This window comes from Nyctibius grandis, chromosome 1 (genome assembly GCF_013368605.1).
Source record: "Nyctibius grandis isolate bNycGra1 chromosome 1, bNycGra1.pri, whole genome shotgun sequence".
Taxonomy (NCBI): Eukaryota; Metazoa; Chordata; class Aves; order Nyctibiiformes; family Nyctibiidae; genus Nyctibius; species Nyctibius grandis.
In genome coordinates, this window is record NC_090658.1 from 116983988 (window position 1) to 117203561 (window position 219574).

General features: G+C 39.8%; 4 protein-coding genes across 9 annotated transcripts; 2 read left to right on the forward strand and 2 right to left on the reverse strand.

The window, feature by feature from the left end:
• The first annotated feature begins 19179 nt into the window (after window positions 1–19179).
• CIMIP5 (ciliary microtubule inner protein 5) lies at window positions 19180–22646 on the forward strand. Its single transcript, XM_068415914.1, has 3 exons — window positions 19180–19445; window positions 21783–21822; window positions 22455–22646. Exons 1-3 carry the CDS (start codon window positions 19186–19188, stop codon window positions 22644–22646), a joined length of 492 nt encoding a protein of 163 aa, XP_068272015.1. The 5' UTR covers window positions 19180–19185.
• Window positions 22647–34673: 12027 nt separating this feature from the next.
• Window positions 34674–46846, forward strand: SLC66A3 (solute carrier family 66 member 3). Of its 3 annotated transcripts, none has more exons than XM_068395648.1 (7): window positions 34674–34931; window positions 37248–37330; window positions 37796–37865; window positions 38547–38604; window positions 39832–39952; window positions 41156–41197; window positions 46725–46846. In XM_068395648.1, the coding sequence occupies exons 1-7, from the start codon at window positions 34789–34791 to the stop codon at window positions 46757–46759; spliced, it is 552 nt and encodes a 183-aa protein (XP_068251749.1). In that variant the 5' UTR covers window positions 34674–34788; the 3' UTR covers window positions 46760–46846. The 3 variants fall into 3 exon arrangements, with proteins under 3 accessions (XP_068251749.1, XP_068251732.1, XP_068251741.1); XM_068395631.1 differs by lacking the exon at window positions 46725–46846 and adding an exon at window positions 43015–44777; XM_068395640.1 differs by lacking the exon at window positions 46725–46846 and adding an exon at window positions 44251–44777.
• A 4833-nt stretch (window positions 46847–51679) lies between these two features.
• On the reverse strand, window positions 51680–160250 carry ROCK2 (Rho associated coiled-coil containing protein kinase 2). 3 transcript variants are annotated; one of them, XM_068419845.1, is made up of 34 exons: window positions 159241–160249; window positions 115281–115362; window positions 103267–103367; window positions 96371–96508; window positions 93542–93802; window positions 86613–86757; window positions 82448–82586; window positions 80671–80762; window positions 79705–79864; window positions 79040–79103; window positions 77181–77260; window positions 76770–76818; window positions 75882–76017; window positions 75661–75752; window positions 75160–75406; window positions 74724–74830; window positions 73886–74045; window positions 72632–72792; window positions 72031–72215; window positions 70746–70815; window positions 68154–68257; window positions 67820–68006; window positions 67384–67477; window positions 67169–67263; window positions 66315–66494; window positions 65913–66081; window positions 65321–65497; window positions 62753–62823; window positions 61714–61802; window positions 60897–60975; window positions 60423–60684; window positions 59552–59765; window positions 55039–55151; window positions 51680–53795 (listed from the first exon to the last, which is right to left on the reverse strand). In XM_068419845.1, the coding sequence occupies exons 1-33, from the start codon at window positions 159388–159390 to the stop codon at window positions 55052–55054; spliced, it is 4440 nt and encodes a 1479-aa protein (XP_068275946.1). In that variant the 5' UTR covers window positions 159391–160249; the 3' UTR covers window positions 51680–53795; window positions 55039–55051. The 3 variants fall into 3 exon arrangements, with proteins under 3 accessions (XP_068275946.1, XP_068276033.1, XP_068276112.1); XM_068419932.1 differs by lacking the exon at window positions 55039–55151 and having other exon boundaries at window positions 159241–160250; XM_068420011.1 differs by lacking the exon at window positions 65321–65497.
• Window positions 160251–170220: 9970 nt separating this feature from the next.
• On the reverse strand, window positions 170221–187083 carry E2F6 (E2F transcription factor 6). 2 transcript variants are annotated; one of them, XM_068420217.1, is made up of 7 exons: window positions 186752–187083; window positions 181023–181071; window positions 179679–179889; window positions 179206–179365; window positions 178038–178151; window positions 176446–176593; window positions 170221–170592 (listed from the first exon to the last, which is right to left on the reverse strand). In XM_068420217.1, exons 1-7 carry the CDS (start codon window positions 186815–186817, stop codon window positions 170537–170539), a joined length of 804 nt encoding a protein of 267 aa, XP_068276318.1. In that variant the 5' UTR covers window positions 186818–187083; the 3' UTR covers window positions 170221–170536. The 2 variants fall into 2 exon arrangements, with proteins under 2 accessions (XP_068276318.1, XP_068276226.1); XM_068420125.1 differs by having other exon boundaries at window positions 179673–179889; window positions 186752–187081.
• Window positions 187084–219574: the final 32491 nt, after the last annotated feature.

The following is a 219574-nucleotide window of genomic DNA, read 5'->3' on the forward strand; positions in this document are numbered from 1 at the left end:
TATTTTCCAGTCCATTTATGTCTGGCCCTTTATGGTTTGTGATAAAAAGAGACACTTGGAATATTCCAGTAGAATAAAATAAGCAGAGATGTGATTATCAGACACGCAGCTCTCTCTCAAGATCTTGTCTGTAATGTTGGTTCATTAACCTGCTGTTTTATTAAAGACTCATTTAGAGGCTCTGAGACAGTTTCATGCCATGTGTTTTCTAGTATAAAATGCTCAGGCATGAACATGTACTGTTCAGTATTTTGGGAATTCATGTATATGTATGTCATCAACACATCTCTTCTAGATTTCCTAATTCGTTAGAAAGCCCACTTCCAGCACCTCCTCAACACAGTAGGAAACTAAAAATCAGAGCAGCTGGAAATGCGAAGGCAGGCATTAATTCCCTCCTCTGCAGCCTGTGCTTTCTTGCAGCGGGCGGAGACGGATGCTCAGGTGCCGGCTCCCCTCCGCTGGCTGCTACCCGGACAGTGCATGGAGCCGCGGCCAGACCTCCCCAGGGGCCGTTATCCACCAACCGCAAAGCAACAAGGGCCCAAAGTGCTAATAATCACAAAATTATGTTTTTTCCAGGCACGTGATCAGCACTTGCATGACTCTGTGCAAGGGCAAGTGCACCTGAAAGCAATTTTCACAAATTCTTTACGCAGAGACGGATAACTCATTGCAGGGGACTGGATATACTGCCTGGGGTCAGGATGTCTTGACCTTCCTGTTCTGAACATCAGGATTGCTGTGACTATAAATATAGTGATTATAAATTCTGTGATTATAAACTTTAATCATTATGCCTGAAAATTTCCCTGATAGATCTCTACCTCAGACCGATTCTTTTTAACTTTCTACCAAAACAGCTCAGCAATTTCTGAAAATTATTTTAGAGTTCTCCTTCATATTATCTGCTCGGGTTTGTTTTTATACAACGTTTTCCACCAGAAACTTGAAATTTGGCAGCATGTGTTCAGGAACTGCTTTATACCTCCAGCTAGAAAGTACATAGCCAAGTTATAAAACTCAGAATCAAAAAATGCCTCTCCACCCATGAGCAGCAAAGACTTCAGAGTTTGGCAGCAAACCTCTATGAAGAGCCTGTCTGTGCTGAGAGTACACTGCTGTTTTTAGACCTTCTGTGAGATCGCACATCCAGTGTCTTGCCAAAACACTGCCCGAAACGAGCTAGTAACACCCTTCCTACCGACGGCAGCAACTCCACGGACCTGCTGGGAAAACACGTGGCAGCAATCCTCCCACGCAGCGAACCTCCAAGTGCTGTCGGCGGGCGCTGCCCCAACGAGGAGCCCAGGATTGCTCTCAGGTTGCATCCTGAAAACAGGGCAGCACGTTCAAAGCTTGTTTGTATCCTTGAGCAACCGCTATAACTCAAGCGTCCTTTTCTTTTACATTATCTGAGTAGGGATTTGATATTTTTTTTCTGATCATGGGAATTCTGCTACTGACTTCAAGTGAACGGGGCATGAGTTTTTAATAAGGAAAATGCTTAAACTCAACTGTGTATGCAGAGCATTTATTCCTAAGTACAGGAGGTCTGGTTTGAGTCAATTCTGATACCACAAAACTAAAGAAGTCTCATTTACCTGGCTCAATACTGAGAAAGGAAGCTGTTTACTATTATTCATATTATTACTATTATTTGTATTAAATTATGTATGCCCTGAATAATAGACTCTTAAAACTTTTAAACACTGGGGATAAGGGTGTCTTCCAGAGGCACACAGATGAAGTCCTGAGCTACGAGTGTGTCTGCCCAGTGTAACACATCACCTTGCAGAACAGGAACAGCTGAACAGCTGTCCCACGTACCAGGAACAGGGTCTCTCAGAGCAGCTTTCTACCTGGGGGACCAGACGCTGCCCCTTTGGCAGAGCTTTGCAGCCCAGGAACACACCTGTGATCATCATCTGAACTAGCTGGTGGGGTCTGTCTGCTAGGTATCCCCGACACTCACTGAGCATCTTCTCAGTGGGAGCCCAAATCTACAACAGAAGCAGTCTGTAGGCACAAAACTCAGGGCTTCTCATATACCCAAAGGGAAATGAGAATAAAGGCTGCTTTGATCCTGGAATCTCCTTAGATTTTGGTCAAAACCTGGTTTGTTTCACCATTTTTTGGGTAATATGGGAGCATTCATGCATAATTCATGTGTCCAGATGTATTCATAGAACATGTATATGTTCAATTACACATACTGAGTAAATGACAATTGAAAAAAATCCTTAATGTTTTGTCAAGCAGAGAGAGATTTATTATATTGAAACTGTAAAGAACTTTAATTTCACCAGTTGCCTGAAGACAAAATAGGACCAGCATTATGTACAAGGAAACGAGGAAAGAAAACAAAAATAGTACAAAATGTTGGGACAGTTGTTTGAATAAAGCTTTCATTAAAATTATCGGGTTTATGTAAATTCTTAACTAGGCTACAAATCAAGCACCAACATAAAAGTACACAGAAAGGCAATGATAAATGGCTGGCCACTTGGCTGGCTGTGTCAGTCACACAGTTCTGATCCTGTTACCAATTACAGGCAAAACACACAGTACGGCCATAACAAGCAGCGCTGTTGTTGTTTGTCTCAACAGAGACACTTTGCATAGCAAACAGAAAATAATGGGAAAATGGTATACGCAGAGAATATTCAATATATGGTAATAACTGCCTCTAATAATCTTGTGATAATTTCAGATCCAATTTCAGCAGCCACTGACCACAGTCTCATGGCTGATGATTTCCTTGACGGGTTACGTGATGCAAAAGTCCGTTTGCAGTAAGCATGTAATTCCATCCTCCCTTGCATGCTCAGCGGTGGGTACAGATGCCTTGTGAAGAGACTTAAACCAGCATGGGAGGAGGAGAGGCTGAAATAATTTGAAAACCATTTCCACCCCCTTAAGTGGCTCTCAGGACTAGCAGTCACTGTGGTAAGGTGAAAACCATTTGGCTGTCTTTAGGGACTCTCCTTCAGCGGTGAAAGATTTCTCAAGATGTTTTTGAAGATCTGATGAAATTTTATTTGGAGAGGATTTACAGCAGGGAGGTTGGCCAGCGGGGGCTACCTCATTTCTTCTGCTAATTATATGATACAGTAAGAAAAATGTTTTCTGTTCTTCCAAACACCTTCTTAAAAATGGTTTCTTTTCAGTTTCATTAAATCTCCATCAAGACAAGAGATCCAAAATCTCTCCTGGACACAAACCTGGGTTGTTGATATACCTGTTACCAGGATGAGTATTCACAGGCTTTGAGAGGACTTTGAGCTCTTTCACACTTTCCTGGGGCTGTCAGACATAACTTCCAAACACCAGAGCCACTTGACACCCCAACTGTTACTCTGCACAGGGACATTTAAAAATAGGGCTGTAATAACTTTACTTAAGACTCACCCTCAGTAGGAAGGAGAATAATTGAAACATTATTAAGAAAAATTCATTACAAGTTAGCTGCAGGCTGCCAATTAGGCAGGGAGGTGTTGTAATTTCTTCTTCACATACTATTAAACCTACTTGAGAAAATTCTTCCAAAAATGAGGGGAAAACCTGTGTTTTCCATTAGCTTTAGGAAAGGGTAAACACATGCACACAAACCCAACTTTAACGTTTCTGCTTGCATGCCCACCTCTCAGCTTTCACCGGAGGCTCCCCAGTGCTCAGACTTGCTTTGCACTCACCATCCGGAATAAATTTTTATCCTACAATTCCCAACAAAAGTTGCAGACTAGCCAGGGGTACGCTACGCTTGTCAATGCCATGTGCTCTCCTGACCGGAGAGACCTGCCTTCCCAGTCCCAGCCTTCTAGGACAGCCATGTTTCCCTGGGGAGACGGCGACTGCTCATCATCTGAGGGCAACAGGGGACACAGAGACGTCATGGGTGAACATGAGAACCTGAGGGAGGGAATACTCATGGGTTACAAGCTCCAAAAGACCAAAAACTTCTGTAGTCCCACAACTAAAGTCCAAATCTGATATTTTGCTCAGTTTCCCCTACAAAATAAACTCCTCCTCTCTGGCCTTCCTGTGCTTTTATTTATATAGTAATAAAAAGACTCAAAAAGAAGCCTCTTTTCTCTGAACCTACAACTCGGCAGAGATTCTCAGGTGTGGGGCCACAGGCCACTGCTACGAGAGGCTGCAGAAATAGCATGGGATGTGTTTGCAGCCACTCTAGTTTAGGTTCATTTTAGCCATCACTCCCTGTTTCTCTGTACTCTCCATTTTCCCTGTCCCACCTCTCCTAAAGCCCATCCAAGAGACACCACCATTATTTCCCAAGGCTGCCAAGCAAACCTGCTCTGGCCTGTGGTTAGAAACAGAGGTCTCCAAAGAGCTCCTGCTCTTCCCTGAACACAGCTCCTCACAGCATGCACGCTGCCAGCCAGCAATGAGACATTCATCACCAACTCACTCACCTTAAAATTGACAAGGATTAATTTTCTTGGACTTGGCAGCCCTTTTTTCTCATTTCTATCTGCATCAATAAAGCTTTTCAAGAAAAGGCAAAGGAAAGCATTCATATGCATAACTACTTTTATTTAATGTGCTTGTTCCATTTCCTTCAGCGTAGCTTTTTTTATATAGTTTTATGCCTAGATCTCTGCACTGATAAACCAGCTGATTTTGGCAGTGGTATGTGTGACATCAGATACCAGCTTAGTGAAGAGAAAATAATTATAACAGCTGATGCTGTTTGTGAGAGTTTTTTAAGAAGATCAATAAGGGCAGGAGCACTTTGACTTTTCTTATGGTTTCTCTGGCAACCAGGGGAAAAAAACATAGGTAAAATTACAGTCCCATCACGCTCCATGTGCTGACAGTACATAATATATAATTGCATGCTTCCCACCAGGAAGCTTACTTAGTATAGGCCTATACAATCTTTTCTCTCGCACTGTTTTAGGTGTTTCGTCATTTCCACAGCTTTCAAAGCCCTGAAAAATCAAAGAAAACAAAACCCCTTGAGTTGGTTTTGCCATTGCCTGGCTTTGAGAGCTTATGACAGGACTAATTCAGTTTGTCTGGCAGCAATAATCCTAGATTATTCAAAACTAAGAAGAAGTGGGTGTGTAAATCACACAGTCTTTCTACAGAGACTTGTTTTTGTGGTTTGCCAGAATCCTCATCCTACTAAAGGATGACCTTCAATACTTCTAGAGCATCCTTACTTCTGAAAACACCTGACAGGCTACTGATTTCAAAGAAGAGGTGGTGGGCCAGCATCTTTCTTTCAGCATGCACTTTCCAACAGCTTGTGTACAGCAGTCTGTCAACCCCACGTGTCTGTCTGTCTGTGTTTTTGAGTTGCACTGGTCTCACAATTCAAGAATACCCTGGGCTTGCAGAAGGTACTCAGGGGTACCTGTAGAAGCACTGACACCTTGTTGTGACTTTCTTCCCCTGCAACATTTCTTCCCCTGCGATGTTTCTTCCCCAAAGGGAAGGCTGCTGGGCATATAGCATAGCCTGTCCTAGTGTTTGAAAAGAGAGGAGCTGGATAAAGCAACATAAAAGCTTGCAGAATTAGCTTCTAACTTGCAGAAGTAGAGGTCAGGATTCGAAGCTCTTGTCCTTCCCCTCCACAGCAGCTCCCCAGTCTCCATACACAGTCCCTGCCTTGCCTCTGTCCCACTCAGTACTTTGCCAGTGGGACACTGGGGTTCCTCTGAGATGACTGTTTTGGAACCCAAAACAAGTTCAGCTCCTAAACCTGCAAACAAGTATCTCTTGAAATAAGCAGTCTAATTTCTTAAACTCTTTACAGAGCTCTCTGTGAGCCAAAGAACATGTCAAACCTAATGAAACTGCAATTGCTTGGGGCTATAGAAGTCAAATGCAAACTCTTGCTGAGGCCAATGACAGCATCAAGAGCTGAACTTTAGCCATTTACCTCTGGATATTAGTTTAGGACATCTGAAGAAAGAAGTAGATAACAGCAAAATGAAGATAAACTTGCTGTAAGCGGAAGATCACCTCTATAGAAGGTAAAGATCCTCTCGAGGCAAGTGTGTCTCTGTGGAACAGAAAACCCTGGGAAGAGGAGCAAGTGACAGCTTTGGGTACCACAAAATGCTTGTAAAAACCTTTAGGGCTTTTTTTTCCTCCAGTGCCAAAAGGTGCTCAATTGATTACTTAACACTGGGAGTCAAACGAGCACCCTGGTGCTCTGCGACAAGCTTCTGTGTGTTTCTGGGGAGGGTCCTTGCACAAGGTTGGGGCAAGGCTGTCTCCTGCCAGAAGTCCTCAGGCTAGCAGCAGCTGGGCCCTGGCTGGGTTAATGCACCCGGATGGATCACAGGAGGAGGCTTTGCTAAGCCAAATACAGGTGGGACCTGCTCTGCCTGTCCATAAAGTATCTTGCTGATGCTGCCTGCCTACAGCTTCCCTGCCCATAGTCTGGGATGCTGTTTTGCATGAGTTAAATATAGTGCAGCCATTGGAAAAATCACTTAAAGCAAAAAAGAAAGGGTTGGCCTCTACCTTCCTTTGCCTACCCTGCAGGATAGGAGGCTAAAGCATGAATAGGAAGCAGTACTGGTGGTGGAAGCAACCAACTGTTTTCAGACCCTGTCCTTGTTGCCTATCCTCTTCTTTTCCTTTGCAGACATCTCCTGTTCAAGTTTCCTGGACATCTATTTTCAGTGAGGACACACACCACAGGACTGTGCTCAAGACAAGCTAACCCTGGTCATTGAAAAAAGAGCTTTATTTTGTACTGTATCTTCCAGGTTGTTTTTTTTGTTCGCATCAGAGTATTTATTTGCAAATCTGTTTCTCAGGTAAATGCTTTTGAGATACTGCTTCAACTGTAACATCCAGAATTTGTTTTTTAACAAAGCAGCTCCCTTTTTCTTCATCGAGACATCTTGTAACCTCTAAAGAAGCAAGCACATCTATTGCTTTAAGACACTTCATGAATCCAATCTCCTTTTACTTTTATCAGAGAGCACTTCAGATGTCTTTGGGATGTTCTACATTTGTTTTCTCTCTTCTTGTTCTATTTGTTTAGTGACAGAAATTAGAATTACAAGCATTAGCAGGATCGCTTTATTGGCTGAGGATCAATACTAGATTGCTTTTCTCCCCCTGCAGCTGACAACTCCATCCTCCTCTGACTTCAGAAATATTCATCAGTTACAGTCATTTTACAGACTTATCTTAGTGTAATGAAAAGCTTAGCAGACACAATGCTTTTCATGTATCACCTCCTTTAACGCTGCCTTTTCCTTCCTGTTGGAGGGACACAGAGATGGCTGAAAGTAACGTTCTGTGGAAAGTTACAGACATAATTCAAACCAGCAGAGGCTTAATGTCATCCACACGTTGCGACAGACTTAAAATAGTAGATAAAACCTTTATACTACAAAACGATAGTTTTCTTTTTTAGCGTAAACAACTCCAGACATTTGGCCTCTTTATTTCCAATGTTAAAAAGCTGCATGTTGCAGAAGTGAAGGACACACAGTGGTTCAGAAGGCAGCTGGGCTTTGGTTGAAAATACCGAAAACTGACAGTGCAGGTTACGGCATCCCCTGGTCCGGAGCTGCTGCCGGCTGTGCCTCCGTAGCAGGGCACGTTGTCACAGAGCTAGTGGTTTCTATAGCAGCGAGCGCTATATAAAAAGCTTGACTTTTCCCTCACCTAGGTAATCTTTACGTGATGTAAGGAAGTTGGGAGAGAAGAGGCACAAACCTACATCTGTACGTGTTGCAGGCGGGCTCTGAGCAAGCATCGCACTGGAGGCTCTGCGAGGATCAGCTACCCCTTGATTTCAAGATTTATGTTCCACTGATGTCCGTAGCTATTATTTTTTCTGATCATTTCTATCAGGGAAGAAGTACCCTGAGGATTTCCCCATTTCCCAGCCACTCCATATTAAAACCACCTCTGTTCCTCGGCTCCCTGTGCTGATGGGGGCTGTTCCCAGTGCTCACGCCCATAGGCACAGCCCTGCCACGGGTGCCACACAGCACGTCCCCCAAAATATTTATCAGTACCCCCCCCCACCCCCGCTACAATACTACCCCAACACCTCCGCACCTGCCTCCCCCCACCCATGTCCTACCTCACCCCATGGCTCCCCCCAGGCTCTCTAGCCCTCCCCAGGACTGCCCCATGCTCTGCCCCACAGGCTTCCCACCTCTCCAGTACCAGCCAGCCAACACCCCCAGTCCACACAGAGATACACTGTGCCCACCACCGCCAGCCTGAAAAGTGACCTCACTCTGCTGAGCTCATTCGGGTGTACAGCTATAGGGTACCCTGTATCTGGCGGCCCCTGTTTCCTATATACATAGTCCCTCTGCTGTATATGCTGTCCAGAATGAATTCAAGGGTGGCACCTGACCGTCAGTTCTTCACCCCAATACAGAAGAGATAAAATAATATTCTACCAGGTACATTTCATCTGTATTTATAGATGTCTATACATCTATATATCTAATACATCTGTATTCATAGATGTCAGATTTGCTACTTAGATGATATTTTTAAATTCTTACCGTGTGATGACACGTTGCTACATTTAGCATGTTGCTTAAGAATCCTGAACAGCATCGCAACACAGCTTCGTGTGCTAAAGCAACCATTTTTTCAACAGTGAAGCCAGGTCACAACCAGTGAACCTGCTGGTTGGCCCAGTTTTGGTTGGGATTACACATGCTTCATTTGTCCAGTGATATCATCAGAAACTATGTCATCAGCTGGCCAGATACCACATTTGTATTTAAATTAAAACATAGATATCCCACAGTACACACAGGCATGAGCACAAACCAAATCAGAAGCACATCATCACATATCTAACCCTGTCTTGCCTCCAAATGAGCTTCTCCAGCCACTCTATGTGCCAAAACCCACGAAGGCCTCACCAGATACAATATCCTCCAAAACAGTGACTCCATCCCAGACATACCCTTCCCCTGACCATGTATTCTGCACCACTGGCCAAGTAAAAAGGCAAGCCAGCTGAAGGACCCACTTGTATGGGTGAAGTCTCTAAGGAATGATTACCCTTTGGAATAAAATCTTGCCCGTTTGCATATTTTAAAAAAAACAACCCAAAGCACAGCTAGCAAGAGTGTCTTAGTATCAGCTGCAGAAAGGAAAAAAATGTCCTTTCCTGGCATATCCTTTAAAGGCCTAAAATCCCCCTGCAGCTAAGATTTTCAGAGGCATACAACTTACTCCACTAGCTTTTCTCGAGCAAAATGTCCAGCTCAGTCAATAGAAGTTTTGCTTGAGTAAAAGCTACTTTAACCAAAAGGTGAGGAAATCATAAACCGACAGGTTTGGGTTTTCAAAACATACACAGAATTGCTCCCATAAACAAAGGGTGTTTTAATATTGATTTTAATGGGAGAACTCATATTCTGCTGAGTGCTTACATGAATCCCTCAGAACTGTCAGGCACTTTCTCGTACGATAAGTCAAAAAATACCCTCTCCCTACTGAGTGGCTGTGATGTATTATTTACTGGCAGCTTTTAAAAAATAAAATTATTCACCATTTAAATATTGAGTGTAAATTTGTCTTTAACTTATCTGCATTAATCCTTTTGTTAGTAAACCATTTAGTGTATGGGTTTAGAAGATTCCTCAGGACATAAATTTCCACAGCACAGACGTTTATTTGAACTGTAAACAGAAGCTGAGGGTTGCTATGGTGTGATCTTTTGCTCAAAGTCTATTTACTTCTCCCAGCTAACAACAATACCAATAGCGGAGTCCATAAAACAGAAAGTATAAAGTAAAGCAGCCGTCACACACCATGGCACTGAGGAGTCCTTATTCTAAGGAAATGAATTTGAACGCTCACCATAAACAAAGGTATGTAGAAAAGCAACTTAAACTTTTTTTTAGGTTAAAAATGGTATTTTAATCTGTATTTTGTGATAAAAGCTTTAAAAAGAAGCAGCAGTTTGAGGAGTCTGCTCTGACTGTTGCTGTTTTCTCGTCCTCTTGCAAAATTGGAGGTTTGTGCAAGTTAAGGCACGCAGCCCAGGTGAATATTCACATTATGGCAAGTTAATGAGACCCTGGAGGAATGGGAACAGGCAAAGAGCAAAGAGATACAGCACACAGATGCTTCTTGCAAAATCCCTAAATTAGCCTTTCGCAAGACTATGGTACTATTTTAACTACAGAGCTAGTGCAGGCTATTTTCGAAATGGATATTCTCATTCACCAGCAAAACTTCCAGCTCCCATGAACTGCTCTCCTACAGAAACTACCAGTATAAGAAGGTTTCTGCTTTTTATTTTATGCTAATGGCATAGGTGGTTTTCATAATCAGACTTGCAAAAAAGGCAGTCCAAACACATCCTTAATTCTCCAATTGTCAGGTTCAAGTATATAAACAAAACTCTTACAAAAGAAGAATGGCTGGAATTAAGAATATAAACCGTATCAAATAGAGGAGACAAAACACATACTTTTCTCCAACACAAGACTGGAAATTTAAATCATTTCTTCTATGAAGTCCCACCCAAATTCTCCCTTTACTCCTGGCTAAGTCTCTTTTTAAACAGCAAATCAGAAACAGAAAACATCATGCAATATAATGCAATCATTTCATAATAAACTTCTTCCACTAAGGCAGGGAATGCTTCCGATTCCCATGGAAGGCGCTGGCACTATTTTCCTAGCGTTGGTGTAGTTATACCCTTCTCTCATGTTAAGAAATCTCATTTTTGACATCTGCATGTAGGACTCCACAAGGGTACCTCCGCTGTCCTTACAGGTAATGGAGGTCTAGGGAACACATCTACAACAGCAGGTAGTGTGGATCTGTGGAGTGAAGCCAACTGTTGTTAAGGTCTCACAAGGACGTTTAATCCACCCTGAGGGCCAAGGGCTGCCTGCTCTTTCCTGGTCCAGAGTGTTAATGCCCATGAGCAGCTGGAGGGTGGCTGCAGCTTGCCTTCCCCAGCAGCAACCCAGGAGTTTCCACAACCTGCACATTCCAAGACCACTCCGTGGCACAACCCAAAATACAGTAAGTGGAAATGACTGGGAGATTTGCTTGAAAAACACTCTTAACCGGACATCAGATGTGAATATTGATGCACTCATAGACATCCAGTGCAATGTGACAGCCAGATGTTCCTGCCTTTCCTCCTGCTGTTGCAGAAAGACATAGGTCTCTTGCAGGTTTGCTATGGATCTGCTGGCCCTGCATGGATTTCTCAAGTATCCTAGGACTTTCTAAATGGCAGTAGATGCCTCTGTGTGTGACTAACTCAACCGACTCAACTAATTTTGCACAGCTTAGTCAACCTTAAACAATTTAGAATACATTTAAAGAATCCTTAGCATGCATAGCAGACAAGAACCAAGATTTGCAGAATGCTCTTTTCATGGTTTAAACTACCAATGACCTAGAATGCTGCAGCAGATCATCAAGAATGAAAAAGCGCATCTGAATATCTCTAATTTGGTTGCTATCTGTTCCACTCTTAAAAACATACAGAAGCCTTGAGTGGTCTGCCCAGAAACCAAGGATGCAGGTAGCCCAATATCTCAGAGCTCTCAGATTCCTGCTGTGGAAGCTGTAGGAGACCTCACCTGACACAGGGTTCTCCATGCTGTCAGGCTGCTGGCTTTACTCTGCTCTCTGTCCTGGGACTCCAGATCCTGGAAGCATTTCGGAAACCCTGTTTCTCAGTCATCAAAGATTCAGTGACCTCATTATATTTCAAGATGAAATATTTCAGGTTGAACAGGTCAACGATTTTCCACAATTTCATTTTTACTGAAGTTTTTTATGACATCTACATGGAAGGGGCTGGTAGGTGCACTAATATCAGTGCTGTGATCAAAGCTGGATTTTTAAAGAAGGTATATAATGCTCATACTGCACGTGTGTAGATTACATGGGTAATTCACACAAAAAGTAGGATAAGGTCTTGCCCTTTTCTCATTAAGTGGTCAGTTGTAAGAAAGTAGGATTTTATGATAATTCTGCAACTGTATTTTTAATTGCATAGCTGCCTACTGCTTTGGAAGCTTTCTAAACTTAAGTAGTAACTTAAGGAAAAGGTTTCCTAAAAACTGGGACCTGTTCCGAAAACTGGAATATAGCCCGTTCTAAAAGCCAGCCTCTCATTCTCTTCATTAAATCATAACAGGATCTTTAACGAAGCATCTGCTACAATGGAAGTCCGATCTGAAAGCTGTTCAAAGTCCATTTGGCTGCTCTGGCTGTAAGGTCTCCGGCCGCAGCTGTTTTCCTTTCAGTTCTGAGCATTTGCATGTGAACTGTTGCACAATTGAGCTAAAAATACAAAGCTCCAAACACACCCAGGAAGATTTCACGTTGTTCGGCTGTCAATTTCTTCAGGGAGCAAAAGTTTCCAGCTCCATAGCAAAACAAAGCAGCTCTCTACAACCGTAGAAGGAATAAGGCTGAACTGAACCACAGAGCCGTGCAGCTGATCCAAGAAAAGAATGGCAAAACGGACTGTGCTTTCCCGGTACACTCTGTTACTTTCCTTTCTAGGTCTCATGGAGCATCTGTCTCATTGGGCATGAGTGTACGTGGTCAAATCAGGCAGGGACTGAGAAGGAGTCAGGTAAATATCTGACAAATCTGTGTAACACAGGCATGTGACCGGTGATCAAATCCTGCTCAGCCTGGAGCAGAGAAGGCTGTGGGGAGACCCAAGAGCAGTCTCCCAGCACCTGCAGGGAGGTTATTGGAAAGACACAGCCAGCCTGCTTACAGCAGTGCCTGGTGGAAGGCTGAAATAAAATGGGCACAAGTTGAAACAAGAGAGGTTCTGACTGTATATAAGGCAAAACTTCTATCATGAGGACAGCCAAGTGGTGAAATGCATTACCCGAAACGGTTGTGCAGTCTCCATCCTTGGAGGCTTTCAAGACCAACGGCATAAAGCCCTGAGCAGCTGGTCTGATGTCATAGCTGACCCTGCTCTGAGGAGCAGATTAGGCTAGAGACCTCGTGAGGTCCCTTCAGACCTGAATTCTATGATCTCAGGAAACTTGCCTCCATATTCCAGCATGTCAAAGAAAAGGCTATACACAAAACCCCCTACATCCAGTTATGGGAACATCCTGCCTTTAGGAAGAACTTCTTTGTACTCCCCAACAGTCAGAGTAAGCCAAACATCAGTCTGAAGCGTGATTTAACACTAGCTTCTACATTTAAGAAGGAAACCTATGCTAATAGAAAGCTGCAATGAAGATGCTAAAAGCTTTGATGAAAAACAGATAAAGCTTATGATTGAGGTGTTCAGACAAGGCTTCCCAATGTTAGGCTCTGACACTTATCTTGAAAAAAAACTAAAAGGAAGTAACTCAATTCTCAGCCAACAGAACTTGCAACAGTTAAGAACTTTTGAAAAAAACAGGTCCCTTTCATTTAATAGCCAGAGACACAATTTAAAATAAATTTTAGGTACCCTGATTTGAAAGCTTTTTCTAACTTGCAGCAGAGAATTTTTGGCATCTCACAAAAAAGGGAAAGTTAATGTCCTTTCTGAATATGGTGAGCAGATGGTAGATGAAACATTTAGTGTATTAAAGTGCAGATCAACAAATAGACTCTTAGCTGCTGGAGGAGATACTGAAGAAACAAAGAATAATCAAAAAAATAACTGAACAGCATCTTGAGCATTGAAATATATAATGGTATACACCTAGAATATTGTAATTCATGGGATAAAATACTTCTATAAGTACTACAGTGCCCCAGGTAGCAGAGAGAGAAAATTTAATCTCTCTAGTACTTGTGAAGCAGCTTCTCGTCGGCTGTTATAAACTGACCTGTAAGCTGATACTGTTAACAGACGCATACCACAGGAGCGCAGAAAAGCAGGGCTACGCCAGCCTTCAGAGGTCAAACTGCTGCCTTAGGTACTGAAGCAGGATGAAGCACAGCCTTTTCAGAAGTACTTAATCACTTCGTACACTGAAATTCTCTTAGACCTGTTAATGTACTGTGCAAGAAAACAGCGAGGATGAACAGACTAGAGCCGAGCTCCACTATGTGGCTACCAGAGCTCCCTGCCGTGGTGAGGATGTGACTTGAACAACTCTGACTAACGAAGACAACTTTGGTTGTCCATTCAAGATTGCACTTCTTGACAGGATCTAGCCTCTAAGACCTAAATTATGTGAAATACCCAATGAAAACATTCTTCAGTCAGTGAGGAACACTTCTTATATTTATAGTTCTTTCTCCTCAAACCAGATACTTGTAAACATCCCTACTCACACACAAGCCCTGCAGCACTCCCTCCCTGAAATCCCATCACCTTGCTCAGGTGGCAGGTTTAAGCAGAAGACTTTAATGTAACAACAGGCCTGCATATGCTATGGAATAGCTCCTGTTTAATATTTTTTTCAAGTAAACAGTATTTTTTCAAATAAATCATTTTTACTTCAAATATAGCAACTGTATATCAGTAGCTAACATATTTTGTAGCACTCATATTTATATTAAAAGAAAGGGATGAAAAAATTCATGACAGATTTCTTACAGTCTGCATTACAGCTTTGATTTTATTTTGAAGTGTCAGACTCTGTGTCACTGGAAGCAGACATTCCCTCGCTGGTATTTGTATGCTGCCGACGCAACAGACACTCAACTTGCCAGGCTCTCTCAGCACAACTCCATTAAGACAAGAAAGAAGTTTCTATTTTTTTATGAAAGCTACAGCAAAACTTAACACACGAGGCCTTTAATCAAGCAGCTACATAATCATTTAAAAGGAGTTTTACTCTAAACTGGTAGTTTGCAGGATTTGTTTTCATTTGGGCTGCATATAGCAACCCAAGGCACTCTGCTCCTGCCAGACCAAGACACAGTATCTCAGCAGGATCTGTCACCTCCGGGCTTTCTACGGCCCTTTGTGGTTAACGCCCAGAGCTGGTCAGAAAGCGCCGCAGTAACGCTCTGCCATCCGTCACTTCTCTGCTGGGTGCTCAGTGTCCTCTCACTGATCATCTAACACCCTCCTCTGCTAACCATCGCCATGACCCATCTTCCAGCCTGCAATCTTGACTTCACTGACCTTTATTCGAGGAAGATGATGACGACAACACAAATGTCACTATTCGAGGCAGACAACACTGCTCATACTGAAAGATTTACACGGGGGTCTCCGTCCCATTCATGAAATGGCAGAGATCTTTCGAATAGTGATCTGCTCTGAAAAGCTCATCTTTGGAGAACTGCCCTCTCCTCCAGCTGATGATCTTGCTCCTGCTGCTTATTCACACATGACATATACACTGCACTTGTGTTTTTAAATGTGTATGTTTCTTAAATTTCTGCACTATCTCACAAACACAAAAGATTGCTTTGCTGTCCTCCAAATCACTATCACACCCCTTGGAAATTTCTTCTTCACAGATAATGTGATATGGCTGCGATCTTTCTTCTTTCACAGCTGGGCTTTTTGAGAGACAGGCAGGCATACTACGTCTCTTCTCCTAAATTCAGCAGCAGATTTAGGAGTGGGAGAATCCAGAAATCCTTCTAGCTCCCTCTTCCATGGTCTGAACTGTATAAAACATGGCATGAACATCTGGCAACACTGTCCTTGAAGTTTAGAAGACATAACTTTTGCAGGGAAATATCCCAACATGGTACTGACTTAGGAAAAAAGTGCAAACCAACACTGGATGTATACTGCAGAAGACTTGGATGTAAAGGAGAAATCTGGGAAATGCAAATGAGTTAAAAAAGATTTCAGACTTTATTGCTACAATTAGGACCACATGGGAAAATCCGATCAGAGTCTCACTGACTTTGACAGCGCCCATTCTGGACCAACATGCACTTCCAATCAAAGCAACAACACATTAATCTCTTGTTGCTATTTCCCTTCTGTAACTGATGTATTCTTGCATTTAATCAAGCAATTTCCATTAAGTTTTTCAGCGTTTTGGAATAAGCCTCTGAAGTCCCCATCTTCCAGTGAAATCAAAGAGAACTTCTGAAGCTTCAAGAAGCTTGTTACTATAAAAAATAAAATCATTTTTAGAAAAAAAATCTCAGGAATCGCCTCTGTACCAGGACATAAAATAATGGCATACAAAACCTGATTTTCTTAACTACTGCTTAATTTAAATAATCAATTTCCAGAAATGTGTATTTTAAAAATACAGCAGTGCATATAAAGTCAAACATTAGCTCAAGTCTTGCATAACTGATACTGCAATACCCTCTTGTGGTCAAATAAAAATGGTTTATCTGAACACCTGAACTTTTTCCTCCATAAAAAGCCTCTCCAGACATTTTTTTTAATTTGACAGGGGGAAATAACTCACATATTTTTTCACAGACGAATTTGTAGTGTGTACCATCACTTTTCTGCCAACAACAGAAGACTAACCTCAGTCAAGTTCTTACCCAGAATGATGGGCATTGACACTGCTTGTCAGATAGATAAACTAATCCCAAAACAAACTTCTAAGCAGAGGCACCATCTCCTTTAGTGACACTCACAACTTTTTTCAAGTTTACCATCCCCAACCAGAAAAAATAAAGATGCTACAAATTTACCTAGATGCATATGGCATGACGCCACAATAAGCATCAACCTATTCTACTACAGGATGGAAAGAAGTACACAGTATATAAGTCGTACCAATTCAAATGAGCTCCCTGCTTAAATGCCCCAAGTTGTTACAATGAACAAATAAAATGCTAAACTGGCAGATGGTAACTTGAGGGGAAACAGTTCAGTATCTGCAGTAGTTCTGCTGAGCTGTTAATCCAGTAAAAGGCCTAAATGGGCTACTAGTATATCCAGTAAGGAATCCAGAGTAACGCCAAGAAATGTCATCCTTGCACTCACTTTTATGTGCTTTAATGGTACATAACCACTCCCTTCATGACTTCTGGTCCCAATAGAAAATGGGATAATTTTCAAAATATCAGCTCTTTGTGATCTGTTTTTGGAAGAGCAGCTACATTTTAAAGTCATATTATTACAATATTTTTAAAAACCCAACTTACTTAAACAGCCATGATCCCATTCCCATCTATTATTTCCAGAGAAATGGCTTGAACACTAGGAAGCGTCCAAGACCTGCATGTAGGCTCATAGCTTACTTTTGTTTAAAGTCAAAAGAAGTCCTGAACAGTTAAGACTGACTTCTCTTCTGAAGTTGTGGGGTCTCAGACCAACAGATCTGGCTTTAATGTATGAGTTCATTTTCAGTAAGATGTTCTGAGAGGCAGTTCATAGCCCTGTATTAAAACCAGGGCAGTTACAACTCCTGCATCTTTGCAGACACAACTCAATGGCACAGACTTAAACACCTGCTTGTAATCTTTCCATTCAGTTTATTCAGTGGCTGCAAGCAGTCATTTGGAAGCTATGTACTCAGCTCAATAACCATTTTCAGTTTATTACTAAGTTTAATTTGCAGAAATTGACTTGAAGGAAGGATTAGAATTAAAATAAGAACTTTGTAAACAAGAATTAAAAAGCATTCCATGCACAGGAACAGACTTCCCATCAAGATCCTTTCCTGACCTGATCAGGAGCTAAAATCCCATGTGTGCTGACTAATGCATTGGGTCTTCCAAATGTGCCTCAGCTTTTTTTTTTAAATGGTTAGACGCTGCTAAAACCACATTCTGCAACCAGCTGCACATGCTCCAACTTGGAGAGGACCCTGGAACGAATGCAGCAGGATAAGCATATTCCACAAGAAATACAGAGACAACTACCAGGCCAGGTTGGCAAACAGTTCATTTCTTCAGTTCATGATAATGCTGACTGGATACATGACTTTTTTTGCTTTTTGGCTGAAAGAGATGTTTAGATTTACTGTTTAGATTTCAACTGTTTAGTTTTCAACTATCTCAGAAAAATAAACAAAAAAGCAGTCTACTAAAATTTCATTCAAGCCCAAAGCAAACATTGTGATTAGAGGTGGAGTTTACCTCTTCTTAAGTTATGTTACTGCAATCTTCAAAGTCAGAATAATTTTTGCAAATATAAGAGTATTTCTTGCTCAAATATGTCTACATGAAGTGTTTGGATTGTTGTACAGTTGTAACTGTTTTAAAAGAAACTATTTGCCAAATTCAGCATGGATTTCCCAATACTGCAAGCAAGTAAGTTTGCAAAAAAAAAACCCTAAAAAAAGTCAATTCAAAGTTCATTAGCATTTACCAGGAAGATAAGCAAGAGGCTAGAATTCATCTGGAGATAATCCACACTACTCAAAAAAAAGTCAGAGAAGAATTTCAGAGGAAATTTATATTTCCTGCAAGGTCACAAATACTTGAGGAAGTGACTTCACACCACAAAAGCCCAACAGGCTGACTGCAAAGACAAACACTGACATTTTTGACACTGTTTTGAAAATTCTCACTTTGTACACTAATAATCCTTTAAAGTTACTTAAAAACTACTTCTTACAGTTGCTTAATACCTTCTGCAGAAATCTCTGAGTACTTAAAAAAAGGACTTTTGATGACCTCTGGCTGCTCTTTTTTAAAAATCTGAAAATAAGGAGCTTTCAAAGCACAGATTCCTTGAAATACCCTTTTTTAAACAAACAAGCTCCACCCCAAATAGAGCTCAAGGCCCCAGCAGCTGTCCCACAGGGTCTCTGCTCCCTTTCTGGTGAATATTCATAAGTCAGACTTGTTTCCAATGGAGACAGTAAACACAGCAGGGAAACCTGCAGCTTTCAGGAGATTTTGCTTCTGCTACATAACCACGACAAAAGTCCTCCTGATATACTCGGCAGCAATCTCCACAGTACCCTTTGCTACTAAACCAGACTTTATTGTTCTGAGGATTTTGAATAGAGGGTGGTCCCAGCTGCAAGCAGCAGTAATTGCCTCGTAAGCTCACAGTTTGCTGGTTACAGCTGGAGATCCGATGGCTTTCAGTAATAGTAGTTTCTTACAAAATTGCTGTTACCATGAAAACTCCTTCAGCATTCAGGCAACGGAGCAACATAAAGCAGTAGGAAATGAGCATTAAATAAGAGGGAAGTAAAACAGTGCCGAGCACTGCCTGTCAGTGCTGCTGTGCACGCTCATTTTCTGAAAGCACTCCAAAACAGCAGCTAAAAGAAAACGTTAGGAGAGAAGAAGCTTTGAAAGTACAAACAATAGCAGGTATAACTTTCCTAACAGTCACAATATACTGGGGATACAGTGAGTCTCAACATGGACAAGTTGGGAAAGGGTTCCGAATTCAGGAGAACTACCTTAGTTAGGTCTTGGCAACCAGCAACCACACCTCTGGGGCAACCGTCCTCAGCTCCATCTGTGTCTCTCGGCAGCACCCAACCCAGAAGACTTGTCATTGCACAACCGGCTGCTCTGGTCTGGGCAGACGAGAAGGCAGCACTGCAGCAGGACCAGGTTCAACAGGATAAGATCTGGAGAGAGTCTGTGGAGGCTGAACAGAGAGGAAGAAAAATCTGGTAAGTCACTTGTTCCAGTTCATGCCTCTTCTACTCATCTTGACAATGGTACTGATGCTCCCTGACAGTCTTAGGGCTTGATCCAAAGCCTACACTATCAAACAAAATCTTCTGCAGGGACTTTGGATCAGACCCTAACACCTTTCTTTCTAAGATTGTATTATCTCTGTTTTCCTTCACTGGACAAAATCTATGCTAATATCTCCCGGCATGCTGGGCTTAAGCTGTAAAGAGATGCAAAGAATTGCATGCTAAGTATCTTTTAGCTTTATAGGGATTCCCACAATGAAGATATAAATGTGCCAACCTTTATAATTTATTGCAGACACACTGATATTATCACCTCTTCTCATATTCTTGGAAATGGCTGAAATGGAAGCTGAACAGAGTGTTCTGCCAAAATACGATTTTGTATTCCCAATCTTTAAATCTACCGAACATGCCCCATTGTTATAGTGTTTCAGCAGACTGAACTGCACACATACAGCCTAAGCTTTCACTGTGCATACACCAGTGACCCGAAGGAACCCGAAATTAAGATCCTCTCTGTCTCTGCCACATATCTTCAGTTAAGTGTTTATGTTCATACGTCAGTACACAGCATGAGCATGTCTATTAGAAGAATATCCTTGGTAAAAGCAAAATCAGATCCAGTTCCAACTGCATATTAGCCAAGCTAAAGGAAAGGGAGGAATAAGAACATCACTCAGGATTTTTTAGAATGGGAAAAGAAACCATCTGAAAAAGCCTCTCCTCCTCAGCCTACTGGAGGAGATACAAATCACAGCTCTGATTTCCCCAGAGATGCATTCGCACTCTTGTCTGGCTCCTTTTACCTGAGGGAAAGGCTGATGCCAGGATTCTACTCACGCAAAGCCAGGGCTGTGGTGGCAATGTCACTCTCTCCCAGTTGTGTACTCAGACTCTTCCCAAATGGGCCCAGCATGTTCCATACCCATTCCTTAGCTAAGGCAGCAGGAGGAACTCTCTGTGCCTGCCTTCTGGGGTTCACAGTCATGGATATTGGTGCAAACTCACTTTCATGGGTAAGTAAGGCAACACACCATACAGCTGATGCATGTCCTGCTCTTCAGTCCCAGCTATGAAGAAAGAAACTCTTGTAAAAGTGTAGGACAAACATGTGAAGGACAGATGCCTAAAGCTGGATTCATCAGACTACATATGCCTGCAGAGAACTGTCCTTCAGCTCCACATCCCCATCCCAAAAACAATGATGGGGAAAGGCTGATACGTGTTGGTGGTCTGACTTGAAGTACATGTAGGTACATGTCTGCAGCCCAAGCATTTCTCAGTAATTAGCACCATCCAGTAACACCCAAATCTGGTATGTTCAAATAGTGGCTGTCATAGCAAGATAAAAAATTTTAGGACCTCGAGGGTGTGCTGGCATATCAAGACATATAATGAGAAACACAACAAGCATAGATTAGCTTTTATTTGCACCTAAGGCACATGTGCGCTGGACAGTGGAGTGCAGCACGGAAACCCAATGCTCCTAGCTCCATGTTGGTACGTAGCTGTGCTGTATAGACAAGCTCAACTCAGAAGTATGTACAGCTTCAGCACAAGGTCAATGAGCTTAGATGCAGCAGTGCATAGACACAGGTAACCAGCTCCGAGAGTCAATCCAGGTGTCCCTTGAGCCCTGCTGCAAATACAGGTGTAGACAACTGTTTCCTCTATTGACTTCACAGCACTCCTACAACAGCAGGTGAAATATCATTTTCTCCATTTCAGGCCAGGGAAAGCAAAGGACAGAATATCAAAGGACTTGCCCTGTAGTCCCACACCAGATGTAGAACAGAGATGAAGAGCAAAACTCAGGTCTTCTGATTCCTCCATTTGCTCCTACCACAGCTGCCTAACTACACAAAATACCCCTGGGACTGTTTGCCTGAAGCAAATAACACTCTGTGAATTCCTACCAGGGATTTCTGCCAGCAGAATATAGGTCATTTAAAAAATAAGAATCTGTGTCTTACTCGAGGCATGGGACAAAAGTTTGCTAGAGTGACTCTTGACTTTGCTAATTTATCTGCATTTGCACAAGGATTACACTGTGGACATGTTATTCTCATCTTCGTTTAACAAAAATCCCCACTCCTCATGTAGTATGGGCTCTATATGGCAATAAAGAAAACCCTGGGCTTCACCACAGAAAAGACAGGTGTCAGTACAAAGAGTTTGCAGGTGTAGGAGCTGGGCTGTAAGTATCCAGTTGAGCAGTTGTTAAACAGGCATTCAAATACAACCAACATTAACTATTTTATTTAAACACAGAAAATTTTACACTCCATTTTTCACTTCTATTCCAAGGTACCAGAACTGGAGTTTCCTAAAGGACTATGACCAAATGGTAAGTTTCAAACAAACATCCAACTGTAACCCAGGCTCTTTTTAGTTTTCATCAATTTGAGCGAGGCTAATATTTCAAATTGAAGCATGCTTTGGCATAATTGGCAAATGCTTTAAGACTAAAATCTTTAGGAAAAATAAAAGAGAAATGAAGTGCCACTCATCTGCTACCTATGCCACAAAGGAATGTGCATGTGTTTGATCTGTTTCAATATTAACTGAATAGAACGACAAAGTGCTAGAAGAACCAACTTCCTAGGAAGAAATTTGTAAGATAATGTCATCATGCTGAAATCCAAGCCACTTACTCAAATCAAAACAAAAAATCTCCCATGTCATGACCATTCCAGAGCAGGCTAACTTCTGTCCCAGCTGACACTTCATGCAACACATTTGAAAACGATTCATTTCCCTGTGCTATCCTACTCCCATGGAAGATGACAGGAAAAACCAATCATTTTACTGTATTTCTGCAATGCTTTCACATACATTCAGTATGACCTTTTTAAGTACATCCAAATTCTAATTTCAGAAACAAAACTGCTGATATTAATAATAATCTCAGTAACTTGTATTTTTGTAACAAGCAATGGATGTAATTCTGCAAACTTATTAATGGTCTGTTTTATCCAGGGTAAGAAAAAGGAGCAGAAGCCACTGCCAAACTATATGCCTGTGTTCTCAAGCAAAGTTCCCAACTCGACCAACCAGACTATTGGCAGTCGAATGAATACTGAACTTGGCAGGGCTCTGGTAAACATGGATTACTTCTTCAGCAGTGGAGCACGAAAGATGAAACTTGAGGGTGAGCTCCAGCCTTCCTAGTGCTTCAGTAAAAATGCAACAGTAACAAAGCAAGCTGAATGGTTCTAGCCAACAGATGCCACAGCATGTAAAAAATTCCTCAATCTTTTTCTCAGAGAGACCAATACTACTGTCTAGCATGCATTTTTTTTTCAGAAGCGAAGATGGATGTTGTCCAACAATGCCGTAGGAGACAATCCTCTTTGTATTTGGGGTAACTGGGCCATATACAGAGAGTTAGGACCACAGATCTCATCCATCTTCCCATGCAAGTCTACAGTAACATTGCCACCAACATCAAAAAGAACAAGATTACAGTCAAAAGGCAATTTCTTCCTGAAATTTTCTCTCTTGAAAATAAACAATTAAGGAGGACCAGCTGAGATGAGTTCCAACAAAAAACCAAATACTTTCAACTCGTTGGTGCAATAAAATGCAGCAGCTTGTTGCATTTCATGTAGTTAGCCAAGGATTCATCAGCCTCTGTCATCTGCATGTTTAAGCTTGCTCTAGAATAAAATTTAAGGCATGTAAGACGTGTTCTGTGCTTTTCCGCTCCTCCCTGCTGAGGGAAGGAGATCAAATTTTTTTCACACTTTTTTTCATTTTTGTTTCTTCAGACTTGCTGCTCTCAAATTCCCTTCTCTTACTCTTTTTTCTGGTTTAGCTGATGGAAACTCACTGACAAGGAAGCAGGCTTTCACATTTTGCTTTGAAGGTGTGTTGGCTCAGCAACCTGTCTCACTCTCTTACGATCATCAACCTTGAATTTAACAGGTTCATAGTTCCTAAAATCTGTGGTTGCCCAGGGAAACCATCATTGAGTTAATCGATGCAATACCTAAAGCCTGTTCACTACTGCATCTTCATTACATAGATGCAAACTTTGTTTATGACCCATTGTTCTGTAGGGAAAAAGCAGTAATCAGCAGAGCATGGAGAGTGTACATACAATATCTGCCTTTTGAACTCTATGTAGCTTCTGTAGGATCATGTTCAGTCCTAGGTGGAGATCAACACAGAAACCATTAGCATTGCCTTGATACAACAGGCTGTAATCTCTCACCAGACTGAGGTGGAGATGTGTATACTTATGGTTTGCAACTAAGGCTATTTGTTTTTATGATTAGACTTCAGCAGCAGAAGGCAATTCAAAAGCACAAGAGGTGGTATGAAACAGCGTGATCACTGTCAACACCCAGGTGACCTCTAGAAAAAAAAAACAAGAGACACTGTGGTAAGAGGAGCCAAATCCCACTCACTGAAGTCACAGCACCCAGCAGTTCTCTTCCTGGCTTCCTCAGCGTAGTGAGAACTGGAGGATTAAGGCTTTCAATATGACAGCTAAGCTACTGAGAGAGGAGGGAAGACCACATCATGCAATCAGCTCAGGAGAGGAGGACTGATTCCACTCCATGCAGACACGAATATCCAATTTTGGCAGACAACTGTGTTCAGACACACCAAATGGGAACTTGCTGTTTCAAAAAGACATCTTCTGGTTCAGCTAAAATACCTTCTGCTCTCCTGCAAGCAGAAAACTGCACCAGAAACTGTCTTCAAACATCTGAAAGAGGAAGAGTGGGGAGCAGAGCAAGCTTTTCCTTGTCCCTGTGTTGTCCAGAGCTTCTTCCAAAAACTGCACAGGTCGCTCAGAGGCTACATATTTATTGATGATTGCATAATATTGAAAGTCACTTGCATGCCTTACTCGGAGATATACTGAGCAGCCTCAACTCTTGCTACAGGTCACAAACAGTGGCAAATGTCCAGTATCTGTCAGGTTCAAGGTTCTATTCATATAAGAACATTTATAAAGCATGGGGATTTTGTTTTTCAGCATGAAGGCAGAACTCCACGTTTCCTAACCTCCAGATGGCACTGACTCCCCAGCAACTAATCCACTGAAAACAACACTACACTATAGCACTGACGCGTTACACAATTCCTTTGTAGTTCCAAGGGACATTAAATAATTCCAGATTCTCCACTCTCTCTGCTCTGTGTGAATCCAGAGAATCCCTCTCCCAGAGTCCCTGCAAACTGGAGGGTGCAGGAAGGAGGATGATCTAAGCAGTGCATGATTTAATCCTTCCACTTCACATAGCACTGGCATTGTTTCAGCTGAAGCACTTCTCCTAGTTTTGGACAAGACCTTCTATATCTTGCCCTGAAGATGTGGGCCACTAAGCAGAGTCTAGAGAAGCAATGATGGTAACTGGAGTACAGGAAGATACAGCTTATGAGGAAAGATTAAAAAGACTGTTAAAGTTTAACCTGAAGAAGAAAAAGCAGTCTGGGAAGAGGACATAAGTCTTTAAATACATGTATAGCTCTGGAATGAGAAAATGAATCATTTGTACTTCATGTGAGTGGCAGACATCGTAAAAATAACAGGCTTAAATTATAGCAAGGAAGAATCATATTAACATCTTGGGAAGCTAGTGGTAAGGCTGATGCAGCACTGGAATAGATTCCCTGAGGAATCTCCACCTTTGAAGGTTAAACACAGACATCCATCAAGAATGACGTATTCAATAGGGTTTGTCTTTTCGTGTATAAATCGAATGACCATCTGAAGAGCTTTTCACCAATTCTCGGACCTACACCAGAGTTGCTGGGATCAGAACACACTTTGCAAACACCATTTTCCAAACACATCCAAAAGAATGAAAAAAATCCTATTTCAATTACACCAGGTTTAAATAGATTGCACCTCTAAAATGCAGATTAATCACCTAATTTTTCTGATGATGGAAAATATATTTCTAATTCTTCTAACTACTCATATAGAAAATGATTTTCACAAAATCTGGACGTGCCTCTTTTAATCACACACATCTGAGAGGCTTGACCCTCCTGACAGACACATAAGAACACATCTCAAAGAGCGCACTCACACAGAATCACAGAATCAATCAGGTTTGGAAGAGACCTCTGGGATCATCGAGTCCAACCATTGCCCTGACACCCCCATGTCAACTAGACCATGGCACTAAGTGCCATGTCCAGTCTTTTCTTAAACACATCCAGAGATGGTGACTCCACCACCTCCCTGGGCAGCCCGTTCCAATGTCTAATAACCCTTTCTGAGAAGAAATGCTTCCTAATATCCAACCTGAACCTCCCCTGGCGAAGCTTGAGGCTGTGTCCTCTTGTCCTATCACTAGCTGCCCAGGAGAAGAGGCCGACTCCCACTTCACTACAACCTCCCTTCAGGTAGTTGTAGACTGCATTAAGGTCACCTCTGAGCCTCCTCTTCTCCAGGCTAAACAACCCCAGCTCCCTCAGCCGTTCCTCGCAGGTCAGACCCTCCAGACCCTTCACCAGCTTGGTCACCCTCCTCTGGACTCGCTCCAACACCTCAACATCTTTCTTGAAGTGCGGGGCCCAGAACTGAACACAGTATTCAAGGTGCGGCCTCACCAGTGCCGAGTACAGAGGGACGATCACTTCCCTAGACCGGCTGGCTACACTATTCCTAATAGAGGCCAGGATGCCATTGGTCTTGGCCACCTGGGCACACTGCTGGCTCATGTTTAGCCGGCTGTTGATCAGCACCCCCAGGTCTCTTTCCACCGGGCCGCTTTCTAACCACTCTTCCCCCAGCCTGTAGAGCTGCATGGGGTTGTTGTGGCCAAAGTGTAAGACCCGGCACTTGTTCTTGTTGAACCTCATGCCGTTGGTCTCGGCCCATCTATCTAACCTGTCCAGATCCCTCTGTAGGGCCTTCCTACCCTCCAGCAGATCGACACTGCCACCCATCTTGGTGTCATCTGCAAATTTACTGAGGGTGCACTCAATCCCTACGTCTAGATCATCTATAAAGATATTGAACAGCACCGGCCCCAGAACTGAGCCCTGTATGAATGGTGGTAACTAATATTCTTTAGACACCATTTTCATCCCAAGTTTAACAATCCTTTTTCTTTTACCATAATTAACTTTGCCAACTAATCCTTATTTGCATAAGCAGAGTCTCTTAGAAAGACTGGATAAGATGGTAACAGAATTGAAATCTGTAAATAATCGGTGGAAATTCCATTTATTAAAGAGATTGTGTAGATATTAAACTGTGTTGTAAGCTTCTTGTAAAGAGTTCTTATGATGTATCACTTGTGCTTCAGTTTTATAAGCTTTTTTCCCTTTTGCTGCCAGATCTCAAACAAGAGATTATACATGTTTAGACAACTCATTTTCTGTATTCTTTCAGTTAAAGAGCACAAGTGGGTAGCTATATTAATTTAATTCTTCAGTTAGATACACTGATTTCTCGGTAGACTTTTGAGGATTGTTAATATTAATTGTAACTTGCTGCATAGATGTTTCCAGTGTCTCCAAATTTTGTGTGTTCTCATTTTGAGTTCTGCTTATAATAAAAATGTGTAAAATACATTTTTTAACAAAACAGAACATATGCGAGCTCATATAAATCTGTATTTCTCATACTTCTAGAATCGTCTTTGTATACAGTTCCCAGCTGGCATCTTAACTATAAAGTTTTGTTTTATAAGATCAGCGATGACTGTAAATACAATTGTGTTTCTTAGAAACTGTATTTAAAACTGTTTCTTGACCTTTAAATTACTCTAAAGTAAACAAAATAATTAAATGGGTTTTCCTACAAAGAAGGTTTCATCATGCTGTGAAAATTACTGCATAAACAGTAAGATTCCTAGAATAGGGAAGGGAGAGGATAATTATGTATGAACATTAGATGGACCATACTGCCAGTCCAGGCATCATGTTTGTATGTATTATGTACATACAAACACTCCCATTGTTTGCTTTCTATAAAGAACACTCTATAGACCAAAAATTCTGAATTGAAGTTCATCTTAAAGCAGATAATAGCTTTTTAAGTATAGTATAGTAATAGTATTCTATTTTCTAAGTGGGGTATTTTTTGTTTTGTTGGTTTTAGAAATCAACAATAACTTGTTAGGACCTCAAGCTGCTTTTCCTAAATCCTGCCCACACAGAAATCAGTAAACCTTTCCTAAAGGAGGATGTCGCTCTCCAAAACTACTCGCTACTCTGAATCCGTGTCAGGTATGCTTTTCCCTCTTACGAAAACTTCATGTTTGCTTGGATGAATTCCTTGAAACACACATGCTTCTCTGAGAAACTCAGAAGTTCTGCCAAAGGCTGAAGAGGCACTTGCACAGCCCTGCCCACAGCCCTCTTCTGTCAGAGGGCACATATGCCATAGACTGACTGCAGCTTGTAACCTTCTCAAAGCCTCTCTCAGAAGCTGTACGTATCCACAAAACCACCAGTACTTAGAAAAGGAATTTCCAAGTATCTGGGGTTACAGCCTCACCTCAGCACAAGACCTTTATGCCAGGCTGATGGAGCAAAACGTCTGTAAATGTCTCTTAACTGTTTCAACCTGGGGAATGCCAAAAGGAAACTCTCAGTTGGCATATGGTGATTGATAAATTGCATTAAGAAGTAATCTGCAAATATACAGGCACAATAGCTATAAAAATCACGAGATTTGGTTTCACTCTATGACTTTGACCTGATCACTTCAAACTCTATGTCTATTTTCCCCATTTACTAATGACCAATTATCATCACTGGATATATTTTATATCTGTGAATTAACAAATGTATTCATGCAGTAACTTATTTCAGCTACAGGTATTGCCGCAAAAGAGAAGCAAGTCAAACCAACAACGTAGCATAGAACCATCTGCAACTATCACAATGCTTATTAGCAGTCATATTATTATTTCTCTTAAAAGCCAAATGAACGGAAAACACAATGTTTATATAAACTCTTCTATAGTAAAATTTAAATAAATGCTGACAGATTGCTAGCACTGTATTACCATAGGGCTACTGAATTGATTTTCACTGAAAAACATAAAAGCCACAGGGCAAAACCAGCGTGTGGGGGTGTTTCAGATTCAGTGAGTCAACCATCTTTTTTTGCTGGAACAAGCGTGATTATACTGCAGCTGCTCCTCAGTGCTGGCAGATCCATTTGCATGCTCTGGGAGAATTGTAAGACCTCTAGCAAGAATGCAGGAGGCATCACACACCAGGACCTTAGTAAGGGCTGCCATAACGTACTCACACTCTGAACTCTTACTGGAGCCTCTTATTTGAGTAATTCTGATGTAAGCATGATCTAGAACAACATCAGTTCCAGATCCAAATGTTACAGCTCAATCCCCTCTCTGGGCTACAAGCTCAATGTAGATTTTCTACATAAAAGGGACAATTCCAAATTTAATACGGAAATCAATTTAAGGAGTCCCAGTACAAACTAGTTAACAGATTTTCCTTCTCATTTCTCTCTCCCAGTTCTTTGGCTTTGTTAGGTTTTAGGTTAGGTTTTTAAGTGCGTACTTGGAGGGAGCAGTTTTGGTATTCTAGGCTCTTTCAGTACTACTTTTTAGCTAACCATATTATTATAGATAACATGCCATTACCCAGAATGGCCTTCAGGCCTTCAGTCAACTGAATAAACCATTTCACAGAGCAAACACTGAGTCAACAGGGTTTGGGGTTTTTTTTTTGCTCACAGTACTTTCATTCAATTTGTGATGCTTCTGTTCAGCCTAACATCAAGTAAACCTTATATAAATAGTCATGTTTCCAGTTTGCCAGAAATATATATAACATACTGCACACAAAACCATTGAACTACATGCAACCTCCAATGTTTCTTTTATATTCCTATCACGCACACTTGTACAACATAACCTCAAACATGGTACACAGGGATCCACTGGACTTCTTCAGTAAGAGGAGGTTCTTGAAATCAGAGTTTTGTCTGTCACTCCACCACCGAGGAGTCTCTCAGCCCAGAGGTAACCTCCTTCCTCATGGCAAGCTTTTGTGACAATTCTGCATCAGTCTTACTACTCAGGTCGATAGTAAAAGTCCCAGTCCTTGGGTACTACAAAAGTGTTCAGCAAATACAACCAAACACGAAGAGTAGCTAGAATCAGTCATCCTTTTTTTTAAAAATCTTGATCACTTTTACCTTGTTTTTACCTTGATGCCTCCAGTGGCAGAATGGGGCCTGAAATATGCAGCTTGCGTAAGGAATAAAGTATGTGAAATCAGAGTTATGTTGGCCAGAAGGGACCTCTGGTGGCCTCCTGGCCAGTCCCCTGCTCAAAGCAAGGCCAACGTTGATATTACATCAGGTTGCTCAGGACCTGGTCCTACAGAGTTGTGAAAATCTTCAGAGATGGAGATTCCAGAGCCTCCCTGAGCCCCTGTTCCAGTATTCAGCAGTACTCCAGGTGTGGTCTCACAAGTGCCAAACAGAGAGGAAGGATGACCTCCATAAACCTGCAGGCTACGTTCTTGCTAACCCAGCCCAGGATGCAGTTGTCCATCTTTGCCAGCAGACCACAACGCTGACTCACATTCAACTTGTTGTCCCTTAGGACCCCCATGTCCTTTTCCTTAAGGACTTGTTGACCCCCAGCCTTTACTGATGCCTGAGGTTACTCTGTCACAGGCTGCAGGCTTTAATTTTTATTAAACTTCATCAGTTTTCTGTCAGCCCATCTTTTCAGCCTGACAAGATCCCTCCAAGTGGCAGTTCAACTGCCCTGCGTGTCAAAGGCTGCCCGCAATGTGGTATTGTCCCGCACACCTGCTGAGAACGCATTCCACCCCTCAGCCAGGTTGTTAATGCAAAATTTAAAACAGTATTGGCCCCAGTATCAGCCCCTGAGCAACACCACCCACAGTCTGGCCACCCACTGGATGTCAGTCTGCTAACCACTATTCTCTGAGCCCGGCTGCTCAATTTTCCACCAGCCTCGTGGTCTTCCCATCCAGCCTGCATCTGTAAGTGAGGCCATGTCAAAGGCCTTGATAAAGTCAAGGTAAATGACATTTACGGCTCTTCCCTCATCCAAGCCAGCTCTCTCAGAGAAGGCAATCAGGTCAATTCAGGTTCTATTTGCCCATGGTAAATCCAAACTGGCTGTTCACAATCACCATCTTGTTTTTCATGCACCTGAAAAGGGCAGAGGAGGAGGCCATTATGGAAGATTTGCTCCATAATTTTCCTAGGAACTGAGGTTAGGTTGACCAGCCTATTGCACTCTGGATCCTCCTTCTTGTGAAAAGACAGATTTGCCTTTTTTCCAGTCATCTGGAAATCTCCTCTGATAACCACAGCCTTCCAAAGATGAAAAATGGTCAGCAGCCTTGCAGTAATAATGACCAGCTCTTTCAACACCCTCAGATGCATTCCATCTGGTCCCACAGAGCAGTCTTTATTCAGTTTGCTTCTGCAGTCCCCAACTCTGTCTTCCTCCATCGTGGCTAGTATTTCACTCCCTCTGACTGTGCCACCAGGCTCAGGGAACCCGAGAGGCTTGTGAGCAGACCTTGCTAGTGAAAACTGAGACAAAAAAAGCACTGAGCACCTTGTCTTTTTCCATGCCATTCTTAAGTACGTCCCCTGCCTTGTCAAAGAGCTTGCCCTCATTTTCCTTCATCTTTCGTTGCCAAAGTAATTCGGACACTTTTCTCGGTGTTATTCACATTCTTTGCCAATTTCAGCAACTCCAGCTGAGCTTTGATCTCTGAACCCCATCCCCACATGCCTGGGCAATCCTTTTGTATTGCCTGGGTAGCTCATCCCTGCTTCCACCTTCCAAACCCTCCCTTTTGGTGTTTGAGTTCAGGCAAGGGTTGCCCATTCGGCCAAGCTCTTCCTCTGCCGTGCCGTCCCTCTGCCATGCCTGCTCACATTTCAGCTCACTGGAGAGACTGGTTTTGTGCTATGAGCATGGTGTCTTTGAATCACCTCACTCTTCTAGGCTCCGTTGCCCCCCATAGCAATTTCCTGAGGGATACTGACAGGCAGGTTTCCTGAACAAGCCCCATTCTGTTCTCCTGAAGCCCAGAATCTTTATTCTGCTATTTGCCTTCCTTACTTCTCTTGGGATCTTAACTCTAAGGTCCTGTAGTCACTGCTGCCAAGGCTGCCCTTGACCTGTACATTGCCTACTAGTTCCTCCTTGTTTCTGAGTAACAAATCCAGCATCTGGACAAAAAAAAAAGTTCTTGATGCCCCACAAAAATTGGCTGGACTGCTCTTATCCAGCCAAGTGGTTCTTCCAGATACCAGAGCGTTTCTACATCCCCAAAGAAGGCTGGGCCTACAACCATGAGCTTTCTTCTAGTTATTTATTTAAGGCTTAATCTGCTTCCTTATCCTGATCAGGCAATTTATAGCAGGTGCCCCCACAATGTTCCCATGCTGGTCTCCCCACCGATCCCAGCCCCTCAGATCTCAGTTGGCTCATTGCTCACTCCAAAGCGGAGGAAAGCTCCAGGCAGAGATGCATGTTTTTGTAGAACACAACTTCCACTCACTTCCCTGCCTGCTTTTCCAAAAGAGCTTGTATCCTTCCATCACAGCACTCGTCACGAGCTATGCCACCCTGTCGCTGTGATCCCAAAGAGGATCCAGCTCTGCAACTGTGCTGATACGTGCAGTTCCTCCACTTTCTTTCCCAGGCTGTGTGTATTCACACAGTGTCACCCCCGCTTCTCAGGGCAAGCGAGTGAGCGACCCTCCTGCACCCTGCTGTCCCTGGCCAACTCTGTCCACCCCCAGCCTTCCTCCACTCATCTCTTGGGGGTTGTCTCCATCCCCACAGGTTGCCCCATTGTGGAACTTCCTTTATTTTAACCTAGAGCTTAAAACACGCCAATTATCTGTAAAACGAACTACTCCCTGCTAGCATGGTAGGCTGTGGAAATAACAAGCAAGAGAGCCCTCTCTGCATTCCTTGCAAAACCACAAAAATCAAGGCATTACTTTGCTTAAAAACCCAGCTATCATAAGCCAACATCATTATTAGAAAAAATACTCTGGTTTGGCTTTTTGTCTTTGGTTATTACAGAAAGGTTATTTTCCTTCTCTAGTTTTTTTTTCAACAGGAATCATGTGCATTCCTATTTGAGGTGCAGCAGTGTTAAACCACTGCCCATCTGCTGCGAAACAGGCAATCTGCACTGTAGATTCGAATGTAATGAATTTATTCACTGAACTGTAATTTAAAGTGGTTCTGCATTCTGCTTCAACCAACCAAGTAAGAAAGTCTGAAATCTGATATAAAACTAAATAATTTAAACAGAATAGAAATAATTTCTTGTAATTGTCATAGATAAATCTTTTTTTGTCAGAACCTTGAACAGGGCTGTCCAGCACTGTGACGTCTGTTCTTTCGCTAAGCTGCTACTTCAGTAAAAGTGGCCAGTAAACAGCTGTAGAGCAGTTACACAGGCAGGAGAGGGGAAGTAAATCATTTTGCTTAACTGATTCCTTGCAATGCAAAGCAGGATGTATTTTTTAAAAAGCTGAAACGCTGATTAAAGGTAAACATTTCATGTCTTTTTGAAATATAAAAATAGTTGAATAAAAATACACTCATGGACCTCCTTAACAGTTTGAAGTCAATTCAGCTTCTTGGTTACTCCAGTAGGACACAAGGCAATGCGTATTATTGCCATTTTTACAGCATTTTGTTGGATCAGAATCCACACAGTAACGCAGATGATACACAAATATTTCACATCTAAACCTCAGACCTAATTTTAAATGAGATAGATAACTTCATCTTGTGTGATGGGTTATTCAACTTGTTTCAAGTACATAGTACTCCCACAAGGCTGAGAACTCAGCTTATCAAGAATATATTGGAACAGGTATTGTTTTAAGGTAACTTCAAATTTTCTTTTCTTTAGAGCTATTGCCTTTGAAATGCTTGTTATTATATTAGCAGAAACACAGTTTTTAATTAAAATTCTGTTTTGGGAGGGCATTTATTTCAATCAGAGTTTTGAAATTTTATGTACTTCTATGTACCTGCTTCTTTCTATGACTGAATTACACAGAGGGCAACATGATTTACAAATTAAGCATTAGTAATGTTTTAAAATAGCACTAAAGGTACGTGGAATGAATGCAATAAAACTGTTTGTCAAATCATATTATCAAAACAGCAGAAAACAATGTCAGAAAAGAGCTGAAACTAAACTGTGTTAAGAACTACTAGTCATACAGAATTGCAACTTTCATTAAAATGAAAAAGATGAAATTTTATGCCTGCGAATAACCCCTAACGTTAAAGCAATTATGCTGTAGGCAAAAATCTGAATTAATGGTATATTTACCACTCTGAGTAGTCCCGGCCATATTGCAGGCATGAAAGAGCCACGATTCTGTACATGTGTGATCTGTACAAAAGCACATTCCTTGGATAATTGCTCGTTTAGTTCTGACGAGATGATTAAGTACAAAAGCTTTAAAAACTGCGCTTTACTATTTTTGTGTATAACTGTGTATGATGAGTAGGTGTATGTTCCACCTCCGATAATCTGACAAGTCCAGCATTCAGGAATTTTTAATATTGCTGAACTTTCTTTCTGCGCAACCAAAAGTGCCACTGTCAAAACTACGCGATCCCTACTGCAGCAATTAGCACCACGGTGATCCAGACAGCAGCACCTGAAAAACACGGGTGCTGAAGCACTGGAGACTTCCACTTTGGGGGAGAAAACTGAAACCCAGCCGACAGCTCCAAAGCAAGAGCTGACCCTGAATGAACACAACCCATGTCTCACCTTTTACACCACCACAGCATCCGATCATTACTGGTGTGATGATTTTAAGATACAAATGAGTAATTTCAGGACCAACACTCTGAAACTGGAGCTTCAGGTTTCTCGGCGCTGACACCGTGGAGCATTAGCTGTGGGTAGGCCTCAACCAGCGGCATTGAGCCCTCCCGGTGCCCCCTCCCCGGTCACCGCGGCGTGCGGCAACACGCCAGCACAGGACTAGGGGGGTGACCGGCCCCTTCCCCCGCAGGCGGCTGACAGGCAGCATTCCACCACCCGAGGAAGCCGCACCGGCCTCGCCGGGGCTGCCGAACAGGCCCGGCGACGCCCGAGGCCGATCCGTGGCGGGGGACGCCCGCTGCCGGGCCCGGCTCTTCTTTCCCCCCAGGCTGGGCGGGCCCCACGCCGCGGGCAGCGCGGGCGCCAGGAGCGCTCCGTGACGGCTGCCCCCGCTCCAGCGGGGCCGGGCCGGGCCGGGCGGGCTGCCCGCCCCACCCCACCGCACCGCGGGTTGCCCATTCCGGGCTGCCGCGGGTGCGCAGCGGGGATGGCGCTGACGCTGCTGGACCTGGCCCACTGGAGCACCTGGGCGGTGTGCGCCGTGATCAAGCTGCCGCAGCTGGCGGCGGTGCTGGCGGCCCGCTCGGCGCGGGGGGTCAGCGCGGGCAGCCTGCTCCTGGAGCTGGCCGGGTAAGGCCCACTCGGTGCGGGGGCTCAGCGCGGGCAGCCTGCTCCTGGAGCTGGCCGGGTAAGGCCCGCTCGGCGCGGGGGCTCAGCGCGGGCAGCCTGCTCCTGGAGCTGGCCGGGTAAGGCCCGCTCGGCGCGGGGGCTCAGCGCGGGCAGCCTGCTCCTGGAGCTGGCCGGGTAAGGCGGCGGCGGGGCTGGGGACGGGCACGCGGGGACAACATGGCCGCTGCGCGCGCAGCTGCGGGGCGGCGGCGGCGCCTCGCCTCAGCGGGGCTTCCCGCAGGGCGGGGCACTGCGGGGCGGTTTGCTGAGGCTGTTAATAATTAAGCGCCTTCCTTCACAGCTCTGGTCACGCGTGAGAATGTGTTGAGTGGCTGTTTAAAGGGGGCGGGCAGCGGTCCTTCCTCTCTTCGGTTTTAAAAGCGCTCCTTTCTATAACGCCCTCGGTACGCCCGTCGTGTTCAGGGGCCGCCTCCTGCCTTCACTGCGCCTACAAACTCGTCGGAACAGAAACTTCCTATTTTAAAGCGTTTGCGCACTGTTGGTTAAAGGGAAACTCGGCTTTTTTAACTTGCCCAAAACCAAGTTCCAAGGCCACACACGCAGCTGGAGACAACACCTGCTGTTGGGTTTCAGGCCAGTATTTAGGTTATTATACGGTCCGTGTACCCTGTTGTGCAGGTAATTGTACCAGTTAGACAGGCTTCTCTCGCCCAAATGAGTAAACATAATCATTCTTTAAGGACATTACAAACCTTGTCAAACTCCAAGGATTTGTCAGTCTGTAATAAGCTTACATGGGCTAGACTCATTAAATCTTGCTTAAAGAGGATTGTATGGAATGGAAAATAAATACAGAAACTGTACACGTACACGTAAATGTGGGTACAAGCATGCGGGAGGAGCTACCTTGAAGAGCCTTGTATTTGCCGAACTGAGGGACGGAGGTAGCCAGAACATCCAGACAGATGGCTGCTAGCTTTCCACACCAAGCTAAAAAAGGGCTTTTTATTCAGAAAAATCACCTCGCAAAACCAGCGTATTGTTTCTGAACGCGCCTGTGCCTCGCCTTCAGCTCGGGGCACAGCTGTGGACCCCGGTCTGGTGCTGCAAAGGCTTAGGCGTACGGACACCTTTCTGCACGTAGCTGTGCAGAAGCCCTTTGGTCTCCGCTGTGGTCGTTCCCTGCCCGCATTTCTCCATGGCACTGAACCCATGTTGTTGCTCTTTAGCTGTCTCCTCAGCACCCACATGATAACCACAGTACCCACACTGCTACAGGTTGTGCGCCTGCTCTGGCAAAACTATTTTGGAAGAGTTGCAACCAGGCTTTTTTGAAACGTTTATTGGAACTGTTTGTTTATTTATTTATCCTGCAGCCTTTAAAGACTTTGGGTCCAGTTGCAGAGAACTTTGAGGCTACTGGTGCAAACTGGGATGGTTCTGCAGAGTCAGAATGCAGTGACCTGGCAGATGAGTGACACAGAAGCATGGTGCTGATGGCAAGGTGTAATTTGACCCTACAAGAAATAAGACTTCTAGAAAGTTCAGATATTTAAATCCTGAGTACTGTAAAAGCCAGTTTCTTACAAGGCAGGCAGTGCCCTATGCCATCTTTCTATGCCAGACACCATCAAGTTTTCCTCATGTAAAACTATGCCCTAAGAGTCCTTTCTGTTTTCTCTGCAGCCTTGAAGTTTCTGTCTAATCCCAGGGTCTTGCATGAAAGTTGAAGAAAGTAAATAAAACATGATAAAAGTTCAGTTCCTTTTAGATCCTCTATTGTGGAATGGCAAGAAGGAGAATTGCCCTTGTTCGATGCACTTAAGAACATACTCTCAGTCTGACCTGTACAGCTGCACTGGGCAATCTTGTAACAGTGTAGTCTAGGCAGCTTGGAAGATGTTTTCTACTCCTGTAAAATTTGCATAATGTAGAGATTGACCTACAGACATAAATAAAAAAATCCGAGTTATCCCAGAGGTGCCAACACTACTGCAAAAAGAAGGTATCTTCTAAGTCTGGAAGTCTTTCTTTCTTTCTCCTCAGTTGTAATTAATAAAATTCTGCCTTACACACTGTGACACAAAGACCTTGACAAGAAGCGTGGGCAGCTCTCTACATCTTATTCTATTTGAGGGTAACAGAAATAGACTGCAGAATCATCAGGCTTGCAGTTTGTCTTCGTATTTGTTTGATCAGTTGAACTGCTACACCTATCTAGAGCCTTTTGGCACAACCAAAACAGGAAAAGAGAAGCTGTGAAGGAGCTGTCCTGTCCCTTTGTGCAGTCACGCTGTTTTCTGTCTTTCTGTTCAGCTTCCTTGTGTTTCTGAGATACCAGATCTATTATGGTTACCCTCTGCAGACATACCTGGAATATCCCATCATCATTGCACAAGGTAATTTTTTTAAGCCGTGTTTTGGAAATAAAACAGGGCTCATTGAGCACTCCAGGGCTCTGCATGTAGGTGCAGTACTGCACTGCAGTGATATGAATCCATCAACCAGTTCCAGCTGGAGTCGGGGGAAAGAGGGAATCAACATCTCTAATATAATTGAATTCTTATAAATTTTATGAAAACAGTTCATCAGGTAAAGAGCTATCTAATACACACACGGCAGAGTTGCAGTGTAAGCTCATCCTTAATCCAGTGACTCCACGTGGGGGAGAAACATTATAAACACTCCAGACTCTAAGAAAAGCTTCATTTTGGAGCTTGCAGTGGTTTGGACATAACCAAATTTGAGAGACAAAACCTGTAAGAGACGAGTTTCCGTAGACATGGAGCCCAGTGGAACTGCCCAGGAGTGCATTTGGGCCCCTTCTCTCCCTTCTCTGACGAGCGATCTTTTATTTATTTCAGATGTCATTCTCCTTTTGTTTATTCTGCGTTTCAGTGGAAACATGAAACGAGCTTTGTTCTATGCAGTCACGTATCCTTTGAAATCTGGCAAGTTTGGTTTATGTAGCTTGTTTGGTAGTTCTTTGCATAGCAGCTATGTCATTATTTCTTTTCCGCTACCATTGTAAATCATTTTCAGCCATCCCTCAGCATGCATTCCACATTCACATGCTGGTTGCTGGGATCACAGTAAAATCTCTAGGACAAGTAAGCTTTATATGTAGCTAAGCTTTAGAAGGCCCACAGCTGATAAGGAATAAGACCAGTTCTTAATTTACATCTTTGACAGAGATGCAGGGTGGAAATGATGAATCTTTTTTCTTTGATTCCTACCCATGCAGACTGTACTTGCTATGATGTGTATTTTTTTTTCATACGGTGTGTATTGGTTAATACAGTGTGCATTGTTTTTTTTTTACCCACAGCAGTGTATTGTTTTTTTTTTTTAATATGATTTGGGCTTAAATCTCAAGTCCTGTGCTTTGGAGCAGCTCTTGAGAAACGCCAGACACTGTTTAACCAAAGTCAGTGTGAAAAAGAGGAACACAGTGTTTCAACCAGTGCTTAATATATTTATCTAGATTGTATAGTCTGTTATAAAGTTTCAATAAGATTATTTCCAGATGTTTTAAAAAAATCTAATTCCCCAGGGAGTTTCAAGAGCTGCACTATCCTAGAATTTTCAGTGCTATGAAACTTAACATAATGTAAGATTTTGGGGGGGCTGGTACATGCTGACACTGCGGAAGTGGATAATAGACCTGGGCATGGTAAGTGCTGCATGATTATTTGAAATTAGGTCCACATATGAAATAATAACTTTTTTCTGGACGTCTTGAGCAGTGAAATCTCTCCTTATATTTGTCCTTGGAAGAATTAATCATTTGAGTTAGCTTTCAGAACAACCCCAGTTTTCAAATACGGCTGTTTCACTTCTGTGAGTAGCTAGAAAACATAGCACTGGCAATAGAGACTCTATGAAAAAAAAAAATGTTCTGAGGTAAAGTTGTTAATTGCGGTGCCTTAATTAAAAATAACAAAGATTCAAGATGTTGAAAAAAGATTGCCTGTTTAGTCCTAATGTCATAATCCCCATTAATAAACCTTTAATGTGAGAGGAATAGAGCATCAGTCAAAGCATTTGCAATAGGGAATGTTAAATATTTCACAAAGTCCTTTTCCCTTTAGTCTTAGCATTTTGCAAGGAAAAGATCATCGGATAATGCCCTGCATAGGTTAAAGATGGTCTTTGCCCTTTTTATCAGGAAAGAGAAAGTTAAAATTCAGTTGAGATGAACTGGAGCTGCTAATGCAAAAGATGATAGAAATGGGGATGAAAGCTTCTAAGCCTCACACCAATCCTTACTTGCAAGGGAAGTCCAGGCATGCCAGAGAGACCCATGTGGAGGTCCCCTCTACCCGCTGCCTTTGCAAAATCCCCCTTAAAACGATGACAGGGTGAATAGTCTGTTCCCTTCATTACTTGTTCCCACCAATTGGACTCATTTTGCACACATTCTTGTCAGTTTTCTCATTCTTTTATGGTTTTCTTTGCCAGACATAATGGTAACAGATGGTCTGAATCAATCTTGCTGTTTAGACTAGATCAGTCTCATTTTAGCTAACTTTCATAAACAGTTTTATGGAGCAGGTCGAGAGGCTTTTTCTTATTTCTTTGCTTCTTATTGTATTTGCCTCTATCAAGCATTTGCCAACAGCAGTAGCAATTGTGCTCTCTGAGCTTCTTCCTGGGCAGTACCTCCGAAACCAGTTCCTTGCTTCTGGCAACTTCAGTTTTTTTGCTTCACAGTTCCTTAGTAAGAAGCTGAAACGCTTGGGTTGCAACATACTGAAAAAGTATATATATTGTTTTTATTCTAAATGCAAAAGCTAGTCCTGGTTTTTAGTAAGTTACACACTAACAGCCCTAAGCTAAACACTTCGATAACACAATGGCAGAGGCAGAGGTTCTTTCTCTTTTTTTACCTGCTTTTCAGAATTTGTGCACGCTCATCAGTGCAGCCAGTAAGCTGGCTCAGCTGCGGTGTCTATGGCAGACAAAAGATTCTGGACAAGCGAGTGCCTTGACCTGGAGTATGTCTGCATATACCTGCGCAAGTAAGCTATGGGCAACTTGGGACAAAGCACAGAGTTTCCATTTTTAAAAGCCTTATCTCACTCCTAATGCCTCTTTCAACAGATCTTCACTCAATCATTGTAGGTAAAAATCTTGCCTAATGTAGTTTCCCTTACTGTGGTATCTGAGACTCAGATACCACACAGTCTCTTGAAATCAAGTTTTATCATTGACACAGGCTCAGTCGCAATGACGCTGACTTAGAAAACATGCAAATATGGTCAAAGGAACCTGATACAGTTGAAATAACTGAAAGAGTGTCTTTACAAAGAAAAGATTTCAATGTTCTAGAATTTAATAAAATTACTAGTGATCCAGCATGAAAAGGTGCTAAATTTTGTAGTTAGGCAGTCAGACATTGCTAATTCTGAAGTGTCATCTACAAATACACACTTACTGCTAAATTCCTTTAACTCTAGGACTACATGTAAATACATTTCTCAACAGAGAATTTAAGAACATACCAAGAACAGTGATTTGTGCAGTTCAGGTGTTAATTACCTAGTGGTTTGCATGAACAATTCTTCTACAGCTATTTGTCAGAAGTTCCTTTGTCATACTCACAACACTTGTTTAAAATAATCTTACTATAAAACATAGTGATGCTGGATCTGTTTCCCTGTGAAACAAATGTTTTTAAGTCAATAATTAGAAGTTGTGGTACATTTGCTGAACAATGGCAATAAATGTTGTAAATGGTTTTAGTCTGCTGCAAATGTGAAATAATGAATGTTTAGAGTTGTTGTGGGAGGGAAAGCTGAATTCCTCACATTTGCAGAAGCCTAAAAGCATGCATGTGAACATTTACAATGGGTAAGGCATGCTAACTCGATTGTGGGTGTAGCTCAGTATCAACTGCTGAAGCAGGGGGCTGAAGAGAAGGAAAAGCGGTAAACTCTGACCACATCCAATCTAGTGAGATAGACAGATATAGATATAAAAATTCTAATTATATCAGTGATTTTCTAATTAGAAAAGACCCTTAATACAGCGTCACTCAGCTTTGAGAGCTTGATCTCTGAAGCTAAAATAGTGCAGAGTGGATGCACTAACAGTGGGAATGTCTATACAGCATTTATTTTCATGCAAGATTATCCTCTATTGGAAAATATATATTTCATCATTTTTTGAAGGTATAATCGTGTCGTCTGTAGTCCACTAATCAGAGTTCATTCCATTTACAGCAAGAATAGTTACAACTGTAATGACTACGAATGATCTCGCAGGTGAGTAAAGTCTGGGATTGCCTGCCTTTCCAAGGTTACAGCTGCCATGGTTGGTTTTAGCTCTTTTGTAAAAGCAGTTATCTGGTCTCAGGAGAACAAACCGTGAACCTGGTGGTTTAGCACGGTGAGGGAAGGAGTCACTGCTAAAAAAGTAGCACAGGATTACAAATCAGTCAAATACCTAGAGAAAACAAAAAAAACTGCTTAATGCTTATCCCATGGTGACAAGTGGTCCAAAAGCCATTTTTTTCAAAAGGCAAAAGGACTACAAAATTAATTATGAAAATAGCAGAATAAAGCATTAAAAATCTTTAATATTCAAATACATAAATAAGTTTAGTAAAATACAACTTAATAAATCTGCAATAATTGAGTGGTAGCTTTTCAAATAGTGTTTCCTTTTCTTATTTTGAGGTTTGTGCATTAAAAAATTCTTCTAGAAAACCATTTAAAGTTCAGCTTAGTATATGAATAGTTTTAGGCACAACATTCAGAAAGTTTATGGCAGGCTGAAAATGAAATGGTAGGCTGGCAAGAAAGTCACAAAAAAATAGCTTAAAATAGATAATTTGCAGCTGATTTCATTGTAAAGCAAATTTATTTAACAGCTTCTTACCATCCTTACAAAATGGAAAGAGTTAAGGAGTGCAGTGGGTTTTTCAATAAATGGTTCGAAATCAAGACTTGGTAGATGTAAGAACAGTGAAAAAATCACATTGTACTTTATTTGGTGGCATATATATATAACTCCTAATGCCTAGTTCAAAACTGGTATTTCATCAGAAACATCATTTGAAGGGATTTATTTTTTTTTAAGGAGTCCTCCGCAGCACAGTAAGGCTCTAGTTTTACAAGCAGTTCAAGGGGCCCTTTCACTGAAAAAGGAAGTCCCCTTTTCAGTCACTCATTTTCACCCCTGTGCTTGCTGCTCTCTTTGCCAGAGTAGAGTTTGTGGGGCCATGCAGTTAACTGGATCACCAAAAAAATGGCATAATGCACACGCAGAAATGTAGTCCGGGTCAGTTATCGAGTCCAGTTCCCCCACAGCTACACACTTAAACTGATTAGAAGCGAGAGAGGTATATTGAGGGGAGGAAGGAAGGCAGAAAAACACCTTAAAAGTAGAAAGCTGGCTTTCTACTATCTATCACGTATTTCTGAAGCAAAGTTTTGTGTATGTTTCAATGAATATTCATTTTACCAAATGGATGTTAGATATGCCTGTACTTCAAATTGTGGTCTCACAGTGGTCTCACAGGTAGAGATACTATGTTTATTTTGGTTTAAAAAAATTCTGAAAGTTAACCAAGATACTTAAAAACTGCTTTTTTTCTCAGTTGTCATATTTCCTGTCATTAAAATCTGACAGATACAAGTATTTCCTGTCTCCCTGAAGTCTAAAGTTAACAGATGACAGTAGAGAATAATCCTTTTATTATAAACAACACATGCAATGATAAAGGACATGTGAGCTGCAGCTCCGAGTTTAATTTTAGGTGTAAATATAAATTTATATGAGGTTACTCAAACTTGTACTATTCTCCTGGTTTTGTCACAAAAGAATTAAAGGTACTGTAGTGTAATATTTTCAGGTATCACTCGCAAGTGCTAAATGCTCTTCTCTGCTATATTTACTTCGAGAATTTCTGGGTTCCTGAACATGGTAGTTTAAACTGATTGACTGAAAAGAGTCGCAGAATGGGAACCAGCCTGTTTGTACCCCAGTGAAGGTTCACAAAACAACGTGTCTTCTGAAAATGACAGCAGTTGATTTTTTTGGCTTTATGCTTACAAGATTTTTTTTTTCTCCATTTTAGTTCTTATCCGTTTCATAACCATGCTCATTCTCAATATTTGGGTCACAGCCACAATCCTGCACTACAGGAAAACTAAAAAGACTGATTAGAAGACACTCATCAGCACACAACGTAGTGACCATCAGAAAACCTGATACAATTAAGCTTAAACAGAACAAAGGTTGAGGAAGCTCTCTCTCTCTTAAGCCTAGTATTAGTAGAGTCATGCTTATTTTCTCTTAGAAATAATCCTGATAAGATACTTAATTTAAGCAGCATATTTTTATTGGTCATTTAGGACAAGTTTCACTGGTATCACATTTTCTCTGGATTTTTTTACTAAAAGAACAAGGTATTTCGTACTTAGATGTTTATATATTCTCGTATCGCTTCAGTACTTTCTGGTTACACATAAGCAATTTTCTTCAATTACACAAGAGCAATTTTGCACCAACACATCAACTCATCTTTCTGCATCTGCTGTGAGTTTGCAAACAACAGATGTCTGTCTTCTTCTTGCAAGCAACTCGATCAGTTCGATGTTAACTATCTGTATTTTAGGATGAAGAAAATCTTGAGTCAAGGCCCAATCCAAAATAAGGTTCTAAACATATTTTACTAAGTCACAAATCCAGTTGGGATTGTAGCACTTACATGCAACACAAATGGTACAATTTAAACAGCTGATACAGGAGACGTGCAGTCACTTTCTTTAATACACCCTGTTTTTATTAGGATAAGAGCAAAAACTCAACTATGAATTCTTCTTTTTCAACCTGAGCTCTCATTCCCTGAACACACTGTTTGGGGAACAGCAGAGACTAGAATGTGTATAAATTAATGATACTTTGACCAACAGACTTAAAAATTGCATTCGAGCAGAAGTTCCTGAACCGATACCCAGAGTCCCCCAGTGCGATCCATGCTGACCGTGACCCGTGTGCACGTGCAGCTTGATGCCCCACAGCACACTCATCTCCAGTGGGTACCGCTTTTTGATGGTACTGCTCTGTGCTTCGGTCGTTTTTAGCCTGTCTGTGCTGAAGAACGTAAAGACTTCAATTTTTACTTCAGAGATTCTAATCAATTTGTAGTAGGTATATTAAAAAGGGGAAAGGATATTTTTGAGAACTATTAACGGGGGGTTTTGCTTTTGGAAGTAATGCCTTTCCAACCAAAAGCTACAGAATTAATCATACAGCTTGCCTTTATTTCCCATTAATGTTCTCCAAAATGAAAATATACACATTTTTAAAGGAGTTCTTACAGCATTGCTGTTGATTGGCACGTTAAAACCAAGGCACCCTTGGCCCTGACACCCTTGAGAACCATGGGAAGACTGCAGTGACTCCTGCTGAGACAGGCTTTCCTTGCACCATGCTAAATCCTTGGACTCTTGTGGAAGAGCGGGATCTGCAACAGCAGGTGTTTCTGCCAGCGCACACTCAGCAAGCAGACCGAGACCCTCACAACCAGAAAGCGTCGCTGCTTTGTAAACTCTGATTTTAAACTGTAAAGCTGATTTTAGAGTGGGAAGGGGTGGGAGGAGGTATGTCTCTGGACATACGATTTCCTGTATCTCACATTAGTGAGAGCAAGTTCAAAGATGAGGATTTTTTACTGCTCCGATAAAATGTATAAATGTTTCTGTGTTGGTTGAGAGAGTAACTGTAAATACCCTGTTACTGATTTTACTGAAGCGGTGTGAAATATCTGAAGTGGTCTAAATGGTGGCAGGTGGCATGTGATACATTTTCCAGGTTATTAATAAATGCTATACTTCACGATTGATTAATGTCATTCTTACAGTTAGTTTTCGTTACATTTAATTTTTTTATTCTGGTTCCAAATACGGAGAGAAAATGAAATATTCATTACAGGTCAGTAAGGGGCAGCTTTCACCTTAATATTTGAAGCATCAGGCTGTGTATTAACCTGTAAAATGCTAAATAGCTCGAGCATCTTAAAAGAAAAAAAACACACTTCTCATCTCGCTTTTTAAATTAAAGCCTCTTCTTGATAGAGAAAGATGTGTATAGAGTCCAAACCCTGTCTGCAGTTGGCATCTTTCATACTCCTGAGTGATGCTGTAGCAAAATGAAGACACACTGTTTTCAGTTTGAGGATCAGCACTTCAAGTTGTTTTTTTTTAATCATAAAATACTGAAAATGCCTTTAAGAAAAGTTCTTTACGGGTTACTTAACATACTTAAGAATAAATCATTTTAGAAACTTGCGGGAAAAAAAAAAAGACCGAGGAAAAGAAACAAAGCTGGATAGTTCACAAGCTTAAGGTAAAGTAAGTTTGTGGACTTAGAAAGCTGGACCATGAGCTCTCATTCAAGCTGCAAGAGACCTTGTGGTTTTCCAGTACGTAAACCCTAATCTCCTCAGTAGCTGGATTAAAGGCAATAGCTTTAGCCAGGACACCCGGGGAGGATACACCTTGTTAAACTTGTCATTCAGGAGTCTCAGGGTGGATACAAGGAAGTTGTTTGCTGTGTAACCTGGCAGCTGGCCAAAGGCAGGGAACGCATCTCGGGTTTACTGCGGCGTGTGTAAGCCAGGGAGCACCTTTTGTCCACAGGGCTGGAAGTAATACATCCTCCTTCACGGACCCTGTGGAGGTGCTGAATTACACACTTGGTGTCTTAATTGCACCAGCTCACAGCAAGCTCAGGGTACAACAGCCCTTCCTGTGCTGGCTGGTCAGGCGTGTGGGTCCTGTCGGGGCGGTCAAAAACTGAGAGATTGCTTGCCTGTGAAAAGACAAGATGTGAATTCTTGTACAGCCTGCTGGTTTCACTGTAACCCCAAATCTCTCCAGCTGTGGATATGATGAACTGTGCATTTGGTAACAGATAAGCTCCCATCTGCCCTCAGCTACAAAGCTCAGTGTGACAGCATGAAAACACGGATCATGAGATTTACTATCCAAAAAAAGAATGAGAACACGATTCCAGTGGTAACAGGTTGTGGGTTTGAAAGCGAGGAGCAGGCGGTGGAAGGTGGGCATAGTTTACTTTTCCCAAAAGCCTGTTTCTGAACTGTCCTCAGCGAACAGGAACGTTGCATGCAACTGCAAAGCCATCATCTCCCCCACCCTAGGGGCCTCCTCCTTAACACTTTGCGTTCTGTGCGGAGTAGGACCACGCAGCCTTAGATGTGTTTCTCTGTGCTACTCTAATCCAGCAAAAGATGTTATTGCTTGGACTGCTCAGAACTGCCTGTCCCTGTCTGACGCCTGAGCCTCTTCCGCTGGCTCACGTCGTGCACATAGTTGGTCCCGAACGTGGTTCTGCTCATCTACTCCGTTAATACAGGAGAGAACGGAGTGGGCTGGGGTGGTGGAGATGCACCTCAACCACTGGAGCTCAGAAACTGGATTTGAGAGCACTTTGACTCTCTGGAGAAAGACATTCACAATTAGCTAAAATGTCCCAAACAGCTTACAACTTGTAGAAAGCCTTCATTCACTCCTTTAAATGCAGTAACATTACTCTTCCTCCACCAAACGATCATTATCCATTTAAGGACATATCTAATAGTTGGGGGAAAAAAAGGAAACAACCTCAGAGCCCACAGGAAGAACTATTATAAATGAAAAGCTACACAGATGTGGAGATCAGCTCAAAAGAAGTAGTTTCCCAGCCATGTATTTTCTGTGATGATAAATAATAATTACTTCCCTGCTCGTTCTTTTCAGGCTGGTTTGTTCCATTCCCTTCCAGATTCTTCGATACTTGAGATTCATATTTATGTATGAAGCAGAACATGAAATGTTGCCTTCATCACTAATAATGGTCTAAGGATGTCCCAGTTTGGAATGTGAGGAAGCTGAAAAAGACTTAAAATAGGATGTTATTAAATTCTTGGTTTGTACTGCATTTAATTTGCTTGATTTTGAACTAGAGTTCTCCAAGATACGTTAAGAGTTCTTGGAGGTGATGGCTGTTGATGTCAAATGTGTGTCCAGGAGCCACAATAAACATTACTGTAAGAACCTGCCAGCTCATCCCTTGTGTTGGATCCAATTGCAAGACCTTTGGCAGTCTCACAGACCCCAGTCCTGATGGACCTCAGGGGTTCCCTGCCTGATGGCAAGACAGACATACAGACGTCTTCAAGGTAAAGAAGTCAACTATTCCATTCTGCCTTGGCAATGGTTTGGGACAAGCGCCATCTCTGTCTTGGAAAAAAATCCAGTCTTTGGACCAGAGGTAAAATAAGAGGTTTCTTACACTACGTGGTACTCCTGCTGAAATTCAACTGGGGATACATAAAGGGATATTTATGGAATTGTCATAATTTTGTTCATACCCCGTTTTGTTTCATTGTTTCAGCTCTTAAGCGTCTGAAATTGTCAGTAGCCTAAACAAGTACTGCGGTATATTATGTGGTATCACTGTCTCCAAGGAAGGGAGCTTTAAGAGGGCAGGCATCTTGTTTTATCTGTCAGGTATTCTGGAAACTAATTTAAAGGACAGAACCTGCACCAGCCTAAAATGCAACAAGAAATGTTACCTAATAATGATTATGATTCAAATTGAATAGTAACATGGCTCCACGCTGAAAATAAATTCTACTTACCACCTTATTGTAATTGCAAGTCACCTGTGTATATGCCTACGCTGGGATCTACACCATTTCTGTTTGAATTTGGAGGCTTCGGCCAGCAGTACCAAGATGCCGGCCTGCCTCGTACTATACGAAAAGCGTGAATGGAAGAACACGCTGCCTGTGCCTCAGTGTCCCCTCTGTCATGCAAATCAGGACTCTAATGAAGCACCAATTGAGCTTGTGTAAAGCGTATTTTACGTTACCCAATTACTGTAAAGAAATTCTTTCACCTTTGAGCAGTTGGCCACCTATAGATTCCACTGAGATGACTTCTGAGACAGTGACTTATCTTGAGAGATTCTCAATTGTTATTCCCTGACATGCACCACCAGCACGACGTACAATCCTCACCGACGCTCTGAGCTCAAGGGTATTTTCCTCTCTCAGCACTGGTGTTTGTTTGAAGCTCACACGTATGCCTACCTTCCCAGTAACAAAACCCCCACTGCTGGAGCTCTGAATGGTATAGGAAGCATATAGGGGAGCTCCCTTACTGTATTTATCAAGCCCTTCCATCGCTCCAGGGTAGACAAGTGGCTACCCAGATCCTACTGAATCTCAGGTGGTCCCCAGTACACCCAGGCTGTGATACGCCGGACAACATCACGCAGGAGCACGAGGCCGTGGGATCCAGCAAGTAGATGCGATCCTGCAGCTGCAGCCAGGCCTGCGCCTAGCTACAACAGCAGCTTACACAGCCTGCTTGAAAAATGGAACACAGCTGAGGTAAGAGACAACGCCAGGGCCAGTGAATGTGAAAAAGGGTTCAGATGGTGGGGCTCCTGGCTCCTTCAGCCTTAAAACAGTTAAGGTATTAAATACCTCAGACACCTCCAAAAAAAAGTTTCCATCAATTCACTCGTTAATAAAAAGTAGCACATGTCCAAGATGGATTGCTAACAGGGCAGTTCAGCGCTTAAAAGTCTGAGCCGTCGGCAAGCCAAAGGCAGAGGAGGATTGGCAGTGATCCCACAAGCCTGATACGCTTCTTGTTGGGTGGCCATGCTTACCAAGTGGTGCTACAGCACCCTGAGCAAAAAAAAAAATCCCAAAGAGCTAGCAAGGGTGATGACAAGTGACAAGAACTGGATGACCCAGGAGGCACACTGAGACATGACAATATAAGACTACGCATAAAAGTAGGCTCACACCTCTGAACAAACATTGAAGGCCTAGACCTCAGAATGGGGTGATACAACTGAAGCCTTGGCTGTGAAAGCAACTTCTACGTAGCTCCTCCAAGCAACCTGAAAAGGGCTGCAGCGACATGCAGCTGCTGCGCTCTCTGCCCTTTCTTTTCAGGATGAAGATGTGTCTTTCCAGATTTCTTTAAGGTATGCAAAACTACGTATGCTTACAACTTTGTAATTTTGCTACCTTTTGCTGTGACTTTCATTTTGAAAGATCACTTTAATCCTGGAGCTTCTGTAAGATTACTGGAGCAAAAGCAGCAGTGGTCAAATCTAGCTTCACACAAGTACCAGGTAGTAACTTGACTTTCTTACCCTTATAAAACAATGCTCAACTCAAAACCCCGATCTTCATAACAAGGCCTGGCAATTAGCATCCCTGTGCTAATAAATTATGGTTCCTCTGAGTCTCCACTGCTTGGAGCAATGGTTTTATGGTGAGCTTTCCCATTTGTTGCAGTAGCTTCTGGGGAGAACTAGATTTGATGTGTTTAGACTTAGTGTTCTTTTCTGCCACGTACATCTCAGTAGACTTGTCTCATTTCTCAGATGAGCATGTCTGAGTACATCACTGTCCACTTTATATGCAACTTCAACAAAGAACACGAATTACTTTCAGAACCGCTGCATCAACATCTTTTACAGAGATCCAGAAGAAAATCCTTCCCACTCTCATGAGGGATACTTCAAAGCAGTAGGCAAAAACTCGTGGTCCATGGGATGCTGATAATCCCCTAAGTGGCTTACAAATAATGTTTTCAATTTAAAGTGTAGTATGTGCAGAGATGATGGTCCATAAAATATTCTGAAGATCAACTGTAATGCACTGAAAAGGCACCAAGCCTGTCAGAGTTCGTGGAGCGTCTGGACGATGCTCTTAGTGGTGCGGTTCAGTTTTAGGTAGTCCTGCGAGGAGCAGGGAGTTGGACTCTATGATCCTTACGGGTCCCTTCCAACTCCAGATATTCTATAGTTCTCTGAAAAAACAAATGAATCAATATTTTAACATGAATGCTGAGGAAAATTAACCAGCAATGTGGAGAAGACTGAAATATTCCAGTTTCCTGAACTGGACCATGGACTGTTGTTATGTTCTCCTGCCTTAGAAATAGAGTAAGGAGGAGTAAGGGTTTGTCAGAGCGATGCAGGTAAGAATCTCGTTTTTGTACAAGTTTCCCCTTTTCACAGCAGCATCCCAAATATGGCCTCACAAGCACAGCATGGGTGAAGGCATTTGAGACCAAGATATATAAATCCTCTTCCAAGGAGGACTCTCTCAAAGCTAGATGGGACACTAATAGGTTGTAAGATTATAAACACAAATGCTCAAATTTCTAATGATCATCTGACACTGCCTGAGAAACTAAAGAGAAAAAGCATGTAATTTCTCGCAGCAGCCTTCCTGGCTGAATGCCTGTCAGAAATGTAGGAGGTTCAGTGTCTTCAACAGAGATAGTAAAAGATTTAGACACTTGCAGTGACACTTCAGTGATGTTTTAAATTTGGCCACTGTCACTGACTGCAAAGATACTTGAGCCTTTTGCATGTCCCTAAGTCCTACATGGTACTATGGTCCATGTCACGTTTTCATTACAGCATCAACCGTGCTAAGAAGCCCAAACACCACAATGCTTCCTTCAGGATGCAGACTTGGTGCTGGCTGGCTGGCAGCACTGTGAGGGGTTGAGCTTTGGCAGGAACCACTAGAAGTAGGAAACTGCAGTACACAACTAGGACAGAAGTGGAAATCTCCTTGCAGAAAGGTCCTTGTGACAACTGACATGTTAACTCTGATGGGATCTTCCTGTCCAGCTTCCATGCTGGTGAGCTCTTGGATGGGAATCAAAGAGCAACTTCCCTACAAGTGTCTTCAGCTTCTGGCTCGAAGTTTGACCCCTGATTTTTCCAGAAGGTTAATGTGCAGCTTGGCTGTGCTATTTGTTTACTCCTGTGAAACAAAAGGACTTGCAAGGAGAGAATTTCTATAGATAAAGTCATCCAGGCCATAAAAATGTCCTGTTTGCTGGGACAGCCCTGTTACAAAAAGGAAGTGTTTAAACATCAGTGACTTTAAGACAAATACTCCTCAGTCTGGGAGTATGCTCTTAAAAATTTTCAAAGGTTACCACTGGACAATAAGGAAACACCACAATCTCCAGGAACTAACATTTAAGAGTTCTTTGCATTCCATAGATGAGCAGATGGAAGCTCTGTCTCGAGCAGGACAAGCGAGAACAGAAGAGCAGCTTTGCCTTTTGTGTCCTGGGTACAAAACAAGGTTCGTGCACATCCTACCATTGGCCAAATGATCTCCACATGACAGCTCAACACAGCCCACGCTGTTCCATTTTGGTTTGGGACAAACTGCATGAAGGAAATCCGAGGATGCTGTGATACTTCCATCCCTAGAGGCACTGAAAACTCAAAGGCCGTGAGGAACCCGTGCTAAGCTGGCCCTGCTCTGAGGCAGAGCTCAGACCAGAGGACCTCCAGTGCTCCCTGTCAGCCCATATCGTTCTACGATATCTTCTCAATACAGCCTGCTGTATGTATAGCTAATACCTATTTGTACACGTATAGAATGTATGAAGCGTGGCTAGCAAATACTATAATAGAGTACACTGCCTAAAGCGTCCGGCTTAGCAGGGCCCCAGGGATTCACAGTAAATGAGGGCAGGCCAAGGAGAGAAAGCGCAACAGATCCAGCCCCCGCACCTGATGGCCCTGAAACCGCTCCCTTGGAGTCTACGCTTCCTCCGCGCGCAGCCTTTGCTTGGCTTCCTTTGGAGCAACCCCTGCCTTTCCCAAATCTGCTGCAGTAGTTGCCTGTATAATTAAATATTGCAATTAATTACCAGCTTCTCAAGTTCAGGAACTATTTTACCTTACTCAAATAGTTTATTTAAAAATATATATATAATATTCTCCAATTCAGAAAAGGATAGAACTTCCCACAATGTAACATTTTTTTATATATATATAAAATATTTATGCATTCAGTGAATGGAAACAGTTTTACTGTATACATTTTTAATGTTGTACTCTATGCACATCTGCATTACCTAAAAATATACCGTACTTCTGTAAATCAAAACAAGCAGGGGAAAAAACACTGTAGCTGTGTGCTGGGTTGTAATACCTAACAGAAATGATATGAAAGTTTTAGTTTTGAATTTAAGAACTCACAAACAACAGTTTTACTTTGCGAGTGCATAAATAGAAGACTGAATACATTCTGGCTCTGTTAAGCTGAACTGTAGTAGAGGTTACAAAATGTAAATATATTTATTAATTTTCATTATTTCAGTGTTTCCAAGTCCACCTTTCATGATAGTGTTAAATAAATTGTGGTCCTATCCTTCCAAACATTTCAACACTCTTTAAAAACAAAAACAAACAAACAAAATTTTAAAGTGAAATGTCCTCCTTCATTGAAGCGTTAGATCATATTTTAAATTACTGCACTCCCACACAATATTTTTATATATATATATTTTAAATATATATATATTTATATATATAAAGAGACCAAATAGGAGACTACATTTTTTACTGTCAATATGTTTAACTTCACATACTGTAGTTGTATAAAACATGCATTTTCTGGGATAATTATGAACACATCATGAATGAGCCCACATAAATTATATTTTTTGTACAACTCCAAGTTAAAAAAAAAAAAAGTCAGATTAAGTGCCTTGGAGGCCCTTTCTTCCCAGCTATCAGTTCTCAAAACACACTACTGAAATATTTATCTATGCCTACAGCTATGTGCTAGAGAACCAGATTTAAAATTTTAAAATACATCTACAGTATGTTTTACTTTTCTTAAGGTTTGTGACAGTCCTCGGATATTGTGTTGTGAAATGTAAAAATAGTCACAGATTCTTTTTTTTTTTTTCCCAGAAATATAAAACACATCTAGGAGAGTATGCAAAAACAAGGCAAAATGAAGTTTCATAGCACTTAATGAGGGTTAATATAAGTCAGTAACTAATATTGAGGTTTGCAAAAAGGGCTGGATGAGCAGTTACACATACAAGCAAATGGTCTAGTAATTCCAATGGTATCAGAGATTGTTTCTGTAACCAACGCTTCTCCACCCTTAAAACCAGTTGATATACATTCAAAACAGGCTGACATTGATATACTTACTAGGTGTAAAAATAGTGCACTATTTTTTCTGCCACAAAGCAAAATTGCATCCTAAGAGCTGGTAAACCTTTCTTCCTTAAATAGAGAGAATGGGCAAAAAAACTTGAAAAAAATTAAATTAAGGCAATTAGACAGGTAAAACAGGACTGCCCATGATGACGTAGCTGAAACTAGTATATACTTCAAACTTATACTAGCTGCTGAACACTGACATGCAGCTTTTGACAGACGTGTATGAATGATATAAACTTCAACATTATGGCTTTATACAAGTGCATAGTTGCAACTGCAATAAAGTAACGGTATCTGATTAATAAGCATAAAAAAATAAAGTGGAAAGATTTTTAAAACCTTCTTGCAGTATTACAGTACAATATATATACACAGTATAATGGTCACTTCTGACAGATGCAGTCTATATCACTATGGTGGATCTTCCTCCTGTTCTTCTTGCAGACGTGCTGGTGGCATCTTTATGATAGCTGAAAAGTCAGTTTCTTCCGTTGTAATATTCATTCCTCTCAATCCTTTTATGAAATGTAGTGTGTGTGTCTTGCCAAGAAAGCTTTTGTGGAACAGAGTTTAAAAGGTTACCTAACATATCCTTTTACTATTTACCAACCATTCCTCATGTGATCAGTCTCTCAGGAGAATACAGGAAAACCCTCAGAGATTAGTAATTTATATTGCAGCAAAAATGTAAACCTCTGATATATATAGCACAATCTCTCAGGAAAATATATATTTTTAATATATTTTGGGATATGTTTCAGTCTTGCTTTAACGGGAAGAAAATTATCACCTTGAATTGTGTCCGCATTCACGGAAAGCAGTTAGCTGAAAAAGAAGCAGGAAGCTGGGTCAGTAAATGCAACGAATGTAAATCTGATAAAAAAATACTTCCTCAAAGTCTTCTTTTAAGATGGGCTCATCAGTATACAAGGGAGAAACGTCATTCCTCTGCATCGCCAGCATCGTTACTTAAGTATAGCACATCCTTACGCGTTATGATCCCAAATCAATTAAAACCCCTTGTAACATATGAGGGTAAAGTACAATATGCACAATGTAATAGTCACTTATAAAAGATTAGTAACTGGTAAGCTTTTAACACATGAAGATGCAGTATATTTAATTAACGTAATGCTTGTTACTGTAAACACTAAGCCAGTTATACAGTCTATAAGAGCTGGTTACTCAGTTAACTGAGTACACAGCTGAGGTACAGCCCCAGTGCTGCTGTCATCGCGCATTCTTTTATAAGGCTGAGACACACCTGAAGTGCTATTTAAAAGAATTATTTGGAATTTAACATTTCAGGGTTTTTTTCTGTGTAAACATAAAATTGCATCAACATGTAAAACGATTAAACATTGCGAACTATAAAATACTTATCACTATTACCAGTACATTCACACTGCATATTTAAGTAAGCCATGGGACAAATTAGATCAATAAAACGGCTGTATCTTTTCTAAAGCAGTCAAGGAAACCGTATCACAGAAGCTGCAAAGCCCATTTGTTTACATAGTTTTCAAATGCATGGTTAGGTACCCAAAAAGCACAGCACTGCAAAGGAAAGCCAAGTCAAATTCACTTCATAACACAGGTAGAAAACCAAAATGCAGAACGCTGGTGATTTCATGTCTGCTAGCCATAGACCAGTCAGTTTACATTAAAAGCTTAAAAATGAAAAGTATTTGCAAATACCAATTCTGTTTCAGCTAAACATCCAGGTGCTACAATCTCCCTTTTAGCCTTCAAAAATTATCTGCAGAGGTTAGCAGTAATAGATGAGCAACTACTCTGACAATAGGAGATATTGTCTTTTCGGGCAGGCAGACATGAATTTTGAATAAAGATCTAAAATTAGAAAAATAAAAACACCGACAAAGGCCACAACATCGTTTCAATGAAGATGACTCCTAAAAAATTCATTGACATTATAAACAGAATCTCATTTTTACTGTTTAAAATATTAAAATGAGATCTTGTATTTTCTCTGCTTTGAGAAACAAAATCCAACATAGCATGCTGTATTCAAAGGCAAACAAATCCATTCCTCGCTATTTAGATTTACCCCTTATACTTCTTCAGAAATCAAAAACATCGTCATCATCATCATCATCACCATCAATATCATCAACATCATCAAACGACCAATCCCAGTCCTTAAATGCCAGATCAAGTAATCTGCAACAGGAGGGTTTGATGTTTAATGTGTGTCATGCTTCTATAAAAGACTTCAAAATTCCATTTGTTATCATGAAACCTTTTTAAATCAAAGACTGTGTTAAAGCAGGTGGGTTCCTTCCTTTGCCTGTCATGGAATATGAAGATTCATTTAGTGTTCACGTAAGCCAGGAATACTGTATTCATTGAAAATTTATCTCACGAATCATTCAACTCTACAGAACACTTACCAGATTGTTTTTCCCCCAAAAAAATTCAGCAGAAAAGACCAACATGTACATTTAATAAAATTAGCTGCTTTCTGTTTTGCTGCTGTCCTTGTTGACTGTGGTGCAGTTTTATGCTCTCCTGCTATCCCTTTCCAGACAGTAACACAAGGCTACCCATTTTTTCGATAAAATCAAATAATTTTCATTGCTGAACAGAACATCAAATAAAATAGCGTCATCTGAATTTACAAACACACGCAGTAGGATTTTACTATTTCCCAAATACAGTGGGATTACGCTATACAGCTCTCCTGTAGCTCATTATTTAAAGCTAAGCAATGCCAAAAAAAGAGGATATATCCATTTGTTCTCCAGGCGCCGCTGCCTGCGCTCCTTCTACGGTCAGTATAGAACAAAGAAAGCAAAGGAGGCAAACCTTGTCAGCGAATGAGTCATTTTACCTATTTTAGGCATTTATTTTGAGATGGGATGAATCATTGTCTAGAGACATTAATCTCTCTCTGTTGTTATCGAAGGATCTTAGACAAATATCTTAAGTACAAACTTCTCAATTGCTATAGCTACAAGATATGAAACCCAGTCTAGTCATCTCTCCAGTGAGCTCAATGGATTTCAAATCAGGGTTATATGCCAACCCTAGCAGGCAGAGAGAGAAACCTTACCCTGACAGACAGTTCAGTGTGTTTTAACTAAAACATGCCACAGTGTTTAATATAGTTAATCGCATGCTTTAAACAAAATGGGTTTCAGGGTTTTTTTTGGGCTTTCAGGTTTTAAAGTTTTTACACTTTTAAATGTGATATATATATCCCTGAATACGCTCAATATTCATTTATTATAAACTATGGCTATTGTAATTTATAAAAAACTTAAAGACTGCATTAAGCATTAATATATATGAAAGTTGATTTTTTTCAATTTGGAATTATCCCTTTGGTACAATCCAGTTGAATGGATAAGCAGAAATTGTACGGTCTATATCAAAAACTGGTTTGCCCTTTCTTAAATTATCACGAAGAACAACAGCCATGAAAACCTTGTAGGGACAATCACTGTGTGAAATTCCTAGCAGGGACAGCATTTGTAGGACCATGCAGGTTTGAAGGGACCTCAGGAGGTCTCTAGCCCAACCTCCTGCTCAAAGCAGGGTCAGCTACAGGGTCATCCCTGGCTGCTCAAGGCTTTGTCCTGTCAGGTCTTGAAAGCCTCCAGGGATGGAGCCTGGCCAGCCCCACCAGCCTGCCTCCCCGCCCAGCTGTCTGTGTTGGCTTTTCCTTCTACCCATTTGGAATCCCTCCTGGTTCTCCTTTGTCTCTCACCCTCTCACCATGCAGCACTGAAGAGCCTGACTCCATCTCCTCGATACCCTCCCCACAGGCCGGGACAGGCTGCTATGATACCCCCCTGGAGCTGTCATTCAGCCAGGCTGAACAAGCCCAGCTCCCTCAAAAGCCCCTGCTCTGACCATCCTGGTGGCCTCTGCTGGACTTTCCCCAGTTTGCCAATGTCTGGCTGGAATTTGGGGGCCCATCTCTTCCCTCAGAGGGGGATAATCTCTTCCCTCAATCGTCTGGCTGCGCTCCTCTTGGTGCAGTCCCAGAGCCTGCCTTGCTGCCAGGGCCCACTGCTGGCTCATCTCCAGCTTGTCCCCAGCCACTCAGTCCCCAGATTTAACTGGCAACTAGATCTTCATTCTTAATAACGTTTGTAACAGAAAATTAATTATTCTATACGGTAAGCCCTTGCACAAAAGCCTCATAGAGGCACCAGCCACATATTAATTGCCCATAGCAATTACAGTAATTTATAAGTATGTGGTTTCTAATTAAAAGTGTTTAAATCCATACAAATTTCCACTGGTTTGACAGATGTGCATTAGTACGGTGATAGGTGAGATGACCTCACAGAACTATGGTTTTCCATCTGTTAGGTACATTTGCAAAGCTAACTTGGAAAGTTTAATTGCAAGAATAAAACTGTTTACACATAAAAATGTTCATCCTCCTCCTTTTCCCACTATGATAAAATATAGAGATAGAAAAATACACAGATAGAAAAAAAAATCACTAACGACTCATTTGGACTGGAGAAGGACCGCAACTAAAAAGAAGAGTAAGAGTAAATACTGTGTTATGAAAACATTTTGTAAAAAATGCCGTGAAGATTGAAAGAACGGTGTTATAAGGAGAAAAATTATTTTATGAGCATCTAAGAACATCTGTCAAAAAAGAATCAGAATTTATAATATACCTTTTATATGTCAACAATCAGAAACAGAATAAAACTAATGAATTAGACTGTAAACACTAATTATAAGAAAAGCATTTTACTTGTCCAAGTTGTCATGAATATTTCCTTGAGTCATGCTTCAATCCAATCATTGATATTTCGGTTAGTTTTGCAGAAAGAAACCCTTAAATAATCGGTCCTGAAGTAGTAATTAAAAAACTTTTTACCTTCATGGTTATAATCAAAATGCCTAATCATTTAAAATGCGTATTATGAGGTCAGACTTTCTTTTGAAGTATGTAAAGTAAATCACAAAAAGTCTGACTGTTGGGATGTTAGGAGGGAAGGGATATTAAGTTACTTTGAGTCCTTTCACTACGCATTTCCACACATTAAAATACCAGTATTTTTTTAAGATCTGACTCTTCGTAGTGTGAGGCTGTTTGGGGATAACAGCAGCATCACAGGAAGAGCACGCTGACACCGCGTTCCCCGCTGTAACACTGGCGACTCAGCCAACCCACTTCTCAACCAGCCAGCTTAGATACGGGTGGCAGGCTGGTCACAGAAACAAGGAGAGCAGTACTGGTTAGCCACTGCCAAATTATCTCTCTGCGGAAAAATGTTAAGCCTTTGCTGAACTGTCCGTTGCTGCTGGAATACTGCAACAAACTAAACAAGTCAGACCAAACTTTCCACAGGCTGTCAACAACTGGGTACTGATATAACCAAGTATTAGCAGGTACTCTCTGGGTGATGAAAAAAGCAAACTGAAAAAAAACCAGAAATTCTGTACTGCAGAATGTTATCACTTCCACAATACAGTACAGAATTTTTCTTCTTAAAATCCAGTAATAGACTACTGGTTTTGTATGGACATTTTTTTTCCCCAAATTAAAGGAACTTGATAAGACTGTTCGTTCTGGAATCATGAGACATGAACATGAGTGCTTCTAGGCTGAATGAGGAATTGAAACCAATTCTCCCACCCTTTGGTAAGTGCTCTAGCTACTTGACCAAATGATGACGCCTCCCACCTCCCATCTTCCTGCTCTCTTGCAAAAAGCATGGGTTATGCTCAGACAGGCGCCTACCACTGCAACGGGCTTCACGCTGTAGAACCCCCATGGGCAGAGACACAAAAGTGAGATTCATCTGAACTAGCTTGTCACTGTAGATGTCCAAAAGCATGCTGTATGCTCCTTTTCTACACTAGGAGGACATGAATCCTGAAAACAACTCTTCCTAAGTATCAACTGTAAATGGAGTCAGACATGAATATATACATTTGGTCAGATGAAACACACTCTAACATATAAATCTGCAATCAAGTGTTTCTGCAATCAACATTGGAGCAGGGCAGGAATTCAAACACATGCCTCAAAGCCAAGCAATAAGAAACAAAAGACATGTAGTCTTTTGCTACGTGTAAGGCCTTGTAGACTGCTTTTTGAAGGCACCTCATTCTCTCCAAGGTTCATTAGAACCACAAGCACCTAACTTCATTGCTCAACTTCAGATCAGGTACAGTAGTGGCCATCTTGAAAACTGTTAAACCTTTTTTTTCTTTTTTCTTTTTTTACATCTTCACACCCCTCTCGCTGACCCTTTGCCTAGTTGAACCCCATTTTCCCTACCAGCTGCTAGTTCACAGGAACTATTAGGCTACAGACGATGCTACAAGTTCTGCCTGTTACGTGTAAGAGCAATAGGATACATTATCAGTATGGAAGGGTTAACTAACAGGTAATGAAAGGTCTTTTGAACAAGGGAACAAACATAGTGTCTCTTCTTATAACTTAACTGAGGTTTCTAGAAGATGACACGCTAGATCACATGTTAGTAGTCAACAACATTTGTGGTCAACTGTCCTTGTCAACATATATGACATTAATTGTAGTAAAATGTTTAAAACAAACTAAACAGCAGCTCTTGTGTCACCTTGGTTTGTTTGGAGGAAGCTGTCGACTCGGTCGTCTGATGGACTGGTTTGGCTGTACCTTCATGGAAGTTCTGGGAGAAGATCGAGCAAAGGGGTCTGGTGCTGGAGGCTTCTTGGGTATTTTTTTCACCAGTCGGCTCACCCATTTTTGCTGTTCTTCCGTAGAATTAGCTAACAGTAGTAGATTCTTTGCCGTTGAAATATCATAGTACACTATAATATGAATTTTTAAAATAAAAATGAATAGTTATTATTCTAAACATGTTCCCACATCAAAAATTAGTTGTCAGATTACTGCACTCTCACAGTCAACACAAAGAAATCAGCAGAGAAATCAAAAGCAAAGTGAACCAGATTTTGCCAAATTTTATGTTTTCTGGTTGCTGACCATGCCTCCTCCTTACTTTTAGAGGGCAAACAACTTAGTTTACACACATGAAGATACACACACGGAAAAAAACATGGAAGGGTAACACAAAGAGGTGTGCCTCAGCCCAAGAAACTATGTAACCTGAGTCACAAGGAATAAACTTCACTGAATATCATCTATTTCATAACATGCACTATTGTTTCGTATAGCTATCCAGCACAACACACCGCGTGAGCAGTCTTACAACTACCACGCTTTACTGCACGATGCTGACAACACAGCAGGTATGTACGCATACCGGCCACATGCCGTTCACTCACGGCAGTGAGCAGATCCTCATGTAGACACCCTTAGAAAGGTTCTGATGGCTACGTACTAATAAAAGAAAAACCTACCTGTTTATGTTTAGTTGGTGTCAGACTACTGCTAGAATCCTCTGATCTATTAGAATGCCCTGTGACTCCAGTGACTATATGCATATTCAAATACCCGCTATTTACCTTTGCAAGGTGCTATAATCTCTTCTTTTTTATCCATGTGATCTTTGTGACATTTGATATGGCAACGGCGACATTCTAGAGCAGGAGGAGGTTTAAACATATGCCACAGTGGCTTCATACAAGCTTCACAATTGGTTGGAAAGTGATAAAGAGTAGGTATAAACTCATGTCCTTTGTGACAAATGTAATTTGACTTCTCTCCCATGGGCTCCACGGGAAATTCCTGTTCCTTTTTGCTCTCTCCTTCATTAGCATATAGAATCTAAAATCAAAGCAAAATAATCTCTGTACTTCTATATGACAAATGGAAATTCAGAGTAATCAAGTAGAAAGATTGAGGAAATACAATGGAATGGATTTTTTCAAGTTCTTTTTTCAGTGAATATTACATTAGACAAAGTTATGAAAATATTTTTGACAATACGTGAAATACCATCTTTGTTACACTAGAAACATTAATTTATTACTGGATACCTGGAATATCCTAGGAATTTCCTTGGAGTCTGCTCTGTACACATCAGTCTGAGTGACTGGTCGGACATGGAAGAGTTTGCTATAGAAAATTATTTCAATAAGGACAAAAATTAATGTTACCAAAATGATAAATTTAAATTGACAGATTAAGTTAGGATACAACATACAGCATTAAGACTTAGAGCCATTAAAGATTTGTCAGTACAAATTCCTAATCACTTGATTAAAGTCCTATCTTTCAGTCCTACACATGAACTTCCAAAAACCCTAAATAAAAAGAAGTCACAAATATCCAGCTATATTTGCAAAAAACCCGACAGCACTGAAAAACCAACATCACCAGATTTTAACAATTGCCGGTAGCTTTCTAATACAATCCTCTCCCCACGCTTCAACCTCTGAATATCCACATTCTGTATTTATTAAGAAAATAAATTAATTAACTATATACCCACCCATAAGGACACATTGTAAGTGAAAATGTATGAACATGGAAAATTACAGCCTCTCTGTCACAGTTTTCTTAACGTTTTTTTGCTACAGTGTGTATGTGAGGTGGGTCTAGCTGAGCTTGTGAAAGCAGTTCAGTGACATCAGAGCTCTGCAGAGCTCCCTGTATCAGACTGATCACCACACTACTGCTGCACCACTGCTTACAACGGGTACTTAAGCTCCCAGCCCTGTAGCTCAAATTCCAAAAGTATGCCCCACTTGGCATTGCGCTCCCAGACTGGACCTCAGAAGGCCTTCTGTCAAAGTCTTTCCGACAAAGTTCACCTGAAAATCAGAAGAAGGAATCTGACACGATAATACTTACTCTATATCTAATACCATATAGGGATTAGATTGTTCTTTATCTTGTTCACTGTCATAGAACAGGATCTTCTTACTGCTTACAATTACATACTGTTAAGAGACAGAAAAGGATGAAATATATGTTTTAATCAAGCTCATCACAGGTGTCAAAGATGTCACATCAATTACCACAGATGTCACGGCAATATTTTTCTACAATTTTATTAAATGGTAGCTAAATGGATAATAGTAGTACTGTATTCTAAGTCCATGATTTGCCAATAAATTCATTGCACAACAGACTTCTGATTACCTGATAAATCAATTTATGTTATCAGATTGATATTTACAGAGATTTAAGTACCTATGAAGAGATAAAAATGAAAGTCTGGAAGAAAGTAAGATAAAAAGCTTTTCATTTCTATTTTATTTGGATGGGTAATGTCATCTTATGATGCCTGTTTTACATGTGCAGTTCACAACTAATGGGGATCACACTCACAAAGATCACTGTAATACTTACCAGCATTGCTAGCAACTTTCATGAAAAAGTTAGTTACCTAGAAGGCCTCCTATTTCCAGAATTTTGTCCAGAATGAACAGTTTCAGCAGTAAGTGAACTGGTATGAAACCATGGAGTTAGTCTTTGGGCAAAGACCCATCAAAGAGGCTACTGAAAAGCAATAAACAAGTGAAGGCTGCACAAGGCAGATGAGCAGTTGTTAGTTTTATCTCCTAAATAAAGAATTTGTCAAGGGCATCTGCTTCCAGACTCTGATTAATTCCAGCTACATAATACTGCTGGGAATGCTTATGGCTGAATGTACGCATGTTTGAAGATCATGTATGGCTGTTCTCACCTCTGGCTGGACAAAGAAGTGTCTTAACCTATTACAATTGTCTTAACCTGCTCCTCTCAGACATAGCTATACCAGATAACATATTTTATACATTTAAGTGATGAGAGAACACGTCAAAGAAAAATTAAAGTGTTGAAAACCTGCAGTAAGTTTAAAATCCAGACTACACATGAAACAAGACCATAAATCTCGTTTTCTTACCTTTTTAACCCATCCAAATTTTTTAGTGTTATTTCTAACAGGCAGTGATAGCCAGCCTTCCAATCTTGATTCTGAAAAAAAGATATATATTAAAGAACATAAATATTCACAAAACATTATTTTGAAGACTACTGTGCATTTTCAAATAGTTATCAAAGAGCATTAATAAAGCAACAGAGCAAACATGAGAATATGAACTATTTAAAACTACAAGGTCTTGCTAATTTTGTCACAGTAAATGTTCAGGAAAAATTAAATCGTATATTCCTGAATACAGCCAATAACAAACAATGCAGTCACAAAAAAGGAGTAGGCACGAGGAAGAAGGGGAAAAGCAACCTTGCGGTTATAGCACACACATTCCCTTTAGTAATTTTTTCAAGACTTAAAATGCTTATGTCTTATCAACCTTTACCTTTTAAAATAGCATCTGAAGATATTAGTACAGACCACACAACATCCAGTTCAAGACAAACAAAGGGAAACTACCACCACCAATAACCTATATCCTCTAAATGCCGGGTAAAATTTCAGAAGTTTGGTATTCTAATTCATATTTTTTGCTCTGACAATTTTTCTTTCTTCTAATTCTGCCTAAACCTCCTAGGCTTTCTAATCCAAAATAAGTAATTTTTGGCTAATCCTTAGGCCTTGCCTAAATTCCACTGCCCTTTCACTCACTTGCAGTATTTCACATTACACTGGCACGTTAGTCAGATTGGATTTATCGGCAATATTAACAGCTCAGCTGTTGTTTGACACATACATTTCAGTAGTAACCAAAAGCTCACCAGGATCCCATGTTCCCAGTGCTTGGTAATACACAGTATCGCATAGCCTTTGACCCTGCTTTTATAGCTGCACTTAATGTAAGCATTTCTTTCCTATTACTCAATTGCAATAATATTTTCCTAATGAGTTTCCCACCCAAGCAGATAACCTCTACTGCTGCTGAGGAACCTCCAAGTCAAAAATACTGAAGCCTTAAGTATTAACAACTACAAAAGCATAAATATGCTCCCAAATTGCAAAAGCTATTTTCTGTCTCATCAGAGGGCATTTGCAGGCTCCTGCCCATGTTTAACATAGCACAACAAACAGTTATTAGATATTCATAGAATTCTCATTTTGTCTAGAGAGACCTGAAGCAAGGTTATTTATTCAGCTATGCGCTGTCTTCAAAGTTTATTGCTCTATAAGCATTCTTGTTGATGACACATTTTAATATACATACCAAGTACGTGAAGTAGTTCTGTAACATATATTTTGCCTCATAACTGCCACTTTAAATTATTCCTTTCAACTTCACCTGATTCAAAGGGTAGCAAGCATAAAGCTGGTGCAAAAAATCCTTCCCCACATCCGGGAAGCATGTGTAGTGTGTGAATGGTGTGAAAAAAATATGCATTAACATTTTTCCTATTTTTCTCTGTAATCTCTAATACTATTGCATGAAATTGGATAAAACGAGAGTTTCTGGTTACACTTCCTCATTTCTGGTGTCCATTCTATACTAACAGACCAGAGAAAGGCCAGAATATTCAAAAATTTTCACAGTCCATACTTATAAGCACTAAGAGGGAAACGCAACAGAACGCAACCATCATACCTCAAATCTGTTGTCATTATGTCAGAAAAAAGTCCTAGTTTAGATATGATTTTCACTTTAGAACACAACAAAACCATGCAGATACCACAACAGCAGCTAACAAGGAAAAAATTATGTATGTACTTAACCATTCTTTTATTAGAAGCCTCAAAGCAAAAACCAGAGAATGAGGAAAACAGAGGAAATGCTTTACTCTAGTTTGATGAAGTAATGTCAATAATCCAAAACAAGTTTTGCCTTCAGTGGAAAGGTATTCACACTTTAGAGGAACCTCAAGTGAAATACAGAAATTTGAATGTAATTAAAAAAACCCACCTCTGACATTAACACTAAACAGAAGTTGTGTTCAACACAGTGTATGTGTAGTCATAGAAAATGAATATATATTTAGTAAAACAAAGCTCTGTTTTACCAGAGCCATATAATTTTATTATATGCTTTATCTGGAAAAATGAATAAAGTTGCTTGCCTTACCGTACAAGAATCAAATATAAGATTCGAAATAAGGCAAAACAATGTAATACTCAGAAGACTGAGTTTCTACAAGCAAGTAATGTACATTTAGATGTTGAGGAGTTAGATGTCTCCACACTTCACTTAAACACAAAGATTTGACTTTTTGGTATCCAGTATCTGAGGGTCATACAGGTAGCTGCAGGTACTGGATAGAGGCTACCTTGAAAACAAGGCCATAAGGCTCATTCATTCAATGCTTTAATAAAAACGGTGGTTTTATAAATAGCAGCAAGCATCTGTAAACATTTAGAGAAAAAAGGCCAGTTATTTGTTCATGCAAACTTTTTCATATCTTTGATGGCAATGTTCACTGCCCCTGCAGTGTGTTTACTGCCAGATTTGTTTTTGTTTTTTTTTTTTAATAATGTATTAATAAGTGTTAGTTTTGAAACACAGAAAAGGACACAGTAAGAACAAAACCAAACAGTTCTCAGGGATGTCACCTGTGCTATCAACTTCTGTAGGGCTGTGGGAACAAGACAAAGGTTCTTCCTCTGAGTCAGAATCAGAATCGAGAAGCATGCGAGAACTGGAAGGCTTAGTGGCAATACTGACAGAGGTAGAAGAGTGCTGGTAGGTAAAAGACATGGATTCCATAGTGTGGGATTGAGTGATATGGACTAAATATAAAGCATAAAGGAGGAAAAAGGTAGAAAAGAAGTCAAAATAGAACCTCTTAGGTAGAAAAGAAGTCAAAATAGAAACTCTAAGAAGAGAGTATTATTTTTACATTCCATCACATAACACAGTAATTGCAAGGTACCCACCACAATAAAAAGGAAAAAAATATTTCATTTTAATGGGGTACAGTAGAATTTTTTTAAAGACATTTCTTTATGAAGATGAAGTATGATTACAGACAGATTTGGTTAATAGGTGGATAGTGATCACTATCAAAGCATTAATAAGATGGTAGAAACACCTGAAGATGAAAAGCCACAGAATCATCAGAGTGTTAATTTAATCCTTCAGCTTCTATGGTAAAACACTGATACAAAACCAATTAATGCAGAAATATTAATAAAATTAACATACCAGGGAATCCATCATCTGCCTCAGCATCTCCAGGTCCACTGCCTATGCTACTGTTGTCTAGACCAATGTGTAATGACTGTAGCTGTGAACGAAGCTGTTCAATGTCACTGTCTTTGCTGTCCAGAGTCATCTGCAGTTCAATCCGTATCTGACTCTCTTCTGCTATTTGCTGTAAGGATAAATTACAAGATTGCCTATTATCACAATACTCAGTTACTCAGAGAAAATATAAGCAGAAAATTACACAGACTTTGCAGCCAATCTCAAGATATACACTGCCTATTTCTTTTGGTCATGGGCAATTCGGGAACAGAGACTGTACACACTACCTTAAAGCCTGTATCAATTAAATGAGGATTACAACAAATGCTATCAAAGTTTATATTTGCAAAAGGATCTTACTGCCTGCATTTCATTGATTTCCTTCTGATATTTGATCATCATTTGGGTTAACTTTTCTCGTTCAGACTTCAGTTCCATATGCAGTTTCCTGTTTTCCTTTTCCTTCCGCCGTACATCAGTGTCAGCTCCACGTTTGACTGGACCCTTCCGATTCATGATCTCAGCCAATTTATTCACAGCCTTCCCATGGGGAAGAAAAAAAAGGACAAAAACCACACCAATAAATACATAGAGTTACACTGTGAAGAAATAAAGTCTTCTCTCCTATCCATGACCAGACACTTTTAATCTAACTCTAAACGAAGACCCCTGCATATCCACTACTATAAAGTTGCTTTAATTCAATGTACTACTCAAAATTTAAAAGAAAGTAATGATGCCATTTTCAGTTTAAGCAAGCATTTGCTTTGAACACTTCTCATTTAAATATTCTCTTCCATTTCCATTACCTAGCCCAAAAACGTATCTTTGGATTAAAATGCCACTTGTTCTAAAAAAACAATCCAGATTAAAATCAGAAATATACGGTTTTATGGAACTTACAGATGAATGTAAATCAAGATGGAAACCATTAAAAAATGAATTCATTTGACTGAAATTAAGATTTTTGCTGGTGGACTACATCTGGATTAGGAGCTCCTCTATAATAAATCATGAGGATGGAGTTTCACTAAACTGAAAGTCTACTCAGTTGAAGAAAAAAAAAAAAAAGATCAATATATTTTGTTTCGGGAGCAAAAAAAAGAATAAAATATTAATGGTATATATAGATAGCTTACCATGGAAAGTTTTCTATTAAAAATTACTTGATTCATGAACACTATCTCTTCATTCATTTAGATACATTTGCTTACCTGGGTTTTCAAGGTTCTTTCATTCAATAACTGTTTCTCAAATTGTGCTTTAATATTTCCTACATTTGCTTCTTCTTCTTTTAGCTTTGTAATTTCTGTAGCAAGGTAATTAAAAAAAAAAAAAATCTATGAAAGCTCATTACAAATGAAAATAGTACTATTAAAGAACAAAACTGGTTTCAAATTAAATTAAATTTGGTTCAGAGAATACATACGTTCTTGTACTTCCTTCAGTTTATTGTTTAGTTCTTCTTTCTCATTAGCAAGATTAGCCACATCACTAGTTAGTGTCCTATTTGCTTCCTCCAACTACAAGACAAAAAGTACACGTGACTATGTAACAAACCACATTTGGCACATGAAAGCATTACAGGACAGAAGGCAATACTTCAGAGTGAAACCAGGATAAGGATAAGAGGCCTAGCTTTAAGAGGCGTAGGGGCACAGAAGAACGAACAATCAGAGATATGCATGGAACAAACATGATAAGAGACTTTTTTTATTTCATTCATAGAAAATAAATATTTTTTAAATGGAAGATATACTTGTATATCACTTACCTCTAAGTATACTAAATAACGATAACTCAAACGGCAAATAAAATTCAAGTCCCTGTAAACCTCTGTCAAAATAATGATTCACATTACTCACAGAGGCTATGGTGGCATCTTTCTCAGTAAGTTCCTGTTTATGCCTAGCCATCATCTCTTTAATCTCCAGCTCTTTCATAATCTTCTCTTTTTCCAAATCAGAGTACTGCTCTTCAGCAATGGAACGTGCAAGTTGTTCCGAATCTGCTTTTGTCAAAGTAATCTCTAGCTGAGCCGCCAAGGAATCTCTGCAAATTATTAATACATACTATTAACTCTATTAACTTAAGAAATGGGAGGTTATGGGGGGCGGGTGGGTAAAAAAAAAAAAGAATAAAACAACAAAATGCCTTCCCAATCTTTTCTACATTAGTAGTACAACTAGCAAAATCTACCTCTCATCTTGTAACTCTTGTATCTTTTGCTGCATTTCTTTACAAAGTTTGGTCTTTTCCTCACATTCTTCTTTAAGTTCTCGAACTTGCGTCTTGTAGAGAGTCTAGAATTTAAAGTTGGATAGAAAAGGACGTGACTTGCATATTCTAGCTTGAAGGTACACAAATACAAGATGACACTGTATGCAATTCTTTAATCACACACACAATTACAGTATAATTGTGCAATGCTTTCTCTATATTTAACTAAATGTCATCATCATTCCCAAATATGTTTTGATTATTTTACTTTGTTGTTGTTTTTTTTTTCACTTGTGTATTTGTGAACAGATAGATGTATGATATACATTTTATGTGTTTGTAAACATACTCTTAAAGAGACTCTCAATGTGAATACCACTATTTGATATAAAATCAGAAGTGTCAGAAACAAGAAAAATCACTAATTTTTTTCTACTATTTTAGATCTTTTTCAGAAGGAGGTAGGTAGGTAGAATTTAGATTTTAACAATACAAATCCATTAAAACAACATAACAGTTAAAGAGCAAAAAGAGGACAGGAGGAAGATAAAAAATAGTTAGAAAAGCATTTGAAATTCAAATTTTTGTGAAATGAGTAAAAATCTAGAGCTCTAGAGGAAATGAAAGAAAAATTATATTGCTCTGTATACTCAAATAACTGTATACAGGTAAAGCGACAGACAACTGCAAATGCATTTAGTGCAGGGATTTCAAGACAGACTGTCTCTGGCCTATCCACAGCAGTCAACTGGCCTCAACTCTCCCCTTCTCTCCTTTAATGTGTGCAACTATTTGATCTACTAAAACTTCAGAGTCCTTCTCAGCACTGACCTAAAGACCACAGTAAAATCTTAAGTTTCCTTTAACTCTGAAACAAGCCTTTTGGGCTCTACCTGCAGTGTGATTGGCTGTGCACTGTTAATATAAATTAACCCCCATATGCTAGTGATGATTTTCAAATACAATACCTATTTATTCTGTTGTACCTCATCACAATAAAGCAAAACCTCCCAACAGATCTTGTACTGGGTTTGCATGGCAAGGTTTTGGTAGCAGCTGGGCTACAGGGGTGGCTTCTGTGAGAAGATGCCAGAAGCTTCTCCTGTGTCCCACAGAGCCAACGCCACCCGGCTCCAAGACAGACCCGCCGCTGGCCAAGGCCGAGCCCATCAGCAACAGTGGTAGTGCCTCTGGGATAACATAGTTAAGAAGGGGGGAAAAAACTGCTGCACAACAGCAGTCAGAAGAGAGGAGTGAGAATATATGAGAGAAACAGCCCTGCAGACACCAAGGTCAGTGAAGAAGGAGGGGGAGGACGTGCTCCAGGCGCTGGAGCAGAGATTCTCCTGCAGCCCGTAGTGAAGACCATGGTGAGGCAGGCTGTGCCCCTGTAGCCCATGGAGGGTAACGGTGGAGCAGATATCCACCTGCATCCCGTGGAGGACCCCACACTGGAGCAGGCAGATGCCCAAATGAGGCTGTGACCCTGTGGGAAGCCCGTGCTGTAGCAGGCTCATGGCAGGACCTCTGGACCCATGGAAAGAGGAGCCCACACTGGAGCAGGTTTGCTGGCAGGACTTGTGACCCCGTGGGGGACCCACGCTGGAGCAGTCTGTTCCTGAAGGACTGCACCCCATGGAAGGGACCCACACTGGAACAGTTCGTGAAAATTGCAGCCTGTGGGAAGGACTCGCGTTGGAGAAGTTTGTGGAGAACTGTATCCCGTGGGAGGGACCCCGCACTGGAGCAGGGGAAGAGTGTGAGGAGTCCTCCCCCTGAGGAGGAAGGAGCAGCAGAGACAATGTGTGATGAACTGACCACAACCCCCATTCTCTGTCCCTCTGCACCACCTGGGAAGAAGGGAGGAGCAGGGGGAAGGTGTTTTAAGATTTAGTTTTTATTTCTCATTACCCTTGTCTGATCTGATTGGCAATAAATTACGTTAATTTCCCCAAGTTGAGTCTGTTTTGCCCGTGACAGTAACTGGTGAGTGATCTCTCCCTGTCCTTACCTCGACTTCACGAACCTTTTATTAGATTTTCTCTCCCCTGTCCAGCTGAGGAGAGGAGTGATACAGCGGTTTTGGTGGGCACCTGGCGTCCAGCCAGGGTCAACCCACAGCAGATCTCTACCAAGTTTGGCTGTAGTGCAAGAATTTCCTTCCAAGCCTTAAATGCACATGTTTTGTCACACCACGTGATTCTGAGAATACAGCTCTTCTCTTCCATACAGCATGGAAGAGATGATGAATCCAAAAGGCTTGAAACATGCAGAAAATTATTCACACTGTGGAAAAATGAGCTGCTTGACTCCTCCCTCCCTCTAAACTGTGTTTGGGACTCCCTTCCAAAGCTGAGACATTTCCTAATACGAGGTCTTTCACACTGCTCAGTGACCAAGAACAAGGAGTGATGACAAGGCTGCAGACAAGACTAAAGATAGACACAAGAAAAAGGATTAGCTTTAGGTTAGAGATATGAGATGCCTGACAGCTGATGAGAAAGAAGAGAAGCTAACATTGTACTTACTAAAGAGATTAGTATAAAAAATAAAGCAGCATAAAAAACATACCGAGAAATACTGTTCAGCTTCAAGTTGGTCTTGAAGCTCTTTCATTTGTCCATCTGCATCTTGACGTTCCCTAGAAAGGAATAACATACTTTAAAAGAAAAGATATGAAGATATTCCAAACCAGTAAATAGAAAAGTCAGCATTCACAATCTTAAGACCTTCAGTCATATCCTGAACAAAGTATGGTCAGCAATTAAACCTGAGGCTTCCTCCGAGTACCAGCTCTCTTTTTCACTTGTACAGCTGAGAAAACTGCACTAATAAGAAGTCAGTTTAATGTTGTTAACGCACTAACTACAACAGCGTCACATGGTTTAACAAGTAAGAGACACTGATAAAGCAAACGGCCACTGACAGAATCTTATTTCCATGTAAAATGTCACTGATCTGACAGATTGTTTTGAGTCTCTCATTTGATAGAGCTCAGTCTGTGAAAACATGCCTGTGTTCTTTGACATTCATCATTTCTTGAATTCATCTGTTATTAAAACAACTCAGAAAGTCAATTAGTCAGTCCATAACAAAGAACAGTAAATGCAGCAGAAAAGATTTCTGCCCGTGTTTCACATTATAGCAACCATCACATGTAGCCACGTTCTAGGTGAGTAACTGCATCTTGCTGACAGAAAAGATAAAGCACATGGAGATAAACCATCAGTAGCCATAAGGGAGCTAAGAATGAGATTCACCTGATACATGTGCTAAGCTTGTCTTTTCATTCACAAGAATGATCTTTATGTTAAAAAATGTATTTATTTATCAGGTGCAAATATTGCTTGTAAGACCTTGAAGAACTGCTGGGATTTAACACAACTCCTATTTGAAGGCCCAACAGATGTGTTTAAACATCTTTAGTACTGGATATTTCCAATGGTTACGTTTCACAGCTCTGTATGAGTATTCATTTCCAACTCTAATGAGCTCTCCTGGACTAATAATGACAGTAACTTTCCTCTTCACTGAAGTCCTATGTAATTAAAAAAAAAGTCCCTACTTTCTACTAAGTGTTTCTTTGAAGTCCTCACACTCTTATTTTCAAGCTGTTTTTTTTTTAAGATTTCCAGGATAACAGACATCTTTCACTACAAATCTATACATTGCTGGATCACTAGGGCAAATCTCAACTAGAGTCACTGTAAATTATTTGAAACAACAAATAGGTTTGCACTGTAGAACAGCATGTTCTGTGCAGCAAATTTTTAAAATTAATATTGCTCTCAGCTTTTGCCAAAAAATAATTACAAATTTGTAACATTACTAAAAAATACAGAGCAACTCTGCATACTTGCGGAGTTCGTTGTTTTGTTTCTCCAGACTTAATTTGATTTCCTGAAGATGGTTATTCTCCTGTTTTAACTGCTTCTCTGACATTTTCAAGGTGTTGACCTGTTGCGTTTGCATCTTGAGGTCATTTTGAGTGAGACAGCGCTTTTGTGTTTCTTGTTCTATTTTTAATGTCAGGTTTTTTACCTGAAAAATAAACAGAAACCTGTGAATTCTACAGACCTACACAGGAAAGCCACATTTAACAGTGTCTCTTATTGACTTCCTCTACACGCTTATACAACATGCTCACATCTTTTGGTAAGACAAAGCTGTTTCCTGAATAAAGGCATTAGCACACAATAAATAAGCTAGTTTTTCCATGTCAATCTCACAGCATTTTACATTCCAGAAGAAAAATTTTTTAAGATCAATAACGCTGAAATATTTCAGAAAAATGAAACCATACTCTGTGAAGCAGATTTTTTAAAGCTCCAAATACAGAGAAGGAAAAAGGTGCTATTTTCATTCACAAACATTCCTAAATATAGCTATAACAGGGAAAATATTACAACATTGAAAACCAGGCTCCACTCAAGACTCCTTTTGTCATTGTTCCTTACATCTTCATTTAGTATATCCTTTTGCCTAAGAAGCTCGTTGATTTTCTGTTGTGATTGTTTGAGATCACAGTCCAACATGGAGCGCTGCTTTTCAGCTTCTAACAACCGATTTTCTACTTTTTGCTTTAAAGCTCTCTCTTCCAAAAGTTTCTTCTCCATTTCTGTGAATTAAGAGATTTAAGATGTCAGTCAGTGTAAATCAGTGGATTTTGGAGGGCAAGGGGGGGATTAGGAGTTCTATCCTGTATTAACAATAAGCAACATGTTTATCATTTTAACACCAAAGAGGAAGATTGCTGAAAAGTGATTCATTACAATTGTCACAATAAACCCCCACCCAGAGGATGCTTTTGCAAGCATTCCTGACTGATAGCTATTTCCTACTTTTGATAACTTCCTGTTTATCTGCAACACATCTGAGATGGATAAAAAGGGTGGATTTTCAAAAATAATCCATCTAAATCTACTGAAGTGTTGCTTTGACTATGATAATTTGAAACCATTTAAAGAGTTGAAGCTATTCGGGAACCTGATATGCCAAGTGATTCAGCCATTATTACTGAATCATTTTTGCTTCTTTTGAACATCTGCATGCTCAAAATTTTTGTGAATGCTCGGCAATTAGAAGGACAGGATCTGTATGTAGCTTTTTAAGTAGCTGCGATAAACGTTAAGTCATTTAATTCAAAAGTAAGAGCCATCTTCTGGAATTGTTTGTAATTATCCCTCTCTCCAAGAGATTTCAATTGTCACAAGATGTGCCCAAATATGCACAGTGACTATGGAAGCGTAGCAAAGGCTTTACCATTTCTATGTCTATCTGATCGACATATTTAAATCGTTAAGTTGACATATTTTATTTAGGAAGACACAAAAAGGTATGAGTAAACTGAGTAAGAACACAGATAAGCTCTTAACAAAAAAGTTTCAAGCAGTTTTAGTAATATAAATTTAAGAAAAATTAATTCACAATACACTGGCACGGAAAATGAATTAGTGGTGTGTGCAATGGAGAACCTGTTTTACTCCAAATCTAAACCAGCATGCCTTTAACCTAGCAAAGCAAGGACAAAGGGACTATGATTTTTACAACACTAATTGTATTTTAAAAGAACAGGGGAATCAAGGAAAATGCCTACACTTAGGCTTCTGCTAGCAGCAAAAGAATATGTGTGTGTATATATATATATATATACACACACACACACTTTGTATGATTTACACCTAAGTCCAACTGTGATGTCAAATACATACCTTTCATGGCTTCAGATTTTGCTTCCTCTATTGATTCATAGATCTTATTTTTGTCTGCTAATCGTGCTTTTGTGGCTTTATGTTCAGCTTCTTCTTGTTCAAGGTTCTGCTGCATAACTTTGAATTTATATGTCATATCTATTTCCATGTTGCTCTTTTCCTGTTAAAGAAAAAATTACATTGAAATAAAACATTAAATACATCAGGTTAAAGATAAATTTTCGGACAACAGTTACATGCTGCTTGGAAGTATGCTAAGAGTAGAAGAGAGAGCTCAGACTCTAAGGAGATAACTGAGAACTCATTTCTACAAATGGTTTTCTATGGATGGCAAAGTGCTCCAACAATGCACAATGACATCCTCAGTTGCAAACAATTATAGAATTACTGCCTTAACAACCAACATTCTCTAATAAGAGCGGCTCAAAGATTAAGTTTATTGAAGAATTTTTTTAATGGTTTTGTTTCAATGACAAATTTGTAAAAAAAATATTAGCAGAAGCCTTTTTATTTTTGGCAATATCGAGAATTTAAAAAAAAAAAACAAAAACAAAAGATGAAATGAAATGTTACTACTGCACTGTTAAGCTATGCACTGGAGTATGTTATTATGTATTTTAGAAGTATAATGTATTATGATCATGGGGGAAATGATAGCTTTTTTCCCCCCACTTCTCAAATTGCAAAAACAATAAACAAAAAAAAATAAAAAAAATAAACACTGAAACCAAGGCTTATTTTTTGCATGGATTTTTTCTCCATGTCTCAAGTAATAAAAGTGTACATTTAAAAATTCTGTAAGAATATAACACCAATGTTCACATAGAAGTGCTGTCACCTTTTCTAAATCTGTAAGTTTTTCCTGCAATTGTCTCTTCTCCATTTCCAGTTTGGCTAATGCACTCTTTCCATTTTTTACTTCTTCTTCGAGGCTAGATATTCGGCCTAAAAAATGATCAAAACATCAGTGAGGCTGGGCAGTGTGTGAAAAAAGGATGTACTTTATCTACGTAGAGATAACATTTTTCAAATGTAACAGCTTCTAATTCTGACTATTAAGAACATCTCCCTTTGGGGTGATTTTAAAAGTTATCAATAACATTTTATAAATGTTATCACACATATTATCTTAAATGTGTGTCCACACTTACATAACACTGTACAGAACAGCACACTAATCTAGTCACAATCTGAAGCTCAAATAACATCACCAAAACCTATTTTTATTTCTGAAATGAGAAGCAAGCTTAACATCAGAAGATTTGCAGGAATACCTTGTAAATCGCTGATAATCTCTGATCCATGACTTCGATCTCTCCTTTCTGACTCTAGAGCTGACTGAAGATTGAGAAAGTCCTTTTCCAGTTTGAGTTTCGCATTCTCTAGCAGGCAGTTCTTATCTTGTAGTTCTCTATTATTAGCTTCCAGCTGCTGGATTTGCTTCGTGCTTTCTGTCTGGTTCTTCCTTAACCTGGCTGCAGTATCAGACTCTGACCGCACCAAAGAATTGGCTTCATCCAACTTAAGATTGATAAAAACATACTTCAGAAACAATTAAAATGTAACAACTACCATTTCTACTACAGAATACCAGATTTTATGGATTAAAGACATAAAAAGGAGTGTATTTCAAGATTACTTTTTAACACCACAACATGACAAGAAAGAACAGCTTTTAAAACTCCATTACACATTTCAATTCCCTCCACTAGTAACAAAAAAATGCATTTCAAACAGCTATTATTTTAAAATATACATATATGAAGTTGGCATGCCTGTCTTTGTAGTTGATTGATTTTCTCATTGGATATTTGAGAGTTCTGATTCCTCTTTTTCAAATCTTCAAGCTGGTCTTTCAAACTGTTAACTATAACAAAAACAATTTAACATTGTTAATAACGGTCACGAAAAAGCTTCAATTTGAATTATAAATCATTTATTTTATCTTTTAAAAACCCACATCAAAACAGAACTCTTGAAGGATGAGTCAACATACCCTCATTTTCCAAATTGCGTTTCTTATCTGCTTCATGTTCTGCTTTTCTCTGGTATTCTGTATTCTTATGCTGAAGAAGAGCCTTCTCTCTTTCTAACTGTCTGACTGCAGACTCTACATTCTTCCTTGAAATTATCTGGATATATTTAAAAAAAACCCACCACTAATTACATACAGAAGAGTGGTATCCTTTAAATGATAAAAAGACAGCTCACACACTCAGTTTAATTTGTAATGGAGAACGACACAGTCTATTTGCCTGACACAAATACAGCGTATCAGAACACGTGGTCAAATCCAGCCCAGGACGACTATGGCCAAGAGCTTCTACAACTTAAAGACTGATCATTTGAATTTGACGAATCTGGTAAACCTGCCTAGCAGCCACTCCTCAAGCAGAGAAACATACATGTAATGTTAAGGTCTTGACATGCACCTGGATGAGCAAGATGTTAAGTTGTACACATCCACTAAAGATATGACAAATTTTTAGTAGCACTAAGGTGCAAAGCTGGGCAAGAAATAGGGTCCTTCTACTGACACTGTTTGAACAATGCAAAGAATAGCCTTCCCTTTCTAGCAACATTACTCTCACATCTTTCAATTTTTAGAATCGTATGTGGGATATTTATATCACACTGTCCTCCCAAATTAAAAACACAGTAAAAAAACAAATTCTGGAAACAAATGTGTAGTTGTAGTAGGGAAATCATAATGAAAATATTTTACTGGTGACAAGATTTTCATGCTTGTGAACATAAAGAAATCAACTGGTACTACTTGCTATAAATGCACAGCTACACAAAAGTAATTTGCTGTTTCCTAAGGAAAAAAGCCACACACAAATGTTAAAGTTCTAATTCCAATAAGAAATAACTATGGACTTACCTCTTCATCTAGCTCTTTCACTACCTTCTCTAAACGAGCATTAGTAGACCTGAAAAGATTTGAAAAATATTTTTAAACCCTACTGATTATACAGAAATTAGTGTGTTTGGATGTGTCTCATTAATTTTATGTAAGATACTCTATTTTCAGCAATCACATGAAGCTTGAAGGACTGGGGAAATCACTCTAACAATAGAGAGAGTCTTATGGAGAGTTAAGGCAAAAAAAAAAAAAAAAAAAGAAATAAAACAGGAGTCACAGGAGTAGCAAGAATTAAGCCAGCAATTTACAGTGCGGTCTGCTTGCAGGGTCAGCAATCCTCGAAGTGGATTAAAATGCTTTTAAGCATTCAAAAACAAAAGGTGTAATAAAACGTCTTTATAAACATACCAAATGTCAAAGCAGTCTCACCTGTACTTCTGTTCTAGTTCATCTTTGGCTTGTAGTTCGTTACTGAGCTGTTCTTCTAGCTTGCTTAGTTTTTTCTGAAACTGTGTAAAATGTCAAAAAAGCATGGCCCACATATAAAAATGCTATCACATAAGACAAGTGTAATTCAATTAAATAACAAAAAAAGGGAAAGTGAGGAAAACGAATTAGAAGTTTACATCTTTACAAGGTATTAATCCTGGTGATTTTAAAGATTACAGATCCATAGCAATGAAATTTGCTACGTGCTACATTTAATCTAACCATCACAGAATTATGTGCCACAGATTGTGAGTCATAAAATTTCTACAGGCAAAGAATATTGTTACTGGCCCTTTGCTGTACTCTTTCTCTGTAGACAGAGACTTTCCACTGCAGCGGAATTTCTGGCATAGTATTTTCTAAAGAAAATAAAAAAATAAAAAGGGAGGCACATGACCAAATTAGACAATATTCAGAGAATATTACTAAGCATTCTCAGTGACCTCACACAAAAAAGAATTTCTTAGCCTAACACATACAGAAGCTAACAAACACTTTTCAGGTTTGGGAATGCTTTGTTTTGCTTACTAAAATACTAAAAAGAAATTGTGAGTCAAGTACCCAAATATTCATGAAATAAATTATAAATAAAATATCTGGGATTTGTCTCATGTCTTCAGGCTTTCAAATGCACTTATTTTCCTCCCTTCCCCCTTCTCCTCTACCCCTCCTCAAACATGAAATGTAAAAATGTGGTTTTCTAAAACACTTTATAACTGTTACAATTAGAAGATTCCCAGAACAGGGACACTGAAAAGGACACCAAAACTGGAGATTCATTGCTTGAGAAATACAAATAAAAAAACTTGTCAGAAGTGAAATGCAAAATTTTACCAACTACATTTACTATCACAACATAAAGCAAATATGAACGTGAAACTATGTATTTTAAACAGCAGTAGCATTTCTTTTTAAAAGGGAAACTCTAAAACTATTAATCTCTTCAGCAATGTCTAAAACTATCCAGCAATGACAGGATGGAAGGGAGTCTAATAAACATTTTCATTTAAATTTATACTGGCCAATACACAATGCATTTCCATGACTTATTTTTTAAACTTTGAAAAGGAGTTGTAAATTTTAAGAAATGTTAACAATATACTGTCTACACATGAATAATACAAATGTTTAAGTAACATAATGAAGTAAGTCAATACATGAAAATTCCATAGCATTCTCCTGTCATCTGCAAATTTAAATCCAATTGCCAGTCTTCAAAAGCTGGATAAACATGCTCCATACACTCACTTCAGTTGAGAGCACGATTTAAACATTCCTTTATCACTGCAGGTGACAATTTACTCTTCCAAACTCTGAATAAATCAGTCATGAATAATTCAGGCAAGTGTGGAGCCAAAATTCACAACCTTCCCAAGAACGATGCTGTTTGTGGCAAATAGAGCCTTACACATTCGTTTTCCAAACAAATTCTAGATGCCAAAAGAACCTGAGAAAAATCTGCATTCATTCCTCTTTATACTATAGTACCTTAATGCTCAAGTGCAACTGTTTCAAAATACAACTAGTTTACTGTTAACAACTTGGTGAATAAACATTTAAGATATTCCACATTCACATAAGTTATGTAGGAATTTTTTTATTCCTTTCATAATTCAAATAATATACTTACCTCCTTGCTGTCCTGTAACTAGAAAATATAATTTTTATTGAGGATCATTAAAAGACAAAAAGCCCCCCAACAAATTTCTTTAAAACTTATTTTAGACTTTGTCTTTTCTTAAGAGACTTAACAGAATTAGTCAATCATACCATTAATACTTACGAAAAAAGGCACTAACCTCATTTTTACTAGACTGCACAGATTCAATTTCTCTGCAAGACTGAGAGGAGTCACTTAGCAACCTGCCAAAAACAAAAACAAATCCCTCCAGCTCTTATTCAAGTTTTCAACAACTCTGGCAGCCTTGCCAATCAACTCGGTTTAATCAATTCTCTCAAGTCTTAATTTGTCCTATGCTATTCTCAGAATTAAGCTTGTTTTATTTCAGTGTGAGTGCATCTTTCTGATTTGAATCTTTTCTTAAGTGAATCATAACATATGTTTTCAAATCCATAGCAGCTTATAATTTTTTAATTAATACAATTATTTCTTAACTATTCAAGTTGAGTTCTAGCAACCTTGTGTAAACTTTTTCTAAAGCTACTAGTAAAAAGCCATTTTAGAACTAAATCATAAATCTATCAGTATTTTAACCTTAAAAGATTTTTTTTAAGAGACTATATAATTTTCTGCATATAAAAATACTGTTTAATCAGTTATCAAATAACCAAAATAGTAGCAAATGATGTATTCTGCTTAAACTCTGCATTTTGTATCTTCACAAATGAACATAAATGAATATAATGCAATGAATAAATTGTGTATCCAGAGTGACAAAAAGGATAGGATGTAAGAAAAATCTGCAGGTGTATTTCTAAAAATGCATATTAAAATATCACATACAAATTGTCTCTGTAGTACGTAAATCCTATAAAAGGCAGCTGGTTTCCCACGAAGGCTTTGGGGATTGGAAAGGTTTCCACATCTCCCTTGTCATCCTCAATGTCATCAAAATTACTGCTATCTATATCACTGCTAAGCTCAGGAACAACAGGAGCAGCAGCTATAAAAAGGGAAGAAAAGATCAACTTCACTCCAAGATTAAGCCACTTGCTACATACTGGTATCTCTCTAATGTTAAAAAGACTAATATAAATTGTCCTGCTAGTTAAATATGTGTTAGCCATGCAGCAGATCAGTAAATATGACTGTGAACATTTTTTCTAGAGAAATCTATTTTTACATTAGTTGCCTAATGCATAGAATATCTAATGCGCAAAATGCATTTGCTAAGGTAATCACATTTGAGAACTGAACTCTAAATACAATCACCATTTTAAGAAACTTTAGTAAATATATGACTTCAGAAGCTACAACCAAGCTCATGATCTGAATCGGCATACTTCGTTTTTTTGCCTAAAGCTATCAAGTTCACAATGCCTTAAATGACAAGACCGCTGTTAAACAACTGTCTTAACTACAGAAGGTTAAAAATGGAAAAAAGTAAAAAAACCCACCACCCCAAAAAATAAGAAAACCAACCCCAAAACAAAACAATAAAAGCCACAAAGCAGCAGAACCTGACATGCATTCTTTCTAGTTAAGAATTCTGAAACATCCAGTTCTGTTGTTCAAAACAGAAATCTATACATGAAAAACATCATAAAGGTGAAAATAATTCCAATAGGAAAAAATGTGTATTTACTAACCCTTACTGATAAGACCTTTTATAATAGAAATTACAAATATGGAAGTTTGAGCAAGATTCTTGATAGATAGAAAATACTTAATTTATACAGCCTAAAGTGTTTTCATTTCTACTATTGCAAATACTGAATAAAAATAGAACTTTTAAGCTAATTTACTTACTCTCTCGAATGTTGTCCCAGTTCCATTGATCACTCTTGAAGAAAGGGTGATGCTTTATTTCTTCTACCCCATTTCTCCCAAGTCGCACATCCCTAAACATAGCAATTAAGCCAAATTCACATTAGGAAAAATAGCACTTGTTTTTTGTTATTTAAATTCTAACTTGCTCATAAGCAGCAAAGAAGCTTTCAGTAAAGCTTGTTTGTGTTAACCACACTAATGGACAAATAAAAAAAAAAAATTAAAACCCACCAACCACTGATCTGTAGTTTCTTATATAAAACGTACTCTGTTTCTTAGCATGCACTCTCTTTGCGACTGCTAAAATGTCCAGAATTTGGAGTCTGCCACGTGGGGAGTAAAGCAAAAAAGAGAGCACTGAGGCAAAAACTAAGAAAAAACTAAAAACATAAACAAAAACCCAACACCCTCGAGGGAAAAAAAAACTGCAGCAGTTCTGTGTCTGCCAAACCACATGACAAACCTTAAGACGCAAGCGAAGGAAGGTCTAACTTACTGCACAGAACAGTTATTCAAAGCTGGACTGAAATAAATATTTTAAGAATTCCAGCCTCTGCCCCATAACTAACTCTGACACATCTTTTGCTGACATTTGCAGCGAAGTAAATCTTAAGTGCAACAAGAAACTTTTAGTTTGACCAGAAGAGTCTCTCTTAAAACCATCTACAAGAACGGGACATAAAAACAACGCGTGTAAAAGAACTAATAAATCATAGGGTCGATGCTTATTCCTTAAGTGCTTCAGCAGTGATCACGCATACGGAAAGAAGGCATCTGTTTCAAATCAATCACTCGAGCACTGTATTAAATATAAACAGGAAGACAGACACACGTAGTGCAAATACACCTCGCCGTATTTACATATTAAATTTGACTCGTATTTTCTCTCTACCCTTCAGCTACTAAGGGTGAAAAATGCTGTTAAAGCACATCCTTCCTGAGTAATCACAATCTTGCTCAACAGAGCAAACAATCTCTCTTTGAATGCAAAACCATTCTAAGGCAATTTTTTTCCTAATCCCTCAATCGATAAAGGCTAGATGCTCTGCTGTAGCCAAGTTCAGGTGACCACAGCAAAGCATAAAAAGGCATCATCGATCCAGAGTTAACTATGGACCTACAGTGTTCTTCTTTTAAATCAGAGAAACTGAAGATGATCTCTGCTTTCTGGAACTAAAGAAAATGTTAAGTGTTCAGATCAAGAACAAGCTTACACAGCTTAGTATCAATAAACGGCTCTGTTCCACAAAGGGAGACCTCTAGGATTTATAGCCAAAACAATATCCTTGCTGGTTTGTTAGCTATACTTGGCAATTAATCCAACAAAGCAAATGAAAAAAAGTTCAAACATTCTAAGAAAGCTTAAACTCAGTAAACACATGTTTATTTTCATAAAAGTATTTGCTTTCATTTTTTTAAATAACACCCGCTTAGACACAGAGCACAACAATTTGGTCCCTGCCTTGGAGCTTACAAATTACTTTCAATATTACAGGTTTGTTACTGTTTTATACACTGCAGTTTGAAGGTTTTGTCTCGCACAAATTGTGTTAACAAGAGCTGGCAGAAGTGCTCATAGAAATAAAATACAATACCTGGAAAAAACACCCCAAAAGAAAAACTAGAGAGCAGGATTTTTTGCAGAAGAGATCTGAACAGAGATTAGAAGAAGTAATGGAAGGAATTAATTTTTACAATGTACATGTGTTAATGCCATCCAAAATAAAAACAGTACCAGAATAATACACACACTTACCTGTCAGTTAAAAAGGCACAGATAAGGTTCTTTGCATGCTTAGAGATTTCCACATCATCTGGGAAATGTAATGAGTTCTTATGATCCATAATTTTACTGTACGTTCCTACTAATGAGTCTGCATAAAAAGGAGTATCGCCTGAAAAAAGAAATAGTAAATTGACTGTGATTTTGAGTCATGTTCATGCCACGGAAGTTGAAAATGACAAAAGATATAAAGTCTACAAGTAGTTTTAGCTAAAATGCTGTGCTGTCTTTTATTTAAAAAAAAAAAAAGGAACGCAGGGTACAAAACAACATATCCTACTAAAAATATTCCTTCCCCAAAATGCCTGTTACAAAACTAAACTGTTTTCCATCCTGCATATCACTACCAAAATTTTGCCCAGTGAACCACATCTTTTGTTCTACCTGAAGCCTATCACTGTGTTTTCTAATTTACACGATGGCTGACACCCACATAAATCCCCATCTTTAAGAGCTTTCATGGGTATAACAGACCGAAACTCATTAAAGATTTGCTAACGCACATTTTTTGGAAGGAATCCACCAAAGCTCTCCAAAGATCGTTTCAGAGGCATGCAGATCTACCCTGCCTACCCCTGGAGCTGCCTAAGGCAAGTCAGCTCTGAGCGGGAGCCTTCACAGTGTGTTACTGCACTGTTAAACTCATATTAATAAATATTGTTGACTGATAAATTATATGAGCTTGGGTGCCCATATTAACATGGGCACATGGCTCTTAAAATTACAGCCTTTCCTCACACAAAGGTTTGCAGCATAGGCTTTAGTTGAGTGTAGTTTCTTTGCAGACATACCCTTAAGAAAGGTAAACGTGGGACAACTGAAAAGAATCAGTATTGATAATCAGAGGGCTGGAGCACTGCTCCTATGAGGAAAGGCTGAGAGAGTTGGGGCTGTTCAGCCTGGAGAAGCAAAGGCTCCAGGGAGACCTCATAGCAGCCTTCCAGTACCTGAAGGGGACTACAGGAAAGCAGGAGAGGGGCTTTTTACAAGGGCAAGTAGTGACAGGACAGAGGATAACAGTTTTAAACTGAAAGAGGGTAGATTTAGATTAGATATCAGGAAGAAATTCTTTACTGTGAGAGTGGTGAGACACTGGCACAGGTTGCCCAGAGAAGTTGTGGATGCCCCATCCCTGGCAGTGTTTAAGGCCAGGCTGGATGGGGCTTTGAGCAACCTGGTCTAGTGGAAAGGTGTCCCTGCCCATGGCAGGGGGGTTGGAGCTAGATGATCTTTAAGGTCCCTTCCAACCCAAACCATTCTGTGATTCTGTAACGATAAAGGTAACTGACATTCGAGCTAACTGACAACATTCTGAATATACAAATGGTTTGGGTCAGTAATCAAGAGGCTGCAACTTTTACATAAATGCTTTCTCACAACTGCTCCATAGGTTTAACAGAGAAGGTGAACAATAAATCGTGTGAGCTAGGCACTTTCCTCCGTCCTGGCGTGCTGTGTGCAGGCAGGGATCACGCGGCAGGGTAGGCAGCATGCTGACTGCATGCTTCCAACAAGGTACGAAAAATTTCAAAAGCTAAGTACATGCAAAAATGTACAAACAGACCAATGGACAAAAACCATTTGGCTTTCAGAAGGAATATAAATGCAACAATCCTGCCTTTAGCCTCTTTCTGTCATTTTATGGCAAAATAAGAAATTAGTATGTAGCAGCTTGAATTAAACTTCTAGACCTTTAGCAAATTCATTAGGTTGCCATACCAGTACATCTTGCGGGGGGGGCAGCATGGAATCACTGTGATCAACTGACTCCACAGTATTTGCTGCTGTCTCCCTTCTTCCAAACCTTCCCCTTCTCAGTTGTCTTCGGTGTCAGAAACAGCTTTGATTTAGGCTGCACCTCAAAACCACCGTAAGTCAGTGAACTACAGTAGTGTTAGGAGTCATCCTCTGACCAACACTGTAGCTTTTAGTTCAGCGCACAATAAAAAGTAGCCCTGTTTTCATTAGTACTGTCTTCACTAAAACCAGAATGTCAGAACGCTTTCTGTGCTTTCTTCAAAGTGTAAAGTTTTAGAAGACCATAGACAGAAAGTGATATGTAAACACTTTAAAAAATAGATACTTTCTACCAATATGTGGGATACGGAGAAACTAAGATTATGAAGAAAAAACAAGTGTGAGAGTCCACAAAGGCTCTTAAAAACAATTGTTAATGGGATCTTGAAAGTAATAAGACTATTTAAGAATGGAAATGAGAACACTAATATTGTTTTATGTTACATGTTGTTGAGGGTGAAAAAGAAGAAATCTTCAATAATCAAAATACCATAGGATAATAAAGGGGTAAGGGTTTCATCAAAGGTCAAAGTTAGCCTGTATCAAATATTCCAAACCATTTTATCCGTGCCTGTCTCTTAACAATATGTACGTGGGAGCAGAAGATCTGTCTTGAATAGTCTCATTATTCCTAGTTCAAATACAAGGACCAGAAAAGCTACAGTGTTATCAAAGCGAAGCAGCATGTTTTTCTAGACACTTCGTGAAATGAATTTGACCTGAGCCTCAAATACTGTGTTTGTAAACAAAGTCATGGAAGGAAACGCCTCGCACTGTCAGACAGGAAATCCCACTGAGATTGGAATAGGATGACTGGAGAACAACAAATAAACAAAAAAATTACAGGGCACAACTAGGCCCTGTAATTGTGATTACTAGTGTAAAGGTGAAGAAGGTTTTAACGTATCGCATAGATAAAAATCACAGATCCATTTCAGAGGAAGAAAGAGGCTGAGGTTAAAAAAAAAAAAAGGGCAGGAAGAAGGCTTCATGAAAAGCAAAAAGACGACAAGAATTCAGCTGAAAGGGTACAGTGTTAATCACATGTAGGATTATGGCATGGCTAAAACCGAAACAGAAACAAAATTGCTAATTCACTCCCATCGGAAAAAGTGTGTGAAAAATCAGAAAGTTAATGAAAGCAAAGCTTCCAGTCTAAAGTAATCACCAGAAAAAAATTATGTTGAGTACTAAAACCAACCAACCAACCAAAAGTAGTAAAAATAGTGTAGCTTCAGATATTAAAACAAGATATACTTTGGGAGGAAAAATTAAATATGAAATATTAGAAACGTTTCCAACACACAGCTCCAAACGCTAGGAATAACTACACCAAATAAAGCCCTTAAGCTTAGCAACCCATACTGAAACCTCAGAATAAAAACCCAGTGTGTTGCACTGAAATGTAGATGGAGATTTGTCCTAATCAGGTACAGGCTCCTTCATATACTCTAGATCCTGCAAAAACTGTACCTCTCCACTTTCACTTTTAAAAAAATGTTTTCATTAGAAGGGTAAAACGGGGAGAATCCTCCCTCTCAGATACAAGGGGGGAAAAAAAAAAAGAGGTTCCAAGAAAACATTCTGGACAGCTATGTCCATTATTTTAGTAACTGAAGAATTTTATTTATTGCTAAAACTGTTTATGAGAGACTATTAATCATAAAACATATTTTTTCTAAGTCAAAATGCCTTATTTCTGCAAGAAACAGGGATTGTAATAGCATCATATATCCAAGTATCTTTCCTGGCTCAGGATACCAGAAACATCAGATCTGCAATATTCCCAGAACATGCTGATTTGGATTCTGAATAATTATATGCTCAATTCCATCCTTCTACAATCAGTATTTTGCTTCAAGACTATAATACTGATCCTCACTGTATTTTAAAATGCAGATGACTCATCGCCTTAACAGATTATATTCTATGTTAGTTGCCATAGCAGTCCGGTGTATTTTACTGGAAAATCCCGACTCAAGCATAAAAGAATCACACCATGCTTCCACAGCCATCTTGACCTAACAGAAGCCATTGCCACTGCCCCTGAGGTGGCACAAGCATGCATGAGATGGTGAGGCAGCTGACCCCTGTTAAAACTATTCTAAGAATCAGTTTTAAGCTGAACAGAGTCAGGGAACTAATCACTGAGCAAACACGCAAACAGCTGTTGCGGAATAAGAGTGACAGACAGCAAAGGCAACAGGAATAAAACAACAGCATCAGCCGAAAGTCAGAAGCCGTTAGATGACGTACAGCCAGCCCCCCTGCAGCAAAGTACAGCTAAAGGCACAGTGAAGACTCAACGATAACCTCATTAGCAGAAGAAATCACTACTCACCAACTAGCATCTCAAAAAGGAAAACTCCTACAGACCACCAGTCACATTCCCGTCCATAGTAACCATCACCCCCTTGCGATTTCAACACTTCGGGTGATATGTAGTCGGGGGTTCCCACAGCTGTATCGCAGCGCACCATACCTGTCTGTGCAACAGCAAGAATTCAAACAGCTCAATCAAAAATACTTCTGAGTCTTTAAACAGTTAAGTCTATCAGTAGACCAGAAACAAAAAATATAGCCCAAAATATTTAGTTTGAGGAATGTATTTGCAAGTCTGTATTTTATACTTCAGAAGCAATGTGGACTGAAATGACAATTCCTGATAATATGCTCTCCCCTGCCCACTCCATAGTGGTTTTTATTGATTACATCTTTAAAAAATTGACCAATTTTATTATTTTTACCATTAGTTTCAATATGAAGCTACACACCGTATCGGACTGCTCCTTATCTCGCTGAATTCAGGGACAAACTCCAGAATAATTTTGACAAGCCATGAGTTCTAGGCCCTACACAGGATATACGTAACCATTTTGTCTAATTCAGACAATACATGAAGCTATAGGTAAATCGTTACAGTCATAACTTGGTTTTTATTTAAAGATAGGGAAAAAAAGAAAGAAAAGCTATTTTTAAAGAACAGCAAAGTGTTATGAAAAAGCATGGTAAAATATGACCATCTAAGTGATTTTTATTAACATATTAACACAGTTGTATTAATGGAATGATTCTTCATCCTCTTTGCTTCACATTGAGAGACTAAAAACGCAGGTGCCAAATGACGCAGAGCATCGTCAGATCTGCCAGCATGCTGGCTCAGACTTATAAGCCTTGTTTCCTTTAATGAAATTCACTGCATTTATTCCAGAGAGACCAGATGGATGAATGAAATGAAATCGTGGATGAAGTTAGAGCAGTACCAAAAACATACTTGTCTTCGATTCTGTCTCTCACTCTCAAGTCTTTCCTAAGTCGTTTTACGAAGTTCTTCGCACATTTTGCCATAAGCTTTGGCTGGATATTAATACAGAATATTAGTAGCAACAACTGAAGTCAAAATACATATTTAAAGAAAGGAAGAGAAACATTTTGCTTTTGGAACTGTATTGACATGTGAAAATTAGACAATGAATTACAATATTTCCTTTCACACACAATATAAATTGCCAAAAGCTTTTATTTATGTACTAAACAGGAATCCTGGAAAGTCATGAACTGGCAGGCAGAAACTGAAGTGACGACTAAACACTGCAGAGACCTAAGGAGTACTTCAAATGTCCTCCTGGCAAATGCCTATCTTCTTCTACAACCCCATGCTGAGGCTGAAACCTAAAGGAAGTTTTCACTTCTCAGTTTCAGAATGAAGAGCAGGTTAACCTATGCCTTCTATACTATGAACCAGACAGCACACAGCTTGATCATCCTGGAGTAAGAAAATGAAGTCAACTCTTTTCAAAAGACCCAATGGATTGTTTGGACAAAGAAGAATACTGATGAACACATTTTAACACTGGGAAATAAACTAAAGCCCAAAGGCTCCAGAAATCTAAAGCTGAGAACATTCAAAAATGGATCTGGTACATGGCAGGAACCACTATTTGATCATCCTTCTTATAACAGTGCTCTGTGCACAAACCTACAGGTCCTCTCTGAAGCTTAAGCCACTCTGCTTTGAGCACCAGAGGAATTGCTCTAGGCTCGTGTGATTTTGCTGATCTAGTAGGATTGTGGCATCTTAATGAGGCCTCCAGCACTGGTGGCCTGACTCTCTCTTCCTTATCCAAATGCAAATTTACAAGAGAAAGACTGAATCTTCACTCAGTGAAGACTGGCTGAAGCTACCTGAGTCCTTCCTTGGGTAAGAAGCTTCTTTAAAAACAAAGTCACTGAACAGCTCTGAAAGATTTCTCTGAAGAGCACAGCTTCAGTCCCAGCCTCATCACCTCGACACAAGCACTTAATAACACCCCATTTCCTATTCCTCTATAATTAATACACCAAAACAAGAACACTTTTTAATATATTACACCTGTTGATATTTCATGAGGTCTTATGCAAACAAAGCAAAGTTTGTGCCAAAAAAAAAAGCCAGCCCTACTGAAGTCTGATGGCTGGCATGTAGCAACAACAATGCTTCTTTCCAATGACACTACAGATGCTAAAGAACTCTAGGTAACAACACCTTAAGTTTTCAGACAAGATGTCAAAGTACTGAACAGTAAAACAAAAAAATATTTCTGCACTTCAAATGGCCCTGCATGCTAACATCAGTTTTCAAGGGACTGCAATCTCTGAAACACATGGAGTTGGTTGTACTTACTCCCCATAAAACTCTCTACCTTCTGTCTCAGGAACAAATCTAAAAACGCATTCACAGAATCACGGAACAGCCCAGGCTGGAAGGGACCTTGAAAGATCATCTGGCCCAACCTGTTGTGGGAATGGAAGCCTAGATGAGATTATCTAGCACCCTGTCTAATCGCATCTTGAAAACTCCAGTGATGGGGATTCTACCACGTCCCTAGGGAGGCTGGTCCATTATCACCCAAATATAATATTCCCAGATTTCTGTTCCTCTCATTTACACATGTATTCTTTCAAAGAACTTGGGCGTTGCTCTGTATGTATTTTTAAGTACTGGATACTCTTAATACCAGTCAGACTAGCTTCTATGATCTCTGGCATCAAAGCCAAGTAAACAGGGAAGGCCTCTCTGTGCAGTAGATGGCATCTTGACAGTTTCTACAATCTGCACGATAACTTCTGCCTTCTGTGCATTTGAAGACATCTGAAGGGTGCTGCTTTCTCTGGACAAAGTGTTACTCCTGTGTTTCAAATACTAAGCCTCTGTTTTATGCCCGAGTAGCACACTTACTATAGCAGTTCTCATACAAAGCTTCCTTTCAGGAGTCTCAGGCCAGTGTTTTACCTGAGAATCTTCTCATCACCTCAAAAGATCAAGGTGGATCTTGGAACTCCATCTCGAGGGAGGCTCCTGCAGCTATGTGAGAGATGTTCAGTGCAGAATTTTAAAATGGCTGTCCACAAGACATAGCATGTTCTCACAGCTTATGACAACTTGGCAGTGAGGCTGTAGGGTTTCCTAGTATCATTCAGAATTATTATATTGCTGAAGACAAAGCAGTTCAGTTTTCATCCTCAGGAGGATCTCCATCAGACTGGAATGACTCGCCGTCTTGGACCATGGATGAGAATCATAGAATAGTTTGGGCTGGAAAAGACCTTTAAAGGTCGTTTAGTCCAAGCCTCCTGCAATGAGCAGGGCCATCTTCAACTAGAGATCAGGTTGCTCAGAGCCCCGTCTAACCTGGCCTTGAATGTTTTCAGGGATGGGGACATCTACCATCTCTCTGGGAAACTTGTTCCAGTGTTTCACCACCCTCGCTGTAAAAAATTTCTTCCTTATATCTAGTCTAAATCTACGCTCCTTTAGTTAAAACCATTACCCTTCCTCCTATAGCTACAAGCCCTGCTAAAAAGTTTGTCCCCATCTTTGTTATAAGCCTCCTTTAAGTACTGAAAGGCTGCTAGAAGGTCTCTCCAAAGCCTTCTCCAGGCTGAACAACCCAACTCTCTCAGCCTGTCTTCACAGGAGAGGTGGTCCATCCCTCTGATCATTTTTGTGGCCCTCCTCTGGACCCGCTCCAACAGGTCCACATCTGTCCTTTGCTGAGGGCCTCAGAGCTGGACACAGTACTGCAGGTGGGGTCTCATGAGAGCAGAGTAGAGGGGCAGAATCACCTCCCTCAACCTGCTGGCCATGCTGCTTTTGATGCAGCCCAGGACACAGTTGGCCTTCTGGGCTGTGAGCACACATTGCCGGCTCATGTTGAGCTTCTCATCAACCACCACCCCCAAGTTCTTCTCCTCAGGGCTGCTCTCAATCCATTCTCCGCCCAGCCTGTATTTGTGCTTGGGATTGCCCCAATCCAGGTGCAGGACCTTGCACTTGGCCTTGTTGAACATCATGAGATTCACATGGGCCCGCTTCTCGAGCTTGTCCAGGTCCCTCTGGATGGCATCCTGTCCCTCAGGCGTGTCAGCTTGGTGTCACCTGCAAATCTGCCGAGGGTGCACGCAATCCCACTGTCTATGTCACTGATGAAGATACTAAACAGTACTGGTCCCAATATGGACCCCTGAGGGACATCACTTGTCACTGATCTTCATCTGGGCACTGAGCTGTTGACCACGTCCCTCTGGATGCAGCCATCCAACCAATTCCTCATCCACCGAATCAGGCTTTCACTCCCTCATGAAATTCTTTTCAGTAAACAAGAGCTGGAAAGTGCTTATGCGGAAACACTGGGATAGCTCAGATCAGGTGTTAACATTGCACCCAGACTTGTGCAGCGTGCTGCAGACAATGAACTGAAGCAAGGAGGATCCAGCAGTGTCTTGGATGAGCCTCAATGAGAAATAAGTTGAGTTCTAAAAAGAGGAACACGTTCCTTCTTTCAGCTAAACTGCATGAGCCAAGGCGATAATCCCAAACAGTAAACGTCCCTTCTTCCCGTCACATCGCTTTGCAACAGATACTCTCTAAACCTGTGCTCTTCTAAAAGCTCAGTTAGCACAAGACAGCATTATGTACTGAGCCTGGCAGCACTAGGAGTTCCTGGCTCTACAATACCTCCTGAAGTCAACCATGCTAATGCCTAGTTTCTCAACAGAAAACCTGGAGATTAGAATCTGGTGAAACCTACTCAGGGCTACCTCGTCATACCTAAACACCAAAAGGGAACTACAATTCCTACTAAACCTTTGAGGCCAACTCTGTTCTTTATTCAATTAGAGAAATACTCACCTTGTTGTGGATTTAAAAAAAAAGAAAAAAAAAGAAAACAAAAAAACCCCACAAACCCCAAAACCATCACAACTGAGTTACATAAACAAGCCAGTTCCTTTCATGATGGGAAAGATCACTAAAACACTTTGCAATTCTTTTCACATACTGGTAAGGAGGAATTCTGCTGCAAGTGTCTAGATTGGCCTTAAGAGGACTTAAGAGGACACTGACTTCAATTCCACAGCAAAGGTCAAAAAATTCTATCACCAAACTGCAGCAGAATTTTCCTGGGCTCTTAAGAGCATAAGGAAGATGCTAATATGCACAACTGCTAAAAGAACTCGAAAACAGAAAAAAGAAAGAAGTGTTGGTTAGGCATATATTTTCTAGAAATCATCCTGCCAACATCAATATTATATTTGCACAGCTGGGACACGTTCATGTTTTGTAAGAAGTAGCATGAGATTTGGAGACAGTCCAGAACCTCTCAACTTCTAAAGCTTCCTGTATAAAAAATTTTTGCCATTCCACTGAGTCTGAGAAACACAACGAACTTAAAATGTAATCTGTTAAAAAATTAACTTCTTTAGGAGATCACTAGTTCATTGATGATGCCCAGTCCAAACTGGAGCTCATTATAACTCTTTACGAGAAATGTGCACACACTTCTCACATTTATAATATGATCAACCGCATTTTAGTATTCCATTCTTTTAATAACAACGATAAAAAAGAAAAAAAGAAAAAGAAAGGCTTAGGTTCACAGTTTCTGGGATCCCTAAAATAGCATAAGGGATCACCCTTTTTCTGTATATTTATCTTGTGAACTTTTTGATGCTTCTGTTATTGTCTCTTCTGATGAACATCAGATTCCCTTATGACCTGCAGTCTATTGGCTCAAAACCAAGATTTATTTTTTTAAGGACTAAATTAAGAGATCAAGTACTATTTTTGATTTTTTCAATTAAAGTAAATGCTGTCCCCTAAAATATAGCCAAGTAAATCATCAAAGTGGAGGTAAACAATCTATCTGCCTTTAGAATAACAACTACAATATCAGCAAAACTAAACAGACTACTGAACCTCAACAAACAGCTGTAGTTGTTGAATGAAGTTAATATATTGTCACAGGAAAGACAAACCCCCTAACCAGAGACTGTACTTCTAGACACAGCTAAAGAAACATTAACTTAATGAGGTAAATGCAAATTAAATAGATTGCAGAGATTATAGCAAGCACTGCCTAAACAACACAGAAAAAAACTTAACACATTAAAGCAAATAAACTTAAAAATATCATCCTTGCTAACTTTAATACAGAAACCTTTCAAAGGCCAGGCAAATGATAACACACATTCATACAGTTTTTTTAGAATCTTTTTCACAGGAAGAATATATTGTGTAAATTACAGAATAAAGTTGTTTGTCAGGGAACATTTTAAAAGTGCAAACTACAAAAGGTAGCTTTATTTTTAAGCCTCCTTTAATAATATAAGGCATTACATCCTGTTAAAAATAAAATATATTACAATATATATACAACTCATTAGAAAACTGTGAATTTGGCTGTACATGGTAAAATCTGGACAACTAAAATGTATGACATCTTGACGAACAGCTAAAATTTTAATCAATACATCACATACCACTGCTGCCTTACTGTGACCTCATTTTAATGACCACTAGAGGATGCTATGACAACAACTAAACATAGTAAAAAAACATAGGGACTGTATCTTGCCTATACAATAATTTCATTTACAGAAAAATGTCAGTTTATGAACTGTTCCAAGGTACTAATGTTGAAACTAAGAGTTGTCTCTCGTAAGCTTTTCAGACATTTGGCACAAAAAATGAACCTCAGAAATTCATAAACACGCATGCTTTCAAAAATAACAAAAAGTAAGTTTACTTCCTTCTTCCGTGTGCCAGAACAGTTTATTATAGACAATGTTACACTACTTAAAGTACCCTTGTATTTAAAACTAGGAGACAAGGAACAGCTTTCCAACCAAGTAGACCATTTGATGAAAATTCCTTTGAGTATTATAATTCATCAGAAAATAACCTTAGATTTACAGTATTATAGATGATTAATTATTCAGTTGCATACTTACTTCATCCATTTTCATACAAGTGCCAAAATCTGCCAGCTTCAGATGCCCATATTTATCTAAAAGCATATTGTCAGGCTTCACATCTCTGTGTATCAAGCCCATAGAGTGAATTGCATCAAGAGCAAGAACAACTTCGGCTGTATAGAACTTGGCCCATTTCTCAGGCACATCGTAATTGCTCATAAGGTTTACAAGATCTCCACCTGGCATGTATTCCATTACCATGTACAAGTATTTGTCATCTTGAAAGGCACAAAATAGCTGCAACATTAAAAAAAAAAGAAAAGAAAAAAAGAGCAATTACTTTTCAGGACAGCTAGGAAAAAGAATAAAGCACTTTATCTTGAAGTTTCATCAAACCTGAACATATATTTTCAAGACCGATGTAAAGTATTCAATTAATCTACATTTTTATTAATTATGACAATACCTTGAAATTTACTGAACTTCAAAACCTCCTCATTTTCATTTTTAAGAAAATAAAAAAGATTTCCTGATTATTTTAATAGTATGAGCTTCTCTACAGCCATGTTTCTTGGCATTAAAAAGTATCACTGAGTCAAAATGAAAGATATGAGATCTGAGAAAGGAAGCATCATGTATTGATTTGAAAATAGCTCAACAGTGAATAGCATCTTAGACTGTTTCTAAATTCTGTATATTATAAATCTCCTTAATCATGTACATGTTTAGAAAAACACTTGTCACTACTGATTTTGTCCTAAATCAACACGTATATTGAAATAAGAAAAAAAAAATCCTGAAGACAAGTATAACACAATACAAAGAAATTATCCTTAATAATAAAATAACGGTCTGGTATAGGCTGCAGTTAGCATGTTTCCTATTGGCATGATAGTGAAAGAAAGTTTAATCACTTTAAAATGAATTCCAGACCTAGAGTGATGAAGTTTTAGAGATTTCACCCAGCGATCATCAGGTCTGAAAATGGCCTAAACCAGCAAAAAGCGTTACTATCACAAGTTCAATGACTGGTGTGAAAAAGTCTCTGAAAGTCTCTCACCTTATTTCTCAGGGAATTCTGCTCCTTTACATTAAAAACTAAAATCATTCACATCTTTAAGTTACCCACACAAAATTCAAAGGCAACTCAAAAAGAGGATGAGAGGAAAGGAGGAAATAAAAACCAGGGAGTTTGTGGAGGATGAGGAACCATGAAGGCAGGAACTTAAGGAGATTTGAACTTTAGATTAAAATTTATTGTATATTAGTGACAAAAGACCTGTATTATAAATACATATTTTAAAATCTATATTGCACTGTATTTGTTTACACAAATGGATAGTACATACAGTACATAATATGATAATGCATTTAGTCATTAAAATCAAAACTAAAATCCAAAATAGTCTCTGTATTCTCACATGTAAAGATATTAATATAACACAATAATAAATAACAACGCTATGCCTTTATACAGCACTTTTGTTATTGCCCTCAAGGGATTTAAAATAAAAATTATCTAGGGCTCTGGTTTCACTTGTTTTTCATATAAAAAAAGAAGGCACAGAGAAGCAGAGTAATCTGTCCCAGTTTCTAGCTCAGAACAGGACCTACATTTTCTTAAAACCAGCTCAATGGCCTATCCCACTGGACCACATTACCTAAATATATCACACTAATACACTTCATCATAGAAGGCACAATTGCAACTATAATTCATTTGCTATTTACAAATACACATACACATTTGTATCATGCTTGCTACACTTTCCTTTGAAAATCGAGTGTCATACATCTCTCGTAACTTTCAACTGCATGTGAAAAACAAAAATAATTCCAGACAACTACTGTCATTAGAACAAAAACAAAGAACTAGATAAAAATTCATCTATTTGGTTAAGTATTTCTGCTGAATATAAGCAAGAACACAGAATATGCTCAGAAGATCAAAACATCTAAATAAAAAAAACCTTGTAAAACATTTCTTGCATACATGAGGTAAAGTGTTATGAAGAATATACGGAAAGCTTAAGGCCAGTCTTTACTTATTAAATATACAGAAGCATGGCAATATATGTGAGAGCATTTAAATGTATTAATTATTTAACAAAATGAAGTACTAACAATTTCTCTAAGCATATGCTTTCACTACTCATTTTATTAATTGGTGTAATTTACCAGTTACAACAAATTGCAATATTTACTACTGATTCTTCCCAAAGGCAAAATCCATATTACAAACATGGCGATGATACGTCATGAGTTAGCTGCAAGCAACGGTGTTCAAGAGCAGCTGAAGAAGTAAACTCTCCATTACTGCGATACTTCTGAGCTGAGATGCAGTAACTGACCACTAAACAGAAGATGGTTTCAAGCAAACCACTGCTACAACCTCCTGTCTTGCAGGAGAGCAGCAGTGTGTACTCATCCATCTAGAAAATTGCAGCTGAAAAGACAGTAACTACTTAAAGCACTCAATACTAATTGCTTGTGATCAACTGACTGTATTATGAGGAAAGACTGGAAATAATGTTGACCTTTGTTTCTACGTTTCTATACAGAATTTTTCTTAGCTGGAAAGGTAACCTCCCTATTATTCCTAATAATTATGTGTATATTTAAAAAATATGTTCAATTCCATTTTATGATGCATTTGTAGTGACTAAAATGCAAACTAATCTACTTCCTAACACAGCCAAATACACAAAACTCAAGTGAAATTGCTATAAATATGTATTTTTAAAAAGTAAAATCTGAACCTAAACCTTTATTTCAGTTTAGATGTAAATTCAAAACCAGCTCCAGACTGGGAAAGGTTTATGGCTTTATTGTTATTATTATTTTACTCTTACATATCTTCCTTACCTGAACGACCCATGGACTGTTGGCGAAGGCCATGATATCTCTTTCTTCCCAGAAAAAGGCTGAATCTGATCTCTTGATCATTTCAAATTTACTAAGTAGCTTCATTGCATAAACCTTCTGTGTCATTTTATGGCGAACCTGTTGGTTAAGAAAGAAGGGAAACAACTTTTTTAAAATGCCTTGTAAAAAAAAATGACTATCATCACAGTATATTTCTGTTATGTGCAAACTGCTTTCTGGGATGCGATGCCTCCAGGTCTTCATATACCCCATTTTCTACACAGTAAGGATTTGAGAACTTTGAAACCTGCAAAGAAAAAAACCGAACAGCTGCTCCAAAAAAACATACCAGGGGCGGAACGAGATGGGTGCCAACTGAAGGAAGATATGCCAGAGCCTGGCCAACTGCTGCAGCTGCCACTGCAACCCCAGAAGAGGAGTTGAAGGGCCACGAGAAGGATGTGCCTTAGGGCTGCTGGAGCTGTTAGGAGGTAGCCGTTTTATTGAAGATGCACCAATACAGGCATATGTTCTTCCTCACTATAGCTATGAGCATAAAAATGAGAGCTGACTCCTGTAGTCTGCTTGCTCAAATTGAAACTGCTAAAAAAAAAAAAATCAAAACCCCAAAACCAAAAGAAAAAAACAACCCAAAACTCAGAATGAGAAAAGTATCATCTTTCTCTAAACAACTGGACTGCTCTTCTTAACATTTTGAGTGAATGTGCCTACTTCACATCACCCAGAACACTAAAAAAAAAAAAAAAAGGAAATAATTCTGTTTATTGAATAAAAAGGAAATACTTGTCTATTCCCCCTTCAGAAGTTCCACCATGAAAGGAGAAATAAAATGTAACTTTGTTTATCTTTTCTTATTCTGAACACCATCTATCCGTTGCATTCGTTCATGTTAGAAATTCTGCAAGCAGTCCACTTCAGCCTCATCCAATTTTTATTTTTCACAAAAAAAGACTGCTCCTATTTCTTTTCTTAAGTAGTTATTAAATCTACTTTAAATGGTGTAAAATTAGTAACATAAATCTTGTTGGAAAACTGAAATTAAAACTTTTATGACAAAATCTGAAAATGTTTTGGAAAACTTCATCTGAATATGGACATGAAACAAAATCCATAAAGCAAAGACTGTAAAGTCATTACCCAGTTAATGAAACAGCGTTAGATTTATGCTACTTTATAAAACAACTACTAAAGGACCAGTTTTTTAACATTCTTCAGTGTTCCTTGCAGAAATCAAGGTGAGAAGTGTTCAGCTGTAAGATGTCTAAGTCAGCAGAAAAAAATAAATTAACTGCATCTTAAGTTTCTGCATATTTTCTTCACAGGAAAATAAAACATTCAGTGGACCAATCTGTGAAATCAGAACCAAACGGTTATGACTTTCTGGTGCATTTAAAAACGTCACATTTAGTAAAATAAACCATATCCCCCAACCTCTTAGTTTTACACAATGTCCAAATTTAATTACGCTACTTGAAAGGATGTTTAATAGGCTGTTTTCCTGAACAGCTGTAAATGTTTCAGGTCCATTACGTCTGCAGTGCAAAGCTTCAGAGAGGCACCTATTTGTCTACAATTCTGGCAGCACCAGTGTCCTGCTCCTGAGGAGCCCTAAACATTAATGTTGCTGAAGCCATCAGGAAGGATCTGTCAAAACAGGAGAAGCATTAGGTCGGGGCGGAAAAATCTTGGAAAGAATAAGAACATGAACAGAAACAGGATTATTTATGAACTTACTGTTCTTGACATTAGAGTTTTTTGCTCTCAAGATACAGGTACACAAGTTTTAGGATTAGCACCTTGCATAGTTTAACACTAACCAACACCCTTCTGTATAGCTAGATCAAGAAACCTCCAACCAGACACCAGAACAGAAACACGTTATCTATACACATTAACAACTCTATATGCATGTATATTTTAAGACATTAACAAATAATCAGCTAATGAAGGTGTCCTAAAAAAGGATTTTGAAAACTACCTCCTTCCCATTTACTAATCCCACGTGGGATTATTTACAAAGACTTGGTGGTACACCATAAACTAGACTCCACAAAGTAAAGCTTTTGTAATCCTGCTCAAAACCGGAAGAAACACAAAGACCAGCAACCTCAAAAAGACACTTTTTAATTGAAGACGCATCTTCTGTGAAAGTTCATGTAAAGGTCTGCAATGTATTTAGTAGTTTACAATTCCCAAAATCGTTGTGTACTCTTGCCTGGGTGTGGTTACTATAGCTGCCTTCATTTACACCAATAATTGTCTCCCACTACTTGGGCGAAAAAAAGTCTAGAAAAGTCAGCCCAGCCTGAAGCAAGCTCATGCATAGGAGGAGTAAAGTAAACAGGGGAAGGGGGACCACAAATCACAGTCTGTGCACCCCTCTAAGGTACTGCCAATAGGTTATTAGTTGGCTGAATTATTTCTTGAGAAAATTCCAAGATAGGTTCATTCTCTGTACAAAAATGAAGGAACCAAAGCAACAACTAGCAGAGTGGCACAGCCAACGACAGAGTGTGCCCTGGCATGCCTTACAGGTGAGCAGACCTACTGGTGACAGTACTTCTTAGATCACCACCACGGCCCCTGGAGACAGCCTATTTAGCTGCTAGCCACTGTGCTCTTTACCCAGAGCTATATTTGTACATACATATATTGGCTCATATAGCAGATTATTCATGTATTAAACTGTCATGATATTTCAATTTCTTCCAACTGTTTAAATGAACTGCCAAATTTAAACTGCAGCTCACCAGAGTAACTCTCAAAATAGGTAGGAAAATCCCTTCGTGCCACCAGCGCTGAGTAACACGGCCTCGTTTAACTTATGAAAATGCATTAAGAAATAAGAATTTCCCTCTACTCTGCTGCATCAATCTAAGACATTCAAGAAACAAGTACGCACAAAATGCATCCATAATTTCTACAGCATTCAGGTCAGAAGACAACCTGTAGGCAAAGAAAATAACATATCCATTTGAAGTTATCAGATTGAGTATATAGTATTGATAAGTACCATCTCTTTTATGAGAAAAGTAAATGAACATCCTAGAGTGGAATTGTGAAATGAAGCCTAAAGGCTTGAAATAATCACAACCACCCTAATATACTTAATAGAGCTGTAAGAAATTACTGCAGATACGCTACCAAAGTTCAGGTCCTGACAAATTTTCAGGTAATAGACCACGACTGCTTTATTTGCGTTACTACAGAAGCCTACATCAGCAGTGGCTGGGGAAGTAAACCTCATCAACAAAGCACTCAATGGAAAAAACTAAACCAGCACCTGTTTACACTGGCCATGACAACCGCTGGTTTGCAACACTAAGAAATCACACAGTAAAGACCGTCACCCAGACCATCCTTTACTACCCAAATACAAGAGCGAGCTAGCCTTGCTTTAGTTTTCTGTTCCAGCACATGATCAAGTCAGTCTGCTGTGTCACTGCAACGTTATGGTACTTTGTGATTAGACCTGGGAGAAGGCACTGAGGATATGTTTCAACTTCAAATGAAGAGGACTTTTCCTCAAGTGAAAACAAACAAGAGGCACTCAGGATGTGCTTTCACAAATTACTGTTTCTGCATAAACCACAAGTAACATATTAAGCACCATAATTCAATTTTTCTGTCTGCCCTAGACACCAGTGGCTTTTATCCATGGCACTGCATAAGAGAAGCAGCGATCTGGCAGCTGGCGATTATTTTCTTAGCTTTCCCCATCACTACAGACCCAGCAAAGCCAGAGGCCAGAGCTCAAGAGTATTAATACTTCTGGAGTTATAGGAAATTGTTTTTCCACCAAAGTCAGATGCTCAGACCAGAGCCATCTGATCTCTCTTTAGTGGACTGAATTTTTTAATTTTTTTGGGGGGAGGAGGCAGCGGGGAAAGCAAGGCTTTTTAAGAAAAATCTAACTGTAAGATACAACAGTAGAGAATATGTTTTCCTTTCTTGCTAGAATTCGGAAAGCTGATCTCTCCACACCACTTCTTTCACAAGAAAATGCTATACTGTAGCAGAAAGTTCAGGGGACACAAAATTAAATGAAGGAGGTCACAGCTGACTATTTTATGCTATACGTTAACATACTCATTTTTTTGGCTTGTTTTATTTAAGTATTACAAATATTTTACAAATATTTGTGCTACAAATATTTATGCACAATGGCACACACTGATAACATGACATTCATGAATTTAACTCACGCTTAATCATGTTTTATTTATGGTTCTTTCTGCATTTAGCCCCCACTGAAGCAAATTTCTATTTTGATCACAGAATGTGTTGCAAAATATTTTGATTACTGCAAATCCATCATCTGCAACTGTGGTTTAACATTCTGAATGGAGCAGAAATAGATAGAGCTTAGCTCAATAGTTTAAACTTGTATCATACCTTGTGAGGCAAAAAATCTAGGTATGTGTGCCCTCATCACCAGCTAATATTAGTTCAGATCTACAGCTGTATTTATTAACCCACTGCTTTTTAGCTGTAAGACTACATAACACTATGATTTCTACTTATATTTTTACATTCCAGAAAAAGAGTGTTCTTTTAAATTGGCATGAAATACATAACAGCTCTATATGAACACACAGAAGTTCCCTTCCAGTGCCAAGCATTCTTAGCTTTTTTTATTTTGGGGCTTGAAGGGCTTATTTAAAGAATAAAAAAAACCCATAACAACAACAACAAAAAAACCCCAAAACATCATTATATGACCAAGTTACTATGCATTTTACCATTACATTATAATAACGAGGCAAATGAGAAGTTTGTCATCCGAGCCCTCAAACTACCTAACTGCAGTAGGTACACTGTGAAAAATCATCTCTACTTTAGAATTCAAATCGTGCATGACACCATGAATTAAGAAAAAAAAAGTTTCCATTCTAAGCCAGAACAAATTAAGAACTTATATTTAAAATGAAATGTTAGAAAGAAAATGAAAATTATTTAGGAAAACCCTTATGTTCTTAGAAATATACATATGAAAATAATGTATTTTGATTTTTGAAGCACAATAAAAATACAATTTTTTTGGATGCTTCCAGCAAATATATCAGCGTGACATCCAAAAAGCCACATGACTTCTGTTATTGGGACCTTCTCTTTTTCATCTCCGTCCCCCAACAAATGGACGAGGAACTTTGCTCCTTACAACTTGATTCTTCGTTGACTTCCCATGCAAGTGCGTGAAAAACGAGCATCTCTATTAGCTACTGTAAGTGGATATATATAACGAAAGAAATGTCTAATAGAAGACTTTAAAACAAACCATTTGATGTGACTGTCTGTGACAAGACAAAGAGTAGACTGCCTTCTTACAAAGCTCCCTATGGCAGCCCCTTCTCAAATAACTGAGGTTCTGCTGAAGGCTTTGGTTTGTTTTCAATCCCTTGCCAGCAAGGATATAAAAGCATATGCAAGATACATATGAATTCTTTAAAGTCTTGTTTGAAAATGGGGATCTTTGGAAGTAACTCCTCTCCATAAATTCTTCTGGATAAAAACAAAGTGCAAATGACTCAGAAACAAACAGGGAAGAAGGAGCTACATTCTCATGTTGCCAAACTTGGATGAAGTTACCTTAAAAAGCAACATAAATGAATACAAATTGCTGATTAAATGTTGTTCACTGCCACACGAATTACATCTAAATTTGCAAATTACTCATGAGTCATGCAATAGCATTAGGCTAGTCACAGGGGTTTTTCTTCCTCCAGTTCCAACCAATTTCACCAATACTAGTATGGAAAATACAAATAATTTTATAAATGGATCATAAATTTATTGCCATTATATGTTGAGTACCTCCTATAAGCACTACGGAGCTAAGATCTTGCCACATTCCTCAACAATACTCCAAAACATCTCTATTTTCCAAAATTGACATATATTACAAGACAATATGATTTTCCCAGCTTCCTACTGCAAAATTAGCACGGAACAGTAAAATGTCAGTTCCATGTCAAAAGGCACAAGCAAAAAGGTCAGGTTTTTTACCTTGTGGTAACAATATAACAAGCCTCAGTTGCTGCAAACTAGTTGCTTTCCTTTCCATTGACTTGCTTTACATCTCTCTTCCTCTAAAAATGCTTACAAAAAAGAGTATCATGGATCAGCTGATATGCAGTTATCTGTTAGCTCATGATAACCTGTCCCTGGTGTTTGTATTCTCAGATTCTATTTCGTGCTTACATCTATAGCTTATTTCAAAACTTACATGTCAATCCATCTTACACACATGCTCACATTTTTGTGCTATTTATCACACAGTACGACTTGGAAGTCCAGGAAGAATGAAAATTAAATGAAAAGCAGACTATGCATGATATACTAAGTTATTTTTTGTATTTTGATTGCCTTTTTTAAAATAGAATTTCTCTGTAGTATAAATTTAAAAAGTAATCCCATTCTTACAGTAGATATTATGTAGGATACAGTGTTGAGTGGACAATGTTAAGAAAAAGATCTTACATGAATCATATCAGTTAAATACAATGCAAGCATCACAACTGTAAGAGCAAAACAAATCTTTTTTTTTGTTGCAGTATTAGCTTGCTCTTTCATAGGAAGGTTTCAGATATCATTATACAATGATGCTTGTGGCCAAAAAAATTTAGAATTGCCATGAACTGCCTTTTCCATTTGCATGAAAATACAGCAAACTGTTTCTGAAGTCCTTCCCTTTCAATCCATCATGTTTTAAACTCGATGTACTGTGTACTATGCACAGAAACGACCTCACGATACAATGAAAGTAACACTTGTTCTTTATAAGAATGTATTTTTAGATACAAAGCATGTAAGACTGAGAAAGGTTTTGGCTAGAGCCATAAATCTGTCTCATCATTAAATCATTGTATTCTTACCAGCTGCACTTCTCCAAAAGCCCCTCTTCCAATCACCTTAACAACATCGTAGTCTTCAGCTTTCATTTGTAAAGCTCGGATTTTTTCCACAATCTTCTCATCTAAAATAAATCAAAGTTGTGATAATGCATGAATTCAAAAATATCACAAGAATACAAGAATTTTCTCAAACATTTTTCATTTAGAGTCAAAATAAGCTGGTTTTATGTAAATGTTTAGAGCCGCCTTGGTAATTCTTGAAATCTATAGTCACTATTAACAGCCCCTTTCATTATTGTTTGGAAACCGTTAACCATCTACCTTTAGCTGTAACAAATGAAATGTCTTTTGGATTTTGCTGACTCTTATTTCACACCTCTAATAATCATTCAGAAGACTCTGGTAATGAAAAGAGCCAGAGATGCCTATCTTGAATTTTCAGACAGTTATTCATTGCCACGTGCTGTGCTGCCAGGATCCACTGACGCTCCGCTTGTAACGCAGGAGTGTGAAGTACCTGGTACACACAAAAGCACTGCAGGTGCAACCTCCTCCTGCACATCTGGAGGGTTCAACAGCAGTCAAACAGCGAGGAATACAGCTCAGTAACTTCAGTGTACAACTTCAGATCATGCAAGGTTATGACTTCAGATGCACTCATTTATTCCATATGAAATATCAATTCGGTTCATGTACGTTTATGTAACTGCTGGGCATCTCAAAGTACTTTTTAGTGTTCATTGCATGTGTAGTTCTACACTTTTTAAAATTAGATCTACAATGCTCTGTTCAAGTATCCTCTTGTGTAATATTCTGCAGATAAGCTCTGTCTTTCAGTATTTTTCTTGTTGGCAGTTGTGGGAATTTGTAAGGGAAAACAGTGAAATTCTGACCTCTGACAAATTCTAAACACATGCAAGGTCCTAGACTCTTTAATTTTTGTAAATGTAGCATGCCAGTGAATGCATTCCTGGCTAAATGCATTTTAAAAATCTATTCTTATTACAAGGACAAAAGATAATGGGAGCAATGAATGGAATCCATAATACTGGAGGTAATCCTTCTTACGCGTGACAAGCTTTGACACTGGCCATACATATGCTTAGAGGAAGAACAAAACAAAGCAGAACAGGTTGGCTGGAGCAAGACCCCTACCAGGGAAGAGCATTAAATTGTATGAAGAGCTGTGGATGCTTGTATTCCAAGCGCAGAGTAGTGGTGTATACTGTGAGATCCTTGTTTAGGGTCAAAGACTGTGGAATTTGATCCCTACCAAGGCATTAAAGGGGATCTCAGACATGGATACAGGAAAAAAAAGGATCAGAGGTACAGTTCATTCAGTATGACATTAAAGATGACACTGTCAGTGGGGAGTTAATGATAATGAACATCTAGTAAATAGTTTAACCATTCCTACACATTCATGAAGAGCAACCTAGCAGGCTGCAAGCAATCCAGGAGATTCCTGACCATCAAGAACATTTCTTTTGACCCAAGTGAGCAACAAGCCCAGTCAGGGAGGCACTCTGATCTATTACTCAAAAACAAGAAAGAACTGGCCAGGGATGACCAGTTGTCTGCAGCAGCCTTAGCTGAAGCAACCATGAGATGGTGGAATTTAAGACCCTGAGAGAACTGAGGAAGGAAAAGAGCAGACCTTGGACTTCGGGAGAACAGATTATGGCTTGTTCAGGGAACTCACAGGCAGGATCGCATCAGAAGCTGCTGTGGAGGGTAGAAGAGTGGGTTGATCTTCAAAGATGACATGTTCACAGCACAAGAGCAGTCTGTTGTAGTTAGGTAGAAATGGAGCAGGCATGGCAGACAACCACTTTGGCTGAACGGGCAACCTCTGCCTCAACTCAAGCACAAAAATTGAAGGTTTGGAACACAGAAGCAGGGATGGGCTACCCAACAGGAATCTCCCAAGCATGCAAGGATGGAATTGGGAAAGCTAAGTTCAGCTGGAGTTGAAACTAGCCAGGGTTATGAAGGGAAATAAGAGCCTTTATAAATACATTGGCAATAAAAGAATGAGGCAAATGTGTGCCCGGCTGCTCTCAGTGGGGTAGGGGAATCTAGTGCCAAAGGACATGGAGAAGATCAAGGTATTCAATGCCTTTTTTGCCGCAGACTTCACTGGCAAGCTCTGCACACAGGCCTCCCAGCTCCCTGAAGCTAACAGCAGGGTGTGGGGCAATGACGTATCCCTGTAGAGGAAGTCAGAGTTAAGGACCAATAAAGCAAACTTGACATACACGGGGCCATGAGATGGCACAGGATGCATCTGAGTGTGCTGAAGGAGCCAGTCAACACCATTACCAGGCCGTTCTCTATCACCTTTGAAAGGTCATGGCCACTTGGGGAGGCTCCTGATGACTGGTAAAGGGCAAATGTCATGTCCATGTTCTAGAAGCACAACAAAGAGGATCTAGAAAGCTACAAGCTGGAACAGCAGCCTAACCTCACTGCCCATGATGATCATGGAGCAAACCCTTCCAGAATCCACTTCCAAGCACTTGATGGACAAGAAAGGATGGGAACAGCCAGAATGGATCTAAAAAGGACAAACTGTGTTTGATTAACCTGATTGCCTTTCACGACAAGATGTCTGTCTTGGTGGACAAGGGGAGAGCAGTACATATATCCTTTCCTTGACTGTAGCATGACTTTCAACACAGCATCTCAAAATATCTTTGCAGCCAAATCAGGCCAACATGGATTGCACAAAGAAATTACAAGGTGGGTAGGAAACTTGCTGGAGTCATGGTTCAAAGTTGATACACTGGAGGGCAGGGCTGCTGAGAGGGACCCAGAGAGGATGGGTAAATGAGCTGACAAGAACCTCACAAAGTTCAAAAAAGACAAATGCAAAGTCCTGTACCTGGGATGAAATGACACCGCACAACAGTACAGGATGGCACTCACCAGCTAGAAAGCACCTTGAGAAAAGAGGACCTGAGAGCCCTGGTGGACAACAAGATGAACAAAGAGGAATGAGCAGCAAGCCTTTGCACTGACTGCATACAAGGTTCTGTTGATAAATGCATAGCCAGTAGGTTGAGGGAAGTGATTTTTCCTCTCTATTTGTCACTTGTGAGACCACATATGGAATGCTATGTCTAGTTTTGGGCTCCTCAGTGCAAGAAAACTATCAAAACATTCCCTAGCTTAATGGAAAGCCACCAAGATGCTTAGAGGATATGACTACATGACGCTCATAGAGAAGCTGAGAGAACTGGAACTGTTCAGCTTAGGGAAGTCTAAATGGTTGTCCTCAACAGAACCTGAAAGGAGGTTTTACTTTTAAGAGGTGCAAAGTGAAAGGACAAGAGGCAACAGGCAAGTTGGAACATCGGAAATCCTACTTTGTAGGAAAAGAATCTCTAGAATTGGGGAATAGAGCAGACTGTCCAGCAGAGCTGCAAAACCTCTATCTTTGGAAATCCTCAAAATTCACAGAATCACAGAATGGTAAGGGTTGGAAGGGACCTCTGGAGATCATCTAGTCCAACCCCCTGCCAAAGCAGGTTCCCCTAGAGCACGTTACACAGGGTCGTGTCCAGGCAGGTTTTGAACATCTCCAGAGAAGACGACCCCACAACTTCCCTGGGCAGCCTGTTCCAATGTTCTGTCACTCTCGAAGTAAAGAAGTTTTCTTCATATTGAGATGGAACTGCCCATGTTTCAGTTTGTGCCCATTGCCCCTTGTCCTGTTGCTGGGCACCACTGAGAAGAGTCTGGCCCCATCCTCTTGACACCCTCCCTTAAGGTATTTGTAAGTACTGATAAGATCCCCTCTGTCTTCTCTTCCCAGGTCTCCTGTCCCCTTTTCTTGATTTCTTACTCATAGGGATGCACCGATCTTGAGCTTGGAGGAAGTGATGCTTGAATATTAACCAGCTCTCTTGGATCCCCTACCTTCTAGAGCCCTAACCCATGGGATACCCCCAAGTAGGTCCTTGAAGAGGCCAACGTTAGCTCTCCTGAAGCCCAGGGTTGTAATCCTACTTCTTGCCCTGCTTCCTCCATGCAGGACCATGAACTCCACCATCTCATGGTCACTGCAGCCAAGGCTGCCTCCAGCCTTCACATCCCTAACCAGACCTTCTTTATTTGTTAGGACAAGGTCCAGCAACACACCTCTCCTCATTGGTTCCTCCACCACCCGTGTGAAAAAGTTACCATCAATCCTCTGTAGGAACCTCCTGGACTGTGGGTGCCTAGCTGTGTTGTCTTTCCAGCAGACATCAGGGTGACTGAAGTCCCCCGCCATGAGAAAACCAGGGCCTGTGATCACGAGGCTACTTCCATCTGTCTGTAGAAGTCCTCATCTTCTTCCTCTTCCTGATCAGGTGGCTTGTGGTAAAACCCTACAACAGTGTCACCCGTATTAGCCTGCCCCTTAGTTCTTACCCATAAGCTCTCAACTCATTCTTCATCGACCCCTAGGCAGAGCTCGATACATTCCAGTTGCTCTCTCACATAAAGGGCAACTCCACCTCCTCGCCTTGCTGGCCTGTCCTTCCTAAAAGGTATGTACCCATCCGTGACAGCATTCCAGTCATGCGAGCTATCCCACCATGTCTCTGTCATTGCAATGAGATCATGGCCCTGCGACTGCACATAAATCTCTAGTTCTTCCTGTTTATTTCCCATGCTGTGTGCGTTGGTGTACTGGCATTTCATTCAACTTCACAAGGACCCGAACAACCTAATGTAACATCAAAATTAGTTTGGCTTTGAGCAGAGAGCTGGACCAGTTACCTCCAGAGATCCTTCCTAACCTGTGGAATACAAAAATACAACTAAAGATTTCTTCCTCTGAGGAAAAGGTTGGATGTGAAGGGGAAGGAGAGAAATTTAAAGGAAAAAAAAAAGTTAAGAATAATCAGGGAAAGGAGTCTGCTAGTACAGCTGTAAGGACAGAGGCAACTAAAACCTCAGAAGCAGACAAATCTGCTACATCCAGTGTACCAATAAGACTGTGGAGTAATCCAGAACGTGAACAGGAAGAGGAGTTGAGAGAATGCTGAGGCTGTTTTCTACAATAAATCATGAAAGCTTAGACAGGCAGCATAGGACAGCAACAGTGCTTTACCCACACCAAGTTTATTATTTTGTTCATGATGTGAACTAATGTTGCAGTTTGAGAAGGGAAGACTGTGCTTGGAAGCTTATTTAATTGAAAATCAGAAGCTTTGGGCCAAGACAAGGAGGACAAATGCAAATTCACAGGAAGCAGCAGTAGAGAAGGAATATCAGCAAATTTCAGGTCAGAGAGAACGTGCAACTCCATGTTTGAACACAATGTTACATCTCACAAGGGAAGGGAATCACATGAATTTATTTTCAAATGTTTCTGAGAAGTTTCAAATGTTTTCAGATGTGTAAGATGAGATGGCAGGGCTAGGGTGTAGTTTTACATAGCTCCATTATTGGTCAGAAACTCACAGGAATACTTCTGTGTTCAAAATATAATACAGAAATTATAAACAATTTTAATACAGTTCCAGTGAAACTGTTTAAGCATTAAACACTGCAGTTAAGCAATGAAAACCCCAACAACATCTGAAGTAAGCAAATGAGATACCAACTGAGAAGTTACCAGTTTTATCATCCCTGTGAAATGTTAAGGACTGAGAAATCCTACTTGCTCTACTAAAAGATTTAATAATCTTAGTTAAAAATAATAATCAACATATAGGGATGCAGGTGTTGTGGAGGTATCAGTTATACAGATGGATTGTCTATTTTGTCATAAAATTTAACAGATATGGAACAGACAATCAAAGCTGGGAACTAACCTGAAACAAAAAACAGGCTGCAAGAAGGCAAGCTCAGAGAAACCCTGAAGCAATATCATAATTGCAACATGCTGGATCATATGATTTAGTTCATATATCACATAACATGATCTAATTCAAGGTGCAGGAGACCTTTCCAACACTACCCTTTTAGTAGAGGACTCAATTTTCAGAAGGTTTCACACAGATGAGTTTGTACATTTGTGGTATCTCTATGTACAGATACCACAGATTGTATCTTACAGCCTCATGAATTCGCAACAGCACAAAGCCCCACAGAAGAAAAAATGTCAGGTTTAAAGGAAGACATTAGATGGACTGCCCAGCCCCAGAATATAATGGAATCTTATAAAAATATTGTGACATTTGAGTAGAAGTCCTAAAATGTGAGAATGTCATCACCTATGGCTCAGGTTTCTTCTTTAACACAGGAAGGACCAGGAACGCTGGACAGCAAAAGTGTTTAAAGACAGCTTCTGATTTACTACTTGAAAATGGCACTATAACCTTTAAACAAATGAAGCTTCGCTTTCCGAAAGGGCAGAGTGTTTGGATCAGTCACTGACAGCTGGCAGCAAGAATGTGGCTGAAGGTTACAAGTGCTTGTGAAAACAGAACAAATACCTGACTAGAAGAGCAAAGGGGATGGGGAGGAGGAGAAAACCAAGCTTTCCCACTCTTGAAGAAAAAAAAGCCCAAAAACAAAACCCAAAAAAACTTGTTCATATCCAGGTTATTCTCTTAAAAGTTAAAAAGAACATGTATCAGGCAGTTCTGGGGTGTGCATATATGAGGAATAAAAATGCAAGGGAGTGCAATTTTATCCCCACAGACCAGACACAGTCAGTGAATGAGCGCTGCCATGGAGTACATTAAGTCAAAAGTTGCTGCCCTAGGCAAAAGTCTAGCCAGAAGTTAAACTGAAGTACAGCCAGGAAGTGCTGCAATCCCACACCCGCCCAAAACCAAACAAAAAGCACAACAGAAAGACTAAAGTAATGACGGCTGCATACATAATATCTGGTCAAAGGTGTGTGAGGAACAAGAAGCTGCTGGAGACCTTGCAGAAGCAGTAGAAACTAGAAGGCATAGCTTCAGACAGGCTAGCGTTTTCCCTTCCAGACAAAAGAAAGGGGGACACAAGAACTATTCTGTCTTGCATAGATGAAAGCAGTAGAAGATGCGTAAACGGAAAGCAGTAGTCCTCTGACTTGCAGAGAAAACATCCCTGATTTAATGAAAGTAAGCCTGATGGTAGAATTCAATTGCTTTGTATCTACCAAGTACTCAAATGGAAAAGTGGTTAGTAACACTGACATACAACTTGTTTATACATCTACGACATTCTGTCTTAAACAGTGTGGCTCTAATTCATGCTCTGCTTGGGAAAAGTTGCTTATTTGACACCTCTGCCATCGCTACTCTTACCAGAACAATATCGTTAAGAATGGGACTGGAGCCCAACCTGCCGAGGTGACTGCAAAGACCTGGCAAGGAGCGGCCTTAAATAAGCCAAGAGAAAACCAAAGACGGGATTAGCTCCTAAACTCAATGTAAGTTCCACAGTGCACTAAATTTCTAAGATTCTTCTTGGCATCTGACATTTCATCTGTGTCACTGACAGCAAATATGGAGCACAGAGAATTACAGCCATGACAGGCATTGACACCATACCAAATAACACACTTCTGTTGGTAACTGCATGGCTGGCATCTGATTCAGTAACTTCAAGCGACATAACAAAACGTAAGGGAAGGAACCAGAACTGTTACTTCTACAAGAAGTTCATCTTAACAGCTAAATCTTCTAAGTAAGCAGTGTCTGCTTGGAGAGGAAAATGGCAAAAGCAGCTTTCCAGGAACTTTATTCATGGGGTTAGCAAAGCTGCTGCATGAGTGACACACCTGTATTAAAAATTCCTTCTACTAAATAAGCCCATTGTCATTACACTCTAGAACTGACAACCTCCAAAACATCAGCAAATCATTTTAACAATGGAGGTTTCCAATTTTTGAGTGATGCTGGATAATGCATAGGAAGTCACTGATCCCTTTAGAGAGTCAAGGCTTCTGGATTGTACCAGGCCTGTTGACGGCACCACTCCCTGTGCTGCTGTTTGGACATCCTCAAAATCCATTCTTCATGCCCTTCTATTCCTGATGATACGATTATAAAGGATTAAATATTTTTAACTGCTGCTTAAAAGCATTGCTTGATTATTTAACTTTCTGCTCCCAGAAGTTAAAGCTGCTAACAGGCTATGTAGTACCTGCACGAGGGGCCACCAAAAAAGGCACAAGCCACTAAGAACATGATTCAACACTTGGCAAATCTCAGATAGCAGAAAAAGTGACTTGGAAGAATTTACACAAGTAATGTGTAAATGACCTATTGTCATAGCCTAGATGACAGAAGAGGAAAAGAAAGGACCAAGAAAGATTTGTCATATCAAGCCCATGCCAGAAAGCTCAAGCTTCTCTTCTAATGCAAGCACGCTACTTTTTGCTCTCAGATGACTATGAAATTCCTCTCATTGTTTTGCACATTAAATATTACGTTATGCTTTCCTGTCCCATGAATACCTCAAAGAAGCAGCAATTTAACCAGAATCCTAACAGTTGATTAAAGCAATACAGAAGACTGAAAAGCAATCATTGTACATTTATACGAGATACTTATGCGCCTCTTACGATAAATACATGCTTTACTTTGGTTCAGTGTCTTGGAGAAAGGGGTAAGAAATCAGAATAGTAAGGGAAGGCAGGCAATGAAAAAGTTTCTGGCATATTAAACACTTGAAGAGGCTGCTTCTGCAAAGCGGCCACAGAAACAGGATATACCAAAGTCCTGTAGTACGGGCAATTAATAAATTGAAGCTTTATGAAATGAACTAAAACACTGGAGTTTCAGCTTGAAACTATGAGTTGAGCTGAATATCAATTAACATCATAGCTGAGATGCAAACTATTTCATTTTTAAATTAAAATAAGCTATTAATAAAACATTAACCTGATTAGTAATGACTCGCAGTAGGCCTGAAGTAGGGTGTATTCACCCCTGGGAATATGGTAGAAAAAAAAAGATTTCCTTCTCAAAGTGTTACTGTGGAAGATTAAGTGATTAAATTGACTGAAAGTGTGATGGTTATTGCAGTGTTCTCCGTAATTTTTGGAGATTTGTGTAATATGTATTAAAACAATCGTAAGCAACTACTCCACCTCAGCTGCTTCACTTCGCACTACAGAGTGCTAACTCACACGATGGCCCCGCCACCTCTCTGCAGTTGCCTCAGGAAGCCTTGAGCAGGCTCCAGGCCCCCGGCACAGACCACTCATCAGAGTCTATCAGAATCTTTTGACGATAATTCTCATGTAGGCATTCGCTACAGCTCTTCAGACGTCAAGAAAAATCAGAAGAGACAAGAACTCGCTGTTCCCTAACCTAAGAGAGCACACAGAGCTTCCTGTTCCATAAATTAATACTCTTCCCAACTCTTCTTCCAAATCCACGGCAGTGAGAGGCTTCAGCAAGCACATGTACGCTCTTCCTTTCCACTGATACTTGTTACCCTCAGAACAGTTTCCAAAAAGACATGAGATACAGGTTCAGCAACTTTAAATCACATAAAATGGCAATGCCAATAAGAACACAACTGTCCTCCTGCTTTGTTGTGCACCCAAGCAGATCCCTTTTTGGGCACAAATACCAGCGAAGCAATATGAAAATCACAAACTCGTCTTTGCTTTTCTTTTGCCTGACTAGTTTTAACAAAAAGCAACAAACCAACTAACCACCCCACTCACTCCTTGCATTAATTCTGCTCAGTTCCCCAATCTGATTCATAACAAACCACACAAATACCTGCATCAGTAGGGACTTTGAAACAAATCACTGTGGCAGGACTGATTCTTTCAGTTGCAATGCCAAAATATTATCAGCTTCAAATATTTACAAAATTCTCATTTCAGAACTATTTTTTTAATAAAGTGTAAATCACAGAAGATAGGCAGTACTATTTTTCATTCTCTCCCAGGCAGTACGGGACCAGGAGAGAAGTTACAAGAGTGATGCGTAACAGATGCACAGCCTCACAGTATGTGAGCCAAAATAGTCAGCTCTTACCTGTTGAACTTTAAAAAAAAGCATGTAAGGATGAAGTGTACCCCTGAAACCTCTTAATTAACTACTGTGAATTTTTTTGTAATACATGTCAGAATTTTCCTTAACTAGTATCTGACTATTTCAACTGTAGACTGTGAGATGATTTTAAAAAAAAGGCAGTAATAAAATTGTGAATCAAAGTGTATTTTGGGGTTTCTGCCATTGCTGATAGCCTGCTGGCCACATAAGATGCTTAATAATACTTACTACAACAATGGGAAAGGAGCTAGAGTAGAAGGAGCAACAGCCTTCAGAAAAGGGAAGACAGACAGCAAGAATGTTCAGGGGCTGCAGAAAAAGAACCTGTTTCCAAGGTTAAATTGTTTTCCCATAGTTGCTATTTTTACTAGCCAGATACCAGAAAAGACTCGTCTTCTTATTAGAAAAAGGTTTCTAATTTTGTCCTATTGCAAAAATAGTATTGTAATGTAAAGGCGAATCTGAACAGCTCATAGAAGTTACTGATACTGTCATCTACGTCATTTTCATATTTGCTGTAAATAAGGCTTTTCCTGCACATCACACTTACAACGCACAGTTGCAGGTAACAAAATTACTTAAAATGCTGTTCCTTACCCTTTCTTTCATAAATATCTGCTTGAATTCCTTTAACGCAAACTGAGAAAAATCCCAACGTATCCCTCCTTCCTAATTCGGTGTTTCTTATTCTGTTTTCAGTGACTTCTCCAAATGAGACTTTACTGGTAACTGTAAAGCTGTACATCCAGCTAAGGGGCTCTGCTAAACCTCACAGAGCAGCACTGAATTCCAAACATAAGCACTCACCACAAATGACTACACCAGCCACCATTTAACAGAGGAGCATGAGCAGATATTCAAAGGAGTCCCAGAGCAACAGAGGACAGACACACATAGCTCTTACCAGTAAAGAATCAAAAGAAGAGTGGTTGATAAATATCAGACTGCATCCACAGTAACCTTGACATATGCAATAGAAAAGGTGTTTTTTTTTTTTAAAAAAAAAAAATAAAAATCTCAAAATACTACAAAACACTTAGCTTAGAGAAGAGGAGACTGAGGGGTGACCTCATGAATGTTTATAAATATGTAAAGGGCAAGTGTCATGAGGATAGAGCCAGGCTCTTCTCAGTGACATCCCTTGACAGGACAAGGGGCAATGGGTGCAAGCTGGAACACAGGAGGTTCCGCATAAATATGAGGAAAAACTTCTTTACGGTGAGGGTGACCGAACACTGGAACAGGCTGCCCAGAGAGGTTGTGGAGTCTCCTTCTCTGGAGACATTCAAAACCTGCCTGGACGCGTTCCTGTGTGATATGGTCTAGGTAATCCTGCTCCGGCAGGGGGATTGGACTAGATGATCTTTCGAGGTCCCTTCTAATCCCTAACATTCCGTGATTCTGTGATTCTGTGAAAACACAGTTGTTCCAAGAAGGCTTACTCAACATTTTAAAGCAAATAATCCACTATTTTTCTAAGAAATAAAAAAAAAAAAGTTTATATACATGGATAGAAAACACTTTAAAAAGACAAAATACAGCTACTCTGATGTAAGAGTCTCACACTTTCATACTCACAATAAACCCCAAGATCCTGTCTACAATTAATTTGGGGAGAATCACAAACATTTACACAAAGGTTAAAAAATGCACCAAAAGATTTTACTGTACAATAATTTAGTTTTAAAAATCAACAGCAGTCTTCTCTGTTAGATTAAGTAAGACTGTATATACAATGTTGACATTTTGAGTAATTAATTCCTAAAGAATAATAACTGGGATATGCTTTGCAAATGATGTCGCAGCACACAAGATAAAAAAATAACATAAAAGGATTTTTCCAACTGTAGTTGGAAAAATTAATATCTACAGCTGGTATCTTCCAACATATTTTCAGCAACACAATAACTCCCCAAAATGAACCTCATTGTAATAAATGGTCCTCCAAACCCTTCTCAATATAGAATTATAAAATTAGTAAAAAATATAAATTAGTAAAATGAAAATCAGCAATGCATTTCTGACCACTCAGCTTCCTATGACTGAGATCACAACAATGTCATTGTTGAAGGGCCACTTGTAACTTACATCTATTTAAGAAATTATCAATGTTCTTGTTCTTCCTCAGTGCTGGATAATCCAGATCAAGGACCAAAGAATTCAAGCCATCCTGAAAAGAAATAAGAATAAGTTAATTGAGTTCTAAAATCATAATTAACAACTTTCTTAAAACTACTACACTGAGAGTGGATATATATTATTCAAGCGTGCATTACATTCCTAGTAGGCAAATCAAACAAGCTCTCAAGCATGTGTACAAACCAGTCACCGCAAAGGAGCTAACACACACTGACTGGCTCCGAGTTGGTTTATAAACACTACAGATACATTACCACTGATTACTGGCACTGGGACTTAAACTGAAGTAGTAGCTTTAATCTTAACCAGTAAGTAATCTTACTCATTAAACACTGATTTAAAATACTCAGTTCAGTCAATCTGTTTTTCTTATTTCCGTTTTCCTGTATATTCAAAAACTTTATGTCCGTATTATCCATATTATTGCTTTGAACACATTCTCTCCACCTTCTCATTCTGGATATTTAAAAGACAATGGCACATTTTTCTTCTTGGAAGCAAGACATGACCTAAACTTAAGAAGACAACTCACCACATAATTCAAGCTCGTAAAACTAGATTACTTTTTCTAAGTGACTCAACAGAAGACAAGCCAGAACTCTACATGCCGTTCTGCTACCAATTACCAATGCCTCCGTAGAAGACAATTGAGACACCTTAAAATGGCAAGGGATGAGATCACTAAAATCTAAACTAAAAATAGTATTTTAAACATCTGTTACAAGACTTAACTCAATTCCACCTTTCAGCAGCCTAGAAAAATTTAAAAAATTACTCTTCAAAACACACAGTCCTTTCCAGTTATGCAAGGACAAATTAAAATAAAAATTAGTTTCAGACACTAAGAAGAGCCAGAGACTCCATTCACATTCAGCACCTCCAGTGTTCTGCCTGAACTGGTAGTTTTGTTCATTGCTCTAAGAACAAAATCCTGAGACTGTTTCTTCAGGTTTTTGAGCCTTGAGAGGGCATCACAGAGATTTAAGTCAGAGACCACATCATGTTTATTAATAGGCAGCCAATAGAACTAGACAGCTTTTCAGTCTTCTTAATAACTAAGGCTACAGCTAAGAACCTACTGATTTTTTTTTTTTTTCTTAATATATCTGGGAAAGGATCATTTCTGTTGCAAATCTCACTAAAATTATGATACTCATTCTAATACTATATCTACCTGGAAGAAGCAATCATGCCTGACAAGCTGATAGCCTTCTATGATGAGGTGACTAGAGTGGTGACCACGGATAGAGCAGTGGATGCTGTTTACCTCTATGTTGGTAAGACTGGTAAGATACTGTTTTCCATAACATCTTCATAGACAAGCTGACAAAGTACAGGTTAGACAAATGAAGTGGATTAAAAACCGGCGGAAAGACTAGGCCCAGAAGATTGTGATCACTGGCAGAAAGTCCAGTTGGAGGCCAGTCACTAGTAGTGCACTCAACACTGGGGCCAGTACTGCTTAACATCTTCGTTACCTTCATTACCCCTGCTGCACCCTGCAGACAATACAAAACTCGGGGGAGTGGCTGACACACCAGAGGATTGTGCTGCCATTCAAAGGGACCTTGACAAGCCGGAGAACTGGACAGAGAGGAATATCAAAGTTCAACAAGGGGAAATGCCAAGTCCTGCATCTAAGGAGGAATAACCCCAGGCACCAGCTACAGGTTGGGGCCTGACAAGCTGGAAAGCAGCTTTGCAAAGAAGGACCTGAGGGTCCTGGTGGACACCAAGCTGACCATGACCCAGCAATCCACCCTCACAGGAAAAAAAGGCTAACAACATCCTGGGCTGCATTAGGGAAAGCACTGTCAGCAGCTAAAGGAAGGTGATCCTTCCTCTCTACTGAGCACTGGTAAGGCTACATCTGCAGTGCAGTGTCCCAGGCTCCCCAAGTCAAGAAAAGGCAGGGACTTACTGGAGCAAGTCCAGCAAAGGGCCATGAAGATTAAGGCACTGGAGCATTTCTCATGAGAGGAAAGGCTCAGAGAGCTGGGACTTTTTAGCCTGGAGAACAGAAAACTCAGGGCAGGGGATGTCATCAATCTGTCTAAGTACCTGATGGGAGGGAATGAAAAAAAGGTAGTGCTCACTGACAGGACAAGAGACAATGGGCACAAGGTAAAACGCATGAAATTTCATCCGAACACACTTTTTTCCTGTGAGGGTGGTCAAGCACTGGAACAAGTTGCCCAGAGAGGTTGTGGAGATATTCAAAACCTGACTGGATGCAGTCCTGGGTAATCTACTCTAGCTGACCCTGCACTGAGCAGGGATTTGGACTAGACGATCTCAAGAGGTCCTTGCCAACCTCAACCATTCTGTGATGTAACATCTAAAATATTTCCACTGATGCACAGACAAAAGGTGGAATTTCACTGCTGAATCTATGTAACATGAACTGTGTCATGAAGGTCTTATACATCACATTTTAGAACTTCCTTACAAAAAGAAACATTAAACAGCGTTAATAAGCAAAAAGGGAAGTCAATGAAAAAGACACAGTATCAATCGTTAGTTACTTTAAGAACAATATTTATAGGCATTATTTCAGCCTTGACCATAACTGTTCCTGCAAGACCCATTAAGGATAAAGGAATGATGCACACTAGGACATCATACTCATCTTTCAAAGGGACAGAAGACTTAGTACCTATCCTTAAATCTGATGACTTTTTTATGAAAAGACACAATAAAACTAAATCAAAGTAACGAAGTTGTTAAATACTCATAGATTAGTCACTGCATGAATTGCACAGGAACTGCCCAATAACCTGGACAAATCCAACGGAAAGTACTCCGACTTGAGGGGACTTCCTGCAAAATAACGTAATAGAATCTGTAATACCAAACTCCTTATTTAGCAAACACAGCCTTCCAAAAAAGGATATCTCCTTCTGCAGCAGTGTGTCAGCAGAGATATGGATCTCCACCTTGCAACATATAGAAAAGGACCATACTGAATGCCCTGATGGAGAACAGCTGGGCCATCTTTTAGGATTTTACCTAGAACAATGAAGTCTCAATTCCAGTTAGCTGGTAGTCTACACACAACACCTAACTCCAACATAAAATACAACTTGAAGCTACACTCTCATTAATATATCTGCAATATAAGTGCATTAATATATGACTGCAGTTTACTGTCTCAATTTACAGTATCAAAGAGTCTTTCTTCCTCTTTAGAATCCCTTAATGCAATTAGAGTTTCACAATTGGTCCTGAGCATATTTTTTCTGATGAATTACAGTTCTCATTTCTACTGCACAGATTCAAAAACAAAAACTAGTTCTCTAGAGCTCTGAGCACCATCTGACTGTATTTCTCTCTTCAAAGTCTAATAACTTATTTATCACTCCTTTTACATCCTTCCTTCATTTCTATTGAAACAATATTGTAATGATGACGAACAACTGGGCAGACATTTTAAGGGAGATGCAAAAGCATTCTGTGCTAACACAAATCAATAAGGCATATTTTTGTTCTTCATATTTTCACCGGGGAGAAAGACGATGTCATCAGATATTTTAATAGTTTTCATGCAAAGATATTTTAGAGGTTGACCAAGTAAGACATTTATAGTGTCTTTATTTATGCACATTTATGCACAAAGTCGGGGAAAAGAATAAAGTTATCATCCCTAACAGACATTTTGGTAAAGCTGGATTACAACGTCCAAAACAACCGTAACTTCCAATTTAAACTGAGCTGTATATTATAATTTCAGATGTCACTGTTTTTTCCCCTGTGTCATTCTGATTCCACAGCCTTTTTGTGGGCTATAAAAACAGAGAACCATATTTGCATCTATTTTTTTATTACCTCTTTCTGTCTCCTTTTCACGGACTTCCGGTAACAATTTTCACAAGTAGCTATTGATGAACAGAAATCTGAGAACAGCACAACTGCGTATTCTTAGCTATGTGGAAGTGTCCTAACTCTTGAGGACAGTCAGCTACAGCTGGCATCAAAGAGAGGTGACTAGTATCAGCATCAAGAGGAATAGAAAGAGTGTCAATTTTTTATCCCTGTGAACAAACCTTATTATCATAGCCCTTTAAAGACAAGACTTTAAGCTCTTGAACATAATTTTAAGGTAAAGGATTTCAAGTTCATATCAACATGTAGTTTATGAAAGACTTGTCTTGCACATCAGCGTTTTGTCAAAAGGTGTTTCCTTAAAGCTTTACATTTTCATTAAAAGGCCTAGTTTACATTACCTAACATGAAAATGGTACTACAATTAAGAAGCCGGGTCAAAAGATTACACAGTAAAACAGACCGTTCAAACTGAAGAGAAGTAATCCAGGAAATTACATCTCCTCTGTCTAGGCCTCACAGATAAGTCACTTCAACCAGGAAATATGTTATTAAAGTGATTTCACTGTTCGCTTCCTCTTTCTGCCATTACAAAAGGCTCAGAAGCTACCAGGCCAAAAATAGCAGCTTCCAAACAAACGCACTGTTAGCAAAGACGGCTCTGCCCCCATCAAAAGCCTTTTGCTCTCGGCAAACACACTAAAACATTCTCCACAGATTGTTTTCCAAGGGAAAAGTCCAAATTTGATAGTTTTGCAACACCCTCCTATACAAGTAGAAGGGTTCCTGGCCACTCTGGCAGCAGCAACCACCTCTGGGGAAAACATGGAGCCTGGCTTTCCCAGCAAGCAGCTTGTACTGTTACACACCTGAATGAACCAAAGAAAAAAACAGGCAAGAAAAGTTCAGGAGGTAGGGGAACTAAATGTTTTTGTTCTTCTCTGACAAAAGGGGCAGTAACAGGGAAAAACAATGGTAGCTTCTAAATAACAAGCTCAATGTTAATTCCAGGCAATCCCACTGAAGCCCTCACCAAATTAAATCATGCTGTGCTGATACCAATTTCTAAAATTAAAATTGTTGTTTGAACGTGTCCAACGTTGATATGTGTATGTAAACTCCACGAGATGTCACAACAGCTCCGGCTACTTCAATTTATTCCTCACCTTCATGATGAGAAGAAAATAAAGCAACTCAAAACCGAAAAATAAGACAACTGAACAGAAGAGGTATCAGTTGCTTCCTTAGTGCCCACAGGAAACAATTCATAATCCTTCCAGAACTGGGAAGCTTAAGCAACCTGATCTAGTAAAAGATGCCCCTGCCCATGGCAGGAGGGTTGGACTAGGTGATCTTTGAAGGTCCATTCCAACACAAACCATTCTATGATTCTCTGAAAAGTTCGCTAAACCATCACACATAAGAAAATCAAAACACTATCCCTTTCCCCTTTGCCAGCCTTCCAAATCCTCAAATAGAATTTAACAACCTATGCTGCAGTGGAAAGTAAGGATAGAAAAGTCTAAAACTTCAGATTACATTTTTCTAACTTGACCTACATGCTTTTCAAAGCAGAACTTCCTAAATCTGTGCACATGGGAACTGACCATCTAATGACTCATCATCAGGATTAAACCTCCAACTATATTCTTCCACATGCCAAATGGACCCTTAAGTAATTCTGGTCTTTCCTGAGTGATTAGTTCTTTCCATATCATAGAAACTACCTTTTAGGCTTATGCCTAACAGCTCAGTAAGAGCATACAATACAAAAAATAACTGAAAGGTCATATACAAGGCAAATATACCATTTTCCCAAGCTTATCCTACTCAGTGATCGTTAGGATATGTTGTAATTTATTTTTCTCTTACTTAAGCATAATTAGTATGTGAAGGAATAATTCAGGGCATGATAATGCAGCCAATATTTACTGTTGGGAGGTCTTGCTAGTCTAGAAAAGCTTTAATAGTTCTACATTAATTAAAAGATTTAAATTTTAATAATATTGAGCATGTACAGTTTAGAAACCTAAAAGCAGCTGCTGTCCACAAATAAGTACGTAAATACTTAACAGGTTTTACTTGCAATCTGATTTCTATATAGAGAGAAAAACAAATACTGAAATTATTTAAATGACTGAAATGATTTTAATGTTGTCTACTATTTAATAAATGCAAATTTTTCTTCATTGTACAAGCAATACTCGTCAAGGACCATCATCCCATGTGCTACATCCTACATGCATATTTTAATGGTCTTATACAATTTACCTTGCTATTTGAAAGGCACAGTGTCAAACTGTTCCATTGTAACGACAGGATGATAAAAGACCAAAAATAGCTTCATCCTTAAATACTAACAAAAGAATAATTACAAAATTGTTCAAGATGCAACAAGAAGAACTTTAAGGAACACTATGGAATAGCAAAAGCATGTAAATAAAGATCAGAAAGGCAAAGGTGTATCATGAGTTGTAGTTTACAAGGGACAAGAGGAAATAATAGAAGATACTTTATACAAGAATAACAAAAATAGAAGTCCATTAAGAGTTAAGAAAGGCAAAGAATGCCCAGAGGCCTTAAGTTTTGCATGCTTTCTTCAACTTTTTTTTTTTTGTTGTTACATATCTGGACATATTTACAAGGGATAAGAATGAAAAAAGAAATCATAAAATCACTGCACATGAGGGAATGTGCTGAGGACAGCAAGATCAAATGAAATGCACTCTAAAATATTTCAGGAGACTGTCTTAATCAATTTTCTTTGAGAACTCAGCAGAACTGGAGAGGTCAACAGGACTGAAAAGGGCAAGCCGAAGAATTACCATTAAAAGGAGAAGGCTTTTCAAACTATAGGTCTGAGTTTAGAAGACGACGTTAATCAATTTGTAAACATCTAGAAGATTAACATGTAAGATCCAGCGTTTAAGGTTTTTTGTATTCTTCTCAAAAATAAAATAGTGGCATGTAACTGATTTCTGGCAGAATATATGATGCAGTCAATAAAGCAAAACATCTTAACATAGGAATACAACACGAGACTCACCATTCTCATTAGCAAAGTAAAAAAATACTATATAGGAAATCATGGAGAAAATGTCCAAAAGGTAATTATCAGGAGTCTGGTAATTATCAGGACTTGGAAAAGTGTGTCAAAAAGAAATTCCCCTGAGTTTGTCCTGTTCCGGCTCCACAGAATATTTTCATTAACACAATAAAGCAACAGAATAAGTAACTTATCTATAAGAACAAATAAAAATCAGCAAATTATACTAAACTCAGAGTTCTGAGTATGTGTTTTTTATTGCGCATACTCAGATAATTTAAAATTATCTCAAAATGAAGGAAAAAATCTGAAAAAAATACAATCTGATGCAACTCAAAGGATAAGCACAAAAAGAAGGGAAAAATCCCCACCAACATACGCTTTTGAAACAGAACATGAAAATGGGAATAACAAGTAAACAGGAAGATAACAGAAAAAGACGCAGGGTTGTAGCAGACTAGAAGTCCAATCTAGGATGCATGAAGAGGAGGTTCATTGTATAAGACCTCAGAATGCTTTAAGTACTGTTATAGCCTAAGCCAGAGAATTGTGTCCGGCTTTGTCAGTCCCAATACAGAGGACTGCAAAAGACAAGTTGGAAAAGAACTGAAGGGAGGTTAACAAGAGCAGCAAAGTGGTAAGCAATTTGAGCTAGGGAAGACTGTTGAAACCAGAGACTTTAGTCTTAAAAAAGGTTAGCCTAAGAGGAGACTGGACAACTCCTTTCAGAACGTAAAAAGTTGTTATGAGCAATGACGATGATGATGATGATGGATGTTTCCTCACACCCCCAGGAACAGCATAAGAAATTAGCTGAATTTTGAGTAAAGATTTAGAGGAGGAAAAAAAATTCTAAATAGCAGTAGTAAAGAACGGACATAATATACCTACCCAATGAAGCTGAGATATCTCCTTCACAAGAGATTCACAGGTTAGAGAAATATTTGTTACAGTAGATCCAATTATGGATCTACTTCACCTCCGTGAAGATGACTGTACAAGTGATCTCTAATATTCCTTCCAAGCCAACATGGACACTCTTCATAAATTGATTGAAGAAACACAAAAGCAGTAAATTAAGCCAAAAAGAGAAGGCTGAGAAAGATGAGTAAACCAAGAGCTGTGTATATACAACAATTTAATCTCTAAAATATTATTCACTTTAATAAAACAATGTATTAACACTTAACCATTACCAAAATGCACATTTTCTCCTTCAAAACTGTTGTAGCTATTTTCTCCTTAAGACCTAATAAAATAAAACTAGTCTTGCATGTCTTGCTGGTTAGCACTACAGCCACGGAAAATTCAGTAGTTCAGCATAATCTGCTTTCATCTGAAATCACTGTACATTTCCAGGTTCTTTAGCTATCTTTGATTTTAGAATTCGTATTGCTTTCAAAAAAATTATGTGCACAGAAGCCCAGAAATGCAAACCCATTAAAATAACACTAGAGATAATTTCCTATTAATTGGAATTCTCCAAGGCCTTTAATAGCAAGCTTAGCTCCTTAACAAGAGAGCAAAAGCAGTCTGGTAATTTCGACCGTTACTCTCCCGTGGCAAGCCATTTATTTCCCAAGCCATCAAGCAGAACAAGGACTAGAACTGTGAAAAAACTATCTACAAATGCTCAGAAAACAAACCCGTGCTTGGAATTGTTTCTCTGACACCCTGAAAAAGTGGAATTACCTGCTATTTCATAAAAATCCAAATGCAAGATACAGCTTTTTATTTATTTCTCTTTTCCTGATCAGGGCTTTCAAAGGCTACAGCTGTAGGAATCAGGAACACAGATAAAAGGTCAGGGAGCTCATCTGCGGTTAAGGTAGGAGACAGATGTACAGTCTATTCTTAAAATAATGTTTTGACCACAAGGACATCCTCGTTTCATATTAAATAAAAGTCCTGCTTCTCCATCATGAAAATTATTCTATTTCTCTTTTTGTACCCTCAAACAGTTCAGTCTGTGAAGTTAGTTTCAGCAACTAGCCATTGCACGTTACACCAGAGTCATTTAACCCTTGATTCCACTGTGAGCTTATTTTTGGATAAATATATTTGTTACATCTTCCTTCATATAATGCCAATAGTTGCATTATGTTATATATTTTTACTAATCTATTTTTACTAGTCTTGGATAAATAAGATGCAAGAACACAATCTAATAACTAAAAAAGGATACTTATTAGAGTAAAGAATAAAAATTCTAACAATCTGTTTTACAGTCACTGGAATTTCAAACAACAAGGCTTGAAAGGAAAATCAAGATACAATCTAGCATCCTCCTCCCCTAAAAGTATGATTGAGTAGAAGTAATAGAAGGACTTGGGGTTTTTTTAGTTACTGATTTAGAACAAATGATTACAAAATTTCCATGTACTAAAAATATCAGCAACTGTTTAAAATCACTCTTTAGAACATTTCTAACCCAATAAATAATAGCCTGCCTATCATGTTCTCTGCAGCCTAACTTCAAATTTGATGTCAGCAGCGTATTCTCATCAGCTGCACCACGCATTTCTTAAAATACAAGCGCTGTACTCCACCATAATTCCACGAGCCAGATTTCCAGTTAAAGTGATGAATAAAACTGAAGCAATCAAAATCACATCTAACTTTCAAGTACAGAATTTGGATGCAGTATGGAGAAACACAGAACACTTATTGCTGCAGATGGGTTGGTTTTTTTTGTTGTTGTTGTTGTTGTTGTTGTTTTTTGTTTGTTTGGTTTTTTTAAGATCAAAATATCAAGACCAATCCATCAGGTATCAGGATGTGTTGATCCATACCCTAGCAGAAAAAGGCACTGTTTCTACTCCAGGAGAGAAACAATTCAAGTAAAATAGAAATAGTCAAAACAGATAGAAGTCCTACCATTTAAATGCTGTTCACATATTAACACATGGACTTGTTTTGTGGACAGCTTCTGGGAAAGTCAATGGTTGCACAAATGATTGCTAGAAGAAAGGGAGCTTGCAGGTAAGAGACAGTAGGAAAGATTAAATAGACATGGAGAAAAAAAACAAAAAGGGGTAAAAAATAATTTTAAATAATGATGAATCAAAAGCCCTTGTTGAACCTTAAACTATTTTTGATCTACTGTCTAGTAATATGGACAAAACAATTATTTTAAGATTATCTTTGCATGAGTAGCTACCTAATGACACTGGAGGAAAATGAATGGAATTTGAACAAAATTAATATCTATATCCATTTATATCGATCACCAATATCTAATAGAAATGGGTCAAAAAAAGTATCGACATCATGAAAATAAGTTTTACTTTTTCCAATAATATATATGCATTATTGATTGGTAGGGAGATTATTTTCTAATTAAAAAAAAGCTATGCAGCCTTAAAAATGTCTTTCTCACAGAAACGGATTTGACAATAAAGGAAATTGTGTATAATAATTTTAATTTTTTAAATCAGTAAGTATACAGTTTTTTCTTGAAATATGAGTGCCTTATTTTTAAGTCTAACTGATATTCTCGAAAGTAGTTACATCTGTTCACAATCTTCGTTAATAAAGATCTTCTCTATTACTGATAAAAAAGGGCATACAACTTGAAAAAACATTTTTATGGAATCCATTTGAAAAAATGCTTTTTACTTTTTTTTAGTAGAACAAGTGTGTTCACACAGCATAATTCCTATTTCATACATAATATTAGGTTCACTTGGAGTTTCAAGTAAACACATTGCGATACACCGTTCCACAGTCCAACACGCATCCTAGAAGAAAACTTCACTGATGACCCTAGACTGCAGTCAAATTCACTATTCATTTTGTCTCTCAAACAGGTAATGCATTTTTCCATAAAATAAGCCTACATGTAAATATGTTAAAATATGTAAATATTAAAAATGTTTAAATATGTGTAAAATAACAGAAATAACACTTCAATTCCAAGTCCTGTGTCAGGACTACTAATGCAACTTTCTAGGTTTTAAAGCAGAACAGGAACCCTTCTGGATGATTTCTGCTGAAACTCAATACATACACTTCTAGGGATTGACCAGAGTAATAATTTCATCATATGTAAAATCCATGATGATGAGCTATTATCAAAGAATTGAAGTTTTCTCACCAACTTCAATAATAAAAAGGTATTTAAGGGGTCCCAAGCCTCAGCCTCTAGGACTGGAAAGGAACGTACTGGATTTCCTGACAAGGCCAACTAGAAGCATTTGATCTCCCATGTTTTTCTCTGGAGCAAAAAGAATAAGATTGTCTTTGTTGTCTGAAATAATTTGGAGAAACTTCCTATGCCTGAAATACCTGCCAAAAAAGAAAAAGAGAAAAAAAATAGGGGAAAAAGCCAACTCTCCCCCTGCTATCAGACCCACATAACTGTCTGTCCTCTATAAAAAAAGACCGAATTCCCACTTGGGACAGACATTAAGCAGCTGTTTTGAGCAGGGGTTGAACCTAGATGACCTCCTGAGGTCTTCAAAGCTGAGTTATTCTGTGATGCTACAATTATCTTTGACCTGAGCATATGCAGGTCGGCACCATTAAAATAAGTTTTTGTATCAACAAGTCCAAAAACTTCTGGTCTAGCAGAAGATAAAGATAGTCCTTAAATAAGGAGCTTCTTCACTGTAAAAAAACTATTAAGTAAAGCAGTAGCAAAGAAGTCTGGCTGACAGGAACTTCCTCTCTGCAGATTTTGAGAGACTTACTTCAGAAAGCCTGAGGAAACGAGGGTCTATTGCAATCTGCTGCTGTAATTACTCCTTTTTCAACTCTCGAAGCAACAAGTTTGTTCTGTGCACAAATCTACAATAATTACCTATTTCACCTACAAGATCAGTCAGGACTTTCCCATTGCAAACTACTGCTCCCCAAAGTCGTGAGCAGGCTTTGTTAGGATCTTTGGCCTTCTTTCTTTAAGGAGGAGGTGATGCAAAGGGCCATAGAAGACAGCAGAAAATTTCTTCCAAAGGATTTTTCAACTACTTCATCAATAAACTAATTTAATCACAGAATCACACACACAGAATCATGGTTACTTGTTTAGACACTAAAATCCACTTAAGGTAAAGTTTAAAAGATGTCAAGGTAAGTGCAGAACCTTGTTTTAGAAGTTGCTAGCAGAAGAATTCATTACAAAATTTAAAATTTCTACCACAAACTGGAGAAAATAACAGCTCCTGACTTCTCTGTTTATCTAGCCATAACTTCCAGTCAGTAGGTATTGTTATACCTCTGCTTTATGAATCAATTTGCAGAAGTTTTTAATGCTAATTGCATTGGAGGGAACTGTATCTAAAAATAAGCCGTTACGTAATACTAGACACCCAAGAAAAAACTCCAAACTACTGCAGCTTGAACAGACAAACCGCAATGAATAAACACTTTCTGTGTTAATACACAGCACCTCAGTTTTGCTTCAGTGGGGAAAAAACATCACCTTGTCAGTGTTTGTGAGATATTCAAATGCCATACAAGACCATAATAAAAAAAGCATAATATGTCACTTCAGTTACTATAAAACATCCTATGCCAACCACAAAAGACCAGCTAAATATCTGGATGACTGTGATTAAACCTGTTTCTCTTAAACTGGGAAGCATTTAGAATTATACTGCCCCTAGAAAAACAGAATATACTCACATATATCTATGTCCTCACACACAAAGACAGGTTCACAACCTGGCAATGAAAGGGCATGAAGGGCAAGAAGGAAGGCTTCTATGAATAAATCAGTGGCAAAAGAAAGTAAACGTGGGCACACTTTCTTGATAGAGTAGGAGATGTAGGGTCAGAAGATGGGCACTCGATGCCTTTTCTGCCGCTGTCCCCTGGGACATACACAGCTCCACTCTAGGGACCCTGACAGGATCCATCTGAGGGGGTGAAGGAGCCAGTCAAAACCATTGTCAGGGTGCTCTCTACCACCTCTGAAAGGTCACGGCAACTGAGGAAGGTTCCTGTTGACTGGAAAAGGGCATGTGTTGTGCCCATCTTCAACAAGGGCAACAAGGAGGATCTGCAGAACAGGCCAGAATTCCAGTTCATTTCAAGTCCCTGGACACTATTTCCAAATACGTGAAAAAAAACCCATAACTGAACAAACTGATCACAAGGAAATTGTGCTTAATCAATCTGATTGTCTTTTATAATGAGACAACTGTTTCAGTGCCCAAGGAGTGAGCAGTGTATGGTGTGTATCTGGACTTCAGTAAGGTATTCAACATGGATGCCTATAGTAATCTTACAGGCCAATCGGGTAAGTGAACGATCAGTTGGGTGGAAAGCTGGCTGGACCATCAAGCTCAAAGAATTATCATGATCAGTAGTATCAAGTCCAACTTGGCAGCTACTGACCACTGGCATTCCTCAGGGACTGATACTGGGAAGAGTATTGCTTAATGTTTTTACTAATGACCCAAAAGCTAGGACACAGTGTACCTTCAGCAACTTCACAGATAACAACAACCAGGGGCAGTGGCTCATACACTGGAGGGCAGAGTTGCTATTCAGAGGGACCTGGAAAGGCTGGGAAAACAGGCTGATGGGAGCCTCATGCAGTTCAAAGACACACACAGACTCCTGCACGTGGGATGGAATACCACCACACACCCAGAGAGGCTGGCACTCGCTGGCTAGACAGTAGCTTTGAGGAAAAGGATCTGAGGGTCCTGGTAGACAAGAAGCTGGCCGTGAGTCACCTGTAAGACTGTTGCAGAGGGGTATGACAAGAGGCAACAGACACAAGTTGCCACTTGGGAGACTGGCTCTATGGAAGCATTTTTTCCACCGTCAAACGTTGGAACAGGTTGCCCAGAGAAGATGTGGCATCTCCATTTTTGGAGATTTTCAAAACTTAAATATCATCTTATTGAACCTGCTTAAGAGCATGTCAGTGGCTTGGACCAGAAGACCTCCACAGGTCTCTTGTGTCGTAAATTATCCTATGATGGGTATTTTTATTCAATTCTGAAAACAGTTTCAACCAGAGCTCAATTACTGACAGGGTGCCATGTAAATCTCCAGAAATATCACAAATTATTTGGCTAGACACTGCTATTAGAAGAGCTGACAGGATATATTTTGTGAAACAATATTTCATCATGAATTGTATTATCACAGTGTCATCGATCATGGACCAGGGCCTGTCTGTGGAAGATCATGACTGTTTTGTTTTGTACTGCAGTCAAATCTAAGATAAGAGATGCCTGACGGATAAGCACAAACTGAAATAAGCAGAGACAACATCAGACAGAATCACAAGCAATCAACTGGAACCTAGTCTCCTATGTATGTGGTGACTCAGACTCACTGGCTAGCTGGAACCCATTAATAGGAAGATGGAAGGCAAATGAAGCTAGCATGCAAGAGACTCAAAACAGATGGAAGGGTTTTTTTCACATCATAGAGTTAAGCTAGAACTTATTGTCATGGGATGTTTCTGCTGCCAAGAAGTCTACATTGGGCTGATGGCTATTCATTTCAAGGGAAATGAAGCTGTCAAGAGCTATGAGACAGAAAAACACCACATCTACCTTGGAGAGTCCCTGAGCTGCCTTGTCTCCACAGGCTGAGAGAATGTAATGGAATGAGAAGTCCTTCTCCTGCACTCCGTCCCAGGCACTTCTGAGCTATTGGCTACTGCTGCAAACAGGGTATTTAGGCTAGACAAACTCCTGATCCAATCTAGTTTCCATTCTAGTGATCCAATTCCATGTTATTATTTTGGGCAACTGTCTTTTTATTCCTGCACAAGCTGCTTCAATCCCTACAAGTCATTACAAGGCAATAAGACAGAGCCTTTCTTTCAGCCTCAGTATCACATGCTCTGGACAAAAGAGGACACCAGGTGTCAAACTCAAAAATACACAAGGAAAAAGAGAAGCATTTCAACAACAGAGACTAAGAGAAACCATTCTGAAACGAGCAGTACATTGCATCTCGCCTCAAATGTACGAAAATGGAGGCTGGGTTCAAATGCCAGCTCTGGCAACAGCCAAACCAAGTGCCACTGCTATAATGCAGGGTATGAGCTTGCAGAAAGCATTTGAAAGGACTTAGTATCAGCCCTAAGTGGATTACAACAATTCTTCTAATCTTAGCAATACACAGAACAAGAAAACTATTTACCATTTAGTGACTTTTTTTAAAGTCATACTGTATCCATTTTAAGCTAACTTGTAAATCTTGGAAGTGGTATTACCACTACATACACATACAGCTATATTAAGAGGAAAAATTTTCAAAACTTAGGATATGAAAGAATAAAGGTTGAGTGCCCAACCTTACTTCACTCCCCCTTCCACATCATGATAATCCTTCCAGCATGGAACGGGTGGCTGTGCAATATTGCGTTGTGTCCTCTTTCCCGGGTGCAACTTCATCTCGCTCAGTGAAAACAAAACTGACAGAACTAAGCTATAAAATTTCTCTTTAGTTGTTTGAAAACAACATTTCAGGTACATTCAGTGTTCTAGGAACTGGATTTTCATTACTGCACAGACAATGCAAAAACCACTCACACTGCAGTTTCTGAAACACCATGACTGATTATCAATTTTACAGCTGGTTAAACCTCATTCTAGTTAAAAAAGGCTATTTGTTGTGGTAATACTCTAGATGGTAACTCTGAAATAAAGTGGGACACTTGGTCTGGCATTTGCATAACGAGTTCCCAGAACATTCTTCTTTCCAAGTGTTCCAGCTGTAGGTACAAATCAAACAGTTGGGTGTGCTTATGTATACAAGATCTTTTTGTTTGCATTTCTGAAAAGGAATCGCATCAAATTAGCAAAGAAAACTGTAATCTTTTTAGAAGAGACTCAAAATCATAATGTAGTTCCTTAGTCTGTGAAAACAGCTGCAAGTTGTAGTAATATTTTAAATATAAGATTTATCTTTCAGAGAACTCCAATGTCTTATTTTTTTTTAAGGCAGAATGACTATATCTATTATCAATTTAGCATTCGTTGCACAATTTTACCAACCTAGGAAATTACTATCTTCAAATCCAATTCAAAAAAAGCCTTACCTCTACTAACACAAGCAGTATTGTGAAATTGTTCTGAAATTACAAGTACCAGAGTAAATACATTTTCTTCACAGTAAAGACACTCCCGAGCTATTGTACACTCTCTCTTCTGTTCATTACAGATGAAGTAAAATTAAGTTTTTGCTGTCCACATTCAACCTGTCGAGATCCCTCTGCAGAGCCTTCCTACACTCAAGCAGATCAACACTCCCGCCCAACTTGGTATATTAACATTCATCCGTTTATTTGTGAGACCTGCAATGTGATTTTCAAATGCACATAAAAGTTTCCAAGTTCTCAAGAAAAAATCCCATCCAAACCCACTACGTTTTGAAGTCAACATGTACCTTTATCTTCTTTTACCCTTCAAGAGAATTCCTGGTCCCCAACTTCCTGTACACAAATCAGGAAGATGAAGATATGCAGGTGATAGATAAAAAGGATCCCCTTTTTACTTTCAACTCACAAGAAAACATTTCAATACTAATGCACAAACCCAGCATTAGAAAAATTCAGCATGCTGATTTTAATCACTTTAAACAAAGGCGCAATAACCCACACTGCAGCTTACTTTCTAACAATTACTTCTAAATTTTGATATAACCCTGTGCCACACACTATCCAATTCTATATTTAAGCCATCTCTTCACTCAGAATGCCATCACTCTCAGTGGAAATACTTTAGTTACATACCAAAATAGAACTCCTAGAAGCAGTAATCCTTTATGCTGACTCATTTATCTGAAAATATAAGTTCTTCGAAAGCATATACCTAACTTCATTAAGTGCTCAAATCACCCATGTTTAAGTGTACTTTACAGAAACAATGAATTACCGTTATTGCTTTCACCACAGTAACAACTATTTGTGAAACTTCACTAGTGTGCAACTAATCCCTGCCATTTTGTCTGATCCTACAGTGACTTAAAAACATCTGAATAATAAACTGACCATGGAGTGCCTGTTTGAAAACTACATATAACTGTATTTGCCTAATAGCAGCAAGGTAAAACCCCTTCTCCAATGGACAGGCAAAGAAGTGTTAAAGAGGCTAAGAAATACTGCAGTCATCAAATTAGGAGATATTTAAGACCTGAAACACTAATCATCACAAATATTGATGAAAGTTTGGCTTGAAAACCAGATCCCATTTGTTCATGCAAAGGATTTGGAAGAATGAAAATCCACAGACAGGTTTCTACAGTAAATCATGGTACTGAAAATCCAGGTTTATAGTAAAATGACCAGAAAAAAACAGCCAGAGTTTTAGCAGACATAATGCGGACAAGAAAGGGGTCAACAGTTAAAAAGATGAAAGGATGGGAAAAGATTACACAGGGAAATGCCAAAGATCATTCCAAAGACATTTTGAAAGGAATTCTAAATATTGTTATCACTTAGACCTGGGCAAAAGGAAGAAAGAACCAGATAAAATTGTTATGGCATTTTGAGTCTGAACTGTTTAATTCAAATTATAAACCAATGTTTCTGCATTGACTTTAAATCCCATTAGCTACTAAAGGATATGAAAAATTGTAATTAGATATTAAAATAAAAAAAAGTCAGCAAATGAATTTATGGCATTTAATGGAATGGAATTTAACTCCCTAACTACCATCAAACCATATTGTGGGAGAAACCGAAGCTGCTTATTTCAAAAGTGAGCCTTCTCATAAAATTTTAAAATACTGTTAACACAAACTAGTGTTAGAATTCTAGAATTAGTGTTAGAATTCTAGAACTTGTGTTAGAATTATTTATAATTTTTGTTCATAAATTTCTTTAGTAAAAGGACCATGTAATTTTTTTGCAAGTACTCCTACATACATATATAAAAAAATACCACACCAACAAAGCATCATAAATTGACAATCAGATTTTACAACCTCTTATCTGAGTCCTTCCCTGTTTCAACTAGGGCAAAATACATGTGCCTTAAAGTTGCTTGTTGAGCCAGTAAGATAGATTTCTTTCAGGTCATTCACCAGTACATATACAACACATAGTATATGATTTGTTATTTGTAAATGGTTTCCAGGATCCCCAACATTACATCCATGGGAATAATGTGGGGATAAATAATCTGGAAATGGAAGTTTGTTGTTTTGTAATGTTAGGTTAATGGTCGGACTCGATAATCTTAAGGGTCTTTTCCAACCTAAATGATTCCCTGGTTCTATGATTAGTAATCCAGTAGGCTTCCAAAACAAGAGTGGGGATGGCAGCACCTCGGACATGAGGGCACAGACAAATGAGGTGCCTTTCAGGTAGACAGCACAGGCTGCGTAGGGTACAGGTCAAATAAAAAAAAAACAACTTCAGGAGTCGTATCTTCTGCGATGAAGACAGCCCTGATTTCAGAATCACAAGTGCCCCGAGCTCCCAGACAAAGGTACTTTACAACAAGCCCATGAAGCCTTCTCCAGTGAAAATACCCGAAGCGGCAACTCAGCCCCACGCAGATGGTATATCTGTATTTTATGCCAATCGCTATGTTTCAGAGCAATACCAGCAGCGCAGATTACGCCTGGAGCCCAGCGCAGCCTTATTGCTGCACTGCAAATGAAAAGGTCTCTACAGCTGCTACTTGCACTTCCCATTGTTACCTGAAACGCAGGCAGACTTCTAGACGGAGACTTCTGCCTGGAGTAGGTGCACAACCACACAAGATTACTGATGCACTGCCTTTCTCCTCCCTCTTACTAGTTTTCACCCTACCAGTGTCACAGCTCGTATTGCATCCGTGCTGCAAACTCAACACTCAGGTAAGCAACTAACTTCCTTCGTTGGGAAATAGGATCAGTTTAACAAAAATGCTGCATTTCCACCCCTTTATTAGCCAAAACCAGCAGAAAAATCTTCACGGTGAATAAGAGGCAAATGGCCTCAAGATCAAAGATAAGTTTGTGAGGTGCCGTAAATTAAAGTAAGCAAATGTTTACTAGTATGATCCGTTAGTGAGAAAACATCTACCTGTGCAATTAAAGCAACTAGAGCAGCTTATTAGCATCATTTTCTGTTGTATCACCTGCTTATTCCCACTTTGGCAGGAGTTTCTACAGTTCACGAGTTACTCAACACTTAGAAACCTTGTACTTATTTGAAGTGTCCCTTGCCTATAGTTGCATAAATACATTTCTTAAAAGCGCTAAGTGCTGTATATAGTAAGAGTACTTTAAATAAACCGAGAAAACATAGTATCTTTTTATGAAGTATCTTTCAAAGTAATAAAACCTGTAACTTATTTTAAACCTGGGAAAAATCTTCACGGACCACCATCATTCAGAACTGTGCATGAAAGTTGACCCTCTTACTACATAAATCATCTGCTGACCAACATTTTACAGAATGTTATTTGGCTTAAAAAAACTCAAACAACTTGAAACAAATGTGCGAAATATACTGTTCCCCCCCAGCCAGCCAGGGCTGTGAGACGTGCGGTGCAGTGCTGAGAGTGGAGCAGGAATCGTGGCCACGGCCAGGGGAATCGTGGCCACTCTGGTCCCGTTCCTCCACGCTTACAGATGCAGTCAGGAGCACAGGCTTTACGTCCCTTTAGGCATTCAGGAGGAAAAAACAGAACTCCTGCCCTGTGCCAAGAAGCCTTCAGAGCTGCTTCCCCACTAGTATTTGCCAGTTCTTCCCTTCTACCTTCTAGCAACATCTGCCTGTCTAAAAACTGCAAAGGGGAAGGGAAAAAAAAAAATCCCCAAACCCACAGACAAGCATTTTCAAAACAAGGAGACTGTCCTTCAGCTACACATGAAAGCCAATGCTGCCCTCAGACCAGAAGCCTTATCCTTATTTCTGACATGGAATTCTACCCTAGTTGATCAAATGTTATCCTTCTTTACCAAAATGCAATTTACCAGAAATCAGAGTTGTTTGCTAGGACATGCTGTTTTGCATATCAATTTTACATTTACGATTGTGGTATTCAATTAACAAGACTGCTAATGAAGATATTAACTCACTCCCTTTGTCATGGAGAAATATTTTAAATATGAAACCTCTTACTAGCACAATTTTAGATTTTTTTATTTTAAAAAAAGTGCTAGGAAAAAATCTACTATGGGAAAATTAGCAATAAGTAAGTAGAAATCATACTGAGAACACATTTTCACAAGTCTCCCAAGTTCTGAAGCTACCTATAGATTTACAATCCAATCTTACTTTACATGGAAACCTGCAACCACGCTTTGCTGTATTAATTTCTACCCCCTCAGTTGCTGCAATTAAGATGGTATGTGCAAAGGTAACAGTATGACATTTTCATCTTTTAAAATGTTTAAGAAATTATATTTTGCTTCATTTTAAAAGTATCTTCAACTCACTACAGAAAGTAGTTGAACAAAGGCAGAATAGGGCACCTCTCCATCCCTATGAATAGCTGCTCAAATACTATCCCAGAATCACAGAATGGCTGGGGTTGGAAGGGACCTCTAGAGCTCATCTAGTCCAACCCCCTGCCAAAGCAGGTTCCCCTAGAGCATGCTGTACAGGGCTGTGTCCAGGCGGGTTTTGAATATCTCCAGAGAAGGAGACTCCACAACATCCCTGGGCAGCCTGGTCCAGTGCTCTGGCACACCCAAAGTAAAGAAGTTTGTCCTCATATTGAGATGGAACTTCCCATGTTTCAGTTTGTGCCCAATGACCCTTGTCCTGTCACTGGGCACCACTGAGAAGAGTCTGGCCCCATCCTCTTGACACCCGCCCCTAAGGTATTTGTAAGTGTTGATAAGATCCCCTCTCAGTGTTCTCTTTTCCAGGCTAAGCAGACCCAGCTCCCTCAGTCTCTCTTCATAAGGCAGATGCTCCAGTCCTCTGATCATCTTCACAGCCCTCCACTGGACTCTCTCCAGTAGTTCCTTGTCTTTCTTGAACTGGGGGGCCCAGAACTGGACACAGTACTCTAGGTGTGGCTTCACTAGGGTGGGGTAGAGGGGGAGGATAACTTCCCTCGACCTGCTGGCCACACTCTTGCTAATGCACCCCAGGATACCATTGGCCTTCTTGGCCACAAGGACACATTGTTGGCTCATGGTGAACTTGTTGTCCACCAGAACTCCCAGGTCTTTCTCTGCAGATCTGCTTTCCAGCAGGTCAACCCCCAGCCTGTACTGGTGCATGGGGTTATTCCTCCCCAGGTGCAGGACCCTACACTTGCCTTTGTTGAACTTCATGAGATTCCTCTCCGTCCAACTCTCCAGCCTGTCCAAGTCACACTGAATGGCAGCACAGCCTTCCGGTATATCGGCCGGCCACTCCTCCCAGTTTTGTGTCATCAGCAAACTTGCTGAGTGCACACTCCGTCCCTTCATCCAGATCACTGATGAACAAGTTAATAATAAGTTAATAAGTATCCTATAGTAAATACATGATTAGATGGGAAAATTATTTAATTTCCTGATCTGCCTCAAATTTAAGAAGGTGTTACATAACACACAGCCATCTGCACGATCTACCGTGTGAATGTTTGTGTGAAAAGCAGGAATTTTTAACAATATTACACTGACTTGTAATTTATCCAAACTATGCATATGTCAAACGTAAAACTCAAAGTAGGATATCATACATTTGTTAAACTCTGACATTCGAAATAGAAAAAGGTGAAGCTACACTCAATGTAGCTGTGACAATGTAAAACACAACGCTCCACGCAAACTCACTTTCTGACTGACTACATAATTATGGCACACTCATTAAGTGTATTCTTCCAACCAGCCATGATCTTAGTAAACCAACTCCCTCCTTCTAAATTTTCTCAGCAAGTCAAAAATGAGGAAGCATTCAAAGACCTTCAACAACAACTCCGAAAGCCCTCTGACACAGCTGCCTCCCAGCCACACAACCTTCCCACTGGCACCTCAAGTTCCACTAAAAGATCTAGGTCCTTCCCTGGACAGAAATGGACTGAATGCACATTTTTAAGTAAGATAGAAGCATGAAGGTCAATAGAAATTTATGCTGTCATTTTTTGGGCAGCTCAGAGGAACATGAAGTACTGTCCGCATAAATGCAGAGATAAGCTATTCTGTGCAGCAGGCATGAAAATGAGGTAAGTGCTTTTGCAACTTCCACTTGCAAACCAACCTGCACCAGCTCTTTATGCTACAGAAATAAGGAGAAAAGGCTAAAAGTTTCTTACTACTTCGTGCTGCCATAAGGCACTTCAGTCAAGATTCACTTTATTTCTACTGAAATCAGTGGAACTGTCTTGCTTTAGTATTTAAGGCTTTTTAAAAAGTGGTACTTTAATGTGTCAGTAATTCAATGTCACAAGTAGTTATTTAACAAAGCCATGCTCCTGTGCTCTTCTTGTCTCCTGCCTTTTTCTTCTTGGAGCTTCTTTCCTTGCTAAAGCTCCATCTCAGCTTTTTTTTTCATTCTCTCAAAACCATCTTGCATTATTTCCATAGTTTGTCATTAAATGGCCTTAATATTAAATGTTTGACTGCAGTCATATGTCTTCTTTAGAGTTGCAATGTCTTACTCAGCCAGCACATTTACAGCTTTTTAAAGTCATCTTATCTACACAGTCCAGGTTGCCATGTTATCTTTTCCTACAACCATCTTTTTTCTTCATTACATGTGGAAAGGTCTGCCGCATTAACAATGCATGCTGCTCTTCTCATCAAGAACATGCAGTAAAAGGCCTTTTCAAATCTTCAGACTGAAAAGACGACAAACTTTTGAAGACTGGGGACTTTTTTAGGAAAGTCAAGCTTTTAAACAATAATTTTCAGAAAATTTCCCTTTACATTACTACAGTTCAGCTGGTTTTTTTTTCCCCCCTATATGTACATACAGACCTGTGGAGGACACCAGGAGTTTTTCCTTGAACTTAGTGCTGCCTTTAGATTGCTCTCCTAAGGTTTTTCTTTTTTTAGTCTACTCAATGGCAAAAAACAATAGTCAAGCCTACTTCACGGCTAAACAACGGCACTCTACCAACTTCACAAAAGCAGGGAAGTTCTAAATAACTACTATTAATAACTATTTAGAAAGAGGTTCTGGAGGTCTGTTGCATGGAATGACACTATCTCAGCATTTTCTGTGAAAGTATCACATTTACCGCAGTTTGTTAAGTTATAGCTTTACTATAAGCATTTAACTTCCATATGCTTCAAAGGAAATTTTTGAGTAAGCAACACCACACAGTGAAATTCAACAGAAGTACCCAATGTAACTGAAAAATGCTGTCAGTAAATTAGCAAATGCTTCACAGAAACGTTATTTAAGAGCACTTCAAAAACTTGAATGGAGAGCAAAAGAGGGTCTGACTGGCACCATCTCCTAAGGAGACACACATCAGTGCATAAACCGCTGGGGTTTTCGAACACCAACATCGACAGAGTGCCTGGGTGGCCATATGAAGTTGCAGCTTTATATTTGTAGTATTTATTTTCCACTATTTCTTGGAATGCAGTTCATATTTTAACACAGAAGTCTTTCCACGTTTTAGCTGTGTGATGTCATTTCACCTCTTTAACAAGATACGGTCATTTCATTAAAAAGATTATATAAATGAGAACATGAATACAAGCTCTCCCCTCTTACACATTCCTTCCCTAACATGACAGTCTCCCATTAGCAATAATGCACATAAGAAATTTATAAATAAAACCTATACACTCTATTCCTCCTACATCGCCTACCTTCAAGTCTCAACATCTCAAAATATCTGGCTTATACAAACAAATCATAACAAATATTGCACACATTAACTATACAGAATGTATAAAAGTTATTTTAAAATGCAAGTTTTAAAAAATAAAGTTAATAAATTTGCAACTTATGTATAAACATATTCTAGTCTATTAAAATAATTTAAATAGAATTGTGTTAAAAGTAAAATGAGAAAATACCTAGAAGTTGTAGTAAGTGAATCTGACTCTCGGAATACATGATGAAGTTGTTATTTGCTACATCTTTTAACAAAGCCTCAAATACTTCCACAAATAACATGAACAGTGGTTCTTTGGGAGGGGTTCTGACATGGAATTTAGTGAACTGCTTGTACTTTTCATTAAGACTGACCAACTCTGATAATTTTCATACAAAGTAATTATTATATGGCATTCTAATATACATGCTGTATCAAAGACAAGTGTAAAAGAACCTTTTGAAGCTTATTTCTTTCCGCTTGCCTCAAACTGTAGAAAACAGCCATTATATTGTTGATGCTATCAAGAAGCATTTGAATAAAAACTGCAGAGAAATCAGAAGCTCGAGCCTATGCTATAGTTAAGTGAAATGTGATATCCACAGCAGTCAAGATGGATGTCTCAAGCACTTCCTCCACCTCACTCTTCTCAAAACAAACTTCGAAAGCAGGTTAACATTACCATTTGCTTCCAAAGCTGTGTATGTTGCAGGCATCTAACAATGTGTAAATCCATTATAGCAACCCACAGTAATTTTCAGGGCTGCAGATAAACCAGTCAAGCAGCATATGTTTGCATACAGCAATGATCTCTTCAGGGTCTGAGGATGAAGTTCCAGGACAGTCTAAACCAGTCTCCTCATCCCCTAAACAAAAATCCCCACCCCTCCTTTGACTCAGCAGCACCTTTCCCATCCTGAGCAAGCCAGTTTAGGGAGCTAAACTGGACAGGTCTTTTGCAGTTTTTATTTTTGGTCATTTAGCTCCTTAAACCTGCTCATTGCAGTGTCAGGTAAGTAAAATAATCAGTGGAAAGGCAGCAGAAAGGATATAGCAACCAAGAGAGATCAGTCAGATGCACAGTGAATTAGTTCTGAGAAAATGTCATTTCATTCTAACTTGAAAAATGGGGAAAAAAAACCAACCAAAAAACTGGTAAGAACTTGTTTCTTTTATTCTACCAATACGGCTTCAATTGAAAAGAAGATGTATCTAGTTTTTAGAACTGATTGTTTCTGGTCATACTAATCAGTCTATTTTAAGCACAGAAAATATTTTCATATCTCTGTAAGGAAAATATGCTAAGCACACTATCAATAGCTATTAGTTTATCCATAGAAAATGCTTTGAATTTTGCTGAGTTATGGTTCACACCCAAGTGGGCAGATAGATGTCTCAAGTACAAAACACTCCCTACATATTTTAAAGAGTCATCCAGTAAGTTCATCCTTTATTTCCTGACAAACTACCAAAAAAGAGCTAAATGTCAAAATTGTGACTATTTATATAATTAAATCTAAAACTGTCCAAGTATGAATATAGTACCTTATTTTGATTAGGAGATAGAGCAGGAAATTTAGAGAGAGTAAAAAAGAGAAAGGTAGTTTGTAATAAAGTCATATTTACATATTGCAGAAGGGTCAGATTCTGCTGTAAATTAACAGACACAGCTATACCAATAAGTATATATTTTGGGAAAAGATCAATCACAAACTATTGTCATTTAAATCATTCTATTTTAAATCGATCCATCCTCTCTAAAGAAATGGTAACGTTACTTCACCTCCTCAAATAGTTTTTCTTTATCATTCTATTTAAGACAATGGTCTTGACCCCTCTCATAAAAGTGTTGTTTGGATTTATGTTAAGTAGTTTGAAAGAATGTTTATCCTGGGTTTTGTGTATCTGTGCTGTCAACTTGAAAATCTCTTCCCTCCCTACCCCTCCAAAAAAAAAACCGCACTCTGCAAAAACACGAACATTTTTCCTCCTCAACTTCCTATCCCATTCTGCAGATAAGCTTTAGTTATTCACTTATCTTAAATCTTGGCTGGAGTACTGCCATGCAATTTTATGGGCATAAGACTTCTGGAGCCTAGTCCTGCTGCACCAAACACTGCAGTATTCCTCCACAGCCAGACTAGCCGTCTCAATACATTTGCCTTTGGCTCCTGTGGTAGATTTTAGACTTTGAAGACTGATCTTAGCACTCCTTGAGAAACACTGTGTTCGTGAGCTGCACTTTACAGTATCAAGACATCAGTGAAATCTCACACCTGAAGATCCTGGTCTATAATTACTTTCCTCTTGAGCAAAGAGGATTTCTACAATAGAGATGAATTTGATCATCTCTATCAGGTTTTAAACTGGAAGAGGGCAGATTTAGATTAGATATTAGGAAGAAATTCTTTCCTGTGAAGGTGGTGAGACACTGGCACAGGTTGCCCAGAGAAGCTGTGGATGCCCCCTCCCTGGCAGTGTTTAAGGCCAGATTGGATGGGGCTTTGAGCAACCTGGTCTAGTGGAAAGGTGTCCCTGCCCATGGCAGGGGGGTTGGAACTAGATGATCCTTAAGGTCCATTCCAGCCCAAACCATTCTATGATTCTATGATCTAGAAGCCTGAGCTTTTGAGAGACTGATTCAAAATTAGGGAACGAAATTCCACACGAATTAAGAATCACAGAAAAGCTCAACAACTCCACTGCAAGGTGCGTTTCCTAGTCAGATGCTGCTTATTTGCTACAAGATCTGTCTCTAAATATCACAGCTGAGGAAGTCAGCATAACATCTTACAGAAAAGCAAATACAATTCTCCAAACTCTAAAGACAAAGAGAGCTTGCAGGAGCTCTGAGGGCAGCCAGCCCCGCAAGGTCATTTTTAAAATGCATTTCATAACACTGAAGTGTGTTCTTTCAACAACATTCAAAGTTTCTTGCAGAAAGTTTCTCCTACATACAATAGAGAGGTTAGCAGTGACCACAATTACTTATAAATTAAAGTAGTTTGGAAATGTAATCTCAAAATTTTAAGATATTCTTTGAAGATGGCCTGTGTGTGTACAGAGAGAAGGGGGAGAAAAAGACGTAACAGCTGGTTATTATTTGACAGTTTGGGTTGAAACTACTTGTCAAAGACTAGCCTAATAAAGGCAGTGCAGCTCTTACTAAGATGAGCAAACTATATATAAAATTGAAGTAATTTTCACTAAATGCTTGGCAAAATGAGATGAACAGTAAAGAATATCTGTCAACCAATATCACCTGATTAAACTTACTGAAAAGCTCAGAGGAAAGAAAAGACAAGTAATGTATGTATTTCCTCACTAAAACCATTGAAAAATATTTTTTATTATTATTTCCAGTGTTACATATTCATATTTGTCAAAGTGGATGAATAACTCGGAAAATAATTACTTAAATAATCATAGGGGATATGAAGAGTAACACCTTTTTGTAACTCCTCAAGTCATGCACGTGAAACAGATCTCTGGTCAAAATTCACTTTCAGTAATATAAAGAAATATTAACTTCCAAGTACACATACATATATTCATAACAAGACATGCTGTAGCTCCTACCAAGGATGTCAAAGAAAAGCTGACAGTACCATGGATAACGTTCAATGTCTTTAAAATACAATCCTTTAAGAAAAATAATAAAAAGGTTCTATCAACCTGTTCATATTTAATGATGCGATAAATCAGTAATTTTAATCCTGTGATTTTCATTACAGTGGCACAGTTGCAACTAGTCCAGTCACACTCCAAATTCAAGTTTCACCCAGATATTCTAGCAACAGAACAAAACATCTGGAGTCTGAAAAAAATAAAATATAATCATCACTGGGCTCAGGACATCTGCCCTTTCCTCTTCCTCCAATTATTTTTCCATAAGGCATACAAAGCTCACTCCAAAAATACAATTAAATACCTGAGAAAGAAGGAGTGGCATTCCACGGAAATAAGTTGAATGTGTTACTAAATTACTGACTGTATTACTACATTTCACATAAGGTAAACTGTGTGGCTTCAAAGCAGTAATGACTCAGCTCCCAGAACTACATGCTAACAAAACACACATTCAAACATTAAGCATAAGATGTCAGGAATCCATTTAAACAAAATATATTTTTATTAGGAAATTAATTTGTTAGACTCAACTGAAATGGCTCCATGTTGCTCTAAGATGAGAAGAAAGATTAAAACAAAGTGGGTACAACAAGTATCTTATATATCAAAGAGATGACCAAAAAAAAAAATTACGGTCACTGGCGACAATCACCAAATCCACGGTCCTCTGGACTAAAACAGCCTCGTGTCTAATTCAGGGCCCGTAAGTAGTCTTGCCCACTTAATTGCATCTATTAAATGTTTTAAGCTAAACATGCATGTAAGTGCTTGTAAAACTGTACCCTAATAATATTTCCAAAAAACACCCTCCCCCCTCAAAGTGCCTTTCAAAACACTTTCAAGAATCCATGTCTCTAGGATCCATTTCACTTTCATGATTTCTTAAATAATAAAGAAAAAGTCCTAGTCTAGCTATAAAATCTGTTTATCTTGGGGAAAGGAATTTGTAATAAAAGAGAGATATGAAAGGACATACAAACACCAAAGAAACTCCCCACTGTGAAAGAGAAACTCTTTTCACCTTTTTTGTGAATAGATGATAAATTCACATTTTGGGAACATGTGTACAATATAACAATACAGATTTCTGAATTTGCTGTATTTGATTTTTCACATTAGTGTTGTCAAAAAAGGAACTTTTATGAGAACAGCTGATTAATACCATCCCCTGGGATACATACTTCTCTGAAAGAAAATTTCCTTCAGCATGTCTGACCAGGAGATCTGGTATCTACAAGAGAGTGATCCTGCCACAGTTCCTGCACTCTAAAGGTGAAAAAATACTTTTTGTACCACCTTCAATGTGTTTTGTTACCAAAACAGGGCACTGAAATACTTAATTCAGGCTACAAATAGTAAACAAATTGAACATAAAACTGACTGTGACACTGAAAGTGTCTATTCCCTCCATAAAGCATATTTGACATAGTTTTGTAAGATTTTCAGACAAAGAACCAAGAATACCAATTCCAGTTGTAACTCCAGTAAACTATTGGCCTATTCCTTCACATGAACCTCATGAAGTTCAATATGGCCAAGTGCAAGGTCCTGCACATGGGTTGGGGCAACCCCCAGTACCAATATAAACAGGAGGGATGAATGGATTGAGAGCAGCCCAGTGGAGATGGACGTAGTGGTACTGATGGATGAAAAATAGGACATGAGCCGTCCATGTGCGCTCGCAGCCCAGAAGGCCAACTGATACAGCGTGGCCAGCAGGTCGAGGGAGGTGATTCTGCCCCTCTGCTCTCGTGAGACCCCACCTGCAGTACTGTGTCCAGCTCTGAGGCCCTCAGCACAGGACAGATGTGGACCTGTTGGAGCGGGTCCAGAGGAGGGCCACAAAAATGATCAGAGGGCTGAAGCACCTCTCCTATGAGGACAGGCCGAGTTGGGGCTGTTCAGCCTGGAGAAGAGAAGGCTCTAGGGAGACCTTTTTGTGGCCTTTCCATACTTATAGGGGGCTTATAAGAAAGACTGAGAAGGACACTTTACCAGTTCCTGTAGTGATAGGACAAGGGGTAACATTTTTAAACTGAGAGTAGATTTAGATTGGACATGAGGAGAAATTTTTTACAGTGAGGGTGGTGAGACACTGGAACAGGTTGCCCAGAGAAGTTGTGGATGCCCCATCCCTGGAAAAGTTCAAGGTCAGGTTGGATGGGGCTTTGATCAACCAGATCTAGTGAACAATGCCCCTGCCCACGGCAGGGGGGTTGGACTACATGATTTTAAAGGTCCATTCCAAGCCAAACCTTCTGTGATTCTGAAAGACTTCTGTCATCAGTACTGAAAAAGACAGTCCACACCAATAATTAGCTATTTTCTTAATAATTTGTAAATGGTATCCATCATTAAAAATACTTTTTTCTTTTACAAACTCTAAAATTAAACACTTTTTTCTGTGGAACCTTCAGAATAGTTTTATCTGTGATAAACATACCCACTTCTCCATTAACAACCTAGAAGTAACGCCTCTTTTTCTTTGAACTTCAGCACTCCTGACTCAATATAACACTACTGATGTAACTGATGTTGTTGCCCCGATGTGAGAATATTAAATCAGAAAACACTGCATAAGTGTAATGTCAAATTAGTATTTGTATAATTTAATCCAGTCAGGTATCAAAGCAAGCTGCACTGATATCAGTCTGCTTTGTGCCAGTGCAACATAACATACGTAGCAGAGATGGAGCAATAGTAACATGGCATGAAGCACAACTTCCAAATAAGCACTGGCAGCTAAGACCTTAAATTAGTCATTTTGGCATTCTGTATGTTGATGGATTCCACTATTTTCAGCTATTTTCAGAAGAAAATATGAGCGAATATTCATCTTTAAAACAAACTTGTTTACACACACAATCCTGTTTTTTCCTGAAACAGAGGGGAAGAAACAACAGATTAAAGCAACAGACTACAATACAAAAAAAATAGGTTTAAGTTACCTGAATTCAAACGTAGTCAAGTACTAATAGGAACTGGCCTTTTACAGGTTTCTTTAAATAAATAAACCTTTCCAGTTTCTACAATTTTCTCTGTACATAAGCTAGTGAGACTGTGTGCTATTACCCCATTACTTTCTTACATAGGTCTGAATGTGATAGCAGAACTTACTTCACTCTGTTATTCTAATTCTCTTTTCTTCTAAGTTTGTATTAGCAGATTCTAGCTGAACTGACGTTCTCTGCAATTTTGAAAGTAGCTACAGTATTTGCACAGCAGCACACGGAGCTTTGTTCTTGCCTTCCCTTCAAAGTTTCATTGCCGACGTTGTGGTAGGACACATAGATGATGGCCTGCACTCCACAAAAATAGGCTGCGTATTTTAATTAATAAACACACCATTCATTTGAAACCTAGTTCTTTGAGGAGAGAAGATACACTGTGGATTGTTTAGTTTGTTTAGGACAGGTTTAGGATTGTGGGTTGGTTTGTTTTTAAAAAAAATGTCATAGTGGTAGTTACCATTGTGTTTTGCAAATCTGCCAGGATTAACTGGGAAAATGATTCAGGTTAGTTGTAATCCATATTAGTTACTGAAGTCAATTCACAACACACCAGCACAAACATTTGTGTCACCATGAAGGTGGTGCCCCATGGAAGCAGGTGGAGCTACTCCTTTGACTGATAGTGAAACTATTTGTGGAATTCTGTTAGCCATTTCTTTTTAAATGGATCCACATAACCAAGGGAGAAAGGTTAAAAAGTTTCTGAGATCACTCAGGCTCAGTTTTCCATTCTGAAAAACTTTATCTTCTCCAGATTGCTGAACATTTATTTTTCTAATACTAAAAGCTGCTTGGTTTCTCCCTCCAACAGTGTACAAGTTTACTGGTTCATTTACAAACTCTTGCAAGATAAGTATATTTTTGTTAAATATATAAAAACTGGATTGTGACTATCCTTAATGACTGAAGCCCTTAAATAAATACAAAAATATACATGCCCTTTTTTAAAAAAAATAAAATCTAGACTATTAGAGAATAACCCAGAAGACCTTATTTCAATTATCAAGACCACCATGTCTATTTCTGTTCTAAATGTGCTACTACTAAGGCAGAAAAGCCAAGTTGGCTCCATTAATAACAATTTTTGCACACACATACCACTGAGAACGCATGGCTGTCCTCTGCTGTGCCCACCTTTTTAAAAATAAAAGGGTCACCTTCTTTGTTGTATCATTCTTCCTTCAGAACATAATAGACCACATGAAAAGAGCTAGGCTAGTCTTAATTACTGCTGTACTTACTTCCACGTTGCAGACCAGAGTTGTCTGACCCAAGGACCATACTCGGCTATTTAGTAAGCTCATGTCTGCAAAATCTCATCTCTTTCTGCTTCTAGAAGTCATTCCGAAACAGATACTGCATCCTACGGCGTTGTAAGGATTCCCTACTCCTCTAACTACCCATGGATCTTAAACAGATGACAACAGAACTTATCTGAAAAGACACAAAGTCGTTCTAAAGGTCTCTGTCTACGCCTGATAGAGATCTTCACAAAGGAACCCACATCATCAGGAACTTTAGTCTCAATCTGACAATTAAGTACCTTATATCTTCAGAACTGTAGGACTGTTTCCCAGCCTTTTCAAGATAAAGCTATTACAAGGAAAGACTCCTAGGTACTGTAAAACTTAAACCAGGCATAAAAATTTTCTTCCAACAGATAATTGTTTGGCAAGGTAGTGGTATTATCTTCACACACTGGGCAATGGAATGTTGCCTTAATCACCATGCCATTTAACAGAAGACATGTATGCCATGAGACAGATGAATTACAATTCTATCAATTTGTTTACATACGGATATTAAAAATATCAGCTGAGATTATGGTAGCTAAAAGAAATTTTTAAATGGAAGAATATTTTTCATTTTATTGAGCTTGTGTTTATTCCAACATGATCAAAAATATGTCAAGATATTCAGGGCTAAGTGAATAACCCAAGTTACCTGGGAAAACAAAGCAAAACAGAAAACAGATATCAAGTTCATCATGGTTCCACAACTGGAAAATAGTTTTCCCATAGATAACAACTTGATGTTTCCTAAAATTCCCTTAAGCTTTGGCAACAAGCTTTTCTGATAGGCAAATACCATCTCACCTGACAGGACAAGGGGAAATGGTTTTAAACTGAAAGAGGGTAGATTTAGATTAGATATTAGGAAGAAATTCTATACTGTGAGGGTGGTGAGACACTGGCACAGGTTGCCCAGAGAAGTTGTGGATGCCCCCTCCCTGAAAGTGTTTAAGGCCAGGTTGGATGGGGCTTTGAGCAACCTGGTCTAGTGGAAGGTGTCCCTGCCCATGGCAGGGGGGTTGGAACTAGATGATCTTTAAGGGCCCTTGCAACCCAAACCATTCTGTGATTCTATGAGTCCATTAGACCTGAGCAGATCAATTCCCACAAGAGCCATCTGAATCAGTTGCTTCATCGAGGAATCAATTTTTTTTACATTTGAAGAAAAAACTCCTGTGCATCAAGATCACTACTGTCAGAAGAGGTGTATGCACTTGGCTAAGCATTGTGGTGGAGAAGAAAATTTACATATGTCTCTCGTAAGAGTATTGTGGCACACATCCTATATGTATACACATAAGTATGGTGCACAGACCCATGAGCTAACTAGAAACAGGACAGCCACACCACTGTGGCATTACCCTACGGCAAGCAGAGACTATTACTAGCTGTCTACTAAAGCAGCATTTAAATCTGGGGAAACAAAGTCCTTACATCAACAAAAAACAGTTTGTCAGCTTCACCATACATCATTTAGGCAAGAGGATGACCCTGATGTTTCAGGCCATTCCAGACAATGCTGTGTCCCTAATTGACTCGGGTTTCTTGTCATTCCTCACTAGCCTTCATGGAAAATCTGCATACAACTAGCTATACACACCTCACTGTCCAAGGGAGTTCAAACATACAAAGAAACTGATTATGGAACAGGGCTACGTCCATTTACTCACAGACCAGCATTTTCAGAAAGTGAACATAGGAATAAGACCAGATAATTAGAGTTGCATTATTTTAGATGAAAAGATCTCTTGCTTCTACTTTACTACCTCTTGCTCTACTGAAAGAATGGTAGTACTGAATTTTACCACACTATTTCTTAGCCTGTTCTGTCACACTGTGTCTAATCTAGTAATTAAGTCAAAACCAGCAATCAGCAATTTATGCTTAAAATGGACCTTGACAGCGCTCAGGGTGAACGATGGTTTCCAAGACCATGTCTGGAGCAGCCAGTGAAACAACAGCAGCACCTTGAGCCCCTGTGCGAGACCTCCATTCCCCACACTGTAGCCACGACATGCTTTTGGACAACTGCAGGCTGAGAACTTAACGCTAAGGATGGGGCAATACCATGCCAGCTAGAGCACGGCAGGACCCTGACACTGTCTCGTTTACTCGTATAGGTACGGACCATAGTGATATTTTACTTTCATGACTGTTTTGCATGCAATCAAACCCAAAGAAAAAAAATGTTACGACCCTCTCACAATCTGTATGTACTTTCAGCTTCAGTGACCCTATGATATACAGCATCAAGCATGTTTGTTTCTTGCCCTTCCTCCTCCTTTCCATTTTAGAGGACAACTAACCCAATAGTGGTAAGATACATTAGAAAATAAATCAAGACATGATGGTAGTAAAAACAATACCAATTCCGCAATTCAGAAAATTACTTGGTGTATAAAACCAAGAACAACTCCTATATGAGTCTGATCACACAGTAGCCTCTTCTGATATTTATGCTCTAGAAATGAAGCTTGAAATCAAAACATAACTAAAAAATTTTACCTTGGAGTAAAGCGTGTATAAGACTTTTCTTCAATCCTGCTTTCCACATACTACAAAAAGTCAAAACAGCTTACACATAATGCCATTCCTCTCCCCTGCCACATTCGGCATCCATTTGATGTAGCATGTTGATAAACAGAAATAACTTCATTGTACATTGATTTAATAAAAAAGTACTTGGATTGCAAGTATACTGAAACGTCACCAATTTACATCTAAGTCTGAAAAACACACTGTGCATCTTCCCTCATAAATTTAGACAGTGTGATTTCAAAAAATGAATACTGTATTACCAAACACACTTTCAAGCAATACAGTCTAACTGAAACATACCATACTGTATGGAAAACTTAAAATAAACTCTGTACTTAGGCTCAACGTTGTCTGTGGCTTTCTGATTCAGTGAACTAAGTCCTGCAGTACAGTCACATAAAATAAATCTAGGAGCTTTTTTAATTATGAACAATGTCATACTTTACAGAATTGGTTTTAAAGTTACATTTGCCATTTTTAACATGCCAGATTTTGGCAAAGATGTTTTCACAGGTAGAGAGAAGACAATTGGGAGTTCTAGCACTTAAGAAACACCGCAGGGCATACATGAGAAAAAATACTGGTATTTCTTCTAAAAAAATGAAGAGCACTGAAATAATTTATTTTGACACTTAAATTGCCTTTCTTCAGAGGCAGCCAACCATTAAAATAGATGAAGGGATTCACACTTCATAGTGCTACTGTTTCAGGCTTCTACATGTACGAACCGTTCAGCATGCTGTCCATATTTAGAAGTTTTCTTCATAATCTTAACAGTTAGAAATCATTTTCAAAACAAGATAATTAGCTGGATGTCTACAATTGAAAGGATTTGGCAGCATAGTATTTTTCAGGAGATGCAGCTTGTATTAGTGTATTTATTATTTCTTATATATTTATCTTCTAATTCAAGTTTAAAGTAATCCCGAAACAGAACACTATGTGCATACAAAACAGTGTTTCCGCTACCTTATTTGCTGCTACCTTCAGGTTTTGCCACCAGAATTTTGACAACCAGAGTTCTGCTGCTTCTCACCCTCGCCGGCATAAACACCACCATTTCCAGAGTCAAGACAAACCCTTCAATTCTGGGGAGATGAACAGTGGGAAACCCGTAGGGATAGGGATTAAGGAAAACAAATTAAAAATAAAATAAGAAGCATATTTCATATAACTGAAGTAATTTATTCATAGTAATACTGAACAGTGAACTTGACAGCAATTAAAAAAAGAGCTTTATAAAACTTTACAATTTGTAATAGGAATACTTTTTTTATCTTGAAAACACAGCTATTTTTAGCTTTCCCTATCAGATCTATAGCTTAGTTCAGGTACTTATAATACCAGCATGGATGCAACTCTTAAGTTTAACAAAATTGCTAACTAACTACTTTGTACTCATGGAGAAAAAATTAAACACAGAGTAATGTTTAAATTAATAACAGTAGCTGCAATACAATAATATACTGTCGGTACCTCCTTGCCACATGAGTAACTCAAGTAATTGTTTTCAGTCACTTTTCATATGAAAGAATTAAAAAAAAAAAAAAAAGAGGGTGGTACTTAACAATCCAGGCTTAGACACCCTAAACAGGTCATTACATTGAATAAGCCAAGAAATAAAAACTATGGTTTAATGCCTAAGTGGGCTGACTTTTACTGTTGGAGGAAAAGCTCCTGAAATGTTCACTAACGGAAACAGCTCGTGTGTGCACACAGCTGGCATTAGAAAGGTTTTCATTATTCACTAAACCAACAGCTTCCAACACGGTATTATTTCCTGCCATTCTCCATTTTCTTGCACTATTAGACAGAATAATTCTATTCCTAAGGTAAGAGACTTCATGGTCATTCTATCACAAAAGTTTTAAAATTCCACAACAAAGGCATTCAGAAGCCAAGCATGGTTATAAAATTGTGCAAGAAGGGGCAGAAACAATAGTAAGTAACGCCATAACACCTTGTATCTACTTACTACAGCTTGTTCCAAATGACTTCAGCTGCACATATTAGAAGATTACCACAACATACACTTCCCTGTATACTAGATGGTGCTAAAAGTCGCTTACAAATAAAAACCTGTCCCCTACACATGCAACAAACGGCAAGGCTTGTCTCCCTAATCTTGCACTCAACATAATCAGTGCTAAACTGAAAATGGAGACCAGAACAAACCAGTTTCAGAAACCACAGAGAAAACCAGTTTAGAACTATGAAACAGAATATTTTCATAGCACAGGTAAGCCAAATGATTGTATACCCCTCGACCAAAACCTGTGCTATTGCAGTTTTTACAGCATAATCTCTTTTCAAAGATGTATATACACACTACAGTGAATTTATCAATGCAGCACTCTTCATTTTGAAGAAAAATACAGAGGGCCAATCAAGTTGTACAGTAGCAACAAACACAAGCAGACTAAGTTCTCCAAATTCACAGCTCATTCAATACAAATTAATTTCCAAGGAACACCCAAAGGTATTTCTCTATGTCTGTACCATACTAGGGTAAATCTATGCTGTTGAGAGAGCAATGTTTGATATTTAATCAACAACTAAGCTACAGACTTTGGACAACTACCTGTAACAGCAGTGATAGACACGGACAAAGAACAATGATGTATTACAGCCTTTAAATAGTAATCAAGATTTTAGTTAAACTTTAAATACCATTCAGAAGAAAGTGTGGAACTTCAGCATTTTTTCCTTCTGGTTATTTATTTATTTGGCAATAGTAACAGTCAACGTTATTTGTTTTGAGATTTAAAAAAAAAGAATAAAAAGAATATTTCGTAAAGATTAGCTTTTTTTCTTTCACTGTGGTTAAAACCTTCTTTCATGTCTGTATGTGACCTCCTCTTCATTTCCTCCTGAAGAAGAGTATAAAAAATTCTTGTGTTTGGATGAGTCACCCAAACTTTATCCTGCTTTATGCAGGATCCTGTTATTCTGTACTTTAAATACAGACTAATAAAATCAGTATCCATGACTTATAACAGTCAAGAGGCAATAAAGGAACCATTTAGTTCTCTGAATCCTCAAGGTTCAGAATTAAACACTTTGACATAAAGTTTCCTCGTGATCACCTTTTTTATATCACATAAGTTCATTCTAAATATTAAATTCTTCTCCAGTACAGGTGATTTTTTTTTAAAAAAAAAAAGCTACATCATCTCCATTTCATATAGTTGGAAACGAAGACAGACATGCAGTGCCAGCACTAGATTATGGTTCAGACCCTCCTGCACACCATCCCTTTTATTTTTCCCTCTGCCTGTACCATCTGAACGACACCATCCTATTAACAAACATGAACGATGATATGACTATGGCATTCAAGTAGCAATGCTGCACACTGACATCAAAACCCAGAAGTCTCGTCTGGGCACACAGAAAACACAAAATATGTGATTGGTGACTGTTTGCAAAAGCTTTGACTTTGGTACGTTGTTCTACATAAAATAAAATTAATAAGAGATAGGCATAAGGAAAAGCCACTTGCACGTGGCACACAGATTGTTTTTCTTCTCATGTCTATCACCTTCCAGATCCTACACAACTGAAGCAGAGATTGAACAGAAGGGACGTTTCACAAGCTGAAGAAGAACTTTGCGTCCATCCCTTCAGGTGAAACAAAACAACTCCATATTTCATAGAAGAAAAAAAAAGGCCCCTCTCAATAGTTGTAATTGTAGCAGATGAACACAGCAAAAAAGAAAAAGCTAAGTCCACACCACATAAGCAGCTGTTACTGATTGAGACTATCCACCCTAGTGAAATTTGGACAAAATTCACAAAATCACAATCTTCCAAATACAGAGCCTCTGCACATTAGGGGTGGCCAAATCACCGTTTTAAGCATACTGTCTTAAAACTTCGTTAGCAGGTAATTAAGATAATGTTCCAAAACAAGGATGCAAATGACACTTCACCTGCACTAAAGCAGCTTAAATGTCACTGGCTGTGAAGCTGCACCGCTGCTGGCAATAAGGGGGGTGGGGGGTGTTTTGACGTCTCACTAGTGCTGCGACAGCTTCACGCGCAGTAGGTATGGCTTCGGAACTGAGCACTACATTCAACGTTCTGTTTACATAGCGAAAGACTCATTAAAATAAGTTTATTACTAGCAAAGGCTGCAATATAAACATAGTATTCTTGTTCTTAACCAATGGGATCTACCAAGAAAAAAGTATTTTAAATAAATTTGTAACCAGAAACATTTGGTGCTTTTCAGTATAACAGTTTAGAATAACCTCGGATACAATATAGCATCCTCCCCCCCAAAAATAACGTCCCTATGGGTTATAAAAATACATATATGGAAAAAAAAGTGTATTATTTCATTATGCAAAACTCTACTACCAAGTTTCAATCACTTTCATCCTTAAAATCCAAGGTCAGCTCCTCTGTGGCAGTGATACAATTTCAGTCATGTTTTGTAGATCCCAACACTGGCAAGAAATCACCAACTGATAGCTGCAGAGATTAGTTACTGTGGCAGCATTTTTTTTTCCTTTTAAATTAGCCAGCTTTTGTTATGGATCGCATTACTAGACAAATAGCCAAATGCTTTGGCATTGCTCTGCCATTAGCTGCAAACTGAAAACATACTTAAAAAACCAGGTTTTAATCAGCATTCGCACACATTCTCCAACTGACACTGAAGCTACTAATATTTGGAAAAGTGAAGAGTTCCCAAATTTTTATTCCATCACATATAAAGCAGAAGAGAACTGTGCTAATTTGATAGTGTGGTTCTCTTCCTCCCCACCCCTTAAACTATTACAGAGACTGAACAACTGAAGGATAATAATGACTCCCTCTGCAACCTGATCAATACAGGTGAAATATGGGGAGTGAACGTTCCTCTTGTGAATGCACACACAAAATCCGCATGCATCTCACGTGTGGCAGTGAAAATACTGAAGCTGACCTTTTTCCTTTCTTAAACTAAAAGTGAAATGCTTTAATCCTAGTGTGGAATAAAACAGATTATAAGAACATGTAAAACTGTCAGAAAATAGAGCTGTCCTTTTCCAGTTAACTATATTGCTATATATAAATCCATCACCTAGGAACAATGAACAGAAGACAATTCTGTTTCTCTAAAGCTCATCTTTTTCAACTCTGCAGTAGATGTTCTGAAATTAGAGATCAAAAATAGAAAACTTACAGAAAGAGTCACAAGCTAACAAAGAAATAACAGCACAAGAACTATAACAAACACGAAAGAAATATTTCTTCAAGAACAGAGAATAATTTGGCCTTTCAACTACTTACTGGCCAGTGAATTTCAGATCAGATCCTGCTAGCTGCTACGTTTTCATCTCTTCCCTGTGCACGCTGGTTCAAATTAACACAACATATTGTTCTTACTGGTTCAAAATTACATGGCAATAAATTTAGGAAAATGAGAAAACTTTCATATTAAATGTGCAACTTTCATATTAAATATGAAATGCTTTGAAAGCTCATAAGGCCAAAATCCCGCAAAGGGATACATGTGTGTCAGCCGTGATGACTTGGAGAAGCTGTATTAGCAGAGCTCAGCCTAGTGATCTGCTAAATTAACACTCTTGGTATAAAGCTGGTATCTATCCACTTGATGAGATTGCTATGGACAGATGCACCTATTGAAAGGATCAGAGTCACAGCTGTATCTGCAACTCACTTTTCATTAGGAGTAAAACTCTAGGGTCTCGATGGCAAGGATCAACTTAGGTGAATATCTATTCATGTTCAAACTAGTATAAATACACAGTTCACCTGTCAGCTTTACTTTAATGAAGAAATAAATAGTAAATTAGTTTGGTTTGTTTTTTCTTTTTTTTTTTTTAAGTTTTAAGGCATGTATATTCCAAGACACTTAAGCACTCTCCTATTAATCATCTTTCCATTTCTTAGTCCACCACGAATGTGTTCCCAGCGTTGCCCAGCACAGTGCTCACAATTTCCCTGCTGCACTCCCTAATTAACAGTTTTAAGAACTCCTTCCTTCAAAGGCTGACACCACCATAGCCGAACAGGCAGAAGATACTCAACACTTTACATCTCTAGTGTTATGTCAAGGTTTAAGCTTAACACTAAAATCCTAAGGCTTGGACTGAACGAGACCAAGGGCAGATACCAGTTCCTTTCTCTAGCCAACTGCATGCAACTGCAGCTCCAGCAAAAGGACCAGGCAGACAACTGCAGGGAGGAGGATGATAAGGTTTATCAGAGCTGTTCGTCACCACCATGAAACTCTAAAGTTGAGTTCAACATGTGCTGAAGTGATACAATTACACATGGCAAGGACGTGGAGATCTGGATTAGTTTTACACAGCCTACATTGACCTATCTGCTTTAGTTTTAGAATACATTAAGTGTTCAGCTAACGCTTACCAACGCACACTTAAATAACGTGCATTTAATATTATATAAAACAAGTCATTGTAGATACATTGTCTCTATTGTAGATGGAGCAATATTGCAAAAGAATAAATACACAAATGTACTTGAGAACCATTAAGATCTTCTTAAATGTAGCTGTCAACTAGGAACTATTCGGTAGGAATGTATTTATAGAAGGGTTTCTTATAGACCACCCAAGGTCAAATACCATTTAGCGCTATCATCAATGTGTACATGCAGTACACATAAAAACGTCACTTCATTAAATTAGCGGATGACACAAACGGGCAGAAGAGCAAATAATAAGAATACAGTAGTTTTACGAAGTGATCTGCACAATCTAAATGTAATATACAACACAGGTTTTCATAACCACTAAAGCAACGTGACACAACTAAAAAGAGTAAGAGACCGTATCATAGAAAGCTGTGACAACAAAAAGCTATTTGTCTTAGCATAGGCAACCTAGCACAGGCTTTCAACATGATACAATGAGAAAAAGAGCACTCAGTGGATGTCTAAAGGAGGTTGCAAAAACCACTTCCCTTTGCAGGTGTCTTTGCTGAAACCCATCATGGAACAGCGTACATGGTTCTAGTGTTGCCATTTGCATCTCTTTATCAGACCAAAACCAGAAGAAACACACCAAGTGCAGGGTGGGCATTTAATTTAGCAGAAAAAGGATGGTGATAACTATGCCACACATTTCAATTTGCCTTTTTTTTTTTTTTGATTTTGCCTTCATAACTAACTACCAGGACAAACTAAACAGCAAGTTCTCCATCTCTTAATGCCTCTGAATTGGGACTGCATGTCTTTTTCAAAGATATATTTTAATCAAATACAAATGACTATGCTCAACGCAGGCATAAATAGACAAGTGTTAAGGCATCCAACACAGCAAAAATCGCACTAGAAAATCTAATGGTCTCTCCTGAGCCCCAACGGGAGACGGGGGGGAAAATAATCAATGTATTTGGCTTCATAGATTCTCCTCCTGAAGAAACAGATGGATGTGGTCAGTCATCCTGTGGTCGGGAAGGTACACAGAGAAAGTATCTTCATTTAGAGCCACTGAATAAATTACCTCTTGATAGGCAGTGGAATTGGTATCTAGAGAAAGACAGCTTATTACCTCAGCTTTTCACATCTTTCAGATTTGCACCATGTGTTGTAGATTAACAGTTAGTTTTTTGCTTTTTACAGCTTCCCAAAAATAAAGCATGCACACAAAATGCAGCTGTTTACGACTTTTTACAGTGTAAGGAAATGAATTCCATTTTGAATTCCATTCCACATTTTTAGTTTTGGTTATGTTATTTTTGGAGGATGAAATAGTGGCATTCCAGCTAGTCTTTTTAAGACGTTTTCCCCAACTCTTAGTTTCTGTTGCTGTATTTCTACTTTTAACTGAAAACACATTTCCACTTATGATAATTTACACTGAAAGTGAGCTGTTTAGTAAACAAGTAAATTTTGCAATTTGAATATGATTTTTTCATACTCAATGCCTAGCAGAATGCCAATACAAAATTAGTGTCCAATAACATACAGCAACAATACCAAAGCCCAAAAGAAAAGGCTTTTACAGGAAATCCATTGCAAATTTCCTAAACAAGAATAATAAATAAATCAACAAACCTGAAGTAGTTCATTATTTCATTTGTAGACCTGTAGAACGTACAAGCTAGGAAATTTGATTGATCAGCATTGTATTTTACTTGCTGTTAATTTTTTAAACAAAACTTTAGAGAGTGCAGAGAGCAAAGTGATGACCTTTACTACAAAAAATATGCATTTACAATCCAGCTAACACTCTCCCATGGTTTGCTAATTTGTCCAATGCATTACATGAAGTGGTCTACACTGTAAGCATACAAAACATCAAAAAAAAAAAAAAATCAAGTGCTAAGCAGCCCAGTCTCAATTCTGCAATTGGAACTTCTCTTCAGAAACATAAACAGTTGTTAGTGTATCTAATCTATGTCCAAGGCAGGGGAGCCTAGAGAATAAAAGAAACACACTGTTGAGTATACAAGCAGAAAGTGTGAAAAAGTCTACTGCGGTTAAGTATTAACCTGATGCATTTTTCAGAACGACTGTACTATTTTTAACTGCTCTTTTTTGGCCACAGGTCAAAGTTTTCCTAGCAAAATACCAAAGTGAAAATGCTGGGAGCGAAGCCCAGAGGCAGCTCTCTTTGCTTTGGCCTAGGCAAAAACTTATCTGAATCCAGTTAGATATGTAGCACTGTTTCCCACTCCCCTTCATTGACTACTATGGGTGTCATTATGCGTCTGAACATCTATGAGAGGAGTAATACAGTACTAAAGCCTCGAGAAGAACATTTTTCAGATGTTATAGGAAATTCCTATATTCTCCACACAGCACAAGCATACATACTGTTCAGTCAGTTCCTGTATTTTTGGCCAAACAGAACTGAGTCATTTGAAAGCAGGAAAAAAAAAAAAAAAAGACCAGTATAAGTGCCTTGAGCAACTCTTGGAGGGACTGGGAATTTTTTCCCCCCTTTTCTGTTCCTCATAACTGGGACACATTGGAAATCTTGTGACAGACTGGAAATATAAGGTTTGAAGACCCTGGTGTTAAAATAATAATAATACCAATAATAATCACCATCATCATCAAGACTCCCTCTCACTGCCTTTACAGGGTTTGGATGTTTTAAATGGGGAAACAGAACTCCCTTCCCACTCCTTCCTGAGGGCATGGATTTCTTACTAAAGGAAATTATATTTCATACACTCACACAGAAAAATGCTATTTGAAATAGGAGACAGACGAATCCATTTGCCCCAATAGATAATAAACGTGACCCCACAGGACCCCCCAGTTACATTTCTCCCTTAGGCGTGTCCTTTTCCTGAACTATTCCCCCATCGCACAGCAAACCCCAACTTTACCAGAGGACGGGTTTACAGGGGCGCTGAGAGGATGGGCGCTGGGTGCCCGGCAGGGCACACAAAGGCAGGTACTTGGGAGTGGACACGCTATGATTACCGGGCGCGAAAGTAAACGGTGCAAACGATGCTGGGAGTGAAAAAGAAAAAAAAAAAAAATCCGCTTTCCTCCCCAAGTCGGATCTTTCCAGAGACATTTCTCACTTTCCCCAAAATAAGCTGGACCTAAATGGAGAGCGCTCGCCCTCGGCTCACGGCGCAGTCCCTCCACTCCTCCCCGTCCCCACCAAAACCAGTCCCCGGGGGGTGAGGGCCCGCTCCGCGCCCGGCAGGGCCCTCCCCTCAGCCGGCCGGGCGCCCCTCGCCCCTCTCGCCGGCGGCGTGGAGAGACGCTGCCCCCCACCCCCGGGGAAGGAGCCTTCATCCTCCCCCAGGAAAGCTCCTCCAGGACGCGGGAGCCCTTTCCTTCCTTCCTTCCTTCCCCCTCCCGCCCGCCCGCGGCGAGGCGAGGGCAGCGCTCCCTTTGTTACCCCGCCGAGCGCTTCGCCCCGCGGCGCGGCCCGGCCGCCCCCCTCACCAGCAGGCTCTCCACATTGACCGGGGAGCGCGGGTCGCGGATCATGGACTCCAGCTTCCTCTGGCGGCCCTCGAGCATCCCCGCCGCCGGCTCCAGCGCGTCTGCCGTGAGCGGAGCCGCCGACATCTTCACCGCCGGCTGCTGGCTCATCCTCCGGCCCGCCTAGCGGCGGCGGGATACGATCCCCCGCGGCCGGGGAGGAGGGGACTGAGCGGGGTCGCCCGGCGGGCCGGCTCGGGGCCTAGCGCGGCGGAGAGGCCGGGGGAAGGGCGGGGGCCGCGGCGGGCCGGGCCTGGGCAGCGAAGCGGGAGCAGAGGGCAACGCGCCGCCGTTGGCCGCCTGGCGGCCGCCGGGACATGAAGGGCGCGGGGAAGCGGCCGCTGCTCCGCCCGGGCGCGGCGAAAGGGAGGGGAGAGGTGGGAGGGAGGGAGCGCTTCCCGCCGTGCCCCCGCCTCTCCCCCTGCTCGGGGCGTCCCTCAGCGGGCTCCGGCTCACTGCCCGGTCCCCGCCGCCGGCCGGGCCATCGCACCGGCTGAGCGCCCGCTCCGAGGGCGGAGGGAGGCGGGGAGCGAAGGAGGAAGCGGTCCCCTCGGACTCGGACTCCGGCTCCGGCTCCCTCTGCTCCGCCTCGGCTGCTGCTCAGGCGGCAGCTGCGGTCCCCGCCGGCCTCGCCTCGCCGCTCCCCCTCCGGGCCGGCCCCACCGCTCACTCTATGGCGCGGCCGCCGACCGCCCTCAGCGCGCTGCTGCCACTGCGCCCGCCCCTCGTCCGGCTCGGCCCGGCCTCCTCCTCCCCCGGCCCCACGGCGCGGAGGCGGCCTCCCCTACCCACAAGGCCTCGCTGCGCGCTGCGGCGCATAGCTCAGCGCTCACTCACCGCCTAACTATAACCCTGAGCTCAGCGCCCCGCGGCCGGGAGGGGAGGCCGGGGCTGGGGCCACCCCGCGGTGCTCAGCCCGCCGCCCGGCCGCAGCACCAAGGTGACCTCCCGCTTCGCCGGCCCCCGAGGCAGCCACCGCGGGCAAGGCCCGGCGGAGGGGCCGGGCCTGCGCACAGCAGCCCCAGCAGCCGGAGAGAGAAAGGGCTGTGTGGTGGCTGGGTGAATTTTTGAGACCTCGTCCTGCCCGCGCAGCGTAAAGCACACTACAAAAAATAATAAACGTTTGAGAAAGTGGGTGAGCAGCGTTTCAGGTAGAGCGGCAGTGCTCGGGGCACGTACGAGAGGGACGATGGAGACCTAGAAGGTGAGGAGCAGTGCCAGAGAAGATGCAGACGTCCCTCATTCACCCTGAGGAAGATGAACTTGGACGTGCTGTGCTGGTTACTGCTCGGCGGGCATTTCGAGGGGCCGAGATGCTGTTTATCGGGCCCAGGCAAGAGCAGGCTGTAGCAGGGAGAGTGCCGCTGATGGCTCGAGTTGTGGCTGCAGGGATGGAGGAGGCGAGTTGGACGGCAGGGATACTCCATGGGATGACGTGGTGAGGTTGTCGAACTGTGGTTCCAGCAGCCCGGAGATGAGGCCAGCATCACTGCAGAGCGACAGAGACCATGGAAGTGCCATCTGCAGAGGTGGAGACCTCAGGGAGGAAAGGTTAACAGTTTTATTGTGTTGACTTGCAGCTGATAGCTGGATGTCAGTGAGCTGATGTCAGTAGAAATGGGCCAATATTTTAACTTGAAAGGAAGAGGAGAGGGAGTCAAAGAGAAGTAAATACATGAGTCACACGGTTTTGAGTGAGATCACTGTCTGATATTCTGAGTCAGGGCCCTGGTGGTGAACAACCCCCAACTCGAGGGAAGGTCAGGTCTGAATATCACCCCAAACCTGGATTCTGTTTTAGTCTGCTGAATCAAAATCCCTGAACCTGACAGAAACACACACACGTGTGAATGTTGTGAAAAGTCCAGTCAGGCATTGTGGCTCACGCTCCCGGCACTGAACCACGTTCAAGAGTTTCTGAGTTTTCTGAAGGAATTGGTGAAAATCTGTTCAGGAGAGGCACCGTTTATTTTTACTGTAGGACTACTTCATCTCAAAAACAGATAGGATCTGTTTTACTGCAACACCAAAAAAATCACATCATTTGCTCTACCAGTTTACTTTGCGACAAATAAGTATGTGCAACAACAGGTGGGGTTGCTACTAGGATTAGGATGTGGATCATGAAGTTACACAGCCGAGCAATCAACCATTAAAAGCTCTAAATTACCTAAAAGAAATGATTTCTTCATATGCAGCCTACTCATTGGCTAATTTCTTGTAAGCAGCACAGCAGAAATGTTTTGGGTTTTTTAAGAAGGGATTTAAAATAGCTTTGGACAAAAGACCAAAGTGAGGAGCGTGTCTCCAGTGATCAGCATGGCACCCATGCCAGGTTTTTCTAATGTCAACAGCAATTTTGGGGTGATTTCAATGAGCTTTGAGTCGAGCACCAGGTGACATGAAGATCTAAGCTCTCTTCTCAGTTTCCCCTTGGCTATAGGCAGGCTGTTGCTCTTTTCCTCATTTTTCTTATCTATAAAATAAGCTTTGTAAAAACTAATCTTTACCTTATCTAGCTTATATGATTTTGTGACATTGTTCAGGGTGTTATTTAAACGGCCATAACAAAGAAATTCTTAAATAAGTATAACAGCCCTTTTTGCATACAAAAAAAAAGTGTGATTGTGACTTCACAAGCGAGTGTGTAGAAACAGTACCTTCTTGAAATTCTTGCCCAATAAACAGATCTGTGCTTCCAGCCTTCAGGACATATCTGTTTACTGACAAAACAAGTTTTACTCTGTTACAGGGACACACTGACAACGGCAGAGTCAGCTGAATTCCTTTGTACAACACAAATCCTCAACAAAATCATCAGCTAAGGTCTAACAGCAGAAGCTTTATCGCTGGTTATAAGTGATTAAGTGGCAAAAAGAGCATGTGGAAAGTCAGATCCTGTCATCAGTGTTTGTGAAATACACTGGTTTAACATGTGATTTGAGCAGATTCGATATGGATGTCCTAAAGGAAAAATAACACCACCTTCTGCGGTCTTTTTACAGTTCTACCTTTTCTGCCTGTAGCGGCATATCTCTCAGGATAACACCTATCCCTAACAATGACCATCTAAGGAAGAACTAGTCTTACTTGGTCCGTGTACGGTAGTTTTGAAGTCTGATGCAGTAAATTGTCAAACGTTATTTACCATGTTTCGTAAGGCGAAGTCCAAGCCTTCCACGCTGCAGCTTTAAGTCTATGAGTCCACAGTTGGATCCTTCACCTCTCCCTGAAATGCCATTTAACTCCTTAGGTGTCTATGGTCCAAATATGTCTTCGGTGTCCCAAGGCAGTCGGGAATTTGTTGTTGAGCATTTTCAGAACTGGCTGCATTTTTATGAGCAGATTTGTAAGCAGCTGGTAAACTGGGCTTATTGGTTAAAAGTCACAAGCTTTAGGTCGTTCCTTTAGGGTACTTCCATAGGGATCAAGCCTTCTCAGGAAGAAGAGGGATTTGGCTCTGGACCTCAGGCATGCTTTCACTCCTAGCTATTGCAAAATAAGAAAAAGGGAGACAAACTACCCAACAGTGCATCTGTTTTAGCAGCAAGGGCTGCTATGTCTTTAGCACTTGGTGCTGGCTAGTTAAGGCTTTTGCAAATCTTCTCAGGCTCCCACTCTCTGCAGGTATTGTATAGAGAGCATAAGAGCACTACTGATGGGGGAGTTGATTCTACTAATTGGTAGGGTCCCTAAAATTTAGGTGTAGCATTTCATGTGGATCTAGTCCATTTTTGTGTTTTGCATATGGGAAAACAGATGCATAGAAAAGTTCAAAGTGAGTTGCCAATGATCTCATGGTCTATCTCTGCCTCGAGACATGAATTGACTCTCATCCTGAATGAGAAGCAAAATGTGACAACAGATTAAGAAGGATGAAAAACCCAAATAGTCCAAGCAAATACATAGTCTTTGAAAGCTGCCAAAATTAAGCCATGTCAAACTGCTACAGGCAAAGGTGCATGACTTGTCCCTCCCCACTGGGGCGTCCAGGACACCGCACTGACACAGTCAATCACTGTTGTTGTGATGGAAATAGGACAAGAGGTGTTTTTTTTAGATAATGAGGTCTCAAGATGTTGGAGGCTGTAGCTAAAGATTGTTATTCTACCTCCAGAAAATAATTTACATTTACGTCACTAGCATAAGGGTTTCTTTATTTTTAGATTCATAAATATGAAATAGGGACAGAAAGGAATACGTTTATTGTGTGGGTTTTTTTTAAATTTTCCTTTCTCAGATGATAGTGTTTAATCAGTCTCGGGGTTAATAAATTATTTTTCTGGATTAAAAATAAAAGCCTTTGTCTTCATTTTAAGTTAATGAAAACAGATGGGAAGAAAGGTACATGACTTCTGTATCTAGGAGATACAAAAGCACATGTTTTTAAAGGAGTTGCAAAGTCAGCCACAATCATCTTCATCATAGTTGATTTTCTGATTCCAGTGTTGTCTTGGTGCAAATACTATAGTTATGTAAAGTCCACAAAAAACATTCTTTAACATTCTTTCATTCAATTCACAGTACAGCATCTGTTGCGTTGCAACTAGCGGCTTTAAATACAAGCAGCTTTTCAAACCCCATGTATTTCCAAACCAGCCCTCAGTAAGAATGACACTACCACATCAATCACTAGCACAGGCCAGCTATAACATTACAAAACCACTCAGCCATCTGTATAATTAAATGCAAACCAAAATCATCAAGCAAATGTTAAAGAAAATATCTTCATATGGCAAACTTCATAGGTAAAGGCCTACATCTACTGTTTCTACTTGGGAAGGAATATATCTTTGTCTCTGATAGCTATGCCAGGTATAATTGCTTCCCACTCCTTGAAACAGCATTTATAGCTGATAAATGCAGAAATATTAGTTGGTACTGTCTGGTCTGTGTTGAATTCAGTATCTTAAACACAAATACCAGAGGATCAGGAAAAGGAGATGTGAAACAAAAGTGGCTGCATAATGCCTGCGTGTGTGCTGATAATGCAGGACTTGGTCTCTGCCTGTCTTTCTTTTAATTGGTAATTCTCCCCAGCTAACTAACATTGCTTTTGGTAATAAAGTAGTTTCGTAGATTCTTGGATGCATTGGGAAGGCAGAAGTGAAACTGTGAATCTAGGTTAATTGAAATGCTTACGTCATGTTGATGTGCCAGATCTCTGCTGTAAGTCTCAGGAGGAAACTTGCCATGAGCGTAGCTTGGAGAATTAAGGACAGAGTGACCTCAAGTTTTCCTTTGCTGCCTTCTGCATTTCTGCGAAGTTTAGGGCTCTGTGGCCCACAGGCGTAAGTCACAGCAGTTCAAGAGGCTGCTCTGATTCATGAAATCATTCCTGTCATGCTGTCAGTAGGCTGCTTATACCTCACGGTACCTTGAAGCAGAGGAGGGTTTCTGCCACTCTTCTGTCTGCTGTGAGCATTATCTCCAGCACTACTTTTACGTGACACACTGTAAAAGTTGCAAAATTGGAAGTGTGCAGGGTACAAAGCTGCTAGTCCCTCGGAAGTGCTGGCCATCACTTCTCAAAGCTGTTTCTGCCTCCTTTTCATTCTGACAAGGGGATAGGGATTGATTCGGTCATGTCACTTGCATGCCTGTAACACTTATCTCTTCCTGTGAACACGTACCCATATTAGCACAAGCGTTTCTGATTGATAGGTTATTCTGGATTTAAGATAAAACATTTAAACATCTGCTTCCCAAAATGGAACCCAAAGTCCAGAACTGGGCAAATAGGCTCCTTACAGAAAACCTGAGGAGAATCAGACACGTTAGTAAGCAGTGCCTAGCTGTGTACTGAACAGAACTTGTTATAAGAAGCGTGCCCAAAGCCCTGTGTTTTCCCAGACGATAGTAATCTGAACAAGCATGACCATCCTGATCCGATCTGGAATTCTTTAGCAGAGTGAGAACCCACATATGTATTCTCCTTTCTCCATCCTGTGGCAATTCATGCTGCATATTCCACCTCCAAATAAAGTTCCTAGCCACTGTCTTGCAGGTTTGTGTGTGTTTTTGCCTGTTTAAGGATGCATTCTGCTGCAGCAGTCTTTATGAAGTAAAAATGCATTAATAAGAAGATAAAGAGGCCAGGAAGAAAAGGCTCTCTAGCCTACTGACGAGAGCACTCAGCAGGATGGAAGCAGAGAGGTACATAGCAAACTTAGCAACTTTCACCATTAGATGGCTATTGAGAAGAGTATTTTTGAATTGCAGTCTTGGGTGTTTCATGGATTTTGGTGTAAGAACCATTGTAGGCACCTAATAAATGCTTCTTTTGATATGGCCTTTAGCCATAAGCATGCAGGAACTGGCTTGCAAAGTGACAGTAAAACCCTAGGCACCAAACACTCACTGCAATTAGGGGGAAATGCCAGTAGAAGATGACTTGTACAGAATGGGCTAAATAAAGATTATTATTGCTGTAGTTCTGTGTGCATCTCTGAATGCCCACATTATGTGTCTCTGTATTAGCACTGTCATTCCTATGATCTGCTTTTCATCAAGACTTAGCTACTGTTAATTGTGGGGAAAACAAGTCAGTCTCACTGATACTGGGGTATAAACAACTACGGTGTCTGGGCCTACTCTTGGGCAACTTGCAGGGGCTGTAACATAGGAATAAGAACAATCGTGAGTGCACTAGTAAAGACGTAGCTGTGCAGATAAGGGTTTATGCTCTTGGAAAATTACGTCATTTTGTATTTAAACAATGTCAGAATCAAGCAGCAAAGTAAACACTCAGCACAGAGAGGGAGGGAAAGAAAGAAAGAAAAAGAATATCCAGGAACCCTATTTTTTTTCTTCCTGTTTGGAAAAAATACAATTTTCCTATTTCTCCTCTTTTTGTCCAACAAGAAGGTCAGTTTTGTTTAACAACTGTTATTACTAGACTTGCCTCTCAAATAGTAAATGGGATGGCTGTGTGAAGAGGCTAGTGTAAAGATGATTTCGGTTTTACCCCAGTCCAAATGAATACTTCATGTACGCTTTGGTGATGGGTGATGATGATAAACCAAAACACTATATTAAGGTATGAAAATTGCCATAGAAGTGGTAATTACAACCAAACTGGAAGAAAAACTTAAATTTTAATAAATTTGGTATCAGATAAGCATTAGAATTCTGTAATTACTAAAACTACATCTTAATTTCAATAACAAGTGATTTTCAAATTAATTACTATTGCCAGGATGATGCCATATGATTGAAAATAGTAAATATAGATCTGTATCTTAAAAGGAGACAAATATGACAGTTATCAAACTCCTTCTGTGACCTCAGCAGCATACAATGTTTAAAAGCACATTTCTAGGAAATAGCAAAGATATGGAAGAAAACAGGAAACAGGCTAAATGTACATCATACCAGACTAATCACAGCTATAAAATAATGGCCAAAAAAAGTGCAGCTGATCTCATTTACCTTGTCTTCAGTAAATAATTTGATAAGGTAAATTAATGGGAATTATTAAAGGAACTTTTCATGTACATTCTTTGTAGGAGATCCATCTGTAAAATGTTCTGGAGGGTAACATACTATTCCTAAACTATAAAGAACTGACTAGGTAGGGCAGCAATGCCTTATGGGGTGAAATAGGAGGGTATTAGTTGAATCCTTGAAGATTAGGATTGGTAGGAATTACAAGGCTTCATCTGTCTTCTCTAACACTTTGAAATTAGAACCTTTTTGTTCAGCCTGAAATGAAGGAGTGTGCTGCCAATGCTGGCTGTGTGCAGAGAGTCAGAAGACAGTATCAATAGAAGGTTAAGGGTTGGGATATTGTTTGGAAGATCTGGATCACCTCAACGACGGGAATGACAGAAATAGGATATAATGAAATGGTATAGTCTATAGAGGGATGTGCCCTTGGGGACTAGTAAGAAATTCTGATACAACACGGGAACTTATCGTTTGGAAACAGCTGAGGAGAAATACTTCAAGCTTCCATTAGTTGATGGAAATGTGGAATTAAAAAGGGTAAATAGTATTTTAAAATTGAACAAAGATACTGAAGTAAGATAGGGTAAGGGCAGAATCAAGTTAAAACACTGCTGGAACATAAATAGTTCTATTCATCTGTATTGGAAGAGAGAAACTGAAACTGGGAATTGGGTAGAGAGAAAGGAACAAGGCGGCCTGTTTTATGTGAGGTGACCTGAATAACTCAATTTGCCAAGTCCAGCAGCAGGGTGACTGAGAATATGGTGGTGTCTGTAGATACACCAAAGCAGTCAATGCCAAGGCGACAAGGAGCTCTGTACATTACAGAACAATGATGGCAGAAGAACGTATGCATGTAAACTGGCCACCAATAGACTTAGACGGGAAATAAGAAAGTTTGTAACTATAAATGATAGAGGTTTGGTATAACCTTCATCCAAGTAAAGGCAGCAAGAAAATAACTACCTGCAGCGTGATCAGTGCATTTTGAAAGGGCTGTACGATGTAGGGACTGGAGCTGGTCACCCTCAATGTCGTTTTCAGTTCTTTGTTTCTGTGGCTGCAGACATAATGGTTTGTAATAAGCATAGAGCAGCCTGGACAGAAGTGAAACCAAACTATTTCACGACCAGTTGAAGATTTTGTGGAGGTTGCATTTTTGTTCAAAACCCACAGGGGATATCATAAAACCCAGCACAATTTGGATGTAACCAAACTGGCTGTTTTTCTTTGCTGAAAGAAAATAACCTGGAGATATTTCTTTGCGTGGACCATTAAATGTTCTGTTTGATCCGATGCGGAATATTTGCTCTGGATGCTTGAAAGAAGAGAGGCGGTCTCTTTTTTTAATCTCATGGTGTGGTGATACTTAGGATAAGAAATCCTACTTTTGTCCAAGGGAATTTGAAGCAGAATTCTACTTCTTAGGAAGCTGTCAAAGGACTGGGGATCCCTGAACTGGGAGAAAGGGGAAATTCTTCCTTGCGTTGAAGCTGTTGCCCTGCACAAAGGCACCGAGTTCGTTGGGTCAGCAAGGAGGAGCATGAGAATCATGGCTTCCCACCCTGGGAACCAGCGCGCTCCCTTGGGAGGTGTGTCCCCATCCGTCTCCATCTGGACAAAATCAAAGTGGTAACAGGAAGGACCGAGCACAGCCTACCTTGAAACAGCCTCTGCTAAGGGGTGGGTCTCTGCTATCTAAGTAAATGTTCTGATCATTGAACTGTTGGGTAACTGGGGACTTTCCTCCAACAGAGTTTATCCCTTCCTTTGTTTTTTTTTTCCAGCCAAAACTATTCAGCAAATTTGAAGCGAATAGTTTAGACATGACTGAAACCACATTTTCCGGGGAATTAACTATTAAAATAAATAAATAAATCATCCAGCTCTAACTCTTACCACTTTTAATACCTATGCTGCTTCTTTTCCATCTAAATTAAACCACATTCTTATCTTTTTTTTTTAAGTATTAGAGTTCCACCCATCTACCCAGCCAGAGTAATAACTTAGGGCTCATTAATTATGCTGTTCTGGAATGCACGAGGCCTATTATAACACTTACAACTAATGCTTATTTCTTCAGCTTATCAATTTTTTCCTCTCTTTGCAGCTCTTTTCATCTGGTCAGTTCCAACTGCTGGTCCCTGTAGGAGAGGGGACTCTTCACTATTAAATTTTCATCCTTTTCTAGTCAACTAATTTAGAACTAATAAAAAAATTAAAAGAAGTACTTTTGCCACTGAGCATACTGCTAACTTGTGAATAGTTTAAAAATTATGCCATGCCACAAGGTACAAGCTAAACCATAGGAGAGAAATAAAAAAAAAAGGATATATCTAGCTGGCGTTGATAAAAGTGTAGGAAATGTTATAGTCAAACAATTCCAGCTCCAAACCAAGTGCTGGATGTGACACTGCCTGCAGAACGGCAGCATGAAGAGAGATTTCACCAAAGAACAAAATGTGGGTTTTTCAGAATTTTTGGAGCATCTGCCCAAGATCTCCCCATGACACATATCGCAGGCAGGCAGCTGCATAGCCTGCAGTCAGTCAGCTGGTACCACCACAGCCCAGACCCCCTGATCTTCCAAGACCCAGAAGCCCTTGTACTTGAGCTGTCAAGAAAACTTGGGTGGATCACGTCTGATGTGCTGGAAGGAAAGCAGCAGCTAGGGATCTGGGGGGAAGCCGTTCACTCTCCACCAAACTGGAATTTTACAGTGGAAAATTGTTCAACCAGAAGATTTCCGATAAGCTCACGTGGACCTCATGGCACACTGGCGTTGCGTCGCATCTTTCCAGATCGGTAGTTTCCAAATACTTTCCCTAGGCCATGGTAAGTGGCCTTCTGATATACTCTTTACAGTGTTTTCAATTACTGTTTGATGCTGAGTGTAATTTGCAGCTGGCCAGAAATGTGAAACGGTGTTTGGTGATTCAGAGCCCCGTGGAAAGATGGTTGTAGACATCCCTCTAGTGGCCCCGCAGCCTCTGGGAAGCCAGTGAGCAGCTCTGGCCATCCCCAGGCTCAGCGTGGACAGGGGCACACCTACACTCTTGTCTGTATAGTTGGGTCTTTGCACAGTGTGCACTTCAGCCAGAGTAGGGCTTGGGACCTGTCTGACATAACTGGATAAGAAATGGCGGGTAATTTCTCCCTCTTTTCCTTTTGCACCGAAGTTGTCCTTGAAACTTCGCAGCAGTTCAGGCTGTTTAGAGTGTTTATTGCACACAAGCCACGATGTTGGAAGGACGTACCCATTTCAGTTTCCACTCTGGCCACTGTAAAAAAAGATGTCCTTGGAGATGAAAAAGGAGCTCTTATCTATAAGCTTTTTTAAATGTCAGATTATTTAACCTGGAAAGGGAACAATTTTGTCATCGTTGAAAAAACCACAAGTTATACTGAAGATTAATCAGATGTTTCAGATTTTCCTGTCTCATAAGACAAGACTGATAGGATACCAAAGGAAAAAAAAAATCCCACTGTATGTAAAATAAACAGAAGAAACATTTACTTGTACATTCATACGTTTTGTCTTCTCAATTGAAATTGTCAACAAGATGCTAATTTTGATTATGTTTAGAACATTTAATTTATTTTGCCATTTAATTTCTTAAAGGACATGCAGTAAAGACTGAGAGCATCAATAAGCCCTGGGGCAGCATCTTTCAAGATAGCAGAGAGCTTTCCAGTACTGTCTTCAGGGAGGATACTCTCCTGGGGCACCTGGGAGGACCTAGCACTGACCGTGATTGCTTCATGAAGCACAAGAGAAGTCCAAGGGCTGCCCTTGTTGCCGGCGTTTCTAGGACGAGCATCCTGTGGTAGGTCCTGGGGAAGCTGGTGCGCTCTTAGGAGTCACTGCAGAGCAGAACAGATAGGAGTTTGCAAAGGAGATCAAGGCAGTCACCCATTTTTGCAAATGGGCACAGCACAGAGGAATGATCAAGCAAGCTGCCTGATGGCAGCGTGATGTGGTGTTGAAAGGATATATGAATTTATATGTAAGTAAAACTGTCCTTAGAGGACAGCCCACACTGAGATTCTCTCTATATGGAAACAGAAACCCCAAATCTCATCCTTCTCATCATCATAGTTCTGTATCTCAGTAATTCGTCTGTACTACCAGCATTACCACTCTGAATCCATTATTACTTTTAAACTGAGAACTACCTATATAAAATATGGAAGTGTAACAATTCAGTTCCAAGCATAATTTATTCAGCTTACTCGTGCCTATTTCAAAGCCACTGTTTGTGTCAATAATGCACACGGCTGAATGACTATTTCTAGTTGAACCTCGATTTTGTTAAACTGATCAGAAGCAATTAATTGAATGAACAGACACCATCCTGATCAGGTTTTGATTTCAAAGGTGATAAAAAACTTTTTAAGTGGCTTTGGGGGGATTTTTTTTCCCCTCTACAGCTGTATCATTTTCTCTCCAAATCATAAATGCCATTTTTCAGACTTCCCTCCCTATCGCACAAAAATAGCTCCCACTTGTCAATTTAAGAAATGGTTGATTGGCATAAAGCCAGCAGAGGAAGCATAAATGCCTGAGAAGTTTTCAGGCAGGCAATATCTATGTAAACAATTATTGTTGTCTTGTTTTCATTTCTAGGCAACAGAACCTCAGAGACACATACATAGCATACAGACAATATCTGGACAGCCTTCCAACCCCTTCTGTCCAGGCTGTAACAGTCTACATTTTCTCCATATATAAAGGAACAGTATTTTCCAGATTCAGAATAAAAGATATTTTCACGTGGAAGATACTTGTTTTTAAGAATCTATGAAGTGATCATTTAATTTCACAAATTTAAATCCTTTTAAAAAAAAGTAAGATTCCTGAGATTCAATCTGCAGTAAATTTTTAATACAGTCTGGAGTCTGGAAGAAACATATAATTAGTCAACAAACATACAGTAATCTATATTTCCTTTTGTGCTATTTGGTGGCCCAGGGCTGTCAGTGTTTTTGATACTTTCCAAACAAATCAAAACCATTGATCAGTGCACTGAGACTGCCAACCTACATGTCAACTTTGGCAATTCAAAGACTGACATTTGTATTTATCCCTTTATTCACTTCTCCAAGAAAAATCTGCAATTAAGACTCCTTTATCTCAAGAGCGATGCACCACTGATGTTTTCACAGTATTTTGCTTTTATTTTCAAACATCTAATCACAGGAAGAATTGATCCTGCAGTTCTTGAGGCAAATCTCTGTATTTCCCCATGAATATTCTCCCAGGATGGGAATAATTTTGTATCATTTCAAAGGTGTTTGTTTTCTCTCCAGCTGGAGAAGAACAGAAATCATCATCTCTGATAGCTTCTCACCAGTTCGAAGGCCTTGCACACGTTGCTGGGCTGTTAAGGTTGAATCTGTCTCTAACACCAGGGGGATTTCTGCCACAATAAATTGTTTCTTACGCAAAAATAAAGTATTACTGGTGTTGGTGATAAGAACATTTCTTGGTAAAAAGGTTCTTTGACGATCTGTGGGGAGTAGCATTATCATGTAAATCATGGTTTTCTGCTCCTGAATCTGAATTGAGTTCAACCTGCTTCAGCGTAAGGGATGGAAGCAGCGTGTGGATATTGTCCTCCGTTTTCAAAGGTGTTTTAGGGATTGTGAAGAGGAAGTTCTACTATCACAAATAACTACTGAGAAGTTTCACAGAATCACAGAATGTTAGGGATTGGAAGGGACCTCAAAAGATCATCTAGTCCAATCCCCCTGCCGGGGCAGGATTGCCTAGACCATATCACACAGGAACGCGTCCAGGCGGGTTTTGAATGTCTCCAGAGAAGGAGACTCCACAACCTCTCTGGGCAGCCTGTTCCAGTGTTCAGTCACCCTCACCGTAAAGAAGTTTTTCCTCATATTTAAGTGGAACCTCCTGTGTTCCAGCTTGCACCCATTGCCCCTTGTCCTGTCAAGGGATGTCACTGAGAAGAGCCTGGCTCCATCCTCTTGACACTTGCCCTTTACATATTTATAAACATTAATGAGGTCACCCCTCAGTCTCCTCTTCTCTAAGCTAAAGAGACCCAGCTCCCTCAGCCTCTCCTCATAAGGGAGATGTTCCACTCCCTTAATCATCTTCGTGGCTCTGCGCTGGACTCTCTCTAGCAGTTCCCTGTCCTTCTTGAACTGAGGGGCCCAGAACTGGACACAATACTCCAGATGTGGCCTCACCAGGGCAGAGTAGAGGGGGAGGAGAACCTCTCTCGACCTGCTGACCACACCCCTTCTAATACACCCCAGGATGCCATTGGCCTTCTTGGCCACAAGGGCACACTGCTGGCTCATGGTCATCCTGTTGTCCACTAGGACCCCCAGGTCCCTTTCCCCTACACTGGTCTCCAACAGCTCTGCCCCCAACTTGTACTGGTACATGGGGTTGTTCTTGCCCAGATGCAGGACTCTACACTTGCCCTTGTTATATTTCATTAAATTTCTCCCCGCCCAACCCTCCAGCCTGTCCAGGTCTCTCTGAATGGCTGCGCAGCCTTCTGGTGCGTCAGCCACTCCTCCCAGTTTTGTGTCATCAGCAAGTTCGCTGACAGCGCACTCTAATCCCTCATCCAAGTCATTAATGAATATATTGAATAGAACTGGTCCCAGAACCGATCCTTGCGGAACTCCGCTAGACACAGACTTCCAACTGGACTCTGTCCCACTGACCACTACTCTCTGGCTTCTTTCCTTCAGCCAGTTCACAATCCACCTCACTACCCGATCATCCAGACCACACTTCCCCAGTTTAGCTGCGAGGATGCTGTGGGAGACCGTGTCAAACGCTTTACTGAAATCGAGATAGACCACATCCACAGCTTTACCATCATCTATCCACCGGGTAACATCCTCATAAAAGGCTATCAAGTTTGGTTTGATCCTTGAGTGCCCAGCTAATAGCAGTGTCTGATATTACTCAGACTACTTTCACAACTGCTGTATGGGCAGGAAGAAACAGTCCGAATGCTCCTGAGTCTCACCAGGGGAAAACAGTTCATTCAGTCATTCATTCTACATCGAATTTATTTTCTGGACACTTCTGAACAGGCAGAGTATAGCCTAGCAGAGGAGAACAACAGAAGATAGTCTCATCACAGTTTGCAGAAAGATGGATCTTACCAATAACAGCACTAGAGATACTGACTGTGTGTCCTCCTTTTCAAAATCGCATTAATGCCTTCTCTCGTTTAGCCATGCTAAAATTTTACCGCTTGCAGTATTTAGTAGGATATGTTTCCTACAGGTACCCATGTTCAAGAACTTCTTTTTGCCTGCTTGTAAAGAAAACAAAGAGCTAGGTAACTGCCTACAAACAGCTACTGCTGCAAGTAATGGAGGGAAATTCCTCCTTTGCTCATGCTTCCAGATCCAGAATTCTTCTGTTGGAATCCCAGCTGTCTCACAAATATTTCGGTCACGCTAAATCTCAGCTAGAAATCCCAATCTTTAGAGAAGTCTGTATCTAGCTTCAACCTTTACCATTAATGACTGGTATAACAAACACAGGGCCTACTGACCTTGTTTTACTCTTCAAGTTTGCAGATATTTGCTTCTTAAGTTGTGCTTAAAGGTCCAGGCCCATCTCTAATTTACAATCCCGTTGAAAACTTCATTATCGAAATAAATTCTGAAATGTTTTTACTGGACTTTGAACTTTTCTTCTGACAGGTAACTTTTATTTTCACATTTGGAAATGAACTCTTAATGTTGAGGTCACAGTTTGTGCACACAAATGTTATCCTAGGTTTAGGAGCCAGCAAGCCTCTTAATTTGTGTGGCTTGTAATTAAAATATATATATAAAAACAGGTTTTTCCTTTCTGAGCTTTGTTCTGATCTGACACCTTCCTAATTTGCAAGAAAAACTTTATGAATTATTCCATTTTTCATGACAAGCACTTCAGCTGCATGTTAGAGAAGCAACAAACTGCCGTAACTTGTGTGTGACATTTCTATGGTTATAGATAGCGAGGGGGGAAATAAAAAAAAAATAATAAAAAAAAAAGAGTTCCTTAGAAAATGACAGCTGCAACACCAAAATTGCTTGTCTGTCTGGAAAAGAACACTGCATTATCTAAAAGCAGTTCTGTGCAGGTTTTGCATTAGAATCTACAAACGACTGAAAGCAAAACAGTTCCAGGAGCTTGAATAGCTTCTTGCAGATTTTTAGATTCCTGAAGTTTTCATTTGAAGTGCCAAGTTTTCCGTTTGAAGAAGGATGCTATGAAATATTTGAGGCCTAATAAAATTCAGTAAGAGGCTAACGATGTCCTGAGCTTGCATCTTTTGAATTGGCTGTTACAACTTCTAGGAATTATTCAGGGGTGATTACAAACACTACCTCATTCATGGATCACGTTGTGAGAAGCTACCATAAGTCTACGTATACGTGGCGGGTGTCCAGACAGCACAGCTACAGGCTCTGAAGACAGCCCACCAGCAGACTGCAGTGGGATGAAAGGAAGGGAAGGAACCACGTATGAGATACATGGAGAGAACCAGGCTTCTCTTTCTTTCCAAAGATCATTAAGATTTCCTTCCAAACATGCACTTTTTTTTTTTTTCCAAACGAGTATTCCAATCTTTCAGTAAACATCCATGTGAGAAGCCTCATGTAGATTTATATAAATCGTACATAACCAAGTATAATTTATGTGTCTTTAGCCTCAACACACTTCTCACAAATTACCGTTGGCAGATCAGAAGTGGAACCAAAAATAGCAGATTACTGCTCCGGATAAACACTTCAGAAGTTACTTAAGTCCCAGCACTGTGCCAGAGCCAGCCTATACACCAAGATCGTGGAACACACAAAGGTTTAAAGCTTGCAGTCAACTCCAGCTACTCGGGACCAGACGATTGTCTGGCAAGCAGGCTAACTTCACCACTGAAAATTAAAAGGGCTAACGTGACTTTTGAAATCAGTGTAATTTAATTATGCTTATCGTCCTGGTTTCAGCTGGGATGGAGCTATTTCTTCTTAGTAGCTAGAGTAGCGCAATGTTTTGGATTTGGTATGAGAACAATGCTGATAATATGCTGATGTTTTTAGTTGTTACTAGGAAATCAAGGACTCTTCAGCTTCCCATGCTTTGCTAGCGTGCAGGTGCACAAGTAGCTGGGAAGGAGCACAGCCAGAGCAATGGATCCAAACAGGCTAATGGGATATTCCATATCATACAACGTCATGCTCAGTGTATAGATGAGGGTAGGCCGGGAAGCTCGCTCTCTCTCTTCTGGGATTGCAGTTTCAGTGTTTCTCTCCTCCAGGAGAAAGCTTAAATAAAATCTTAATAAACTTTCAGAAAAAAAATCAAGCATTATTATACAAATTCAGAGTAAGATCCTATCACATTTACATTTAAGTGAGCTTGTAACTTGTATTTAAGTTCAGCACTCAGGAACTTTTCCTCAAGTCCAAGCCTAAGCTTTTCAGCTAGTTCGCATACTGAGCTTATATAGCACATTGTTTTCCAGTATCGCAAGTGGATAATACTGTAAGTATCCAAGTAGTAATACCAAATTAGTTTCATCTTCAAATCCTAAAGTTTCAATTAAACAAAGTATGTTATGCTTTTGAAGACAGACTTCCTTCAAACATTTCTAAGATGGTTATTTTGTAGAAGTACACTTCCTTACTCCACAGTTCAGAACACTGTATCATCACCTAACAAAATGACAATACCTTCCTCAGCAGGAACTGATGGCTCAGTTTCAGAAGTGCCAGTATCCATATCTTCAGAAGCTTTGGCACCTGGCTTCTCTTGTTCCACCTCACATAGATACACATCAATGGGTCCTTTTGTGCTCTTCACATGTACTTCTATGTGATCCTATAAAAGAGTTACTTGCATATAAGCCAAAGAACAAATCTTACACAACAGTTATCTATTTTTACACATATTTTAAAGCCAATAGATTAAGAACAGAACAAATACAGGAATAACATAACTACTTACAATTGTGTTACTAGTTCTACATAAAGTATGACTATTACATAGATTTGTAGGCCAATTATTAGACACCATTAAGCTAACAAGGTTTAATTCTTGACAAACATGCACCTAACAAATCTTTAAGTCTTTTTACCAACCTTTTGATATATAAGTAAGATGTACTATATGTTTAGGCAGAGTAACAAAATTTAAAACTTGACAAGTCAATGCCATGGATCAGAAAACACACCAGAGCACACAGCAACTTTAATAATAGGGCAAAGCAAATAACCATATTCCTTTCACTGCTTCCTTTCAGCAGACATCACATTGCAAGGCACAGAGCAAATCAAATGTAATGGGCAATGGAGAGAAGATTCTGTTTTAAAACACCGCTTTTTAAATCCTGCCTTCTTTTGCTTCAGGAAGCCTCTGAGATCTTATCTTTTCCATCCCCACAGGATGAGAGCCAGCTCCTTTTACCAGTGAAACCACTGGAGATCTAGGCAGTGGATCTCAGTCTTCTGGTTCTATTGATTCCTATCTCCTTTTCCTACAGTATGTCCTCTCTTCCTGTGCACAAGGCAAGGCAAATTTGATGACTACACAATTAAGAACATTATTAAAAAAAGCACACACAAAAGGAAAACAGAATTAAAGCTGCCTTTGTTACCTTAAGCTTACTTCCAGTATTCCTCCTCTTTCACAGCACTATTTTAAGCAGGGGGTTCCCAGTACATAGGCCCAGGCACAGTGGGACTGATTCCAGAGGGCAAAGCTACAGCTCCTCTGTATGACCCAGCTGGGAGGATGCGTGACGTACCTTGAGGTGAGGGCAGGACACAGCCCCCACCTCCATGAAAAAAACACCTGGACATGATCTAGTAGAGGGCCAAAACAGTTTCTTCTGTCAACCACGCTGTGCATTTCATAGTTTAATATTACAGTAACAATAGCTGCCTACTCATTAAGCAGTAAGACAGCATTTATATGCTGTTAAGATCATTATCAAATCGGGCTTATTGCTTTGTTTGGTTAGATTTACAAGTTTTGTAGATTTTAGTATACAAACAACAGCTCTTTGGAAGTGTCATTACCCTAGTAATTATCAAGGAAACTGATAGTGGAAATAAGTAACAATTATTGCAGCTGTTCCATTCTCTCTAGCAAAACCAAATAAACATGTCTGAGCTTTAGTTAATAGTTTAGGTAAACAAAAAAAAATACTGAAAATACATTTGCTATACATGACAAAGAAACTGGAAGTCAATTACCAATTGCTGCTGCAAAAATCAAATTTGAGAACTTTTGGTACCTTAAGACAGAAATGTATAAAACTTACTTCTTTAGGAACTGGTATTTCCAATTTGGTCTCCTCTGGAGCTTTGATTGCAATCACAATCTGTTCTTGAAATGCCCGAATGCTACAGATATCTTGATATGTCACATAAGCTAGTGTATACATTGGTCAAGGACTCTGTAAAGTAATTTGCTAATGGGCAGAAGCAAAGAATATGATGTTAAGATATGCTGAAGCAGAATACCAGCTTAAGAAGTGGTAAACAGTTCAGCTGAGGCTACTTTAATACTAGCTTTGTAAAATTAAGTATTAGCTAACAAGTGGAAAAACTTTTTTTTTAAGCTTTTTTACTTCCTAGAAATAAAGAAAATGGGGATATTCAGTATTAAAAAAACAAACACATTAGACAAAGGGTTTTCACAGATGCTGTCCTAAGTCTACAAAGCAGAAGGAATGCTGCCCTTGAGAAACTACTACTTCGTTTTGTAACAACTATGCACGTAAATAATTTCCTGGAAAACTATGGAATTATTTTCTTAACCAGAACAGGTAAGGCGTAATGAAAAGATTTCCTGATATCATACAGAAAACGGGCCCATTTCATTTAAGCACAGACCTTAAGTGTCTGCCAGACAAGGGAGCTAAGCAATATTTTATTGTAACCCAGAACCTTAATGTTTATGTCATATTAAAAGAAATCTCTTTCCTGTTATCAAAACCTATCTGAAAGATAAGACTGCACTGGAAACTCTCCCAGGAGAGAGAAGAGTACTAGCACAGAACCAACATACCATTGTATCTTTTTTGCAACAGGCCACTGGGACTCTGTTTTGGGTCCTCTTTCTCATCTCACTAAGCAACTCAACCTCACTGGTAGGTCAAGACCTGCCCCTGGGACAACTTTACTCCATAATGGAGAGAACAAGGTGACAGTCAGCGTACTAAGACTATTGCCCCACTTCCATTCTTCTGCAGTGGAAAGGTCACACAAGTTGCACTCCTCCGAGAACAGGCTAGATTGCGCACGATACTGCAAAGCAGGGCATGTGACTAGCATATACTAATAGAAAATAACCAATAAGTTTCCTATTATAAAACTCATTATCAAGTACTACTCCATACCCATGGTATCAGCCTACACCTATTACTAGATACCCAAGTACTTGCAACCAAAACCATATGTTAAAGTAATGCAAGAGTTAAAAGGATATTTTGCATTTTCTTTGTCATCTGTTAGTTCAAATAACTTATGAGCACAATCGTTGATTAATTCATCCAGAGCTTCTTCCATAGCTGACAAGTCAGAAATTTCATCTTCAAGGCTTTGCTGTTCTGGTGCTTTTCCAACAACTTGGTCGTGGTCAGAACCTCTAGAATATGAAAGTTGTCTCGTATGTTTATATAAATAAAGAGTCTGTTTATTGAACACAAAGTATACTAACAGGAAACAACAAGGAACTCTGGCATCCTTGACTCTGCTGAATTACGCTTCATGGTGTTTTTGCACTTCTTCACATAGTAAGCAATTCAGACAGCCTAAGGATACAGAAGAACTTAAAATATTTTTATCTATTAGCAGTAATTCCATATGCTTAAAACACTCTCAAAGTTATAAACTTTACTCAACATTGTTCGGTTTTATTGTTTCAGAAATTAGAAGTTTCAAAGCCAACTCACACCCACTGGATCAGATTCTTAGATCTTTTCCGAATTAAGTGGATTCCATCCAACACATTGGTAATGTCATACACTCTTCGTTTTCGTACTCCAAGCGTTGTTGCTACTTCATTTAAATCAAGGACACCATCTGGTGCTGTTCTGACAAGATCCATGAATTTTCGGGTGAAATAAACCAAGGACGCATCAAATCGAGACTTTTTGACTTTCAGAGTTCCTGTAAAGATTTGATAGAATATTTAGGGGAAACTACTAAACGAGTATGAAGTGTTCCTTAAAAAAACAACAGTAATGAAGTAGCAATGAAGATAAAAGTCTGAAAACACTGTCATTATTAATGCCAACATTGCAATGTCATTATAAAAAGTCTATTAACTACATATACCCTCGTTTGTTTGCAATGATTGTAGCTTAATAGCAAGCATGCATCTTCATGCTTTCAACCTGCATGACTTCAGACTGCATGGACATCAGTAGCTGTGTAACTGTATGATCTGTAGGACGTGAGCTCAGACTACTGAATGAATACCAGTGAAACCTTTGGGTAACTACATATAGTGTCAGGGCACTGCCAGAGAACTGTAGCTCTATCATCTGCTCCATGACACTGTTATAAGGTTTTTTCACACTCTTTTGGCCCAGATTAACCAGTAGGTCTCCCAGGTAACACTCAGGCATGGCTCAGGAGATAGCCTGCTTTCAGGAACTGTTTCAGCCTGGATGTGACCAATCTGTTCTGGAGTCCGAGAACTTACTAGATGGACAAGCTCTGGCTGTACTATTTGGCCTCAGGGCAAAAGAACTGGTGATGCCATTGTTTAATTTACTAATGCAACAAAGATCTACAGACACCAGGACTCCACAAGTTTAAGAGAGATCCCTGTGCTGTGTGTATCCATTACCAGCATATTCTCAGAAACAGCAGAAAAGTTACTGACAAACAGTTTGTTTAACATTAGATTGTTATTTACGTATGCATAAAGCATAAAAAAGTCTGTATTTTTAAAGCACAAAAAAGACATGGTACACATGCACGCGTCTGATGCTACAGTCAGTGAAAGACTGTCAAATCCTGCTGTTAGTTGTCTTTTCTCCTGCAAAGGAAACCAGGCATTTAATGTATTTTCTTTATAGCAGTGGGAAGGTATACGTGCAGCAGATTTAAAGAGGAAAAACTGAAGAATGTATTGCTTCATATCTGTTATTTCATTTAGTGTGCGGCATTCCTCCTGTTCTGCCTATATTAGATACATAACAACTACTCATTTGTTTACAGCATGTATTCAGCATTGTAAAAAAAGCATGAAATACTTCAAGAGTAATCTTCACACAGTGAACACAGCAACTTACTTCTCACAAAGTGTACGTCATCATCCACATCCAGGTTGATCATTTCTGGCTGGGGAAAAAAAAAAAATTATAACTGACATAAAATGCTGCCTACACAGGAAGGTTCTCCAGAAGAAATCCCCAAATCACCTCTAGATGCTACAGCCATCAGAATGCTGACAACTCAACAGATGTTACGGTGAAGGAGTGTCACTGGATAGAAGGGATACATGCTCACTGAGTCCTATCAGAATTTTCAGCCTTTAATCTCAGCACATCTCCCTCTGCCTTGGAAAGCAGGAAACACCACCTAATTCCCTAATGCTTGGGCAATGGTCACAACCTAAAGAGATACCTGTATACACTCCGCACATAGAAGCTCCAGCTATTCCATGTAACAGCTCACACACAGATGATATGCTGCTATTATACAGCTTTACAAGTATTTTGTAGGGGGCTTCCAGACTGGCAGCAGAGTCTGCTCTGGTCAAGAAACCGGCAGGATGAACCCAAGCAGGTACTTCATTCACAGAATCACAGAATCACAGAATCACAGAATCACAGAATCACAGAATCACAGAATCACAGAATCACAGAATCACAGAATCACAGAATCACAGAATCACAGAATGTTAGGGACTGGAAGGGACCTCGAAAGATCATCTAGTCCAATCCTCCTGCCGGAGCAGGATTGCCTAGACCATATCACACAGGAACGCGTCCAGGCGGGTTTTGAATGTCTCCAGAGAAGGAGACTCCACAACCTCTCTGGGCAGCCTGTTCCAGTGTTCGGTCACCCTCACCATAAAGAAGTTTTTCCTCATATTTATGTGGAACCTCCTGTGTTCCAGCTTGCACCCATTGCCCCTTGTCCTGTCAAGGGATGTCACTGAGAAGAGCCTGGCTCCATCCTCATGACACTTGCCCTTTACATATTTATAAACATTAATGAGGTCAACCCTCAGTCTCCTCTTCTCTAAGCTAAAGAGACCCAGCTCCCTCAGCCTCTCCTCATAAGGGAGATGTTCCACTCCCTTAATCATCTTCGTGGCTCTGCGCTGGACTCTCTCTAGCAGTTCCCTGTCCTTCTTGAACTGAGGGGCCCAGAACTGGACACAATATTCCAGATGCGGCCTCACCAGGGCAGAGTAGAGGGGGAGGAGAACCTCTCTTGACCTGCTAACCACACCCCTTCTAATCCACCCCAGGATGCCATTGGCCTTCTTGGCCACAAGGGCAAACTGCTGGCTCATGGTCATCCTGCTGTCCACTAGGACCCCCAGGTCCCTTTCCCCTACGCTGGTCTCCAACAGCTCTGCCCCCAACTTGTACTGGTACATGGGGTTGTTTTTGCCCAGATGCAGGACTCTACACTTGCCCTTGTTATATTTCATTAAATTTCTCCCCACCCAACTCTCCAGCCTGTCCAGGTCTCTCTGAATGGCTGCGCAGCCTTCCGGCGCGTCAGCCACTCCTCCCAGTTTGGTGTCATCAGCGAACTTGCTGACAGTGCACTCTATTCCCTCATCCAAGTCATTAATGAATATATTATATAGTACTGGTCCCAGTACCGACCCTTGAGGGACTCCGCTAGACACAGGCCTCCAACTGGACTCTGTCCCATTGACCACCACTCTCTGGCTTCTTTCCTTCAGCCAGTTCACAATCCACCTCACTACCCGATCATCCAGACCACACTTCCTCAGTTTAGCTGCGAGGATGCTGTGGGAGACCGTGTCAAACGCTTTACTGAAATCGAGATAGACCACATCCACAGCTTTACCATCATCTATCCACCTGGTTACGTCCTCATAAAAGGCTATCAAGTTGGTTAAGCATGACTTCCCGTTGGTGAAGCCATGCTGAGTGCCCCTAATGATCCCCCTATCCTTGATGTGCCTAGAGACAGCATCAAGAACAAGTTGTTCCATCACCTTTCCGGGGATGGAGGTGAGGCTGACCGGTCTATAGTTACCCGGGTCCTCCTTCTTGCCCTTTTTGAAGACTGGAGTGACATTCGCTTTCCTCCAGTCCTCAGGCACCTCTCCCGTTGCCCACGACTTAGCAAAGATGATGGAGAGTGGCCTAGCAATGACTTCCGCCAGCTCCCTCAGCACCCGCGGGTGCATCCCATCAGGGCCCATGGATTTATGGACGTCCAGGTTGCTTAATTGGTCCCTGACCCAGCCCTCATCTACCAAGACAGATTCCTCCTCTATCCTGACTTCTTCTGGGGCCTCAGGGGTCCGGGGCTCCTCAGGACAGCCTCCAACAGTATAGACAGAGGCAAAGAAGGCATTCAGTAACTCTGCCTTCTTTTTATCCTCTGTCTCCAGGGCCCCCACCTCATTCATCAGTGGGCCTACATTGCCTCTAGTGTTGGCTTTACCTGCAATGTATTTGAAGAAGCCCTTTCTGTTGTCCTTGACCTCTCTTGCAAGGTTTAATTCCAAGGAGGCCTTAGCTTTCCTAGTTGCCTCCCTACATCCTCTGACAACAGACTTATATTCCTCCCAAGTGGCCAGCCCCTCCTTCCATGATCTGTACACCCTCTTCTTCCACTTGAGTTTGCCCAGCAGTTCCCTGTTTAACCATGCAGGTCTCCTGCTACCCTTCCTTGACTTCCTACCTGTTGGGATGCTCTGATCTTGAGCTCGGAAGAAGCAGTCCTTGAATGCTAACCAACTATCTTGGGCCCCCTTACCTTCTAGTACCCTGTCCCATGGGATTTCCCCTAGCAATTGCTTGAAAAGGCCAAAGTTGGCCCTCCTGAAGTCCAGGGTTGCGATTCTGCTAGCTATTCTGTTCCTGCCACATGAGATCCTGAACTCTACCATCTCATGGTCACTACAACCAAGGCTGCCCTCAACCTTCACCTCTTCAAGCAGACCCTCCTTGTTAGTGAGGATAAGATCCAGCAGCGCTCCTCTCCTAGTTGGCTCATCCACCATTTGCATCAGAAAGTTATCATCAATGCACTGGAGGAACCTCCTGGACTGAGGATGGCTGGCTGAGTAGGCCTCCCAGCAAATATCAGGGTAGTTGAAATCCCCCACAACAACCAGGCCCTGTAATTGCGAGACTGCTCTCAGCTGCCTGTAGAAGGCCTCATCACCGTCCTCATCCTGATCCGGTGGCCTGTAATAGACACCCACAACAGTATCACCCCTCACCCCAATTTAACAAAAGGAGTATTTTCAAATTCAGACTCATTCCAGCTGGAAGAGGCCCAAGAAGGTCTCTGGGCCAACCTCCAACTCCAAACAGGAACAGCCATTAGATCAGAGCAGCTTACTCAAGGCTTTATGCAAGTGGGTCTTGACGGTTTCGAGGGATGGAGGCTACACCTGTCTGGGCATCCCATTCCACTGATTGCTTGTTCTCACAGTGAAAAAGTTTCACTTTCCATCAAGTTGCAATCTCTCTGGCTTCTTTTGTTTCAGTCTGTGGCTATTTCCTTTCAGCCTCCCATCATGCACAGCTGTGAAGTGCCAGCTTCTTGTTAACTTCCTTGCAAGTACTGAAGGGCTGCTGTGGCTTAACAGGCTCCCCCAGCAGTTTATCAACAGCCTTCTTGCCCTGATGGGCCTAAAATGGGACACAGTGTTCCAGAAGCAGCCTAATAAATGCCAAGGAGAGAAGAAGAATCACTTCCCTTGATTTGCTGGCTGTGCTCCTGCTCATACATCCTCACAGGCCTTGATGCTGGCGCACTGCCCCCAGCTGGTGCCACTGCAGGGCACGGGCCCAGGTGCAGGACTTCACACTTGAATTTTCAGCTTCCTTGGTTGAAGTTTGAGGTGTCTGGTGACCCAGTCCTGCAGCCTATTCCCAGCTGTCTACAGCACCTTCCCCACCCACAAACATCATGAGGGTGCATCCCACATCCTCCTCCCATCAACAGGACAGGTCCCAGGATAGACCCCTGAGGAGCTCCACTTGTAATCCACTTTCAGGTAAAGTATGAACGACAAACCACTCCTCTTTGAGCCTGACGATCCAGCCAGGTTATTTTTACTTATCTAGCAGTTTACAATCTGTAATATCCCAGCTCAAAGAGGAGGATGCTGCAGGAGACTGTCTCAAAAGTCCTGCTAAAGCTAATGCAGATGACATCCAAGGCTTTGGATCTACAGATCTAGTCATTTCATCACCAAAGGTAATGAGTTTGCAAGTAGAGTCATGTTGGCTATTCCCAATTGCCTTCTCCTTCACGTCCCTAGAAATAGCTTCCAAGAGAACTTGCTTAATGATTTTTCAAGGGACTGAAGCGAGGCTAAGGTGTAGCTGGCCTCCACAACCTCTCAAAGATGACAAGAGAGCAACTCAGCTCTCTCAGGATGTACCCCAAGTGGGTCCAGGGGATTTATATGGGTTGAGATTTCTCAAGCAATTCCTAACTTGACACTTTTCCATTGCTGGTTGTTCCTCTCCTTGAATCCTGTCTCTTAGACACAAAGCCTAAGGGACATCAGTTCTGAAGACTCTTGCAAGAAGGCCGAGTACTTCAGCCTTATTTGCGTCTGCTCTTCCTAAAACACCTGCCCCATTTAGCAGCAGGTTCACACTCCTCCCCTCCCCCCCTTTACCACTAATGCACCACTAGAGGTTCTTCTTGTCACCCTGATGTTCATTACTAGTTTCAACATCAGAACTTTGGCTTTCCCATCACCATACCAGTATTTTTCATCCTTCTCCTTTATAGCCTGTCCTTGCTTCCACCTCCTGCATATGTCCTTTCTGCACCTCACCCCTAGAGTGCAGGCATAGCTGTGCCCATCCCTCAACACATTTCCATGTTTTCAGGAGTATCAGGATGGAACGTCCCTGTGCTTGTACGATGACCTCCACCTCTTTGGCTCCTCCAACTTTAAAAGTTGCCTCCCTCAAGATCTCTGCTACATGTTGCCTGAATAAGCTGGAGTCCAGGTTTTATACTCTGCTACTTACCTTCCTCACTACACCTAGGGTCTTGAACACCACTATTCCACAGCCATTACAGCAACGGCTGCTAATGATTACCACATCCTTGACTTCCCTGTTTATGAGAAGCAGATTCAGGAAAACATCACCCTCAGCTGACTCATCTAAACACCTACATAAAGAAGCTGTGCCCAACACATTTGTTTCTTACAATCACCATCTCCAATAACAAGAAATTTCCAATTACCAGTGTTAAAACTTATGTAAACTTTTTCATGGCTTTAAGACAATACCACCACATAACTTTTAGCCCAACAATCAAGGTTGATAACAATAAGCAATTTTGAAAAGTATCACAGAATTAGAAGTAGGCTTGTTTTCTGTTAGCCACCTGATAATATTACTAAAAGTAGCAGTGGAAGCTGCACAGAAGATGATTACCTGAACATCACTGATGTTCAGAGAAGAACAGAATACACAGTTGTAGTCTGTTTTTCTCAAACATAGCTACAACCTATTTAACACGATTAAGAGGCTACAGGTAACACAGGTAAGAAAGTCATCCCTTTGCCCTATGACTATCACTACATTTTCCCTTCCCGGGCAGCCTGCTAAAAACGCGACGGAGGAGGTATGCACCACAACAACGCCCCTTTCATGCACCGCTCTGCCTCGGCCGTTCCATCCCAGCGATCTCCTGTCAGGCAGGCGAGAGAAAGGACCTTCGGGCTTCCCCTCAGAACCTCCCGCGCTGGCAGCAAAGCGCTAAGCGCCGTCCCGCCCTTTCCCCATCCACAGGCAGCCTCCCTTCCCCTCCCGCCGCGTACCTCCCTCACATGCTGCGTGTCCGGCCGCAGCGGCCTCAGGCTCTCCCGCTTGGCAGGGCTGCCCATGTTCGCGCGGCCCCTCCTTCCTCCGGCCGCGGCCTGGCGCGGCGGGAGGCCTCTCCCGCCTTGAGACGAGGCGGCGGAGGGAGTGAGGGCAAGCGCTCAGAGGCCTTCACGGCGAGCCTACGAGCCCATGTCGGAAGAAGGAGTCGCCATCCGCAGCCCACCTCTGAGAGGAGGGGGCGACAGAAGCCCTCCCGCCCTCACAGCAGTCCGTGACGGCCGCCTCCCCTCACCCCCCGCCAGCAGAGGGAGGGTTGGGCGGGAGAGCGGAACCCCCGCCCCGTGCGCATGCGCACGCGCGCGTCCGCCTCCCGCCAGAGCTGCGGCGCGAGGGAAGGTGACGGCGACCAACCTTCCCCCGCGGGCGGCGGGGCCGCCGCTCCCTTACCCGGCGGCCCCTGCGGCGCGCTCGCGCCCTCGCCGTCCCGCCCACCGCGGCTTTCCCGCCCACACGGCAGGCCGTGAGCGGCGGCGGGGCAGCGGCGCAGCCGTGCGGTCCGTGCCCTCAGCGCGGCGGGCAGGTGTCTCCGCGGGGAGTCCCTGCTCCGGGCACCCTCCCAGAGCGGCAGAGAAAAGGATTTGCGCGCCTCCTTCCTCCGTGTCCTGCCGGTGGGGTGCAGCCGGCAAGGGGAGCTTAAACTGATTGCTCTTTATGGCAGCTAACAGCTCCCTACCATACTGTAGTCTGTCATGGAGTTCTTATGGTGCTCTGGAGAAATGTGAATTTCATTGGGCATTGTGTAAAACTGCCGCTCTGGTATGAGGAATTCAAAGCCATAGAATCGTTTTGGTTGGAAAGGACCTTTAAGATCAAGTCCAACCATTAACCCAGCACTGCCAAGTCCACCACTAAACCATGTCCCTGAGCACCACATCTACTCGTCTTTTAAATACCTCCAGGCATGGTGGCTCCACCACTTCCCTGGGCAGCCTGTGCCAATGTTTTGTGGAGAACATTTTTCCTGTGGAGAAATTTTTCCTCATATCCAATCTAAACCTCCTCTGGCGCAACTTGAGGCCGCTTCCTCTCATCCTGTCATTAGTTACTTGGGAGAAGAGACTGACACCCACCTCGCTACAACCTCCTTTCAGGTAGCTGTAGAGAGCAATAAGGTCTCCCCTGAGCCTACTTTTCTCAAGGCTAAACAACCCCAGTTCCCTCAGCCGCTCATCATAAGACTTGTTCTCCAGACCCTTCACCAGCTTCGTTGCCCTTCTTAGGACTCTCTCCAGCACGTCAATGTCTTTCTTGTAGTGAGGGGCCCAAAACTGAACACAGCATTCGAGGTGCGGAAGACTTCGTTCGTCTTCTAATATGGCAGACTGGACAGGTCAAATAACACTATTATATTGCAAAAATAATGAATTCATTTTAATTTATTAGCTGTTTTGTATCCCTTCAGGTTAGACATTCCTTTGGAGTAGCTCATGGTCACCACTGATAACATCAAATGCCTTGCTAGAGGATGGAGTTTTCTTCATAGTAACCAATTTTCCATCAATTACTTGCATGCTAATAATTGTCCTTGTAGAGCTAAGGTGGATTGTTCTCCTGCACTAATCAATTTGTAAGGAAAAAAAAAAGGGGAAAAACGTCTTACAGCTCCTCAAAGGTGTGATGTTTGTTGGTGTAGCGGGAGACATAAAGCCTTGAGCTGTGCAGTGAAAGACGTCATGCAAATGTTGCTTGTCAGTATCCTGAGAGCTTAGACTGCTGCAGATGCAAAAGGTTTTCCTGTCACAGAAGGAACAACACGTCACTGAAATGTAAAAACGCTCATTTTTGTGTGGACAGCATGATCCTTGCTAACTCCTCTGGACTGATAAACACAGTCCCATAAGGAATGAATATTACTCCCTCTTTGTTGTACTCTTAGCTGGAAGCCGTATCTTACCATTGGATTCACAGGTTGTATAAACCCACTGCAATAAAGCAGGTTTTTTCCAGCTGGAACAGCAAAATGGTTTGGAATAGATGTCTTGGGCCGCTTTGTTTTGGGGAGGTATAAGGAATGTGCCATGCAGTATAAAAGTCATTGAACAGGATTTTGATGATTGTTGAGCGCTCAGATATGAGGAGGGCAGCTAATGACTCATAACTTGAGGATTAGGAGACATGAGTTTCTGTATTAACCCATGTGGAAAACATTGCATCAACATTTGATGATACTGTTGTTCTAGCCAGTCATAAGATCAAATTCTGTTGTTCCTGTGCTTCTCTGTCCTTGGCTGCTGCTGTATCTAACTGAGCAAAGAAAAGCCCCACATGGATTCAGATACTGGAAGGTTTTTCTAGGTTTACGTGAAAAGTATAAAGCCTAATTTTTTTCTTAAATAGAAATTAGATTTTGAAGTAACTGACTGGACTATCAGGAGTTTCAGCTGTGGCATTCTGTTGATCAAAGCATTTGCTTCTAGTGTGTTATTATTGACATTTTATGAAGCTGATAATTAAATTTCTCCCACATTCTTTATTACTCTTGTAGGTGTAAATGTAAATTATATCCCATTTGCTGTTATCTTATTGGATATGAAAATGGCTGTGCACTCTTTTTACTATCCCCAAACGTTAACTGTATATGACATGATTCTTAAACTGAAAGATTTGCTCATTTATCTGAAATGGTTTTCGTCGATTGCATTGATTCTTAACCTGCCACCGGGGGGCAATAATTCCCTTTCCGAAATCTGATCTTCTCACATTAATACATACTAGAACAGTGGTCTCATTAAAATTTTTGAGGGACTATATGTGAAAGTCAAAACATAGTTTTCTTCAAAATGTTTCGCTTGCTTAATGTAACACCAATTGCGTTAATATCAATATTTTACTCTGTGCTACTTAGGCACATAGCTTTTACTATTATGTTGAGCAGCTGAAAATAGACTGGTTTTTACTGGTGAACCTCATGCAGCACTGTAACGGTGCAAGGTTTGGATTTCATGCAAACCAGCATTTTTTGTGTTTTTTATATTGCCACTCTAATATTTTAAGATTTGTTTTGAATGCTGTTACACAGAATCACAGAATTGTTTTGGTCGGAAAAGACATTTAAGATCATCGAGCCCAATCGTAAACCTGGCAGGTGTTTGGCTTGGCCACTGCCATCCTTTCTTCCAGTTTCTCACTCTCCCTTGTAGCAGTGAGAACATGAAATGGCTGAGAAATGTTGGGGCACCTGTTCTGCACTGAGGGAAGGGTAGAGGAGAAGGAGATTCTGGGAAGGTGGATTACCTGCCACTGGGAGACATGCTGTAGGAGGATGGTGGAAAAGGAGGAAACACTGGGAAAACTCAGGTAGTCATTTCCATTTTGGAGGCATCTGTGTTCCAGCCATGCACGCTGTGCTTGTCCAGCCCCAGTGCTTCCTTGTTTCGCCATTAGGGAGTAACAGCCCTCGTGAACAGGTCCCAGCCCTCCAGCAAGGTTAGATCACCTTCATCTCCAGAGCCTTAAAGCTAAGCAGACTTTTCTACCCCTCTTCTTATCCTTCACTTCCTCTCACTTAGCCACCACATGCAAAGTAGAAAGGAGCTATTACCACTGATGATAGAGCAAAATAATTGCTGACTGTGGAATGGCAAAATTCAGTTTTGCCTACAATACTGAGGAACCTTGAGGTGCTTCTGATCAGAAGGCAAATTCTAATAAATAATAATAAATTATTTGATTGTAAATTTCATGTTTATCTAAAGATAAACCCTGGCAAAGCAAAAAAAATATGGAGAGATACCTTCTTTATTGCACCAAATGGAATTACTATAATCCTAATCCTCTCGTTCCACACAAAAAAATTATATTTTTCTAACTATATTTCTCGGTCTAACAAAGATGATATCTCTCTTTGCAAGTTTGCCTTGACTTTGTATTCTAATACCATGTCTTTGAACATGACTCTGGAACAGCTGGAGTAATTTCTGTTACTTGTAGCCATCATTCTAGCTCAGGTAACACACTCAGTTTCTTAGAAACATCTGTTCATAGCCATATTTAATGACCTTTTGCCCAGGAATAGTCAGACTGGCATGTTACCTAACTAAAATTCAGGCATGTGCTTCAAGTGTTGGTTACCTTTAGTCACATGCATGGGGATGCCTGTGTTTTGGCCATGTAATAAGCATGCCATATGACTGAAAATGCTTAAGATGTGAGTTCTCTTACTGCCAGAGTGAAATATTATGGTGATTGTTGTTGCTGGTGTTTTTTTGGTTGAGACTTTTTTTTTTTTCAGATGTGACTGGATGTGTATCCATCCTGCACTAGAAAACAACTGCTTTTTGGTTATGAGTGCTATTCCAGATAAGGAGCAGGAAAAACTCTGTATTCTAGAGAGAGAAGGAAAGAAAAGGCTATGGGTGAAATTAATTGTTCTGGTAGGGTGGATCACTCTGTAGACGGTATATTGAGTACCTGGGATTCATGTGATTAAAAAGAGTGATTTTGAAGAGATAAGTTAAGAATTTCATGCAACATCTAGACATAAAAACTGGACAGGATTTCTTTCTTGTGATAATGTCTGGAATGTTTTAAATAGCTGTGAAGTGTCTTGCATGGTTTCTGTAAGGGTGTCAAAGATGTCTTCGTTCCTAGCATTTCAACATCAACTGAGTTTTGTTGTAATTAGGAAAGTGGTGATTAAGTGGCAGTTAACTTCATCAGTTACTAAGAATCTGATGTTTAATGTCATTTATAGTTTGTGAATACGTCCAGTGCTAAATTCAGAATACACCATGCTTACATTTTTCATTTCCAACGAATATTTAAATGATGTGTATTTTGATTATTTTTTTATTCTTTTAGCTACCTAAATATCTCACTATTCACAGAAACCTGTCCCCAAGATACTTTCTTTATCTGTCAAGGATATATTGGATACTTAATATTTTTATTTTAAATGTTATTGCTTATGTAATTTTTATTACCTCAGGTAATGTTTGTAATATAAGTAACAGAATTTTCTCACTAATTTATTGAGGCTTAAGAACACTGGAGGCTCAGTCAGATACAAGGTAAAAAATAGGTGGTAGGCGCCTAAAATGATTACTTATGGTCAATAATGCAAAATAAATATTGACTCATATCAGAAAGTGAATTCTTGAAGGCAGACTTGCTTTTTGTTTGAACATTTTAATCACACTGAGTAACTGTAAACTTTTAGGAAAAGCTTATGTATATTTTTCATAAAACAGGAGAGCACTATGGCTTAGTGATTATAGCGGAACTGAAATCCTGTGTTAAAATTGGTGCCTGAGCTGGAAAGATCCAGGTGCTAGATGTGTAAAGCAGATGCTTGCTCTATTCATACAGAGGATGAGTCTTCTGGACTAGCTAAGAATTTCTTGACTGCCATGACAACCCTTGGGCTGTTGCACAGATCTATAGGCTCTGCTCAGAAACACAGGCTTCTGCCAAAAATATGATTCTGCAGTTTAAGTTGGACAGGCAATCACTGCCTTTTGCTTCTGGAGTTCATAGCGTAGCTGTTCTAATGAAGCCAAGAACTTGCTTTGGTGGTCTGTCATTGGAAGTTGAGACGAACAGTCAGCCTTGAGGGAAAATCCCAAGTTGAGAACTTGGATACTTTTGGTCTAGCACCACACCAATGCCATTTATTACATCTTTGCAGTGGTATATGATTTATAAACGGCCTATGAAGAAGGAGCAGAGATTGTTAGATGTGTCCAAGGTAGAAGACTTGGGCTAAACATGGCTGATGAAAATGCACAGATATTTGAAGACTTTATGTCATGGCTACATCAAGGTATAATAAACAGAAATTCACTACATGATTGTATCTTTAAATGTTATGTGATGTACTGTTTTAAAACATTTAGCATCTTTATGAAACTTGGTTGCCTCTACTGAATTATAGAATTGATGTTCTATGTCTGTGAAGACTTTTCACCTTGCTTTACTAAGAAAATTGCTAGGAAAGTGTTTTATTAAAAGGACACAGGAGAGTACACAGAAAACTTTGCCTCCTAAGAATATGTGGTACCAAAGTATGTTGTTTATATTCTGTCCATGACAATGGACAGTAGGAACATCCAGTTTCAACAAGAGTTTAAGAAACAGAAGTGTAAAGTAGTGCCTTCTCTGGAGTATCCATTTATAATAAACAGTTTGGAGAATTCCTGTCCTGCAGGTATCCTGCATCTGAGCTGCCCAAACACCATGTGTTCACTGAATTCATTTTTGAACCCTTTGATAGTTTTGACTGCTATTACATTCTGCAGCAGTGAGTTCTACAATTTAATTATAAGTTGTTTGAAAAAACAAATTAATTTTGTTTCAAATGTGGTCTCTAATCATGTCAATGGGTGCTCTGTAATTCTTGTGTTATGAGAAATTGGAAGAACTTCTTTTCAGTTCACTTTTTCCGTATTATTCTCAACTTCATAGGCCTTTATCAGCTCAGTTACCTATTTGCCAGTTTGAAGACTGCTAGCCTGTGTAATCTGTTTTGTGTGGGAGTTATTTCAAATCTGTAGTCACTTTTCTATGTTGCTTTTCTGTTCTGCTATAGCCTTTTCAAATGGTGTGACATTTGAAAGGAAGAAAACTGTAATTTGAAAGGAAAAAAAAAAAGGGGGAAAAAAGGAATTTTTTTTCCCCCAACATGTGAAAAGTAAAGCAGTGGAACAGGCTGTCCAGAGAGGTTGTGTAGTCTCCGTCCTTGGAGGTTTCCAAGACACAACTGAATAAAGCCCTGAGCAACTTGGCCTCATCTCATTGCTGACCCTTCTTTGACTGGGAGATGGGGCTAGACACCTCCTGTGGTCCCTGTGAACCTGAATTATTGGGTGATCCCATGACCCGATATGCAGGCAGTATACAAGAAGTCTACAAGTGTAGACTTAATACAACGTCAAACTGATATTTTCTTCTTTATTCTTTTCCTAACACTATATGTGCCTTTTTGTCAACTAGTGAGCATTGAGCTGATGTTTTCAGAAAACTGTCTACAGTGCTCAAAGACCTCTTTACTAAATGGGTAAGAGTCCATCATTATGCACATACAGTTAGCAGCTGCAGCAAGAGCAGAGAAGAAAAAGCATCAAAAGATGTTATTGTCAAGTGTGGCTTTGGAAGCAACATCCCTCCATTCTCTCTGTGCTGAGTTACTTCCTTGAACTTGGACAAAAGCAGGTAGCAAGGAAGAAGCATCTTTGGGATTGTCTGGTTCTGTGGCTGCTGCTGTTGGCTGAAGCACTGGCAAAAACATTGGTTGAAAGAGAAAGAGCTGTCTGCTGTGAGGGCAAATGATTGCACTTTGTGCCACTAGCGTGTCCATTGCCCCGGTATGCTCCTGCACTGGAGAGGCTGAGCAGGGCTGGATCCAGCTTTAGTTCCCTGACCAGTGCTGGTGGCAGCTGCCTTCTGCCTGAGCAGCCTCATACCATTCTTTCTTCACCCGCTGTCTGGATAGGTAACTTCATGCCAGCTGCTTTTGCTCTTCCACTGATCTCCAAATATCTATAGAATATCCATACTATCAGCATCTTGCCTCTGACTTCTTCCTGCCCTGAGTGCTGCTACATTTCGGTAGAGCTACAAGGCAGATCTTTTATTGCACATTCATTGTTTTTCATTTATTAGTACTTAATTTAACCTGCCTTTTCAATCATCCACTAGTATGAGATATGCCTGCAACATTTCACAGTCTATATTTGGATATCTTGAACAATTTTCTGTCATTTCACTGTTCTGCACTGTACGATATATCAGGCTTTATCACAGCAGTGTTCACCTCCTTCTCCAGCTGATTGGAGAACACGCTGACAGTCCATCAGTCAGTCATTGGTGTCCCACTCGTGTTTACCACTCTTCTCATATTGAAGTTAGTTTAAGCTATAGGTTATGTCTTACCCTATAGCTAGTAGTTCAGCAGCTTTCTATTTGGGTAAAAACTCTCTGATCCTGGTGTTATGTTACTTCCAAATGACCTGTCCATTCTAAAGCTTCCTTTGCTGACCATCAGGAAGAAGTTCTGAACCTCAGAAGTTGTGCTGACATGTGATGTCTCTGGAGTGTTCTAGAAAAAGCATCTAGCTGATTTTATAGAGATCTTTTAGCACCAAAACAGATGAGACGTGATTCTCTCTGCTTTGTTTTTTTACCTTTTTTATTTTTAAAGTTTACCTGTTGTTAAAATAAAAACTCATCCAAATTACAAGCTCTTACTTGGTCCTCTTATCAACTGCAACATGAACAGCATCAGTTTGAGATGATTACTCATACTTATCCAGAGATTGTTGCTGTAATCATTGTAAGGATTGTTTCTGGTCTGAAAACTTTGTTGCACACATGAAGTTCTTAGTGACTTTCTGCTACAACTTAGGAGTGGTACTCTTGTCCTTTTGGGGTGGTAAAGGCTATTGGAAAGTAGTGTGTATACTGGAGGTTAGTAGGAAATACTTCCATACATAGTGCAAGATGGCACTAGTTCTTAAAAAGCATCTTGCAGCCCATAATTCAGGAAGGAAAATCTTGATGCTGGCAGTCTGGCTAATTGTCAAAAGTTATCCAGATGTTCAGGTCTTTACTTTGCCTTGATTTTTGAAAAAGCTCTGCACTGGTTTTGAGACATGAGATTAATTTGGTTCTTTAAATTAGGTGAGATGCACTGAAGTCTCTTGAGCATGAAAATAGGCAGCACACCCTTTTGCTGCAGCACAACACTGTAGCTCATTTCTGACCTTTGAATGTAAGTATCAGATGCGTTTAGTTAAGTTTAAACAATTTGCCAAGACCTGCACTTGCTGTGCCTTCAAGAGGGAGAGGGGATAGAGCACTGTGCTGTGATATAGGTTTGCTGCAGAGGAGAAGGTGGAAGAAGCTGCTCGATTGAATCACATGCCGAGCGTATGAGATTTGGCAAGTCTGGATTATAATTTTTTCCTAAGTCTTCATTTCTGGGTGAAATGATTGAGATGATTATGGCAGAGCAAATAGACTAGTTCCTTAATTTCATTTCAGTCATTTAGGTTATCATTCTCAAGCTGGATCAAATCTGTGTTGTTTGCACTAGTTACGGAGCTTGTCCTAGTGCTGAATGAAGATAAAGACTACATTCTGTTTCTTTTCAAATTGATCAAGAGTTTTATGAAGATTGATCAATAGATTGTTTTGATATGGCGGATGTTGCTGTGCCCAAAGACCCTCCTTAGAAGGTATCTTTCTTTTATTTGTGAGATGATCCAGGGAATGTGAGCTGTTGTTTCCCTGCCCTGTGGACCACCTTCTGCTGACCTTAGATGTGTCATGCCTCCTAGTTGGCCTATCAGGCCACCAACAATGAAGAAACATGGGCTAGGATACCTAAAGTTTTAAGATAACTTGTAATTACTACACCTTCATTGTGTCTGGCCTTGGCCTTGCAGTAGCTGCTTAATTTTAGGCAGTCAGTAAAACAGACCTCATGAAGTAGGTGCCTAATACATCTTCATACATCCTCGGAGAGAGCCAGGTGCCTCTCAAGGCCTCCAGAGGGAGATCCTGTCCACTTAACTGCTTAGTTAGTGCTTTAGCATTTAATCTTAAGCACACAAGATCTTTTAGAAGTCTTCAGCATCACCTACCTCTCTCCCCAGTCTCTGTAACAAACATAAACACTTTAGAGGGACTGGTTAATTGTGTGTCTAAAATTAGGTCCTTAAGAAGAACATGATGGCTAGCTGTAATTATATGCGATTTTTGGAAGCCACGTACTGGTCGCCTGAAGGTGCTTCTAGTGATTGTAACTGCTGAAAGTGAAAAAAGGCCACTTGAACGCATTTATCATTGAAGCTGAAAAGTCAGAGGACTTGTGCCTGTGTTTTCCATGATCTTAAAGGTGCTTATTTCATAGCTCATAACCTTAAAAAATGCCACTGGTTACTTTTTCACTTTCATTCACTATTACATCATCAGATTATACTGGTATTTAAGTCTAGCTTTGCAGTGGAACAGTTTGGAAGCTTCTTTAAAAAAAGCTATTTAGAATAAGGATCAAGAAACAAAGAGCATAAACAATAGGTAAGCTGGATTTGGGAGATAACTAGCTATCCAGGGCACTTTTCTTTAATCTGCATAGATCTTTTAAACTAGTCTCCAAGTGGCAGGCTTTGGCTACTGTGACTAGATTTCTTTCGCACACAGATAACCCCCCAAAGTTTCCAGTTTCTCCAGAAGACTTCCACTTTCCCTTCATATCCCTCGTCTTCCCTGTGCATCGTCTGTTTTATAACTCTTCTTTTTTCCTCCTCGGGCTGCTGAAATTGTCTGCGCCTTAGACCCTCGAGCCAAATAAGGCACGTCTCGTTGGGAAGATACCATATTCAGTGGGAAGCAGGGGTGGGGATGCATGAGGCTGGAGGGGAAAAGGCAGGGGGGAAGGGTGAGGGGGTTGTATTCTTGACATTAGGTAGCTGGTGCTGAGAGGTAGCGTATTGTGTTGAAGCACAGGCAGAACTAGAGTTTGTGGATGGGAAGGAGGGAGCAAAGAGGAGGGAGGAGGAAGCTGGGACAGCGAGGGGGGAGGAGGAGAGAGCAGCATCTCTATCTTTCTTTGCAGACCACGCTGCTAAACAGCGAGGGGAGGCTCATGCTTCCCTAATATCCATCACTCCCCGCTTCCAGCGTGGTCACAGACAGAGCAACAAAGAGGGTCTCAGAGGTAAGATCCTTGCAACTTGCAAAGCTGTAGCATCTCCCAAAATAAGGAGGAGCAGCAGCAACAATACAGAGAAAAGATTATCAGCACCTGGGAATGCTCAGAGACGGCAGGGGGGTAACTGGAAGCCCAGGTCCCCTGAAGGCTAAGGAAGCGTTAGCAGCAGCAGCAAGCAACGGGGAACGGAGTAAGAGGGGAGCAGGTCGGGTCCGGGGGGATGAGGATACCAGCTAGTAATATTCAGCAGTGGGCAGTTTGTGTCCCAACTGCCTGTGTAGAAAGAGCAGAGGGTAGGGTAGAACTATGAAAGCAAATGCTCTGATACCTGAAATACATGGCTAAATAAGGCTTAACAAAATATATGAGTGGTTTATTTACCCAAAATGTAGTTCTGGAGTGAACAAAATTCATTAATTTGTGCATGTCAGAAGAAAAAAATTAAATGAAAAGCAAAGCTGAAGTCTGCATATTGTTTTGAGTTTTTCACATGAAAGTTTGATTTTTCATTTTAGGACTGTTTCAGTTCAGAAATGTGTTTAATAGCAACAAGGAGAAAAAAAGGCAAAAAAAATGAAATGTTTTTTTTTTGAGTCAAACAAAATGGGCTGTTTGACAATTATTGTAAGAAAATATTTGTGATACCAAAACAAGGTATGCTGTTTGATCTGAGAAATTCTGTTTCACTGTATTTAGAAAAAAGCAACATAATTTTGTACTGGCCTGAAATGAAATTTATAATTATGCTTGATTCATCCATTCAGGCTAAAAATTTGGTTAGGTGTATTTATAAAGTGCATTTTTTATTTTTAGTTGCAGATACTGGAAGCTTAGATAAAGGAGACAAAGTATAGCATCTGTACCTTGGAGAAATTGATGCTTGCTTTTTCCTTTTGCTTTGTCTCATTTACTTTACTTTTTGAGGTATGAGCTACCTTGGTAGCTTCTGAAAATTATTAACTAATAATGGCAGTAATGCCAGTGTTTGTTGTTAAACATGTTACACCAACTACAAGGAAAATTAACACTGGCTTGTATGTCTTATGAATAAGAGTCTTTAGGATTTAATGTCTTTTTTTCACTATGAAACATAGAATCTGTCTCCGTACATGGACATTCTGGAATACTTGTGCTTAATTGGAAGTTTCTGTGTTTTCATCTCCACACTAGGTAACTAAAATAGCTGTAGCGAGTTGATTTGGTGTGTGAGGAAGGTACAACTACCATTCTCTGCTGCCTTGGGGAACTTGGAGATGGTGGACCTGATTTTGATTTGCTTTTTCATCAGTGTAAATTTGCTGGTCCAAGTGTACATGGGATCAGCATCAGGTTCTGTAGTGGTCTGCTTCATCATTGCCCCATTTTTCTTATAAAAGAGAGAAGAGCCACATCACAGCAGTGGGACTTTTCTTTCATCAGTTTTTACAATGATGTTAATTGCTATTTCAGGGCTTACAGTTCTGTTATTATTTTCAAACAATAAATAAGGATCTGACTTTGGTCACCTTTTCTGGTGTGGTAGTTGTCAGCTCTGGCTTTGAAATTGACTTCAGTCAGTAGAGAATCAGGGTTTTTATTTAAAAAAAAAAACAAAACCAAAATAACTTTTTACTGTCAGCCTACCTCCTTGCTTACACTACTTGTCTTATTTTTTTAATCTATCTTTTGGTTTGCTAACTGCAGGAATGCCTAATAAATTTTTGAAACCTCTTGTTCTTTCTTGTCCTTAATGTATATCTGTTTAAGAAAACCTCAAATGAATTGAGGCCTTAAAAGTGATCTTTTGTTTCTTTAGAAAAACTAAACTTACTACATGCAAAATTGCTTTTTTTTTTTTTTGTATTTGACTACAGTTTTGATTTTCTGTGGCTTCTGCTAAAGAAATGGAATGTTCTTACTTTGGAAATGTTTCACTGTGTTATGTGCATAAAGAAACAATGACAAAACAAACCTAACACAAATCTATTACTGCAGGTAAATTTCATTTGAAGCTAACATTCTTTTCTACTTAGACAATAGTTAGTGATTGTTCTTTTAAAACAACCTTCTATGAACTCTATTGTTCTTGAAGTTTATATGGGCTGGATGCAAAGCTCCCTGAAGTCAGGAAGAGACATTCCATTGACTTCAAATGCCTTTGGATCAGACCTGTCACGTGAGATTAGCTCCTGACAGAAGATCTTATAAGCACAGGCACAGAACAGAATGATTTAGGGATGGAATTTCACTTATGCCATGATTTGCCTTTGCTTTGTGAATATCTGTTAGGCACAAGGATTTTGAAGGAAGGCTTCATTTGTTTTGTGTTGAAAATGTCTGTATTCCTTGGTATTGTGAATATATTGTTTTGCAGAAATTTTCTTCTAACTTAGGTCTCAGATCTATTGTCTATTTGTGTCTATATTTAAGGACTCTGTTAAGGGAGTCTGTCTTTGGATACAACAGTTCAGAATCCCTTAGATGAGATTTTATAACCTCAATAATACTATGCATAGTACACACAAAGTTAAGGAAAGAGTTTTCTAATATGAAATAGCAAGTTAAAAACAATGGTTTGAATTCTATTCTTCTTGCTAAACTAAAAGAACATATTCTGTATAAGAAACTAATGGCTTCCATAGTTTCTCTTAAAAAAACAACACCTGCCCCCCAAAACCCAGAAGAGATTGCTCTGTAAGTTGTGAAAAGTGGCAGGCAGTTTGACATTTGTAGTCTTTCTGCATTTGAAACTTATGCAACTTACACAATGGAAAAGTAACCGTGAGAAAAACAGTTTAGTTTTGTATAACAAAATAAAACAGGAACATTTTACAGCACTCGTTATGTAAGGCCAAATTTGGATTAGGAAGTTGTAAACTTTCAAGGTGATTCTTGTTAATAAATGAAAGCCAGTCGGACCCCTAACCACTCTAGTGATGCTGGACATAATTTTCTTTAGGGAAAAATTGCCTTTGGTTCTTATTGATTGTGGCTCTTCTAATGAATACAAAGTCTGCACAGTGAATGAAAAGTGATCTGTCACTCCTTTTTTCACCCTTATACAAAATAAAGCATTTACTTACTCTCAGCTGAGATCAGATACAACCATGGGTTTATTTCATGTGAATAAGAGCTACATGAAAGAGCATAAAAGGCTAGTGTAGCTAACAACAACCAAAATCTACATACAAACATCCCTACTTACACAAAACATGGCTGCATTTGTGTGTTACACACATGCACAGGGAAAGCATTGCATCTTTAACTACAGCTGAAAATTCTTTGCTTTTTTCCACTTAGACTGTGGTTAATGATTCAGTCAGTCTGCAAATCTGACTAACTCTTAAAAACTTCTGTTACACTGACTGTGGCAGGAGATACTGTTATTTACTAAGGAAATTTAAATGTGTCACTTATACTCCTTTTGTAGACATTTGTAACTGCTCCTTTATAATTATAAATAAGGATTCCAAAGAACATTGGTTTGATTTTCAGTTTGCCTTCGTTTGCCATTATCCATGTGTTGCTTTTCATGCTTGAATGTTTATGTGAGGAATAAAGGACGTCTAAGAAGTAATATAGCCAGGGGTGTATTTCTGAAGAAACAGTAAACGAAAATTGCCATTTAGGCATTGTACATCTTAGAAAAAATTGCTGTAAAATATAAATACTGATTGAGTGTTATATGAAGAAAATATCCCTTTTTCTAGCTAAACAGCATAGCAGTACTTTATGTACTTAAAACAATCTGTAATGACGTTGGAGGCATATTTTATGTAATTATGCACTAGACAGAAAGGAAAGATCATTTGTAGAAAGTATATTAACATCACAGTCATAAAAATAGGCAGTACTGAGAAAGAATTGCCATCAAAGATATATTTATAGGTATGCAAATTCATCCTGATACTTAGCTTATTGACTCTTAACACTTTTTGTGTTGTTTTAAATGGTTGCCTACAAAATGTATCCTTGTTTTTAACCTAGGTGTCTTAGTTTTTAGAGGTCCTCAGTAGGGAAGTGTGGGGCTAGGTCTTCTGTTTTTATGAGAAAGAGAAAATATGTAGATTTTTTCTTTTGAGGATGGGAAATTTTTATTTCCACAACATTTCTTATCCTTTTTCCAAGGATAAACATTTATTTAAAATAAAAATAACGGTCTGATCCTGTCCTGTGAGCTCAAGTGTCATTGTACAGTGCTTTGAAATGATAAGCTGGTTTCTAATGATAAGCTGGTTTCTAATGATTATGACTGCACTTCTGTTATGATTTCATCATACAGGTCCTCATCTACAGGGTATATATATCAACTGCAAGGGGACTTGAATGGGTATATAGACAGATTTAAGAGCACCGGTTTTGCTTCTATCAACTAGAAGTTTAGTGCATTTAAAAAGGAAACTCTAGTCTTTTCTGATTTAGAACCACCTTTTCACATGTTTTCAAAATCTCTGTACTCTTCCAGTTTCTATATAAACTAGAGATTAAAGTCGCAAAATAATAACCTGTACAGAAGGTGGTCAAATCATACGCATAGGGTGGTGGATAAAACCACAGATATTGCTGGTGTAATAATTCAGGACATTACTTGTAATAACAGTAGTGAAAATATTTTTGAATGTAAGAATGATTCAGAAGTTGCTGAAAAATTGTAAAGATTGTTTCGTTCTAATCTGACAGCTCTTTTCATTATTTTCACCCCAGAGGTAATGAAATGGTTGATTTATTATGTAAATGCATTTGTTTTTAAAGAAAACATTTGTGACTTACTCAACTGCAATGGAAAGGATGCTGTAGTTAAGTGAGGGATTCAGATCTCAGTGGCATTTTTGTATAGATGGAACTATAAATGGTTTGGGCCCTAATTGTTCAAAACCCATGCATGAATATACGGTAGACATACGCATGGACATATATATGTAAACTAGGCTCAATCATTCCTGCCATCCATCAAAAAGCCACTTATAACTCCCATTTGAGGAGGAAATGCATCTAGATGCCAGATAGTTCAGACGTGATAGAATATATCTGACTTTGATGAGTAGTTTTCAGTTTTATCATTTTATTCAATTAAAAAACTTCTGCCAAGAAGTGTATATGTTGCCATACACTTTGTTGTTTTCCGCCTTGTTCTGCTATATTCCCACATTTTTTGGCATTTGTCACCTTTATGTAAAGAAGAGCATAGCGTTCACATCTGTGGTAATTATGTCTCTGCTGCTCTGAAGGGCCTTGAAGCAAGAGAGCCTTAAAAGAAAGCAAATAAGCCAAGTCTTGTCTTCTCAGCATGAGACAAATGTTTGACCCGATTTCCAGCCCCCCAGCTATGATACAAGCATGTTACACATTTACAGCTCAGCATCATAGTATATCTCCTGCTTTGAAGTTCACGTGATGCTGGAACAGCAGGAGAGGAATCTCGGTGATGTACTGTAGTACTCAGCCTCGCAGTGGGGTCCCCATTTGAAAGACCATTTAGAAGGAATATTTCCTAGGCAGCGGCATTAGTCCAATCCCATCTGTGTGATACATGGCCCAGCATGGTGGGGGCCATGAGATATCGACCAGGCGTACTCATGTGAGAGAGTGGCTGAGCAAAAAGCAGTATACAGTGCACACTCTGTATTTATAAGAGCTTACAAAAACCTGGAAAAGTCCTCTGAAATTCTGTTGAGCAAATCTGGGTGCAGAATAAGAGAGAAAGTGTTTGGAAAACTCTGGTCTTCTACTGACACTGCAGTCCATTCTGTAGGGGCAAGTAGGTTTCCACAGTGTGAAATGAGGGTGCAGCTCCACAAGGAGAACTTGCTGTAGTTTTAATATTGTTGATGGATTATTGTGGAATTTACTGTCTCATATATAATCTGAGTGCATTGGAATGTGTTTCCTCTTGCCATTTAAAGGATTGCTTAGAAAGTTAATTTTTGTGAATTAGTTGAAAATTTGTTTTTGTCTAGCAATGCTTGTCTAGGTCTTGCTCAGTTGTAAGTATCCAGTTTTCGGGGTAGTAAGGTCAATCTCCTCACGTCCTAGGCACGAGTCATAAAATCACCAAGGAAGATAATATTGTGGATTTGGTATCAGTGAATCTTGTTTTATTTCTCACCACTGAGGAGGATGCTGTGTACTGTTGCTCCAGGTCAGAGAGCATGGCAATGCACAGTTACTGACAGCTTTGAACAGCTGAGTTCTGAACCACTGGTTAGATCCTTCTGACTTAGTGAGTTTTGGTACCAGGCCTCAGAATTCATCAATAAATATTGGGTGTTGCTCAGCAGCCATATGTGGCAGGTTCAGATTACTGTGGTAGATTCCCAGACATTTATCTGTGATGTCAGGAGAAACTGATAGCAGACTCTTTGAAAGTCCATTTCTTTTTATGTAATAGTTGGGGAAGAGCCATCATACACTTTCTTGCTTATGGAGCTCTTCAGAGGAAACCTGGATACAGGAAAGAAACTATACAGTAAAGCATCTCATCTTGTGTTGCTTTTGAGAAGTTTTTCTTCAAAATGACATTGAGATTCTTTTTCTATATGAAATAGAAGTTGTCCTCTAATGTTACTGTATCTTGACCACCTTTGAACAGCCAGCTGTAAATTTCATAGTATTGTAACTTAGAAAAAACAACCAGCCTGTTTTTTCCCATGTCTAAAACAGCAATAAAATTAACAAAACCATGAAATGAGTGAAATTATAACAACTTCCAGTTTTATAGTACCTTCCCTTTGCCTATGCTAGCCCACTGATGAACATAAGTACCAGTATTGCTGTTAAAGTTCACATGCCCCCAACGTGAACCATGGAGTATTTGTTTTACAAATTGTACTTTCATAAACAAGAGCTTACAGCCTAAACAGACAACATACATTATGGATATGTGTGTAAGTTACCATGGCTTAGCTGCATGCTTCATCAGCTGCTCTGTCATAGTTGCCCATGACTAAAAGCTTTTGTCTGTGAGGCTTTAATAAAGAAGTAAGAGAAGTTAGGTTACTTTCCACCAAGATTTCACAACAGTCTCTATCTTACAAACTGTGTTTCCAACCTCGTGCTATACATTTCTTTTGATTCTTCTGCCCTTTCCTTCCTCTTCCATCAAACTTAATCTTCTTCTCTTTTTTTTTTTTTTAAAGCTCTGTGTGCTATGATATATAAGTACATTTTGGTACAATTCTTGGTACAATTCTTGATGGGCTGGGAGAGTGAAAGTGGGGATTTTTGAAAGGCAAGCTATTAATTTCATGTACTTACCTACAAGCAATCTTTACACTGACAAACCTACATCTTCCAATTTAAGGGTCACATACGGAAGTTTAATGCAAAAAGAAAAAGGGCTTCTGTTCAGAAAAAATCATAAGAGGAACAACTAGGAAAACAGGCAGTGTTGCTGTTTTCTGGGAAGATGTACTTAGCACTGGCGGCAGAATAGAAGGGAAGTACAGTCAGCTCTCTTTTCCTTGGGATTATTAAACAGGCAGTGGGTTTGCAGATGCAAAAACTGGTCTTATTCATACCAGTTTAGACAGCTATGTTAATGAGGCTCTTTGGTTAATGGACCTGCTAGTCTTTAATGGGCCTATCTTTGGCTCCACCACTGATCATTCTTTTTTCTGTTATGCTCCTGCCATATATTTTTATAGCTTAATTCATATATGTTTTGTATGATCTAGAATATTGCTTCATCTGATTAATTTTGTGCTCCCATCCATCTGAGTAATCAAGCTGTAACATCACTATCCATATGGATGCTCTTTTATGGATGCCGTATCTATCTAATGGGCTACCTTCCCATATGGGGAAGGCAATGATCCCATGTATTGTATATATCAAATTAGACGCAGTCTGGCTGATCAGGTAAGGTGCATAGAAAATTATAGTATTCTCCAGATAGAATGCAAGCCTTCTACTAAATTTAACACTGCAATATTTTGTAAAAAAGGTGTAGATTATTAAAAAGCTAGATGATGACTTCTTATGCATTTTTAGCATTACTGTGCCTTAAAGGATCCCTACAATCTCAAAAGGTCAGTTTATCAGTTTACCTTTTTCAATTTCACATGAATTAAAATATTAACGTCTGTAAAATCTCAGTCAGTGACTGTGTGTAGTTTTCTAAAGATGTTAGTATATGTCTTCTTGTGTGTTCGTGTTGTTCTGTTTTATGCAGTGAAATTTCCTGACACATTCTGATGTTTATTTTAGTTCTTTTTTTTCTGTTATGCAGCCAGCATTTTGTATGCACAAGGGGAAGCCAAAGGCAGCAGAGGGATGCGTCTGGGAGTATCAGTTGTTATGGAAAAGAGAGCAGCAAGTGGGGAAGGTGACTTCACTTCTTAGTTCTTTCCCAGGTTCCAGCCCACTGATGATGTTCACTGTGTAGTGTTCTCTCTTGGGTTCTCTTTTACAGTAATTCAGTGATTTCCCTCCAAGGCGAAACTTAAGCATGGTTCTGGAGCTAATTTACTTCAAAGTCTGTTCCCACTAGGCAATATGGATGACACAATTACTTATGACTTTCTTAATCCCACACAATTTTCTAATACTATTTAAGTAGGTCTCGTACCCTGTGTATAATGGGATGCAACATCCCGGTTCGTGTATCACATACCTTTAGTTCCATGCCAAAAAATGTTGCTCTGATAAAAACTGCACTACAGCCTGCATAATAATTGACTTTGGCTGGGGGAAAGAGCACACACAAATAGTTATGTCAGGGCCACGGAGGCCCCACAGAGGTCCAAAGATACTTTGACCGAGCATCATATGATATGAACATGATCCTGCAGTGTGAATGCAAGCGATTCTCCACCCCTTCACGTAAAGGCCAGGCATCTTTTCCTGGGCCAGATGCTTTTAGCAGTAGAGGTGTAAGGTCACATTGACAGGCCAAGCTGGATGTGAAGAAGTAATGTGTAGGACGGTAGCAAGAAAGCAAAACTTTATGGTTGGCACTATCCCCATTTCAAATTAGCTATGCTGCTTCACAGTCTTTTCACTGATAGGTGGCATTGCTTTTGCCTATAATTTGGTTTCTTTGGCAATGTGTTCACTTTCTAAAAAAAAAAAAAGGCTATCTTGAATTCAAGCTAAATCTTACTAAGTGTTGGAGTGATCCCTTTAAACTTTGCGAATGAGGTCTTAATCTATAGGGAAAGCTTCCCTGAGGTTTGTTTTTTTTCACTCTCTGCTTCTGTGGATCCAGGATGAAATACATTTTGCTTTTTAAGGTGCATCTTTTGATGTATCCAATTAGAAATTGTTTACACAATTGTGTTTGGCAGGTTATGTGATGAAAGTCTGCCAACTCCTAGTGAAGTTGACACAATGGAGAAAGAATAGTCTGACAAATAGCAGGACTGCAAAGGAATAATCTATTGAATCTCGTATCTTCTACCTACATCAGAATTAAATGTGACTGCAGTCATACAATTTGCCTACACTCAGGACCATGTATAAAAGCACACACATGGAAATCTAGTGTGTTTTATTCACGCATACTCTTCCGAGTATGTACAAAGGCTTTATTCATACATACTCTTCCGACTGCAACTGTGCTGGCTAAGAAGGTTACTGCCCTAGGTACCTCATTATTGCACTTCTGTCAGAGGTTATCACAGGTGACTCTTCCAGCTGAGCTGCTCCTGTGTGTGGTTCCTAATCTGTTTTGCTTGAAATGAATGGAGGTGGTGAAGATCTGTTACTTTAGTTTGAACTTTTTTTACTGAAGATGTTCGGGGATTGCTCACAGGAGCAACTCTGTGGGTAAAACTGGCAGAGCAATAATTTCCAACATTAGAGCAGTAATGAGCCTCTATAAAAGTGATTGTAATCTTTTCAGCGGACACTGCCAGAACTGGAAGATTTGTCGATGGCCTTATGTGCATTGAATTTGTGGCACTGTTTTTTTAGTCTTTTCATGTTGCTATGTAGATATGACCTGAGGTTCGTATATACGTTGCCTGTTTGGGTGTAGTTTATGTTATCCGTGGTCAGGATTTCAGTTAAATGAAAATATTTACAGACTTGTGGTTCAGTAGAGCTTTTTTTACCCTGGTTTAACTTTATCTGTTTTACATTCGTGCTGGAGCTGCTCTGAGGGCTCTGTGCTGATTCAGAGTCAAGTCCCCTGTTCTATCTAAAGACATGCAATTTATTTTTAAAATAACAAGAGTAATCACTGAGCAAAAATGCTCAGGGTCTGGTTTAGTTCAAAACTCACTGAAACCAATAGGATCAATTCTAACAGCCCTTGTATGGCTATCATCATCATTTTGTCTGAGAACTTTTTGAATTCTAAAACTTTAAAACACCCCTCTTTTTTCCTTCTTTTCTACCATTTGCTGGTATATGCCTTATTTTTTATGGTAGTAAATTAATATAGAGGCGAAGAGAATTTCTAAAGATGGCAAATTCTTGGTCATTCTAATCACACTCCATTCCTTTTGTGAATTCAGTTTCACTGTTTTCCGATAGACATCTCCATTAAAGTAAATAAACATTGGCTGAGCTGAGTAGATAATATTAGGTGATTTAGAACTGGCTTTAAAACAAGCATTATAAATCCCAGTGTTTGCATTATAAATTTTGAATAGTTTTATTTTTAAAGTGTTGGCATGTATGCTTCCTTTATCTGTTGCATTATCACTGATATGTCATTGACTTATAAATTAGGAGGAATATTGTCAGTGTAGAAAAAAGCTGTATCAATGCCAATCTGAAAAAAAAAAATGCAAAACAGTTTACCACTTGGGCATAGATTTTTAAATTAAAGTAGTTTAGAAGAGTGTATACTGTGAAATCCTTCAAATTTTGGACCAGACGTTGTCCTCATTCCCAGCAATAGAACTTCATGGCAGGATGGTATTTTGGTGGTGTGTTACAGAAGTGGTTGTCCAAAACACAAGAGACCGAATATAGACACTACTTTGGACTCCAGATTTGTACATACCTATTGATCATCAGTAAGTTTGTCTTGTTAGAGTTATTACTTACATATGTGATTTCATTTACTTATCTCGAGTAAATGAATATCGAGATTCATTCGATATTCATTTCGAATATCTTCGAGTGGGCTTTCAGCAGGACTTTCCACAATAATGAAGGGGAGAATGGTGTTTCTCTAGGTGTTTTCTTGCCTGAGCTTGTGCAGAAAATGTTGTTTAAATGCTGCAGGGAATCTATTGTGTTGTTAATGATGTTAGGGGACTCCCAGCATCTTGGCTACATGTGTATTATTTCTATTTGTCCATTTTGTTCAATTTTAATCCCTCAGAAAGGGGGAAAATGAAACTGCTCGATTAAAAGTACCCATGGTCATCTCTGATAGTTTTGTGGAAAATGTTTCCTCTGGGTATTCTGGAGGACAATGGGAAAACTATTCAATTATCAATCACACTGTGTGTAGGGAGGAAAAGATTTTGACAACCGTTAAAAGTACATTTCTTTTTAAAATATGAACAAATGTATAGAAATTGATATCAGTCCTTAAACAACAGCATGCACACCATTTAAAATGTGTACCTTTATTGAGTGAAATTACATTCACAAGCTCATACATCTGCATGTTAAAACTGGAATTCGGTGTGACACTGGCTAGGTAGAAATACTATAGGTACACGTCTGCAACGCGGCATCATCAAGCAGCTTTATACAGAGTGGTTTGTGAAAGAAAGTAGATGTTTGAGAGTGGTTTCAAAACCAGAAAATTGGAAGTTTCTTCTCATTGACACTTTCCCTTCCGCTCTTTTTGTAAAATCTTCTTAGCGTTCCCATTGGTACATTAGGACAGAAAGCAATTATGAAAAGCAAAAGAAATCCTTAGTTTATTGGCTAAATTTGGAAAGAATTTTTGACATGGCTGACCATCTTTCAAATAAGATCTTTGTGTCAGAGTGCAGAGGTCAGGGTATAGAAGCCTTGGGATATCAAAAGGTGGTGAGAAGAATGGCCGGGATTTCCAGCAGCCTAAGAGTGCTCTTTTGTCTCCAGTGGTCAGTTGTTGAGGATGATGCCTGTGGACATCAAAGAAATGTCTAAACAGTGTTATCTAGGCCTGTCCTTTGCCCCCTGCCATGTAATGGGCCTCTTTTCAGGAAAACATTGGGAAAGCTGAGAAAGTGAGTTGTCCTATGCTAGTGCTATTAATTCAGCAAGAAAGCAGATCAATAACATTTGCACTAACCAGTAAAACAATCTGTTAGTTTCTAAAAATGCAGGTTAGTCAAGCCTATAAATTATACATTGCACATCCGAGAATCAATTTTCATGTTTTTTCATAATGTGTATGTTATGAGACCTTATCTTCTAAAACAATCCTTTTTGCCTGCTTTGACTTATTATGGAGAACCATTCTGAGAAAATAAAATAAAACCCTCACCTTTCTTTAACACTTGCAAAGAAGTTTGGGTTTTTTTTTTATGGGAAGTATGTACTGAGGTACTTTTAAAGTAAAAAAAAGGAGCTGATATCTGATGCAATTCATGCTTAAAACATTGACTTTGATGTCTGGAAGTGTTATGCCATCATTTTCAAGATGGATTGCTTTTCTCATCAACAAATAAAAGTTACAGTATCAAAACAAATCCTGTACCTAATATATTTCAGCTCCTGTATTGCCTGTTCACCCTGTTTGTACACTGGTGAAGGAATAACCATTGCTAACTATTTCTTTGTGCTAAAGGCAATTAAAAAATCTATTCTGAAAATGTTATAAGAAGTCTATTATGAGTACTTTCTACTATTGCCCGTGTGCAAAAGCAAAACATTTTGTTTGCTCCTTGTCATTTTGGATTTCTTTTTAGAGATCACAGTTTTTTAAATCCCCAATTTTGCAAAGAGATATTGCAAGTTTTAGTGGTGAACAACCAGGATAATAGTCTGGGGCCCCAGCCGTGTGAGAGCTCCTTAAGCCTTCGGTAGGTAGTGACAGAGAGGAAGTCAGACTAGAAATGGGCCTGTGCTTGTGATTCCTGTGAATCCAACTCTGGGTTTTTTTGTTGATTCAGACCCAATGATAGTGCCTGTGTCATTATGCAATACCACTGTCATTCTTGAACTACGCAGACACAATGTAAAAAACATTCTTTGCAGGACCGAGGCTAAGTCGATTTTGTGGCTATGGATCAGTCTCTAGGAATATTTAATAAAACCAGCTTTTAGGATTCATTGCTGCACACATTTTGCTAATAGTATATTATTATTTAGAATATACTTGAAATCTTTAGTAATAAATTAGGCCACATCAATATACATAATTGCATTATTGTCATAAGAAAACTGTATGAATTCAATATCAGATACTTAAGCCAAACGGTAATGTAAATATTACAAATAAAACAAACCCATGGTTGAATCAATGACGCTTTCTTAAAAAGAGGAAATTGGAGCTGGGATTTGTCAGTATGTAGTTATGTGACATCTTTAAATACAGCTAAAAATGTAAGTGCAATGTGTTTTCAAAAGTCTGAAATTACACTGTTTAAGGAGAATATGTTTCTCTACCATATTTCATTTGATCGTAATTTAGAACTGAAGAGAAAACTTTGATATAAATGTATGAGTTAACTTTAACTAGAACAATATGTATAACAGTATCACTGTTGCTACACTAAATAACAAGTAAAAGATGTGCTGGGATAATTGCTATTATTTGAACAGATATTGCACTTGAAAACTGGTATTTTGGGCTTCTAGGTGAGTCACCGTTACTTACCTTCCTATATCCTCATCTAGTAAAGAAGATCAAGAGCTACAGATTTGCTAGCATGCCTGGTGACCCCAGAGAGGCTAGGTGATTGCATTTGTTTTCATTGCTACACTGAGAGGCCAAAGTAAATGCTTCTCACTTTCAGATTTAGATTAGATATTAGGAAGAAATTCTTTCCTGTGAGGGTGGTGAGACACTGGCACAGGTTGCCCAGAGAAGTTGTGGCTGCCCCCTCCCTGACAGTGTTTAAGGCCAGGTTGGATGGGGCTTTGAGCAACCTGGTCTAGTGGAAAGGTGTCCCTGCTTGTGGCTGGGGGCTTGGAACTACATGATCTTAAGGTCCCTTCCAACCCAAACTGTTCTATGATTCTATTATGCTATGCTTCTAAAATGAATAAACGGGTTGCTTTTATTATTTCTTCTCTTTTGTTTTTTATGTTTGACTTCCCATGCTTCTCCATAGCACTTTTCTTATGCATATGCTCATTTTCATCATGAGCAAATGGTTTAAATCTCACTTCTGAACTATGTTGCATATGAAAAATGGGTGCAATTAGATGATTAAATAGTTAAGCTTGAATTTTACAGTAATTTCTGAAAAAGCTGTCTTATATGCTGTTCAGCAAGTTTTTGATCCAATAGTTTTTGAGAAGCGAGTTTTGATTGTCAGTAACTAGAGATGTATTGATGTTTGAGATCTTAAATTCTGTCCCAGATTTATCAGAAAGAATGAGATGGGAAACCTGTTACATACCATGGGAGAATGCTCAGGAATTTGAGTAATCTGAAAAGAAGTGAAGAGTAAATGCTGCTGGATAATACAGGTTTCATGCTCAGAGAACTTGCAGCCTAAGTTCAGATGAAATTTTGCAGCAAACTGTATCAGCTCCTCTGCACAAAAGAGAATCTTACCTTAAATTGCTCTGTTTTTAAATAAGTCTTGTTATTACTTAGCTGGTTAAGTGCTTGAAATAATTTTAAGTTAAAATGAAATTAAAATAACTCTCTTACTATGCCAGGAAAAATGTAAAAACAGTCTTAATGTATTTTAGTGAGAGAAACTTCTCAGGCCATTTTGTCATCATATGGCTTGTTATTCTTTTTAATGTATGCTGAATCTCCTGTCAAGTGTGACTTGCCTTAAAAAAAATGAAGCATTGTACAGTCAGTTCTCAGTGATACTGCATAATGAAGGGACAGAGTAACAGAGATGGAGTAGAAGCAGTTTAAAATATGCCAACTAATAAGAATACACATGAAAAAAGTGAACCTGTTTGTGAGGGGAATGGGAGTAGACTGAAGAAATTTGCTGTCGAGTCGTCTGATCAGCGCGCTGCCCTCCATGGTGTTGTGTGTAAACAAATTCATGGAGTGAAGACAAGACTTAAATCATAGTTTGGACAATCCACCCACAGAAAATCAGGAGTTGATGCAGAAGCTTTACTGATAAAAAGAAGGCAGATACTCAGCTTGCTCGTGTATTTTCTTAGTCTATGTAGTTTAAAGGTAAAGAAAATGATCTCTCTTCTCATGGTTGCATGGGTATATGTGCAGCTGCAATACAACCAGTATAGTGCCTCTGGGTCTGCAACACAGTCTCAAAATGCAACTTTCTTAATCTTTCATTACAGTGATAACTTTAAAGCTTAATGGTGTGTGTCAGTATTAGTTGTTTCATTGCTGAATATTTCAGTTCTTAGAAAGCAGAAGTAGGTGGAAGTGGAGTGTGTATATCATTTTTGGGAAGGGCATTTAGAAAAAACAGTTTTAAAAAGACAGTGAATAGAAAAGAAATCAGAGGAAGTAGGATGAAGAAGGGAAAACTGTGACCAGGATGCACATGGTCTTGAAGGCAGAGTCTTCAGCGCTAAATAAAACAGCTTGGGGTGAGCCTGAACACTGGAACTCTGGATTGATTAGAGTGGTTCCTGGTATAGTTTTGGCCTGTGGCAGTTAATAGTCTTCCAGATAGTGCCTGGGCTGGGAATGGCATGCACCGACGACTGTTCCCAATGTGCATGGACCTCACATACTGTCCCAGCAGGCTTTTTCCCACTAAAACATTTTTGCAGCCCTTCAGTTTCATGTTGTGAAAGCATCACTATGATGACTTGCAACACAGCACTGGCATTGATTAAAGTTCTGTCTCAAACAGAGACACAGAGTGTACCCTCAGCAAGTTTGCTGATGACACAAAACTAGGAGGAGTGGCTGATACCCCAGCAGGCTGTGCTGCCATTCAGTAAGACCTGGACAGGCTGGAGAGTTGGGTGGGGAGAAATTTAATGAAATATAACAAGGGCAAGTGTAGAGTCCTGCACCTAGGGAGGAATAACCCCATGCACCAGTACAGGCCGGGGGTTGACCTGCTGGAAAGCAGCTCTGCAGAGAAAGACCTGGGAGTTCTGGTGGACAACAAGTTCACCATGAGCCAACAATGTGCCCTTGTGGCCAAGAAGGCCAATGGTATCCTGGGGTGCATTAGGAAGAGTGGGGCCAGCAGGTCGAGGGAAGTTATCCTCCCCCTCTACCCCACCCTAGTGAAGCCACACCTGGAGTACTGTGTCCAGTTCTGGGCCCCCCAGTTCAAGAAAGACAAGGAACTACTGGAGAGAGTCCAATGGAGGGCTACAAAGATGATCAGAGGACTGGAGCATCTCTCTTACAAGGAGAGGCTAAGGGAGCTGGGTCTACTTAGCCTGGAAAAGAGAAGACTGAGGGGGGTGATCTTATTCAATACTTACAAATACCTTAGGGGCATGTGTCAAGAGGATGGGGCCAGACTCTTCTCAGTGGTGCCCAGCGACAGGACAAGAGGCAATGGGCACAAACTGAAACACGGGCAGTTCCATCTGAATATGAGGACAAACTACTTTGAGTGTGCCAGAGCACTGGAACAGGCTGTTCAGGGAGGCTGTGGAGTCTCCTTCTCTGGAGATATTCAAAACCTGCCTGGATGTGACCCTGTGCAACGTGCTCTAGGGGAACCTGCTTTGGCAGGGGATTGGACTAGATGATCTCCAGACGTCCTTTTCAACCCCAGCCATTCTGTGATTCTGTGATAGTGGTTATGTCCACAAAGCCATAGGGCACTACATGTGTCCAAGAAAGGTAGTATGGGCATGCCACAGAATGACTTGTGGTCTGGTTTTATTTAGCAGTATAGACATAGCAAAGGAATGACATTCCCTGTTTGGATGTACCTATCACTTAGAAAGAGCTTCTTAATAGCATACTAGGACACTGTTGTGTGAAAAAATTAAGAAGGTGATAGGCAGAATTTATCCAAAAGCAGCAAAGCTTCAAAATTGCTTATAAAATAAAAACCTATTAAATAAGAAAAAGTTTTATAAAGCTCTAGTTTGGTAAATAATAAGCACCTTAATGGAAAGACGCTATTCATGTAGTGTACAGACTGTTAATTGAATGCAGAAGATGATGAGGAAAAGACAATAATATACTCTTTCTAAGTCCATAATGTCAAGCACTGAAAGAAGTTACCAGTCAGTGTTAGAAGAAAAGAAAGGATTTTGATAACAGAACTGTAGTATAGGTAGGGTTTGCTATTGTGTGAACCAGTTATTCCTGCCTTTTCTTCTTCACAGCTTTTGGCACAGGAGACAATGAAGAAAAGTAATATTTCTAGCTGAAAGTGACCTAGGCCCTTTGCGGGCTTGACTCATACTCTTCTTTAGCCAGAGATCATGTTCCTGAGTCTTAGACAGCTTGTAGACAAGCAACAGCTATAATGATTATTCCTCAGTACTTATGGAGACGTTTCCCTACACAGGGTAAATTCTTTCATATTCTTCATACGTGGTCAATCCCATATTCTGTCATAGAGCTGCTGTTTGGGTACCTTTAATATGTTTTTCTTTATTCTTCAAAAATTAAGTTCTAATGCAGTGCTGTTTCCTGAAAGTCATGTAATAGTGTTTATAAAATAGGCAGTACTTTGGGATCCAAGGCATTTTCAAGAAACTATGTTTTCATTAAGTAGAATTATCTGTATTTTTCAGTGAGAAACTATATATAGGTTTAGAAAACAAAAGCTGAGATCATAACATTAATATATTAGTTTGTGTTATAACAAATAAGAATAATCTTAAGCCTCTCAAAATCAGAGATATGGGACAAAGTAGTGGGACTAAGGTGCCCTGTGGTGGGCAGGTGAAGTGACCCGCTTGTTATCAAAGAAAGTTGTCATTTTCAGTTTGAATTAGAAGTCCTAACTTGTTGCCTAATGATCTTGTGCTAACATTTCTGAATGCGTCTTCCTCATGCTGTCCAATTGTACCATAAAGCCAAGATGTATTTTTCTGAAAGAGCCTTTATCAAATGTCTAGAAAAAAAACCTGTCCTTTGTAAGAAATGTTTACTTCTATTGAGCAAGTGATATGTGTGTGTAAAATATACTGGATGCATAATTACAGGGGAAATAGATGCTGGCAGGTGTGAAAGAGCCACCCCTTTAAGCAAAGAATTTTGCTCTTATACAAATTACAGGATAAATGGATGCTGGCAGACATGGAAGAGTCAGCCCTTTAAGGCGAGGATTTTGCTGTTACATAAAAGCTTGTTCCTAACATGTCGATCGGTACAATATGTCCAGTTGTGGTGTTTCAGACATACCATTTGGTACTGTTCATGCTGTCTGTTTGGAGTGCTATTCCATTCTTTCTTCTAGTCACATGAACTCTGTTCTTTTAAATCTCTCTTGATCATGCGAGTCTGTTCTCTGCTGCAGGGACAGTGTACGATGGATAATACTCAAATGTGAGAGCAGTGCCCAGCTTTTTTGAAAAATAAGAGGCACTATCAACCAACTGAAATAATGGCATTAAAAATAACATAAATGAGTGTCCTAATTTTTATGCTTGAAGATACAGTGAACTATGTGTCCTTATGCACCCTTGATGTGCCAGTCACGATTTTGTAGACTTCTAGCACATGCCCTTAAGTCGCCTCTTTTCTGTTCTGAAGAATCTCAGCCAACTAGATAGTCCTGAAGCCTGATAATCCTTTCGGTCTTCCTTCTTGATTTTCTTTGAACATTTTGAAGTTCTACTATGTTCTTTTTGACACAGTGGACCCAAAGTGCACACAGTGTACTCCAGTGTAAGCAGGTTATGGATTTATCCAGTGGCATAATCATATTTTGTGTTTTGCTCTTCGCTCCTTTCAGCTTAATTTTTAAAATCTGATTTGCTTTTTTTGCCTGCTATTGAAAACAAACAAACAAAAAAAATCAAATGTTAGAAGTTATTAAGAAAGTCATTTAATACACTGCTGAGGTTGCTTTTCTCAACCAAGACACTGAAGTTCTAGGCCATTTTTTACTATAGGAGTATAAAATAATTCCAGGTACAGAGAAATAATTCTGAATTCTTTGATCACTATAAGTACAAATATAAACACCGTAATCATTAGGATTATACAACACATATGTACAACAAAGAGAGAGAGAGAAAGAATGTGATTGTCACTATGTAGTATATAATTGCCATTGTGCTGTCTTAAGATTTTTATGGTAAAAAAAAATTACTGCTTCTAATTTATATTCCTTTTTGTATAGATCTATTGCTCTGATTGCATCTCCTACTAACACTTTTTGTGTGTGTGTCATGTAACATGCAATAATGATTTCAAAACAGAGCAAGACAAGATGTAAAACAGGGAAAAAGTGTCATGAGGATAGTTTTCTTCCTCTCCAGCTTCTTTTCTATAGTATGAGGGGTTGAAAAATGGTAAAGATTTTAACATTGCTTTCAGCATAATGTCAGAAATCACACATCTGTCAAATCAAATTCTAATTTTGTTGAAGAATTTATTATCGTTCTGGCAGGCTCGAGTCCAGAATTGCTTTCTGATAAGTTCTGAGGATAAAAGAGCAAACATTATACTTAATCATGTCATTTTATAATAAAAGCTTGCTTTTTTAAATTTTTACCTTTTTTTTTTTTGAAGAGTCAGTAGCCTCATATATAGTTGCCATGCTATTTCAGCACCAAGTTCTAGATGTGCAGAATGTTAAGCTAAAATAGATTTTGTAAGACCTTTGCAGTTTGACACCGAGTATTCTGTTAAAAGCTGAGTTTTGAGGCCTTGGAAACTGCACTGAAATGAGTTGATGGTAACACAGCGAAAGTATTTTCACACTGGTCGTACTATGTTCACAGCTGGTAATTTTTACGTACTCAGTTGAAAAGCACAATGATGTTAATATGTGAGAAGAAGACGCAAAAATCATTTATTTGTATTTTTGCTTGGGATCAACTGATAGACTAAACTAGATTAAATGGATGTGCTGTTTTGAATTAGGTATAATAAAAATTACAGTAATTATGAATTTGTTCTCAAGAACCGAATGTGAGAAAAAGGATCCGAAGTTTGCAAAATAGTGTCCATAGCTCCTCCAAAGAACTGCCTCTCATTTTTAGGTAAAGAAAAAACAAAGGCAGCTGGATTCCTAGTCTGCTAATACTATTTTATGCTATTTGCAAATATTAGACCTGTTTTTATTTTTTTTTTAAATGTTAGAAAAATCCCTGTGTACAAGCAACTGCACTGTCAGCTACAGAACTTTCCTAGGTAATGAGGTAGGTACCATAAAACTGGTTCATGCAAAGTGAAATTTGAAATAAATATGGAATCCTTTATACTTGTTGTTGGGTTCTTCCATTTTTAGCAAACAGTTATGTAAAATTGACCATATCTGTGTCATCTGCTCTTGTCATATCTCTAGGGAGGGGAAGAAGATATTTCAGCAGGCTGGAGGAGGCAAGCTGAGCTGAGTTCTGTTTAACCTTCGTTTTTACTATTATTAGCACCAACAGCTGGGTCTGCACCTGTTAGAATTTACTCTGAGGAAGAGTTTTGAGTAAGCCATTTTCACAACCTTTCTGAACTCACATATAAAGATATTTGCTTTTGGGCTTGATTCTGGTGGGTGCTGTTCTGCTGTTCATTTACAGGCCTTTCCAAAAGGCAGGTAGCATTAGGATTGTTCACAAGCAGCCCTGCAGCTTGTGAATGCAGAGGGAGTCAGCATTTGTGTTGTCCAATTTATGTCCTGTTTCTTATGTTGGAACTTGTTCCATAGCCTTCCAGATGCAAATGGAAGCAAATTTATCTGCTTACCCACCTTTCCTTGGATGAGAACAAGGATTTGTTTCTTATTTGCTTGGTACAGACATTTTTAATAGAGCCTTCAAGTCATTTTCAAAGGAGTAGTATTCAAAGGCATCTGTTGTTATCTTACCTGTCTACTTGGGATCTAAAACCTACTGTGAGCTCATGATTGCAGCATTTCAGCATCTCCAAATTATTGTCCTATTCATTTTTATTCCACAGGTAACTCCCCATTATACAAGGTAAGGTGGGGCTGGGACACCTGAGTGATGAGAAATTAATATGGAGACTGCATTGCTGGCTAACACAGTGTAATATCACAGAATCACGGAATCACAGAATCAATCAGGTTGGAAGAGACCTCTGGGATCATCGAGTCCAACCATTGCCCTGACACCACCATGTCAACTAGACCATGGCACTGAGTGCCATGTCCAGTCTTTTTTTAAACACATCCAGAGATGGTGACTCCACCACCTCCCTGGGCAGCCCATTCCAATGTCTAATAACCCTTTCTGAGAAGAAATTCTTCCTAATGTCCAACCTGAACCTCCCCTGGCGAAGCCTGAGGCTATGTCCTCTTGTCCTATCACTAGAATATATCAACTAGAATAGTTTTGTATTGACTCTCACTTCAGCAGGACCTATCTGTACAACCCATAGTAGAGAAATAAACCTGGAAGACTATAGTATAGCTGTGGTTACAGGGCCTATACTTAACCCGACAGATTGTATGACACCTAAGTTGGTTTTGCTTGGAGTCACACTGAGAGCCTCTGTACCTCTGGCATAGCTAACATCCAAAGCAGATAACACTTGCATGGATATTTGAGAGTTGCTAATCTATTGACATTGTGGTTTGTATTGTTTCAGCATTACGTTGTTCCAGTACTGTTAACATTTGTAGATGTGAATAATTTTCAGTGTAAAAATTTGCAGGATCTCTTCTGTTTGCTAGTGGAGCCATGTAAGTGATAACTATAAGAGCTTGGCAAACCAGAGGAATAAGATGCTAGCTGTATAACTAACTAAATGCATTATAGAGGAGAACCTTTTCTCAAATTTCTAAACACTTACAGAAAGTTTGCTATGATGCTGAATTTTCACTGGAACATACAATGTTTTAATGAATGAAAATAATCAGAAATTCTGGTTAACATCTGAGATCATTCATAAAATGGTTGAAAAGAATGTCAGATTTGGCCCAAAGCCTGTTGATCTCACTGGGTTTTGATCTCTACTCTTATTGCAGATCATTAAGAAACTGTAGAAGATGATGACAGGAGATGG

Coding starts and splice junctions, on each gene's coding strand:
- SLC66A3 (XM_068395631.1), top strand. CDS start 34,789: ATGGCGCTGACGCTGCTGGACCTGGCCCACTGGAGCACCTGGGCGGTG. Junction 38,605..39,831: donor GGATAATAGACCTGGGCATG/GTAAGTGCTGCA, acceptor CCTGCTTTTCAG/AATTTGTGCACGCTCATCAG. Junction 41,198..43,014: donor GACTACGAATGATCTCGCAG/GTGAGTAAAGTC, acceptor TCTCCATTTTAG/TTCTTATCCGTTTCATAACC.
- E2F6 (XM_068420125.1), bottom strand. CDS start 186,817: ATGGGCAGCCCTGCCAAGCGGGAGAGCCTGAGGCCGCTGCGGCCGGAC. Junction 181,072..186,751: donor ACACGCAGCATGTGAGGGAG/GTACGCGGCGGG, acceptor TTTTTTCCCCAG/CCAGAAATGATCAACCTGGA. Junction 178,152..179,205: donor ATGACAAAGAAAATGCAAAA/TATCCTTTTAAC, acceptor CCAATGTATACA/CTAGCTTATGTGACATATCA.
- ROCK2 (XM_068419845.1), bottom strand. CDS start 159,390: ATGAGCCAGCAGCCGGCGGTGAAGATGTCGGCGGCTCCGCTCACGGCA. Junction 79,104..79,704: donor ACGTACTACAGAGACAATTT/GTATGTGATATT, acceptor TGTTTTTGGCAG/GTTGCTAAGTGACTCCTCTC. Junction 74,831..75,159: donor GATTATCAGCGATTTACAAG/GTATTCCTGCAA, acceptor ATCATTTTTTAG/GCCGAATATCTAGCCTCGAA.
- CIMIP5 (XM_068415914.1), top strand. CDS start 19,186: ATGGACAAGTTGGGAAAGGGTTCCGAATTCAGGAGAACTACCTTAGTT. Junction 19,446..21,782: donor CAGAGAGGAAGAAAAATCTG/GTAAGTCACTTG, acceptor TTCTATTCCAAG/GTACCAGAACTGGAGTTTCC. Junction 21,823..22,454: donor TAAAGGACTATGACCAAATG/GTAAGTTTCAAA, acceptor TGTTTTATCCAG/GGTAAGAAAAAGGAGCAGAA.